The sequence below is a fragment of the Melospiza melodia genome, chromosome 1 (assembly GCF_035770615.1).
Source record: "Melospiza melodia melodia isolate bMelMel2 chromosome 1, bMelMel2.pri, whole genome shotgun sequence".
In the NCBI taxonomy this organism is placed as follows: Eukaryota; Metazoa; Chordata; class Aves; order Passeriformes; family Passerellidae; genus Melospiza; species Melospiza melodia.
In genome coordinates this window covers 166,273,992-166,562,349 of record NC_086194.1, presented here as the reverse complement: position 1 = coordinate 166,562,349, position 288,358 = coordinate 166,273,992, and the positions used below count along the sequence as shown (strand labels likewise).

Below are 288,358 nucleotides of genomic sequence, written 5' to 3'. Positions count from 1 at the left end.
TGCTTCCAGGCAGGCTGGGTCCCTTTGTGGAGCGGCATGGCACCTGCACATTGCAGGGGTGGCAGGCGATGGCCCTGCCTTGCCGCTGACCCTTGCCAGGCCCCTTCACCTGTGCTGTCTGGGGAAGGGCTTTCCTGGGCCCTGTCAGCAGCCGTAGTGCCCAGTACAGAAAGTGGCACAAGCTCTCGGTAGCGCCTGGCCACGGGGCACCCAGACCGTGCTCTGGGTCTTCTCCCAGAGGCTCCTGGGGCTGCTGGCAGAGGGGGCGTCTTGACCCTTGCCAAGGCTGCTCTTGGCATTTCAGGGCTGAGCTGCCACGGAGGTATCACTGTGAGTGGAGGGCCATGGAGAGGTGGCAAGTCCGATACAGACAACCTTGCTGGCCGTGTGTCTGTGCCACCGTAGGGCACTGAGTGCCCTCCCTGCAGGCTGTCCTTCAGAGATCCGAGTCCTGTGGATCTCAATGAGCTGACCGGTCTGGGGACCCGTCTTTCCCCGTGGAGGGGCGTGATGGTCACCCACGTGACCTCCGCTGCTGCCTGCGGCGGACTCTGGGGCACCTGTGGGAAGTAGGGGCAAGTGAGAGACGAGGGCGGCTCTATGGGCACACTGTCCCTCCTCGTGTTGGTGAGCCCAGCTGTGGCCCCAAAGGCAGTGATGGCCACAGCAGCCAGGCCAGGCTGGGTTCCCAGCTGTGCTCGCTGTCTCTGGGCCATTCCCTCACCCAGGCCATCCTGGCACGGGCTCCTCCCCAGAGCAAGGCCTGGAGCCAGGCCTGGCTGCCGCTCCCTGCCCCCAGCCCTCCCCCAGGTCCCACTGCAGCCTTTCCCTCCATTCCTGTCCCTCACCTGTCGCCGCTTGGAGAGCAGCGGCTGCCCCTCACGGGACTTGCTCTGGGCGTTTGCCTCGTGTCTCTTGGACATCTTGGCAGTGCTCTGAGGAACAACGGCCAAGATCACTCTGGGGAGCTGCTTCCTCCTAAGGAGCTGCTGCCTCGTGAGAGAGCTGCTCTCCTGAGAGTGACAACACGAGAGGTTTGGCCCTACAAGAGCCCTATGTGTCACCACACAGACCCATGTCACAATGGCCTCTGGGCATGATGCAACTGCGAGTCACAAAGGCCTGGTCGTCATGGCTGCCCCTTGTCATGGAGAGATATGGAGACCCCCTTGATCACAAAGGCTTTTTTTTTGTCCTTTGCCCCTTGACTTTGCCTATGTTTTTTCCTCTGCCAAAATGCCTGTGTGTTTCCCTCTCCCATCATGTGTCCCTACCCTAAACATCCCCAAAGAAGCCTTGTGCCTTGCCAAACTGCTTTTCCCTGCCAAGGGCTCTCCCACCCGTTGACTTCCCCCAATGTAGATAGAAAATCAGGAAGGCAAAAGCTCCCTTAGAACCTCATCTGCCCACTTCTGTAAAAGACAATAAATATTGTTTCTTTAAGAAGATTAATGGCAAAGGAATGCCAAGGACATTCTCCATTTTTACTGGAAGGAGGGTTGATAATGATCACAAAGAGTGAGGAAAAGGCTGAGGAACTGAATGCCTTCTTTGCACCAGTCTTCAGTAGTCAGAATGGTTATGTGGAGGACAAGCAGCCCCCTGAGCCAGCAGGAGGGACAGGGAGCTGACTAGAGCTCCTGCAATCCAGGAGGAAGTAGAAACTCACTTGCACACCCACCAAGAGAGTGACAAACCTATGGGGCTGCCCAGGAGTCCCTCAGGGCCACTCAGAGAGCCGGCAGAAGAGCTCACTGAGCAGCTCTCTGCCTTTTATTATCAGTCCTGGCCTCTTGGGAAGGTCCCAGATGACTGGAGGTGGCAGTGTGACACCCATGCCCAAGAAGGACTGCAGGGAGGATGCAGGGAACTGCAGGCCTGTCAGCCTCAGTTCAGGGCCTGGCATGGTTCTGGAGCAGATCATCGTGAGGGGGATCACAGGCCCCAGAGAGGGCAGCTGAGCGATCAGGCCCAGCCAGCATGGGTGTAGGAAAGGCAGGATCTGCCTGAGCAACATGATATCCTTCAATTCATGGGTGACCCACTTCCAGGCTGAGGAAGACGCTTCTTCGTGGAGACCCCCTGGTCTTGGGCAAAACCTTTGACTTCTGACTTTTCAAGACAGCACACTCTTGAAAAAGCCATCAGGCCAGGGCTTGAGAAGGTGAACTCTTTGCTGGATTAAGAACTGTTGGGACTGGGCCTAACAGTGTGGTGATGAATGGTGTCCCATCCAGGTGGTGTCCCCAGGGCTCAGTCCTGTTTATAATCTGTCCTGCGGATGTGGCCAAGGGCATGAAGGGTACCCTCAGTCGTAGATTTCTGACAACACCAATGCGGGTTGGAGTGTCAGTGTGCTGGAAGCTAGGAAGGCTCTTTGGGAGAATGTGGACAGGCTTGATCAATGGTGCCATGCCAGCAGGATGAGGTTCAGGAAGACCAAGGACTGGGTCCTGCCCTTGTGTCCCATTAAGGCCCTGCAGCACCCCAGGCTGTGGACAGAGGTGCTGGGAAGCTGCCCAGCAGGAAAGGCCCTGGCGGTGCAGGCTGACAGCGGCCGAACATGAGCCAGTGTGTGCCCACATGTGCAAGAAGGCCAGTGGCCATCTCTGTCAGCAATAGTGTGGCCTGCAGGACCAGGGCAGTGATTGTCCCTCTGTGTGGGGCACTGGGGGGGTCAGAGCTCTTGGGTTGTGCGCAGTTGTGTGCCCCTGTTAAGCACCCTTATTGAGAAATGACTCGGTGTGAATTAAGATACATGCCAACGAGGCCATGTACCAAAGTCAAGAACAGAGATTTTATTTAACAATAAAGGTGAAGTAGAGAGATAGAAAGGAATAGAAAATAGAAGGATGAGAAGGAGAGAGGCTGGAAGGATGAGGGGGAAGGAGGAGGCAGGGATGGAGATATCAAGAAGAAGACACACAGCATGCTTGGCTCCTGCAGCGCCCTTTCGGTTGTTCCTCACCCTGGGCTTCTCAGTGATGACAGGTCCCAGTGGCTCCTATGGAGCTGGAGGTGGGGACTCTGGATCAGTCTTCCATGGTCACCCCTTTTCTCCAGTCCATGTTGTGAGGATGCAAGGAGGCGTTCTTCTACATGCCATTCAAATGGAGGATGAGCGTGCCTTCCTTCACCTGCAATGCTGAAGTCCAAGGAGCATTTCTCAGCCCCTAATGTGGCCTGGGCACAGGGTGGGAATGCGCGCCACACTAAAGCGGGACTTTAAAGTCAGCTTCTCTGGGATTCAACAAGGCAGCGCTGCCCCCCTTCCTCATCCAGCTCTCCTCGACCAGGCTGTCTTGTAGTTGGCCTGGGGGTGGTGGGCTGGGGTCAGCAGCAGGACCTGCCTGTGGCAATTGGTTGCATTGGGCATTATCCAGCCAAGCATCTGTCCATTGATCTGTCCATCCATCAGTGTACCCACTACAAGCCTCCCTGTGCCATTGCCTCTGGGAGATGAGTGGCCTGAGGGTGAGAAGCAAATTCTTGAGATGTGCCTGGTGCTGTGTCACAATCCGGTCTATGAGCGGGAAGACGTGACGGCATTCTACTGATCTCAGAGTGCAAAAAACCATCACAGAAAGGGGACTGATGTATCAACCAAAACAGACGCACCTTTACTGAATGACCACAGCAAATGTGGTAAAGGAATTAGGGAAAAGAACAGAAAAGAGGGAGAAGAAAGAGGGAGGTAATATAGCTACCAAATGTAGAGAGACAAAGTCTTCATTGTCCAGCTGATGGAGTTTACCAAGTCACATCAGAGAGATCTCGAAGTCTCTACTTAACTCAGGGGTTTTATTATGATAAATCATTGTGGGGGAAACAGGTAAGTCTATTGAAATTTACTGAGGGGGAGAAACAGATAGAATAAAGAATAGATGTAACAGTCCATATTCTCAGCAGAAGGCGAGAACCATTGTCTTCTTGGTGCAATCGACACACCTGCAGGCAAATATCTCGCTTTGGTCAGGGTGGCTCCTCCACACACCTCCCGATGTTAGAGGTTTCAATCTCAGTCCATGGAAAGGGGGAGCTCCTCCGTATAGGTGTCTCGTGTCTCAGCCCTTGAGAGGGAGGCTTCATCCATCTCAGTCTGTCTGTCATGGTGGTGGTGCAGCAGAGGAAAGATTTTCGATGGGAGGCTACCAAAGTTGCCCCAGCAAGTTCATCTGGTCAAGAGGTGGGAAAATTCCTGGGCTATTATCATGAAGCAGGAGCAAGCATAGAGGGCACGTCATCTCCTTGGCAGGCCCTGCTAGAAGCAGTCACTACAGACCCAGCTGTGAACAGTCTCTTGCCATGCCAGAACTCTGCTCATGGGCCTCAGGGTCCCAGTGTCTGTCTTTGAGATGGTTGTGAGGCAAATGAGGGGAACTTCAGACTGCTGGTCTCACATGCTGGCAGCTGGGCTCACTCCTCTGGCTGTCCCCTGAGGCAGCTGAAGGAGAAAAGCCGCCTCAGAGCCCGCCGGCCCGTCTTGACAATGGTGCGCCATCGCCGTGGGGCCGGGGGCTGCGGCACTGTGGTCATGTTTGTGGTGGGGGAAGGAACACAGCATGCCAGGGGCTGGGAAGGCACTGAGCAAGCCCCTGCCAGCACTGCAGGCCCACTGGGATTTTCCTGGTCAAGGCTGTCCTGGGAAAAGCCAGCTTCCATACATGCTGCATCGGGCTCCTCCGTGGGCTTGGCTGGCAAGGTGCAAGATGAAACCTTTGGGTCTCTGGGCAGTGTCATGGGGAGAGGCTCGCTGTGCCCCTCACCAGAAGGATCACTGTCCAGGGCAGAAGCTGCTGGCTCTGTTTCTCTGTCTTGCACGAGGGGAGACAATGCACATTCTGGCTCGCTATCCCCCTCTCCTGCAGCCTCTCTGTCAGGGAGCTCCTCTTCCTCCCAATTTACTTCTACACGAGTGTCCCGGGATGGCATGTCCTTGTTGATAAAGAGGGACCAGAGGTCTGCAAACAGGGCAGGAGGCATGAGCTGTGCACAGCTTTCGCTCTCTCCTGCACAGTCATTGGTCGAGGTGCAAAGGCTGTATGACATCAAGGTGCGCTCTTCATGAAGGGAGGAGAGAATGTCTTCCTCCAACTCCTCCAGCTCCTCTGCCTTGATGTGCAGAAGGGACTTTGAAGCATCCTCAGTCTCTGTGCACAGCAGCTTGCTGTGGGCACTTTGCTCTGCTGGCCAACGCCTTCCCCTCTCTTCACAGGTCCCACCAGATGAAGATGAAGTGGAGAAGCCCAAGGTTTCCTCAGCCTCTGAGGTGGGGAAAAGCTCACTGGGCCACTCATCCCAGGGATTGCCAGCCAAAGGAGAAGCTGCAGCCTCCTCCTTCTTTGATTTCAATGGGGCAAGCGACACACTCCATGGGTCGCTGACCCCATCTCCTGCAGACTCCATGTTTGGGAGCTCTTCCTCCTCCCACTTTTCCTCTGGCTCCTTTCGACAAGTGTCCGCATGCCATGAGTTGTCAGAACCAGAGCGTGGCTCTGCTACTGGGGCCGGAGACAGGAGCTCAGAGGAGTTTCCTGTTTCTCCTGTGGAGCTTGGGGTCAAGCTGGGAGTGCTGGGCAGCACCTGGGGCTCTGCATCTGCCTCTTGGCAGAGACTTGACTGCTCCTGGGTGCAGGTGGACTGGATGGAAGTGTCTTCACCGAGGCACAGGGCAAGGTCTCTAAACAGGTCTCTGGTTGTTTTGCCCCTGTGCACATGCTGCACCTCAGTGAGCTCCTCTGCCTCAGTGTGCCCCCAGTGCTTCCAGGCAGGCTGGGTCCCTTTGTGGAGCGGCATGGCACCTGCACATCGCAGGGGTGGCAGGCGATGGCCCTGCCTTGCCGCTGACCCTTGCCAGGCCCCTTCACCTGTGCTGTCTGGGGAAGGGCTTTCCTGGGCCCTGTCAGCAGCCATAGTGCCCAGTACAGAAAGTGGCACAAGCTCTCGGTAGCGCCTGGCCACAGGGCACCCAGACCGTGCTCTGGGTCTTCTCCCAGAGGCTCCTGGGGCTGCTGGCAGAGGGGGCGTCTTGACCCTTGCCAAGGCTGCTCTTGGCATTTCAGGGCTGAGCTGCCACGGAGGTATCACTGTGAGTGGAGGGCCATGGAGAGGTGGCAAGTCCGATACAGACAACCTTGCTGGCCGTGTGTCTGTGCCACCGTAGGGCACTGAGTGCCCTCCCTGCAGGCTGTCCTTCAGAGATCCGAGTCCTGTGGATCTCAATGAGCTGACCGGTCTGGGGACCCGTCTTTCCCCGTGGAGGGGCGTGATGGTCACCCACGTGACCTCCGCTGCTGCCTGCGGCGGACTCTGGGGCACCTGTGGGAAGTAGGGGCAAGTGAGAGACGAGGGCGGCTCTATGGGCACACTGTCCCTCCTCGTGTTGGTGAGCCCAGCTGTGGCCCCAAAGGCAGTGATGGCCACAGCAGCCAGGCCAGGCTGGGTTCCCAGCTGTGCTCGCTGTCTCTGGGCCATTCCCTCACCCAGGCCATCCTGGCACGGGCTCCTCCCCAGAGCAAGGCCTGGAGCCAGGCCTGGCTGCCGCTCCCTGCCCCCAGCCCTCCCCCAGGTCCCACTGCAGCCTTTCCCTCCATTCCTGTCCCTCACCTGTCGCCGCTTGGAGAGCAGCGGCTGCCCCTCACGGGACTTGCTCTGGGCGTTTGCCTCGTGTCTCTTGGACATCTTGGCAGTGCTCTGAGGAACAACGGCCAAGATCACTCTGGGGAGCTGCTTCCTCCTAAGGAGCTGCTGCCTCGTGAGAGAGCTGCTCTCCTGAGAGTGACAACACGAGAGGTTTGGCCCTACAAGAGCCCTATGTGTCACCACACAGACCCATGTCACAATGGCCTCTGGGCATGATGCAACTGCGAGTCACAAAGGCCTGGTCGTCATGGCTGCCCCTTGTCATGGAGAGATATGGAGACCCCCTTGATCACAAAGGCTTTTTTTTTGTCCTTTGCCCCTTGACTTTGCCTATGTTTTTTCCTCTGCCAAAATGCCTGTGTGTTTCCCTCTCCCATCATGTGTCCCTACCCTAAACATCCCCAAAGAAGCCTTGTGCCTTGCCAAACTGCTTTTCCCTCCCAAGGGCTCTCCCACCCATTGACTTCCCCCAATGTAGATAGAAAATCAGGAAGGCAAAAGCTCCCTTAGAACCTCATCTGCCCACTTCTGTAAAAGACAATAAATATTGTTTCTTTAAGAAGATTAATGGCAAAGGAATGCCAAGGACATTCTCCTTTTTACTGGAGGGAGGGTTGATAATGATCACAAAGAGTGAGGAAAAGGCTGAGGAACTGAATGCCTTCTTTGCACCAGTCTTCAGTAGTCAGAATGGTTATGTGGAGGACAAGCAGCCCCCTGAGCCAGCAGGTGGGACAGGGAGCTGACTAGAGCTCCTGCAATCCAGGAGGAAGTAGAAACTCACTTGCACACCCACCAAGAGAGTGACAAACCTATGGGGCTGCCCAGGAGTCCCTCAGGGCCACTCAGAGAGCCGGCAGAAGAGCTCACTGAGCAGCTCTCTGCCTTTTATTATCAGTCCTGGCCTCTTGGGAAGGTCCCAGATGACTGGAGGTGGCAGTGTGACACCCATGCCCAAGAAGGACTGCAGGGAGGATGCAGGGAACTGCAGGCCTGTCAGCCTCAGTTCAGGGCCTGGCATGGTTCTGGAGCAGATCATCGTGAGGGGGATCACAGGCCCCAGAGAGGGCAGCTGAGCGATCAGGCCCAGCCAGCATGGGTGTAGGAAAGGCAGGATCTGCCTGAGCAACATGATATCCTTCAATTCATGGGTGACCCACTTCCAGGCTGAGGAAGACGCTTCTTCATGGAGACCCCCTGGTCTTGGGCAAAACCTTTGACTTCTGACTTTTCAAGACAGCACACTCTTGAAAAAGCCATCAGGCCAGGGCTTGAGAAGGTGAACTCTTTGCTGGATTAAGAACTGTTGGGACTGGGCCTAACAGTGTGGTGATGAATGGTGTCCCATCCAGGTGGTGTCCCCAGGGCTCAGTCCTGTTTATAATCTGTCCTGCGGATGTGGCCAAGGGCATGAAGGGTACCCTCAGTCGTAGATTTCTGACAACACCAATGCGGGTTGGAGTGTCAGTGTGCTGGAAGCTAGGAAGGCTCTTTGGGAGAATGTGGACAGGCTTGATCAATGGTGCCATGCCAGCAGGATGAGGTTCAGGAAGACCAAGGACTGGGTCCTGCCCTTGTGTCCCATTAAGGCCCTGCAGCACCCCAGGCTGTGGACAGAGGTGCTGGGAAGCTGCCCAGCAGGAAAGGCCCTGGCGGTGCAGGCTGACAGCGGCCGAACATGAGCCAGTGTGTGCCCACATGTGCAAGAAGGCCAGTGGCCATCTCTGTCAGCAATAGTGTGGCCTGCAGGACCAGGGCAGTGATTGTCCCTCTGTGTGGGGCACTGGGGGGGTCAGAGCTCTTGGGTTGTGCGCAGTTGTGTGCCCCTGTTAAGCACCCTTATTGAGAAATGACTCGGTGTGAATTAAGATACATGCCAACGAGGCCATGTACCAAAGTCAAGAACAGAGATTTTATTTAACAATAAAGGTGAAGTAGAGAGATAGAAAGGAATAGAAAATAGAAGGATGAGAAGGAGAGAGGCTGGAAGGATGAGGGGGAAGGAGGAGGCAGGGATGGAGATATCAAGAAGAAGACACACAGCACGCTTGGCTCCTGCAGCGCCCTTTCGGTTGTTCCTCACCCTGGGCTTCTCAGTGATGACAGGTCCCAGTGGCTCCTATGGAGCTGGAGGTGGGGACTCTGGATCAGTCTTCCATGGTCACCCCTTTTCTCCAGTCCATGTTGTGAGGATCCAAGGAGGCGTTCTTCTACATGCCATTCAAATGGAGGATGAGCGTGCCTTCCTTCACCTGCAATGCTGAAGTCCAAGAAGCATTTCTCAGCCCCTAATGTGGCCTGGGCACAGGGTGGGAATGCGCGCCACACTAAAGTGTTGCCTTCTATGGCAAGGCAGGCGACTTTGTTCTGAGGTACAGCTCGACAGCCCTCTCTCTAGGGCCGTTCGGGCCAATGACATACGCAGACACTAATGTGGTGGACGGTCAAAAGGCGTTTATTACTTCTTCTCATGGGGTCTTATAGTCTTAGGGGTCTCTACGTCAAAAAAGGGGTTTGTTCTTCTTACTTAGGGTTAGTAGGGAATGGAAAAGTACTGGGTAAGGGATGGAAAGTTACTGGCTTAAGTGGGGCAACATTCCTATTGTTAGTGGGACCACATTCCTATGTTAATTTCTTATCTATGAGTACCTGAGTGTCTTATCTATGGGGAACCGAAGGTCCTAGCTTCCCGTGACATCGCGAAATCTTCCGCAGTGCCTCTTCCCTAGCTACCACATCTCCCCCTCCCTTTTCACAAATGAATGAGGTAGTCGTGTACGTAGATACTGAATTAAGGTATAAAGTTGTGACTTGACAAGGGAAAGGGATTTTGGGAAACCTGAGTAAGCTTTTGCCAGACAAGTTTTGAAAACCTTGTGACTGGCAGTGTTCTTTGGTTGAATTCTCTGGTTGAATTCACAGCAGTTGTCGTCGCCCTATGAACAGGATGTTGGTCCATTCTAGGCGGCTCTGAACGAATGAGACCAGCTTGTTCAGCAGGCATGGTCTGAAGGTGACTGTTAGAAACAGCATCGCCAATGGACTTATCAGGGCAGAAATCAAAGTGGTTAGCCAAGGTGATTGATTGAACTAGGACTCGTACCAGCTCTGTTGGGCCTCCCTGTCTTTCTGCCTCTGGGCCAGTCTGTTCTGGAGTTCTGCCATGGAGTCTCTCACGACTCTCGTGTGGTCTGCATAGAAACAGCACTCTTCTTTCAAGGCGGCACACAGGCCCCCTTGCTGCATGAACAGGAGGTCCAGGCCCCGCCTGTTCTGCAAGACTACTTCTGAGAGTGAGGAGACTGACTTCTCTAGATAGGAGATGGATTTCTCAATTTTCTGCAGGTCCTCGTCAATCGTTGCCTGCAGTTGGGACAGTCTTTGGTGCTGTGTCGCTAGGGCTGAGACACCCGTGGCCGTTCTTGCTGCTCCCAGGCCGAGCAGCATTGCGATAGTTATACCTGTCATTATTTCTCTTTTGTGGATCCGGCTGGGTCCCTCAAGAAGATGGTACATCTCTTCGTCTGAGTGGTACAAGACCCTAGGAACAATCAGAACTTGGACACAGAAGTCGTTAGAGTCATTGAACTTGGGAAGGAACACACAAGGACTCACTCCGGATCGCTGGCAAACCCACATCTCCGATGCGGATGGGACTGCCCACTTATTGTTTTTCTTGTTCAGCCTGCCAATTTTGGTGCAGATGTTACCTCCCCGCTTAGCTAGGGTTGAATTGCCAAAGCATCTGCTTCGGCCTGTGACTTGACTCAGGGTGATTCCTTTGCGAGGGGTATCCCATCTGCACTGGTGAGGGGCGTCGGCTGTGGAATAACTGAAGGGAGTGTCTAAAGCGACTCCTTCGTAAAAGGGAGGTTTGACGTCGTAACAAAGCTAGCAGGATTCGGTTAGGTTAGGGTTGGATTCATTCAGGGATACAAAGGTAGCCTCTAACATACGAAGGATTGGGTCTGCGTCTGACCCGGTTAAGCGACTCATCTGAAAGGTTTCCGCTAGACCGGTCGGGACATTGCTGACCCCTGTGGGTAAGGTTTTGGGGTAGGTTATGTTTCTCCCTTTCGGCACGCTTTTAATCACTTCGTTGGGTCCGACTGCTCTCTCTCTGTTATAGCTAGAATCTGAGTCGGAATCCTCTGACCTTGTCTCGGGCTCCGAGCTCGCGTCTGAGTCCGAGCCGGAAGTCGAGTAAAGAGACGCTTCCGGGCTGCTTTGCCTTTTCCTCGGGCTCCGACCCCGCCCCTTCTTGCGGGGGTCGGGCCGTTCCCTCCCCCTGGGGTCCCCCCGCCTCCTGCTGGGGGAGGTCCTTGCCCTACAAGGACTTAATTTGAATAAAGCGCTCTGATTGGTCTTACGCGCCTCCGCGGGGGCCGCCCCGTCCCCCCGCTCGCCGGCGCATGCGTTGTTCAGCGGGCTGACTGCGTTTCCGCCCCCCGCCTTTTCCTTTCCGCCTTGACTATGCGGTCCGGCGCCATTTTCAAACGCAAATGGTGGGGGGGCGTTTCTATCGGTCTCTATGGGGTCTGACATTCTGGCCGCGTTCCGCGCCTCCTCTGCGAGCCCCCGCCAGAACACTCGCGTGTGCTCCCCCCCCTCCGATGGTGAGTCTGCTCCCTGAGGGGGATCTGGCGTTCGCGCCTCTGCGCGCCCGACCGGGTCAGGCACTTCCGCGGTTTGTGTCGCTGCGCCCACCCCCAACTGCGGCACGGCTAATAAACAAGCTCGCGCAGCTTTCCAGGTTTCTTGCTCTTGTCGAGCTTTTTTCAGAGCCTGGACAACTCTGCCCCACGATTTTAGGGCTTTCTCTGAGCCCAAGGAAATAGCGTCCTCCGCCAGGGCTTTTGTACAGTTATCCCACACGTCCGAATGTAGGACGTCCACGGGGCTTTCAATAGCCCCAAGATTAATCAATCTCGTCAATGCGAGAGTTAAATCTTTAAGTTTACATTCTATACCCCATTGCGCATGCATTTCTGTTACGACCTTCGCTATGGCTTCTATCGTCCAAGCTGGTCCGGGAGCGTCTTCTTCGCTGCGATTCAGTCTCGCTGTCGCAGCTGCCGTCTTCGTTCCAGGAGTGTCCCCGTTTGCCGGGTGCAAGCCGCTGTCCCGGGTTTCGGCACCAAATGTTGCCTTCTATGCCAAGGCAGGCAACTTTGTTCTGAGGTACAGCTCGACAGCCCTCTCTCTAGGGCCGTTCGGGCCAATGACATACGCAGACACTAATGTGGTGGACGGTCAAAAGGCGTTTATTACTTCTTCTCATGGGGTCTTATAGTCTTAGGGGTCTCTACGTCAAAAAAGGGGTTTGTCCTTCTTACTTAGGGTTAGTAGGGAATGGAAAAGTACTGGGTAAGGGATGGAAAGTTACTGGCTTAAGTGGGGCAACATTCCTATTGTTAGTGGGACCACATTCCTATGTTAATTTCTTATCTATGAGTACCTGAGAGTCTTATCTATGAGGAACCGAAGGTCCTAGCTTCCCGTGACATCGCGAAATCTTCCGCAGCGCCTCTTCCCTAGCTACCACACTAAAGCGGGACTTTAAAGTCAGCTTCTCTGGGATTCAACAAGGCAGCGCTGCCCCCCTTCCTCATCCAGCTCTCCTCGACCAGGCTGTCTTGTAGTTGGCCTGGGGGTGGTGGGCTGGGGTCAGCAGCAGGACCTGCCTGTGGCAATTGGTTGCATTGGGCATTATCCAGCCAAGCATCTGTCCATTGATCTGTCCATCCATCAGTGTACCCACTACAAGCCTCCCTGTGCCATTGCCTCTGGGAGATGAGTGGCCTGAGGGTGAGCAGCAAATCCTTGAGATGTGCCTGGTGCTGTGTCACAATCCGGTCTATGAGCGGGAAGACGTGACGGCATTCTACTGATCTCAGAGGGCAAAAAACCATCACAGAAAGGGGACTGATGTATCAACCAAAACAGACGCACCTTTACTGAATGACCACAGCAAATGTGGTAAAGGAATTAGGGAAAAGAACAGAAAAGAGGGAGAAGAAAGAGGGAGGTAATATAGCTACCAAATGTAGAGAGACAAAGTCTTCATTGTCCAGCTGATGGAGTTTACCAAGTCACATCAGAGAGATCTCGAAGTCTCTACTTAACTCAGGGGTTTTATTATGATAAATCATTGTGGGGGAAACAGGTAAGTCTATTGAAATTTACTGAGGGGGAGAAACAGATAGAATAAAGAATAGATGTAACAGTCCATATTCTCAGCAGAAGGCGAGAACCATTGTCTTCTTGGTGCAATCGACACACCTGCAGGCAAATATCTCGCTTTGGTCAGGGTGGCTCCTCCACACACCTCCCGATGTTAGAGGTTTCAATCTCAGTCCATGGAAAGGGGGAGCTCCTCCGTATAGGTGTCTCGTGTCTCAGCCCTTGAGAGGGAGGCTTCATCCATCTCAGTCTGTCTGTCATGGTGGTGGTGCAGCAGAGGAAAGATTTTCGATGGGAGGCTACCAAAGTTGCCCCAGCAAGTTCATCTGGTCAAGAGGTGGGAAAATTCCTGGGCTATTATCATGAAGCAGGAGCAAGCATAGAGGGCACGTCATCTCCTTGGCAGGCCCTGCTAGAAGCAGTCACTACAGACCCAGCTGTGAACAGTCTCTTGCCATGCCAGAACTCTGCTCATGGGCCTCAGGGTCCCAGTGTCTGTCTTTGAGATGGTTGTGAGGCAAATGAGGGGAACTTCAGACTGCTGGTCTCACATGCTGGCAGCTGGGCTCACTCCTCTGGCTGTCCCCTGAGGCAGCTGAAGGAGAAAAGCCGCCTCAGAGCCCGCCGGCCCGTCTTGACAATGGTGCGCCATCGCCGTGGGGCCGGGGGCTGCGGCACTGTGGTCATGTTTGTGGTGGGGGAAGGAACACAGCATGCCAGGGGCTGGGAAGGCACTGAGCAAGCCCCTGCCAGCACTGCAGGCCCACTGGGATTTTCCTGGTCAAGGCTGTCCTGGGAAAAGCCAGCTTCCATACATGCTGCATCGGGCTCCTCCGTGGGCTTGGCTGGCAAGGTGCAAGATGAAACCTTTGGGTCTCTGGGCAGTGTCATGGGGAGAGGCTCGCTGTGCCCCTCACCAGAAGGATCACTGTCCAGGGCAGAAGCTGCTGGCTCTGTTTCTCTGTCTTGCACGAGGGGAGACAATGCACATTCTGGCTCGCTATCCCCCTCTCCTGCAGCCTCTCTGTCAGGGAGCTCCTCTTCCTCCCAATTTACTTCTACACGAGTGTCCCGGGATGGCATGTCCTTGTTGATAAAGAGGGACCAGAGGTCTGCAAACAGGGCAGGAGGCATGAGCTGTGCACAGCTTTCGCTCTCTCCTGCACAGTCATTGGTCGAGGTGCAAAGGCTGTATGACATCAAGGTGCGCTCTTCATGAAGGGAGGAGAGAATGTCTTCCTCCAACTCCTCCAGCTCCTCTGCCTTGATGTGCAGAAGGGACTTTGAAGCATCCTCAGTCTCTGTGCACAGCAGCTTGCTGTGGGCACTTTGCTCTGCTGGCCAACGCCTTCCCCTCTCTTCACAGGTCCCACCAGATGAAGATGAAGTGGAGAAGCCCGAGGTTTCCTCAGCCTCTGAGGTGGGGAAAAGCTCACTGGGCCACTCATCCCAGGGATTGCCAGCCAAAGGAGAAGCTGCAGCCTCCTCCTTCTTTGATTTCAATGGGGCAAGCGAGACACTCCATGGGTCGCTGACCCCATCTCCTGCAGACTCCATGTTTGGGAGCTCTTCCTCCTCCCACTTTTCCTCTGGCTCCTTTCGACAAGTGTCCGCATGCCATGAGTTGTCAGAACCAGAGCGTGGCTCTGCTACTGGGGCCGGAGACAGGAGCTCAGAGGAGTTTCCTGTTTCTCCTGTGGAGCTTGGGGTCAAGCTGGGAGTGCTGGGCCGCACCTGGGGCTCTGCATCTGCCTCTTGGCAGAGACTTGACTGCTCCTGGGTGCAGGTGGACTGGATGGAAGTGTCTTCACCGAGGCACAGGGCAAGGTCTCTAAACAGGTCTCTGGTTGTTTTGCCCCTGTGCACATGCTGCACCTCAGTGAGCTCCTCTGCCTCAGTGTGCCCCCAGTGCTTCCAGGCAGGCTGGGTCCCTTTGTGGAGCGGCATGGCACCTGCACATTGCAGGGGTGGCAGGCGATGGCCCTGCCTTGCCGCTGACCCTTGCCAGGCCCCTTCACCTGTGCTGTCTGGGGAAGGGCTTTCCTGGGCCCTGTCAGCAGCCGTAGTGCCCAGTACAGAAAGTGGCACAAGCTCTCGGTAGCGCCTGGCCACGGGGCACCCAGACCGTGCTCTGGGTCTTCTCCCAGAGGCTCCTGGGGCTGCTGGCAGAGGGGGCGTCTTGACCCTTGCCAAGGCTGCTCTTGGCATTTCAGGGCTGAGCTGCCACGGAGGTATCACTGTGAGTGGAGGGCCATGGAGAGGTGGCAAGTCCGATACAGACAACCTTGCTGGCCGTGTGTCTGTGCCACCGTAGGGCACTGAGTGCCCTCCCTGCAGGCTGTCCTTCAGAGATCCGAGTCCTGTGGATCTCAATGAGCTGACCGGTCTGGGGACCCGTCTTTCCCCGTGGAGGGGCGTGATGGTCACCCACGTGACCTCCGCTGCTGCCTGCGGCGGACTCTGGGGCACCTGTGGGAAGTAGGGGCAAGTGAGAGACGGGGGCGGCTCTATGGGCACACTGTCCCTCCTCGTGTTGGTGAGCCCAGCTGTGGCCCCAAAGGCAGTGATGGCCACAGCAGCCAGGCCAGGCTGGGTTCCCAGCTGTGCTCGCTGTCTCTGGGCCATTCCCTCACCCAGGCCATCCTGGCACGGGCTCCTCCCCAGAGCAAGGCCTGGAGCCAGGCCTGGCTGCCGCTCCCTGCCCCCAGCCCTCCCCCAGGTCCCACTGCAGCCTTTCCCTCCATTCCTGTCCCTCACCTGTCGCCGCTTGGAGAGCAGCGGCTGCCCCTCACGGGACTTGCTCTGGGCGTTTGCCTTGTGTCTCTTGGACATCTTGGCAGTGCTCTGAGGAACAACGGCCAAGATCACTCTGGGGAGCTGCTTCCTCCTAAGGAGCTGCTGCCTCGTGAGAGAGCTGCTCTCCTGAGAGTGACAACACGAGAGGTTTGGCCCTACAAGAGCCCTATGTGTCACCACACAGACCCATGTCACAATGGCCTCTGGGCATGATGCAACTGCGAGTCACAAAGGCCTGGTCGTCATGGCTGCCCCTTGTCATGGAGAGATATGGAGACCCCCTTGATCACAAAGGCTTTTTTTTTGTCCTTTGCCCCTTGACTTTGCCTATGTTTTTTCCTCTGCCAAAATGCCTGTGTGTTTCCCTCTCCCATCATGTGTCCCTACCCTAAACATCCCCAAAGAAGCCTTGTGCCTTGCCAAACTGCTTTTCCCTCCCAAGGGCTCTCCCACCCATTGACTTCCCCCAATGTAGATAGAAAATCAGGAAGGCAAAAGCTCCCTTAGAACCTCATCTGCCCACTTCTGTAAAAGACAATAAATATTGTTTCTTTAAGAAGATTAATGGCAAAGGAATGCCAAGGACATTCTCCATTTTTACTGGAGGGAGGGTTGATAATGATCACAAAGAGTGAGGAAAAGGCTGAGGAACTGAATGCCTTCTTTGCACCAGTCTTCAGTAGTCAGAATGGTTATGTGGAGGACAAGCAGCCCCCTGAGCCAGCAGGAGGGACAGGGAGCTGACTAGAGCTCCTGCAATCCAGGAGGAAGTAGAAACTCACTTGCACACCCACCAAGAGAGTGACAAACCTATGGGGCTGCCCAGGAGTCCCTCAGGGCCACTCAGAGAGCCAGCAGAAGAGCTCACTAAGCAGCTCTCTGCCTTTTATTATCAGTCCTGGCCTCTTGGGAAGGTCCCAGATGACTGGAGGTGGCAGTGTGACACCCATGCCCAAGAAGGACTGCAGGGAGGATGCAGGGAACTGCAGGCCTGTCAGCCTCAGTTCAGGGCCTGGCATGGTTCTGGAGCAGATCATCGTGAGGGGGATCACAGGCCCCAGAGAGGGCAGCTGAGCGATCAGGCCCAGCCAGCATGGGTGTAGGAAAGGCAGGATCTGCCTGAGCAACATGATATCCTTCAATTCATGGGTGACCCACTTCCAGGCTGAGGAAGACGCTTCTTCATGGAGACCCCCTGGTCTTGGGCAAAACCTTTGACTTCTGACTTTTCAAGACAGCACACTCTTGAAAAAGCCATCAGGCCAGGGCTTGAGAAGGTGAACTCTTTGCTGGATTAAGAACTGTTGGGACTGGGCCTAACAGTGTGGCGATGAATGGTGTCCCATCCAGGTGGTGTCCCCAAGGCTCAGTCCTGTTTATAATCTGTCCTGCGGATGTGGCCAAGGGCATGAAGGGTACCCTCAGTCGTAGATTTCTGACAACACCAATGCGGGTTGGAGTGTCAGTGTGCTGGAAGCTAGGAAGGCTCTTTGGGAGAATGTGGACAGGCTTGATCAATGGTGCCATGCCAGCAGGATGAGGTTCAGGAAGACCAAGGACTGGGTCCTGCCCTTGTGTCCCATTAAGGCCCTGCAGCACCCCAGGCTGTGGACAGAGGTGCTGGGAAGCTGCCCAGCAGGAAAGGCCCTGGCGGTGCAGGCTGACAGCGGCCGAACATGAGCCAGTGTGTGCCCACATGTGCAAGAAGGCCAGTGGCCATCTCTGTCAGCAATAGTGTGGCCTGCAGGACCAGGGCAGTGATTGTCCCTCTGTGTGGGGCACTGGGGGGGTCAGAGCTCTTGGGTTGTGCGCAGTTGTGTGCCCCTGTTAAGCACCCTTATTGAGAAATGACTCGGTGTGAATTAACATACATGCCAACGAGGCCATGTACCAAAGTCAAGAACAGAGATTTTATTTAACAATAAAGGTGAAGTAGAGAGATAGAAAGGAATAGAAAATAGAAGGATGAGAAGGAGAGAGGCTGGAAGGATGAGGGGGAAGGAGGAGGCAGGGCTGGAGATATCAAGAAGAAGACACACAGCATGCTTGGCTCCTGCAGCGCCCTTTCGGTTGTTCCTCACCCTGGGCTTCTCAGTGATGACAGGTCCCAGTGGCTCCTATGGAGCTGGAGGTGGGGACTCTGGATCAGTCTTCCATGGTCACCCCTTTCCTCCAGTCCATGTTGTGAGGATGCAAGGAGGCGTTCTTCTACATGCCATTCAAATGGAGGATGAGCGTGCCTTCCTTCACCTGCAATGCTGAAGTCCAAGAAGCATTTCTCAGCCCCTAATGTGGCCTGGGCACAGGGTGGGAATGCGCGCCACACTAAAGCGGGACTTTAAAGTCAGCTTCTCTGGGATTCAACAAGGCAGCGCTGCCCCCCTTCCTCATCCAGCTCTCCTCGACCAGGCTGTCTTGTAGTTGGCCTGGGGGTGGTGGGCTGGGGTCAGCAGCAGGACCTGCCTGTGGCAATTGGTTGCATTGGGCATTATCCAGCCAAGCATCTGTCCATTGATCTGTCCATCCATCAGTGTACCCACTACAAGCCTCCCTGTGCCATTGCCTCTGGGAGATGAGTGGCCTGAGGGTGAGCAGCAAATTCTTGAGATGTGCCTGGTGCTGTGTCACAATCCGGTCTATGAGCGGGAAGACGTGACGCCATTCTACTGATCTCAGAGTGCAAAAAACCATCACAGAAAGGGGACTGATGTATCAACCAAAACAGACGCACCTTTACTGAATGACCACAGCAAATGTGGTAAAGGAATTAGGGAAAAGAACAGAAAAGAGGGAGAAGAAAGAGGGAGGTAATATAGCTACCAAATGTAGAGAGACAAAGTCTTCATTGTCCAGCTGATGGAGTTTACCAAGTCACATCAGAGAGATCTCGAAGTCTCTACTTAACTCAGGGGTTTTATTATGATAAATCATTGTGGGGGAAACAGGTAAGTCTATTGAAATTTACTGAGGGGGAGAAACAGATAGAATAAAGAATAGATGTAACAGTCCATATTCTCAGCAGAAGGCGAGAACCATTGTCTTCTTGGTGCAATCGACACACCTGCAGGCAAATATCTCGCTTTGGTCAGGGTGGCTCCTCCACACACCTCCCGATGTTAGAGGTTTCAATCTCAGTCCATGGAAAGGGGGAGCTCCTCCGTATAGGTGTCTCGTGTCTCAGCCCTTGAGAGGGAGGCTTCATCCATCTCAGTCTGTCTGTCATGGTGGTGGTGCAGCAGAGGAAAGATTTTCGATGGGAGGCTACCAAAGTTGCCCCAGCAAGTTCATCTGGTCAAGAGGTGGGAAAATTCCTGGGCTATTATCATGAAGCAGGAGCAAGCATAGAGGGCACGTCATCTCCTTGGCAGGCCCTGCTAGAAGCAGTCACTACAGACCCAGCTGTGAACAGTCTCTTGCCATGCCAGAACTCTGCTCATGGGCCTCAGGGTCCCAGTGTCTGTCTTTGAGATGGTTGTGAGGCAAATGAGGGGAACTTCAGACTGCTGGTCTCACATGCTGGCAGCTGGGCTCACTCCTCTGGCTGTCCCCTGAGGCAGCTGAAGGAGAAAAGCCGCCTCAGAGCCCGCCGGCCCGTCTTGACAATGGTGCGCCATCGCCGTGGGGCCGGGGGCTGCGGCACTGTGGTCATGTTTGTGGTGGGGGAAGGAACACAGCATGCCAGGGGCTGGGAAGGCACTGAGCAAGCCCCTGCCAGCACTGCAGGCCCACTGGGATTTTCCTGGTCAAGGCTGTCCTGGGAAAAGCCAGCTTCCATACATGCTGCATCGGGCTCCTCCGTGGGCTTGGCTGGCAAGGTGCAAGATGAAACCTTTGGGTCTCTGGGCAGTGTCATGGGGAGAGGCTCGCTGTGCCCCTCACCAGAAGGATCACTGTCCAGGGCAGAAGCTGCTGGCTCTGTTTCTCTGTCTTGCACGAGGGGAGACAATGCACATTCTGGCTCGCTATCCCCCTCTCCTGCAGCCTCTCTGTCAGGGAGCTCCTCTTCCTCCCAATTTACTTCTACACGAGTGTCCCGGGATGGCATGTCCTTGTTGATAAAGAGGGACCAGAGGTCTGCAAACAGGGCAGGAGGCATGAGCTGTGCACAGCTTTCGCTCTCTCCTGCACAGTCATTGGTCGAGGTGCAAAGGCTGTATGACATCAAGGTGCGCTCTTCATGAAGGGAGGAGAGAATGTCTTCCTCCAACTCCTCCAGCTCCTCTGCCTTGATGTGCAGAAGGGACTTTGAAGCATCCTCAGTCTCTGTGCACAGCAGCTTGCTGTGGGCACTTTGCTCTGCTGGCCAACGCCTTCCCCTCTCTTCACAGGTCCCACCAGATGAAGATGAAGTGGAGAAGCCCGAGGTTTCCTCAGCCTCTGAGGTGGGGAAAAGCTCACTGGGCCACTCATCCCAGGGATTGCCAGCCAAAGGAGAAGCTGCAGCCTCCTCCTTCTTTGATTTCAATGGGGCAAGCGAGACACTCCATGGGTCGCTGACCCCATCTCCTGCAGACTCCATGTTTGGGAGCTCTTCCTCCTCCCACTTTTCCTCTGGCTCCTTTCGACAAGTGTCCGCATGCCATGAGTTGTCAGAACCAGAGCGTGGCTCTGCTACTGGGGCCGGAGACAGGAGCTCAGAGGAGTTTCCTGTTTCTCCTGTGGAGCTTGGGGTCAAGCTGGGAGTGCTGGGCCGCACCTGGGGCTCTGCATCTGCCTCTTGGCAGAGACTTGACTGCTCCTGGGTGCAGGTGGACTGGATGGAAGTGTCTTCACCGAGGCACAGGGCAAGGTCTCTAAACAGGTCTCTGGTTGTTTTGCCCCTGTGCACATGCTGCACCTCAGTGAGCTCCTCTGCCTCAGTGTGCCCCCAGTGCTTCCAGGCAGGCTGGGTCCCTTTGTGGAGCGGCATGGCACCTGCACATTGCAGGGGTGGCAGGCGATGGCCCTGCCTTGCCGCTGACCCTTGCCAGGCCCCTTCACCTGTGCTGTCTGGGGAAGGGCTTTCCTGGGCCCTGTCAGCAGCCGTAGTGCCCAGTACAGAAAGTGGCACAAGCTCTCGGTAGCGCCTGGCCACGGGGCACCCAGACCGTGCTCTGGGTCTTCTCCCAGAGGCTCCTGGGGCTGCTGGCAGAGGGGGCGTCTTGACCCTTGCCAAGGCTGCTCTTGGCATTTCAGGGCTGAGCTGCCACGGAGGTATCACTGTGAGTGGAGGGCCATGGAGAGGTGGCAAGTCCGATACAGACAACCTTGCTGGCCGTGTGTCTGTGCCACTGTAGGGCACTGAGTGCCCTCCCTGCAGGCTGTCCTTCAGAGATCCGAGTCCTGTGGATCTCAATGAGCTGACCGGTCTGGGGACCCGTCTTTCCCCGTGGAGGGGCGTGATGGTCACCCACGTGACCTCCGCTGCTGCCTGCGGCGGACTCTGGGGCACCTGTGGGAAGTAGGGGCAAGTGAGAGACGAGGGCGGCTCTATGGGCACACTGTCCCTCCTCGTGTTGGTGAGCCCAGCTGTGGCCCCAAAGGCAGTGATGGCCACAGCAGCCAGGCCAGGCTGGGTTCCCAGCTGTGCTCGCTGTCTCTGGGCCATTCCCTCACCCAGCCAATCCTGGCACGGGCTCCTCCCCAGAGCAAGGCCTGGAGCCAGGCCTGGCTGCCGCTCCTGCCCCCAGCCCTCCCCCAGGTCCCACTGCAGCCTTTCCCTCCATTCCTGTCCCTCACCTGTCGCCGCTTGGAGAGCAGCGGCTGCCCCTCACGGGACTTGCTCTGGGCGTTTGCCTCGTGTCTCTTGGACATCTTGGCAGTGCTCTGAGGAACAACGGCCAAGATCACTCTGGGGAGCTGCTTCCTCCTAAGGAGCTGCTGCCTCGTGAGAGAGCTGCTCTCCTGAGAGTGACAACAGGAGAGGTTTGGCCCTACAAGAGCCCTATGTGTCACCACACAGACCCATGTCACAATGGCCTCTGGGCATGATGCAACTGCGAGTCACAAAGGCCTGGTCGTCATGGCTGCCCCTTGTCATGGAGAGATATGGAGACCCCCTTGATCACAAAGGCTTTTTTTTTGTCCTTTGCCCCTTGACTTTGCCTATGTTTTTTCCTCTGCCAAAATGCCTGTGTGTTTCCCTCTCCCATCATGTGTCCCTACCCTAAACATCCCCAAAGAAGCCTTGTGCCTTGCCAAACTGCTTTTCCCTCCCAAGGGCTCTCCCACCCATTGACTTCCCCCAATGTAGATAGAAAATCAGGAAGGCAAAAGCTCCCTTAGAACCTCATCTGCCCACTTCTGTAAAAGACAATAAATATTGTTTCTTTAAGAAGATTAATGGCAAAGGAATGCCAAGGACATTCTCCATTTTTACTGGAGGGAGGGTTGATAATGATCACAAAGAGTGAGGAAAAGGCTGAGGAACTGAATGCCTTCTTTGCACCAGTCTTCAGTAGTCAGAATGGTTATGTGGAGGACAAGCAGCCCCCTGAGCCAGCAGGAGGGACAGGGAGCTGACTAGAGCTCCTGCAATCCAGGAGGAAGTAGAAACTCACTTGCACACCCACCAAGAGAGTGACAAACCTATGGGGCTGCCCAGGAGTCCCTCAGGGCCACTCAGAGAGCCGGCAGAAGAGCTCACTAAGCAGCTCTCTGCCTTTTATTATCAGTCCTGGCCTCTTGGGAAGGTCCCAGATGACTGGAGGTGGCAGTGTGACACCCATGCCCAAGAAGGACTGCAGGGAGGATGCAGGGAACTGCAGGCCTGTCAGCCTCAGTTCAGGGCCTCGCATGGTTCTGGAGCAGATCATCGTGAGGGGGATCACAGGCCCCAGAGAGGGCAGCTGAGCGATCAGGCCCAGCCAGCATGGGTGTAGGAAAGGCAGGATCTGCCTGAGCAACATGATATCCTTCAATTCATGGGTGACCCACTTCCAGGCTGAGGAAGACGCTTCTTCATGGAGACCCCCTGGTCTTGGGCAAAACCTTTGACTTCTGACTTTTCAAGACAGCACACTCTTGAAAAAGCCATCAGGCCAGGGCTTGAGAAGGTGAACTCTTTGCTGGATTAAGAACTGTTGGGACTGGGCCTAACAGTGTGGTGATGAATGGTGTCCCATCCAGGTGGTGTCCCCAGGGCTCAGTCCTGTTTATAATCTGTCCTGCGGATGTGGCCAAGGGCATGAAGGGTACCCTCAGTCGTAGATTTCTGACAACACCAATGCGGGTTGGAGTGTCAGTGTGCTGGAAGCTAGGAAGGCTCTTTGGGAGAATGTGGACAGGCTTGATCAATGGTAGCAGGCCAGCGGGATGAGGTTCAGGAAGACCAAGGACTGGATCTTGCCCTTGTGTCTTAACAATCCCCTGCGTTCTGCAGGCTGGGGGCAGCATGGCTGGAACCCTGTCCAGAAGATAATGTGGACAGTGACTGAATATGGACTTGCATGTTCCCTCGTAGACAATAAGGCCAGTGTCTTCCAGGCCTTTATTAGGGATGGTTTTATGATTTTCCTCTCGTAGCCTCCATTATCAGAAGCTTCAGAATAAAATTCTAAAAAGCCTATGTTGAATTTGAAGGTCATTTGACCTTGTTCCATGCTGTCAAATGATTAGATATTTCCTTGAATCTATCATTTAGGAGTTATCTTCCTATACAGTCTGCAGTCACCTCTGCAAGACCAAATTTTCACCAAAGGATGATCTTCTAGGAACTATTTGGCACATCATTTCTGCTTGTAAATAATCAATACAATACTACTGGGTGGAACTACTCAGAGAAGTAAGCCCTGAAATTGGTAACAAGTGTTTGCAGTTTCACACTTAAATCTTTCTAAGACTGAATATGTCATTCACACTAGAAAGCCATCTAAGACTCCAGGGGCTGTGTGATATAAATGCAAAACAATTTATGGTTGGTTTTGTTCTTTTCCAGAAGGCTTCAATTTACTACTTCTCCTGGGAAGAAAAGAGCATTTTCAAAGGCACAAATAATGTGTGGACCCCCATCTCTTATTGACATCTTTGAAAGTCACCATTTAAGTAGGATGATTTACTTAATAGCCACATTTTACTTGATTCTTTACCAATCAGCTTCATTAAGTCCTTAAAAACATTTTTCCTCTTAGAGTAATTCTGACAAAAAAAAAAAAAAAAAAAAAAAGAAAAAAAAGCCAGGACATTTCAGTCACTACCTCTCAAAACACTACAGTTGCATTAATGTAAGCTCCTCTGTTTTCAGCCATTATTACAGAACATCAAAATTTATTTTTATAAGGTTGCTAGGCAGTTAAACCACCTTGAAAGAAATGAACTATCTGTGTGCAAGCATGTACAACAAAGTTATTGATGGAATACTAAATAAAAAAGAATACGTGAGAGCTAAATCCGGAGATATTTACTGGGGCTGTACTATTACATTCCAGCAACACTGACATTTCAGGCTGCAGTTTCCAACAGTCACTGCAATATAATTTAAACCCCAAAATCAAAAGTGTCAGTGCTTTTGGATCTGTGAGATGGGGGAAAAGTTTATTTTAAAGCTGCATTTTTCTTTCTTCCAACTTTCTATGTCTCACAAGAGCATAGAAAGTCTCACACACATTTCCTCATGGAAAATGACTTTTTCATTGTCTTTGATACAAAGTTGTAGAACCACAAGCGTTATTTGGGTGTAAAGGAACATTTAGAATTCATAGAATGGCATTGATTGGAAAGGACATTCAAGATCATCTAGTTCCAACCCCTGAAGCTCATCAGTTGCATCTGTTCCAAATTCTTGTGCAAAGCAGGGCCAGTTTTGAAGCAGGATCTGACCTGGAAACCAGAAGCATCAGAAGTTCAGAAGGGTTATAAATCACATGAGCATTGTCTGTTACAAATCTTATAAGTCCCATAACTTCTTTCTCCTTTTAATATACTGACTTTTTCCTCCTGTCTGTGCAGTCTATAGGAATGTTCATTCTGGGCAAAGCATGCAGGAGAAGGTTTTGCCACCTACGCTGTACCTCAGCCCCAAATTTATATACATTTACTGTAAGAGATATTAAAAAAAAATCCCCTTTGCCCAAGCCAATGAGTTCTCCCAGCTCTTTTTTAGGACTTGAGCTAAGGAACCATTGTTGATATCTTGTATAACATTTGAAAATAAATCTACTAAAATTTGGCTGAAAGGCCAGTGGAAGGCTATATTGAATACAACAGGAAGTTTATGCAAAAAAAAAAAATTAATGGAAAATATAGGAAGTTTAATTTTTGGTATTGTTATGACTTTTCAAATGAAAATTCTTTACTGAAAACCAAATGTTGAAACAAGTTCAATACCAATTTTTTAAGTTAAATAAAACTTTAATTTCTAATTAATAATGTCCATCAACAAGATTCATAATAAAAGCAAGACCCAAGGTGTGGGGCCAATTTAGGAATTTTGTCTCTTAATGTATCCTTAGATCATATTTATAGATTTTTATGTCCTCAGCTGGTTTAATGTTCCAAGGAATTCTATGGAAAAAAAAAAAGCATGATGATGATTCTGTGATGATAGTTCTACCTTTGGCTCTTGTTATTTAAAGAAAACTTTAAAAAGTGAGGGAAGCAATGAATGATTTATTTTGGTTTTTTTTTTAATAACCCCAGGAGTTGAAGGTGTAAATCTTTTAAAGGGAAAACATCCCCTCATGCAAGATGCAGGTTAAAATGAATAAAACCTTGGCAGCAGTTTGAGCTCAAAGTGCTGCCTATACATTTCCTGGATACAACTGAGCAGATAAACCCAGCTCCTGCAGAAATGAATAGGAGCTGGCACATAAGTACCTGTAAGAATCCACACCGCTGCCCGTGATAAAACATCTGGTTTATCATTGGCAGCAGAACCAGTGGAATTAAGTAGTTAATACTTCAAAGTGATACAAAATGTAACTGTAAATTCAACAGAGCTTTCTGCTGGAGACCATGTAAGAGCACCATAATAACAGCAAATTGATTCACCTAAACCTTTCCTTTGCATTTGCTGTAAGACAGGATTTTCAGTAAACTACTCCAGCTCTCCTCTGTGTTAATAATAACTACCTCACTGGCTGTTGAATGAGCCACACTTACAGACACAAGGGAAAAAAAAGAAAAGAAAAAACGAAATGCTGCAGACATGAAGGAATGTATTCCTTGTTGGAGCTCCCATTTTTTGCAGCTTTATAAAGAGATAGAACTTGGGTTAATTTAATACAGCAGATCCATATAGTGACTTAATACTATTGTTTTTCTCCTTTACAGCCTGATGAGATATAAGTAATTGAAAAACTGCTCCATTAAGACCAAGTATATGCATTTCCTCCTGGCTTTACTCTTTCCTCTCCCTAAAATGACCATGACTGGTTTCAGTCTCATGGGAGAATTAACTGTGCAGGTTTTATAAAGCACATTGCACCAGACACTGTCACTACTGTGGTTAAGGAGAGGAAGTTCTTTTTGCACAATCCCCTCCAAGGGAACGGTATGTCACTTGCAGAATAGCTCCAGACTCACAGGAAACCTGTGACAATGTCTCTTCCCAAGGGCAACAAGCACAAGGACCCTCCACACCAGCTGCCTGACAGAGTTCAACAAGTTTAGACTTATGCTCTCAGACATTTGGTGTGATTTTTGGTGGTGTCCCGTGCAGAGACAGGAGAATGGTTGTGTTTGATGGTCCCTGTAGGACCCATCTAACTCAGGACATTCTATGGTTCCATCTATGGCTCCATCTGAGCCCCTACACCTGCACATATACACAATCCATGCACATCCATCCATACAGTGTTTTCCTCCTACCAGCTGCCTTTGCACACATGCTGCTGTATATCTTCCACAGGGATCTGCAAAGACAAAGACTACAGGATTTTTTTTTTACTTCCATGGCACTTCATAGCCACCCTTCCTTATTTGAAAAGACTACTGCCTTAATAATAGTACAATTAGAAATTAATGCCAGCAGATAATTTCTGTTTTCCAGATCTTGCTGGTCACTTCTGAGCCATTCGTGCAGCACTCAGTTCCTTGATGAGCTGTGAGTGGAGCTGCTGCAATCTAGCTTGTAACTGTGATCAAAATTGCAGCATTTCTGAGGTTTTACATATTTCACACAAATACTGATAGATGTAAAAATAAAATCAAAAAACCTGAACTGTAAGCTTCACATTTCACAAGGTTTTTCTTCTAGTAATAAAACCATTTACCTGCATATGAAAGGAGGTAAATTCCTTTCCTCTGAAATGGCCTTCTTTGGGTCTCAAAATCCCTAAATGCATTAGATGGAAGATTGGAGAAAAAAAAAATCAGGAATCTCAATCTTTGCTGCAAAATATTGCCCTAAGGTAAAACTGATCCACTCTGCTGTCACAGAAGGCAGGACAGGTCAGATGCTAATTGTCCAGATATGAGAAAAATAGAGATTGCTGTGACAACATTCACAACATGCTCAGTTTTGTCTTCCTATAGATTATTATTTCTCTTTAAGTCATGCAGCGCAATCTCTTTTTAAAATAGGGTTCCTACATCATGCAGAATCTGCTCAGTTAGGGGTAAGACCACCAGGCATCATCATCTGCATTCTCTGGTCCATCACTGCAGTCAAAAGGCAAAGCACAGCAGGATGAGTGGGAGGAGACCTTTTCTGTACCTCTGCCAGCTGCAATAAAATGTGATCTGTCTATCCTTACTCCTGGGTGATAACAAGGTGCTTGTAGATCTTCATCTTTTCACTTTCTGCTGCAGAGCTGTAAATCAGGAGAGGTGCAGGGCTTGACTCTTTCTAACCCCCTGCCATGCCTCTTCTGTAATTCAGATCAATCACTTAAAGTGTCCATAGAACCAGTTAATTGCCCCAGATGCTGCCAAGCAAATGAGTCATGGGCAAAATTAGGGACATTTGGTCACAGGTTTGTATGATGAGCACGACACCATATGGTGTGGGATGTCCCTTGGGTCAGTCAGGGTCATTTGTCCCAGTTGTGTCCCCTCCCTCCTTGTGCACTCCCAGCCTTCTCTCTGGTAAGGTGAGCAGAGGAAAGTCTTTGTCTTTGCTCAGCAATAACCAAAACATTCCTGCATTATCAGCAATGTTTTGGTCACACAACTGAAGCATAGCCCATCCCAGCTACTCTGAAGAACCTTAAGTCTATCCCATCCAAAACCTGTGCACCTGGCCACATGTGTTCTGAAGTCATTGGTTTAAATAGACATACATTCATTTAGAATAAAAGTACCATGCCTGGGATGGAGTACCAATGTAGGAGCTATGCATTGGCCCCTCTTGTCACAAGCTTTCTGCACGCATATTAATTTAGTTTGTAAAACAGACACCAAGCAGCCATAAATGCAAGCAAAGCAGTAAATTCCTTTTTTTTTTCATATATAAAGGGAGGAGCTTTATGAAAATAACTCTGTGTACCTGATGTCCCCTGTCTCTCCTCAAGCTTGAAACTTCAAACAGACTATTTGGATTTCCCCAGATCAGTCTGGACTATGAATTTCAGGTGGGGCAAATAAAACACATTTAATTGCAATATTTTCATTGTAAAGAATTTACCAACTTTCTTTAGATGGCAAACAATGGCTCAGCTCCTGGAAAGAGCCTGTTACCCTTTTATTTAGGACCCAGATCTGCTGACAAAATCAGCATTGACTGAGAAATAGGTATTTTGTGTGTCCACAGATGTGAGAATCAAACCTCAATTCCAATTAGATTTTTTTTTTCTCTCTTTTCATCACACCTGACAGACTGAGCATACTGACTGTAGCCAACTTTTAGAAAGGTAAGAAAAATAGTTGGCTTTGTCACACTCACCAGTCAACCAGTGTTCCATGCTATCTATTAATGTTAATGTTAACCTGGCATGTCCATCCCCAGATGTGAATTTCTGAAAATTCATAGATCCTGGCAGTGCTTCCTCCAGATTTCTCACCTAAGCTTCTGGAAAGATATGCTATAAATTAAATTGCAGTGAATAGTAGGCCAGGACTTTGGGAGTTTGCTCAGGTCTATCAGAAGATTTATGAAGCACAAAGATGTTCAATAGTTCTCAGGGTTTATATAAATTACCACTGAGTCCAACATTCTGGATTCAAACATAAGCATGGGATGTGTGTTCCCACAGACAAAGAGATAATGATTCCAACTGGAAACATGAAATCTGCTCACAGAGCCAGATGCTCAGCTGCAGTAAAGTAAGGTCTCTCCGAACAACAGAGTTATGCTGTTCTGTATTTCACAACTTTAATATTTGTTAGTATAACATGATAATAGCAAGTGTCTCTGGGCAGCTGGCATAAATTATTGTAGTTGCAACCTTCATAGAATCTGTCTTATGATGTAGTTTTTCTCTAACTCACTGTACAAATGCACTGCAACTGAACAGAGGTAAACAGGACTTTATCCTGGTTCCCATTTTGCCAGTGACATAACCTTGTTCTCACAAACCTTCTTCTCACACCCTGGGTAACTGATATAGCTAGAAGTAGCATTGAAGCAGAAAATCTTTTTTGTGTCTAGTTCCAGGAAGAGTTTGCAAAGCCAGCATCATCAAAAAAAAAAAAAACCAAAAAAAAAACCCACCAAAAAAAAACCCAAAAACCCCAACCAAAATCCAAACCACAACACCCCAGGTTTTAACTTTTAAACTGAGCACATCTCATATGTAATTAGGGAATGAAAATAAATTAACTTTGTAACCTAAGGGTAACATTCTTAAAGATTATAAATCTGCCTGAGATCTCGAAAAGATGAAGACTATCCCAGTATAAGAGATGAACAGTTTCCTCCCTTTTATATGGAAATATTTAAAAACAGGAACACACTGCTGTCTTCTTTTGCAAAAAGGTTGATCACCAAGCTAACAGTTCTTCCATTCTCTTGATTTCCTGCTCAAAATCCTAATCTCAGAATAGTGTGAATCCATAAAGGTGTGTGTTTTATATGGTTATAAAATTAATGTTACACTCTGACTCCCTGAATACCATCCACTTGCTTACCTTTTCTTCAATATAATAGGAAATTACAAGCCCTGAGCAAGTCATTACTCTCTAATGATTATGAATTAGCTGACCACAGGCCACAGAGAAAAGCAGCATGTTCTAGCAGACCACAAGGTCTTTTAGTCAAGTATCATAATGTTCTGATCTGTAGCTGGACATTTCTGCTAGCTTAGGAGTCAGGTGTTTCATCTTTCCAAAATAGAAATGTTCGCCTAAGGAAATAAAGAGGACATCTCTTCCTCCACTTAGCAAAGCAATGTTATTTGCTGGAGGCTATCTGTGCAATCAGGGCTTTTTTCCTCTTCTGCTGACTGACATAATAATACTTTCTAATGCAGGAAATACTAAGTATTAGTATACTAAGCCCATTTCAAATATAATGGAGCATGGACTAAATCAAATACTGAGTGTTCCACCATATAAATTCCTGTCTGCCCCCAGTGAACAAGTAAGAAGCTGCCAGTATTTCCCTGAATTGCTGCAGAGAATGCAAGACAGCAGCAACAACATCTCCAAAGGAGAAGGAAGTATCTCCATTCTCGCCTCCTTTCTACTGCTTCTTCTCACTGCTTCTTCTTAGTGCTTTTACCATTTACACCTTGAACATCCAAACCAGTCCTTTCCCTACAAAACCCTCCCTCCAGAGTTTGGAAGTGAGCAAAGAAATAAAACCTGAGTCTGAAGCAGCCCTGCAGGTTTAACCCACTTAGAGGACTAAAACCTGCCCCATCTCCATCTACTCATATTTTATTAATCTCAGTTAATTAATGTGTTTCTGTGTCTCGCAGGCCAGGCTGCAGCAGCTGGCACAGCCCGTGCCTGTGTGGGAGGGATTGTTGAGGATCTGAGCAGGGCTGGGCCAGGCTGGGCTGTCAGACCCAGCACATCAAAGGCTCATCTGCCAAACCTTCCCAAGAGACATAGGTGAACACACACAGGGCAAAGGGGGAAAAGAGGTTTTCCTTTGGCACTGCCTTTTGTAGGGATTTCTTGGTGTTTTATAGGGGATTTAAGGAGACATGAGTCTCCTTACTTGAGGGAAATGTGGAAATGCTTGAAACAGTATTCATTGCAAAGGTGGGGAGTAAAACTGTGAGCACTGTTATTTCAGAAGAAAACCTTGAGAACCCCCTCATGGCCCAGGAGATGTGAAGTGGGCTGGATACGCCCTCTCCCTCCTAATTCTTTCAGACAGAGTGGAGGAGAGATTACATTTACTGTGTGGTTGCTCTAAAAGTGTGGGACACTGAGATGCCCTTAAGATGTCAGAAGTTGACTGTGTGGTATTTTGTGGGCAGATGCATGGAAAAGATGAATCAGTTCCACTGCAGAAGCTGTGTAATGGCAAAATAAGTTTATTGTGCTTTGCTGAGAGGCCAGAAACTTCATGAAGGCTGGATGCACTGGTTCAGGGTCAGTGTCCTGCTGTCAGGGGCACACAGTTGGCTGATGTCCCAGCACAGGCAGAGTGTCCTGGTTTTTGTCCATAATGTAGTGTGGAGAAATATCCCATAATGGATTTATCTCCTGGGATGTCAATGAACAACAATGAATCTGCTGGAGATATCATTGGAGGCTGGTAAAGAGCAGAATTTATTGTAACAGTCACTAATTTGAAGTAGTTAAAACTTCCACCTCTCTAAATGAGTAGTTTCCATGTGTTTTAGCAGTTGTCATCTTGTGCAGGTTTTTTAATTATAGCTTTGCACCTGCTTTTGAAACTCTGGTTCTCTTACTATTTAATCTGATTTTGCAAGGTCACCAATGGGTCTGTCTCAGGTCAAAGTCACCATTGCTTCATTTTGGGAAGCACAGGAAGTACAAGGAAGTTGGAAAGTAGTGGTAGTCAATATTTCTGCATCATTAAACTAAGCCAAAAAAGCAATGTGGTTTCTGCAGCATAATGCCAGCCTGATTTTGCCACCATTTTTAATAATCTTCTACCAGTACTGAGAAGGCCTGAATGATATTATTTGGTTTTATCCACGAAATTTTAAGTAGACAGATGCCAAGGCATGAAAGCAACAATCTGATTCAGGCGAAGCCATCCCTGAGTAAAAGGCATAGCAGATAGGCCAGAAGGAAAATTAGGTGGGTTTTTTTCCCCCTGTTTTCTGTAACAGGTTTGAAAAACAAGTCTGCATGAAGAGTAGTCTCAGTGGAGTTCAGGTCAAGGAGATCAGGGCTCAGGTTTGTCTACATGTAAGTGATGCCAATAGGACCAGAAAGGGTCACTGTGGACAGTGAGGAGCCTTTACCAAAATTGTTCCAGGCAGTCTTTAACACTCTGTGAAGATGAATTACCATGAGAAATTTGCAGTGAGCAGCATGGCAAAGATGGGGTTTCAAGAACCCATTTTCTAGATTTCCTGCCATCATGTAGGATGTGCCCTTCAGGTAGGACCTTATCAGGTCACTGCCATGATGTTGGAGGGCAAAATACAAGAGATTTGAAATACTTTCTACTTTCAGAGATGAGGGTGCCCTAAAGCAAAACTGTCCATCCCTTCTCTCCAGCCTATCCCTTGAGTTATCAAGCTGAACCAAACCACCCTTGCCATTTATAGAATAAATTGCTCTTCTTAAGAAAGAGATAGTATTTAAACACATCTCCTGATAAAGAGGTTCCCACTGGCTCTCAATTACTTCCAGTCCTTCCCTTCTCCAGTGTGTTATTCCAGCTCCTCTGGTCAGCTTTTGCCATAATTCATGGGACCATGCTCTAAGTGGGAGCAGTAAAATGAGTAAAATCAAATTAATAAGTGAGACATGGAATTGTAGCAACATTCAAATAGGAAGCAAAGTGAACTCATGAGGAATGAGGATCCACTGCTCACTGTGGATCTCCACTGGGTCTGCAGCTTTAGTTGGGGCACTCAAGCAAGAAGTCACTCTTTGATCACCTCTCCCCAAAGTAATAATGGCAAGTACCTCAACCCATACCAGCTTCACATGACTTGCTCATCCTAAACCTATTGCAAAAAGACCCCAAGCTCAGTTGGAGTACTTAGTAATTCAGCTAATTAATGCTAATTTTAGTCAGTTTTTCCAGTGTATCCTAGAGAATGGAGTGACTATTCATTAGCCTTGGTGTGTACTTTGAAAACAGATACAAATTAAAACTCTTTTAAAATGCAAAATGTTATTTGCCTACTTGCTGCTTTCTTTGAGCAAACAGAAGTTAAGGGCAAGGAAGAAAGCAACTGCTGTACATAGGCTGCATGAGGATGAGATCTGAAATCCAGCTGCTGCAGTGCCAGTCCTGCCAGCCTGCCTGACTGGAACCCTGTTCCTGTTGAGGTGGCCTTGATCAACAGTGTGCCAGGTACAGACTGAGCAGTGCAGTCCACAGTGTTTTGCTATAAAATTCAGGTATTGATTGAAAACTTTGTTGTTTGATAGAGTGGTACAGATCCCAAGGAACACAGATTCCTGTGTAACATGCCAGTTCAATACCACAGTGCCTGTGATTTCATCACTCCATATCCTGGCTCTAGGAAAGATGAGAAGTGGCTTCTGCTGCATGGGAGAGATGTTACTTGCTTCCCAGGAAAAGAGAGTGGTGATCTTAGTGTTGCTGGATTGCACTTCAATTCCTAGAAGTAAAAAAGGAGTTGACAGCTCTGTCCCCCCATGTGTGGCACAGTGAGGGTACACTTCCAATTACTTCTTAAATCAAAGCCCAAGAGTCTCACAAACTTGTATGAAACCAGGTTTGAATCAAGGCACCGGCAAAACAGGTGACTGCACAAAAGTGTTCTGCTCTTACCATCAATTCTCAGGTTAGAAAAAAGGTGCTGCCAAACAACTGAAACAGCAAGAGCAAATAAGATTTTCCACAAAGCCACAGCCTGCTCTCTTCTCACTTTTTTTCCCAGAGAGCAGACCTGATTGCAGGCAATAGCAAAGCCAGGCAAGGAAAATAAATGAAATGTAGAATCCCTGGCATGCAGCTCATGAGGTGGGTGGAAGTTTGGAAATGTGCTTGATGAGCCTCTGAGTATGGCAAGACCTATAGAAAAGGAGGCAGAAGCAGTTACCAGGGTGGGGGAATGGGGGTTTGGAGTGACAGGCTTATGTAAGAGCTACAGTGGGGATAATTTTGTTGAGGAACAGAGCAAAGCCTGGAAATGCTGGTGGCCCCTACCTGTAAAAGAGTGCAAGGAAGAAATCACAAAGGCTAAAAAAATAACAGAATGAGATGTGATTCTTGACCTGAAAATACTCTCTCATTAAGGCTGTTGGCCCAGGAACTGAGAGGGACTGTTTTCCCTATTCCCCTTCCATAGAGGAGAAAGCCAGCATCACTCAGAGATTCAGGAAGCAATGGTACCATTAACAAAAGGCTCTACCACCCAAGGCATCTTTATAGGTTATAAATTAAATTAATCAAATCAATCCATATACCTGAAAAAATTCTCCAGCAAGTGCCTATGCCACAGGGAAGTAGTTCCAGTGACACCCAGTAACTTTTTTACAGCACATGACAAAGTGATCTTCCAGAGTGACACAATTGAGACAAACTCACTGCCACTTGCCTCTCTTACCACAGCCCAAAGAGTTTCTGTTTTGCAGTGTACCCCTGTTTGGAAAGACAACCCTTTCAATGTCACACAAGCGTTGGAAAAGACCAACAGAGGAGCGGCCTCAGAACCTCCAAGTCTCCCTTGCAGCACACATTTCTCTTCTGGAAAGACAATAAGGTGTGACTCACATTAGCAGGGAACACATCAGAGGACCTCTTATTTTTCTGTTTAGGTGGGGACAGTTACCCTGTGTGAGAGCAGAAAGAAGGATCATATGAGATAAATCCAACCCACGAAGTGTGTTAGCTCAGTGTTGTACCCAAGGTAACCATCTTTGCTAAGTTTTTGCCACCAACACAACTCACAGCCTCCATCCCAGAGTGAGCTTCAGCCCAAGCTGTTTGAAAGTCTGCCAGAACTTGTTCCCACCTGCCTGTGTGTGAACATGGCACATAGAAACCTTCCTACGCAGAGTCCACCTGAAGTTTGGGGAAATGAAGGCCGTAGTTGGGAGTATTCTTTCACATATCTGTATCTCATATTTATGAGAAAGTGAAATCTGGGAAGGTGCCATGGGTAAAATGACAACATTTCACGTTTAAAAATTTTCTGAACTATAAGTAGCTGTACATGGAATTGCTTACTTTTTTTTTAATCCCACCAAGGATTAACTGATTCCTTCACACAGACTTAATTTTTGTTTAGAAGTTTTCTGAAGGAATATGGTGGAGGAAGTGATAAAGAAAATATTTTTTATCTGTCTGGTAGGTATTGGTCAGAAAAAGTAAAACATATTTTAGAATATGTTTTCTTCTAGGACTAAGTGATATTCATCCCATTCACATGATCTACTCTCAGATACAGCAAGTATGAAATTTTAAAGAACAAAAATATCACAACACCATTAGAAACAATATTCACCAATTCAAAATAAAACCCTTCAGTACTGCTTAAAAGTCGGATACTTAGTACCACTGTAAAGCAGAAAAGTCCCATTACAATATGATTCTTTTTAACATCCTGGTTTTGTTTCTTCTCTGCTTTGTATACATGCAGTGTTTGCTTGTTTATAATGTCAACAAGATAGATCTCCTCAGGGAAAAGAACGTGGAAAATGCACCAAATCTGGCACATCAAATCTTCCACACACATATGCATCTAGTTAGCCCTGTAGGGCAGGAATTTTCTCATGGGCAGAGGACCATGAGTTACCTCAATAATTTGAGAGGAGATTTGGAAGCCGTTCTCTGACCATTCCTAAGGCAACAATTCAAATTACTATTTTATCCTCACCTTTATTCCTTCATAATAATTTCTGCCTTTGTATGGTGATCATAAGACTTCTCTAAGTTCACCATGTCAGTCTCAAAAGGAAACCATTCCACTCACTAGCTGGAAAAGCAAGGAAGTTAGTGGGGCATTTTTTGAGGAGATAATCCCTTCTTGAGCAGCTGCCCAAAGGAACAGAATTATACAGATCTTATTTATAAAAGTGATGGTTATGTGTGTGAAAATGCAGTAGTAGGACAAAACTAATTTCCCAGTTAGCACCAGTCTTGTTTCTTACTCTTGATTCTACAGGGGAAAATGTACTCTCATTGAAGAAATTGTTTCTCAATGTGCAGCTAAGTGCCCTGATGCCTCTCAGGAGAAGGAAGTGTACAAGGCCCATGAAACTGATGTAAAAATGGTATTTATAGAAGCACTTTTTACTCATGTCAACTTTATGAGCCATTTAGTTTCACCACAGACCCTTTTTCACTGCCTTACTGGTAATTATCTAAGTAGCAGCAATGCTGAAAGTCTCTAGGACAGGGAGCAACAATCTACATGACCAAAATTAAGCTCAGGCATTGACCTCAGTACCAGTTAATTCCCACTGGACATAGGGAGAGGCAAAGTTCTGGGTGAGGCTTATACCCTCTGCCTGCACTGCAGGTCACAGAGATTTCACCTATTAATAAAGATTCCTTCAGAAGATGATGAAGACCAGGGAATCAGGCCAAACATATGCATATTTTCTTGTCCTTCTCTCACCTATTATTATCCTTCGATTGGGAGCATGGTACTTTCCCCAGACTGATTCCTCCCTAACCATCAACTTATCCTGACACTCTGTTTCACCACCGTGGCAGAAATGTCTTTCTCTCCTGAGGCAGGATGGTGGATAAGGGCCATGAAATTACTGATTTAAAATGAGGAAATTTTCAAAGGTCCTATATGTGTCCCTCTGTCTTTCTTCCCCTGTCCTACTACAGCTAGGCCTGCATGTTCCATCAACTTCTGATTTGAAGTTGAAAAATGTAGGAGGTTTCTTCCAGAGAGAACTTCAAGGCATTCACTGAACACATTTCACCTCCCTGAGAGAGGCAGAGCAGTTCCTGACACATCACAGAATAGTATTTAAGCTGTATCTATGGCTGACCAAGCCCTGTTGGATAAATCAGATGTGATAGTAAAGACCCTTTGTATTCCCAGAACATTTTCAGACCTGGACAGGAAAACTTTGGACCCTTGGAAAGATCACCATTATGATTGTGTCCTGATGGATTTTTGAACGTAAAATTTCTCCTACTTTCAACCATGATCTATCAATTCCTTTCACCTCACTTCTGCTCACTGAACACGGTAAAGAGGGGCAGGACCACATCAGATATCACTACCTTGATTAAGGTTCCTGATGACCAATAGCAACTCCACAAATATATCTTGCTGGAACTCAGTACATCCCTCTGTGTGTCCAGAGTTGCCGAGAACCCCACCGGGGGGCTTGGAGACCCTGGCATGCTGCTCAAAACACCTGGGGATTTGATTTTGACTGCTGGAGCAAGTTGCCAACTTTGTATGAGGACCTGAAAGTCACACGGGTTTGAAGAGTGTAATAATAAAATTATCACAGGGTGAAAATGTAGAATTTTAGGATTTTTGGTATGGGGATTATGGGGACAAGATGGAGGAACTTGGGCATGTCCAGCCTTTCCTCTTCTTCTTCTTCTTGTTCTCCATTTTCTGCTGTGATGTTGGCACTTTGGGATTGGTTTAGAGTAGAAGTGCACTGAGTGCACTGTTTAATATAAGTGATAGGTATTAGGAATTAAGTGTACATATGATATACGTAGTTTGTAGTATAAAAGGACAACACCATCTTGGGGGACGTCAGAATGCCTGCATCTGCCTTGCTGAGCAGATCTTGGCTGGGCAGAATGAAAATTTTATAGATAAGAATTAATAAACAACCTCAAGACCGAAAAATTAAGAGTCCAGACTCGTTCTTCGGTCACGCGGGCAGAAGCAAAGATATCCTACGCATCTCGGGGCAGAAATTAACAACAGCAACCCAAGAATATCTGACATTTGGAACATTTCTTTATTCACTGCTAACCTTCAAGAAACTTCTTTGTTTCTGCCACAGTGCTTGTGTGTCCCTTCTCTTGCTATCCACATCCTTTACAGCAAGCATAGGCCCAGCAATTTACCCAGTAGTGCCTGGAATTGCTCTCCACAAAAGGAGTTTCACCATTGCGTGGTTTGCTTTAATTAGAGACTTCAGCGTGAAAGCCGACGGAAGCCTCCCTTGAAGCCCACAGAGGTGCTGGGAAACTCATTCCATTCAATTCTCTGAACATCCATTGTGGCTCAGGACTGTGGTCAAGCATCCTTAATGAAAATCTGTTTGCACAATACATTTCCTGCTGATCACAAAGAACACCTCCTTGGAAAATAAACACGCTAAAATAAAAATCCCAGGAAGCTTTCAAGTTTATAGACTCTTCCATGGTAACTGAACTTTGAAAACTACAAACTCCATCTCAAAGCAGCCAGAAGACTCAAGTAAATGATGACTGAGAAGTGTCTCTGATAAGACATAACTGTTTGTGTTGAGCAGCTTGTTCATTTTTCCACTGCAGAATAGTTTCCAAGCATCATAAAAGAAAAAATGTTTCCACTTTACTTTCTCTCTTCTCCCATGCCTTTCAATAACCCATATCACAACTCCCTGACTCCAGAACCAGCACTGAGTTTCTCTGAGCTGTGTCACTTTCTACAGCAGTTTCATGCATATGGGCTATTGAATGTTTTGCTTAGCCAAGGGGAAAGGATGTGATACACACTCATCCGAGTGTACTCACTTCGAGTTTCATTGAAAGGGAAACATTATCATATGTGCAGTGACAAGCAGAAATCTTCCTCAGTCCTTTACAAGCCTTGCAGTTTGCCTGGGGTGCCAGTGCTAGAACAGCTTTCTGTCATGACATCCTCAGGAAAATGCAGCACAGCCATGCATAAGGACCATGGATTTTGGCAATCAGGTCATGTTAAAAAGTGGAGTCTCTACCACCCTATCACTGGTCAAACCTTGTTCCTTCTTAACTCTCAGGTTTCATGAGAATACATCCTTTTGTCTTCAAGAAGCTCTAAGTTACCAGAGGCCTTCTGAAAGCATAAGAGGAAGTTCTTCTAATGAAACAATTTCAAAACTCGAGTCACAAGTTTTAAAATACACTAAAAAGTGGTGCCCTAAAGCTGAAAGCAAGGGCTGTGTGTCAGAAAGTTCATAAACTTTTGTTCCAAGGTCTTCACTGTGAAATATTGCCTGGAGACTGGAAAGAATCATCCTCTCCTATAAATATCTCCTCTAACTGCCAGTACTGAGGATATACATAAAAGGATAAATGCTCCTGGGTACTTTAGACAATAGTCCTGCATCACTAAAAGCTGGTCAAAATGAGCAGTAATAGCTTTAACAACTGGTTTTCCTAGCCCAGGCTTCACAGCTGGTTTTTCAGATATAGAATAATTTTCAAATTCTTTATTTAAATGATGCAAAACTTTTCCTGGAGAGAAAAGGAGGAAAAAAGGACTGGTTTTGAGAATTATATTGCCACTAAAAACCATGAGAGGGTCAACCTGCTACACTTGGTGAACTGTCTGTGAGGAGCCTGGCCATTGAGAGCTGGACTGCATGGAACAGAAATTGCCGCTGCACAGGGACAAGTGCAGACATTGCTGCCTTTGCATCCAGCTGTGTGCCCATAGCTCTGATGGCACTGAGCATGTTGCGCTCCTCACCATTTTACTAAGGGCTTTGCCTTCAGTACCTGCTTTTCTTGCTTCTAGGAAAAAAGGTTTTTTCCACAGACTTCTTTCAAACTTTTCTGGATTGGACTTGGTCTTAATTTGCACTGTCTCAGAAGGGTATATGTTACTACTTGAACTGCTGGGAGAAGGGCTTGGAGCTTTTTTTGTTTAGGTTTCCTGTTGGTTTTATTTATAATTTTACACTCCTTAGTCTTTAGCTATTTAAAATTCTGCTGTAAAATCCCTTTGTTCTTCCTTGTTGCCAACAAAAAGAACTTGAATGTCGACCAGAAACACTGCAGACATTGTTTGGCTTGCTTGACTCCTTGCATGGTTTGGTTTGAAGGGAGGAAGGGAACAGTTGGACTGCAATTACCAAACTCTGGCAAGTTTTGTGTTTTGCTTTCCTCAACTCCGGAAATGTAACTTCCGAGAGAAGTAATTTATCTGAGAGCTTTAGTCTTTTACTCCAAACACAAATCTCAGTATTTAATAGATTGGGTGGGGTTCGATCTGCAGAGAACTAATTGAAGGAGCTGCAAATACAGACATTCAACCCTGTTTAATTAGAAGAGCAAAAAAGAACACTCTAATTCCATTTCCAAATCAAACCAGTTGTACCACAATTATCTCAAGTATCTCAGAGATGGTTGAGTTCACATTTAGTCCCTCCCTCCCTTCCCTCAGGAATGGATAGCCTTGTGCACAAGGAGAATCGAAATGCTTTGAGCTCTTTATTTGCTGAGTTCTTTGTCTCCCTCAGGAATACAGTATTTTAAAAAGATGTCATTTATATTTTGCAGTTTTCAAAGGTGCTTTGTATACATGTTCAAAAGTGTTCAGCACATGGAGAGTTCCAATTTACCTGGAAATCTACCCACTTTTAAAAATAGCTAGTAAGAAAGAGTTCTGCAAATCTGATTTTGATAGGTGTTTTGAAGATGGGGTGCCTCAGAAGGCTATATAACAATTTCTGCCTTCCTCAGCTTTCCAAACAATCAGGGTAACAGCATGTATAGGATCTCCAAAGCTAGAAAACTTAGTAGAAAGTAGAAAAGATCTCATCTCCTGGAGATTCATCTTGTTCCTTGAACAATTCCCATGTCTGCCTATTTCTCCAGCTGGAAGGTTTTGGTACTGCTTTGCTGGTTTAACATTTAACATTTCTGACATATGGTAAAACAACTGGGTCCCTTCCTGACCACACAGTCATTCTATGTCTTGTCATTCTGGGTTCATCTCCATCCACCATCAAAATGCAGTTGTCTTTGCATGAGACAGCAGCTGTTTTAGCAAGACTGCAAACAATACACAAAAGCTCTGAAAAAGAAAAAGAGCAGTTTGTAACTGCAACAGGAATTTCAGGCCAAAGGCAAGAAATGTACCATTGTTTTCTAGGTAGCTCTGCAAGCCCATCTTCAAACAACCACAACTGGCCAGGCCTCTCATTTTGTGTTTCAATTGAAAGACATCTGTTCCATTTTCTAAATGGGAAGATAGTTCACCTTGATCCTGGCTTCAGCTGCTGCAGCTTTTTACCATTAAATATAATTCTAAATAAATTATCATCACAGGAGAAAGAGAGTGTTTGAACAAAACAAGCCATCAATTTTCTACACAGAAGAGAGCAACTCTCATCCTAGAGACACTGCTGTGCTGTTGTCTGAAACTCAATTTTCACCTGAAATTGGACAAACCATTTGAGAAGTAATTCAAGTTCCTCCAAAGGGAGGACATATTGCACAAAGACAGTGGTGGAGGGATTCAGCACTCACAACTATGTTAACCATGTATAATGAATTAGAAGTGTCTTGTTTTAATAGGTCCTAATTGCAACACCTTTTCCCAATATCTCATTTGCAAACACCCCAGGTGTTCCACCTCTTTAACTCACTATCACCAAGCTTCACTTTGTTAATTCTGCTCCAGTGGCATCCCTACCAACTTGCCCATTTGTTGTGGAGCTTTACTCACTCGTGATCTAAAGTCAGGAAAACATCTGCCAGGAAGACCTCCAAGAAAGAATCTGTCTCTGAACACAACACCACCAAAAATGAGGACTCCCACATTCAGAGTGTTATGACTGATGTGTTAACAACTCTCTACACATCTCACGGCGTGGCCAACGTTTGAGGACAGATGGCCATCAAACTAGAGGCCAAGTTGGAGAATGCATCAATCCTTGCCCACGACATAGATACACACAGAGCCTTCCACACTCTATATCTAGCAGTAAAGGAAATAAAGGGGACTGGAAGCCTGGAGGTGATCCTTGTGAACAAGTTTGCCCTGTATTTGACCTCTCCAGTGCCTCTTCCTCTGAGTCAGAACATCCCACACAAGGATGGCTGAACACCCCACCTCCACCCAGTGCAGTCACAGGCTGATGGGGCTCCATGCCAGCCTCTTGTAAATAACATGCAGACACGATGCAGAAACTCCTCCCTGCCAGCTGTAGACTGTCAAGCGCCATTTCTTGGCATTCCTTTCCTGAATTTTGTTTGGGAAACCATCCAGAACTGTCCATCAAGTGCCACAAGAGCAAAGGATATAACCCAAGATTGCTGTGTAAACACAAACTATATAAAGTAGAACAAGATTTTTATTTTGATTTACCTCAGTATCTCCAAACAATGGAAGATTAATCTGAGTTTCATTTTTGTGGATGCATGTGATCAAAACTTTTGTGTTCCCTGCAATGCTGACATAAACCTGTAATTTTAAAAAATCAGAATACACTATATATAGAGTGATAGATGAACTTCTACTACAGTATTGCTTGCAATTTACTTCTAAAAAAAATTTCCAGGGTTATTTCGCCCTCTGAATATCAATCAAGCCCAGGAGGAGAAAAAGGAAGGAGGATGGATGAGGGAGCAATTGGAGTAACAAGCCTTTCTACTGTAATTTCAGTAACAGATGAGATTGCATCTGCTTCTTTGCTGGATCCTAAGCGAGCACAGGGAAAAGATGGCTCCTATAGAGTCAAGCATAAACACTGGGTTTGTGCACATGAAGACAGCAACAGGGTAGAAGGCAGCATGTGAAAGACAAATTTTAACAGCTAGTTTTGGATCTGTCCTAGATTTCAGAAACACATTAAATATAAACTTAATGAAATGCTTTCAGCCCAGCCCTGGTTACACTTCAATATGCTTTCAATTAACTGTTTGGTTGTAAAGATTTTTTTCCTAATCACCTTAATCATTTTTAATTCAAGACAAGGTATCTTTAGTGAAGTTAATTATAAAATAATGAGCAGTCTTTTTGTGGCTTAGGAAAGGGTTTATTTTGGTTTAAGTTAAATCAGCATGGAACAGATTTAAACTATATTGAAATAAGACATTATTAAATCAGAACAGACACCTACACTGGAGTTCATACAGACATAATTAAAAAGAGCTGTACATGGGTACATTCTCATGTGGTCCAAGCATCTGAGTTATATTGATCTAACAACAGCAACATAACATGATATAGCCTGAAACATGAGAGGCACAAAGCATATTAAAAGGTTACTTAAAACAGTGGGTCTAATTCTCTGGGAGAGAATTTGTCTATGTTTTTTTTTTTTTAATTACCCCTTACCTCCAAAATTATTATGAGCACCAAACCTAAGTGAAGCAAAACTGTACTTGAGCACCTCTCATGACCTAGAGCCAGGTGACAGAACAGACACACAGGACAGATACACAGAAGGACAGCAGAGTGCTGTGGAAGTGGCACTGTGTCCATCATCACCCAGCTAAACGCAGAATGCTGTGAAAAGGCTCTCCTTTCTCCCACCACCACACCTCCCATGGCTTCCTTCTATTGAATTATATTGTATTTCGTCTCCCAGACACCTGGACAAGAATAGGTGCTGCCTCACTGCACCCATGTGCTTAGCCAAGCCATCTCAGTATTTCCAAGGTCAGTGTCTACACTCTTCGAAGGCTGTTGATCCTTTGGTTTGTCTTTGGAGAAGCAGGGGAAATAATTTTCCAAAGCAGAGATAAAGGACAAAAAAAAAGAAAAAATCAAAATACATGTCAATTTTAGATAATCAAAAAAACAGGCCAGTTATAATTGGCTGAAATGCACTGCCATTGTTCACACAAAAAAAAAAAAAATCCAAAAAATAACCAAACAAAACTCCAAACAACAAATACAACTCCCCTGTATATTTGGTGATGGTGGATTTGTTGGTTTTTTTCTTTTCTTTTTTCCTTTATCCACAATGCAGACAAGGACACCTGCTAGAGAGACTTTCTTCCCAAAGGCAGTGACTTCATAATTTTAGCCTGAGTAAGCTTCTTCTGTCTCATCCCATTCATTTGCGCAACCACCTCTATTCTCACAGCAATAATGAGCTCCAACTGACCTGCTTGTAGTGATGGAACAACTTGGACTTGTGCACTGAGCAGAAACTGATTTTCTGTTTTTTGTGTTTCTTTCCCGTACTCCATCCTATGCAGACAAAACTGCACTCTGGTTCACCAACCAATTGCCCTTCATGGTTGGTGTACAAAATCACAGGGTTAGCCCTTTTATTTTTGCTTTCTTCTGCTTTTAGCCTTGCAAAAATCCATAGGAGCTGCACCATCTTGAGCTGGTCACTGAGTGGTGGTGGAAATCATTTGCCATGAGGTCTTTAAAACATTTGACAGTTGTTAACTGCTTGGATGTCTGGTATTTACTACCCTGGTGATCTGACCCTAGACAGCAATCCAGTAACTCACTCTCTTCCTTCCCCTCCAGCAGAACGCAAGGGAGAGAATCTGAAGAACAAAAGCTGAAAACTGATGGAATCAGACAGTTCAATAAGTGAAACAGAGTTGTGCTTAAGAAAGGCAAAACAAGCAAAGCATTCATTGCTTCTGTGGAGTGGCAGATGTCCAATCACTTACTAGAAAGCAGAGTCTCATCACATGTAAAGGATTCTTGAGAAGACAAATGTCATTAACCATGAATTTTCCCATCTTCCTTCTTATTTCCCCCAGATTTGTTGATGATCATGACGCCATATGGTCTGCAATACCCCTTGTATCAGTCAGGGTCAGATGTGTCCCTTCCTGACTCCTTGTTCCCCCCCAGCCTCCTCGTTGGTGGGGTGGGATAAGGAGCAGAAAAGACCTTGGCCCTGTGTGTGAACTCTGCTGAGCAGTAATGGAAACATCCCTGTGTTACCAACACTGTTTTGGTGACAAATAAAAACTAAGGCTGACATCCCAGGCAGAACCAGGATAACAACCATGTTTGTATCTGTTTCCTCTCCTTTTTCCTGTTCTGCTTGTTTCATCTCAATTTTATATCTCTGCTGTTTTGGACAAGGTCTGTCTTTATCTGATATTTGCCTGCAGATGAGTCACACAGTACAAAAAGCTGACAGTGGCAGAAAAAATATTTAAAAAAAAAGTTGTTAGGAGAGCGATGACTTACTCTCTTTTATTTATTTGTTTTATTGTATTTTGTTTTTAGTGCATGCAGAAGTGTCTGTTAAGATGGGGAACAATGTTGTATTAGGTGATATAGAAATGCTTACTAAGGAAAAGTCTATGCCTCTATGCAATTTTAATCTCAGTACACAACAGGAGAAAGGTGAACACAGCAAGTCATTCTGCAGAAGCTCTGCAGTCTCAGTTCATTGCCTTACTCAGTGATCCATGCTGCCTCTGCTTTGAGCTGTGAGGTAACCTCTGCCTTTCCCAAAAGATGCCAGTTTTCACACTTCTTTTCCAAAGGTCTTTGTTATCTGGAGATAAGGTTTGGAAACTGTTTCTATAGAAGTCATCAGAATGAAGAACTCTGCTTGAGAGGCATTTAAATGTCAGGTGCTTCCCCTAAGAGAAAATAAGACACTATGTTTGAAAGAATCTTTGAGGAGTTCTATTTATAGTCAGTCTTGCCAGCTAAATGAAGACCTATGTACAAATATTTTTAAGAAGTCCCATGAACTCTACTAGCAGATAACAAATCTTGTCTCTTTCTTCTCATGGAGATGTGATTATTTTTTTTTCCCTGAAGCAGGAGAAAACCCTTTAAACTTGAGAAAAAGTTCATTCATAATAATGAAATGGGGAAAACAGAGTGTATAGTTTTTTCAGTAGCAGAAGTGTAGCACATTGGCTGAGTTTGACTGTGGGTGCTCGTTTTGACTGCAGATTTACCTGAAAAAAAAAAAGAAAGACATGAAGCCAGTAAAATACTTAGAGCCACATTTGGAGCATTAATCATGTGAACAGTCTCCTCTAAGCCTTGGAGTCGTCATCCTGCACTTCTTAAGATAATTGGAGTTTTATTATGCTGAAGGAAATTGAGAATACTTAAGCATGATTTAGAGATCCTGACTGTGACTTGGGAATCAGATGTATTTCTTCCTCCTGATTCCGTTACCTCAGTCAACTCACTACATCTTTTGGCTTTGCACCTCTGAAAATGGAACCAGTGAGCCCTTCCTTCCTTCTCTGGAAAGAGTCTTTCTAGAGGAAAAATGGTGTGTCAATCTCCATTGCTACTCAGGCCTGAACTTCTGTTAGAAAACCACCTGTAATAACTTCCAGTACCCATAATGTAGAATTTAGACCATTAGGACCTAAGCTGAGACCACCAGTTCCTTTTGTGTAAGCTGTCAAAAAGCTGTCAAGGCGACCTACTGCAGAGCAAAACTCTGCCAGTGCCAGTTTCCAGGGTCATCCCAGCTGTCTGTCCCCTGCCTCCACCCAGGTTCCACTCTCACTGCTGCATTTCTGGGGTTTATTTAGCAGCTAGACAAGAAATGGGACTGTGCTTTTGGGCAATTCCAAAGTAGAGGAAATAATACCAAGGAGAGGCACAATAACTATCTGCAGATAGAGAAAAGAATGTTGCACCAGAGGATGGGAAGCAATTACTATCATTAGTCAGCAATGATAGAGAAAGAAGTAATTAAACTTCAGCTGCATCAGGGAAAATTTTAGACAGAATATTAGAGAAAACAGCTGTAAAAAAGATATGTCTGTGCTGCCAAGGAAAGTGGTGTTGTCACTCTGGTATTCAAAGTCACATTTCATGAATGCCTTTCTCTAAAGAGGCTAAGAACACACTATGCCTAACTCATCAGTCTTGGGGGCTGAGATGGGAAAATGCCTCTATTCACAGGAGTAGCTAAACATGCTTAAATCCCATTCATATAATCTGAAAAGGCAAAGAATTTAGGTAGAACTGCAGCTATTGAAGGGCACTGGATGACAAGGGAGTAGATTTTAATCATTCTCAGGCACCAATATTTTTCCCAGTACAGGAGGACTGGTGAGTATCAGCTACAAGGAGCCTTCACCTCAAATGGATGCTTAGAGAGCCAGACTGTTTGTTCCTGCCCAGACTGTCACCATAGAGTTGAGAGTTCCTCATGACAAGCAGGAGGTTACAGAGCAAAGGGAACAGAGCCCCCATCCCAGCACAGTGTAAGGACAGGAGGGAGGCAGCAGATGTCCCCTGTGGCTGTGGCAGAAGAGAGCAGCCTGATCATGAGAGCAATGGGGGAGTCTCTTTCCCCTCTACCACCCTGCTTTAGCCTTGCAGAAGGAATTACCCTTGAGGGTTACTCCAAGCAGAAAACGAGTTTATATATTCTGAATTCTCTCTGGAAGAGCCTCTATCCTCAGAAAAAATACATGAAAGAGAAGAGCAAGTCCTCTTCCCCTCCTCCCTGTCCTCACCCTACCTAAAGCCCAGGCAAGGGTAGGTCACAGCTTTTCTTTCTGTGTTTAATTCCCTTCCCTTCCCTGTTGCAGTCCAGCTCACTGCAGCCCTGAGTCCAGTCCAGCTGGGGGGAGCATGGCAAAAATAGAGGGATGGGAATGATGGAATTGCCTGAAAAATAAAGAACTTTAATAGCAAAATAACAAACACAGAAACCACACAATCTGAGAGGCAAGATCCAAAGACAGGGAGTGTGGTGAATGTAACAATATTTAGGGGCATTCTGAGGGCAGGGCTCCAATCACAAATGTAAACTCAGAACATGACCTTACCTGTGACAGGTCCTGAACCAACTGAGAGCAAGGACAAGAAACATGACCTATTATAGAATAATTTCATTAACATACCATTAACGTACCAGTAACATACTAACTCCCATCACCACACTCTTCTCTCCATGACCTGACCAGATATCTCCCTTTCAGTGTCCCACTTCCCATGGTCTCAGGTTGATGCCTCCTGTATGTACCAGTGAGGCTAAACCACTACTCATCCTAGCAAGTTGTGGTCCCATGCTTCCCATTTGGTGGATGAGGCAGAACAGAGAGACAAATTAGGAAATAAAATTAGTATTTAGAGTAAAACCAGAAAGGAGAGAGAGCACGTAGACCTAATGGCATGGTTTCTACTGCCCCAGTGTCTCCACATTTCATTCATTTTGCTATTCCACTGGAGAAATGGCTCACTGGCAGGCAGAATCTTGAAGTAGCCATTTAAATTTGCTTGATGGCCCCCAAGGCAAGTCAATTTTCAGTCTGACTGGCTTTAATCCCAGCAGAGAGCCCTGCCATGCCATTACATGGCACAGCAGGAGTAAGAGTGGGGAGGCAATCACATTATAGCACCATTCCATTTAGCCATAATCTGTAGGGATCTCATGAAAGCATCAACCATTATTATGATTCCTGATGTCCTTCAGGCAAAGTCTTTGTAGGGAAAAGGAAGAGAAAGAAAAAATATCCACCTGTCAAAAGGAGACAGGCCCTTTCATTCAAGGGAAAGGGAGGTGAAATGTAAAAGTGACACAATATTATTTAAACATCCTATTACTAAAATTACAGTTCATCTATATAAAACTGAGCTATAGGACCTTAGTCTGTCAGCCAGATCGATGTACCTGCCGTGGTCACAGAGATGCAACGAGCTGAGGAAGCATTTGGGAGACAGAATTTGCTGTAAAGGCTTCCAGCCTCAGTCCATCATGCCTGGTGTCCTTCCCATGACACTAAATAGCTGCAGGAAGCGATGCTGAGGAGGGACAGGATGGCTTTTCCTCAGCCCATTGCTGCTATATTCACATCCAGAGGCTTGAGGCAACTTTAGCATAACCACAGCTGGTTTGAGGCCAGCTGCTTTATTCAGAATTGTATTTAAAATCCATCTCCGGCACATGACTCTCTGACCTCTGGTGGCAGATGCAGGCTGATTACACTCTGTGTGTGGAAATAGCTGGCATCTGTGGCTGCAAATCTGCACAGCTACTCATTAAAGTGGCCAGCTCCAAGACAGAGTGCAGATGAACTGGACAGGGTATTTGGAGAATTGCTGCTATTTCCACACCTGCTTTTGGATGTTTGGTAAATCAAGTCAGATTTTTGGCCTCTGTTTCTCTGTTTGTAAATGAAAATTCCTGCCCATGTGTGTAAATGGACTAGCAAATGCAAATGGTCACAAATGGGATCATGGCAACAACATGTCATCTGACCATGAGGCAAGGGAAAACAGTCCATTTCTGAGGGCTTTTTATCCCTTTTTTTAGCAGCAATATTTTGTGAACTGGCCCAAGGAATATCAGAGAGGCAAGTAGACCTAAGAAATCTCAGTTTGGAATGCTGGTATACAGAGGGAAACCAGCAGGATCCAAAGAAAGAGCAAAAGGAGTGCATCCATGAAGATGACTGTTTTCCAGAGATGCTGGACAGGGCCAGGGAGAAACAAGGATGACACAGTGGCAGGACTGAGAGTGTTATACCTTGGCATTCGGCCTGTAGGAGAGGATGCCAGGGATGGCTGTAATTCTGAGGAGGGCATTGATCCAGGAGATGATGTGTAGTATCAATGAGGCAGCTGACAGCAGTTCAGGGCATCTGAATTGTGCTGGGACTCCTGATTCTCTGGGTAGGATGCACATGGAACAGGAAGTCTAGGCATACCAGAGGGGTCATGCTGGGGATGCTGAGACTCAGCTCACTGGCTGCTGGTGGCCTGGGGTCCAGGGGAGCTCAGTCAGAGCAGGGAGTTCACACGGAGGAGAGGCCACCACTCCCTCAGTACTATACCCGCAGACCTGGGTGCTGCAACAAATATCTCTGGCAAGAAGAAGGCAACCAAGGAAGGAAAGGCTTGGATAACTGGGAGAATTCAAAGGAGCTGGAGTGCAGATCTATCTCAGAAGGAAAAGGTGTTAAGCTTCCAAAACTGGGAAAAGTCACAAAAGTCTCTCCTCTTAAACAGCATATCTGGTTTCTGCAGTGGACTCAGGAGTGGGGCACATTAAAAAAAGGTAGAGGAGGAGGTGATGCTCCCCTGCAGGAAGGCAGAAATAAGAATCCATAAACAAACAGTGGAATGATGTGAGAGAAAAGCCAGATGAGGAAGAAGGTGCTGGAAATAATGTCTTTAGTCTACCTATCCACTGAAGGGATACAGGGGAGGCCAAAGGGGCTCAACCTACAGACACCTGTATGGATTTTGTTTGCCTCCTACGAGTGGGTCATGATGTGCCTGACCTGCCCAGGTGACTGAGAAACAGGATATCACACCTTCTGTGAAAAGTTCAGGCATGCAGTCCCAGGGAAAAAGCAAAATGAGAACCTGGATAGATGCAATACTGTTCTTGCAGCTCATTGAGAAGGCAGCATCTCAGACCGTGCAGGGCTTTTCTGTTGATAAGAAAAATATACATATATATATGTAACCAGAGATTTATGGGGAGAAGGGGCATGGAAAGTTTCACCCCCTGCTGTATTTTAATGTGGCACTCGAAGACTTGTAATGGAAAAGATCTATTGTTTCTCCAGTAGCAATAAAGTAAGGTTAAAACAAACTCAAACATAAATTTTGCAAACAACCCCATATAAACACAGCTGTTCAATGAACTCATAGGACTAGCTGCTAGCTGAGGACTGCCCCCTAATGTTGTCATTTCATGGAGATGTCCTTTACAATGCCTTTTATTAATAAAACACCATTATCATGTAGGACAGTGGAAAAAAAAATCATTTTGAGATTAGGCTAAATTTCACATAAATGTAACACTGACATTAAGAGATGTTGTTTTGGCTTGGCTGCCTACAAAGTAAGTTATTTTCTACATCATCAAATAGCTGATGTTTACAAAGACGTTTAGAAACTGGTTGATTTTTTGGTTTTGGTTTTTTTTGGGGGAAAAAGCTTTCTGTGGTTAGATGAAGTTTCTTGAAAGGAATAGCTGGGAATTAGTTCATAAACACCTCTTTTTTGTGAGAAAAATCAGCCTGAATGTCCAGCATCTGAGACAGATAGATCTCACTCACAGCCTTCCAAATGTTCTGGTGCTTCTCAGAGCCTCTGAGAAATTGAATTCCAAATGGACAGGACCTCCTGGGGGTTTCTGGTGTCTTCAGCCTCTTAGAAAAATTGGAGTCTCCCTTCCTCCAGCATTTTTATATCAGTCCATACATAAAATTCACCTTTCATACTATTTTAGAGTACAAATGGTTTGTATAGATATCCAGGCACATATTTCTGTGTGGATCCCAGAGGTGTAGCATCATGGGAAATAACTCATAAATTTAAATATTGGCTTTTGCCCTGATGGGGAAGATTTTTATCCCTTTCAGTCTTTTTGTTTAGGATGAACTGATCAGCTCTATGCCCTCATGGTGCTGGAGAGCACCCTGGCATGCTGAGCCCAGTGCAGGGCTTTAAAACAACAGGAAAGTGCATTTCTCATCACTCTCCACAACATTCATTGCTTTCCAGGCTTGTGCAAGCCCTTGTTCATTTTTTCCCCGTGATGGCACCAGTTTTAACCTTTTATCCTGGTCTGCTGGTGTTTCTCACCCAAGCCCTCTCTGCTCCCCTTGTTAGCAGAGTCCCCACCTGCAGCACATCCCATCACAGCCCATGCAGGCTGTGGGGTGCACAGGGAGCCAGGTTTGAGGTCAAACTGTGGCACAGCTCCTTGCAAGAAGGCACCAAGTGACAGATCTTGCTCATGGCTTGGGCATTTATTTTCCCTGATGGCAGCTGGCTCTGACTCACCTTTCCTGAGTCACTCTTCCTGACACTGTCATATCTACCTGACAGTATTAAGTCCCCCACTGTCACTTTACCAAATCCTTCCACCGTCATTTGCCTGGGACAGAACAATTTTCTTTGGGGGGGCTATTTTTCATTTTTCCTCCTCTTATTGCTGCTTGACAGGATGCCATCTCCTGTTGTTCTGCTCCAGAATGTCACCTGTCTGTGGAACTGCAGTCTCAATTTGCCTCCCTTCTTCCCAACACCCTGCTGTTTTGCCTGACTTTAAAATGGCAGCCCAGCAGACATTATAGAATTCTTTATTTATTTATTTAATTTTCTGCACAGCAAAATGCAAAAATATAAATATATATATAAACATATATAAACATATATATACATATATATATATATATACTATAAATATGCCAAAAATTAGCATCTGATGTGGGAATAGGAAGAAGCTTCAAGGCAGACCCCCATGATTTGAATTAATAAGTCTAGAAGCAGAAGGAAACACTGAGGTGTTGACTAGGTAGATAGATAAGGCAGTTTTTATTTAAGAGCTCTGCCTATTACAGCTTAAAGGCAAGAGCCTTTATGCAGATGTGAAGTCTGCTGCCATTTCAGAATGGATAAGGCTGTGTGCTCTAAATTACTGCAGGAAACAGAAGCACTGTCTCCTGGATCTGGACAGATTCCCTTTTTATTGTCACCTGCCTGACAGCCAGACTGCTGCTGCTTACTAAAACCTGTCTGTAACTGAAATCCCTAGGGTAATAAGCTCCCTGTGAAACAGGTTCCTAAGTGGAAAAATCTGCACATCTTCAGATTGAATCAATAACAATTAAGAATTCTTTGAAATCTAATTGGAAAAGCAGCTATTTTGATCAGCACCATGATGTTATCTGGAAATTGTATTTTGTTTATCTACTGCAGAATGTTTTCTTCTTTGTGGGATTGGTTTGCCAGCCTCAGACACATCCTTTGATCTCTGAGATGATACAGTGAACTGAAACATGGGGGCAATCAGAGGGATTATCACGGGATGGGGAAATCATTTGATCTATTTTTAAAAGTAATTTTTATTAATAACTTTGGGGGTTGGTTATCATTAAGAAAGGAAGAGACGTCTCTCCCATCTTTAGCAGTGTTATATTTCTCTGAAGAAGACTGATTCATGTAGTTAATAATACTTAGCATTTATATAGTGCTTTCTAACTTCAAAGCACTCTACAAATACTGCTCACTAATACTGCACACAAAACTTCTGTGTTATTACTTTCAAGGAGGAATGAGTCTATTTGATGTCTCTCATATTCCTGTGGATGGTTTTCTGTTCAGGGCCCTCTTTAGCTGCCTCAGGTTAACTGGGACAGAAAACCCCAGTGAGAGAAGAAAAAAGACTGAAGTTCTGGTCAATAATACGGTGAGACTCTTTCAAGAACATCACCTGAAAAATCTCGTGCTCATCTTCAGAAGGCCTCCTACACCTTGCAAGGACTATCCTCCCAAGTTAACTGAGTTCCTAGTGCTTATTGTAAGGACAGAACCTTTGTCTGAAGATATCTAGCAATAACAATCCTCAACAAAAGAAAGAAAGAAGGGATCATAAGAACCAAGAACAGGAGACATACTGCGCTTTGTGTGAGCCTATCCAATATTTGAAACAAAACAAAATCAAAACGTTTGAATGAACTTAAAACTCTAAAAGGTTGGTGAGGGTTTGGTTTTTTTTACCCTTGAACCTAGTTTCCTTATAGTACACATTCATGCCAGCAAATAGCAGATGGTGATGGCAGATATGTACTAAAGCAGCTAAAACTGTGTTCTTTGCAGGAGCATCTATCATGCTGATAGGGCTGAACAGTCTGTACTGGCAGCAGTGTCTGCTCCATGCCAGGAAGGAAAGATCAAAACCCTTCTCAAGATTTCACTGGATGTTATTTCAAGTGGCTCCACAAACAAAGGTGGAATTGGTCCTGTGGTGCCTGGGCACTGCTCAAGGCAGGAATGCAGCTGTGTTAGCCATGTGTCTGCTCTGAGAGGGTGGTTTGGAAGAAGCCAGCATCAGGGATAGAAAGGAGGGACCCTGGGTCCACAGTGCTCCCCTGCTCTGGCAGAGCCTCCCTCTCATGGGGAGTTGAAAGCAGCTTTGCTGCCCTGACAGCTGCAGAGCCTGGCTGGCCCTGCTTGGGCTTACTGTGGGGCAACCTTTCCTCCTCTCCAGAAAGATCTCCGAAGAGGTTTCTGAGTTTTCAGGTCTTTGGCTTCTGTCTGGTTTACTGCAGTCAGCTGTGACAATGTTTCTTGTGTGCAGAAATCTGTTTACCAGGAGCTGGCATAAGACCCATTTTGGAAAGGGTGCTAAGTCTGTCATGGATAAGAAAGAATTAAGAGAAGCTTAAGTGTCCAAGGAGCTCATCAAGAATTACAGTTGCCCTGGCCTCTAGGAGATCACTCCATCTGTGCCAGCATATTAAAGAGGGACTTTTGAGGGGTTTTCAGATGCTATGATTTATCATCCCTGTCTCTCAAAACTTCAAGTGGCACAGACCTTGCCCTTCCCTGTCATCTTCCTTCTCCAAAATACTTTGGCACAAGACTACAGGGCAGGATTATCTTACAGGAAGAGCAGGTGGTCTGAGAGTCACAGGTCCTGAGCTCTGAGCAGATCTGTCTCTGGTTTGTATGTGGTCTCAGGCCAGCTGCTGAGACTGCCTGGTGTTGCTGGACACCCACATCTCCTGCTGGCTCAGGAGGAAGCATTGTGTGGTACCTTGGAACCAAAAATCCTTGGCAGTCTGGATTCTTTGATGTTTTTAATGAAAAGATTTCTCACACCTACCTCCATGGGGTATTGTGCCACTTCACTGATATTCATGTGGCACTGTCAGATGTAAACACTGTGAAAGAAACTACAGTAACCCCGTTATGTTCCTCTCAATGCTGGTGTAGCACAAAGCCTTGGCTTTGAGGAATTGGCCAGATTTTTCTCTGCAGCCCTCCAGGCACCTCAGCGAGCTGATCTCTCATATTTGACAGAGCTGGCTTTCTCCAGGCATCCTGGCTGGTGATTTACATGGTCTATTTGTAGTGATACTCATTTCCCCCTATTCACACTGCCTACTGATGAGCTGATTTGAAGTTGCCTCTTGCTCATAGGTTCAGTCTCTTGTTCAGTCCCTTTTCACTCTTTTATCTGATTGCTGAAGTGGAAACTGGGCCTTGCTCTTAGGCATAAGCAAAGTCTCAAAGCAGCACCAAATCCTGGCATGCAGGTCCAAGCTTTGAAAAATGCAAGTGTGTTGGGCTCTAATAGAAGAGAAGGCAGATACCCTGTGCCTGCAGGGAGCTCAGCCAGATCCATCATTTTTCAGAGATGCCCCATGCCTTCATCAGTATGCAGATCCATCTGCGCTGCTGAGATATCTGCATAGTACAGACAGGGAGTGGGGGAATACATTTATAAATAGGATCACTTCATCTTTCCCTTTCGTGCTGTCCCCACTCTCCTTTATTCCCTACTGATGGAGGTACTTCACTGCTGAGGGCTGCCAGTCCCACCCTACCTTCATACCTGCTCTCATGTCACCAAACTCCTTTGCATTGCAAACGTGAGAGGAATGGATGGAAGGAGAGGGAGGGATGGGCTCCAGTGGCTGCTAGGACTCTAAAAGTAACTTTTACCTTTCAATTAACAACAACAGGTACTAGAAATGATAAGAGTCTGACATTAGAGTGCCTGCCTGCTATTTGTAATTTTTTTTTTTTAATTCAACAGCTGAATTCTTAGAAAGGTTGCACACTATGTACCTACCTGCACAGCACTGCAGCCTGCACCAGAATACTTCAGAACACCAAGTACAGCTCACTCTTCCTGCTCACTGTGCTAGAAGGTTGTTAAATGTTGTATGGTCACAGAGAAATTAAACATTGCTCCTACTCATGCTTACTCACAAGAGAAGCTGTTGGAGCTGGAGTCACACTGAATGCAGCAATCATGTTAGTACATCACAGTAACAGTTGCTTGGAAGAAAAACACAGGATAAAAACCCAACTATATGAAACAGAGCTCTTTTGCAATTGGGTTAAGTTTGTTTATTTTTTCCTCTTGGCATCTCAGTGTGATTTTCTGGAAGTCAGAAGAATTCCAGAATCCAAATTTTCTATTCCTGTGCCCCAACACATAAAAAACTCTAGTGTAGTTGTCCCATAAACTATTGTGGTTTGGCTCCATGGCCCTCATGTGCTGTTTTTTCTTTCCTCAAGCTCACACCAAACGTCCTTTGATAAACAGTTTTGTCCTTGTTTTTTCTGATTGTAGATGTAGAAACTGAACTTGACCCTCTGGCATCAGAGAACCCAACCCAAACTCCTTGGGAGAGACCAATATCCTTTAAAAATTTTAAAAAGTCACATTTTCCTTTTTTTTTTTCTTATTAAGGAAGTAATAGAGAAAATTCTACAAATTTGATCATGTGACACTGAGGATGTAAATGTTCACAGATAATGAAGCAATGCTTTCAGAAAGTTACTTTTGAACAAAAGATGAAAAGGACACTGAAGGAATTTAGCCTCTAGACAGATGACTGACAGATTTGTCAAAAAACAAAAGGTCACAGCAAACACTTGGGGCAGTTCTACTATTTCCCCTGGAAAATAGATGTCCTTGCAATTGTTAAGTGATGCCTCTCGAAACACATAATTCGTGTACATCAACCCATGCAGCCATGAAAGCAAGGGAGAAAAGCAAGCGTCACATGGACACAAGTGTGGAGAAGCTCCATGGTAGGACAGTGGCAGTGACATCTCAGTGGCAGATTTGTCCTTGGATCCTGTTATGATTCAATGGGAAAAGCTCTGAAAGGCTTTGAGTACAACTTTGTGTAAGATGAGACTTTCTCCTTTGGAAGACAAGTCCGTCTCCCAGGACCTTCCCACGTGCCCAGTAGGATCAGCAGACCTTTTTTCTCAACTGCTGTCTCCCAAAATGCCCATGAAGAAACTGTTCCCACTGGCAAAGAGCTGCTGACCTCAGCAAGGAGTCTGGGACAGCAAAATGAGCTTGCATTACACAGAGACACAGTCCATTCCCAAAATTATTCTCCCAACAGACAGGGGCACAGATTGTCCCTCACAGACAGTCTAACTCAAATATAATGTGGCAGAACCATGTTTGTAACCAGCAAGGTACTTGTTACTGAGAGAAAGCTCAGTACACACTGTCCTCAAGGTGGCCTTGCAACACTTATCTGGATGTCAAGTGCCCAAAACTGCTCTGGATGGGATTATCTAGCAGAAATCAATGCCCTGCCTGGTTTCCAGCCCAGGAAAGGGAGAGAAAGCAGGCACAAGCAATCTAAGAAGGGAGAAGCAAAGGCACACGTGAAGGAACAGTAAGATGGAAGGGAGAAGAAATCTGGGAGAAGAAATCTGGGAGAAGAGGATGGGATAGGCAAGCAATGACAGGAATAGGAGATAATGGCAAAGATGCAATACTGGATGTCTCAAAGGAGAATTTAACAAAAGGGAGCCCACTGGATTGTTGTATTTGTTGTACCATAACTCATGAGCTTCAGCCCTCCTGCACTCTTGTGCATCTGCACTGCTCCTCATGTTCCATCCCTGTTTGTGTTTCCTTCACCTTGGCTGATGGAAGCCACCTCAGCAGCCCAGCTGGCCATGAGCTCACTGAAGGACATCTGCAAGGCTCTGTGTCTGCTCACTATATCACAAAAGGTGCTGCTCTCTGGGCAGAGTAAATTTAAACTCAGGGTATGTGCTGAGCACCCCTACAGCATGTGCCTAGCATGACAAATTCCTCCTGGAGGGGCCAGCTTTTTGCTCCATATGTGTTTGCCTGGCACCCAAAAGGCATTTGCACAGATTTACATCCAGGAAAACCCAAGAATAAGTATGGCACTCGTGGGCATTTGCACTGCAGGCTGACACTTGCAGGAAGCAACAGAAGGGCTGGCTGCCCATACACTGCACAGCCTGCATGTGCTCGCTGCTGACAAACCCTGATGGAAAACATGGCAGTGCTGTGGCAATACCAAGCACACAGAGAGCTGTTGTGACATTTGATAATGCTCTGCATTAAAAAGTGCTTGTGGACATTTTAAGTATTAGAAAATAAATTCTTTGAGTCTTTATATGTAGAAACTTAGACATCAGTAAATGCAGAACTGGAAGTTTTCTCAGCTGATACCTGGCTCTGGAACAGCAATTCACTCCATCAGCACAATTGCTACTCTGGTGGTTCTGCCCATGCGCTTTCTCAAGCATTAAAGTCCAGCACAGACACACCCTGACATTATCCCTGTGAAGCAAAGCAGCAATGATATGAAGATTTAGTTGATAGCAGGCTGTCAGGTCTGGGCAGAACTTTAGGACTTGCTGACACACTGCTTTAAGTCTACCAGTATATCTTCTGGTTGGTAGCCAGATCTCACAACTTTGTGGTTGTCACAGTAAGATAGACCCTACAGATCAATCACCTTGCTTGGCAGTGTCATGTCAGATTGGGATGACAGTGGATTTCATCAGAACCTGGCGTGGGTGCTTTTGTCACTTACTTCACATACGGAAAATCTCATCTATTTTTGCCAAAATTTCATGTGGATGATCTGGGAAGGTATGAGGAGGTGTAGAAGGGGAGAGGTGTGATAGCAGTGTCAGTCTGTCCCATTTTTGACATTTGAAAACAAGGGATTTTCATTTCCTATTCTGTGCTTAGTCCTGACCAAAAAGAAAGTTGCAAAAAAATTTACAGTGTATTACAAATGGAAAGTCTGAACTAAGATGTTGTGTTCTGAAAAAAGTATTTAATTTTTCCCTGAACTTTTCATTCATAGAACTTATCAATATTTTTGTTGGCTTTCATTCTGACTTGGAACAAACCTGGACTTTAAAAACCATGTTCCTCCCTGAAACACAGTTCTCATGGTATCCTCCTGCAGTGCCAAACCAGCGTGGGCTCAGGAGGATGGCACTGCCAAGAGCACAGTTGCTGACTCCACTTTTATGTCTTGGTCTCACCTTCTGTGTCAGAATGTTAATTTTAATTCTTGTATAACCCCTGAATATTTCATGGGCTAAACTAAGGAGCTGTGGTTACCGATATGAGATTTCTGTTATGTCAAAATCAGATAAGACAGAGGGTATCACAAGCCAGGGTAGCTGGAAAGCACCATGGCCACCTCTAACTCTCCTCATTGCCACCTAGGCAATCCTGGACGTGTCAAACTCCAGGGAGGTGAATAAAGTAGAGTTTAAGGCACAAATAAAGGGAGAAGAAAGCAGACAGCCAAGAGGAATAACCTTGACTGATGAACAACAGGATGTGTGCTGTTCTTTCATGTGGAACAAAAGGCAAACATGAGACTTCACCCATGTTCTTTCTGCCTGAACAACACTTCTGACTGCATGCTGCAGAGGTGAAATTAGAAGTCAAACACAAGCCCTCAGTCTTCTCTTTTACAACCACAATCAACAACAGACAGAAGGGGATAAAAAAATGCAAATGTAGAGCTTGCTAGAGGGATCCTAAACACAAGGAAGGGACTGTAGGCACTTTGTAATTTCCATGTCCTCTTGGGTGTTTGGAAAGAAATTGCTGGAGGGAGAAACTATAAATCCATGAATTACTGAGTCCATGTTTACTTAGACTACCCAAGTATCTCCTTCATTTTTTCCTCTTTTCTCTCTCTCTCTTTTTTTTTTTTTTTTTTTTTTTTTTTTTTTTTTTTTTTTTTTTGAAGGATGTGTGTCATTGTTTGAAGTCAAACACTGAACAGAAATAGATAGAAGCAAATCAAGAGATTCCAGCTGAGTAATGGCTAGGAGAGACTCTCCAGATGAGTGATGGTGTACAACACTGCAAGTCTTTCAGAGCCCTTCATGACCTGATGAGAATCAGTCAGCAGCCCACAGAGACACTCACAACACAATATTGCATTAACCAGAATTACCAATAGGCCAAATTGGATGTAGGAGGGATCTTGGTTCACATTTTCTCTTTCTTGCTTACAGCACTGGACTAAGATCTGCCTCCAAACTTAGTTTCCAGATGGTGTCATTACTTTCTTGGCTTTTCTGCACTTTTCTATGTTTCTCTGATTTTGCTCAGAAATATTACCTTAGGATCTGCTCCGCTCAAGCTCCTAAGTTCTAGGGGAGCAGAGAAAAAGTCATTTCTGATGAATTTTAATTTCTGAATGGAAAGCTAAAAATAATTCCCAAGTAGTTGTAATCAAAGCACAAGTATAAATCACACATGATTCACAGTTCAGCATCCAGTGGGAGTTTCTTGGGAGGGATTGCTTCCCCAGGGCCCTGGTTTTCAATGTGACACTGATGTGTTTGGCTTCTCTCCCACTTCTGTAGAGCACAAGTAAGATTCCAGCCTCAAGACTACAAATTCATTTGGGATGTTGACATCTGCAATCAAACTGAATGGTATAAAATGGTTCCCTTCATCCCCATAGGAATTAATTTATTCAGTCTGTGGTAGCTGAGATACCTTTCCCTGTTTTGGCTATTACAAGAAAATAACAATAAAACTTTCACTTTTGTTTCTTTTTCTCCTTAAATTTTCTACATGCTTTGAGCTCTTATGGACTTAAGAATTCTCTGCTAATGCAGGCCCAGGAACAACTCTGTATCTGTACCCAGAGATTTCTTTTCCTTTCCCTCCACATTTCACTATGTGTCTCGGGTATTGTTCTACTTTCTCAGTTGCCAATGACTAATTTAAATTGTCCCAGTTTTCAACTCCCTCCTGGTAGCCTCCCCCAGTGATCCCAGAGGAACTCCCTGAGACACATCCCCTCCTTTCTTTCTCATACTCTGTCTCCCCACTCAATATCTAATAATTTATGTAAATTAATTCATCAGTATCAAAACGATATTGAAGAGAGAAGGAGGATCTGACTGATTATGTGGACAGCTCTGGGAAAACAGTTTTTCTTTAAATCTCTATATCCTGAAATGCATCACCTAGAAACTGCTTTAATCAAGACTGTTCATGTTAGCCAGTGATACTTAAACAATCTTAAGGTAATAATTTTCAGGTGAACTGCATTTTCCAGGCAGTAACTATAAGTCACTTTCTGCAGTTCAAGCCTAGCAGACCTTTTCTAACCCTTAAACCAAAAATGATCTTGCCTTATAAAACTGCCCCTTTAAAAGAATACAGTCCCTTAGAACAACACTTTCCACAAGTGTGCTCCCACATGTTCAGCAGTATGAAAACAAAGATGGTTTGCTGATGAATCTATGGCTTTTGCCAGCCCTGAAGCTGTGTGATTGCCAGAAAATGGTTTCTCTGAGGCACCTGGGATGCCACAATCCCTTTTCCCCACTGGCATCACTGCTATGACTGAGTTGTTCATTTATTACACAGAGGTTCATCTATTTCACTATCTCCTCTGGTAGTTTTAAGTTGTTCTGTATTCAGCTTTTATGCTGCAGATATATCGGGCTTGATGAATGCAGACAGGAATTTTATTTCATTATCTTAAAATATTCAAATTACACATGCACAATAAATATTGACAGGGAGGTGAAAGGAAGACTTCACTGCATCTCACAGCAAAAGTTACAGTGGCAGAAGGGAGTGGGTAGGGTGGGTGTGAAAAGCACAGCAGAAAGCCTTGAGTCTTTCACTGGGGCACTGAGTGGGGACTGAAGCTGCTAAACCCCTGAAGAATCATGCCCTGCAAATGAGCCACCCTCTCCTTAGATCCATCCCCACGATCCTCTGGGGGTGTGGGATCTTTTATGTTTCTGCACTCATTAGCAATACCAAGGGACCAGTAAGTAATTGCATAAATTCTCTTGCTCATATTTTGGTACTGTTTCTCTTTAATTGGTACTAGAAAATAAAAAGGGAAACATAAGATAATTCAGCCTAGAAAAGACCTCAGGAGTTCTGTAACCTGGCCTAATACTCAAAGCAGGGTCAGCTCTGGAATCAGGGGAGGTTGTTTGGGGCTTTATTGAGTCAGGCCTTATAAACCTCCAGGGATGGAGAATGCACAACCTTTTCAGACAGCTTCTGATTCCAAAACTCACCTTTGCTTGCAGTCTTGCATCTGCTATAGCTGCAGAAATCTTCTGTGGTTTTTTTTTTTTTTAATTTTTCTTTTTCAGTTCCCCGAAGCTCCAAATAGTCAAATAACATTTTCTAGTTGAGGACCTTAAGCAACTTGCAGTCTACAAGCTGCCATTGACTTCCAACACCACTGGGTTTCCAAAAGCTGTCCCACTCCAAGACCTGGGCAGCCCCCACTCCCTGATGTATGCAAGGTTCTGCCCCAGGTCCTGCTGTAATCTGCAGGCACACTTGGCTCAGATTTGCTGCCTTTTTCATAGTCAGGAAAACCCATGCGTAGAGAAGTTTGTGATGTACATGTTGGCAGTGTAAAGTCTAAAAAAAATGGGAATTTCCATTCATTGCCCTCAGTGCCATTCTCTACATTACCTCTCTTGCTGTCTATGCAAACTTCAGCCCAAGTCTGCTCTTAATGGAGTGGATTTATCCCATATGGGATCCACAGTCAACTCTTTAGCTGCCACTTGCTTTTATTGTTTCATTTTTTTTTACTATATCTATTTAAATTTAAAGTTAATTCATAGATCTTGTTCCTAATTTTGATTCTGTCCTCCACAAGACCATCATTCCCTGCTTTTCAAAGATTTTCTTCACTGTGTTCTGGGCTGGTGTGAATCAGACCAACTCCAAGACGCTGCCAGGGGCAGCATCAGGGTTTGCATTTTTATGTGCAGTTCTGAAATCTGGCAATTAAGATGCCAAGAGACAAAGTCCTGCCTCTGGCAGCCTCTTTGCCCTTCACAGCAAGACATCTGAGCTGCTCATCCATTAGGCTCCTCATCACTGCAGCCATCAGCATCACGCTTTACAGAAACTCACCGCCAAGTCTGCTCTCCTTAAAATTCTGCCCTGTGGTCCTGGTGCTGTTTGAAAAGTAGTTTAGTTATTGGTGAGTGGGATGAGGGTAAAGTAGGGCAGTTTGGGGAGGGAGGAAGGGGGAAGTGAACTGGCAGTGATAACCTCATCAGCTCCTCAAGATAAGTCGCCTCCTCTCATCACTCAGGGTCCCTAATCACAAAGGAAATGCAAAACTCCTTCACCAGAAATAACTCTTCCTTTGCAGCTGGTGCAGCACTGCTGCCCATCTCCATGTAACAGAGGTCTCTGTTATGGGAATATTTCTCCACTGTGAGGAAATTCACTAATAAAATTTATTTCAGATTGATACCATATAAGGTAGATATTCTCACTGAAAGTAAATTTTCCTTTCCCACCCCCAAAATACCTTTTTTTGGGGTGATCCACAAACTCTACTTGAGCCAGAAAATCAACATTTTGTTTTCAACATCTTTATTACATGCCACAAATTACTTTAATTCACTTTTCTTTATTTCATAAACTTCCCCTCTAGAAATTTTTGTTCCAAAAAAAAGAGAAAAATGTGCCCTGATATGACCGGCATTTTATGAGTTTTCTCCAAAATGAAATCCTCATTAGCTGATCTAATTTCTATAAATATTTTATCTTAATGGAATCATATGTTTCAAAAGGAACATGGTTCATCCCCATGTCTTCTGAGTTTCTCTGCACTAGTTTAAAGATACTTATTCCAAGCTTCTATGAGAACTTTGTTGGATTTTGCTGTAACATTTTCACGGATCACGTAATGCCAGCCTCAGGTGAGTACGATGGGAGATGCCTTACTGACCACAATTGCCACTCCAGCCCCCTCATGTGTTATTTGCATAACAGGGGGGATAGGAGCTGCTTTGATTTCCAACAGGTATCCAAACTTTGCTTGGAGTAGGAAGGTTTAATTTGTGTGAATTCTTGGAGCCATGCACAGCTCTGGCCATGCCGCTGTCGCCAGCGGGGGCTCAGTGAATCACAGGGGCCCCCACAGCGAGCTGAGCATGAATTTCCCCCTGAGCCGCCTCTTTGAAGTGATGCTCCAGCTCAGCCCTCACAGGCCATGGGCAGGCTGACATTTTGTGCAGCTCCTCTTTGGCAACCAGGCTTGAAATAACAGCAAAGGAAGATCTTTGACCCTGGCTGATATCGCATATAACTAGATGCACTCCTGAAAATGCAGAGTTTTCACTGGCACAATATTGGAGAGGAGGAGGCAAGACAGAAAGAAATTTTTAATATGAAAAGGACAGGTATTTGTTTAAAATACTGCATGGGAAAGAACATTGTTTGTTTGGCTCAATTCTAGTCCTGAATCTGTTTGCTGTGACATTTACTGTTAAATCACTACCAGATTATCTTCACTATTCAAGGAAAAGCTAAAATCTACTTGTTTTATCTCAGGGTAATTAGTTTGAGGGCTGTGAGGTTGAACTCATTATGCTCAGCTTGTAAAGCTAGTGTCCTTTTCCAAATTTTCTCTTCTTTATGTTGAAGCTGTTACTGTTTGTAGCCAAAAATTACTTGTTCTCCACCCCCATTTCAGCACTGTTATATCCACGCTCTTCAACCCCAACTAGCTGAAACAACTCTAATCACCTATTTTTACTGTTTGAGTTAGGCAGTGTTCACAGGACTCATTTTGCCAGAAGAGCTGAAATGCCTGCAGAAGGGAAAAAGGGAAAGGGATACAAACTCAGAGCTGCAAAATAGCAGCTGAACATGATATTATCATCAGCTGGCAGAGGTGGCTGCACACTGAGCATCTGTCTATAGCCTAAAATGACTGTTTTGTTCGGGGATTTGTTTGTTTGTTGGTTGGAGTTTTGGTTTGTTACACTGCAGGATCACTCCTAACTGCTAATACAATTAAGAAAGAAACTTCAGAAAAAGATCACTAAGTCCTGTGGTTTTTAATTCCCCATTGGGTTTCAGGAAGAAGTAGTTTGTGGCAAACAAGGAAGACAAACCTGAATCCTTTGCTGCATCCTTCCTCCTGTTTAAGAAGATTTGTGATTCTACATCTAAATCCAAGAACTTTCCACGTGGCCCTGGTAAGTTACATAAGCTAAACTTTTCACAATTTGATGTCTAAAACTAATCCTTTAATCCATATTTAGGATCCTGTAATTAACTCGTCTTAAATGTTATCTGCAGGTGCTCAGTCATACTGAAAAATTGATAAAGTGTATGCTTATTCTTACTTAAGGCACCCAAATTTGAATTTTTCGACCATAATGACTGCTCCTAGGTGTTAATGAAGATTTTCATACATTGAAGGGTTCTTCTGATTAAGAAATTTTAAATCACACTTCTCTGTAACTACTGAAAATTATGCTTCAAGCACCAAAAGAAGTCCAAAGTGGCAAGAAGCAAATTCTAGCAATCTTTTCCCTATTCCATGAGAGGCATTTTTAGTCAATGTTCTTTTTGCAGTATTTGGGGGAACAGACTCCCATGAACTACTCCCATGAATTCTGTATAAGGCTGGGTGACTCATATGTTTAAGAGAGACACTTGCTGAAGGTCATGGTACAGGAGATGGGGGAAATAAGAGCTGTCTGTACAGAGATTCTGGCTGAACTTTTGGGAAAACAAGTTTGTCCTAATAGATAAGGTGAATTAATTTAACTCTTTGTTCTCTGCCTCGTGGATTACAGCTACAGAGGATTTTTTTCTGAGAAACTTAAGCTTTTCAACAAGCTTCCATTAGTTTAGAAGTAGCAATGGATTCCCACCTGTCCAAATGGTCCAAGCACTCTTACCTCCTTTCCCATCTGTCATCATCTCCCTCTTCCTAAGGTTACTGGATTGTTTTCCTTTAATGGAGAAGTAACTGTGGGATTTCAACATTGCCTAGTAAGTGGGAGACAGAGGGGAAAAAAGGATAAAATAAGTAAAGATGTGATGTTTTCTTTTATCAGACTCTTCTTAAGGTTCCTTCCCTCCATTTCTATTTCAGAGGCACCAGCCTGACAATCCCTGTCAGATGATTTAGGGTGAGTAATGAGGGTTTTGGTTACTACTTTTCTATGGACTGATGCACAGGATTTGTTGAGGGGGTGGATTTTGGGGTAGGAAGAGCCAGGTGAGGTCTCAGAGGCTGCACTCCTAAGCACTGGCCATTATCTCTTTCCCCAGGGCTGAGCCATAGGACCAGGAGCTGAAGGACTGGTGTGTCACAGGCTTTTGTTTCTGGAACAGAATTTCCCCAAGTGGCTGATAACAGGCTCAGTCTATTCTGTGAAGGATGTCTTTAGAGCTTGCCCTGATACATTTATTATAAACAAAAGCTACAGAACGTTAAATTTTGTCTCTAACAAAATGCTGTTCTGGCTATTCAGATAAAAACAGGTTTGGCTTGGGGTTTTTTAGATGCAGAGCTGCCTTTGCTGTAGGAATTCTCACGTATTAAGGAAAGATCAATACCACAGCTAATGGCCTAAGGTATCAGAAAACCTCACTGGAGGAAATGAGAATGTTGTCTGGAAACCAGATGATGATAATCCTCAGGATAAATGGATTTAGAGATTTCCGAAGCTGTTTTAGTAAACAGAGGACAGACTTAGGCAGTTATTTCAACAAGTTCCTTTACAAAAGAGAAAGAGATTGCCATTTTCCTGTTTGGTTTTAGTCTTGACATTGATGAGTTGCAGCGAATACTTATTAACCTCTTAGATGCAGAACCGACCTTTTAATAAAGCAACCTCTTCTTTACAGAGAAGTCTTAACACCAGTTATTTTGTCTTGCAAACATTGTCCTTGCACATGCTGTTTACAAAACTGGCAGAGAGCCATTGGTTTCCCTGGAGTCGAGCAAAGGCAGGTGGAAAACTCATGAAGGACTTAAGGCAGAGCTCAGATGTTGGAACCCAAGAAATTCCACAGGGGATGCCCTGGAGGGCTCAAGCCCCTACCCTGAGGGGCTCTGAGACCTTGACACAAAGCCCAAGACACCTCTGACTTTGATTTTGGCCCATGGAGCAAATTACCACCTATATATGAAAAATTACAAGTCAAAAGAATTTAAGTAGAATAATAGTTAGTTTGTTCCAGAGTGAAAAATAGATTTTTGAGGTTTTTAGAATAGAGGCTTGGAGTCCAAAGATGAAGAAATTTTGGCATTCCCCGTCCTTTTTCCTTCTTCTTCCTAGCCTACATGTTCTAAGTGATGCTGGCACTTTTAGATTGGTTTAAGGTAGAAACTCACTGTCTAACATAGATGATAGGTATTGGGAAGTTATGGTAAATAATGTACATGTAGTTTTTAGTATAAAAAGATAACACTGCCCCGAGGGCGGCCAGTATGCCTCAACCCCACCTACCAGACCTGTGGCGGGTCAGAGAAAGAATGTTATAGATAAGAAATATTAAACAACCTTGAGAACGAGAACAGAAAAATCCTGACTCCTTCTTTGGCTGCCAGGCTGAGAAAAAGAAGCTTGTACGTATCTCAGAGTCACTCTGACCAACAGAGATTCTGAGACTCAGACAAGTACCAGGGAGCACAGGTGCCTTGACTCTGCTCTGGGTTCATGGCTGTGAACCAGCAAGAACCAGAGCAGAGCAGTGTTCAGAGTAGTTCAGTGTTCACTAAGTGCATCCAAACCAAAGCCCAGGTGCCCAGGGTCAGAGGTCCATCCAGACCACCCCACTCCATTCATCCTCTCTCTCACCACCCCTGCAAACACCTCTTCCCCAAGACAGTGATTCATAGCCTGGGTCATCTTTTCCCCTGTGAAAGCTATTTAATTATTTAGTTCACATTTTTTATATTTTTAACATTTACTGCTTCTTCTATGAGGATAAAAAACCCCAAATGCAGCATCTGAGATCTGCGAGCTTGTGGTTCTTCTGCAGCTGCTTAGCAATGTGCTCTGCACTGCTCACTGTTCTTTCCTGTATTTTCTTTCCTGTTACAGAGGGCTGAGCTTGAGTGTTTCATTTTCTCACTCTTTGAATAGAAGCATTTAATCTGCTTTTCAGGTTTTCAATGGATTTTGGTGCATCAGCTGAACTCCCCAGGCTGTGTGCAGAACCAGATCATCAAAAAGGTGAAACACAGAGGTTTAAATCACTCAAAGTGCCAAAGCAGTTACCTTGCAGTCAGAGCAGGGTCAGCTACACCCACTGACTCTGCCCAGGGAAGCTGTGGCTGCCCCACCCCTTGAAGTGTTCAAGGCCAGGTTGGATGGGGTTGAAACAGCCTGGTCTAGGGGAAGGTGTCCCTGCCCATGTCAGAGGGGTTGGAGCAATCTTTAAGGTTCCTTCCAATCCAAACCATGATGCTGTGACCATTCCATGTGCTATATTTGGTCCAGCACTGCCATTTTCCACATGTACCACATCCTTCTGCTCACATGGTTATTGGGGCAGTAATAACCCATCCCTCTGTCCCATGGGGCCTCATTTTCATCAGCCACTTTGTCTGAAAAAAGTAATGTGATACTGTAAACTGAGAGCAGTTACACCTTGCCCTACCTCATTTCTCATCTATTTTCTCTGCTTGAGAATTGTAGAAGGGGCTATGTGCATGGAAACTCATCTGCTTTTTTCCAGGTGTCTCTGTTGGTCTAATAAATGATATTACTTCTCTACAGTAACTTTTCCTTTCACACATGCTTAAAACTTGGTAGTTGTAAGAGTACTATCACTAAAATATGTTATTATGGCTATTGTATTTCTGACTGAGCTGTAAAATCAAGGATCTTACAGTCATTAAAAATCCCCCAACACTCCTCACGAAAATAGACATGTTAGTTCAAGTTCCCTGGCCCAGCAAGAACAATCTTTACATGATGTTTCAGCTGAATTGTGGCTCCCTTTACTTTCAGTTGTAACTGAGGGTTGTTAAACAGCTGCCATGATTCCCTGTGCTCCCCCAAGAGACCAAGCTGCAAATGAATTATAGATGTAACACAAGCAGCCTTTCACAGGCGTCACCCAAAGCCTCTGACGTGGCTCAGAATCATATGGTTATTGTCCTGTCAGACCACTGAAACAAAAATCCCTGGGCTATGTGAGAGGACCCCAGTGCATTGATTGCTACAAAGGAGAGAGAGGATCTTTGACTCGAGATAAAAAGATATCAGACATCTGTGATTAACGATCAGCAAAACTTGAGTGTTGTAGAGAGAGCTTTTAATTGATTCTGGTAATGTTCCTCTCTGTCTGCATATTTATGCACCAGATGCACATATGCAAAGTGTTTTGATGTGCAGATCCTACGTGTGTGACCATAGATAAAGTCTGTGAGAGGAATATGTGGCAGGGCTACAAGAGTCCCCACACACCAGGGATTTGGCTGCTGGCTCAAGGGACCATCATGGATATCTCAGGTTGTGTCATCCTGGATCCCCTCACTGATCCTTATCCCCACCCACATCCAGGCACATCCCAGCCTGGATGTGGCCAGGGAGGGGAGAGGGGAGGGGATTCTGAGTTTTCACATGTAAGAAAGAAGACAGCAAGAGAGGGGAGGAAGGAGAAGAGAGAGACAGCAAAAGAAGGCGGGAAGAGGAGGAGTAGGAAAGGAGAGGGGAAAAAAGGAGAAAAATAGAGGAAGAACTACAGAATACAAAGCAAATACCTCCTTACAACTACAATTAAATGTAGACTCCTCCAAAAGAAGAAACAAGGAGATGACAGTGAGGACTGAAGCTTGGACTCTGTCCAGATGCTCAATTGACTTTGTCATCCTTGTCCTATTTTGACCTTTCCATTTTCCAAGGGTAATTAAACACTCCAGCTTCAGATTGGATCTTGCTTCAACTAGTGATTCACCTCCACTGACAAGGTAAAGAGCTACACAGGAAAGGTCCAACCTGGCTGCCCAAACAGCCATGTCCATATTGGTCTTATTTTATGTGAATATAATGCCACCAAGTAATTAGCAATAAAAATACTGTGCAAGAGCAGTGTGTGACATTAGGTTTGAGTAATTTGGTCTTTAACCCATCTAGCAGCTACTGCAGGATGCACTAAGTGACTGAAAACCATATATCTCATTACAATAAATATTTTATAGATGACATCTCAGCCCAAATCACCTTCCATGACATTGTTTTTAAATCCACTGGCAGGTGATAGGGTGATTTCAGTGCCTGGTCATTGGAAAAGAAGTCTTCTGTTGCCACTTTAAAATGAACCCATATTCATAACAACCAAGTGCTTTAATTTGGTCCGTGTCAAACATCAACAGTGCAATAAACTGGTGACCCTGCTTCAATTTCTGTCACTCAGAGGACAAAGGATCACTTCTTCCCCACCCTGGGTGCCTATTTACCATTTCTCACCCTTGTGCTGACGCCTACTTGCGAAAAAGCTCTCACAGTGGACATCCTGCTATATTTGTTTTGTGGAGAGGCAGAAGAATTTGCTATTTAAGGCTGTAAATCTGGCATTTTCACAAGTGCTGAGAATCACACCTTTGCATTTCCTGCTGGATCCCTGCTACATAAGGTGAGCAAAGGTAACCACACTGCTGATATTTGCAGTAGTCCTTCATCTCACTCCTGTTGGGACTGCTCCCATGCACATAAGTATTCCTCATCTCTGACGTCTGAAGGCAGCTCCTTATCCATTCTTATGTGGCTGTGAGTGACAAAGCATCAGAGAAGGCTTCCCAACTGTGAAATTTATTAGACAGGAGAGCAAAGTCCTCTGGGGAAGTGTTGGAACAAAACTCCCTCAGAGGAGGTCTTGGAGGGGATAAAACATTATGAAGGGAGGTGTAGTGCTTTGGTCCTGCAGTAACAAGAGTTGAGCAGGTTCTTAAAACTCCTTTTCATTCCCAAAAATAGGGCAGAACATGGGAAAGGCCTTTCCCACTCATCAGGTGGGCTCCTTTGGCATTGTGCTATATGACATTTTTCATTAATTAAGTGTATGCTCTATCTTTAAATCACTCAGGATTCTCTCCACACCCTCCAAGAAGGGGATATCTGAGTGATTAAAGCATCTGGGTCATTCATTCAAGTGCCTCCCCAGACATGAGTAGAAGGCCATGCTTCATCCTCCTGTAAAAGGGTGATGACTATTCAGACAGGAGTCTCAAAGGCAACCTGAAGAGATGCTAACCAAAACCTGTGAAAATTTAACACATCTCCTGGGCTCCTAGAAAAAAGTGAGGCTGTTTTCTTCAAAATTAATAGATCTATTTGTACAAATATAGCTCAGTCAAAGCCAACCCATGATGTGTAGACTATTCCAGGGTCTCACTCTCTTCATGGCTAAAACCTTGTTTCGACTTATCAAGTTAAATTTATTCATTCTCAGTATTCTTTTGTTCTTTGGAGAAAATTTTTCTTCAGACTGCTCTTGCTCTTCACTGGTGTGTATCCTAGTGCCCATTTATAGATCGTAGTTGTGTTCCCTCATCCTTAATTGTGTTAAAATTAACAAGCCAAGCTGTCTTGGTGTAAGACAGGCACTTCTATTTCCCAGATCACTGTTAGTGAGAAAGCAATGAACAAGAAACGATTGTTTATTGGCTTTTTAAAAATAAGAATTAGTGACATTAGAGGAATTAAAAAGGATCAGTTTCCACACATCTTGTGTTTCTCTCACATCTTGTGTTGCAGAAATCCCTGCTGCTGCAGACATGCTGAAAGCCAGCTGAAAGCACAGGGAGAAGAAGAGAAGAAGGTATGGGTGGAAATCCAGCAGAGGGAACAGTTATTGGAAGAAAGCAAAAGCAGAGATAATGCCTCTTGCTCTTGCTCAGGAAGTTTTAAATTGAAATTTGCTGAAGACTGACAGTGTTTTGGGGAACTATTACTCATGCTTATACTATCTTACACTCTTTGTTAAAATTTTACTCCTGCTCACCATCAGAAACACTCCATTGCACTGCAAATGCCTTTAGTCTGATTCTTTATGGCTTTTCTTACCATAACTAATAGTTTCTTACTGAATCTCTCCCAGTCTGAGTGCGTTACTCTTGCAGGAGTTTAACTAGCATGGCAGTCAGTATTCCAGGTGAGTTTTCAGGGGGTCTAGCACTATTAAATTCTTTGCTCTTCCCCAGTGAAAATATCTTCCCTGACACAACACAGGCTTATGTTTGACTCATGATTTCCCTGATCACCTGCCATGTCCATGTCCTCTTTCTCCCATCAAGTCACATCCCCAGCTATTTCAGAATGGCCAAAACCAGGTGAGTTTGCATTTTGAACAGTTGAACTTCATCCCACTGCTGCTTCTCCAGCACTTGTGATCACTTTGATTTCCTTGTGTGATATTTCCACCTGCTTTGAACACCTGCCACCCTTGTATGATCAGATGTTTGTTAATTTGTAAAACTCTCTGGCAGCACCCTCATGGGGTACTGGGGGATGGAGTGTCACCATCCCTCACACCCCCTGCCACCCTCAGACTCAACATAGCCAACAGTCAAAGCTCTGTTTTGTTGCAAAATTAAAATTAGTCAAAAACTAAAGCCTGTGATGGCAACATCCAGGTTTCCTTGAAGAATATAGTAGAAGTAATTGCTCTGATCTGGGAAGTCCCAGCCTATAAAAATAAAGCTGGTATTTGTAACCTAGAGTTCCTAAGTCAGATGGAAATTCTATTTCTGTCTGTTTGTTCCTCTGTATTTTTTGTTTGAAACTTTACGCTTTGCTAATTTAGTCTTAGCAAAGGTCAATTGTTGGAACCTCAGATTTTCGTAGGCTACAAAACTCATTTCACACCTGATTTTACTACTTCCTAAACAAGCTGAAGCAGGATTTTTCATAACAGTACATATAAAGATGCCTTATAAAAACCAAAGCAACTCTGGCTTCTTTTATAGCATTTGTATTATTTTTAAAGCACCCTCTACTTACCTTTCCAGTTAATTTCTAATCTATTTTTTAATCTATAACCCTAATAAACTTCTAACTTTACCCATATTTTCCCTTTGTGTCCTTCAAAACTATCATTATCCACATGCCTGAGTTACTTTTTTGTTCAAAAGAATTCATCAGAAAATGGCAAGTTAAGTCTAATCAGTCAGTCTTTGCTCCCTCAAAGGCCTCCAGCTGTTGTTAAGTAATATCCCTTGTCACACTTTAGATAGCCCAACAGGCCAGGGAAAAAAACCAAAAAATACTTGTTATAACTACAATGATAAACAAAATCTGCTCTGAAGCTCCTCTAATTGCCTTCAGAGTCCAACACAGCCCTTGGATTGACCTCCTTCTGGGGAAACATAACAGCCAGAGTAATTATTAAAGTATCAACCCAGACTTAAATCCAAACACAGATTTCCAGCTGAACATTAAATAACACTCGGTCTTTGAAAAATTGGGCGCTACAGTCTTCAATCAGCTTCTGTCCCTCACCAGCTTCCCAGCACCAGGGAAATAAAGGACAGGAATTTCCTGGACACATGATGTCAGCAGCTGGAGCACTGACCTGCGCTTGCAGAGGCTGCTGCCCTACCAGGCAGGGTACTGGCATTAAGGTTTTAAAACTGTTGTCACTCACAGGAGTTCAAAGACTTTTCTTTTATTCCCATGGAGGTTTCTTTTACAGTGGGCTTTGCCTGCCATTTAAATGTTTTCACTTTGGATTTATTGCTTATTTTATCCGGTCTGCAGACGAGGTTTGTTTTGGGTTTTTGGGGGTTTTTTTGCAATGTGAGTTGCTAAGCTTGTTAAAGCAGCCACAAGATGTTGTGCTGCATTTTATCCCAGAAAAATGTAAAATGTGTGATATTTCAGCTATGGTAGGGTTGGTAATAAGGATACCATAAATTTAAAAAGATGAGCATTAATTTTAGACTTCATGCGATCCTTTGAGGAAGCTCTACTAAACGGAAAGCACCATCTCCTGCTTCAATCAGACATATTAAATATTCCTTCTCTTTTGAAATCAATTTAATAATTAGATACGCTAAAGGATCAAACTGCAAGTTGCAGTGTCCCATAACCCTTTGCCATTACCAGCTGTTCCTTACAGACACTGGTCCTGGGATGAGCATTCAGGAGGGGCTGAGATCAGGGGAACACGCCTGATGGTTTCTTCCTTGCTTCCTACCACAGCTCACTCATTCTGCAGCCTCAGAAGAGGCTCTGAGACACCACTCTGTACTTTCTGTCTCTCAGACCAGCTCAATCACCTCACCCAAGTATGAGAAGCTTTCCTAAAGAGGAGCCTTATTCAAGGCAAAGATTACAAGCACCCCAAGTTAGTTCCCTTTTCCACTGATCACTGAGACTTTTGGAGCCAGGGGAGCATTGCCTCCATTTCCTAAGCTTTTGACTGACATCTCAGCCTGGAAATAACTGCATTCATCCAGGTGAAATTTGCTGCAAGCACAGATGTATGGGCACATGGACGTGTCTGCCCAGCAGCCAGGGATGGTGTGCAGCCTCAGCTTCTCTGTGCAATGCTTGTCTCTGCACAGACCTGGTCAAGGAAACAATCACCCCTTTCCTCAGTGACCAAGACCTCCGTAGAGGCTGTGAGAGAGAAAATTCTCTGCTCAATCCCATGCTTCTGCAAGGGAGCTGCCTTCAAATAAATAAACACATTGCTGCTGCTGAGCTCTATTCTGCAGACAGTTTTGGGCTGAAAATCTGTTTAGAGTTTCCCATACTGATTCTGGGTGTTATCTAGATGGAGGGGAGACACAGGGGGATCCCATGTTTACACACAGGAGGACAGTGTTGGCCTTTCTGATACAGTCTAACTGCTTGAGATTTTTAAAGCAATTGATACTATTCTTAAATGAACAAATAAATGGAAGGAATATAGTTCTGAGCTTTCTTATAGATGAGAGAGAGAAAAAAAAGTGTTCTTCAGAAATGTCACACTATATTCAATCACATTTAAGAACAGGAAACCAGCCTGGCCTCCTCACCTACACCTGAACATGTGTACACAGCTCCTGTTGAACAAGCTTTTAAACCTAGACAGAATAACAACCGTGAATTCAGGAGAACAACTATTTCTATTAATCACTGTAATAAAAAAACCTGCAAAATTGGCAACACAGCTTCACTCAAATGCCTCCTCAATGCTCACTGGCAACACCACCCCCAGTATTACTCAGACATCATAATTTTATCATTGCAGTGTCTCTTAAACTCTTCTTATTGCCTCATAGAGGAAACTAATGAATCAAAGTATGAATGTTCTTGAAACCTATCTTTTAAAAGAAATATTAGCTCAGAAGGTACTGGTGGCCTTCTTTGGCCTAGAAGTATACTCCTGTTTGGAAAAATATAAAAGCTGAATATCATAAATAAGCTTTTAATTTGTGTTTAATGGAGGCCATCGTTTTGGGCTGCTGTATTCAACTATTAAAGAGAAACTTACAGAGATTTTAAACAGGATCCATTCTGCTGTCACATGGTTAATAAAAATGAATAATTATTTGCTTATCAAATAAATGTTGTGGTGAATTGGCACATAACAAGGTGATTGGCAGTTCCATTCAAAGACGAATTTGGATTCTAATAAAAACTTTAATTTATGAACCACCAGTGATGGATGGCTAATCCAGAAATGCAGTCTTGGTCACTGCACATGAAGCAAGTAAATTCACATTTGAAGGTAAGTTCTGAAACCTGAATCCTGAGCACTTTCCTTGCAAATCCCCTTGCCTAACACATAAAACTAAAATGAAATGCATGAAGTCCAGCTTGTTGAAGGACTAAGCATATTCAATCAGTTCTAATTTGAGCTACCATTTACATCAATCAGTCTTCTGGAAGGAAACTAGTTTGGAGTCACCTTCCTCATCCTTGTTGTTCCTTAAAGGATTCTTTTAATTCAAGGGAAATTTCATGGATTTCAATAGTAATGCCACTAGAGCTGCTATTATCTCTCTGAGCAGTAATACAAGCAAATACAGCCACTGCAAAAATAGAAAAATAATTCCTACATCCATCTCATGCTTGTTAAATCTCATCGTGGCATGCTGTGATTAATCTCTTGCAGAGAGTTTTTTAATTCTCATTTAAGGATAAATATCTGCATTTCTTCATCGTAAATAAATAAGCTTTTGCACCACCTCACTTGTGACAGAAATTAAAAGTCAGCCATGAATTGATAACAGTTAGTTTTGTTCCTCTATGGATCAAACATTTCAGAAACCCTATCACAGAAGAGTTGACCATTCTTCTCACTCTGTATTTTTGTTTGATAGTTAAATTTATGTACATATTAGTTTTCAATGGCTTTTGATCACATTTTAAGGACTAGGTCTAAAGCTGTTTCTGTGCATACAGGTCTTGATATCTGGGATGTGTTTTTTAATAAATATCTTCCTGCAAGTAGCCTGCCATCCTCATCTATTACTGCTTTTGAGTAGAAAGCATGCAGTTTGCTTGAGTTCCTACATGCAGTCCCCTCAAATGAGTGTTTCAAGCAAAAAGGCAGAGGAGAGGAGTGCAGCTAGAGAGATGAACTCATTTTTGCTGTTGTGGTATCCAGAAAAGTGCACTGGGCTGATATAAGGACAATGGTTACTATTGTTGTCTGTGTCTTATTACTAATCATGCACTCTTTGTTTAAGAAAAGGAAAGTAAAATTTTCTTTCATCTTCCGCTCCTTCCTACTTAACTCCCACATGTCACTAATAAAGTACAATATTGCACAGTATTACTCCAGTGGTAAAACTCCTATTTCCCTTCTCCTAGCCCCATGTTTTGCTGCAGCTGTGCTGCTCTCCCTAATGAACCTGCCAGAATCTCTGGGATTCTCTCTGCTGTCTCTAATTCCTGATTGTTTGACCTCAGAGCTGAGTGATGAAGGTTCTATCCTGACACCAGCCTACAAGAGGCTCTTCCAAGGAGCTCTTTAAAGTAACTTGAGCCACTGCGCCATCAGCAGGATGGCTGTGGGCAATGAATGAATGCTACAAAATGCTGGCCCTGGTTTCCATTTCAGGGCCATGGGGGAAGCCTGGGGTGATGGATGGGGGACAGGAGCAGCTGAGCAGCCTGGGTGATTCTGCAGGGGCACCAAATGACAGAGAGGAGAATACTCCCTGAGAAATGAAGCACAGCCCACCCAGAGGGGTCTGCAGGAGGGAGGTCTCAGAGGCTCTGCTGCATCTCCCTCTCTGGTTCAGCAGTGGCACACAGGAACAAAGTCACTGTGGCAGTCCTAACTTGTCCCAACTAGTCCCAACCCTACTGAGAAGGAATTAGGAGCTGTTCTGGTGGCTGCATGGTGGCCCAGTACAGGAGGTCATTTGACAGGTGGTTTCTCTGCCATCTTCAAATTTGTGGCACTAAACATGGCACTGAGTTTTCTTGGGAATCTCAAAGAGGAAGAAAAATGAAACTTCTGCCTCCTATCAGTTTCCCTAACTCCCCCTTCCGTGAAAAAGCCCTTTCTGAGCTGTGGGTGCAGCATCCTTGGAGCCATCAGAAAGTTTTGCTAAATGAAGGACTTTAACAAAGGACTTTGTCAGGTAGTCCCACCAGGCAGAATATTTTCTGTAAGGGACATGGTGGTTGGGAATGCCACAAACACTGCACAGGAGCTGTGCACTTTGCCCAGGCAGGACCAGACAGGGGCTCTGCTCTGCTCTGAGCTTTTGCCAGCCCAGGTGAGAATTTGCTCCTGGGTGCTGGATGACTCTGCTGACGCCACCATCAATTCAGGAAGGGATTGCAGTTTTAGTGAGATTCCTGCTGGATGTTTGGTAAAGCACCATCCACAGCATTGCACAGCTTAGGGAAATCTTTTCTCTGGATCACAGTCTCACTTATATATTATTAATTTTTTTTTCCAGAGGATAAAACAAAAGTATCATCATTTGCTGTGAAAAAATATAGGTTAGAAATGTGTCTTGGGGTTTGTTTTTTATTTCATGCTATTTCTCTTCCCTTTTAACATCTAGGAGAAAGAGTAGTCATGTGAGTTCAGCTCCTCTGCTCTCCTGTAATCTACCCTTTGATGTAACTAACTGGCAAAACATATTTCTAATCAAATATAGTTTCTCATCCTTAATCAGCTCAGCTTTAAAATGCAGATCAATGAGATAAGAAAGAGCTGATTTAATTAGCCCAACCTCAGCAATGTTACAGCATATTCTCATTTACAGAAATAATGGGGAGCAAGAGGAAAGAGATTCATCATCATGAAAAGACTGGAGAAGGCAGAGGAAAGCAGGATATTTCCTATGTTAGCTAAGGGTGATTTTCATTCAGGCTAAAGAGCCAGCACATGTTTTATGAGCCATTTAAATAACACTTAGGTCTTGTGCTTCGTCCTTTAGCCTGAGGATGAATTTCCTTCACTAAGCAGCAATACCTTTGGAAGTCATCACTTCTGGGTTTAATTGATGAGCCAGAGACAGCTTCCACTACTTGGTGAATAAAGAAGAGGAAATATGGCAGGCAGGAGCATGGCAATAATGCACATTTATGGAGCAGCTTGGGAACACTCTCCCACCAGAGTGCCAGGCCAGGCACTCTCACTGGAGAGGCTTTAATGGGAACAGCACAGGCTGTGCTCCCTCACCCTGCTGCTGCCTCTTGAGTGGCCACAGGCAGGTCACCTCACCTCTGCATTTCTGGGGGTGTGTTTTGTTTTTCTTTGCTTCATTCCTCTGTCCCACTAGGATTTGGAATTTCCTGCAGAGTAAATCTCTTCCTTCCCCCACAGCACAGGTCTCCCCACAAGGCAGGACGGTGGCACACTTGGAGCTCTGTGGGATTGCTCTGCAGCTGCTCAAAAAGCAAAACCAGTGCAAGTTCTCAGCTTGCTCTTCCTGCTTGGTGATTTTAAAGCAGTAGAACACTACCTTACCTCCAGCAGCCCTGTCTAACCTGAGTCCAAATGCTCCTCCATCTCCCTGGAGCAGGGGACTCACTGAATCAGGTCAGCCCAGGTTTGGTCAATGCAAGCAGAGAAGTGCTGCCTCCTCCACAAAGAGCACCCAGAACATTTCCATGGCCACACCACTCCTGTAGAGGCCTCAATAAAAGGAAAATCAGACCTGTCAATGTCTAACAAGACTTTTCAGATAGCCTCCAGCTGTGGAATTGAGCTCATAACCTGAACCTTTGGTGAGGTACACCTTGACATTTGTGCTGTTACAAAGTCAGGCCAAATCCACACAAATGAGGATATGCCAGCTCCTAATTTGAGTTCTGGGAATGAAGTTTGTCTTCGTTTGTGCCCATCCATCATTTCAAATGGAGCTATCTTGTGACAGCCACATTTGGTAGTCTCTGCCTGGGAGATAATTGCTCATCACTGAGGGGAACTCACACAGCTGAGATAACCCTCAGGCACTTTCTCTGCAGGGATGGGAGCACCAGAGGCAAAGCAATTAACAGAGCAATTAAGCCACTAGCCAATCATATCTCTTTTATTTTCCCTCATCTCAGATTTGTGCCACTCTCCAGTGCCTCTAAAAACAAGCAAGGAAAGGCCCTGCTCTCCAGAGGGATAATTCCCTAATTCCCTCAGGTGGGCTGGGATTCAGCTCTAAACCCCATTCCTGACCCTTACTCATCATCATTCTGGGCTTGTGGGACATGGTTTGGCTCCTGCAGACAGAAACAGTGGCTATTTCCTTTCCTGAGAGCCAAGAGACAGCAGTGGTCACTTAGAGCTCTTCCCTATATCCTGCTCCTTCCCTCCCCCAGGCTTGTTCTCCAGGCAATAAATCAGTCTTTTCAGAAGTATTAGATCAGGTATCCAGACTCTGTGGTTTCATGAGAAAGTTTTGCAGAAAAGATATTGGGACAGTCTCACATGCACAAGAGTTGATAAACTGCATCCATAGGTGATGGCATTTACCTTTGGGGGAATGTAAAAACACAAGAACAGAGAGGAGAGAGACATGAGAAGGAGAAAATTCTGTCACAGTCAGGCCCTCCCAGGTCCTCAAGAGTGTTCCTCCCCCATCTCCCTGTCCCAACCTTTCCTTGGACTGCAGCCCTTTGGGAACAGCTGCTCCTGCTGGGGCTCTCCACAGCCACAAATCCTGCAGGAAACTGGGCTGCGGAGCTCCAAGTGATGCAAAGGGCCAGAGCTCCCTGGCTCCATGGAGTTTGGCAGTGTCGTAGTACCCTAGGTTACAATATTAAGATATACTCTATTCCCATCCTGAAGAGCTGCTGAAACCAGGAGGGGCATTGTTTCTTCCTTATCTCCTGTTAATGAGCCCATCAATGCCTTGACTCAGAGATAACTCCCTCCAGGAGCCATTTCTGTTTAATGGACCCACCTCATGACTCATGGAATAATATCAGCCAATATGCTCTGCCTAGGAGGAAGGAGCTAAGCATCCCCACCTGGATATAATCTGGGGTTTGGGGCAGCACAAGCAGTCTTTCTACTGGCTTCTCAGAGGAATGGCTTCTTTTCCACTATATCCGCAGAGGAAGACTACACCCTTTCTACAGGATCCCTGCTCCAACAGAACCAAATCTGCCACTCTGGGAGGACTGGAGACACCAATCCAACTGGAGTGCTACCAACACGCTGACCAACAGGGTGTCAGGTTGTATTCTGACTTTGCTGGTGGTTTTTCTTTTGTATTATTGCACATATTTTGGTTTTCTTTTCCCTTTTCCTAATAAATTGTATTTCTGACTTGGGGTCTCACTGGTTTTGCTTTCAAACCAAACCAGAACACACGGGCATTACAGCAGTGCCCCCCACCTCATCCAGCGGCTTGGTTCTAAATGATTAGAGCCTGAAGGACATGGGGCTAGGCTGCAAACCCTAGCAGGAGACTGCATTTGTTCCTCCAGAGAGCCACTTGAACTGCTGGAACTTAGGAGCAAGTCACCAAACAGCAACCAAAGAAAGATCACCTTCTCTTTTCAATGCCTTGAAATGAAGCTCTCCATCAGTGACTCCTCATCACCGAGAAATTTTCAGAGTAACACTCACCCCATCCCTGGCACCTGAAACCTGCACATCCCTTCATTTAGAGGATGCACAATGCTTTTGTTAATTAGAGCCTTAGTTTAATATGAGCTGTCAAAGTTCACTTAACTTCAATTAATTGTTTCTCCTGAGCTTAATTTCTTTAGTTAAGTATTGATTAATCATTGCTTAATTATGCTGAAGTCTCACTGGGTGATATTTCAGTTGCATACTGCAGCAATGCGCTGATTTCTAAAAATACTCAGAGAATCATCAGAAATTTTATATATTGCTATTATTGGGATGTCTTTTAATATTTATCTTTTCCTCCCTTATGTTCCAAAATGTATATTTAACATTTTGTGTTTAATTCCACTAGTTTACAACTCATTTTTCTCTATGTTGGTAGGTCATACAACAGAGTCTTGCTCTGCCTGGTGAGGGGAGAAAAGTTTTGCCTCTGGCATCCAGAGTCTTATGCCAGGAAAAGTAGGTTAGGGAACACAAGTAAATGATCTTTATTGTGGCACAATATAAACAACAAAAACATTGATGGCGTGGTTTTTTTCTTTGAACATTTACTTTAAGTGACATGCAATGACTTTGGCTCAAATATTATCTGTATTTCCTAAAATCCACAATGCTGGAGCTCTTATGAATGTGGCCTTCAGACCACGGCGCTTCCAATTTGAAATCTCAGTCTGTTCTGAAGTATCAGGAAGAGAAAACTACCTCCACCTCTCTGTAGTATTTCAACAGCTCTGTAATGTCAGGTTGGATAGCAAGTATCTTAATTTTCACAGATAAGTATAATAACTATTACATTTTTTCCAAGGTCTCTCTTGAATTTCAATATTTACCCAAATTAGAAGTTAAGTTTGATCTGTAGTGAGAAATTAAACAATTACCTTTTCCCCCACAATAATTTCCCTGGAGTCCATTTAGGCATCTCATTTTACCTACACACAGAAGCATTTTTTATTATTTTTCTAGACGAGAAAGAGTCATTCCCCAGGGAACACTTCTTGGCTTGATTCGGTTTTATCACAGTCAAGTTTTAACTTTCTCCCTGTGGTACACAATCACTTTTTCAGAGATCTCTCAACCTACTACTACTAAAATTTAATTTTGAACGTGTTCTGTGCTGTAGGAGTACTCAGCATTATTTACTACTGTCATTCCAGAATCTCAAACGAGCACTGGTAGGAATATGCTGTAAAGAGAGTCATCAAAATGACATCCTTTTCTACTACCTTTCACCTGCTCAGTGGTGTAAACATCTGGCACCTTGGGAATGCACATCTTTGCTGTGTGAAAGGCAAAATAAACTGGTGAATGGACTGATTGTTACATAGATCATGGAAAACACTTCTGTTCCCTTATGCTGAATGACACAATAGACTGAATTTTCCAGAGAGGGATGGATGAATTAGTCCAGGATAAAAAAGAAAGTACTGACTAAACCCTTGCTCAGAATTTCAACAAGTGCTAATCAAAACATTCCCAGAGTACAATTAATCTGTCCTTTGTTATTCACTTCTTATCACAACTCTGTGTTTCTGGATTCTGATCAAAAGCAGAAACCCCATTTCTATAGCACTGCTTGGTTGTAACAAATTTGTACCAATACATAATCAAGAAACTGAAAAGCAAGTCTGTTGTCATGACTCTCTTTGCATCTTCATCTAAACTCTGTCTCCTAGTCCAGGTCATTACTGATGCAGGTGCTGAACAAACACACTCCTGCCCTGACAGGCTCCCTGGAAAAGAAGAAACAAAGAATTGGAAAAAGGAAGTTTTACCTTCCCTGGTTTCTGTAAAGGAAACTGCAGCACTGAGACACAACAAGCTGAATTTCTCAGTGTGATTTGGATCCATATTCATTAAAATGATAAGTCATTGATCTTAATTACAATCCCCAGGATCCTGCCACATGCAAGTCAAGCTGTTTGTGGAAGTTTAGCAAAATCAACTTGATGCACATCCTCAACTTTCTTATGCTAATGCCTAAAGACAAAAACATTCCCATTTTGTCAGCTTTCTCAGTGTCAGCCACAATTTTACAGCTCAGCATTATTTATTTATATTGTAACCTACCTAAACAGACAGAGTCATCAACCACAGTTGTATCAGGGGCTTTGCTACCAGGAAACAAAACTTCTAAATCCAGGTGTGAAGATGAGGCCACAGAGATGAACAGGCAGTTAAGTGGGAAGTAAGATTTTATCAGGGCAATCAGCCTGGTCAGAGGGGACCAGAGCTCTTTCAGTCCCCTTCTGCAGACTGAACCCTGCCTGACTAATGTTAGGAGAGATGGCTAAATCTATGTGCCTATGAATGTTTCAAACATTCCTGTACTCTCTAACAAAGGAATACACACAAGGCTTGCATGAGCTTTTTCATCTGTCACATCCAAATTGCAAAATCAAGCACGGCACCATGCAACTCTATACTCAGTGATCTGCTGGAGTTTGCAAGGTTTCTCTCACACTACATTAATAATGTGACATGTCCCCATTAAAATAATAAATAAACAAATTTAAATGAAGGGAGCCATGGCTTATTTCTTTCAGCATACCTTCAAGTGCACAGAATCCCTGGTTCCCCTGGCTGGGCTGTCACAACCTCCTTTCTGTTAAGGTCTCTTAACCACTTTTTTCATCCTTCCAGCTCGTCTGAGAAAAGAACAGGAGGACAAAACATTCTTACAACTGCCTGTGAACCTATACACTGAGAGTGTCTTGTGGGAAGTCTGCTGTGGATTTCTGGTCTCTGGGACATGTGGTCTGTGAGGCTGACTGCATTTAGGATACAACACCTTGTAGAGGAAGGGCTGTGATTTGGTGTAAAAATCGTTCAGGCATAAGAGGAGAGAAAGAAGTTGTAAAGTTAAAGCAAGATCCTCAAGAGGCATCAGAACTGCCAGTGTCTATGAGTTCAGTGTGTACCCTCTTTTCTCAGAACATTTGCTTTGGGCAAAACTATAATAATAATAATTCATCAACTGAAGTAGGTAAGTGTTCCTGTTAACATATCTATCCTAAAATACTTCTGTTATTAATAAACAACCAAGTAAAAGCTGCAGGTCACCATAACTTTATCAGACTTCTCACCCTAATAATCTGTTTCCATTTTGAGTTACACTGTGCAATTGACTGCACAGTGCTTTCTTGCTTTTCAAAAATTTCAGTTTGCTTCCTTGTTTTTCAAAAAACCACAAATGCTTCATTTGGATTTGCTGATTTTTGATAACTAAATTGGCTTTTGTACTGTAATAATTTCCCTTTCTATTTCTCCATCTTTCACTTTACAGGGGCTGTAGTTTGGTTTTGAATCCTGCTCTCCTGGTACCAGCAGCATTTTCACAAGGGCTGAAGCTCTTGTGGCTGTTCTCATCCAACTTGGTCGAGCAGACTAAAAGGAAAAGAAATGCAGCTAAATTCTGAGGGATCAGGTTCTACCCACTTCTAACATATTATGCAACTTTTCATCCTTTGAGTTGTCTTATTGATTTCAGTGGAAGAATTTGTTATTGCAGAATGTGAATAAGATGCCAGAATTTCACCCTAAATATTTCACTTTACAAAGGAAGCCATGATGCAGAAGAAAACACACCCTGAGCTGCAGCAGGACACAAAATTTGCAGTTACAATAAAAGCTGGGAAGCCTTTTTCTTCTTTGTGATGGTGACCTCCTATTGAAAGTGCTTAATAAACAGAACCAATTCTGTGTGAATAAAATGAAAGATGTTCATAAACAAACTGAGAGGCTTCTAATCCCTACAGCACCACAAATAATTCAAAGAAGTCTTGAAGTGCCACGATAATGGCACAAGATGGTTATCTCTGTATTATTGGTTTTGTCTACATCAAAGAAGGCTCTGTAGGAAAAAATAATGTTGCATAAAAAAACCCAAACACATTTCTTTTTTAAAAAGCAGACAATTAAAATTATCCAGAAGTTAAAGAAAATATGAACTAAAAATATTTTTTCTTTGAAAGTCTGTATTACCCTTAAAACAATTTTGTGGTGGATATTGCAGGCTCTGGATTAACATAAATGTCTGATTGAAAATCTTTGTAAGGATGTTAAGATTAAGTACACAGCTCTTAAGTTCTACAAATACAAAACTGATTTCAAAGGAATCAAGTGATGAGTATGGATGTCCATGAAACAAATATAATGTATTCATAAAGGCCTTTTCCACCAGTCAAGACATAAAGTGACAACAACTGGACTTGTCACCTGCTTTTAAAATTACTTAAATTAAAGATTATGGGCAACATTGAAAAAGGAAAGAAATAATTATGAGCCAGCTGTACCTGTGGTGTGATAACATTGCCTTCAGGATGGACAAGGCACCGGTTGGTAACCTTCTATGTTGGTAATTTTGGATGTACATGAAGTAAAGAGAATGTGGTGCTGAATGAATGACCAAAAACTGTACAGGGCAAATTCCACGTAGTACAATGTCAGCAAAGCCTGGGGACTTGTGAGGAGGGAAGGGAAAGAGAACCCCTTAATCTACATGACATTATAAAACAAATCACAAAGCTTGGCATGCCCTCCACCAGTGGAAGCACAACACACCAGGCAGGAGAGTGTGACCATGGTCACAGGGGTTTGCAGGTGAAGAGAGAGGCGAGAATGTTGATTCCATGATCAGAAGGTTTGATTTATTATTTTATGATATATATATAACATTATGACTATACTAAAATGAAATAGAAGGAAAGGGTTTCTTCAGAAGCTGGCTAAGCTAAGAATAGAAAAGAATGATAACAAAGATCTGTGTCTCGGCAGAGAGCGAGAGCAGCTCTGCCATGAGTGGTCAGTAAATCCAAACATCCACAGGAGACCAATCACAGATCCACCTGTTGCATTCCACAGTAGCAGATAACCATTGTTTATATTTTGTTGCTGAAACTTCTCAGCTTCAGCAGGAAAAATCCTAATGAAAGGATATTAATGAAAAGATGTCTGTGACAGGAGAGCTGTCCCAGGTGCTCTTATCTCTCTCAGAATATTCAAAACCTTTCACAGATGTAGAAATTCAAGTTCCTGGAGAGTCAGGGTCTCCTGATGCTTTGCACAGTCCCAGGAGCACTCCATGTGGAGGTGCAGTGGGACTGCCTTTCATTTCTCCAACAAGCAAACCACTGCACAATGGAGTGGGCAAAATCCTGAGTGTTTTGTGCCTGCCTTGTTGTCAGGCACAGAGCTGTGTGTTTGCCTCTGTCCCTTTTGCACGTGGGGTCACACTGCAGCAGAAACCTCAGCAACAATGTGTGGCAGCCTTTACTCCACCAGAGAGACACTGAGCTATGGCATCCACTTATTTCCTGTCATACCTCTAAATCAAGGCTAAATGAGGTGAAAAGCAGATAGATTTTCAGCCCTTGTAAACTCACAGGGCAAGCTGAATGGATAAACTAAGATGTTTCACCATCATATATTACCCTGGTGTGTTAGAGTTGGCTATGTAACAGGTTCATGGCCATCTCAAAATGAGTGGAAAGGTGAATGCTTCCATTGTGATTACTTGGCTAAAAAAATATGTGTCAGTAATCCCTCTTCTGCCCTTCACCATTTAATGGTGGTGGTTTAAGGTTAACAATGGGAAAATGCTATATACTTTTCAGGGAAAACTGATTGAGCTTTTTTTACAGATAAATTACTTAAAAACAGATGGAAAATAGTATTCTATTGAAAATGACTCCTTAAGGTCCATATCCCTGTTGGTTCAGGTTAAAGGATGTATGGGCACACTTGCACAAAGAATTGCAGCTCTGCAAGGCTGTGGCTGGAGGAGAATCTCAGTTTCTCTGCATGAAGCTAAAGGGAAAAACTGTGTGGGAAATTTCAGTTCAGTGCTTGGCTGGGATGAAAAGTTTCAAGAAAATAACCAGAGTGTATCTGCTAATGTGCCTAAAGGCATCATCAAGCTGAGACAGCAGCTCAGATTAGGGTCATCTGGCATGCTCACTTCTGTAGGATCCTAAATCTATAAGCATCTGTCCTGAGGGGCCTTTAAGGAGCTGGTCCCTATCTTCCCTAGCAAATGGCTGTGAAAGGAAAGAGGAGGAAGAGGACGAATGCAGGAACTGATTCCCTTGACAATGAGAATTACTGAGCTGCCACTTCTGCCTTCTCTAGGGTTCAGGATGTTTCTCCCATCTTTTTAATCAGTGTGAGGACCATTTCAGTGGGAAAGCATAATCATAGGGCAAAAATAATCTCATAGCCACAAAGTTATTCTTTAAATGTGGGCTGAACTGCTTATGAGGTTAAGGTGAAGTTGCATTTTTATGTCCAGTGGCATTCACATTCTCTGAATGTGATTCCTTTGCCCAAGGTTTTTCTCCTGGGAAGCTGAAAGGCAGTGAGAAGCCTCAGAGAAAAGGAAACCAATTCTTATCTCATTTGCTTCTCCTGTGTTGTGCTCATGTGGAATGTGTTTGGAGATTGTTTACCCAAGGTGATTGCCTGATTGAATTCTGGTGTGAATTGTTTTCACTCATTGGCCAATTGGGCCCAAGGTGTGTCGGGACTCTGGAAAGAGTCACGAGTTTTCATTATTATTTTTTTTAGCATTCAGTAAGTACCCTTTCTGTATTCTTTAGTATAGTATCGTATTCTTTAATATAATATAGTATAATAAAGTAATAAATTAGCTTTCTGACAACATGGAGTCAGATTCATTGTTCCTCCCTGCCACGGGGCTCGCCGTGAATTTACAATATTAAATATTATGAATTTACAATTTACAATAGTGCAGCTCTGCTGTTTGGCTCCTGGAGCACCCTTTGCACTGATCTGGCTGTGGTCCACTTGTTCTGAGTGTGACTAAGGAGTTGAATGAACTTTTCTAGTAGACCCAAATAATGTTTTTCACTCCTAATGCATCTTGAAGAACTACCAGATTCATTATAGAAGTTGCTTTTTCATTCCTTGTCTCTACAGAAAAAAAAAAATTCAAAGCACTTTGGAAGACAATCTGTCCCTGTGTTCTATCTGCCTGTTCACAGGATCAGGAGGATCAGAAAAACCTCCTGGCTTTTCCATTCTCCACTAATACCACATTACAATGTGCTGGCCATTTTTCCCTGTCATGTTTTGAGCAGTTTCAAATGAGGTAGATTAAAACCTTTTCATTTATTTATAACCGTTGCAGTAAATTTTAGGGTAAAGCAGGAGGCTATTGGACAGCAGTATTTTGTTTCATTCCTTCCTCAAGTTAGGGCTATGGAACATGGGGAGCTGATATTAGGTTCTGGCAATTTAAGTCTGTTTAGCAAGGTTCTTAATAATCTCTGCATGTATATCACAGAGAACCTTTCACATATTGCTTTAAATAATTCAAAACTTCTCCAATATTGTACTAAATAATTCAAGAATCAGACAGGCTCTGTGATTAATGATGTGTACCTGGAATTTCTGCAAACACAGCAAGGAGTCAAAGTGTGCTCTAGATACAAGTGTCCTGGCATAAGATCCCATTCACTCCTTGCCAAGGCAATAGTATGTATTAGAAAATTGGAAAAGAGCCTGCTACTCACTGGAAAACTGACTGAGGCCAATGGTTAATGTGGCAGCTGCTGAAAGAGTTTGTTCTTCCAGACAGACAATACTAATTTGGCTGAGAACCTCTATTGTCTTCTGACTTACATTCTTAATCTTCATGAACAGCATTGGTGCCTGATGTGATAATTAAATGGAAGTATAAATATTTCTGCAGGAGCTGGACATTTGTCCTTGTATTTTACCAGTCTTCATTTGAGAGCATGGAAAGGGTTTGCTTTGTAAAGCAAAGCACTTAAGCTTATTTTGCAGGTTAACTTAATCCTAAAGGGCTGGCTGGGAAGTTGCTGTTCTTCTCAGCTGGGCTTGGGTCTGTGATCATGAAAAGTACCTGGAAGTCTGCTGTTCTTCTCTATCACTGTCATATTTTCTTAAAAATCTCTTTCCCCAGGATTTTTCTCCTGGGAAGCTGAAAAGCCTAAGAGAAAAAGGAAATCAATATTATCTCATTTGCTTCTCCTGTGTTTTGCTGCTTTGGAATGTGGATGGAGACTGTTTATCCAACATGTGAATAGTTTTTACTTAATGACCAATCATGGCCAAACTGTGCCAGACTCTGAGGAGAGAGTCACGAGTTTTTCATTAGTATCTTTTACCCTTCTGTATGTATCCTTTCTCTATTCTTTAATATAGTTTAGTATAGTTTAGTATAGTATAGTATAGTATAGTATAATATAATATAATATAATATAATATAATATAATATAATATAATATAATATAATAATAAATTAGCCTTTTAAGAACATGGAGTCAGATTCATCATTTCCTCCCTACTATGGGGGACCCCAGAAACACTACACTTCTCCATTTGCTTTTATGGGCAGATTCATGTGGAGCAGCATTATTAAGGCAAAAAACCCCCCAAACCCTAAATGCTAGAATTGCTGAGTTTTCACCCTGTTGGCACAGCAACCACTTTCCCTTCTTAATACAGATGAAACAATTGTGGTTTAGACAGTACCAGCAAGAGTTTTTCCTAGGAAATGAATAGATTGCTGTAACCTCAATGTATTTTTTGGTTAAGGGATTTCTTTAAGACACAAGGAAAATCAATGCTACATTGAGGTGGAAATAAAGCAACCAAATCCTTCTAAATAGCCTTTTTAAAAAAAATAAATGATATGCTAGCGAGCAAAACGGAATACCTAGGAAGGAGATTACAATTATCAGCATTATTGGAAATACTCTGCAGATATCTTTATGGGAGTCTGATATTGGACTCCCAGCCCAGCCACCTCAGTTAGCAACCACTCACAAACATCAAAAGGACCAGCTGATTTTATTGGGTTTTGGATATTTGCAATGAAAGACTCCACAGGGGATACACTGATATGTGTCCAGCTTTAATATTTAAACACATTTAAGATTTCTAGAGGAAGAGACAGAGAAATAAAGAGAGCTGCTGGTGTGGCCAATGCATTTGGCATGCCATGGCCAGTGTATTCCCCTCTGTGTGCCTCTCTGCTCCGGCAGCAGCTGGCGGCCTAAGGGCCATTTGGATAAGGTGAGGCACCAGCCTGGATGAAATAAATTTTTACAAAAGCTGCACAGGGAATATTGACATTAGAAGCACAAGCTGGGGAGAAGATTGGTGGGTTGGTTCTTAGGTTTTTTAGTTGTGGCTTTTTGTTGTTGTTTTGGGGGTTTTTTTGTTGTTTTGATTTTGGTTCTGTTTGTTTTTTTTTTTTTTTTTAAGAATGTGCATCTCAGAGGGAATCACAGGTATTTACAGGCAGGGACAAAACCCAAGGTGTATCAAATGACTGATATCTAGAACAAAGCTATGTACACACATTTGCATTTAAATAGTAGAAGCTATTGGAAATTTCCCACATAAATCTTTATTTCAGTAGTTTAGAGATCCAGGTTACAATAAACTTCAGCATTTTTACACAGGCTGTCTTCAAAATGCTGCCCATTGTTATCTAATAAATTGTAACCTCAGAAGGATGACCAATTAAGGTGTCTCTGTAAAAGTCTCAGGGATGAAACATCTTCTTTAAATTAAAAGGAAACATGCTAATTTTCCATCCCTGCAGATTAATTGAAGGAGCCACAGTATTCTTTTTGTGTTTCGGGGAAGAGCAGATTGGAAGGGAAGAGAGAGGACATTGCAGGTCGGCCACTTTTGGATTTTGATGGAGTCTGCCTCCTGTAAAGAATGAATAACTCAACCACCCACGCCCCATAACCATTGAAATTACAGCCTCCCTGTTATTATAAAGCAATGTCTCAAAGGAATAAATAAAGTTGACAAAAATAGTCTTCATAAGGGTTGACACTGATTATATCAGACTGAACTCCCTCATTCATGGGGCTCGTCCACCTTTAAATGTCATCATGAGATGACACATGTCTATCCTGCTGTCATTCCGAACAGAGAATAAGTCTCTGTTCCCAGTGGCTTCTTTTCCTAACAAGACCAATTCTAAGTCATAAAGCACAGGATGACAAGTCCTAAACCAGAACAAACTGAATGGTTTCTTGTTACTCCTACTCATAGTAGGAAGGGGGAAACCACTGAGAAGAGGAGTGAAGGGGAACTTCATGGCAGATAAATTTAAAATTAAAAAAATGTTGGATGTTGGTTCTGTAAAATTAACTTCTGCAGAAGACCATGTAGGAGAATGAAGTGACTGATATTAGACAGAAATTCTTTTCTTTGAGGGTGGTGAGGCACTGGCACAAGTTGCCCAGAGAAGTTGTGGACTCCCTTATCACTATAGGACATGAAAGAACACAAGTGCACACCACTGCTCTCAAGGTGAAGAAAAAAGGGAAGTTTATTTTCTGACTCCAACATTTATAGTTTTCCAAAAGTGACAGTGGATTGGAGGGTGACAGTGCCACCTCTCTAATCACACTGGACAAACCAACAGTCCATCAAATTTCTCCTCCTCCGTAAAAGAATGCAAAACAATGAGTTATTTACAGAAAGTGTGTGAGAAAGTTTGTTACAAGAATGTCAACATCAGAAGGCTTAGAAAATCTAAAAAAAATCAGAGTGACATGCCCTGTCCCTGGAAGTTGAAGGCCAGGCTGGATGGGGCTTTGAGTAACCTGGCCAAATGAAAGGTGTCCCTGCCCATGGCAGGGCCACTGAAACCCTTTGATCTTTAAGGTACTTCTAACCCAAGTCATTCTATGATTCTGTGACAGCAAACATTGTCCCTGCAGTGCTTTGGGTTAATCAGCAGTGGTAATTTAGCCAACTGCTTATAAAGGACTGCTGACCTTGTTGCTCTGTACTTCATGAAACTGGTCTGTTGGCACATATTTTATTTTTTAAAATTCATTTTTACTGTTGATTGTTCATCTTGCAAGATAACAGGCTCAGAGAACCACAGGTACTTCCATACCCAATGAAATCAAAGGCCTAACTAGCCCTAGAGAAAACAGCCTGTTGAGAAAACAAATCATGGCAGGTCTCTGTGACATGGCTCATCTGAAACAGAAATGAGAATGATATTCAGCTTTTCTGAACAAGCCCCAAAACCTTTTTCCTTAGTCAGAAAATAATTTATTTCCTGATGACTTCCAGTTGTTTTATTAAATTTCTAGCACTGAGGACAAAAACATTCCAAAATGTGATTGTTCACTGAAACAGATTTTTTCCCCTATTTTTGCTGCAGTTCACATTTCATTGCAGTACAATAAATTGACATAGTGCCCTCATGCCTCCTTCTCTTTGAGGGTGCCTCAGATATTAACAGTTCATTTGCCACAGAGCAGCTTAACTGGCCTCCCCTGCCCAGCAGCACAGAGGGAAGTGGTTATGGACACTGTGATACACACTGATATCCCCTAAGGGCAGCACATACATTTATAATTTAATTCCTATGGCTTATTTCTTACTATTAGGATGGTTCTCTGTGCTGGTAGGAAATCCTAACTCTGTCCCATATGGACAGCTCAGATAAAGTGCCTGCCTGCCTGTGCTCCTTTTGTCCTGTGCACAGCAAGTTGGGCAGGACATGGAACATCCTCAGTGCCGTGGGCATGAGAGGGAAGGAAACAAACTCACCTCAGGCTCCCACTTCACAGCTGCTGCCAGGCTCACTGTGGTCAGGATAATGTAAAAACACACATTTAAACAGACATGCCTACATAAATTCACAAAGAATGCTGCATCCATTAGCTCATGGGAAACTTCAGACTTATATGGTGTGGCTTTTTGCTATTATCCAGTCCCTTTCCCTATGTGTCGTTTCACTTCTTTGAAGCGCTGAAGGTGCACTGCAATCCAGACTCAACAATTCAGAAAGTGTACATATATAAATGAAAGAAGGAACTGGTTGCTCTGAGCTATTTCTAAATCTAAATTAAGTTGCCCTTACCAAAGAATGTGTTCAACAGCAGCAGGAGCACCTTGTTCATATTTTGTGTGTATTAAAAAAAAGAAATCCCCTTTTTGTTCTAATAACATGCTATTCAATAACTTCAGGTAAGAATACAGAGGATTAAAGTGGTTTTACATCTCTCCCAGCTCCTCAAGCAGCTGTGCTATGCTGCAGCTGCACACATTGTTCAGACAAATATAGCAGCAGGTAATTCTGCAATCATTGGCCCACAACATACACTGGGATCCAGCAATCCCCTGGTTAGTCTGGGTTCTAGAGGAGAAGCTAAATCCTCTAAGCCAAGTCCTCCTAAGAAAAAGGAAACAAACCTATTTTATTAAACAAATATATTTGACAATAGGATTATCTGAGTTTCTAAGGTTAGCATCCTGTCTTTCTCAGAAAGGCACTAAGCACACCTAATTAACACTATAAAAGAAACTAAACATAGTGGTTGGGTACTAAGATTTTCTTTTTGCTCTAAAAAAAGAAATTGTCATGACTAAATGAAAAGGACTGGCTTTAAAAATGGAGGAGGGAGAGGAGGTATGGTGAGAGAAAGGAATTACCCATTGATTTATTTTTTGACTTAACAGCAAAGGGGAATGAGCAATTTAAGGTCAGCAGCATATTGTTCAGCTGGCCTCAGATCCTGCAAAATTACCAGCACTGTGTGTTGCAATAAATTGCACACTTTTGTCATCCCTGTTTGTTTGAAATATGTGTGAAATGAAGAGGGAAACAGCTAAGACCAGCATTAAGAACAGCCCTGATCTGCCTAGAAGGTGAATGGAGACAAAATTGTCTGTTTTGTTGCTGACAGGAGAGTCCCTCTAACGCACAATCATTCCCACTGCTTTTGGAGCTGCTTCCTTCCCCTCTACCAGGGGCACACACAGCCAGGTGGGTCAGGAGGGCTGCTGGAAATCCCAGCAAAACCATTCCTCTCATTTCTCTCCCTCTGTACCCCAAAGGGCTCGTGTTTGGTTCTACACAAAGCCTGTGTGCTGTCCCTGTAGTGCTGCAGGCTGCCCAGCCATCATGCCTGCATTTACTCCTTCAGTCCCTAAAGAGCTCACCCTGCGCAAAAGGGATAAATTGAACTCAGAGGTGTGGCTCAGCCAAGGCACTGCATCACACAGTGAGCAGGTTACTGACAGCCCAAGTAACTTTTCACGCTAATGACTCGCTCATCAGTCCAGGAAAACAGGTCCTATTGCTCCAGAAGGTCATGCTGGCCTTTATTTTCTTCCTGGTGATGCAAGCACTGATTATAGTGCAGTATCCAAGACAGGCAATTCATGTCAGAATGTGGAGAAAGTGGCTTTGCTTATTGATGTGTTGTCATCGCAACGTTCAGCATCTCTGTTCGCAGCTCTTCATGTGAGTTACAGCAAACAGAGCCTGTGCCTGGCATTCACCTGCTCCCCAGGAAGCTATTGCTCAAAATGCACAATGGCCTGCAGGACATCCAGAGATTTGCCATTGTTCTATTTACCAGGCACAGCCTTGTGCTGCACTGTGGGATGAAGCAGTGTCAAAATGGCATTCCAGACTGGAAAAGTCAGGAAGCCACAGCCTGGATGTAGCCATGATATTTTCTGAAAAATCCTTTCCTTAGGATTTTTTCTCCTGAGAAGCTGAGAGGCCCCAGAAATTACATGTAAACAATGATTATCTGCTGCTGCAGAATGCAACAGGTGGATCTGTGATTGGTCTCAAGTGGTTGTTTCTAATTAATGGTCAATCACAGTCCAGCTGTCCAGACTGTCTCTGGTCAGTCACAAGCCTTTGTTTTCATTCCTTTTCTATTCTTAGCTAACCTTCGGATGAAATCCTTTCTTCTATTCTTTTAGTATAGTTTTAATGTAATATATATCATAAAATAATAAATCAAGCCTTCTGAAACATGGAGTCAACATTCTTGTCTCTTCCCTCACCTTAAGACCCCTGTGAACACCATCACACCTGGACAGGTGAATTCTATGCTGAGTCAAGAGCTGCCTGGGTGGCTGGGCCCAGAGAGTGGAAATGCTGCATCCAGCTGGTCACTGATGGTCCCCCAGGGATCAGTATTGGGCCCCTGTACCAATCAATAATCAATACCTTCGTTGATGATCTGGGTGAGGGGAGCGAGTGCACTCCCTGTAAATTTGCAAACAGCAAGTTAGGTGGGAATGTCAATCTGTCAGAGGCTAGGAGGGCTCTGCAGAGGGATCTGGAGAGACTGGATTGATGGAATGAGACCAGTTGCATGAGGTTCAATAAGGCCAAGTGCCTGAGTGGCCCTTGTGTCCCAAGAAGCCCCTGCAGTGCTCCAGGCTGGGGAAAAGTGGCAGGAAAACTCCCAGCAGGAAAGGCCCTGGGGGTGCTGGGTGATAGCAGCCAAAGGTGAGCTGGTGTGTGCCCAGGTGGGGAAAGAGGGCCAAGAAGCCCAAGGGCATCATGGCCAGCACCAGTGTGGCCAGCAGTGACCAGGGCAGTGATTGTCCCTCTGTGCTGGGCACTGCTGAGCCACACCTTGGGTGATCTGTCCAGTTTTGGGCCACTCAGCCCAGGGAGGACATTGAGGGCCTGGAGCAGGTCCAGAGAAGGGCAATGAAGCTGGTGAGGATCTGGAGCTCAAGACTTATGAGGGGCAGAGGAGGGAGCTGCGCCTGTTTAGCCTGGAGAAAAGGATGCTGCTCTGGGGAGAACTTATCACTCTCCACAACTCCCTGACAGGAGAGGGTGGCCAGATGAGATCAGCCTCTTTTTGTTTACAAAGTAAAAAGGGATAGCCCAGAAGGAAATGGCATCAAATTGTGCCATGGGTAGTTTAGATTGGATATTAGGAAACTTTCCTTAACCATAGGTTGTCAAGCAATTGAATAGACTGCTCATGGAAGGCCTGGAGTCACCATCCCTGGAGATATTTAAAAGACATACAGATGTGGCACCTGGGGACATAGTTTAGTGGTGGCCTTGGCAGTGCTGGGGTAGCAGTTGGGCTCAATGACCTTAAGGATCTTTTCCAACCTAAATGTTCCTATGATTCCCTGTACATGCTTGTCCTTCCCTTGTATATTCTTACTTTATGGGCACTGCAGCACCTAACAAAGGAACTGCGATGAAGGTCCCCATTTTTCATTTAGGCTTCACTGGGCAACAAGATGAAGCCACCCTAATGCTGCAGCTCAACGAGCTGTGCAGCAGTGTGAGCCACAAGGCAGCATGCATGGGAGGGCTGGAAATTGCTGTTTGTTGTGCCTGAGCCTGTGTCAGCAATGACTCAAGTCTCATACTGCTTCTGTGTACGAAAGTACTTTTTCCCAGCTCAGCCACGAGAAAAGCAGGAAATATCCTGCATACAATTGACCCTTGCTTAAAGAAAATAATTAAAAACAGCTTTGACTGTGTGTCTTTGATTCTCTATGTAGAAAATTTTTTTTTCTTCACTTACACTTTACTAATCAATACATTGTCTCTCAGAGGACACAACTAGACTCATCAACGGAGCTTTCTGGCCCTGCAGAGGCATTGGGATCTTCACGTGCCTTCTCAACTCCGTGCTCTCACTGAGAGTGATGGAGGTGGGAACCCTGAGCTGGAGTTGCCACACAAGTTTTGGTCATTGCTAAAGGCCATTCCTCAGAAACCACCTTTCCCAGTCATTCCTCCAGTCCTTGGCTTGGTCTTTGTGCTCACACACACCTACCCTCTGTTACTGCTAGGAACAGAAGCTGTGGTCCCCTGCCACTGTAAGGATTACACTTTATTACATCTTATTTTAGATATCATCCTTTCATGGCTTGTCTAGACAGATAACAGTATTTCAAGTCTCCCAGCAGACAGAAGAAGTTATTGCAACACCACAACTGAATTTGGTGGGCTGCTGCACCTTCTCCTGGTGCAGTTCCTGCAGGGATGGTGGGAGCTGACTGCCCCAGGAGCCACTGTCTCACCAACACACAACACTTTGTGCAGCACCAAGCATCATCTGCAGGCACCTATCCAGAGTCCTTGATTGCCTGGATCTTGCTTCTGACCTGGGCAAACCTCAAATTCAGTAGGACCCAAGGTTTCCTCTTGAGATCTCTCACTGGTCAGTGACCCCAAGAGAAGTTGGAAAGTCTCCTTTCCCAGCCCAGCACTCGAAGAAAGAGTCAGAGCTCTTCAGTTCTCGGTCTCAAGGCTGTTTATTTAATCTTATCTTTAAAATGTTTTCTCCTGTCCAGCTGAGGTTCACTCAGCAAGACAGTCAGAGGCATTCTGCCTCCCCGAGACAGTGTTATGTCTTTATACTAAAAACTTTGTATACAATAATTACAATTACTTTCAAATACCTATCAACTATTTTAGACAGTGAGCTTCTACTCTAAACTGATCTAAAAGTGCCAACATCACAGCAGAAGATGGAGGCCAAGAAGAAGAAGGAGAAAGGCTGGACACACCCAGATTCCTCCATCTTGCCCCCTGAATCCCCATTCTAAAAACCCCAAAATCTGCTTTTTCACTCTGTGATAAATTCACTGTCATTCTACTTAAACTGTTGTGGCTTGCAGGTCTTCATCTAAGGTTGGTAACTTGCCCCATGGGGCATAATCAAAACACAGGGGCATTTTGGGCTCTGTGCCAGGGTCTCTGAGCCCCTGGCAGGGGTCTTGGCTGCTCAGGACAGCCAGAGGGATTTCCTGGGTTCCAGCAGTCTCCAGCCTGGCACAGAGCAAGGGGCAGTCACCTCTAATGGAAACAAGGTGCTGCCCATCAGCATCCACACTTCCAACCCTATCCTGGCCACAGGTTTTAATTAATGACGCATTTAACTTCCATAAACAATGAAAGTTTACCCAAAGGTGCTTATAATATCAGGCATGTACATTCATGGAGTTGTGATCCAGCTCTCATTTTCCAGAGGATCTTCCTTTAAAGAAAAACTCCAGTGTCATCCACAGTTTTGGAGGTCCAGAGAAAACTCTTCTAAGGCTACACAAAGTATTTAGCACAGCCCCACTCACTCAAAATGCCACTTCTGCAACTGACAGACCTCTGAAAGCAGCTTTTAATTTACAGCAACAGGACCATTTTTCAAAGTTTCTAAGGATTTTGTGCATTTTACAGTGAAAGAATATTTATTGCCACTTTATGTGTAAGCTGACTACAGCTCCATATTACTTGGGGTATAAAGCAGATCAGCAAAAGGCCTTTAAACTAGTGTTGTTGTACTTCTGATCTTGATTGATGTTGACACCAATTAGCAGAAAAGGAATCTTCCAGATAAAGGAAAAGAAGATTTTATTAAGCCCTAAATGCCAAGAGTCAGAATTCAATGCAAAATTCATTAGTGCTTATGGCAGGAGTCCTACCAGCTATTGCCAAGGGGTTAAAGGGAAATAAAAATTACAAAAATAGGATTTTCAGGACTTTTAAATCCTTGCCTGAACACTAAACTTGTTTGGGTTATTTCAGCTTGCTATTCTATACCCTGACACATAAAGGCTCTTCTGGTACACTCACTAGCTTTAATCAAAGGAAACTTCTATTGAAGTCAGCTGTATTCCTCTAAATAAAGAGAAAAATAGAGGTCATATTTTTTTCATTCAGTTCTAAATTCATTTTTGTAAATGCAACATTCATTGGGTAGAGGAAGAAGTCTTCAATTTATATAAATATAGATTTTAAATCTATAAATCTGTAAATATACACGTGTATGTATATGTATATATATGGGATAAAAATCTGATTGAAAATTCCTATTTCATGTACAGACAGTGATTGAAAAATAATGATACTTGCCTTTGCAGACTTTTACCCTTAAACAGTTGCTCAGAAAAATAAAGGAGCTTTGCAAGTTTTCTGATGTTGTATCACCAATAAATCCTAGTTTGACAAAGCTCTGAAACAAGATTTGAAAGCCTTATAAAAACAAAGGTTAAATATGCTTTTTAGAACTAGAAATTAATTGGTTTGGACAGTTTGGGGTCTGGAGAACTTTGAGTGGCTGCTCTGTAAGAGAAGTGACACAGCTGCCTGTTATTCTAATACACAGCTCTTACAGGAACTCAGTTTTGGAACAGGAGCAAATACTCGGGCAAGTGGAGGCAATTCCTTCCTAAGGCCTCTATTCACAGCACTCAGAAATTTTCTTGAGTATTTATGTCTCTCCATGTTCACTAGATCATGTTTTGCCTTTTAACACCAAGCTGTTCAGCTTGGTAAGGAAAATCAGAGGTCCCCAAACACCAGGCACTGCCTGCACAGCAGCACACCACAGGTTTTCATTCCTCTCTGCTTGCAGAGTATCTGCTCTTCCAGTTCAAAGGACTGCACACACACACACAAATTCCTTGCAATTCAGTTTAGCCAATGATAACTCAATTTCAACATGTCCTGAGACATGTTCTTCCACTGGCAGAGAGGATCCTGATGACCATCAGTTTACATCTACTTGTCAGAAGCCCCAGGGCAGATGTTGACTCTGAATTTTCCTTCCAGTCTCATTTGCTGCATCAAATGTCATCAGTGCTTTTGACAGCAGCATCCTAGACTCATAGCTAGAAAGTTATTGCCATTTCTTGCTTGCTGTGCGCACTATAGATTTGGTTTGTACGTCTCTCATCTTCCAGGGTTAAGCACTGCAGTTTTCTGTTTCCTTATACTGGGCCAGTGCTGTTTACCTGAAAAGGTTTAAACCAACCCAGATTTATTTTAAAAATCAAAGCATCCCTTTCCTGTCTTTACATCATTTGCTCCTGCCCTGCAACCAACCCTTCCCCCTTCTTCAGCACATTCTTGTTGTCCCCTGCTGCTTAGGGCAGGAGTTCATCTTCCTGTACATTTGAGCTACTTGCAACATAGTGAGGGCTTGGCTCTCTGAGGCTAAGCACTGGTTTTATTATTAAAAACCCTTGCAGGTTGCTTATTAAAAAAAATAATAATAAAAAGCTAAATAAAAAAAGCAAGCAAACCAACCAACCAATCAACCAAACAAAAAACAACAACAACAACAAACCCAACCAACCAACAAAACCAACAAGCAAACAAAAAAAACCCCACCAAAACCTAGACAACACTGAGCTTTGTTATTAAACCTCAAGTTCTGGATATTGGTGAGCCTAGAAACTCTAATTGGAAAAAGGAGAATGACTCTAGAAATAAGGATGTGGGATTTTATGGAATATGTTTTTGCAGACCCCTACTCTTATCTAATATTAAATTGCCTCAGTTTCTTCTCAATCCTTTTAAACCACATTATGCTCTCGCAGTATCCCCATGTTCTGTGAAGGAAGGTGGATTTCTGCTCATTGATGGCTGCTCTGTTGGATCTTGGTTGTACTTGCAGCATAACCAATTTTATAATAGCAAACCTCCCTCAACTAAACATTTAACTGTGGAGAGGAAGAGTTCCTGTTCAGAGAGTAAAACCAATCTGCACATCTCAGAGCAAGAGCCAAATGCCACCAGCTCCTATCAGTCCTTCAACAGCAAGTGGCACATTGCAGAAAGCTGTCCCCTCTCCTAAAAGATCTCAGCAGCAAAATAATGAGACTGCCCAAGAGTTAGAGACTGTGGCTGCTGTCTGTGTCTGTACATAACAATCAAAAAAGCAACTGTGAAAAGCATTATGAGTTGTTTCAGCTGCTGTATCTCTAGAAGTATCTCTCCTTCTGTGTTCACAGACCTGTGGAGGAACGTTTGAGAAACTAGCAGATTAAAGGTATTTTTGTTCTCTTTCTGTTGCTCCTTGATGAGGAAAACATTGGGAAAAAAATGTGGCATGGAAGTAGAGCTTGTGAAACTCTCTCATAACTGTGCTGGAGAACTCCTTGGAGGGCCAGAGCAGGGCATTTACAAATCTGAAATAATGGAGCTTTGACTCAGTCACACAATAGATATACTCTCAGTTGGCTAATAAAAGAAGAAAGAATTCTTGGTTAAAAACCTGTTTGCAGGGAGTCAGATCTGTTTCAGTCTTATGCACAGATTCTCTTAGTTCTTCCTCCATTGCAAACAGAGACAAAAGAATTTATTGGGATTTCATATTTGCAGTATATCAACAAAAATATTTTTAATCAGAGATATAGCAACAAAGCAAAATTTAGAACTCTGGCCCTTTTCTCACTCTGGAGTTGCCTATAGCAGCCATGAAGAGAATAGAAAATGGAATATTCTTCATAGATATTATTCTATAACAAGACCCCAGCAGAAATACTTTTTCACTGCTATCCCTGTCAGATTCTATGAATCCACAAATCCTGCTAAATACCTAATATCACAGCTAAAGATGTGCCTGAATGTGCAAGCTGTCAGTTACCTATAAAGGCTTCTTACCAGCACTGACAATAATATCTGCAAGAGCTGAAGGCCCCTCAGCTGCCAAACAAGAAACCATCAACCAGCTGTGAGATAAATGCAACTGCCAGGTGTTGTGTCCACAAGCACAATGTAAGGGGATAAACACCCAGGTCACTCAGAATGAACCTGACCAGAGGATAAAACATGTGAGTAGGGTCATAGTTAATCCTGATCCTGTTGTCATTGTCAATGGGGGACATCAGGAATCCACCTGGAGGTGTCAGCAGCATTTCTGTTACTTTTCTGTCTCTGTCACCACACTAAATGGTCAGTTTTGATGGTGGTCAAGTGTGAGGCACTGGCAGTAAACTCAACAGCTACTGATTCCACTGGTGCTTCAACACAAGCCATGAGGTGTTAAAGTGATAGAAATATGCATATTTTGGATCAAGTCTGTGACCCAAAATGTCTTCATCCAGGACTGACAAAATAACAACAATCCATATCAGGCCTCTGTCCTCAGCACCTTTGCTAGATGGAGAGCAGATAATACAACAGATCCTATTAACTTGTGTAACATCTTCCAAAAACCATAGAAACTTTTAGTATCTGTGTTATCCCTGTGGCAGGGAGCTCCACAGCTTAGCTGGAAACTGTGCAAATTGTAGGATGTGAAAAATACAAACAGGATTTTCTTGACCTGTAAAGCAACTTATTAAGTGAGGATATTTTTTCCTGAACTGACAGAAGATGGAAGTCATGCTCCAGAGAACATGTAGGCATAACCCACAACAGCAGAAAAACACCAGCAATTAGTCAGAATCCCTCTATTGACTGACAAGAAGTAGACATATACTATCACTGTAGACCAATCTTCTGAGCACTCAAAGTGTGTAAATTAGACCTAACGTGTAAATTGCACAGTAAGTGACAAGAATTTCAGAACATTGATTACTTTGAGACAGTCATTTGAGGAATGAATCCTTTCAAGAAATATAAAACTGCTGGTCTTGATGGCATCTGACAACAGAGTAGATGAAATACCTTGGTTGAATGACAAATATCCGAATACTCCAAGCATTTACTGTGCATTGCTGTCAGTGTGCTTGTGCTTGTATCTCATGGCACTCCAAAAATCAGAGAAAGAAGCTTCAGAGCCAAAGAACAGTGGGTTGTGTCCATACGGCATCATCTTCACAAATGGCATCAGCATCTGATCCTAATTAAATTAGTTATCACCATTTGCTAAATGGTTCCTAATACCAGAGCAAGCTGGACTGTTCCCAAAAAATCCCTGCTGTCTCAGTGCTGAACATCACTGAGCAGTTCCAAGAGAGCCTTGGGAGGGCATGGACAGATACTCTATGCCTGTAGATCCATCAGCAGCTGCTCATGACACTGGAAAAATCTGAAGTATGGTTTTATTTGTAATTATTAAATTGCACAAATTGATCATCTCTTCGTAGGGATTGCATGCTGGAAAGTTTACATGAACCATGTGAGAAGCAGATCCAATGGTGCAGGCTGCAGTATGAGCAATCAGAAAAGGGGACTTGTACCAACATTTTTGGCATCTGTCAAAATAAGCAACCAAGCTATGATTGTATAAAATCTAATTTCTTGCAGGTGACTAAAGCACAATCCAAAACTAGGAGTGCAGTTTTAAGGACTTCATGCAAAATCATAGCCATGGTGACCTGAGCATCCTTCCTGGATGTCTGATTGGTGCATCCAAAGCTGACCATGTATGAATTCAGGGAAACAGATGTGACTCTCTGTGACGGTGTTCACAGGGGTCAGAGGATGAGGGAAGAGACAAGGATCTGACTCCATGTTTCAGAAGGCTTGATTTATTATTTTATGATATATATTACATTAAAACTATACTAAAAGAATAGAAGAAAGGATTTCATCAGAAGGCTAGCTAAGAATAGAAAAAGAAGGAATGGTAACAAAGGCTTGTGGCTTGGAGAGAGAGTCTGAGCCAGCTGACTGTGATTGGCCATTAATTAGAAACAACCACATGAGACCAATCACAGATCCACCTGTTGCATTCCACAGCAGCAGATAATCATTGTTTATTTACATTTTGTTCCTGAGGTCTCTCAGCTTCTCAGGAGGAAAAATCCTAAAGAAAGGATTTTTCATAAAAGATATCTGTGACAAGTCTCCTCCACCTTTAGACTCAATAAGAAATTTTGCACATCCAAGGTTGAGGTTGACTAGCACATGATCTATCTGGGTGGGTATCATACTGAATTGCACACTTCACTGGAGGCCAGAGAGATCAAAATGCAAAGTGAGTGCTTGTAAGAGCTCAGTTACCAAATGAAGGGGAGGGGGAGATGAGGAGGCTGATGGCCACCACACAGTGATGTGAATGGCTGAACCCATTCAGTGACACTCAGACCTGTACATGTGCTCTGTGTCTGAATGACCAGGGTTTGCAGGGTTAGAAAGGCTGCAGGGGATCAAAATTGCCTTGTCTTAAGTAGATATCTTGGATAAGCTGAAATCAGACTGTCTTTCTGGGAGTCATCCTATCTGATATCATGAAAGTATGAGCTATTACCAGAGAATGCACCCTGAATGTTTAAGGTGGTGCTGAAAACTTTTCTAGTTGCAGCAGAAATACGGGAGCTGTGGTAGCTACACAATTGACAGAGCACAAGATAATCAGTAAGGTAGTTAAAATTAGCATAGATTAAAAGAAAATAAGAGAAAATAAGAGAAAATTACTTTCCCTAGTAACCTGAGAAAGAATTTGACAACTTGGAGACCTTCTCACACACGAGTTAGCTGGAATAACCAGAACATGCAGAAATGTGATCATTAAGAATAAACAGAAAGGTGTGAACATAGAGCCTGGTAGAACAATTCAGCACATCATGGTTTATGGCATTATGGAAGTGTTGTAAATTATCAAGGATTTAGCCCAGGCAACCCACTGGTGCATCTCTTATGTTGACTTTATGAAACCTCTTCAGAAAACAAGCAAAGGATGTGTACCAGGAAAAAGGAAGCGCAGACATAGTTGTGCAGGCATGGAAGAATAAACAACTCTTTTATTCCTTTTCTGCAAACCACCACAAGGCAAATGACTGAAAAGCCTTCTTCAAATCCTACCAGTCCTTGACAGGAAAGAAGAAATAATGCCCTAATTTGCCAAAAATGGCAAGGAGAGGAGAGCAGAGAGGGCAGAATGTCATGATTACAATTTGTTTCCAATTCATTCTCTCTCTCCAAGGTTCTTTCTGCCCTTTAAGAAATCTGTACTTAAAACATAATGGCCTAGACCATTTCCAAGCCAGGAGCTTGGTATCATTCATTTTAATGCCACTCCAGTTGGCTGGGCAATACAATAAATCATCACACTGCAAGAGAACCCTCTGGTCCAGACCATGCATCAGACTGAACTTCTGGATCTATGGAGTATTTATCATGAGTCTGTTGCCACACAAGGTTATCATGCTGGTAAACAGCATTTCTCCATCTCTCAAATTTGGTTCTTTCGGCCAAAATGGAGCTATTCAACATAAAAAAATAAATAAATCAATCAATAACAATTTTATAAAAGCCTGTGCTGGCTTTGTCAGAGTCACATGGCCAGAGTTCAATATCCACCATAACCCTCAGGGAAAGCATCAGCAGACAGTGTGGTTTCACAAAATATTTAAGATTATCTTTTTTTAGTATAAGCCACTCTTTAATCTCATAAAGATGTACTGTAGTTAGTTTCAGCTGCACGAGATATCCTCCTCTGCTTTTTCTGCTTAGAATAAGAACCATGAGTAAACAGAGGATTTCTTTTTTTCTTAAGGTTATTTCCCTCAGCACACACAAAATAAAGAAAATTCTGCATGGTTTTAGGCCATTTTTTCCCAGATCCTGTGACAAAACCCTTGGAACACACCCAACTTGTGGTCACTGACAGTTTCTCCACCAGGAAACCAAGCCAAAAAGTCCAAGATGTCACAGGAGACATGTCAAAGACCTGGGATCAGAAAAAGTGCCACAATTAATTAATTTGTTTCGGAAGAAACTTGGTACTTGATGTTCCTACTTCATTCATGGGAAGTGTTCTGAACTTCTGACAAATCAAGTCATTTATTCAAACACTTTACTGTGAACTCTGCTGCTGGGAATTGGTGCTAGGATGTTTAAGAGATACCAGTGCAACAGAAACAAAATCCACTTTTGCTCAAAGGTCATTGTCAATAGTGGTTTGTTTGTTTGTTTGTTTTCTGGTCTTGTTTTCTCTTCGGCATACTTGCATTTCTGTCTATAAGTGACAAGTTTGGCCAGAGCAGCATTGATTAAACCAAACTCACAGACTCACTCAATATTTCAATGATTGAAGATAGCTGGAGGAAAATAAATACTTATTTTCGCTTTTTCTTGCATTTCCAGCTAGCAGCAAAGCCAGTGGTGATATAAACCTGCTGTAGAAAGGTTTCCCTATTCTGTTTCCATCCAGAAAACCTCAAGAACTCTCCAATAAAGCCTGTTCCCATGATCATCCCTCCTTGTTCCAGTGAGCTTCTGAGGTCTCAAGAGCTGAGTCAAGGTCCCCTCTGAGTAACTGGATTGCTGCAAACTCTCTGCTGCCTGTTTTCCTCCTCTCCTTAACATTCACAGAGCTTCAGCTAAAAATTCTGATCCATTCCCATTCAGATTGTGAACCTACTTACTGACAGCGCTTAACTCTTTACATCCTATTGCTAATTCTGCCTTTAAGGCCTTGTGTTGTTTCTTCCTGCCCATATTTATGCTCTTATCTCTATCATTTACCCCTTTTTTCTGCCCTCACAATCTTTCCTTGATCTCATTTTTTCTTCTGGTCCATCAGGGCTGTATCATCCTCTTGTTTTTGCTCAACTCCCGCACTTTCTATCCCCTTGACAGACTTTCCCCTCCATGTCCTGCAAGAATCAGAGCCACACTCTTGCAGTGCTCCTGAGAGTCAGTTGTTACTCCAGCACAAGATCCTCCTGAATCTCTAAGAGAGAAGAAAACAAAGCACAGGTGTAGGAGAGAAAACAAAGGAAAGAGGAGATGAGAAATGGAAGTTGATTGGGTTGAGTAATCCACATTTTGTTGCTGCTAGTAGGAAGTGACAGCAGCAGTAGTAACAATGCTGGGCTTTTACTACTTTTTAAGAAGAGAAGTGATGTTTGGAACCGGTCAAAGGAAAGGACTGTGGCCATCAGCACCTATAAGTATCTGTCCAGTGGGCTGCAATTCCTTCAGTGCCTCCACTGGGCAACAGGAAAACAGCATCAAGAGGGTCTGCACTGCAAGTGTTATCCCACAAATGCCTCATGGCACTGAGGTGGCATGAGATGGCATGACTTGAGGGCAGCACATGAGAGTCAGAGGTGAGATTTGGCAGCATGTTCACATGTGGGTAGCAGGGGGAAGGGCTTTCATGCTGACACAGTCTCCCAGATCAGCCTTGAGCCCAGGCAGGGAGAAAGATTGATTTTGCCTAAGCCTTCTTCTTGGGATACAAGCATGAAGAATGTAAGGCTGGTAAGAACAAAAATATTCTGTTTAGGGAAAAGTGACTGAGAAACTGCTGTCTCAGGACACTCAACTACTATGTTCTTCATCCTGACAAATTTTGTGTTCAGCTCAGGGCAAATAGATTTAGCCAAAATCAAGCAAAGCCAAGTTTTCATGGGTTTCAGTGCTGTGTGCCAGATGAAGAGCCTAAACAGTCTAGTCCTATATGATACTGTTAGGTAATATCTAGGGTGGCAGATCTCAAATGGCAATTCCTTAAATGAGAAGTGGTTGCTCAGATTTTCTGACTCTTGGCTATATCACCCCTAGGAAGCCATGGGCCTAAAGCTCTCTGCAATGATTTGTCTACTGCAGATCACCCTGCAGGATGCAGCACTGAGTAAAAACTCAGGTCAGATGGTCACAGCAGGCAACTGGGATGCAAGAGTCCTTGCATAGGCACATTATTCTCAAACACTGATATAAAGAAATTGATGTTTTTGTGCTTCACTCAACATAAGCTTAGTTAGCATTACCTGAAATAATAGGTGGCACATTCCCTCAGCATTGCCTTAAAGCTGTGAAAGTGTAAAGTATCATAGAACAGCAGAACAAGATACCCAGACTGTTTCTACTGACAGATACAAAATTCAGGGCTCCTGCTGCTCCACATTTTCAGGGTAATGGTTTAAAAAAAGAAACAAAATAAAACCTATTAGTCAACACAACTTATTAAACAATTTGAGACTTTGTACTACTAGATTTGGGCACAAATTTAATCAGAGAGCGTAGGGGTGAATTGACACAGAACACATTTCCTAACTTCTGCCCTAGGGCCATTTTAGATACCACAGTAACATAACATTGTTATTTTATAAGCTACCTGAAAATCAGCATTACTTTGTTTTGCTGGCTTTGACAACCACCAGGGAAACTGAACTTGGCCGGCCCCAATACCTTCTTCCCTTAGAGAGCCAGGCAGGATGGTCCCCTTCCCACTTCCAGCCCCGGTCTTTCCTCCTGAAATCACATCCCTCATCATGGATGTATGTGTGAATGGTATAGAACATTCCAAATCAAAACTCTATGCCCTGGCACTGTAACCATAACAGTCTGTTCTTCATTTCCACAGTAGACACAGGAAAGTTTATTAATGAAAGCCTATTAACTGTTTCTGTATTTAAGGTGCATCTAAAAAGTAAACAGAGCCTGTAAGGTGATTAAATGTCTCTCACCTGCCCTGATTCCAGTGCTAGGAGGACAAGGGCTGTGGTGCAGACTTGCTGGTGCACTCCATTCTCTGTTCAGGATTTTTACACAAGCAGACAAGTGCAAAGCACAGAGACCTGTTTGGCTCCCTCCCGTCTCGCTCCTGGCTTTTCTGATGCCCCTTCACTGCATATCATTGTTTTGGTTCCATAAGTGCAGCCCAACAAGTTTTCATCAGGCCTCCCAAATGGAAGCTTGAGCTTCTTCAGTGATTCATTCCAGAACGTGAGCAAAACCAATCCTACTCATTTCAGGTAGGCAGCCAGTAAATAAATCCTGTGTCCTGTCATTGACGGTCTTTCTGTTGTGTGGCACACTGCTTAGAAATTTTTTTAAGTAACTGTTGTGTTTTCTTTTCAACAGTTAAAGCTTCTTCCTTCTGCGCAACCACAGTGTTTGCTCAAGGCCTGCTTCTGTGCCCAGCAGAATCTGTGCTATATTTACAGAGTAAAAGCCAATATGAAGAGTGCTGACTGGAATGAACAGTGTTTGGAATGAAATGTCTAATGAGTGTAGATGCTATCAAAGCTGTTCTCTTCCTCAGAAGTGGATGCTAATGCCAATTACTCATGTTTCATGATTAAACTCTCACCGAACATTAAGTACTGCAGTAAAAAGGTCCTCCAGCACAAAATATGCACACTGCAGTTGAGTCAGAAGCTGGTACCAAGAATCCAGGGACATGCTGTACTCTATGTTGTAGTCCTTCAAAGAATACATGGGAGTACATTGGGCATGATTTATAAAAGATGTCTGGGCAGAGTGTGCTACTGGATCACAGCCAAATAAGCGCACACCAGACTAAGATGTACCCTCAGGACAAGAGAAATGCTTCCATGAATAAATAACTGGAAGAAGACATTTCACATGGACAAGCAGGATGATCCACTAAAGATGTGACAGATCTCAAGATATACAATCAGGAATTGTATAAACCAGGAGTAGTCAGACAGTAAACTCTCATAGCTGGAGTTTGGGTTACTGCTCAGTTTGACTGGATCCATGTCCATGATTTATCCTGGATAAACCATTCTGGGGTAAATCTGCAGTAATTTTGTTCCATGAATATTTTGTTATGATACAAAAGGGTCAGAAACCTTGCTATATTTATATGTATGCTTGAGCTCTGAAATAAGGGAAATGCACCAAACAGGAAGAAATGTGAACATCAAGTTTCCCTAAAAAAGTAAAAATTTTGTTGATCAAGCTACAGGGATGTGTGTTTGTATTCTAATCATCAAATCAGAGTTTAAAAAGGATGCATAATTTATCAATTTTAAAGAGATGCATAAATTATCAATTCCCAGCCATCTTCTCTGTCTCAGGCCATTGCATTTATACAGCTCCCACTGCCTTGGGTCAGATGTTTCCCAGAGCCATGACACAGTGACACTTTAAATCCCTGGCACTTAAGTCACACAGTGGATGTAATATTGGAAACAAATAATAACAAGAAAGTCTAAAGAAATAAAACTGAAGGTGGCTAGGGGAAGAGCAATTTTCCATCCCTAAATTCAGACTGGGATAAAATCTTCCATCCAAAGAGGATCCTGAGGGTCTCATGACTTCCCAGAACCTGCTATACCTGCCTTTCCATCAGCACCTGTGAGAGCTGTTCACCAGAAAGGTTCACAGATAGATAGATACATTATATGAAATCTGAGAGGAGTGTCAGGGATGGGATGTGTCTTGTCCAGGGACAGGCAGGAAGTCATTAGCAGAGATGGAAAAGGCCACAGATGTCCCAATTCCAAAGACTGTGCTTTAAATATTAAACTACCCAATGTTTATCCCATTTGTTATCAATAGATCACAGCACCTGGCTTAAATAATGCTTGACTCCTTGAAAATATCACTTCATAAATCTTCAGGAGGGGCACACACAGAGGATGGGTACCAGTGCTATCCCATCTCTCCAAACTGGGACACTCACACATCCCAGCAGGGAGATGCAAAACTGACAGAAGATCCTCCTGCAGCCACTGGGCTGGGGAGAGCCTGAAATGCCCCCAGAACTCTCTCCAGGAGCCTTGCAGAGAGCAGAGCATTGTGATTTAAGTCCAAAGCTGTGCCTGCCTGAGGATGATTTGCAGGCAGTGCAAGAGTGGCTCTGGCTGAGCCAGGAATGCTCAGGAATGGCTGAGCTGAACCATCTCTGATGGGAAGAGGGATGGCAGAGGGGAAAAGGGATGCCTGGATTCTGTGCCTGCCCCTGCTGAGCCCCTGACCACTGCCAGCACTACCACAGCACTGCAGTTCTCACACAAATTCAAGTTAGAAGCAGAAAAAGGAAGAGATTGGAAATAATGGGGGACATATGAATCATATCTGCAAGACTTGAGTGTAATTTCATTTTGAAATCTAAGATTTAAACTAACGTATTCCTTGGCCAAAAGTTATTCCAGCTTCTCTGGGCAGGTAGTAATAGAAAGAAATGTGATCTTTTTGATTAAGCCAGAACATTTACTGCCACTGGGAAGTGCAGCATGTAATGTACCATGGGGACAGAGTGCTTTCTGCAGCTCCTACTACAACTGCAATATCTGACAGAAAACCTCCAAAAATACAGTATAGAGGAAGTCTCAAATAATCCTCCTTAACTGCATTTATACAACAGAGCACCTATCTATTAAGGTGTTAGAGGTGCTTCTAATGAAATAAATTAAGACTAAGTCCTGATTCTGCTTCCAAGCACCTGGTATAAATCCAGACAACTTGTCCTACTTCTGTAGCATTATATCAGATTTAAATCTATTCAACAAGGCTCTTAAATTTATGCCTTACTTGGGAACTTGAGTATTTCTACCAGTGGCATCAGGGCTGCTCTCATAAGCTTTAAATCTTCAAGAAATTCAAGCATGTGCCAGGGACTAAAAACTGACCTCTGAGGCTAAAAACTGTAACAGATTGTCAGAAAACTGAAAGCTCATACAAAACCATCAAGGAAAATCAAAAGCACAAGAGCTTGAAGAGAAAAAAAAAGAACTTACAATGATGAGAAAAACAGTAAAATCCTGAAAGGAAAAAGGAGAGGTGAAGTCTGGGAACGTGTACCTACATTTCAAATACCCCAGTATTTAGTCCTGCCTTAGGATCCCATCATACAGATGTTTTCCACAGAGAGGCTGAGACTCTGCCTCCCCAAAAGCTAACACCTGAGATTTTCATACTTATTGTTTCCATTTGTCTGTAGCTGATTAATCATTCTACAAATTTCACCATTATCAGCAATTTTCCTTCTGGGAAAGTAAGGTGCAGGAAAGAGAAAGAACTTACCTAAGGCATTCTCACACACTCAGTCACTAGGAAAATAGACCTGGGCATCCATAAATATGGAAAAAATCTATATATGTTTGGCAATAAGCTTTTGGGGCTTTGCTTGCCATTTGGACTTATGCAGGAAATGGAATTTTCCTGTTCTTGTCAACCTGAAATGCCTGCAAGGTCACAACTGCTCAGCTGGAAGATGGTAAATACCACAGCCTCCTTTCCTTAATGCACACAAGAAAGAGATAAACTCAGCCTAACCTTTTCAGTTTACTTTACCAAGTTTACTCTGGGATCATCCTCATGGCCCAGGTGACTCCCATCTGAGCCAATGCAGGATGCTTAAGTGATATTGTAATATGAATAGTAAATCTTAACTTGGGGCCAAGCAGGAAGCTCCTGAATGCTGACAAACAGTGCTGTAAAAGTCACTGCAGAGGTCTGTGCAAGCACAGGGGAAAGCTCTACCAGGCTGTGGGCATGTCAGGCTGCCCAAAGAAGCACAGGGATACTTGCCTTGCTGTCTGCAGGTATGTCACAGACATCTTTTATGAAAAATCTTTTCTTTAGGATTTTTCCTCCTAAGAATCTGAGAGGCCTCAGGAACAAAATGTAAACATTTATTATCTGCTGCTGTGGAATGCAACAGGTGCATCTGTGATTGGCCCATCTTGGATGTTTGTGATTAATGGCCAATCGCAGTCAGTTGGCTCAGACAGAGAGCCCGAGCTACAAACTTTTATTATCTTTCCTTCCTATTCTATTCTTAGCTAGCCTTCTGATGAAATCCTTCCTTCTATTCTTTTAGTATAGTTTTAATATAATATATATCATAAAATAATAAATCAAACCTTCTGAAACATGGAGTCAGATCCTCATCTCTTCCCTCAACCTGAAACCCCTGTGAACACCATCACACAGGTAGGTCCTTGCTCATCTTCTCCCACCCCACGCTTTGGACCACATACCTGACTGACACGTTGATTTCTTCTTCCCTGAATAATCAACTCCTTAATTAAACTGAATGCTGCTTAATTCCACCAGCTTGTAAATGCTGCATTCATTATCCAGAGATCTGAGGGAATTGAAGGGAAACAAAAACTCCTCACAGGGTTTCACACCCACTCCACTGATCTGCAGGGATCTGAGGTGCAGAGTGAGCCCACCTGTGATGGTGTTCACAGGGGTCAGAGGATGAGGGAAGAGATGAGGCTCTGACTCCATGTTTCAGAAGGTTTGATTTATTATTTTATGATATATATTACATTAAAACCATACTAAAAGAATAGAAGAAAGGATTTCATCAGAAGGCTAGCTAAGAATAGAAAAGGAATGGTAACAAAGGTTTGTGGCTCAGACTCTTTGTCCAAGCCAGCTGACTGTGATTGGCCATTAATTAGAAACAACCACATGAGACCAATCACAGATCCACCTGTTACATTCCACAGCAGCAGATAATCATTGTTTATTTACATTTTGTTCCTGAGGTCTCTCAGCTTCTCAGAAGAAAAGATCCTAAGGAACGGATTTTTCAGAAAATATCATGGCTACACCCTCCTGTCGCTCTTCAGAGAGAGGTGGGAAGGGGCAGAGGCAGATCACCCACCAGGAGGATCAGGGTGACTAAACCAAGGGACATTGGGACAATATTTGACTGGAACCAAGGAGAGAATAGGCACAGCCCTTCAGGTGGTTGGTATTGATCTCCCACCTCCTCCCTGCAGCACAGCAGGTGCTGCCCATGGAGCAGCTGCCACCCCCAGGCTTTGGGCTGCCCACAGTTCTTGTTTGTGTGTTGGAGCACAAGGCCCAGGCTCCTGGCTCCCACCTGGCCCACAGCTTGGAGAACTGGAAGGAAATATCCTCTCCCACTTGCTTGAGCAGCATCCAAGCCTTTTGCTCAGATGATCCCACCCTGTAGGGGAGGATGGGGTCTGTTTGAGGCTCCCAAGGAAGTGGTAACTCAGCCATTTGGCTGCACTACACACAGGGAATGTGTACCCTGCCTTGGCCATGGATTAGGGTGGGTGTCTCCACAGGGCTCCACTTTTATCTCCTTTTCCTTTTGAGGTTGCTGAAAAAAATGCCAATAGGACAGTGCCAAAACAGAACATGGAAACAGCCAGACACAACCACAGCATGGAGGGAGAGGGATCAGGAACAGAAAAGACAAAGTTTGAAGGTGGATGTGCATTTTCAGAGACAGTTCCAATTCGATGCAAAAGCATTTATAAATTTGAGTTGAATACAGTGAGTCAGAACAAGCCAAAAGCTGAGCTAGTTTCACCTGGAGGAGAGATATTTCATTTCAGCTTTCACAAGAATTTTGCCTTTCCCCACAATGGGCCATGAAAAATCAGTGGAAGTTGCTGTGGGATCTCTGATGCTCTCCCTCTCTCTGGCTGACCTCCCAGAGCTCTGCATCCCCATTTTCCCATTCCCAGAGGATTCCATCCTACCTGTCTCCTCTGGAGTGCAGCTCTCTGCACCTCAGCTCCTGACTCCAGTATCCACCGGGAGACAGCAGGAGGAGGAATATCACCCAGGGAGGAAGGCACTCACCAAAGTGAACTGACTGCCATTATTTCCCCCATCATCCACATTTGGAGCTGGTTTTAAATTTCTCTGATCAAGCAGAGATATGAAGGCAGCTGTCTCAGATCACCTCAAGTTTGGGCTGTTTCTGCCGCCTTGCTTTTATAGCTCTAGGTTTCTTTTTTTCTTTAAAAACAACAAAAAAAAATCTTCCAAACAAAATGATCTCTTTCAGGTTGAACAAAACATCCATTTAAATCTAAATGAAAGCTTTTGAAAACACTGAAAAAATATAACAGGTTGACCCAAAAAATATATACTACCTAATCAGAACAACACAAAAATCCTGTCAAGGTTTTTCCCCACAATGCCCTGGAACCAGACAGTATGATTTCTGCAGACATACCTTCCCCCTATCTTCCTAAATTTTTCTTCAATTTTGTTTTCTCTACATAGACATCCATAAGGAGGGCTTTTTTAGGAGAATTACTCACTGAAAGTGTTTTTATTATTTTTAAAAAAAAAGTTAAATGTGCATGCAGGAATTGTAAAAGCATATGTTCAGACATAAAAATTTCTGAACAGAGTCACACTTATTAAAAATTATCAGTGAGTAATCCCAAATTCAAGGCTGTTTGGGAACTGCTTATATTTGCTTTATTCATGATGCAGTTATTTTTTGCTGTTCTCAGTCTGAGATTGGACTGCTGGAACAGCTTTATTCATATGGAAAAAATAATAAATATTAAATGTCCCAAAATCCAGGTATCACCATTCAGTCAACTACTCATGGATTAAGTAAAGGTTTGGTTTTCATTAATGACTGGCCATAACTTGTATATTTGTAAGGTACATAATAAGATCTTTTATATAATATCACATAGAATTTAGAATTCAGGGTCTGAAATTCAAAATTAGGTTTTCCAACAGTGTGACTCTCCTCACCAGTTTATCTTTGCCTGTTGACTAGCAGTGCTGGATAGGAAATAGGATAGCAGCAATGGGATTATCAGGCATCCTGTTCCTATTGAAGACATGTGCAAAAATCCACATTCTTTTACATGAGATTTATCAAATATAATATTATGACTGTGAGCTTTGTTTTTTCTTTTTTTAATCCTATTGCAAAATGGTGACAGCTAACAAGACCTCAGTTTACAAATTTGAAGGAATTTTCAGAGTCCCAGGTATAACAGGAATGGTTGTAGATTGATACTGCAGATAAAATATGTTGAAAACATAGAATAGAGAGATGGGCAATTTAGAGTAATAAGAGGAAATTAGACTATAATGAGTGCTTAAGCAGAGGGAAATAAACTGATACAATAGAGCACAAACAGATAAGGGTAGAGAGATACAAAAGGTATCAGAGCAATACCAAAGGCAGGAAAACCAACAGCAAGTGCAGAGACAGAGCCCTTCAGGCTACAAGATAAACTGTGAAAAAACACACTGAGTGCCCATTTCAGAAGTACATAAGCTACTTCATCTTGTCCTTTGCAACAGGGAAAGAAGCAGCTGTCAATGTTTGTGGAGGTGCAGAGGACAATAGGAAATTACTGAAAGAGTGCATGGCACAGTGATGGAGGCACCCACATCCCCAAGAAAGGATGCACCAACACTAATCATTTGTAATATCAGTGATAAATACCTTTTCCACCTTCCAGCAGCACTGAAGAAGCAAATTTTTAGAAATATTAAATTTAGCTTTTTTGTTCCTAATCTCCAGACCTGGAAGCACTGGGATTTTCCTGGGGTGCAACACACTCAAATGTCCTAGTGGGTGGAAGAAGATTTAGTGGCAATAGCAGATGGGCAGGACTGGTGGCAGCTGTCTCCCTCATGAGTGGCATCAGTTAGTTGTGCCCCCTGTCTCAGTCTTTGTGTTTGCACAGGGCTGCTACCTCACAGTCCTACTGGGAACAGATAAATAGTGCAAGGAGCACACACAGGATGTTTTCCTTATTGTGGAGCAGCAGAAGATGCTTTTTTCTCCAGGTACTGGAACGCTTCTGCACAGGCACTGTGCTCTGTGCACAAAGCATCTGGAGTGTCTGTGTGATCAGGATCCCCATGGTTTTCCTACAAATTATCCCCTGCATTAATATCCAAGGAAGAAAAATGACAGAATGCAAATATTCAACTGCAAAAATACAAACAAGTGTTTCATTGACTTCTTTTTCAAGCTGGTTATCAAGGGCAGGACTGCGTAGCACACTGGTTCTCACTTCATCCACAGCCCTCCAGGTCTATTCCATGAGGGCAGAGCCTGCAGGAGGAAGGGACGGAGAGGCTGTCCCACTGCTGGACTCCCCAGCCTTCAGTGCCTGTCACATGAAGTGAATCTAATTGGTTCCAAGGGAAAGTTTAATAAAGATACCTTAAGTGCAACTTATCTGTTAGAATGTGAATTCTCTAGGGGGAAAAACAAAAAAAAAAAAAAAAAAACAAAAAAAAAAAAAAAAAAAAAGTTTTTTCAGGGTTTGTTATGTGGCAGGTGTTTCTGTGAATAAATGAGAGCCCTGTCAGACTGAGTGATCTGCAGTGATCTCCTCCTGCCCAGGTGGCACCTGAGCCACAGTGTTAAGCTGGAGGCCTGTGTCCCCATTACCCCTTCCCAGATCCAGCTGCTCCCACACCTGAAAACCTGTGCAGGAAAAAATTCCCTCACAGATTTTATCTCTGACTCAGATGGGATGGATGACTCCTGATTTGCTGCTATAAAGGAACATATACCTGACAGGCACTGAGAGACAGAATCAAGCAGGATTTCCAACACTGTGCAGTGGCTTTTTCTCAAAGAAAGTTAAAGTTTGCACAGTTTGAAAGCAGCTCCTGGAGAAGATAGCAACAGCTGAAGGAGTTTGGCTGGAAATTGTGCTACCCCTTGATCCATCCTCCGCTCTGTGAGTGACTCCGGCATCGTTTGAAGGTGCTTGGGATGGCTTCAGGCTTTTAGCTTTTTTATGCAAGCAGATTTTCATGCTTTGATATCTTTTCTGACATGACTTTTGATCCAGTGAAGGTGATGCTGGCACATTTTTCACAGTGAATATTTTGTGTACAGTGCTGCTAGAGCATTGCAGTTGCCTGAGTTATTTTGGAGGAACACCTTCAAAAAGATGCAGCCTAATAGATGTGATGGAAAGTGAGAGCTCTGCTAACTGCAGTCAGGGTGTCTTCCCTGGTCCAGACCAAGGCATTGCAGCTGTCAGCATGCAGGCACCACCAAACACGATCCAGGAGAGTCGTGAGAGAAGGGGGAGCACAGCACAGGCGGCTCTGGGGCTCTGTGCAGTGAGAACAGCACTTTGGAATATCCAGATTATTCCCCTCCCCAAAAAAGCAGATGATGTTTCAAGCTGTCAGACTGGCAAGTTTTGGGAAAAGTGAAGAAACCCTGGTGGAAAGTCTGTGCATTGCTGTTCCTGCCAGGGTAAAGCAGCACAGGGAATGAGGGTCACCAGCCAAGGAATGCTTTGTGCCTCAGGGAGCCCCCTGCTGAAGGACTTTCAGCTAATTGAGAAAGTCAAACATCCATATTCCTGCTGAAAAAGAGGCTGCACTACCTTCACCAGGCATTTGAGCTACAAAGGGAATTGTTCATAAAGGCAGAAAGAATTAAAGGAGGGAATTAAAGGATGCAGTATTTAATGGGGCAGATTGATGTGCACACTGATGAGATATACTTCAAATTGATTAAATGTCTGTTTTGGCTGAAACAGCTTTTTCTTTTTTCCCCCTTGGCCAATGCTATCTGCGATTTTTGTTGTTTGTAAGTCATGCCTCTTGCTGTGACCCAGACAGAACTGAACCTACCTAAATAAAAGGTGTGCTTAAAAAAGTTAAAATAAAAAATTAAAAAAAAAAGAAAAAGGCAAAATCACTACATGCCCTAATTTCTACCATTCCAAGGCCCATGAAAGGAAATGAGTTTTGTGCTAATGTTGGTATCAATGCAGCAAAGAGAAATCCCAGCAGGGTTGCAGCCTGCCTGGCTGCAGTGTAAGGACTTGTTGGAACACAGTGCAAATCCCACCAGTGCAGCCAAACCCCTGATAACCCAGGAGGGGACTGGGGCAGTGTGCTGGCACCTTCTCCTCCCTTAACTGCTGAGGCAGCCTCACTCCCCTGTGTGTGTAATGGAATGGAAGCAGCTTGGACCTTGTAGGCATCAGAAGGAGCTAATCTATCCTGGAATTATGTTTGTGAAAAATTCATATTTTATGATTGGCTTTTCACAAATATTAAAATGAATATTATATGTGTTATGCTGTATTAATTCTCTTAAGTAGTGTGTTAAATATAGTTTTGGGTTATAAAAAAAATGTTAAAATAGAAACTATGCTATGTAAGATACTTTTTTTAAAGAAAGGACTTGCAGTGAAATAGCACCACAAGACACCTAAATCTTTTAGAGAAAAAGAATTTATTTCCCTCTTATCAGAAGAAATGAACTTCTTCCCATCTCGAAGGCGCTGTTAGGATTCAGAGGAAGAAGTTGACAATGACCAGACAGAATCCTGGATTTGAACAGAATTTATGCATCATAGATGAGGTGTATGAATATGCAACAGGCTGTTGTTTTTAAGGGTTAATCCTCTGTTAACGTGGGTGCTTTTTTGGGCTCCTGCTGCCCAGAAAAAGGTACCCAGAGATCTGTAACTCTTTGGTTATATTGTCTCATACTGTCCTAATTCAAATTGTCCAAATTATTATTACTCCAATTGTATTACTATTTTTATAACCATTTTATTACTACTAAACTTTTAAAAAATTTTTAAAAAGTGATTGGTGTTTTACACATGTTAATCCAACTTTTCCAGTTGATGGAGTTCCAAGTGCCAGCCCCCACAGTGGGACTTCCACCAGAGTCAGTCTTGCATGGATTTACTTTCTGGGGGAAAATTACCCAACCAAGCTAAATCATTTCAGGCAGAGCAGTTGTAAGAGCTTGTTTACACGACTCTTCTCAGAAAAGTTGATCTGAATTTTTAAGTGGATTAGTTAAACTGCATTAATTAAAGCCCTTTGTGGAAACTGTCAGAATTAAAGTATCTTTGATTTGATTTGGTTTACTTCTCTTCCAAGGCTAAGTCATATTAAGGCCACTTTACTTGTGAAATGAGAAGTTTAATGCAATTTATTTAATTCACTTTAAACTCCTGCCTTTAGTTAATTTAAATCAGCTTTCTTGATTTTCCCTGTATAGACATGCCCAAGGAAAATGAAGGCCACTGAAACAAAACACCTAAGAGAAACTTCGAATAAATCAAAAAATTTCACCAGCCCCTCCAGGACATTACTGTCCTTGTCACCAACAAGATTTGGGAAGTGCAGGTAACACTGTCAAGGTCCAAGGACTGAGAAACAGATCCTTGGTGCTAAGTTACAGTTGCTCATCAGAGATAGGATGGCCAGTACTGCAAAAAAAAAAAAAAACAAAAACAAAAACAAAAAAAAACCAAAAAAAACTTAACTCCAGCCTAAAATAAAAGATGAAAAGTTAAGTAAAAGCCTCCTAGCCCTCAAAATAAAAACAGGGCTCAGGCTATGAACCTGTGGAGAGGGAATAGGAAAGGTTCCTGAATATATGAATGAAGGAAATTTTATATAAAGTTATGGTGACAATATCTGCATCCTTCCTCCCTCCTGAGCCGAAAGGCACAAACAATATTGGTAAAATGCTGCTGGAGGAGACCTGGTCTCTTTTTCCCTGAAAGTATCATGCCTGTTTCAGGCACTGGTACAGGGAATACAATGCAGCAGCCTGAAGCTGGGAGATCCAGGATGTGGAGGCAGACAGGTGACTTTGCATCAGCCCTGGCTCTGCAGGGCCAGCTCTGATCCAAGAGCCAATCTGCCTGACAATCCCAAAATGTCACCTATGAAAATCAGAATTCCAGGTGAATCTTTGAAAACAATCTCTTTCTTCATCTGCAATCTGCTTTCACAAGACATCTCAATGCCTACAAAACCCCACACCCTCTGTGCATTGCATTTTTCCAACTCTCAGGTTGGCCTATTCAGCTGTGGGAAACAACTGCTCATTTTGAAATTTAAAGAGGTTTATTAAACCTTAACAAAAATACAACAAAGGACTACATAAGGAAAAAGCTGCAGCACTGGGAACTGCCCCTCGTGCATACCAGGTGGTCGGTTCCTCTTTAAGATTGATGCTCAGTCTTTTATACCCCTGGGGGTTGCATCAGCCAGCCCTGGTCCTTCCCAAAGTCTGTCAGTCAGCTCTTCTTTGCCATTTATCAGTGGAAACTGCTTTCTTGTGCCTTGATTGGAGGTCAGGTGTTGCCATGCCACCCCCCTAAGCACCAAGCTTTTCCATTCCCACCTGCCCCGTGCAAGGGACACTGTGCAGCTTCTTTGTACCTGTCCTGGACAACCCCGGCTGCCTGATGGCAACAATACAGGGGGGAAAAGGGAATGATGGGGAGAACAGAGGACATCTAAACTACAATAACACAACAATACATCACTAAAGCTTTTATTAATATTCACACAACAGTTATCTTTTAACTGCGAGAGCCAATCATCTCATTATCCATCTATAACACAGCAGCCAGCCCTGGCACAGCCAGCAGCAGGGACAGTGACAAGGCCACTCTGCCCCAGATGAATGATCAGAGCAGGGACTGCCACGTTAAATGAGAGGGAGTACGAGGCTCCTTGCGCTGCTGAGATGCACTTTGGTGTTGATTCATCCTCCACAAGGCAGCCTAAGCGAGAGCAGAGGTGGTGATTAGCGGCACCGTGTCTGTTTGGAGAGGGCTGCATGCATGACTGAGCATGAATGGCCTGATTATGAGTGGGTGGAACTGCACTCAAAGGGACTGAGCGGGCAGAGCTGAGGCAGCAGTGATTAGCTGCCATGCAAGGTGAGTTATTGTCCCCTGGGATGCCAAAGATGTACTGTACTTAATAGTTCACTGGCCACATGCATTCCAAAGGTTGATATTGTCGCAGCCGGAAACATTCATTCACATAATTAGTTTACTTTTCCAGTTTAAGCCAAATGGAAAATCCCCCTGTACAGCACTCTTAAGCTGGTTGTTGGGCCAATGTTAATCAGCAAAGTCCTTTTGACTTTGCAAAGTTGCCTGGGTTTCCCCAGAAGGACGTGAGGTCGTTTAATCACCTGCCTTATCACAATGCCTTATCACTGGCATTATAGAGACACTCTGGGATTTTCTCTGGATAATCTGACCCCAACATTTGTAACAGCAGCCACTGAAATCAATGGAAAATGAGCTTTTGTGTGACAGGATTGTCACTTGTCCATGATCTTAATTCCAGGTGTGTGACAGGGATGACAGGAGATGACTCATCCCTTGCCAAAAATCCTCTGTGTCACAGACTTGCAGTTATACCTTCCTCCAGAGGAACCTCAGCTACTTACCCATAATAAATGATCTTCAGGTGACTTCCTCTCCCTTCTCTGGGAGTCATGAATATTTGACTTTACAAATTAATCTTTTCACTTCCTTTCATAGGAAGACAGATACCTTTATATATGGAGTGCCTGAAACAGAGGATAAAAAAAGACCACAAAGGAAAGAATCTGATTTTTGAGTAACTCTGTTCATTGCAAGGATTAGGCCAAACCCTCAACTGCACCAGAGCATCACCATTTAAATTAGCAAATGTACTTCTCCATCTCTTTCTATCTCACTGATCCCCCTTTGCAAACACCAACAGTGTCAGGGCTGGGAAGGATCCACCGAGGCCCTCAACACCAGCATAACAACATCATCAAACTTCGCATAATTTATCAAGTTGTGAAGACTCAGAAGAGCCTTACTCTGCAGGCCCTCCCTTCTCAGCAGGCCCAGCAAGGTCTGCTGCCTTCTAGTGACTCTGTGTCACCAGGGCAGTGCTTGGATTTGCATTGGGTGCTCAGGAACGTGGCTTTGGGGGAGAGGACCCTGATCTGCATGCTTGGTGTGAACATCGTGCTCCATCACCTCCATGGTGATGGCAAGGGAGTGTAGCAGCAGTGAGGATGGTGCCAGCATTTTGTGCTGCTTTATTCTGTTTGTTTTTGTTAAGCCTCCAGCAGACAGGCTGGGCTCTGGAAGGGGCTGCTTGGATGCTCACAGTCCTCCTCCTTGTGTGGCATTCCATCCTGTGAAGAGCCCAGGAAGTACAGGCAGCACTTAAATTTCCACTTCCAGTCGCCCCTAGAGGCTGATTCTGCTGTGATCCCCAGCAGGATATCACTCTCAGGCCTTGTCCTTCTGTTTACTTGTGTTTGCTTCTGCATGCTTTGCTCCTGACCTATTCAATGCGTTATTGAGCCCTGCAATTATTTTTCCATTCATTTTCTCCTTTCCTGACTCATTTAGCGAGCAAATACATCTTGACCTCTTTTGCAAGAGATGCACCATCCAGCCCAGTGTGGTGGAAAGTGGGAATCTGCTGCCTTTGGAAACCCTGCAAGCTGGTAGTAGGGAATAGTCCCCTGGATTTGTTGCTCCAGTTCCATTCAGAGCTTGCTCATGCAAGAAAGCAATTTTTGGCCGGCATTTGTGCAAGAAGAACAAAACAGCCAGCTCATTTTCTGTCTCCAGGCAGATTTCCCAAAGATTATAAAAAGGATGGGTCTAGGGGCATTCTGGCCAGGAATGCAACAGACCATGGGACAAACAAGCACATTGGCACAATCAGGTGGCTGCTGTGTCCAAAGCAGCCCAAAACTGCTGAGTGCCTCAGCTTACCCGCTCCTCCTGCACCAAAGTGCCTCATACATGGGTCTAACCCCACAGTGCAAACCCAAGGGGCTGCTCTCCCTGAGGGTTTCACTGCTGCATTGCTTTTTCTCTGCATTTTTAATGAAATTTTGAGAAAACTGTAGTAGTGAGAGATTTGTGCAAACAGGAGTGCACTGCATGTCCCGAGTGCCTGGGATGAAACAGCATGCTCAAAGCCTCCATGCTGAGCTGCCACTGTCCTCAAAAGCATATCTTATCCCCACTGGGTCTTCGGGATTTTAAGGTGGCTGTTCTCATCATAGGGAAACCAGCATACCTTTTTTCCCAGCATTTCTGGTGCTGAACAACAAGTTCTGTTGTCCTTCTGCAGCTGGCGGGAAGGGAGTCAGGGGAGATGGAGAGATGTGTCTTCTGTGATGCGCTTTTGCCATTCCCTTTTGTGTCATGCTTTTTTCTTTACTTGGAAAGGCAGGGCAGGAATAAGGCTGGCCTCATGTGATGAAAAGCAGTTTTGCTATGAGGGAACAAAAACTGCTACCCAAAAGGAAGATTGGAACAATGGGGAAAGACTAGAGTGTTATTTCCAAAAACTGAAAGGGGATAAGTGGCAAGAGTTATCATAAAGTGAGTCTTTGCTGTCAGAGAGGTCGTCTGTCTGGTATCATATCAAAATTTTCCTAAGATATTGAGGAAGGAAGGGTCCCAAAATATTTCCCTAAAATGACAGCACAAAACCAGAAGAAACAGCCAATGAATTCATCAATCTCAACATTTGTTTTGTCTCACACAGAGATGGTGGGTGGTGCAGAGCTCCGTTTGCCCATGGCTGTGGGAAGCTTTCATGTGCCTGTAGGATCCTGATGGGGTAAAAGGATGGTGGAGAGTGTGGAGATCCCTTCATCCATGGCTGTGAAGAGCTTCCAGCAGCCTGTAGGACCACGATGGAATACAAAGGCAGTGGGTGGTGTGGAGTTCTCTGTGTTCACAGCTGTAGAGAGCTTCCAGCAGCCTGTAGGACCACAATGGGGTAAAGACCAGGGATGAGTGTATTTCCTTACCTTTAGGTCAAGGTTCTTGTAGAAAGTTCCTTGTAGAAAGTTCCATACTCTCTGGGTGGTAGAAGAAGGAGAGGGAGGGTGCATGCCATGTGCCAGTCATGTATCTGTCTGAGGATTCAGCTGTTAAAGACAGGAACATCAAAGAATGGAGCAGCCCCACCTCCAGCAGCCCCTGCCTCCACAACTGAGGCTCTCCCAGCCCCAGGTCAAGGCTGTCCAACCCACACCTCCCTGAGGGACAGGAAATGTCCAAGCCCAGCCATGTCACCAACCCCACTGCAATGAAGGCCACCACCAGAGATGGCCACTGCCAATGTTCTGCCTGCTGGGACACACCACCACGGCTGTCTACATGGAGAAAAAAGATGTGTTTGCCATGAGTGGAGGGGGTTCCCTGTCACAGACATCATTTATGAAAAATCCTTTCCTTAGGATTTTTCATCCTGAGAAGCTCAGAGGCCTCAGGAAAAAAATGTAAACATTGATTATCTGCTGCTGTGGAATGCAACAGGTGGATCTGTTATTGATCTCATGCAATTGTTTCTAATTAATGGCCAATCACAGTCAGCTGGCTCGGACAGAGAGCCCAAGACACAAGCCTTTGTTACCATTCCTTCTTTTTCTATTCTTAGCTAGCCTTCTGATGAAATCCTTTCTTCTATTCTTTTACTATAGTTTTAATATAATATATATCATAAAATAATAAATCAAGCCTTATGAAACATGGAGTCCCTTATCACTCTCTTCAACTTCCTGAAGGGTGGCTGTGGTGAGCTGGGGGTCGGTCTCTTTCTCTGGGCAACAACAGACAGAACAAGAGGACACAGTCTCAATCTGCGCCAAGGGAGATACAGGCTAGAATTAAGGAGGAAGTATTTTACAGAAAGAGTGGTCAAATACTGGAATCATCTACCCAGGGAGGTGGTAGAGTCACCATCCCTTGAAGAGTTTAAAAAAAGACTGGATGTGGCACTTGGTGCCATGATCTAGTTGAAGTGTTAGAACATGGGTTGGACTCGATGATCTTAAAGGTCTCTTCCAACCTAGAATTTCTGTGATTCTGTGATTCTGTGATTCTGTGAGTCAGATCCTCATCTCTTTCCTCATTCTAAGACCCCTGTGAACACCGTCACAGTTCCCAGCTCCCTGTAAGGTTGAAGGCAACTGTAAGACCAAAACAGGGTATAAGTTGGAGGTCATCACCAGCACACCCTGCCACTGCAATGTTCTCTCTGCTGTGACACATCTCCAGGGCTGGTGCCTGGAATTGGCACTGTATCACTGTGACATGGCTATTATCTTCCACCATTCAGCTGAGAAGAAACAATTAAATAATTAAAATACATAAATAAATTAATTAAAATACATAAACAACCTCTGGCAATATTGTGGTGGAAAATCAGGCAGCTGTAGCAGCTATTTAAAGAACAGCACTTCAGAAAATGTAAAAAATAGTTTAAACCAGCAAGTCCTGCTCACTGCCCAAGTGTAAAGAATTGTGTGGTACTTGCTGCTGAGATTTGTGGGTTTGAAGACTAAATTCTTGAAAAATGCTTGTCAAGTTGACTGGAGGCAACATTTCACACTTTTAGAATTAAAGACATGTCCAGTGCAAAATGAAGCATCCACAAGTGGCTGAGGGTGCTGAGCACAGGTTAGAATGAACTGCAAGACTCACATCTTTCTTTCCCTGAAATAAACCAAAGAATTTTGCCAGAGACTCTCCTGTGCTACACACTTCAGCTGGACACTGGAATAAAATTCAGGAATTGCTTCCCTTCTGCTTGGTTCACTGCAGGCTGCTACATACAGTCTCTTTAGTTGACAGGACCAGAGTCACTGGACACAAACTAAAATGCTTCAGGTTCCCTCTGAACATCAGGAAACACTTTTTACTGAGACTGAGAACTGGCATGAGTTACCCAGGGAGGTTGTGGAGTATTTTTAAAAAGCCACCTGGACACAGTCCTGGGCAAGGGGCTCTGGGTGGCCCTGCTTGAGCTCAGGAGTTGGACCAAACAACCTCCAGAGGTCCTGTCCAGGCTCAGCCCTTCCATGGGTCTGTGACTCAGGCACCAGCCACTCCAGCAATTTGCTGACAGTGTTTGTGTGATGCCACGTGGGCTCTCAATAAGCGGTCAGGGATGACATCCTCTGTGTGCAAACTCTGACCTCCCTTTGGACACCACCAGAAGATCAGGTAATTTACAACTATCAGATCATCAGACTGCAGTTTTCCTGGCAGTGGAGCTGTTAGCTGGGCAGTCTTCATCTGGGAGAAATTAAGATCCAAAAAAATTCACTAGTCCAATGTACTTTGGACTTAACCCAAGGCACTTGTCTCATCTGCTGCCTTCAGTAGCCACACTGCCCCTGAGGAAAGCAAGTGTTTTCCAAACACCCCTAGAGCTTCTGGGATGAGAACCAGGTTGAGCAGTCTCAGCAGTTCATTGCCCATTCCTGTGCCTGTGTGAAGAAGAAGGTGCCGATGTGCTGGAATCCTCCAGCATTTTGCACCTTCTCTGCTCTGAGTCCTTGCAGAGCTAAGTGGTTACACAGGGTGCACAGCAGTGATGGCTCCAGCCTGCAGAGTTTCCAGATGGGAAGAGCAGCACTGGCACTGGAGAGCCCTCCTGAGAGCTCCTGCCTGCTTTGGAGACCCTGGGGCTTCATGGACATCAGCTGAGCTCCAGATAAACATGTGGACTTTGTGATGCTCTTCTGAACCCAGCACAAGTTCTGAACTATTTAAGGTTTTTGTTCACTTGTCATTTCCCATTTCCTCCTTTTAAAGAAATCTTCACTCCTTTGTTAAGATACTGGTTAAACTTCTCAATGACTAAATCATGTACGAAAATGAGTAAGTGCACCTTGGCCAGGTTTACAAGCTGCAGTTTAGATATGACAATTCAATAGTAAATAAATCCTGGCTGCATGCTTTTTTCACCTTTTTTCTCTATAAAGAATCCTTTGGAAATCCAGCACAGCTGGCACTTGAGTATTTGGGCTATTTGGCTCCCTGTTTAGCTGCTCCATCATGAAATGTAGTGATAGTCAGACGAGTAATTGCATAAAAATTTTCACCTAGGTGCTGAAAATAGTTGTTTTCTGTGCCATGTGTGATGAGTTTAAGGATCCATTGGGTTTTTTCTCCCTCTCTCATTCCTGTGGCTGGGATGTGCTAACCATGTTGTGCTCAGCTGTCCTGCCTCTCCCACTGCAGTGCCAGCTAATGTCTGATTCCAGAAGCTTTGCAGTTGGCAATGTTTTAATAAGCAGAAAGAGCACAGCTTGATTCTCAGGTAACAGGCTGAGCTAGCTGTGCTGGCAGTCAGAGCAAAAAACATGGTATTGACTTGAAGACTGAGTGAATTTGGAATAGAAATTGCGGAGGAGGAATAAATGTGGCATACCAGGATGTCACTTTTACACTTTCCAGATGATAACTGCATTCTAAAGTGGAGAATCTCTGACAGTGACGTCCTCTCTCAAGCATCCAACATCTTCGCCCCTACTTGGTCCACCTGCAAACCCCCTCTTTTCCCTGCTTTGTCTGACTCACTGTGTATTCTTCACAAAACACACTGTCACAGGCTCTGTTTGTGAGAGTTACTCAAGCTTGCTTCCATGTTAGAATTCATGTTTTATGAGGAGGTGGATAGGTGAGGAGGGGAGAAGTTTCCTCTTGGGCAAGGGCATTGGAAAGCCCTCACTGGGGACAAAAGTTGCAGGCTGAGGCATCTCTGGCTGTGCTGCATAAAAAAGTGCCTGGAAACTCTTTTCTTGCCTCTCACTACAACATCTTTCACACCATCCATGAAATCAACACCCAAGAGTAGTTTATCTCATCGCTGTCTGCTATACCATGGACTGGGATATTTATTCCTAGGAAATCACTTGGAATCTCAGTTGCCTGGGATATTTGGGATTTCACCACATGATATGACAGAGGGAGCAGATGCCTTCTGGAGGGCAAAGCCACATCTGGGTGGGTGTCCTGGTGCAGAAAGGAAGGAGAACAAAGGCTATAAGCAGATAGTGTCCTTCTGGTGGCAGGATCAGTGCCCAGTGTAAGACCCTGTGGCAACTGAAATACCTAATTTATTTCTAGGAAAGGGTGAAAAAAGGATTAAAAGCAAGAAATCAGGCTCTTCACGTTTCTGGGAGAGAGAGGCAGTTTGATAATAAGCTGCTTTCCGACCAGCAGCTCAGGGTGAAGCACTTCTCAGAGCCAGGACAACACCCTTGGCCAGTGTGGCTGACCCTCTAAAAATCCTGTTAAGAGTGTGAAAGCAAATATCTGTGAGTGAATGATGCCAAAGCCTCCTCCAGAGGGCAGGGAGGGTGTTTCACAAACTGCCTTGCACCAGGATGCCTCCAGCCTCAGGAGAAAGAAGCTGCACTGTGCCCACCTCACCTGCTCCCAGAGGCAGCTTCTCTCTTCCCCAAAAAACCCCAAAAATGTGTCAAAACATGTGTGGCTAAAAAACATCAAATCATAATTTTATCAGGCCACATTGGGACCAAGGATCAAAATTGGGCCTATGTAAAAATCTTTAGCAATACCAGGGAAAAGTCAAAAACATTGTGAGTGCAGTCATTTGTTTGCCTCTAAAAGGTGTGTTTGCAGCCTGAATGTAATATTCCTGGAGAACCCAAATAAGGACACAATTATAAAGAAGGCTCAAAAATACCACACTCCACTCTTCAGGCCTTGCGAAATGTAAACAAAATAAAAGTTCCTCATGGAAAAAAGGGTAATGAGTTATTTTTAAAATTTATTTTAATGGTGACTGTGTTATTAATAATGTATTTAGAGAGTTATTTTCAGCTATGTCCCTAGATCCAGTGAAATAATTACATGCTCCAGGACAAGAGTAAAAGGGTGAGGAACTACATATATCTTAGTGACCAGTTCTATAAATAAGCTGCTAAAAATTAGTAACCACTGTCATAGCTGGCTCAAGAGACACTTGTTAACTAATTATAGATCAAGCTGTGCATTAAAATTAAAGCCATTTGCAAGATATTACAGTAAATGTAATGTCCCCAAGAGATGTTAGATTGAGCAATCTTGGAACCTCAAGTGGCTGTGTAACCTCTGCAGCCTCAGCAGTGCAAAAAACAAGATTTCAAATATTATTTGAATGTCATGGAGGGACTGGATAGAAGTGCTACCCCAGACAGGTCATTCCTTGAATTTCTTGACCTGAAGACCCTCTAGAAGATGTACTGACACAACACCACAAATTGCCTGGGTAGGCTGCTCAGATATTGGCAGGTTTTTGGCCATTGCTGCCTGGTTCTGTGTTTTTTACGGTTGTGCATGATGGGATCAGCAGCCTTGCCATGATATAAAACACACAGAATTATAGCACAGGCATTCTGTTCCTCAAAGCTGTGTTTCAGGAATGTGAAGTTTGTTTCCTGATTTAATGCTGCCACAGTCAAGCAGATTTGGTGCATTACATGGGCCTAATAAGATTTCAGTATTTTGAAATTGTGCATAACCTGAGAAAAAGGAGAAAGTATATTTTTGAATAAAGCATACTCTGATGTAAATCATGGATAGAATTTCCAGGAATTTATCCTGGGACAGAATCTGAGGGCTGAGTGGCTGACAAAGCGAGTGGACACAGGGGATCTTTATCACTTTGAGCTGCAGCTTGATCACCAAAAATAAAAATAAAAGTTAAAAATTGAAAAAAAAAGAAAAATTCAATACACAGTGTAACCTTGAACATCAAAAGGACCAACCAGGTTGCCAGAGAGGAGTGGGATACTTCCACCTGCTTGATTCCTTTGCTCTGACTAAAATATTATTAATATTTTAGTATATTGACTGCTGCTTACTTTTCTGGAGCAACACCTTTAAAAATCAAGCTGTAAAACACAGAGATGAACCTGGATGATGGCTGGTTGAGATCAACTACAGGAGACTGCACTGCAAAAAAAAAAGACAAAAATCTGATTGAAGCTAAGCCTTCCTTTTTTATTTTTTTCCTTAATTTGGATTAAATTTTCCATTTGCCAATATAGAACAGAGCATCTGGTTGCAAAGAAGATGGTAGCTGGACTGCAGCATTCAATTACAACTAATCTGCATCACTAGATACTTCTAATGTGCCTGGAAACTATTTTGATCCAAGGCTAATTGGTTTATTGTACGCATTTACAGGTACAAAAGAAAACAAAAATTGTGACTGAGCTAAAATTTAGCTCATTATTTGCTATTGTGGCATTAATTATTGACCAGATTCTTCAGTTACTGAACAATTTAAATCTGTCACGAGCAGTAATCATTCTTCTGAACAATGTGTTGGAAGTTGGTCTATGAGCTGAAACCTTGAAATGTGGAGTAATAGCACAGCCCAGTGGCTTGCCAAAGAATAAACCACCACTAAGGCATCCACTGATCTGGGCAATTGAAGGGATTTTATCCAAAAGTCTGGGAAAAGTGAAAATGGGAAATTAGTCTGGGGTCAGGCAGAAGTGAATTCTTTCTTCTAATCCATTTTCTTTATCCAAAATCATTCTGAAAAACTGCTTTCAGCTTTGTTGGCTACAAAGCTACACATTGCCACACTCATGTCATTTTAAATAGAATTCTTTAAGACTGTTATTCAAAACTATATTTGGAATACTAATTTCATTTAGAATAATTCATGCTCTAAATTATGTTATTGTTATAATTCTATTGTTGCAAAGAATTATTCTTTGTCCCATTATTCCCATTATTCTCATTATATACATACTTGCTTGGATCTGCTTTTATTTTCATGTACAATTTGCATATATTCAAGGAGTCCTCTGAAATCTATTGACACTGGCTTAGGTGGACCCAATTATTCTAGAAAATAAACGGGTCTACCCACCATTTATTCTAGAAAATAGCTGATGTCTGACAAAAAATGCAGTACCACCACTACCCCCCCATTTTAGTGTTGGACCAGAGGAGAGGGGTAGGATGTTGTGGCTGCATGGGCACCACCTGGGTTTGGGCTGGGGTCAGGGCTGTGCCAGGGCTGGGGAGCAGCAGAATTTTCAGCCGGGCAGGGCAGGAGGGGTGGTGGGCAGGCAGGATGCTGTGTGCCTGTTTCCCCCCATCATGAAGAGGGGATGTGTTTAAGGATGCCCTGGGACACAGGCCAAGGAAGGGCTGGCTAGTTCCTCATAACCATTGTTGTGACCCTGTTCACAGGGGTCTGAGGATGAGGGAAGAGACGAGGATCTGACTCCATGTTTCAGAAGGCTTGATTTATTATTTTATGATATATATTATATTAAAACTATAGTAAAAGAATAGAAGAAAGGATTTCATCAGAAGGCTAGCTAAGAATAGAAAAAGAAGGAATGATAACAAAGGCTTCATCTCAGATTCTCTGTCCGAGCCAGCTGACTGTGATTGGCCATTAATTAGAAACAACCAACATGGGCCAATCACAGATCCACCTTTGCATTCCACAGCAGCAGATAATCATTGTTGACATTTTGTTCCTGAGGCCTCTGAGCTTCTCAGGAGGAAAAATCCTAAAGAAAGGATTTTTCATAAAAGATGTCTGTGACACATTGTCTATCTGGGCTGTGAGAGGAGGGTTCAAACAGGGCTGTTGGACACCTGAGAATGGAGCTCATGCATGTTAACACATGGATAAGGCAAATACCTGTCCAAGTCACCAGGAAATAAAAGGCAAAATGCTGTGCCTTAGAATGCCTTCTCTAATTAAACAGAAATACCTCAATTTAAGAAGCATTGCTCTTTCTCCTGGGATAAGTAATGACCCCATCCCTCCACAGGCAATAGAGTTTGTAATAAAACATGCACAGAGTCCAGATCTGGATTATGGATACTCCAGGTGGGAGGGACAGGATGGGAGCCCCTATGGTCAGGGAAAATTTCTGAAAGGGAAGAAGATCATATAGTGCTGAAAGAAGACAAAAAAAAAAAAAAAAAAAAAAAAACACCACCAAAAAAACCTGACACAGAAATGATAAATGAAAAACAAAGAATAAAGGCTTTGAGGGGTGCCACTTGAAGCAGACTCAGGTCATAGCCTGTGTTAACAGTGCAGCAAGTATGGGTCACTAGCAACACAGATTTCTCTCTATTGACTAGAGGAAAAAAATCCACCCCTCCTACAAAATTCCCCAAATTAATTCTACCAGAAGATGCTACAGATAAGAGGTGACCTTGCACACTGAGTCAGTTTGTTAAACAAGGCATAGCTGACATGGCCAAGTCCTGCACACCACAAGTCCCTGAATCTGAATTTTAGCACTGTGTGTGGCTTAAACAAATCAAGTTTCCACCATTGCTAGTCCCATGGGTAGCAATTACTTGAATTAAATAATAATTACTAATACAGCTATAAAGAAAAAAAAAAAAAAAAAAAAAAGAAGGCTAAAACTCAGCTGTATTTAGTACTCTTAAATCTCTGTACAGCCTCAGATGCAAATAAATGTAATATGCTGGCATTTTGACCAGCAAAAAAACAAAGGTGGACTTAACTAACAAAGTCCCTGAGGATTTAAGGATTCATGGAGACAGATATAGGAAAGGCAAAGCTCAGCACCACTCTGGGCTCTGGGCGCAAGCAGTGTTGGTTTCACAAGATGCAGCCTGAACTCCACGTGGCACTGTAGCTCGGGAAGCATCACCTCTAGGCTGCAGTGTGGTGCCAGCACAGTCTCAGCTGCCCATTGCAGTCTCAGCTGCCCATTGCACATGGCAGTGACCCAGGAGCTCATTGTGGTTCCTACAGCCCTGCTCAGTTACAACCAGGTGCCAAACACAACTAAATCTGGTGGGTAGGCCTTGTTGTTTGAATTTACCAAACTTCAGGAGGCTCCAGTGGCACTACCATGCTGCCAAAAACTTCCCCAGAACCAGTATGGCAGAGAATCCTTCCAAAAGGACGCATTCCTCTTTCACCTGTTTTCTCTCAGACCCAATCCAGTGCATGTTGCCAGAAGATCTCTAGTATTCATATTCTCTGGGAGACAGAGAAGGGACCTCAAAAACAGGAGAAAGTCCACCCGTGTGGCTCCCAGCTCCATTGAGATGATCTGTGCAAGCCTTGTCCTGTCCTGAGATTTGCCTATTGACCAGCTGTGAGCATGTGATCAATTAATTTCCTTCCTTCCTTCCTTCCTTCCTTCCTTCCTTCCTTCCTTCCTTCCTTCCTTCCTTCCTTCCTTCCTTCCTTCCTTCCTTCCTTCCTTCCTTCCTTCCTTCCTTCCTTCCTTCCTTCCTTCCTTCCTTCCTTCCTTCCTTCCTTCCTTCCTTCCTTCCTTCCTTCCTTCCTTCCTTCCTTCCTTCCTTCCTTCCTTCCTTCCTTCCTTCCTTCCTTCCTTCCTTCCTTCCTTCCTTCCTTCCTTCCTTCCTTCCCATTCTGCTTCCCTGCCATTCAATTTTCCTTCTTCCCAACATGTCAGGCTCCAAGCCTGTCTGTCTATCCTGTTTTCATGCTTAGGTGTGTCTGACTGAAGTTCAAGCTTGTGTAATTTGTCCTCCACCAGGAACTCCCTCAAGAATCATGTCCACATCTCCAGCACCCAGACACAGATCACAGCCAAATGACAGGAAAACAAACATTTCCTTCCCCTTTCCTGGAGTTATGGATGTCCTTTTATTAACACCCCAAATCACCCTGATATTTTTTATGTTTATTGGCTATGGGATATTGGCACACAGCTCTGCCACATTTAAACACTGGTTCCACTGGCATAATCTTCTCAATCCCTGTTGATTTGAATGTTTCTCAGAGGGTCTTGTACATGACAGTCTCCCAGAAAATTATACATGTGAAGATCCATTCATGCAAAATCCCAAAGGATTCACCTAAGCATTCACATTTCAGCTCATAACCATTCTTGGTGCAATATAGGATAAAACACCAATATATATATATATATTTTTTTTTTTTTGTGTAGAAATACTATAGAACTACTATAACACTGTTCCTTGCCGGAGTCTTCATAGAGGAAATATGCAGAATATCTTTTTTTCTTGCTTATGCATTGTTCTGCTGCTGTAGGCTATTTCCATTCTCTTATTTATAACAAATTCATTCCAAGTTGTCACTAAAGCATTGCCATATGTTGCCCTTTGTTTTGTGAGGACTGTTACCTGAAGTTCTTCTTTCACAAAGTATTATCAGTTCCGTGCTTCTCCTGCCTGATATTAGCATTTTCCATAGTTTTTTGAAGAATGTTGTGATTTCCAATGGTGAGCCTGTGATACTGGAAGTTGCAGATCCCTGAAGTGTTTTCTACTCAGGAAAAAGGGCAGGATGTCCTTCACAGTTCAGCTTTTCACAGACCTAATTCCAATCCTTCTTTTTTTGTTCCTTTTCCCTTTACCCAGTCACTTATCACTGGAAGGAAGACTGTTTCATTCTACTCCTTGTCTCATCCCTCATGAACTTTGTCTTTTCCATGTATATTACCTTCGATTTTTGCCTTTCTCTCTCAGCATCTGAATTTATACAATTTAGGGCTTGTAATGGTTTCAGGCAGATAAAATATGTCATTCAGGAATGGCTTGGACTGTGCTTGATGTGTTTACCTTCCTCACTCAGAAGGTGAAAAGTTTCAATAAAATGATGTCCTTTTTGTCTAATTTCCTGTTTTGACTTGGTCTTTTCACTCTCCTTGAAAGCAGAGTGAGTAAGTACTGGGGGACCATGTAATTCACTTATAATTGAAACAATAGACCATAAAGGCTCCTTGAGAGCAATTACATCTATCAAGCCAATGAGTCAGTTGTGCATTTGCACCAAGTCCAAGCAGTAAAATATATTTATCATTTTTTTTTAATGAAAGTTACTGCTCACTTAGTCTTTGGAGTCAGCACAATGCATTATGAGACAGGGAGGCTTAAATGCGAATCTTCATGAGCAGTGTGCATGACATACAATGAAAAAGGATTTCAGTAGGCTTTGTCTGGGCATGCTGCACCAACCAAAGAATTAGTATGTATCTGATTAAATGTGGTCTGAAACACAATGGTTAATCTAAGAAAAGTGAAGTAAAAACTAAAGCAAATTTGAGAGCATGGTGCTCAAGACCAGATAGTGAGAAGGGGATAAACTGTGTATTACTAAAATTAGAAGTACCTCAATTCCTTTGTTTGCTTTTATCTTCAACCACAACCTAGGCTGACTCTGCTGACAAGCCTGGTTGAGGTCAGGAAAAAGCAATTACACTGCACTAAGCCACCTGTCCAAGGGGGATTCTGGGAAATCAAATCCTGTGCAAGACACTGATTAAAAATGAAGAAGTCTGGGACCAGCTACTGTGTCAGAAACATGTCTGTGTGTATGATGCTGGGATCCAGCTGTGTCTGTGCCCTGTAATGCTCTGTGATCCTGGACATGTCACTCAGGTGGGGGCCATTACCCAAACCATGGTCTCCACAAAATGGAGAGCAAAGTGCTCTTTACCTTTTCCTTCTGTCTTTTTTGGGTGATCAGTGGGGCACCTGGTCCTTCAGAGATGGTAAAATCCATGAGGCCTTTGCACAGGTCTAGCAGCCCAACCCCGCCACAATACATAGGAATTCACAGGATCATTAAGGTTGGAAAAGACCTCTGAGATCATTGAGTCCATCCCTTAACATAGCACCACTGTGCTCACCCCTAAACCCCAAGTGCCACATCCACATGGCTTTCCAACACTTCCAGGGATGGTGATTCCACCACTTCCTTCTCTAGCCAGCTTCAGCGCCTGAACCATTTTTTCAGTGAAGAAATTTTCCTAATATCTAATCCAAACCACTTGTCATGATACAATTATGAGAGATGCCTCTGCCTGAGTTAAGGTGCAAATGAGACCATATGCTGAGTAAAGATTTTATTTAACAGTAAATTTAAGGTAGAGAGCTAGAAATAATAGGAAGGGAAGGACAAGAGAAAAAGAGTGAGAGACAGATAAGTTAAGCAAAACATATCACCACCATGTGGATTCCTACATTTTCCCACTGGTGCTTCTTCACCCTGGTCCTCACTGGCGGAGGTGCCAGAGTTCTTCTGGAGGTACCACTTGTGTACAGTCCAAGCCGTGGGGATTCAGGGAGTGCAGGTGCCATTCCCATAGCTTCAGATGGGATGTGCATAAGCACTTGCTTCCTTTCCCACAGTTTGCCATGGTGGGAATTTTTGTCTGGATGCTAACCAAACCTCCATCTCATTAGGTCTGGAATGAGCACCTCCTCCTTCCTTCTGTGCTGTCTGTGCTTATCTCAGGTTCCACTGTGGTGGCTTATCTTACAGGGTTGGTATTTTGAGACAAGTAACTGCATTCTTTAAGTCCTCACACCACCCTGGCCACTTCCTCTTGTCCTGTCACTTGTCACAGCATAGAAGAGACCTCCACATCTCCACAATTTCCCCTGCAGAGAGAGTAGTCCATCCTCCCTGTGTGAGACAGAGAAAAAAACACATTTAGGGCCTCACTGAGCTGGGGCAGCTCTGTGGTCTCACCAGTTTGGAGGTTCAGTTAAACAATTAAATTAAACAAGATGGTTCCATGGAATTAAACATGGTGGTTCTATGGATTGATGTGGGAAGCACTTTGGCCTCACTAATTCCAGCACCCAAGCCAAGAGCTGTGGTATTCAGTGCCACGTAAGCAGAGCAGCACATTCAGAGGCTGCTGAGATGCCTCTGCTGCACCTCTACAGCCTGGCTCTGCAATAAATATGTGCTTTATGTGCTTTATGTGATGAGGCTTGTTCCCTGCTCTGCAGAAATGCTCTTTTCCGTGAAGAGTGTTTCAGCTCCCTCTTAAAAGTGAGCGTGCATTAAAGTGCTTCTCACCTCAGAGATAATTGAGTACATGTACAGCATCTATCACAATAAAAGCCAAACCTCAGACAGATACTAGGGCACTATCAAAGACAAAAAAAACAATAAATAAGAATTCATAAGGCTTTCAGTCCAGTGCTTTCTGCCACCCCTCAATCCATTAAAAAAAAAAAATCAAATGTTTGTGTACAGCACTTAATTCTACACAGTATACAGGCACCACTGCAATACAAATACAATTTACAGCTATTACTTCTAAAAATAATTAATAAACCTATCATTTGTTGATTCTTCTCTCTTTTTTAAAACTGCCTCTCTTTTTTTGCTTTTTGGAACCTTTCATATTTTTCTACTTGAAAAATTATCAAGTCATTAAAAAGAAAATTGAATTTTTTTATAACAGATACCAAGTAACAGCAAATGTTCACATCCAGGTTATAAAAATGAGGTTTATAACGGCAATACTTATAGATCATTCCTGTTACCACATCAGCAGGGCATCACTACAACATAGTGCTCCACAAAAATGACATATGGAGCAGCACTGAAAATAACAAGAAATTTCCTGCTATGTCTGATTTTTTTTTACTGTTAATTCAATGAGCCACCAGCCCTGGTTTCCTTAGTTTGTGTTTTTCATCTGGTTGGATTGTTTGGGGATTTTTCAGAGATGCAGAGGTTATAAGAAAATGGGGGTTCTTTTATATACACCATTTTAGGTTTGATATTTTCCCTGAATTGTGAGAGAGAAAATACTATTTAAATACCACTTTTATAATACTGATAAAAAAGAGAAGAGGAACTGTACCTTTTCTTTCATGAGGTCAGATAATCTTTAGGGAATACATGGGCTTTTTACAATCTTTTAGAGTTTCTTTTTACTTCTTCACAGAACAGCAGCAAATTCTTGAAAGGACAGACCACCTGCAACTTTGGCTTCATGGAAAAAGGGATGGAGGTTTTTAGCACTTCCCTGGAGTCAGGCCAGGTTCTGTACTTACACTGGCATTTATTTAAAACAGATTAATGGGTTTGTGCTGACAGAGCTAATGCTCAGGAAGAAAACCACCTGTCAGCAAGCTGGGCACCTCATCCAAACCCGCGTGCCAGGTGGGCAAACTCATCAGCACCAGCTTCTGAATCCTCCAGGACTTTGCTTCCATGAGCATTCCTGGCATGAGCATCCCCAGCTCCTCCAAGCTTCAGCACCCCTTTGTGTACTGCCTGATGCTCTGCAGCATTCCCAGAAATTTTATGAGCTTTTTGGCTAAGACACAGATATGTCAACTTCTAAAAATAATTTTTAAAAAATCATTAGAGTTGAAAAATTCTCAATTCAGAATTTGCACAAGGGCCCTCCCCTTGTTTCTGAATTGCACAAAGCTTAAGATATCTCACAGAGGTTTTGGATAATTGCCTCAAGGAGTGCAAATTCCTCCCTCTCTGCTCCTGGTGAGCTCCAGTCATTAATAAGATAAAGGGTACAAAGCAGCTTGGCTGCAAGAGAAGAGCACAATGCAATACAATACAGCCCATCCACATGGGGAGGAAAACACAGGTGAATTAATGGTCCAAAAGTTTTCAGGTGAGACAAACCTTGGGTGCATTGCCATGGCTAAGAGTTTTGAACTGGCTGAGCTAATGTTGACTGGTTTTTCAATCCCTGGCACAATGAAATTATATCTCTGAAATCTACCAGTGGGGTGCACCTGTGGCTGCCTGGGTCTGTCTCAGCACTCCTGGAGCAGCCCTGGCACACCCACAGTACCCACACCCACCAGGGTGCACAGCATGCTGTGACAGAGCAAACTGGGATGGGACAGCCCCTGCACAGCTCAAGGCCAGCTGCAAGATGCCACAAATGACAAGAAAAGGTCACATTCCCTCCTCTCTCAGGTGGTGTCCTTGCTGAACACAGCCTCAGGTCTCCTCTCCTGCAGGGCAAGGAGGAAACAAACATGGGAAGGTGCAAACTGAGGCAGTTCAGAAAATAGCAATGTTTGTTTTGACAACATTTGACTTCCTGAGTTGGTAGGATTTTCCTTGGCTTTAAAACCATAGTTTCAACACTTACCATGCCCAAAGTGTGCCAGCAAATTAATGCAGTTTCAGGGGTGGGGGAGAACAGCTAATCAAAGTAGGAGGGTGGAGGAGCTGAGAGATATTAAGAAAGACTGTTCTGGGGGAAGAAATTGCTGCCCTTCCTTCTACATATTGTTGTGATTGCTCTCCTGTTGTTCTCATGTGACATTTCACATGGGCAGATAGTGATAGGACAAGGTGGGGGATGGTTTTAAACTAAAAGAGAATAGATTTAGATTAGATGTCAGAAAGAAATTGTTTCCTGTGAGGGTGGTGAGGCACTGGAACAGGTTGTTCCGAGAAACTTTGGATGCTCCATGCCTGGAAGCATTCAAGGCCAGGCTGGGTGAGGCTTTTAGCAATCTGTTCTAGTGGAAGGTGACCCTGACCATGGTGAGAGGCTTGGAACAAGGTGATTTTTAAGGTCCCTCCCAACCCAAGCTTTTCTGTGCTTCTATAATTCTCTCAATATGTTCTTCACATTCATTGATGAAAGATGTTCAAAGATATGACACATAAATAGTCAAACCCTGAATATATAATGTATCTACCAGAGGTCTAGAATAAATGAGAGAGAGGCTGTGCATCTTTTTCTTACTGACTTTTACTTAGGATGGGGAAATGGTTTGAGCTGCATCTGTCCTTCAGGCCTTCTCCTGCTTCTCCAGCACTGTCCTGACAAGTTGTTTTGTGATTGTGAGTGAGCCTTCCTCAGAGAAACTGCTGCTGACCTGGCTGCTCCTGCCTGGGAGTGCAGGACTGCAGAGAGAACACTGCCTTTCTGTTCTCTCACCCTGTCTGATCCCCTTGGCCAGAGGATATGCATCTGGCCAGCTTCCAGAGAGTGAATGTGGTGATAAGGAAAAGCAGAACTTTGGAAGACAAAGATATACTGTTACACTGGGCACCAGCAAGGAAGGTAATGTCATTACTGGGATGCTGGCATGCGATACTCAAGGGCAGCCTCAACCATGAAGTCACAATTTTTCCCAACACTTGGAAATAAGTGAATATTCACTCAACTCAAAAAAAGAAAAAAAAAAAAAAAAGAGGAAAAAGAAGTAATTTGTAATACTACTGCGTGAAAAAAAGCAGCAATTCTTACTTCAAAAACATTATCGATGTAAATTCGATGGAAAGTTTAAGAATATCCAAAGGTATAGGAACAGAGAACTGAGAACAAACAAAGCAGAGCCACCTCCTGTCTGTTGCCTCCTGCCCTGCTCTGGAGGTGAAAGCAAGCAGGGGAATAGGGAGGCTCCCATTCCCAGGAAGCATATTGCAGGATGGAAACTCAAACCACAGCATCTCACAGGTGACTGGAAGGTAGTGACATCCTCCAGAGTTGCCTGCTGACCACATCCTGGACTTTCACAGCCTTCCCAGTAACTCATCCCCACCTCCCCATTGCTAATTGTTCCCTAATGTCCAAGCAAGGTTGCTCTTAGCCTGCTACAAATGCCTCTTCAGTCCTGGTTTTGGGAACAAACAGTGATTATCCCCTTTGCAGCACTGCTCCCTGTTGAAGTCTGTTTCCACATCCACATTTTTGTGCTGTTTTTATTAAACCAACAACCCTGCTGTGGTCACCCTTTCTCCATAGGGTCACACTGCACCAATCTCTGAGCTCTGCTGTGGCTCTGCTGAGCTCTACCCTGTGCACAGAGATGTCTGTGTGCACACACACACACCCTGCTTCCTAAAGTATTTGTGCCCAAAATGGGACACACACTCCAGGAGAGGTCTTGCCCCTGCTAAACAGAGTGGAATAATGCTCTTTATCTCTTACACGTGACATGCACGAGAATGGCTCAACAGCATCTTATCTGCTGGCTTATATTCAGCCCCTGCTCTAATACAGTCTTGTATTCTTTTTTTAATATACCGGGGCGTAGACTATTGTTGACTATTTTCAACTTTTATTGATTTTGTTTTTCTTTCAAAGGCAAAACATCTTGCACTTGCTTTTATTGAATTTTGCTTTATCAGTTCTAGGCTATTTCTCAAAGTTATTATGATTATTTGAATTCTAACACTCCTCCAAACACTTGCATCTTTTCCCAGAACATTATCTTACGGAAATTGTATCTGAGTAAGCTCTGTATCACCAGGAACTTGGCAATAAGAACATCCAACCAGTCTGGAGCTGGGGCAAACCTGTCAGCCCCAAATGACCTTGTTGGTGTAAAGTGAGTAATTTATAATTTCTCTTCAAGCATGACTTTTTCAGGCAGTTGCACTCTCCCCCTTACAGTGATTTCTTCTGGTGAAGGACATTCCTCCTTGCCAGACATTTTAGCTCTGCCTTCCTCCATCCAGTTCCTCATGTCTCAGCACAGAAAGTGGCCTGGGGGATCTGACATGTGCTGATGTGGGGTATCACCAGGGTTAAGCAGAGCCCATCTAGACCAGTTATCTTTGCCTGTCAGAAAGGACATTTCCACATTTTTTATAACAGCCAAGGCAAAACTACTTTGCCTTTCCCCACTGGGCTAAACACTGGATTCATGGGATATGCTTTATTCTAAACAACTCCATGTTGGCAGCTTCTCATAGGGATGGAGCAAATAATTAATTTCTTTACAAGTGTCTTTACAAGTATCAGAACTGCAGTGTTTGATTTACAGTTGTGGATCCTCCCCTCCCTTGTTTTTTAAATACATAATTTATTTTAATATAATATACCAGACCTGTCATGCAGGTTACACCCACTCAAACAAATGGAAAAATGCAGGAGAAGTTTTTGGACACTGGGACTGAATTCTCCCTATCTTACACTCAAATGTTATTTTAACCAGTTAGTATCTTCCCAAGAGCTGGTGCAGTCTGCATGAGCCCATCCTGTTTTGAATGGTAGAAATTTAAAAATACAGCTATAGCCAGCTATGTCAGTCAGTCCAGAGCAAGATAACGGCCCCACTGATGCTTATTTTGTGGAATTTTCCAATTTTGTTTATTTTTTAAATTTTGTCTCACTGATCACTGTAGAAAAAGAACCCAATTTTCAGAATATTTTCAGATATTTGAAAAAATTAGATATATTAGGATATATGTAGATATATTAAGGAATATGATCCACTTTTTCCAGAAGAAAGGGATTTTGGCAAAATGGCTGATGCCAAAAATTTCTGTCTATTTAGAACATCCCCATCAGCAGGTGTCTGACACCATAAAAGAGAAGTCATCACCCTTCAGGACTTCATCTCTCTTGCTGGGGCTGAATCACTCTCTCTGGTCTTCATCCAGTTTGTCCTCAGCATTTGAGGTTTTTCAGAAGAAATTTTGGATGGGGTAGAGCTTGCCATAGCCATTAATTCCCAGCCAGTCTCTGGAGCTACATTAAGCAAGGTTTCCAATAATATTTCCAATTAATTTTTAGGTAATAGCGGTGCATGGTGTTCTGCAAGGAACACTGAAGGTTGGTGGAAGTCCATTCATCAAAACCTGATGGGAACTGGGGCTTCTGTGGTGTACACAGATGTTGTTCTGGTCCAGGGAAACATAGAGAATAGTTAACACAGTAAGACAAAATATATATCACAATAAAATATTTCTAGCCATATAATTAAAAAGAGAAAAGGGTAAAAGCAGATCTATCCAGCAGAGAGAGTGGAGTAATAACTAAAGATAATCTAATTACGGACTGAAGCAAGAAAGAAGTTTTTTTCCCCACAGTTTTCAGTGAGATGGATTACCCTCTATTGTGGAGGGCACTCAGAAGTGAGCAGAGACTATAATGATCTCCAGCAAAGTCCTTCTGGTAGGACAGCCAAGGTGTGACAAGGGTCAGATGTGATGTCAGGTTTGACAGGCTGTGGTGGCACCAGAGCAGAGCCAAAGCCATAGTGCTGACCCACTTGTGAATGGTGCTCAGGGTGAGCAAACCAAACCACTAAAAGAGAGTTGATGATGAAGGTTTTGTTTTATTAGAAGACAAATTAGAACAATCAATTTCTAAAGTACAGAAAATTGGATGTTCTGGGTGAGAGACTTCAGCAGTAAAGTTTTTGCAAGGAAGTTTACCTCCATATGCCCTCCACTCATGAGAATCCATGAAAGCTTCTCAGGATCCTGCTCCAGCAGCCTCAGCAATGAGCCAAGGAGCAACTCCAATGGGAGCTGGCCTGGTCAGCCTGGTGCTTTGGCAGGGTTTGGCCACAGCCAGGGGCAGGCCATGGGGCTGCAGGGTGGAGGGGCCAGAGCTCCCCATGTGGGACACAACTGATCCCAGCTGGCTCCAATGGCCCCACACAGGCACATCTGAGCCTCTTGCCCAAGCAGGGTGTCCAGATGATGCTCATCAGGTTCTGTGGTAGCATGTCCTGCAAGGAGCAGGGAGCTGGACTCCAAGATCCTTGTGGGGCCTTTTCAGCTTGAGATATGCTACGATTCTGTGACCATAACCCCCATTTACACCCAGGACAACCCTCTGGACCTGTTTTCTCTGGCAGAGCAAAGTCTGGGACCATCTGAGAGCTGTCTTTAGCTACAGCAAGATGAGAGCTGTAAAGACAGTGTGGACAAATGCTCTCAGCCCTGGCAGACAGGATAAAAAGAAGAGCAATGGCCAGAAAAGGCACCATGGAAACTTCAGGCTGGACAAAATGACAATTTTTTTTTTTCATTTGGAGGGTGATGAAGTCCAGGTATGGGTTTCCACAGAGAGGTTGTGGATCTGCTGTTCCTGGGGATTTTTAAAGGTCAAAGCCATGGCTTATCCCAGCAGGTGCTGGTACAATACCTGCTTTGAGTGAGTGGTTGGACAAGAGACCTTCAGAAGTCTCTTCTGACCAGCACTTCAGTGACTGTGATTATAACAGCTGTAAAACAAAAACGTGGCGGACTAGTTTTGAAAAGTAAGAAAAGTAATATAACTCAGGAAGAATATTTGCAGCCACTGCAAAAGAACTCCCATGCTTAGAATAAGGAGTCTGAAGGTTAAATCCTCCTGAGGAAAAACAATAAAGATAAAGGTGGTATAAAGAAAGTTGGTGAGATCATAAAGATAGATGACCTTGGGGGGTAACACTTCCTTTATTTTCAACATTTATTTTACTTTGTTCTGATTTTTAGAAAAAAAAAATAAAAAGTGTTGTGCTGTCTTTTCAAGGGAAGCATAGCCAGCAATGCTCCTTGCAGGAAAAGTGTGACTGGTCAACAATTGCTGTGTTCCTGCACTTGCTGGAGGGCTGATGGGACTGAGATCCCTCCCTGCTTAAGTGCTGTGAGGCAGAAACTCTTCCCCACATATTGCCAGCTTTTAGGCTTGGACACAGGCAGAGGATCCAAATCTAAGCAGAAGATGAGAGCTGCCATCTCACATACAGGTATGAATCTAACTCACCTCAGGCAAAGGGTTTCCACACTCGTGGGAACGAGGAGAAAGGGGAATCACAGCCTTCCTGGAGGCAAGTTAACTCCAGCCAGAGGATCTGCATGGTCCTGCCCTGTTGAGGGAAATGGCCAAGTCTGGAAGCCCACAGCCCCTCCAGTACTCCACTGGGAGGGGCAGAACTGGCCTGTAAGGGACCATGATGGGACATGCTATGGATCCTGTATGTGTGGAATGACTGGAGAGGCTGCAAGCAGGACTCTGAAACCTCTGGAGAGCAGCTGTGGTCACAAGCAAACACTTCTCTGTCCCTCAGCCTCTCTGAAAAACTGTGCCCACATCTGACTGAATGGGTTCAGAAAAGACAGGTTCAGTGTGGACTAGGTGAAAGGAAGGGCTTTTTGTAGGACCATGGGAATGGAGGGCCCATTTTATAATGTCCTGTTTCATAAGAAGCCTTGTTTAGTCTGGCAGAAGAGTGGCTGCAAGGGAACATGACTGCTTTCTAAAAATACAACAAGGAGGGAAACACTGGGGAAAACTATTTAAGTGAAAAGCCAATTCTGGTGCAGAAACAGGTGATATAAATTGTCTCAGAAAAAAAATAGTGCAGATTTGTAACGAATTGAACAGGGAGGTCTAATTGCTGCAGTGTGAATGGGGGGGCATCCAAACTACTTTTGTGACAAAATTTGACCAGATCCAAACCTCATGAGCAGGTTTGGATCTGCTCATGAGTCTGTTTGTAATAGCAGACAGTGGGACTCGCTGCCTCAGAGTTGTTCTGCCTCTGGTGTGTCAGAGGGCAGAGATGCTGTGACCCCCATGCTGTTCTGCCATCAGGGCAGAATTACACTGTTCTTTAAACTGCTTTGTTAAACACAGCCTAAATGTTTTCCTTTGCTTTCACAGATTTCTTGTTAATCTCAACACTTTGTCCCGCTGGTGTCCTGGGGCGATACCGTAGATCAGCCAAAGGACCAACGCCTTCTTCTACTCTTTATCTTCTGCTTTTTCCAGCATTGTCTGATACTGCCTCTCAAGTAGCATGCTAGTCCCTCTTCTCCTTTATCTCCATGCTCTCCAATCCATCTGATTTGTCCTTCTTACCTATTTTCTTCTGCCCTGTGCTACATCTGCTCAATCTTCTCTATCATCCTGGATCTCTGATTTCAATTCCCAGCTCTTCTTCCACCGTTGTCACTGCTTGTCTCCCACATCTTCCTGAAGAGGGGCTGATATTTGATACTTCTTACTTCCAGCTGATAACACATGGGAATCTGCACCTCACAGATTCCATGGGGAGAGTGTGCCTAACAGGAGTATCACATGATGCAGGACAGAAATTAAACCAGAGCAGATGTACCCTGACATAAAGTGTGACTTGAGGGACTACAACTGCTCAATTCTATGAATGGACCATCCCCTACTCCAGAAGACTGCAAGGCTTGTTTTGGGGAACAGAGAAGCACCACAGCTGGGCTAAGGAGGATTTTGCTTGGGAATTTGCCTGCCTTTTTTAGGTGGCAGCCTTCTAGCTGAAAAGGAAGTCCTAGATCCTCAATCCTTTGCTACTTAGCTCCTCCTATGTAGCTCCTCCTCTGGTGTGCAGAGACTCTTTAAATAAGATTTCAGAGTAAACAAAAGAGCAAAACACACTCTGCTCAAGAAAACATGTCAGCTGAATGTCCACCAGAAGAGCATGATGATCCCATACCCCAGCATGGACACTTAAGGCCTGGTCAGCTGGATGCTCTCCAGGCTCTGCTGGCTGGGTCTCTGCTGGCTCTGCTGGGAATGCAGACACCCAGCTCAGAGGGAAATGCCTGCACACAGCCCAGTTACATTTAACCAATTGAAATGCACGTGCCAAGAGTCACTGGAGATGCCCCAGGGTATCTCAGATGAATTTATAGGACTGTCAGAAATTGCACAGGACCCACAGTGGACTTGTGACCGTGTGAAGCAGGAGCTGTGGTTGTCTAGGACATCTTAAATGAAACATAAGTTTTACGGGCAGGCTAGTGAATAAAGCTGTGTGTGTCTTAATCAGGAGCTGGATTGTGGCTGAAAAGCCAAAATAAAAATTTTCATGGGCAACTGAAGAAACCAAAAAAACTGGTTTTGCAAGCTCCAGAGCTTCAGTGCAGCACTTGCAACTTGATATTGATTATCCACTAAAACCAACACAGACCTAAATCAAAAGGAAACACTCAAATCTCCAAAGAGAAGCAAAAGCAAAGTCTGAGGGAAAGGCAGGTGACTGTTAATTGAGTTATATCACAGGATACAGTGGCTGAAGACTTTGATACTGTAAACAAGAAAGCAGTGTTAGAAATGGCCTAAACTGAAATAAAACCAACCTTGAATGAAAGCAAAGTGTTTGCTGGCTCAGAGATTTGAAATTAACTTGGCTGCTGATTCAATGGACCAAAAATTGCATTGATCTAATCCCTCTGACTTTCCACTTATGTCCAAAAAATGTAACTTAAGTACAGCTCGACTGGAAGATTGCTCCCTGAACAATGCTTTCTTTTTCTTTTAATGGAAAATTTCAGCTCAATTTTTCCAGCAGTCCAAAACATCCTCTGCTTCCCACATTGTGAGATGACAACAATGCTCAGCTGTCTTTGGCCTGAGTTGTGGCGCCAGGCCAGAAAGTATCTCAAGTTGTGAAAAGTCTTAAATCAACACATTTTACCACTAAAGAGTGAGGAAAAATAGTTTCTAAACCATATGAAATATTCATGTCTAGCATCTTGTGAGATACCATCTGGTTAGATCAAACCAAAGCAGAGCTGATAGTGACAGAGAAATGCACTGGGTAGAAAGTGGGGAGTGTTTCATGCCCTATAAAAGAGCACTACAAAAGCAACATCACTTCAGGAACAATTAACCTTTCCAACCAAAAAAAAAAATCTGAAATAAAAGTGTTGATCTTTTGGGCCTTTTGTTAGGAAAATAATAATGTACTTCAGATAATATCACGCTTCTCATAAGGGCATTGATAATTCAATTGTAATTTAATAATTGCCTAAATATTAAAGTATCTAAGGAAAAAAGCCAAACCCCCAAATTACTAAACAAGCACTTCTACAGAAGAATAAACAAAGAACAAATGCTGCTGCAGACATTGTGATCTTCCAGCATTTTATATTTATATTCCCAGAAGCAAATATGTCCTTTTATCCCTAAAAGCTTATGTTCATGGTAGCACTTGGGGGACCGGCTCTTTTCTCCTGCAAGAGCTCCTTTTCTGATATAATACCTTGAGACAAATACTTTGCTCTGTTTCTGCCTTCCCTCCCACTTCCAGTCTCTACCAAATGGCAACAGGTTTGCTGTGCCTTGTACAGTGGGGCCTTCGTGTGCCATTGCAATGTAAATAGTGGCAGTACAGGTACAAGTGTGAGGAGAATATGACTTTGATTATTCAGTTTTACAAGGTCACCCTTGGGTGAAAGGATTGCTGCATAAAACATTGCTGAGCCATCAGTCTGTGGCTGCCTCCTGGTTACATAATAATGTTATTTCAAATGCACTGAAAGTGTTTCAGGCTTTCCCAGAATTGCCAAGTTTGTGGTGCAGTGGAAGATCACTGGTAAAAATGGTCCCACACAGGTGAGTATCAACACAGAGATACTCACAGGGCTGGGGCTTTCCCCACTCTCTCCCTGTTGTTGTTAGCAATTTACCCCTTCCTTTTCTCAAGGTTAATTAAGCTTTGTGCAACTTCGGAGAATAAGGAACTATTGTACCTGGCTCTGTGGAGGGGAAAGACAAAGAAGGTAGAAATTAAATGGCTGCTTGGAGCATGGAGCTGGAATCAGGACCAGGATGCTCTCCTTTCCCTTTCTGCATACCTTGTGATAAAATCCAAATGCTATCCCTTTAACAGCAGTGTCACTCACACGGTAGGGGCTCTGCACTGCCTTTGAGAGCAGGGAAGAGAGCATCAAATGTTCCATCCCACTTAATTTGAGAGCTGCCTATAATAAACATTTGGGAACATGTAAAACAGACAGGTCAAATTACATAGTTACATAAATATCACTGGATTTCTGGTATTTAGGAATAAAAGGTTTTCATCTGTTCAGTTTAAAAGTGCCTAAAACATCCATGCACTGTGTTAAAAACTAATATTAGGTGCTTTTCTTTTTGTACTTTCCAAAAGCTTAGCTAGAGACAATTTGGACACAGGATGACAAAACTTCTCCTTAGTAACATAAATATCCATGCACAAATAATTTGACATGGTGAGCCATTGCAAAATATTTTATATTCACTAAAATGACAGTCCTTATCTAGTTCTTATCCACAGAAACTCTTGAAGAAACAATCCATTGCCCTTTAAAAGCCCCTCTCAATTCCTCATTTTCCCATCCATCTTATTTATAGCTCTGTCTTTGTAAAGCACTCCAGGATCTACGAATGAGAAGTGCTTAAAAACCTCCATGAGAGCCAGGATTTGAAATCAGCAGCACTTATGGATGCTATGCATATGAAGGGAAGGCCTGAGTGCAACAACCTCAGCATTCAAAATCAACCCCACATCCCTGTCCTCATCAACAGCTTTGCTTTACACCAGCCCTCACTCGACATCTGTACAAATGCACCAAAATGCCTCTTAGCCCTTCTCCCACTTCTTTTCGACAGGCGTTTCACTGTGTCTGTGAGCAGGGATCCTCCCTCCCTGTTTTCCCTCATTGCACAATTGGCTTTCCATGGGCCCCTTTGGCAGCTCCTGCCCTTTTGGAAAGCAGAGTTCATTCCTCCCCTCCTCTTTCAGCCTTGCATTGAGGAGGAGCTCTGTGGCAGGGACTTGAAGCAGCAGAATGTCAATGCCAGAAGTGGCCTTTCTCATGGAAATCAGGGGCAGGAGCCTGGCATTTTCTGTGCAAGAATGAGAGATGGTGGTGGGTTGTGGTTTTTTGCCCCCTCCCTTTCTGGAAGATTATAATTGAACTGATGAGCTCTGGCTCTCTCATGCCTTTTGGGTGCCAGATCTTTCCTCAGGACTGATTTCTCCATCTCCTCCCTCACCTACATTGTTGTGCCATCTCCTTTCGTCACGTCCAATTAGTCATTATGGGCTTATCTTGGCTTTTTTAAAGATTTCACGGATAAAAATGCCACAGTGTATTTGGTTTGAATTTACTCACGCTGAGGACTGCATTTATGTCTCCCACAAACACTGATTACACTGCTTGACCCCTGGGGAGAAAAGAAAGGGCTCTCCTTGCTAAACTGGGGAGCAACAGGAGATGTGCAGAAAGGAAACACTGTGGTCATACTGACATATCCCTGCTGGCCCATTTATTTATGCCCTTCCTAAAAGTTTGCTTTTCAAAGTCTTCCTCCTGATTTGGGGGTTGGTAATATGGACACTGCACTTTTTCAGCATTAAAAATATGAAGGTGCAAGTCCTGGTGTCTTGATATGCAGTTTATCCTGGCTGGCAGGCACATCCAGCCCGGATGGTTGTCTTAGAACAAGACACCTTGTTCTTAGAATAAGGTACCTTAGAATAAGGTCACTCCTGGCTGCTCCTGGCTGGCCAAACTCATGCCCTTCACAGCCCTGCAAGCTGGCCACAGTCAGGCTCATGGCTTGGAGGCTGGAATTAAAGGAACCCATGAAAAGGCAAATTCCAGCAGAGCTGGCACCTGCCAGAACCACTGTGCAAAGCCAGCAGATGCACATATGGCCTCCCAGGACAGGCTGGAGTCACCCTCACTACTCACCACACAAGAGCTGCCTTCCACCCAAACAATCTGCTCTGAACAGCAGCCAGTTACAGTGTTTTCACAGAATCACAGAATATTCTGATTTGTAAGAGACCCACAAGGATCACTAAGCCCAGCCCTTAAGTGAATGGCCCATACAGGTATGGAACCCACAACCACAGCATCACCAGCCAGTAACACAACACTGAATCTACTTGGGCTGATAAGAAATAAGCCATGTCACAAATTCAGTGATAGCTAAAAATGTCTCTTTAAAATTATTTCCTTATTAAAACTCTGCCTTTAAATGAGCAAGACCCACATCATGCATGAATTCACACGGCAGATCCTGGTCATGCCGTGATAGGATTTAAACTGGTTTTTTAATACTCTGGAAGAAAGGCATTGTGCATTTCAAAGGCAGGAAAACTCTATTCATGCCCTTTTATCCACCTTCAGGAAAGGTTTGATGAACACACCTCAGCTTGTATTTTTGATGAATATAGGACTATATTTCTGAATGAATATTCTGGTTAAAATCATTTGAAATTTGTCACAGCTCCAAAAATGACAGCAAGTGGCACACATAAAGCATGCAGTGTGTTCTGCATGTCGGGCAGATGAAAGGCAGTGTAATTGCTAATTGATAGTGTATTTAAATATCATGCCTGCCTACTTATCTTGACTTAAAGTCTGAAATATGTAACATGCTGATAATGCACACACCTTTCATGAAACAAAGTACAAACCCAGAGTCAAACACTGACCTTACACACGTTGCAAGCTGCACGTGCTCACAGCTGACAAATGTTTGAAGCAAAGCATTTACACATAAAACATTTATGCAGACATTGTGCACTGAGGCATTGAAATATGCAGCCTTCCATATGTTATACATATTACATATATGATTTCTATGCCAAGTATTTTGGGAAAAGAAAAAGCAATTGCCCATATGTTCTCTAAACAATGGGAACGTGCTGTAAGTTGTGGCACTGGAGAGGCAGCTTGATCCCTGGGGAATATTTAAGTGCCATGGCATGTGGAAGAACACTAGAGATGGAAAGGAGCAGGCAAACTGTGATGGCACGAGCTGGGTTTGTGTAAACGTGTGCATAGAAAAGGCAGCATTTAAAATCACAGAACAGAACCAGATAGAATGAAAGAGAACATGCTGAGTTGGAAGGGAACACCAAGGACCACTGAGCCCAATTCCTGCACAGCACAATCCCCAAGAGTCACGCCATGTGCCTGGGAACCTGGTCCAAACTCTTCTAGAGCTCTATCAGGCTTGGTGCTGTGACCACTTTCCTGGAGAGCCGGTTCCAGTGCCCAGCCACCCTCTGGGTGAAGAACCTTTTCCTGATATCCAACCTAAAGCTGCACTGACAGAGCTTCAGGCCATTCTCTTGGCTCCTGTCACTGTCACCTGAGAGGGGAGATTGATACTGCTCCTTGTGAGGAAGCTGCACAATGAGGGCTCCTCTCAGCATCCTCCAGGCTGAACAGAGCAAATAACCTCGGCCACATCTCGTATGGCTTCTCCTCCAAACCCTTCACCACCCTCATGGCGCTTCTTTGGATACTTTCTAATGGCCTAATGGCTTTATATTGTGGCATCCAGGACTGCCCCCAGCACTCGAGGTGCGGCCGCCCTAGTGCAGAGCAGAGTGGGACAATCCCCTTGCCTGGCTGGCCATGCTGTCCCCGGTACCCCAGGACACGGCTGTCCCTCCTGGCTGCCAGGGCACTCATGTCCAACCTGCCATGGACCCGGACCCCGCATTCCCTCTGTCCCTGCAGAGAGAGGGAAGCTCTGACTCCATGAGGACTGAGGGCTCACGCTCCCACACCCTGCACTCCTCGGGCACAGCTGCCCACAGGGACACCAGAGTGTCCCCGGCATTCAAATCCTGCAGCCGACAGCAGCTCTGCTCCAGGGCTTGCTAAAAAAAAAAATAAAATTAAAAAAAAAAAATTACCCCCAAGGGCTTGGCTCTGCAACTGCCTCAGAATCCTGCTTGTGCACTAGGCTGTGGGAGGGGGGGAAAGAATATACAGATATATACACATATATATACACACACACATATATATATATACACACAGATATACGCATACACATATATATATACAAATATATAATATAAATATATGTAATATCAATATTATGTATTTATTATGGGTTCTGTGCCCTGCGGGTGACTTCGGGGGGCGGGGCCAGGCCGCCCCCGGCGCACGCTCATTGGCCGCGAGGGGCGCGCGGCCCCGCCCCTCCCACCGCCGGCGCGTGCGCGCGCGCGCGGGGTTGGAGGGCGGGGCCAGGGGAGGGCGGGGATTGTTTGCTATGGCGGTGACGTTAGAGGGTGCCGGGGACGGGCGGCGGAGACACGGAAAGGTCAAACGGGAGGCGAGGGTAGCGAGCTCGGCGGGGCCGTGGTGGCGGCAGCGGGGCACGGCCGGGTACGGCCGCTCCGGGGAGACCCGCGGGACCCACCGGCCGGGCGATGCAGCCCCTCGGTCCCCGCCGCCTCCCCGCACAGGTACGGCAGGAGCGGCGCTCTGGGGCCGAGCTTGGGGCGGGGGACAGGCGGCGAGGAGGGTGCCAGGGCTGGGTCGGTGAGCGCCTGTCGGAGGAGCCCGGGCTGTGGGGTCGCGGCCGGCCCCGACGGTGGGGCAGCTGGGCGCGGGCTCCCGGCGCTCTGCGGGGTCGGACGGGAGCCCCGCACGCTCCCGGTGTCCCCCCCGTGCCGGGTCTTTCCCCCGCCGAGCCCCCGGGGCTGCGACCCCGGCACTGTGACCCCCGTGACCCGCTAACACAAGTTGGGATTTTGGTTTTTGTTGTTGTTTTTTTTTTTTTTTTTTTCCCCTCTGGGCCTTAGGGAGCGCTGCTCCCCGCCCCGGCCCCCAGCTTTGCATAACTTGTCTCCCAGTTGTCTGTCCCTTCCTCGCTGCACTTTGCCCTTGCCCGGTGGTCTGTGGCGTGAGGGAGTGAAACTATTCAAGGACTGGGTTTTGTTTCTCTAGGGAAAGAGCTGGGTCACAAGCGAGGCAAGCTATCTAATAATACACATATATATATATATGTATATTCCTTTTTCCCCCCACAGCAGCTCAATGTACAAGCAGGATTCTGTGACATTACAGAACAAGGCCCTTGGGTGTGATTTTTTTTTTTTTTTTAGCAAACCCTGGAGCAGAGATGCTATTAGCATGTAGAGTTTGAATGCCACAGGCAGTCTGTTGTCTCTTCCTGCTGAAAGGATAATTTAGAAGAGCAACAATGATTCATTAATAGAAAGTATTAGTTGCAGGAAGCCAAAACCAGGTGAAGTTTCTTACTTTGCCACAGACTTACTCTGTGACCTTGGATCGGTCTTTCTGCACCAGTCAACCCTGTTGTGTTTGCTTATGAATTGGAATAGCGGTGCTTTCCAAAAGCGTTCTCTGAATAAACATACTAATGACTGTGAAATGCTTATCTGCTGCAGTAATAAAGGGTAGATAGTGATGCTATTTCTATCACAGAAGCAGGAAGGCTCTAGCCAGGATGTGAACTGTAGGAGCCACACTTTGATGGAAATAAGAGCTTGCTTAAAAAGACATTTAATAACCTGTGATGTTGCATGATTTGCACTGTGGTCATCTTGCATTTCATATTTTGATGTAGTGTGTGCTTTCAAAGAGCTGCTTTTCCATACTGCAAATACTTTATGGGTGGCTTTTTTTTTCCACTTCTGTTTGGAACAAACCTGTGTGGTGTCCTCTTCCACTGCTAAGGAAACCCTGTGAATTTCTAATGTAGCAGATTATCTCTGATAGTTGACATCTCTGAACTACATGGTGCTTTTGAAAGGAAATACGAAGGGAGTGACAATAAGTTCATTATGCTTGTAATAAAAGGCAATGTTAGTTTTAGGAGCAGTATTTTTCCCCTCATGTTACTGGATGCTCTCTGTGGAAAATCAGAATGGTTCCAGTATTTCATAGGTAAAAACCTAAATACAGGAGTGCAGGACTTGAGTGTCCTGGTTCACACACTGCTCTGAAGTGCAGCCACTGCAATAACAAACGGAAGCAGCCAAGCACAGAGCTGGGAGTTGCTGCTGCAAATCCTGACCTGAGTGAAAAAAGTTTTCTCTCTTTACAGTTTTGCTTAATACTGATTTGTGCAGCTAGACTAGTCATGTTTTTTTCTATTTTTTTTTAATACATTGTATAAGGTTACACCAGGAAGAAGCAATGCTTGCCTCATACATTGGGGATTTTTTGAAAGTAATTCGATATATAGTGTCTTACTTACCTACTCAATTTAATATTAAACTTCCATAATCAGATTAATATTAAGTAGGAAAACTTTTGTGATGAAAAAGAGGTAAGGACAGCCCAGCTGAGTTTGGTTTGGGTTTTGTGTTTTTTCTTTTTTTTTAATGAACCTGAGAAGCTGCTCTGGTAGAATGGCAATTCATTGTTAATTCTTAATATGTAGGTGCCCTGGAAAAATCAAATACCTGGTTTCATAGCTACCCTTAGGCATCTTCAATTTATGCAAGCAGGGCTCACTGAGTAACTACTGTAAGTCGCATTGACCTTAGTAGCTTTGCAGAGGTCATGTTTTAAAATGGGTAAGTTGTGCTTGAACTATTTTCTCAGTAAGTATTAGGAGCAAGTGTTTGTTTACACAATTACACGCTTTTTCCAGTTCTCCATTACATTTTCTGTTTTTCTTTAGATTCTTGCTCATCTAAAAGAAAGCTCTCATTAGGAACACAGGTTTTTGAAAACAAGTTCCTTTTCAAGATGAGGCTGTAGCAGAGCAGACTGTGAGGTTTTACAAACAGCCAGAAAGGCCCGTGTTGGGTTCAGAGAAACTTGGCCAGCACAAGCTGAACGTACACAAGTGACATCAGCATTTTCTGAGCCATTTATGCTGTTCACTTGTGCTGGTTCCCAGCAGTGCCTTGTGTCTTATGTAAGCTCACACTGTACATCCTGTCCTGCTGTTCTCATGCATGATAATTCACTGGCGTTATCTTACGGGAGGGCTTGAGAGCTGCTGCTGCTCTCAAATGTCTGCGTGCAAGTTTCCTATGAGCCAGGAGCACAACAGTGTCCTAGGAGACATCAGAGGAACAACTTGGAGTGAGACACAGCTTGTCCCCTGCTCCTTTTGGTAATAGAGCTGTAACCCCTGTGAAGTCATGTGGCAGAGGTTTTACTGGACTGAAGCCTTGATCTGTATCATATGTAGATGGGCCACTAATGCAGTTTTGATGGCTGGTGATAAAACAGCCATAAAACCCAAAGGACTTCAGTGTCAACAGAAGCCTCGATAATGCTAAGACTGGAAAATAAAGGCTTTTATTACACTGTCACTGCACACTTCTTGTTACAAGGTCTTTGGGAGGAATTGTGTCTTCAGATACTGATCCTTCAAACTTGTCCTTGCAGTTAACATTTAATCGTGTGTAATGAAAGTGCTGCCACTTGATGGGTGAAATTGTAACAAACCCTCCATTATAAGCACTAAACCCAAATATTTCTTCTGTTTTTCCTGCTTGCTAAATCTAACTGAAACCTGCTGACATAAAATCCTGCAGTAAAGCAATGTGCATAATCTAGTTCTACGTAAACAGAGCACCTTCTTTGAACAGTGTCTAATGTTTCATATTTCAGTCTCTTTTGTTAGTGCTGTAGCAGTGTGAGGGAGCCAAATTCCTGATTACCTGTCTTGGTGAACGTGGTTGTCCTTGTCTGACTCCATGGCTTGTTTGGAGCAGCTAGAAAGTTTCCTTATGAGTACTAATCTGGCACAGCCTTCTACAAGACTGTGAAATTTATAGCTCTGTAGGAAACCACCTACAGAGGGAAGAAGGGTTGACCTGGAGGAGAAGTGCACCTGGAGAGGAGTGCTGATGTTCCCTGTGGAAGTCACAGAAATCTTTCCTGTGGCTTGCTCTGTACTGCACAAAACAGTTTGTCGTGGTAGTGGAGAAACAAGAGGAATGCAAGACATGACAAGGGGACTGGTTATCTAAAAAGGAACAGGTGCAGTCCTTAGACACCAAACAGATTCCTTTAAATAAGCTGTTCTTGCAAGTTTAAGGACGTTTATTGGCAAAAGAGAAAGAGAGAAACTTGAAATTATATTTTGAGAAGGAAATGGAGTTATCACTATTACATTTATTGACCAAAGATAGGGATGCATGGACTTTTCTTAGTGCTTTTGTTATTTATGGAGGATATGCAAATCTGTTTTAAAACCGTATACAGGAGAATAGGCAGAAATGAAGTTGTATTTTAGAGCCTTGTAGCAGCTGTAAGAATAAATGTCATAAAAAATCAGCAAACTCCTCCAAAATCCCCAAGCTTCAATCTTGACACATTCAGGATTCTGTTAATTATATTTTATTGTGTGACAGATACTTATGTAAATATAAAGGTCCACATATATGTTGTGATGAATCAGTAGCTTTTTTAGTCAATGTAGGCAAATAAAATGTGGTCTGGATGCTTAAGTCTGCTAAAATATTTATAAGAGGGCTGGCTCTTGGAAAAAGTTTCCCACCGGATGCAGTGGGTGTCAGGTCTAAAGGTCAGCAGCAGAGAGTAAAGAGAAGAATCTTTTGCATTTATTTTTCTCCACATTTTTCAAACAAGCATTGTGTAAAGATGCAGAGAATATTTCTTCCTAAATTTCCAAGTGCTAACAGGCACTTGGAGGTTTGTTCATACTTCAGCTGATTGTTGTGAGCTTCTTTCTTTAAGAGAGAGGAAAAAAATCCCAAACCCCCAGTGCAGTTAATACATTCATGAACTCTTAGCACGGAAGTTCCTGGTCTAAGTCATAAAAGCCAGATGGAGTTTTAAGTGACTGTCATGTACAACTTGGGGAATGAACATTCCTGCTACTAATAAAGGGCCAGATTGGAGCTACGTAATTAATCCCAGCGTCCTTTTCAGTGCATGATGAGATTTGGCTGCAACAGCCATGGAGCTAATAGAGACAACTGTTAGGTCCTGTGAAGCTGTGGATTGTTTGTCTAAAATAAAAATACCTGTGTGCTTACTCTGGTATGTATCTTCTGGTGATTAGTGCTCAAATTGCAGTTTATATGGGGAAAAAAATGAATGTGAATAGTGGGTTTGTCTTGAATCCATCCCGTCTTAAATATGTATGTAAATATATTTATACATATATTTAATATGTATAATTTATCTGCATGCATATAATATAAATATTTAAGTGGTTTTAAAGCAAAAGATAAATATATAGGTGTTACATGCAAAACCTTTTCTAAATTTGAGTTGATTTGAAATGTAATGGTCTTACAATGAAGTTTATCAGTCAGTCTTACAATGAAGTTTATTCCCTCTGTGTAGCAGTGTCCTGAAGGAAGTGTGCAGAAAAGTGCCAAAAAACCCCCTTATGAGATGGCACAAAGTCTGTGTCAGATAGAGACAGGAGGAGGAGTGGGCAGATGGCAGTCAGTACAGAACACGTGAATAATCAGATTGAGAACAAGCTGAATAGACTGGCAGTGTGCTGTTGCATGCTGCTGCATTTTGGGGACATGCTGGGGATTTTTTCTGTTGTGATCACTGTTCCATACTCAGGAGAGGTAAAAATCTTCAAGCTAGAAGTATGTATGAGGGTGAAGGCATGCCCACCAGAGTCGGGGAAACTTCTGGGAGAGGGAAAGGTCAGTGCTTTTCAGAACTATCAGGACTGGAAAACATTAAAAAAATGTCTTCAATTTGTTATAGACTTCATGTGCAAGTTTATTCAGATCTACCTTTGGCACGCATCACATGGAATAATATTAAAATGATCCAAAATCTTAGTGCCTGACCTTCTGGGATGACAGATTTGTTTCTTTTTCTGAAAAGGTCTGAAAGGTAGTAAGACTTATTTGTGATAAATTGTTAACATAACTTACTTTATCTAATTTATTGGAGAACTCTTTGGGTGGCTGTGTGGCCTGAGTGTTCATTGCCTGGCTCAGTGGCCTTTTCCAGATTATTGGTTGGATGCCCTGTTGGAGTGTGGAATGGGAAGAAGAGCAGAAGGGATGGCTGCATTGGTGAATGATTGATCCTGTAACCTCTTGTGCAATGAAAAGGATTATAGAAAAAAATAAATCCAGAAATACAACAAAAAAAGCCCTCCTTCCTTACTGATTCTTACTTGAAAAAGGTTATAATATCAATTTATAATAATAATAAGGTATACATATGGAAAAGAGTGTATAGAGATCTAGCTGATCAATAATAACTTAGTTCTGTTTGTATTTGTTTCAAAATGTTCCTGCTTTCTTCTTTCTCAGAAAGTTCCATAGGCTAGAAGAGTAGTGAACTGGTCTAACTGGAGAATGCCCTACTTCTCAAAAAAGAGGCATTGTCTGAGCTGGCATTTGAATGGAAGGATCACAACACACCTTTCAGTTTAAAATTTATTTAGTTCAGATAATTTTGCATGCCTGCAGTTATCCTTTAGTAATAACAGTTTGTTCCTTATACACTGTCCTAGCATGCCTCAGTCTGAGCAACAGCAGTAAAGAGTTTAACAGCACAAGAAGGTAGAGCAAATGTGGTCTGTATTTTTTGCAGAAGTGAAGGTTAGAAAGATAAAGGGAAAATGATTAAAATATTCACAAGAAGTGCCCTAGATAAGATTGTTTCTTGTCTGAGGGCATGAGGAATCCTGTGGGAATGAGGAAGCTAAAAGGCTGTTTAATTCTGATGTTTCACACTGAATCAACATGTTAGATATCAAAGTGGTATTAGTGAAATTTGTAAGAACATGGACATTTTATGTAAAGAATAGAGAAATAAAGTAAGTTAGTCCAAACCAAATCCTTTGCAGTATCCGAGCTATGCAGAGAATGAACATTGGAGGCTTAACGTGAGTGTAATAAATCAAACTGCCAGCTGAGCCTCAGAGGCTTTATTCATGCACTTCATTGTTCTCTCTGCAGCTCCAGCAGGGTTCAGCCAAACGCAGGGCTGTCATTCTGCAGATGTTCAGAGTGTTTCCAGTGTTCTGGGGGCTGAGCTGGTGCCTCTGTGTTGTCCCCTCTGCTCCGTGTGGCCTGCTCTGACTTCCATGGGGGCTCTCACACGCAGAGATCACAGTGTGAGTTTGCAGGTTTGGGTGAGTGGGGAGCTGTACTCTTGTGTACTGTTGATAATTCCAGAAAAGGCTCAGATTTGTAGCTTCTGGAAAGTGCTTTTTGGCAGCAGAGGATGCCCTGCTGACTCTCTGCAGCTTGGCAGAAAATGTTCCTCAGCACATGAGCTTCCAAAGCACCTCTCTCAGGGTACTTCTTGGGGCTGCTGGCACAGAGCAGGTTTTTAGCCTTCACCAAACTGTCTCCTTTCCCTGTGTCCTCAGTACCAGGCAAACAAAATAGTGAAACAGAAGGCAGACTTGTTAAATAAGATTGAAATGGGAAACAAAAGGGTAAAAGCAGAACAGACAGAAAATTGTGTTCTGATTTAACACATGGTGACACAGCTGGGTGTTCTTACCTAGAGTTCCAAAGCATTCTTCATTTGATTTCAGCTTGTCTGTGCTGTTGGGCCTGACAAGACAGTAGTGTGAACTTTGAGTACTTAAAGTTAAAATTGCTGAGTTTTCCATCACATCTTCCTTCCTTTTGCCTCATCCTCACTCAGGCTCTGGCTGGAGATGTCACCTTTGTGTTGAAAGAGTTGCTTTTCCATTCTATCTGTATTCATTTTGCTGGCTGGTTGGTCCATATTTGATATGCATCAGTACTTTAATGAACATGCTTGCAACATGCTCATATGATTAGTGTAGTGTGTTTTGTTAACTCCATGTTTTCTGGGAGTATCTTGAGCATTTTATAGAGATCTCATGTGATACATTTTTAGCCCTGCTGATAAACTTTAACTAAATTATCTGATTATATACAGATTATGCTTGTAAATAAATATTCTTTCTCATCTTCTCCCTAGTCTGCTTCTTTAGGAGTTCTGCTTATCTTAAATTATTGTTCAGTAAACTTACCCAGTAAAACTTTAACTTGAAAGCAATCAATATTCCACTCACTTGTAGAAGACTAAGTAAACACATTTTTTCCTATCAAATTAGGTTAAGATAAGAAATACTACAGCTAACTAATTTTTAATATTAGTTTGACAGGTGTATACTTTATCCCAGTACAACAAAGGCAGTGTTCAGGAATGTTGTTCTTGGCAGTGGTTCTGTGAGCATAACCCTTGGATCTCCCTGTAGGTCAAGGACAAATTTCACAGAGCCCTTTGCAGTGGGATAACCAAGCTGTCTGCTCACAGGATCAGGTACTTTCAGGTCACTGGAACATTGGGAATGTTCTGGTTTCAGGGCAGACAGTTTTTCTGCAACCTGGCCCTCATCTGTTCTGAATATATCAAGGGAGTATTTCAAGGAAATGGTAAGGAAGGTGAAGGTGACTTCTAGGGCTTTGTGAAGATTGGTGTGCATATCTTTAGCTGGACAGAATTTGCAGTGTTGAAACTTGACTCAGCTGTGATACAGTACAGATTCTTCTTTTACAAGGAAATTGTGATATTTTCTTAAACTACTCATCTGTTAATTTTGAGTTCCTTTCTTTTTTTGATTACTCTGACTTGAAAAAAGAGTTTCCACATCTGATCTAATGATTTAATATTTTTAATTACAAAATAAATGTAGTAGTTTATATCCTCAGATATTATATGATTAGGCAGGATTGTTTGGTCTTGCATTCTTCATTTGATTTCAGCTTGCATGACTGCTTTAAGTTCAGAAACCTAATTAAAATTTTATTATGAGTTTTTTGCTTTGAATATGATGACTGAATTACTTGTCTTGATAAACACACCAGTTAGATCAGAATCTGCTAAGCTGATGTTTCAGTTAAGAGTCAGGTTATGCCAAATATTAACTAGAAGCAGTAAAATCCCATCTAAGTATAATGAATCTGTGTACTTAAACATTCCTTGGTTCTAACAGACTGAGGAAGCTGTGATTCTGTATGTTAATGTGAAGTTGCCTATTGCAAGATCAGGGAGAAGTTTGGTTTGTTTGTTGCTCTTTCTTACACAACATGAACTTCAGTGTGAAGTTCCTTCTTGTTGTAGTTAATGGTACCTGACTTCTTGCTTATGCAGAAATTAAGGAACAAGACCTTTATTTGCACAGCTTGAATTGCTGTAATGTGTAATACTACTTGTAAATGTCTCCTGAGAGTATCAGACACCCTAGTAAAACCAAACCTCTGCTGCAATTTTCAGACTCTTAATCATTAATTTATTTTAGGGGGGGTGGTGGGAAAAGGGGAAATGTTTTCTTAAGTTGCCTGCTTTAAATGAGGTGACTACTAGTTTTCTGTCAGTTTACTGGTACACTACAAATCTATTTCTTAATAGTTTAGGCAGTTTATAATCTGCTGGTAGTTTGAACTATGTGGCTGTTTGCTTCAGTCATTTATTCTCCCTCTGTAGAATCAAGTTATTTTAGCTGTCTGGTTAATCTTTGCACAGATGGGACTTGCAGGTCATTGGAGGCTGAAGCACTGTGGTGTTCAGGCTGTTGATAACTCTCTAGTGTTTCCTGTCTTTCAAGCTACTGGTTTAAGTTTGTAAATATAATTAGTTTGAGGTGTTGTACTTTTAAGTAGTATTTTAGTTAAGTTGGTATTTGCAAGAATAAATATTAGCTTTCACTTGTGTACAGAGCTCGACAGATTTTGCCAACTCTGATTCTCTGTTTCCTGCATTTAAGTGGAGCCTAAGGCAGCTGACTGTGGCTTTGTGCAAGAGTGGTGAGTTTTAGTGCTTGAGTTTATTATATACAAATGACTGAAAGTCTGTGTTTGCAGCATTTCCTTAAGTGTGCATTTGTAGGTCTCATTGTACAGGTCAACTTTTAGCAATTTTCACAAAACCTACTTGTTCTAGAACTGCTACTGCTGATGCTTTCTGCTCTAGCACCAGCTATATTTGAATGTTTCACTTTGAAAGATTACAAACTGCACATGAAATTGTCTTTTTTTTAATGGAATTGATTGCTGAGAGGAATTTTTTGATGTTTTTACAGCATTTCTGTTGAGCTAATATGGTCTTAGCTCTTTCAACAGGTGAAATAAGTCTTAAGGACTTGCATCCTTGCACTTCAAACCTTTTTCAGGGAACAAGTCTGGTTCATGAACTGAGTATGGCAGGATTCCTATGAGGAGCCATATGTTTGCTTATTTTTCTATTTTTGTAAACATTATATATGCAAATATGGTGAAATGAAGTGGGCAGCTTTAATTAATTTCTTTAGCTGATTTATTATGCTTGATGCCTGACTTTAATGAGCCTTATTTCAGGCTCTTATATGGAAAATAAAATCTGTAGTGCAGAAACTCCAGATTTAATGACATTTTTGTGTGGGAGCTCTACTCTTGGGCTTGGCTTGCATCACTCATGCTAATTCTGCAGAGCTGTACCCTTGACCTGATGAAGTAAGTGATGCTCATGTGTCAGCAGCCTGTGTGTCATTTCCAGTCAGTGAAGGAGGACAGAACCACATCCTTGGCTGGAGGTTTTCACAGATATTTTTCAGGAATATTAATATTCAGCAACATGTTATACCAGCAAAGTCTTCAAGGGAATTTTTGCCTGAGGTGCTTTAAGATGCTTCTGGTTACTCAGAAAGGTTTTTGTGTATTCTTGTGTTCCTTTGGTTTCCCTTGGCCTCCCCAAGGGCTGGGTGCTTTCAGGACTAGCCTGCACTGTACCAAGTACTGGCAAGTGGAGCTTTGGGAACAGAAAACAGACTTGGGACTCCTTCCAGCATTTAGGGAAAGTGATTGCTGTGGAATTGCTCAGCTGATTTCCATGGAGGTGGAGTCTGCTGACTGTGTTTGGCACAGAAGCCTGTGGGAAGAGCTCCATGTTAATGTGCAGTGTTAACAAAAGAGGCTGAAGGACAGTGTTCAGACTTGCAGTGGGGGTGAGCTTCAATGCGGAGACTGAAAAGCAACTTGATGTTCCTCTGCTGATTTGTTGTTTGTTTGTTTTTTTTTTTCCCAAGTGTCAGGTTCCCCTTGCAAGGCAGGGAAGTATTGAAGCTGCATCTAAATGGTTGCAAAGTTAATGCTACATGTAAGGAAGTGTGGTTTTGCCAAATTAATTTGTTGTTTACTCTTTCTCTGAGATCTACATCTTGTTATTTTACTGTTCCCCGCTGAAAATGTTGATACCAAATGTCTTAGGTATTTCTGTATTTTTAGGGAGCCAGGGGAAGGAAAGGTTCTGCTATGGTTAAACATTTTCACCTATCTTGGTTTAGGACTGCATCACCACCAACACAGGCAGTCCTGGCCCATGCAGTACCTTCCTGATTGAACTGCTCTCCAGTGATTGGAATCATCTGCCTTCTCTTGCAGAAAACTCATCTTTTTTCCTCTATTTTTTTCCCCCAGGATAATTTTGCAGCTAATATAGTGGTTGTCCAAGTAAATTGCATCATGAAGTCCAAAAATTCCTGGAGCAGTAGAGGAAGTAGGAATCCCTCGGCTGGAAGACAGAGAACATGACTACCCTTCTGTCACAGTGCTTTTGTTCAATTTAAACCATCCTGAAAGTGTACCAGTAGTCAGCCTCTGTGGTGTGAGTATTCTTTGCATGCTTTTGGAACAGTCATTGTGCAACAGCCTCCCTCATTAAGATAATTATAAAGCAATACTGAGTTGCATTAAATGATGTTCTTATTGCACAGTTGTTTTCCATTTGAGGTACGACACAAAATTCAGCTGCACGTAGTTGTTATATTCTTGTATCACTCTGTATTTTGCAGAGCTAATAAAAATTAAGATTAAAAATTAAGATTAAAATTCAATATTAACTTGAGAACAACTGTATGTTGTTATCCCCAGAATGCCTGTCACTGTAGGCTGGGTACTGGCATTCTTTGCTGCTGATCCTGCTGAACATTCAAGTCCTGTTTTGGAAGAATCAGAATTAAAGCATGTGCTTCCAGACTTCACTGATAGGTTTGGCTTATGGACATTTAGACCTTAGGCAGGATTAGAGCCTGTTCTGAAATGAGATACCCTGTGGTAGGTGTAGTTTAAATATTGTGTTCAGCACAAACTGTGGTTTCACAGATCTCCTCCCGTTGCACACTACCCACGAATGTGGGCAGAGGGTTGGGGTTTGTGTTTTTTTAAGAGGACAGCTTTAGTTAGTTAACCAAAAGTATGAAAAGCATCAGTCAACCCAAGAATAGAGTTTGTTTTAGCTACTAATCTTGATAAAATTGAGTAGCTCTCATTCTTCGTTTGAAACTTGGTGACAGCATAGGAATTTCAGGTTTGCTGCACCAGAAGTACCCAAACCCCCAGATTTTAGTATTAGATAATGATCTAGGTTTCCCCTTCACCAAGCTATTTTGTTGGTTGCATTGAATTGTTGCTTAAACTGCACTGTTGTGGGAATGAGTTGTAGGAACCAGTCCTTCTACTCCTGAGTTACTTCTAAACTGATTGTTTACTGAAAATGGTTTAATTATGATTATTGCAAAAGCCCTGTACTTTTAGGGTGACTGAGAAATAGTTTGGGTCATACTGTCCATCTTCAGTATTTAGTTTATGATGGTTTGAAAAGATTAATTCAGTACCTGGAAGAAACAAAAATGAGATTTGCTGGGAAAAAAAATAGAAACTGAAAATCAGTAGTCAGTCCTTAAATGTAAGGCATCCCCGTGTACTGCTTCAGTGTAACATTTTAAAGTTTTCATGTTCAAAATAGTGCATTGTAGGAAACATCCTGCTGCCTTTTTCAAATTTGAGGAAGTCCCTGCCTGCAAGCTAAGTAAAAATATTTTTCATGTAGCTTGTTCTTTAGTATACTGGCATAAAATTAGAATCTTGAAGCATTCTTTTTCTGGAAGAACATTGAGTCATCTGCAGAAGTGACCATGGGATAGTGTTTGGCAGCATATTTAAATACAGTAGGTTTAGGTATGCAACTTCTATATTCTCTGTAATTTATTTTGAAAAAATATTTGGCATCAGCGGATAAAAGTAGTGTTAGCATCAAATATTTGTGATTTCAGAACTGTTGGACCTTGCTGGCAGTGGAATCTATTGATAACACCTGGTTATTTATAGAAAAGACTGTACTGATGTAATCTATGGATAGTTATATGTCCAATATTGACTTCATTATGTCTGAGGACAATTATATAAACAAGGCTGTAGTTGCTGGAACCATATCACAGGAATTAATGAGATTATGGAGTTGCAGGTGTAATGGTCAGAAGAGCCTTCTGAGGGTCTCTGGTCCAGCCACTCATTCAAGGCAGGGCTAGAAGTAGCACTGGATGGGTTAAGTCATGGCTTTGACCCCTGAAGCTCTGAAAACCCCCAAGAACAACAAACCCATGGCCTCCATGTGAAACCTGTGCCTGCTCTTCACCACTCTCCTAGTGAAAAAGATTGTCATTATGTCCAACCTCTGTGGCCATTGCTCTTCCTTATCCTGTCTGCCAGGGCTTAGAGTGTCTGCACTGTGTTTACAGCTCCCATCTTGGTGTAGCTGTAGGCAGCTCTCAGATGGTCCCAGCCTTCTGTGTGCCAGAGAAAACAGGGCCTGACTCCCTCTGCCTCTCCCTGTGGATGATGTCCCTGAGGTCCTTGGTCCCTCAGGCTCCTGCTGGAGTAGGGTCCCCCACCTGGGCCCCAGATGTGTGCAGAGTGGCCTTGCCAGGGTCCAGCCAGGCAGGGATCACTCTTTTCCCTCTGTCTCCTGTCCCCTCTGGTGTCTGCCCCAGTGCCTGGGCCCTTTCCTGCAGGGCCGGTGCTGTGCCAGCTCTCCCCAGCCTGTGCTGGGGCTGTGGGCACAGCTTTGCTTTCCTGCCCTGGGCCTGATGAGGTTTGGTTTGGCCCCATCCTTGTGTTTATCTGTGTATGTTTATGCTTGTGGCACTGCTGCCATTCCCTGTGGGAGCCCTCTCTTCCCCTCTCCCCTCCACTTTCTGATCCCCTGCCAGTTTGCTGAGGGTGTGCTCTTCCTGGGTGCTGGGGAGTGTCTGGGGCTCTGGGGTGGCCCCTGGAGTCCAGCCTGGCCAAGATGCAGCTGGGTGATCCAGAGATCTGGCCAGTTTTCCAGGCCAGCTTCCCTTCTCTTCATGGAGCTCTGGGCACCTCAGCTTCCAGCTGAGTCTGTGGTGAGAGACCTGTCCTGAAATCAAAGAATGTTCTCTGGGCCATTCAACTTTCAGAGCCCCCCAGGAGTTGGCTGTGCTCTGCCTTTGATAAATATTTGTTAACTCCTTAAGATTATCAAAATTAATTTCATCCAGACTTTTTCCATGTTCCTTCCAGAAGCTGATGGGACTCTGTACTTTCGAGTTCTCAGGCATAAGGATATTGGGAACCTCCTGTGGATGCCATGATGTTTAAGTAGGGGACAGCACTCACAGACACATGGTGTGATTCATGGGTGTCCTGTGCAGGGCCAGATATTGGACTTCATGATCCTGATGGGTCCCTTCCAAATCAGGGTATTCTATGATTTGATGAATCTTGACACAATGCTGCATAGAATACAGAAAAAAACCCCAACTAATTTAGTGGGTGGTAAGCAAAATTTTTAACAGTCAGTATGAAAATCAAAAAATATTTTCATTATTTAGGAAAAATAAATTCCTACTAAAAGTTACTTCTGTCTTCAAAAAGTTTTATGCCTTGTATTGTATTAGTCCAGTAACTAAATTTCAACTCTTATGTTGTTCCAAGTAGAGAAACATAACTCAAATTTATCAGTTATACTCCCAGAAAATTTACAAACTAGGAAAGTCTATTTTAATCCTTGTTTGTTATAAATTAATGGAGGAGGTGGCTTGATTCTGGGGGAGTTGGTGTTTGAGAGGCTCTGAAAGCAGTAATTTTCCAAGTCTATTTGTCAGATCTGATGTAAGATTGATTCTATAATATGGAGTTGATGTTTTCAAAATGAGCTGCTTGGCCAGCACACTGTGTCTGGTTCCAATTACTGTCAGTAAATCCTGAAAATTATTTTCTGAGACAGACTTGGTGAAATCTGCATTTTAAGTAGAGATAATCAGTATTAAAGTAGTTGAAAGGAGTTTTGTAATATTTCATGCTGCATGGTTTTGGTTTTGAGATTGTTGATTCTGAAGTGGGTGCCATGGCTGTGCTGTTCTGGCGTGCTGTGTTTCCTCTGTGGAAGCAGGATTACGAGCATGCTTAAAAGGATGGATCTCCTGAGTATTATTGCAAAACAAGTAATTGAGTTTCTTAAAAAACCCAAAAATTTCTGCATAAGAACAAAGATGTTTTGTAAACCCAAGTGCTGTGTACTTATCTGATGTTTGTGACTTGCGTGCTTGCTGGGTTGGGCTTATTTTCTTTGAAGTAGTTTTAAAAAGTGAATATGCTCTGGGAGCAAGGTTAGGATTGATACTGGTGTACAGATCGCTTCTCAGGCTGATATCCCTCAGGATTTAATTGCAGTGGAGCAGTTGAGCTCTCTTTATGCAGCAGGGAAAATAGGTGGTTGTGACACGGTACTTTCAGCAGAATCTCAGGCTGCAATAGCAGCCTGCAAACTCTGCTTTCAAAATTCAGTGTGATGATGCCAGGACTTGTCATATTTGCAACTATACTCATTTGGAAGGATTGGAATACATTCACAGAGGATTATCCTTAAAATGGGAGCATTCCCTGTGGATCTCTTGGTGGCCTGGCCCTTACCAGCTTCTGCAGCAATTTAGTAATTGCTGCAGACTTAGTTGTTGGACCCTGCTGATAGCAGACTGTGCAAATGTGCCCTTGTTCAGCAAGGTAAGCAAAGGGACTTGGAATGTCTGCTTGCAGTTCTCTGCTTGTTCCCTTGCAGTGTTACAGAGAGCTATTGTTGGCAGCTGATATCACCAGAGAATTATAATTGCAAATGTGAGTGAAAAGTCATTAAGTGAAGGAGTGTGCTAAATGTGGCATTGATTGGAGTCTGGGACACCAGACTCAATTGATATCCACTCAAAAGAACCCCAAACAACCAACAACCTACTTAAAAAGTGACATATTTATATAGATTTTTTTGGTTTCTGTCTTTTTGGGGAGGTTTTTCCATCTGTGCTCAGCCATGTTTGAGTCAGCAGGTGTGGAGGGCTTCAGTGAACTTACTGCAACTAATTCAATCTTTACCATTCCTGGTATTTAGATTATTTTTTATAGGGCACTGCAATGAACATTTATAAGGTGTATTCTTCATTTCTGTTTCTTGTCAAGTTGAAGGTTGTTTTTTGTCCTTGTGCTTCTGTCTTCCACTCTTTTAGAGCAATCAGATCACTGGTCTGAACTTTTTGTATTTTTTCAGATTGGATAATCTTCTGAATCTTATGCTTTAAAGATGCCTTTAAAAGACCCCAGATTTACAGGTAGTTTTGTCACCTTGGATCAGTGAGATTTGTTACCTTGGAAGAAGACAAGGCAGATTATAGGCCCATATGAGGAGTTGGAAGACTCTTCAGTATAACATGGAGATATGTCAGGGAGAGGGAGCTGGAAGTACTTAATGATTTGTTTTAATAGTTCATTATTAAATATCTACAATAATCTATCCCGCATTGAGCAATCTAGTTTCTCTGTAGATCTTTCCCAGGAATGAGGCAAAAGTTCCTTTCCTGTAAGAGGGAGCAAAAGAGGTAAATAGCTGAAACTATGACATTAAAACTATGCCATGGGTAGCAGTAATGAGTTACAATGTCAAACCTACTGAGGTTGTATAATCAAAATTTCTTGCTGACACTGAGGAAGTAATACTTCAATGAAAACTTGAGGGAAAGGATGGAATCTTTATGTAAAATCTGGCCTAATAAATTCATAATATTCATATTTCTCCTCTAATTTTGTAGTTCTGGTTGTTCATGTTTCTCTTGTGCATTGGGATGAGGCTGTCCTCCTGGAAAAGTTTAAAATCTAGAAAGGGAAAATAACAGTGCACGTTGCTGTATGTCCTGTAGCAACATAAACAGCTGGATGACTGTGTACTGAGGAAGAGAAATACAAGTAAGGGTGGTAATGCTGTTTCTTTTTTTTTTTTTCTGTTCTTGATTGCAGGTTAACCTTCTGGTTGGGACTTTTATGAGGGTAATTCATTATGATAACTTTTTAGTGGTAGACGAGTTTTAAATTTTTTTAGCTCATTTTTAAAGCAAAGTGACCTCAAATTAGCCACTTCCTACCTCCTGTGGTGGCTGTGGAGATTACCAGTTACTGCAGAACTTCCCTGAAATAAAGACTTAATTGGCCTGAATGACATCTTGGGTATGGTACTCCACCCCGTGGAGAGCCAAGATGCTGTGCCATAAATAAACATATGGTTTCTTTAGGCTGAGCTGTGTTGCTCAGCCAGAGGAATATGAGACTCTGGTGGGGAAGAAGGGGGTATGTAACTGCTGCCATCATTCTGAGGCAGAGCACACTAAATTTATGACTTTTTCGAACTTTGTTCGGACTAAGATGTGGGGCAATCTTGAATCAGGATCTGAACTTTTATTTTGTCTCACATCATTATCCTTTTTCAGTAGTTTGTCCTCCTTAGAACTCCTTTTGTCAGATAAAAATAATTAATTTACCACATAGACTTCTGTAGTTTGTTCTACTGAAATAATTTCATATGATGTATGCATCCAGCCCTCACTGAAATTCCATCTGAGGTGTGCTAGTAACATTTTACTTTCATGCTTTCCTGGACATTTTTAAAATACAAAGACACTTTTTTTTCTTCTTTCTTTACAATTGGCAGTGTTAGATTTAATCTTTAATTTATTTAGAATTCATGTCCCAGTTTGAAAGGTCTTTTTCCCTCTTGTGCTGAATTTATTAGTTGCACTGTGTAAGTATTAGTGATCAGAAGAAGCTGAACATGTTTTTCTGAAAATACACAGGAAATGCAGTGTTAAAGCTACTTGTATTCACTTCCTACTTCACTGTAATTCCTCATGATGGATATTGTTAACTTGTAGTGCTGCAGTGAACTCTGTGTGGGTGTCAGAAGTTCATTGCAGTTCACAGTGGAACCTCTTGATTTCAACTGTGAAGTTCTTCCTACTGTATTTCAATTTGTGTGCGGTTCAAGGATCCCTTTAGTAGTTAGGTTTTAATGTTTAATTCTCAGTTCTCTTCTGGTTAATATGCATGACTTAAAAAAAAAAAAAACTCATGGCAACAGTGAGCATCTGTCTGCCTCTGTCATTTCTCATCACTCTGCTTGCATCAGGCATCTCAGGCTAAATTGCTTTGACTGACTGATGGACTGACGGACAAGATCTTGGCTCCAAACACACACACAGAGCATGCACACACAGATAGGCTCCTTGGGCTCCATTCTCATTTCATTATTTTTGTGTGGTAACTGAGGCCCCAAATACACTGAATTCAGCGGTGATGGTGGTTGTAGAGTGAGGAAGTCTTAAGATGTGGGGCAAGAGAAGGAGGAAGATCTTTGGCTGTTTGCTTCCTCACCCTCTTCCTTTCTTCTTTCTCCTCCTTCCTGTCTTGCTGGACTTTTTGCTCAAGGTGCTCATGAAAGGTGCAATAGAAGTTCTGTGTGACTGGTAAGTTAATGATGGATGTTTGGGAAAATTGCAGTAAGTTTTGGGGATCTGCATGGCTTTGATTTGGAACTGGTGGATGAACACAAACAGTATTCTAATGGTGTCTCTTCTAAATCCTGACTTTTCCATGAGGGAAATCCCATGAGGGTTTTGTAAAGTATCATGCATATTGATCAGAAGAGAATTGAGAATGAAACATTAAATCCTAACTATTAAAGGGATTCTTGAACTGCACACAAATCTAAATACAGTAGGAAGAACTTCACCATGGAAGTCAACAGCCAGCATTCACAAATTTTATGGTAGTTAAATAAGGATTTTAATTTTTCTTTGTTGTTGCTGTTCTGGAGTATTTACAGGTGAGGAACAATTCCTAGGAGGGTGATCTTATGTTGCTGTTAATAACAAAGAAGTAAATTTCAGGTGCCAGAAGGACTTCATGTATTATTGAAGATCTGCATCATTCTTTGTGTTCTCTATGTGTGGACTTAGGAGGGGTCTTCACACTTCAAAGAATGGTATCTTTTATTACTGTTCTCAAGAGAAACAATTAAAGGCATTAACAGAAGCCAGCAGCCAATGTTCTTCAGCTTGTGATGATATTGGAAAAAATCTTGTTTATTTTCAGAGCTTTTAGTCTTTATGGAAATGAGAGGGCTGTGCCATTAAGGAAAATTGGAGTATGCTCTCTACTTTTTTGTTTGAAAAGAAGAAAGTAGTTGGGAAAATCGCCGAAGAGGCTTCTTAATGAATGTATGGCTTCAGTTTTGACTGAGCTTTTCTAGAAATTGGATCTTTCAAGCATGTAGTTGTACTGTCACCTGTAATGCCTCTGCCTTTTTCAACACCATGTTTGGAAATGAAAATTTCAACTCCTTTTATACAAATATAATTCCTTTGTAAGATGTTATGCAGGTATTTATAGTCGATAGTGAATCCAATAACGCACCAAGAAATGTCACTGTCATGTAAATGGGCATTTTTGTGATGATGTATGTGGTAAAAAAAAACCAAGGTTGTGGAGAGTTTGTTCTCTTTGGGCAGGTAACATTGTAGTAACCTTCATTATTCCTTAAGAAGTATTAAAGAAAGCAACCAAAGAAATGGCTCATTGCAACTTAATGCTCAGCAGCCTAATTAGTCAAATACCATGTGCCTACCTCTGCATGAAATAGCCTATTTCTTTCCAATGTAAAATAGGAATTTTCAGTTTTGGAACAGCCTGAAGAGGCCTTTGTTGCAAATGACCACTGGCTTTTTAGTTATTTATTCTCAAAAGTAATGAAGGTCAGCATGGTATCCATAGTGACTGCATGCAGTTTCCCCATTAGTCTTGGCATGCTGCTGCAATAACGAAATTCACTTACTAGTAACAATTTCTTGTGTTGCAGAGGGAAACCTTTCTTTGAAAACTGGATGTGATGGGTTTCTGGAACTTAAGAAATCTTGAATACAGTTGTTTTTCTTCAGTTTGAAACACCTTGTCATAATTTCTGGTTGTATGAGTTACTGTGGAGATCTAAAGAGAGAACAAGCAACCTTGAATTGCTGAAGTTTATGTATAATCTGGCACTGGAAAACTTGTGACTTGAAAAATTATTTTCATTTGGAAGTGATAAGGACTGCTAAATGGGGAATATATCATTCTGCTTGCAGCTCTGTTAGTGGGAGGAAGGCATTCTGCTATAAACTACAAAATTAAGGCTTCTAAGTAGTTTGTGAATATGATCAAGCCAGAATGGTTGAATGCTCCCAATTCCACAGTATGAAATCAGAGCATTAGGGGAAAGTGCAACAACCAACTGAGTGAAATGCTTTTAGTAAATACTTCAGTGTAAGGTACACTATTTCCTCTTTGAATATTATACAGTGTAAATACTAAATTTTAATATTATAAAGGTTCTTTTAACTTGGAGAAAAAAATTATTGCAGAATTGAATGCAAGTGTTGTGGGAGTTCTGATGGGAATTTGAAGATGGGGAGTGAAGTGGTTCCATCCTGAGGTTGTTTTCCCTCACATCCCATTTTGCTCCTTTAATGCTTACCCAAAGAGAGTAGGTTTAGTTTGGGTTTATTTAATCATTTGGTTGTAATGGAGCTTTAAACTGATCAGGAAGGATTCTGACCTTGAGGGTAAATATTTTCAGAATTCTGTCTAGTTTCTGTTTCTGGTATTTTTTCATTAAGAATATGGCTTGTTTTTGCTTCTGTCTTTAATTTTGCATAGAGCTGTATTTAAAATGATAAATATTTATGAGAGAATAGCCATTTTCAAAATTCATGGGAAAGTTCAAAGTGGAAGTCTGTTTTTGAGAGCTCCAGGAATGAGCCTGTAGGGAAGTAAAGCCAATGTATCTTTAAAATAATAATTATTTTATATCTGTTTTAAATGTATAAATTAAATATATATATATAAATAAATATAATATATAAATAAGAATTAATCTGTTTGAACCTAGAGAGGTCTCAAAATGCATATTGAAATTGAGAATTTTTCATCTAGTTGCTACGTTTAGAAATGTTAATTTAATGTAAATTGTGTGTGAATCTAAAACTATTTTTGCTACTGAATGTAAAAACATGTTTTCTTCAATATTAGCTGCACAGTAATTGGCTGGAATGCTACAGGAGCTAGTCTTAAACCCTTTCTTTTTTTATTTCCCTCTCCTAGAGGTGAGCAGCTGCCCTGCACCCAGGCCCTTGCAGTGATGTATCGTAGTCTGTTGCTGTAAACATCCCCGACTGGAAGCTGTACCAGCTCCAGCTTTCAGTCAGATGTTTGCTGCACCTGGCTATGCTTGGACAACAGCAGGAGGAGAAGCTGTCAGGAATCCATGTGTGCATTTAGATTTGTCAAGCAGTGTTTCTACAGACAGAGATGAATTGCCTCCCTGAGAATTATCCTGGCTGGTAGGTGTGACTCCTGAAATCTAATCTGAAATGGAGATCCGAAGCTGGTGTATGCTTTGCTCGAAGCTGAGTTCTTTGCTGCGTTGTGTTATAAACTACAAGATTAGGCTTCCTTGGAATGACCAGAGGTGGTGAACTTCTGCAGTTCATTGCTTTATCACTGGTCTGTTTTAGCAGCTTCTCTTACTTTGGGCTGTGGGGACAAATTATTATCAATGCTGTCCAATACTTAGCAGGCCTCATATCTGCTGTGCCTTGCTTTTATTTTCTCTGGAATTCTGTATTCCAAGTCTCCTTGTGAGAAGATTGTGCTCCTAATTGTTAGCTGAGCATAACCCAAGACCAGAATAAAGGTTAAAAACATCACCCAGTCTGTTTTTGCTGTTCTCCCAGTCCACAGTGTATGGCCTTGTCTGTGGTGTGGTTTGTGCTGCCCCCACCATGGTTTGCTTTTCTTGGAAATAGCAGCTCTTGAAAATATTTCTTCAGAAGTCTTCACTGGTTCAGTTCCTGAAGAACTTAAAACAGTCATGACACCAGGAACAGTGTCTGCAGAAAAGCTTCAGCTTTTCACTTTTGTCCTGTGGGATCTGCACATGCTGTTGCCTGGATCTTGCCTGGGATTTCTTTCCTTCTTTGTTTCACTTTAATCTTCTATTTTTAAAGGGATGGCCAATGACAGTAACTGCTGCTAATAGAAAAAATATTCTTGCAATAATCTAGCTCTCTGTTCTACCCCCCCAAATGTTATTTTTTTTATGCCCCAACACTTAAATGAAGTGTTGAATGTTTTGTTGAATTTAAATGTTAGTATAACAAACCTGGGTATTTATTTGTTTAACTTCACTATCGTGGTTCTGTAAAAGATTATTATGAACAAAAATATACATGCTTTTAAGAAGCAAAATATTTTCTCCTTAACTTATCAGAATTAAAACTAGGAAGATTTCTTAGTCCTGGGAAAGCTGGACTAATAAGCATTGGAAAGGTGATGATTTTGAAGCTGTCAGTGAATGACCAAAGGTGAACCAAGGACAGCCATTTTTCTGTGATGGTCCCATTGCTGTAACCATTTTGTTCCTTACCCTGTGTCCTGTCTGGTGACACAGGAACATGTGTGGTGGTAGAAGATTGCGAATTTATTTATTGATCTAATTCATTGCTAGCACCTCTACAAAGATTCTTAAAGCAACTTGCGCACCTAATATAACCTCAGATAAAATACCTTTTAAAAAAAATAAGTCTTATTTGGTTTGATAAATCATGGCTGTCTATTTATAGAAAGGACTTTGATGCAGAAGCTACAAAGCTTGATGCCTTAAAAAAATGCTGGTAGTTGTTTTCCAAGCTTTCTTTGCTGTAAACATTTAGCATTTCCTTGTTCTAGACAGTATTTGGACGTAGAAAAAAGGAAATTGTTTTTCTAACAAACTTATTAGTTCAAAGTAAATGTATTATAACTAAACTAGTGTTCATTTTGGTTAGTGCTGTCTTACCCATTCCACATGCCACACAAGTGCTGCTTTTTTTTGTTTTTAATAAGCCTAGTTCACGTGCACTTTGTCAGTCCAGTCTTGTGGAATTGAACTTGTGCATATCTTCACATTGTACTGGTGTCTAATCCATATACTCAAACACAGCTGTCACATGTCAGCACATGAAAATAATTTGAAATGTCTTGTAACTGCAATAAATAAATAAATTTTAAAATCCACACTGTATTTTTGTTTGAGTTTTTTTGGGGTTTTTTTTGCTAAGTGTTTGAAATGAAAGGATCTGCTTTCTCTGGTCATGAAATAGCAAGTCCTAACATCTTAACATGTCTCAAATGTGGCTGTTGTTTGCAGCTGAAGAAGATGGGTGTTGCAGTGTTGTCCAAATGCATGTTTATGCCATGATCCCAGGTGAGCTTTGCAGTACTGGGATGTCTGGGAAGGGATGATGGGGATTTGGCCTGGCAGCTGTGCAGATCTGGTGGGGATGAGGAGTTGAAGCAACTGTTGGAGAATGAGACAGGACAGGCTCACAAACACAGCAGTGAAATTTGGGAACAGAAGAAGCAGATTTGGCACATCAGCCTGATGCCCAGCAAGCAGATGACCTCATCTTGTTCATGTGAAGCCAGTGTTGTGTGACATGGATCAGTTCCTGGTGTTTTGCAGCAGAGGGAAGTACCTGGATGAAGATCAGGCTGGGATCCAGAGTGACACAGGGGCCACACAGCTGCTGCTTTTGGGTGGGTGGCATTAGCTGTACGTGCAGGTGCAAGCACAGCTGCCTTTGCTGATAAAAGCTTGTGATGAATACCAAGGCTGACCCTTGCTGAGTAGGTGGAGTGTCTGTGAAGTCCAGTGTTTGGCTTGCCTGTGGTTTTCTTCTGAGCACTTTTTGTGGCCACTTCTGAGCAATGCCCTAAAGTCCTTGGTGACTCCAAAGGCAGTCCTGTGTCCTTTGCACTGGCCTGCTCGAGTGCTGGCTTTCCTTGCTTGGAACTCACAGCTGCATTCAGCAGAATTGCTTGAGCTCATGTTTTCCTTCATACAAAGAACAACTGTTAAAATATTTGGAGAGTTTCCCCCCTCCTCTGTGCATGAAATAATCTGCATCTGTGATTCCTTTTCTCCAGCAAAGCTGCAAACACCTGTTCAGAGGGCTTGGAGAAGGCTGAGGCTCAGCCTTCTGACTGATTGGGTTCATCAGAATTTTATCTTCCTGCACTGCTGAGGTCTTGTTTGTCACATTGAACACACCTGTAAAATACAAGTTCAGATGGTGAGGCTGAGGAATGTTTTGCTCTTCTGCTATTAAAATTACTTGTATCTCTGAGTAGCTGAAACTGGAGATGAAAATAAGAATGAAAATAATTGAAATAGTAGAATTGCCTTTAAAAAGTTCCAGTGGAGAAATGGGAAATATTTTAAGAACATAAAAATAAGATGCGCAAATGTTGCAACAAATGCTGTAAAATTTAGCACACTAAGGAAACTGTGGAAATATAAACAAAGGGTTATTTTTCCATAGAATTTGAGATGGGCATTTTTGAGGACTCCCAGTTTGTACCACCCCATTTATCTCCCATATATATTTTAGAGTTGAGTTTCAGTTTGAAAAATTTGGATTTTTAGAAGGTGCCTGTACTGAACATCCAGGGCCTTGGCATGTAAGTGCAGTAGCATGCTCTTGTACAGGGGCTGTGAGAGAGAAACATCTTATTTTTGCTTTTGGATCTCTACAACATCAGGGACTGCAGATGCATATTACTGAGTTCTGATATTCAGAAGATTAAATGTTAAAATGCATGGATTGACTTCATAATGTTAGTGAAGGTTAATAAGAGTTGCATGTACTGTATGAGTGGTGCAAATCCATACACCAGAGTATGTCTGCAGATTAATTTTTTTATATCCTGAAAAGCACTGCTGTATTTGTATAGTTCAGCTAATTTTTAGTTCCTGTAAACATCCTACACTCAGCTATAATAAGTGGTGGGGCTGGGGGGTGGGTGTTTATTTCAACTGACTTGGAAAGGCAGCTTTCCTCAATGACCAAGTGACACTGGCAAGCAGGGAATCCTATTTTTCAGTAGTATTTATTATTGTAAGCACTAACTTCTATGGAGGCAATATGCATTTCTAGAAATCTCTTCATACTGAAATTATGATTCCGTCTGTATAAAGGCCTGCATGTTTGTTGGGAAACAGGCTTTAACTGATGGGATCTGTATCTTTCTAATTGCAAATAAACTGTGACAATATATCTTTGCTTGAAAAGCAATGTCTCATGCCCAGATGACAGAAATAATCTAAAACCTTATCTTGAATGTTCAGTTCTCAGTTGCAGCAGTGATTTATTGCTTATTATCTACTTGATCATTGTCAAAGGAGGAATAAACTTACAGGGTGCTGTAAAATCAATTCCCAAACCAAGAGATCATTAAAGTAGTAAAAATACTAAGCTTTAACAATTTCTGTTGCCTTTTATCTTAAAAAAAATGATAAATATCTCTGATAGGGGAAATCTGCATAGGAGGAAAAAGAAGACAAGGATCTCTTGTTTTTCTAGTAGCTCTTCTTCTATCATGTCTTAGAATCACTGATAATTCTGTTGATGGATGTGTTGTTAAATGAAGTATGGCTTCAGCATTTAGGCATTCTTAGGTACCAAAAAATTTAAAGACAGAACTTAAATATTTTTACTCAAATGGAAGAATGGGGTACATGGAATTCCTCATCTTCATAAAGTATAAACAGGTTTTTTGAGAATCACTTTTACAATCTGGTACCCTTGTTAATATTTGAAAGGCTCAGACTCTAATATTTTTAACTTATGAAGCCAAATACATTATAAAAATCAGTAAGAGGATTTGTCCTCATTCAAATTCACACACATGAGCCCCATTTTGCTATAATTGAACATTTCGTTGTGCTTCTATTTTTGCTTACAAACTGAAGAGGTCTTTTTAGTACGTAAAAGTCCTTGTGGGCAGGTGTTATGCAATATATGGCACTGGAGGAATTGCATGGAAGAGATAAAATCAAATCCTGTATCTGAACATCACCCCTGTGTGTGTGAGCACTGCAGTGCAACCATGTGTTTGCTGTGTGTGCACTTGTGCATGTACAAAACTGTTCTTCTGTGGTTTTATTCAGTGCATCTGTTTAACTGGTACAAAACACAGATCTCCAGCTGGGATGAAGTAGGGAAGAACGAGGGATGCAAGTTCTCCTCCTCAGGAGAGATGATGTAATTAAAAACAAGCTTATCTCCAGAAAGAATCTGCATGTCTGTCTATTCCATTTCCCAGAATCAGTGCCTCGTGGTGTCCCTGACTCTGCCTGACAGAACTTTCCTCAGGTTCTGCTGTCTTTGCTTCACCCATCCTGCCGTGGGTTGCTCTGGGAGTGCTGGGTTTGACAGCTGTGCTGAAGCAGGAGGAAAGTGCCAAGACAGAAGGATTTCCCTGTGAGGCTGTGGCATCCTGCAGCTTTGCTGTCACTTGTTGTGTGGTGGTGAATGTTGACTCACACTCTTGACCCATCCACTGTGATTCCTGCCCTTGCTCCCAGGCAGGAGCAGGCTGTGTGACCAGCACAGCTCTCTGGTGTCAGTGAAATGCTCTTGCTGTCCCTCCTCAGACTGGATCCATGTCCTTGCTTGGTGCTCTGTGTGCACCATGACCACATGGAGCCATGCAATAGTACAGTGACAAAAACAGAAAAAAATTAAGTTTGATGGCAAGAAGGAATCCTCAAATCAACAGTTTCTGCCAACCAGAATGTCTGAGATTCATCTTTTCAGCCAGTGTCTCTATGTGGAGCTAATTTCCTTGGTAGCACGGACGATGACTAAATATTCTGAGCAGATCAAATGTGGAGACATATTTGGTATTTCAGCAGGTTTGTTGTTTTTTGTTTTTTTTTTTTAATGCATTTGAAATCTAGAATTCATGTTGCAGAAACTGAAGTATGATCCAACTAGACACTGTTGTTCTATTGAAGAACAGTTCTGACTGCTTTTGATGCAGCACTTGAAAACTCACTAGGAATGAAATATAAATATAGAAAACCAGTGAGCCTGTTGAAGCTTTCATTAATGTAAGCATTTGAATAGTTGGGTTTTTCAAGAGTTAGAGTTCTTTGTGGTTCCAGGTTTGTGGTTTTTGTTTAGCTACTCCTTGGTTACATAGGCAGTAGAGTAGGTTATAATGATAGTGTATCAAATAATTTCAAGTTGTTTGGCTTCTCCTAAGGGAGAAAAGACACTCACTGAGGAGTGTCAGGACCAGTATTTGGCAGGGGGAAGGAGGAGTTGTTTGTTTTTGGTTTTTCTGAGTGAGGATTTGATAGGGGAATGAGTACTGTGCCTGTGTGTACCCTTCCTGCTTGGCTGCACTTGTGAGTGCTGACTTGTTTTCTTTTTGTGAAAATCTTCATTTGAGAATCAGACACTGATTTTGGTACTGTTCCTCCTTGTTGAGGTAATGTTTGGCATTCTGGTTTGTGCTAAACTAAAACTAAACTTCTAGATTCCAAGCATAAAATAACCCTGTGGAATCTGACACATTGTTTTAAGTAGTGTAGTTCACTTTTTTCTTCCATTTTGTTGATGCTTTTTAGGTAAACAGTGATAATTCCATGGTGCCAGTGATGGCCTAAACCAAAATGGGATAAATATCTTGGGCAAAGATTGAGTGTGAATGATTTATAAGGTTGTCTGGAAGTTGTTTATAGATATGACATCAATGGTAAGTCACTTAAAAATTAAATTTCTCTTGAAAAACACAGGGGCATGGTTAATGTGGATTTTTTCACAGCAATTTTGAAAATACATTTATTCATATGTTTTATTCTCCATAGATTTGTCTTCTGCTAAAAATACAAGTTTTGCAATAGATGTTTATTGATATTTGCTTTACTTGTCTGTTGTGTTTACTAAGACTCTTCCAAAATGCAGCTCCCTTCCTTTTAACCAGCTGTGCCAGTTCTGCTTAGCTTAATTCATGTTTTATAGAGGTTCTGTGTCTGGGGAGAGTACAGACAAAGTTCAAACTGCTTAAAGCTTGAACTTAAAACATGATTTTATAGTAGGTGAGTATGAGTAGTGAGGGTCTTAGCTGTGGCATTGGGTTTTCTCTTCCTGTTAAGGAGCAGCAGATGCCACACTTGTCCACCTCTGCAGCCAAGGAAAGCCTGATCCATGGAACAGTTCATGGATCTGGAAGCAGAACGAAGGAAATGCAGTTTATGTCAGTCAGAATTGTTTGTTGTCTGATAACATCACTGTCTCAGCAGGGAAATCATTTCCTGTAAACAATATGGCTTTATCTGAAAAATCTGCTATTTCAATAAAGTGAAAAATTATTTTTCCAAGCTTCACAGAAGCCTTATCTTTGTCTGACAGGAAAAAGGGAAGCGGCAGGGATGAAAGATGCTTTGTGAACTGAGCCCTGTTTACTTAAGGCTATGGAAAACATGCTGAAAGCATATACATTAAGTGCATGGCTTAATGCATTTTTTTAATAAACACATTTCCCCACATATTATTAAATTAGTTGAATTGAGTAACTACGATTAGTGGAAAACGAGATCTGTTAACCATCTCTTTTTCTGGAGATGTTTCACACTTATTCTAAGGAATTTATAAGACAGCAAATCTCTAACCTGGATCACAGTCCAGTGTTGGCAGTCCACAGAAGCTTTTTAACTGTGTGTTATGTCCCACTAGACATGAAGTCTTGTTCATCCCATGAACTGCCTGCCATAGCTGCTGTGGGCTGCTTCCTGCCTGTACTGAGCCATAACACACCCAGGATTTCCACTGTCACAGCTGCTCTGGTTTTCCAGGCAGAGGCGCTTCTTGGATGCATCCCACACCAAGGGGTTGACATTGGTGTGTCTCTGTCAGCTGGAGACACAAACTTTGTACCTTCAGATGTGTTAATGAAATCTGGCTTCTGCTATGAAACAAAGAAATACCCCGACCCCTTCCTGCTTAAATTGGTCTTAGAAAAAAACTGATGTTATAGGATAGATGCAGAAAAGCAAGAAGCAAACTCTGTCTTACCAAAAGATGGAATCTTTGAGGGGCAACGGAAAGGGAAGATAATTTTGTAGAGTTTTCAGATGAGAGGCACTAGTGTGTATGTTGGTTCTTTCTGTTCTGCAGGAATTTCAACAGTGATGTTACATCTCCCACCAGTAAATGTATTTATATCTGCATTTAGCTCAGGCATCCTCACATCAGAAAACTTAGTGAAAAACTAAGTTAAGAAGTTGTGAGGAATCTCTTCTTAGAATCTATGTTATTTGTGCTATGATGCTTCTTGGTCAACTAAATTGATAGGTGTTTTGTAGGTTTTTGAAGCACAAATTTCCCAGATTTCTCCTTTCTGAACTTTTTTGACTTGTTGCTATATAAAGTTTTTTCCTATTTGGAATCAGTGAATTCAGGAAATGGGAAATACAGCCGCATCACATGCTTGCTAGAGAAAATAAATATTTAAATAATCTTGGATGGTGCTTCATGTTAAGAGTAAAGGTTTTGATATAGTTTTTCTTTTTTTTTTAATACTAGAAAAACCAATTGCATGTTGAACAATCAGAAATAGTTTTCATACAGATGCTCATCTTAAAACTGTTTTTTCTATTTTTTTATACTGCTTGAAGTGCAGATTTACTATAAAAATGTGTAGATACACACACACATATATATAATAGTAGTGTAAGAACAATCAAGTGAAGTTTTTCCCAGGGCAATGCTGATAAGAACGTTTGCTTATCAATGCTTCAGCTGATAAGGCAGTAGTTAATATGGTGGGATGCAGAATGAAGGCTGCAATTCCTTCCATCAAAAACATCCTTTTTGATGTAGATGTCATTTTAATTAAACATCCATGTGTGCTGCTGTGTGACAGTGACCGTGTGGAGCATTGCCCTGTGCCAGGCTCTGACTGTTCACTGGCAGCTTTGGTTCTGGAGCTCTGCAGACATGGCCTGCATGCATGGGAAGCACAAGGGATGTCAAGGTTCTGCTGGTCCTTGGCTGGATGTCCTCCAGTGTGTCCAGATGGGATATTAGGAAATCCTAGTATACCAAACTTCCTGAATTTTTGCTTGAGCTGCAGCATTTCTGCTAGAAAAATAGGTAAGTAAGGTCACACTAAAGTAACAACTTCCAAAGGCTTGATCTCAATGACAGCTCCCATCTGTTAATTACATTTGATGGTTGTTTTTGTGGCAGAGTAGTGCTGCTGATGTGGGACCGTGTAATCTGTCTAAAATTGTTGTGACTGAAAACCAGATCCTGACTCCATAAAATTCCATAACAACTGAGTGACTTCACTGATTTCTAAGGAGGTTTTTTTTCTGGCTGTCATCAATATGAATGAGATTATAATCAGGCTTCAGTTATGGTTCAGAATACATCAGAAGATACTAAGTATGAGCAAATGTAAACTGTCATAAAGCATGTGAAGTGTCCACAATACATGCATGGGTTTAATCATAAATTAGTTTTGCAAAATTGATGGCTGAGCTGTAACAGGGATGAGTAATTTCTCAGCAGTTTCCTTGTATGAACATAAAACCAGAACTCATATAGTTTTATTGGATGTTTAAGTAGTGGTGTCTGTGTTACAAAAATAACCAAACCCAAACCCTTGCCATGGTGTGCTAATGAGAGGAGACTGAGCAGATGGTTTTTAGGGACTGCACTTCACGTGTTATGCAACTGTGCTGTTCTTCCAGAGAAAGAGAAGTGAAGCAGAAAGAAGTCTAGCTAAACATTTAATGCTTAAACTTCCACTCATTGTTAACACAGAAAATGACTGAAGAAACCTCCAAAAATAGAGAGAGTATTCAGGTGTGCAAGCTACAAAATTTATTTGCTTTCACCCTCCAATTTGAACAATTATCTCATTAGAGCAGCAGAGTGATAAATTAAGCACCCTCAACATGTTTTTATCAACGGAGGAAGGGAAAAGGAATAATAAATTATTCTTGCATGAGGAAAAACCTTGTAGCATGGCCAAGAGAACAATGCCAGACAGAATACAGAGTTGTTTGGGTTTGAGATACTGCCCAATGAAACCTGAAGATGAGAGCTTACACTGGAGGAGTAATAAAAAAAAAAATTCAAACAGCTTATTCCAATTAAGGAGTATAACTGGAGTCTCTGTCAGCCCTAGTAAATGGTATTTAGAGAAGTGAAGTCACCTTCTCTTACACAGACTGCCTGTAGAATATACAATTCAGTGCTGTTATCACATTTCAGTAGCTGGTCTATTCAAAAGATAAGCAGTATTAGTGATTTTTAGGAAAACTGTAAAACTGAAAATGTTCCTTAAAACATTTTGTGGTGTAATCTCTCTACTACTTTCAAAATTTCTCTGTAAGAGAGAGGAGAAGGAGGGGTTGGTTAAAACACCCACAAACACTGTGCAGTGCATGTGTTTTCCTCCTTGTAAGGAGCAAAAAATGAATAGGTGGTGACTGGACGTTTTGTCAGTCAAGCAATATTACTCTGAAAAAAGATGTATTTACAGCTTTTCCCTGTCAATGGATTTTCATTCTATCAGCACCATTTATTATGTCAAAGAGGGAAGTATTGGACTGTGATCATGTGGAAGATGCAGAGATTAATGAGCAAATCAATGGTATCAATATGACACAGATCCCTTAGCTTTTTTCATAAGTAGGAATGTGCTGCTTTAGAGACTTGTTTACATGGTCACAGTGATCCTCTAATAATTGGAGCCCCAGACACAGCATTCCCACGAATAAACAACATAAGCTTCTGACTACTCCCCCATCCTTCCTTCTCCTCCTAGCATCTCCCACAGTCGAAGCATCAACCTCCTTCTATAGTCCTCCTTCTGGATGCTTCTGACCCTCCAGAAGCTACAGGCAGGCAGACCTAGCTCATGGCATACAGAAGTGTTTGGAAGGGACCTTAAAGGTCATCTAGTTCGAAGCTTCCTGCTTTTATCCAGTCCATCCATCCATCCATCCATCCATCCATCCATCCATCCATCCATCCATCCATCCATCCATCCATCCATCCATCCATGTCTCTCCAATTTGGAGAAAGGATGTTGTGTGGGACAGTCTCCAATGCTTTTTGATTTCCTTTAGTCCAGGTAAATGATGTCAGTAGGTAGTGGTGGTGGTGGTGGTGGTTCTCATTTTCCTGAGAGAGAACTTAATGTATTAAGTATTTAAAGACATGATAATCTTGCAGAAAATTGATGAAGATTGAGAATTGTACAGCAGTCTGCTGGAGTCAAACATATGATGCAATGTCTAACCCAATTACCATCACACAAATCATGGAGGAGCTGTCAGATTTGTATCGTTTGGGCATATCATGCTTGTCAAATTCCTCCTGTAGAGCTAATAAATCAAACCCAGCATGATTGGTGCTGCTTTTCCTCTCTGTTCCACTATCCTATAAATAGCTCCCTGTTCCATGAGAGCAGTGGCAACTTTCCCAGCAGAAATAGGATAACAAAGATGTCTGTCCTCTACACCTCTCTTTGTGCCTTTTCCAGTGGTGTAGAGAATATTCTATTTGTACTATGAATTTACCTTTTTTATTTGGTGTGTATATATATTTCCTCTTGCCTTGTGTAAGTAAAGGTTTACAGTAAAGATTTACTGTAAAGATTTACAGTAAAGGCGAAAAGAATGAAATCAGGGTGCTGTTTGGATATTGTGCTACACTTTTTATACATAATCATAAATAATCTTCTGACAGTCCTACATTTTGAAAAGCTTAAGGCAAAGTTTGCTTTCTCACATGCATTTCCACCTCAGTCCAGCTGTACAGCATTCATTTTGTACTAGACTGAAGAAACAGCACATAATAGCATTTCTTAACTTTCATTTTTCTAATACAATTTCTTGTCTTATACGTCCCTGTGTAAGAAAACAACCCCCAATCCAAAAGTACTTAAAAGAACAAGGAAAACTGCCATTTAAACCTGCACAGTGTTCCAGCCTGTGCTGCTGTCTCCAGCTAGTCTGACACCACCTACCAAAGGAAAAACATGCTGTACAGCTGTAATAGGATTAAATAGAATAAACCTGCAAGCAGAAATGTGATTAATACAGGGTATTTCTGAATCCTGCAGTGACTGTATTGCTACACTGAGAAAACCAGAATCTTTATTAGAAGCATTTTCAGTATGTATATATTTTTTCTGAAGTTATTTATAATTGTTGCCTTTCTCTCAGGCCTGCAGGAGATAATTTTTAAATTAACTGTGCAGTGTAATCAGTATCAGTAGACTATACAATCCTGAGATGTCAAGAATTATGATAAGCCTCATACTAAGCTCTGGAGAGATTTGTAACTGTGTAGTTTGCACTGCCCCATTTTTATTAGCATTTTCATTATAAAGTTGTTACTGGAAGCATAAAGTTAATGTTCTGTAACAAGAAAACAGCAATTATGCAGTCCTAAACAAGAACTCAACATTAAACATGGCAGATAAAAATAACAAGCAGATACAGTTACTGCAGACAGATAATGTGGAAAAAAATAATGTAACATTTACAGGAAGGCAATGGTAACTTTTCTTCCTTAAGCATAAAGCTGATTGCCAAACAACCCCCTGTAATTTCTGAGCATTCATCTTTGCATTTTCAAGTAGAACTTCCAAAAGTGCAGAGCATAAACTCAAACTGCTTTCCCTTTGAAATCAATGAGAAAATAAAAATCTGATAAAAATATATGTGCTAATTAACTTTAAAAAAATTTCTTAAACCTGTGTAGCTTTTGAGAATGCTCTCTTCAGTGTCCTCCCCTAGAATCTTTATTAAATGGATGCTGTTGATTACCTCCACAGCTGGAAATATAGCTCAAGTTTTCCCTTAGTGGAAAAACAGTTTACAAAACCCAGGAAGAAGTGCTTAATTACTTTACAAAGTTTAGACTTTGCTCTCACTAAACAATGGTCCCTTTTCTTTTAAAAATAACGCAGCATGTCCATGGGGCCGGATGGGATCCACCCCGGGGCAGTGACGCAATGGAGGAAGAGCCCACCCTGGCACTCTCCATCGTTTATCAGCAGTCCTGGCCATGTGGGGAGCTCCCAGACGACTTCAGGTTGGCAAATGCAACACCCATAAAGGGCTGGCAGGAGGATGTGGGAATTATGGTGCCAGGGGAAGTCATGGTGCCAATCACTGTGTGTGTCACCACATAAGGAACAATCAGGCGATCAGTCCCACCAGCAGGGGGTCATGCAAGGCAGGTCCTGCTTGACCAACCTGACCTTCCATGACCAGGTGAGGGATGAAGTGGGTGAGGGAAAGGTTGTGGGTGTTGTCTGCCTGGACTTCAGCAAAGCCTTTGACACCTCTTCCCACAGCATTCTCCTGGAGAAACTGGCTTCCCACAGCTTGGGCAGGTGCACTCTTTGCTGGCTAAAACCTGGCTGACTGGCTGAGCCCAGAGTGGTGGTGAATGGTGACACAGCCAGTTGGTGGCCGGTCACCAGTGGTGTTTCCCAGGGCTCAGTACTCGGTCCAGCCCTGATTAGGATCTTTATTGATGACCTGGATGAGGGGATTACATGTACCTTCATTAAGGTACACCAAGGGACACTAAGGACACCAAACCCTGTGGGTAAGGACATTAAGGACATACATACATTGAGGGTATGAGAGGGAGTGTTGATCTGCTGGAGGGTAGGAAGGTCCTGCAGAGGGATCTGGACAGGCTGGATCAACGGGCCCAGACCAGTTTGTATGAGGTTCAATAAGGCCAAGTGCTGGGTCCTGCCCTTATGTCCCAACAAACCCTGCAGTGTCCCAGGCTGGGGACAGAGTGGCAGGAAAGTTCCCCAGCGGGAAAGGCCCTGGGGGTGCTGGCCAACAGCAGCTAAACATGAGCCCGTGTGTGGCCAGGTGGGCAAGAAGGCTGGTGGCCTCCTGGCCTTCTGTGTCAGCACTAGTGTGGCCAGCAGGACCAGGGCACTGGCTGTCCCCAGGCACTGGCTGTCCCACTGTACTTGGCACAGGTGAGGACACACCTCAGGTGCTGTGTCCAGTTCTGTGTCCCTCACTACAAGACAGAGATTGAGGTGCAGGAGCGTGCCCAGATAAGAGCAGCTGAGCTGGGGAAGGGTCAGGAGCACAAATCTGATGAGGAGCAGCAGAGGGAGCTGGGGGTGCTCAGCCTGGAGAAAAGGAGGCTGGGGGCACTTAATTGCTCTCTACAGCCACCTGAAAGGAGAGTGAATCCAGAGGGGAGTTGTCCTCTTCTCCCAAGTAACAAGGGACAGGAGGTAAAGGCCTCAAGTTGCACCAGGGAAAGTTTAGGTCTGGTATTATTGGATATTCATAGAAAGGGTTGTCAGGCATTGGAACTGCCCAGGGAATTGTTTGCAAGCAAGCACAGGAAATTCAAATGCAGTAGCGTGTATGTGTATTGTATAATAATTAAAAAACCCAGACACATGTTGTGGGCTTTTTCCATTCTATAGCAAGTGCACACAAAGTTGGAGATTTTTATTTTACACCATTTCTTACAATACTTAACTTGTCATACCTGAGTTCTCCTCTCTTGTTAGAATGCTTTATGCACTCTACTTCATAGAATGCTAAAGAATATTTGTCTTAAAACACTGGTATATAATAAAAATCAGTCAGGTTGGAAATTCAAGCACTGCAAGGTCATTAAGTGTCTAAATCAAGGCTGTTGGCACATGTTTGTTTCTATCCTCTGTTGGTATTTTTTGTTGCAGATCCTTAGGTCAAAGTCACATAATTTACTGCTTCCTTTCACTGGACAACTGCCTCATTTAGCCAGTTATAGTATCTTCCCTCTACAGAGCTTTGCCTCTTTCTGTTTTGGGTGCTTATGGGACATTTTGATTTGCTATTTCAACAGAAATTACTTTACTTTCTGAAATGCTCATGGGGAAGAAAAAAGGAAAGTGACACACTGAAGTTTAGGGTAAAGCTTCTCTAACTGGATATCTTCAATATATGACATCTAGGATAAGAGGAATTTAAAAGTAATTATCACATTTAAGCACAGATGCTAAAATTTTCAACTATAGAAATATGTAAAGCTTTTCAAAGCACATTGCAAATGCCACAGTGAGGAAGCAGAAAAGGAGGAAGATGCAATTAATGAATGCTGGTTTTATACCATAAATGAACTCAGAGAAGAATCTGTTCCTAATCTCCCTTCATAAAACCTCATGTTTACCTCTGAACAATTTCCAGCTTCTGTAACAAACCAGGCAGAGTCTTGTGCCACAGATGAGCCCCTGTGCTGTGTAGCCCTCATTCATATCTAGGTCAGGTACGTCAGCAACGCTGAATGAGTCAGAGACTCTGAACAAATGCAGGGTATGACTGTGGGATGTGAAAGATTCCCAGAAATAGCTTATGCAAATGGAAATGAAAACTGCACAAAGCTGTACTAATTCTAAGTTTTGATTGATTTTATCACCTTAATTCTGTGGGGCTGCTCTAATGGAATAGCCAAGCAAGCTGCACTCTCATTTCACACTTGGGAATACTTCAGTGAAATGCTTTTCCTATTTGTAAATAAAACCATATAAACTGGGAAAGGGAGAAGTCAGCATCTGCTGTGCCCTCAATAGGGGCATCCACACACTGTTCATGGATTCCAGCTCCAGATGCAGGCTGAAGCCCTGTGCAATACTGAACTTGCTCTGTATTTGAACTTCGCATTCTCCAGCACTTGGTAGAGATGATGATGATGACGATGATGATGATGATGATGATGATGACGATGATGATGATGATGATGATGATGATGATTCAAGAATTGGTTCAGGAGAAATCAGCTCATACCAGCCAGGCATGGAGGTATGAGAAGGAGCTACTCAGTGCTTGAAGAGAAGGAACTGGGAGCTGTATTTGATAAGCACTTGTGTGTGCAGGAGCTTATCTGCAAGTGGCTAGAGAGACATCAGGGGTGAGAAAGTGCAGAGAGCATCTGGAAAGAGCACTTGAGGAAAACAGGAAAGATATTCTTGTGAATGAAAACTGGGACTGGGACCTGAAGAACAACAAAGGAGGTCAGGCGGGGGAATGTGCAGGAGGGGCAGGGAAAGCAGGGGGGGTGTGGGCCTGGAGTTTTGTCAATAAGGAAACTGTGACAGAATGGGATGAACAGACTGGGATCAGGCTCCTGCTAGAGAGGGGATCTGTTTGTGGAATTACAGAATACCCTGAGCTGGAAGGGACCATCAAGGGTCACTGAAGTCCAGGTCCTGCACAGGAAGCCCCAGGAATCCCTGCCCTCTGTGTCAAGAGGGCCTCACAAGCCATGCTGGTGATTGCAGTGCCAGGATCTGTGTTGTGTGTGGTGGAGCTGAACTCTGCTGGTGACAAGTTATGTGACTTTGGACATGATGCCACTTCGAAGAACTTGAGGGTATTTTTATTTAAGCTGTGAAATTGTTGATTCAGAGCTCCAAAAACTTTGCTTCATGTAGCTCTGTGACCTGGCCAGACACCTCAACACTGACAGCTTTTCTTTCTTTTCTGACATCCAACAGACAGACCCCTCCAAACATTTTGACTGGGCCAGGCAGCAAAGCTCAGCAATTCCAACTCTGATTTCTTGCCTTAGGTAAAGAACAAGCCTTTATTAATGCAGCCTTTTAACCAGGCTTGTGATAGTGGAAAGCAGAGCTGTATGCAATATATGTGTGTAAAAAGTAAACCACGTGGCACGTGGATGCTCAAGCAATGGTTCTATGTGAAAACAAGTGCTTTTCTTGGCAGGACAATCCACCCCACTTGCTGTAGTGAGGCTCAGTGACTCAAGGACCAGAGAATGTTCTTCCAATGCCAAGGTAAGGATGAATATTATTCATGTCCAATAAAGAGCACAGTCCTTTCCTTTCATGGGCAACATGTGCCTGAGCACAACTGTGCTTTCATCTTTATTGCTCCTAGAAGTACGAAATGTTCTCCAGAAGATATGTGCAGTGGGTGGGAAGAGGGGCAGAAATGGGTACAAGGAGTCCAGAAGGTAAAGAGGGCAGGTCAAGGCTGAAGATGGCTTCCCAATGCTGCTTCTCATGAGGTCAGAACACCCAGTGATGACTCTGCTATAATATTGCTCTGTTATTTGCATTTGGTCAGAGGAGACAAAAAAATTTTGCAGAGGAGCAGCCACAGCCCCTGGAAAGGTCTGGTCTTTCCCTTCTGCCTTCTACTCAGGTCCCTGACATAAATTATAAAGAACACGTTTTCCTAAGAGTTGTCTCATCTAAGTCATTCTGAGTAAGAGAAGCATTGATGGGTAAAGTGATGGAGCAAAGCTCTGTGTAAAGCTGGTAGAAGTTGTGACACCAGTGAGGAGAGGTGACTTTTACACACAAATGAGCCTGCTCCCTCACGCTTGCCTTTTCATGGCCATAAGCACCAAGGGTGTTTGTTCAGACAGTCCTGCCAGAGTTACCTGTGGTGACACGGAGGACAAGGGACACACACCCTGCTTCCCCACGATCTCAGCTCTTACCTCAGAAGCAAAGTTGAAATTAGAAATAAATCCTTTACTGTTAGGGGGGCAAGACTGCAGATTTTTGAGTCAATCAGACTCAAGATTCACAGGAAAGCTGTGGATGTCCCATTCCTGGGAGTGTTCAAGGCCAGGTGGGATGGGGCTCGGAACAACTTGGTTCACAGAAAGGTTTGAACGAGATGGTATTTAGAGACCTTTCCACCCAGTCCATTCTATGACCACCTCGTATGTGCTAAAGTACCAGGCTCATTAAAACACATTTTACCCACAGCTGGTGAATTAAAACGCCTTTGGCATCCCGACGCTGTGTCAGCCTGAGCTGCGCAGCGCCGGCCTCCGGGGGTCCTGGGGCGGGCGGCGGGTGCTCAGAGGGGCACGGGGAGCCGAGGCCGGGATGCCGGGTGTCTCCTGCCCCGGTGTCCCTGTCACGGTGTCCCTGTCACGGTGTCCCCGCGTCCCCGATCCTCCTCCCGCCGCTCCCTCAGCCCGCGGGCGGCGCCTCAGGGGACGCGGCCCCGCGCGGCCGCCACTGCGCAGGCGCCGCCCCGCCCCGCGGAGCCGAGCCGAGGCGCCACTGCTGTGTCGGCCGCGGCAGATTCGCCATAAGGCGCCGCACGGGGACCCAATTTTCGGTGTTGGATTTTTTTTTCCTTCCCTTTTCCCTCGCTCTGTTTTCCAAGCGGGCCGCGCTCGGTTCCCGGCGCGCTGTCCCGCTGAGCCCCCGTGGCGATGGAGGCGGCGGCTGCAGGTGAGCGGGGCCGGGCCGGGCGGGCGGGGGAGCGCGCACGGATCCCCGCGCGGCGGGCGGGAAGAAGTAGTTCCGGCGATGCTGTGACACGATCCTTCCGCACGACAAGTAGTTCCCTCAGTGGCGGCCGGCTCAGCGTCCATCGCCCCGCGCTGCCCGGCGGCCTGGGGGGGGGGCTCCAGAAGCCGTCGGAGGGCTCGGGCAGCCCAAGCGTCCTGCTGTGCCCCGGCTGCCCGTCCTGAGGCCGCCGCTTTGCAGCGAGTCGGGAGCAGCTGGAGCCGCTGCTGGTCCCGAATGGAAGCGTGGAGACCCCACAGCAATCTCACGGGGTGTGAGGGGGCTGCAGGGGAGCCGGAGAGGGGCTCTGCCTAAGGAGCTGTAGTGATAGGACAGAGAGTAATGGGTACGAACTGAAAGGGGAATTTTAGTGCGGATATTAGGAAGGAAATCTTTACTGTGAGGGTAGTGAGACACTGGAACAGGGTGACAAGGAAAGTTGTGGCTGCCCCAAGCCTGGTGGTGCTCAAAGCCCGGCTGGATAAAGCCTTGAGAAACCTTGGCCATGGCAGGGAGGTTGGTACTGGATGATCTTTAAGGGCTGTTCCAACCCCTTTCCATGCTCTGATTCCATGATTGATTCTGTGCTCACCTGGGTTTGAAGCATTCCTGATCTCCTCTGGCAGCCGCTCTAAATAGCGCTAACAGCTCAAGGTCCAAGATGTGTTAAAGATGTTTCCACTGCGTGTAATCTCAGGCCTTGGTGTGCCCTGTACTGGCCTGGCTGTCATTGGAGCAGTAACACTATCTCCAAAGTTACTAAGTTACTCAGAGGGGCTGCCGCAGCAGTGCTGTGTTTGTGCTTTCTGCCTTTCACAATCCCTGTGTGCTGTTGCAGTACGAGTTTGTGAAGTGATGTCGCAACAATTTAATGCCTGTTAATTACCCTGTATACTCAAATTTGGCTTCTGGTTGTCATTCCCCAAGTTGATGTCTTTTTAGAATCCTGAGTTATTGCTACCTGTCCTACCAAGTGTTGTTGCACAGTTTACAACTCAAACCACCACTAAGGGGTAGTAGCTATACTCTAAAATTCAGAAAGTTCAACTGCAACATGAAGAAGAACCTCTTTATGCTGAGGATGGTACTGGAACAGCTTAGGAAGGTCATGGAGTCTCCGTTTCTGGAGACATTTAACACCCACCCGGATGCATTCCTGTGTCACCTGCTTTAGGGATCCAGCTTTGGTGGGAGGGTTGGACTAGATGATCTCCAGAGGTCCCTTCCTACTCCATCCATTCTGTGATTCTGTGAAACAGGATTTTATGCCAAGGGGAATTGCACTATCAGTAGGATAACTGAGTAGCAGAATAGCTAACAGGTGCTGTGTTAATTATGGACCATTGTTAAAACATTTCAGGACTGTTTTATATCCTGGGATCCAACTTTCAGTGAGAAACAATTCTTTTACTACTAGTGCTACTAATAAATTCATATTTATTCAAGCACATTTGTCTTAATAAAAAGTGTTCTGAGTGTGGTTGAACCCAGAACTATGGTGAGTGTTCAGTATTTTTGATTTTGCTGCTGCTGAGGTGTATTTGACCTCAGATATATTTCCATTGTGGCTGCTTCCAAAAATCTGGTTCAGAGTGCTTCATATGGTGAATCCTGAAGTTAATGATTGATCACACAGTTTGTGCTTCTACTTTGAGGAGTTCTGGTGGTTTTGGTGTCTGGTAGTGCACCTTACACATTTTGATCTTGTGCATTAGTGTATTTCACTGGAACCTTAAGCAGTGTTATGTTTAGCCACATGAGGGAGATCTTAGAACATGAAAATAAAAATGTCTTGCTATAAATGTATCTACTATGGCTTTTTTTTTCTTAATGATGGAAAAGCTATCCTGTTTCTATTTTTGATAAAGTGATTATTCTAAACTGAAAATAATTTCCTAGTTATTTGAATATCCTATTAAATCCATGTTATATCCAAGTTATGAATTTTATATATTTTAACCAACAGAAATATGTGGAGACAGTTATCTTCTTTTAAAGAACTTTATTTAACTTTTTTTCCAGAAGCATTTGTGATGTGTGTGTGTAATGCAGAAAAATAGATGTGCTTTTATTTGCCATCATCAGTGAAACTCCAGGAGTTTCAAATGCAAGTTTCCTTCCACAAATACAGTATCAGCCTGGTTAAATACAATGTGTTTGGTTTGGGTGAGAGTGGGTCTGGGTGAAACCTGGGGAGCTCAGCAAGGCCAAGCTGCAGCTCCTGCCCCTGGGTTGGGGCAGTCCCAAACACAAACCCAGGCTGGGCAGGAGAGGGGCTGGAGCAGCCCTGAGGATTGGGGGGCTGCTGGGTGAGAGGCTGGACATGGCCCACAAGCCAGACACGTGCTGGGCTGCGCCCAGAGCAGGTGAGGAGGGAATTCTGCCCTGGTGAGACCCCCTCTGCAGTGCTGTGCCCACCTCCGGCACCCCAGACAGGGAAGGAGGCTCTGTGAGTGCTGGAAAAACTGAGCTACGTTGAAGTGTACCTCACGCAGTGTTCTTACTGCAATGTGCAAAACACAATGTCAGAAAGTACTGAATGATTTGGGTCTTAATTTTGTTTCACTCCCGGCATTTCATGTCCCTAACAGCACACAATGGATGTGTAAATAGAGAAGAGTCAGAATGGGGCTGGCACACAGGGATGCTTGTTCAGAGGATGGACTTAGACCTTCTTAGAGGCTTTGCTGAGCCCCAGCCAGTCTCTGTCAACTTTCTGCTCAACTTCTAAGAATTCTGGGCACTGAGTGCATGTGTGCCCCCCCTGGAGCTGCAGCAGCAGGGAGAGATCAGCTGCAAGGCAGGCAGTGGTTTCAGAGGGGTCATGTCCTTCATGACACCTGTTTTTGTTCTTCATTTTACACTTTGCCTTTTCTCCATCTTCAGTTACCTCCTTCCAGGCAAAAAAACAAAACAAAACAAACAAAACAAACAACAAAACAAAAAAACCCAATTTATTTAACTACTCATTTATGGAACTGTGCTGTGTTGTTGATTTTTTTTATTTCTGTACCTTTTAAGGATGATGGTTATGATTATTATTATTTCAGTAGAGGAACAATATCCACAGTTGTAAGCCCAGTATGGATCTTCTCTATTTTTAATAGGTTTTGATATTATAGGACCATCTCTTTTATAGGTCTGTCTGTTTTAGCTCTAAGGTTTTGTTTCTGAGGAGAGCAGTTCCTAGTCTTGTTTTGAGTCTGTCTTTAAAGTGTTTGCTATAATTGAGAGATCTTTCCCAGAAAACCTCTTCAAACCATTATAAAATGACAGCAAATTAAAAAAATTATTTTGCTCTGGGCTCACCTTCTTTGAAGGGTGTTTTTCCTATACAGATTGCTTTTTATTGCACAGGCTCTTAGGCAGGCCTGTTACTGCTGAGATGTTTTAAAATGTTGCTGCATTCTGCTTTTTATTTTTTAAGTTGCTAAAATTACCCTTAATGACCTGCCTCACTGTTTTTTTTACCTTAAATTGGACACAATTTAAATCTTATTTTGCTTTCCTCATTTTATGAAACTTCTATGAAGATGTTTTCTTCTACTGAAAGTTCATTTCACTGCTATTCAGCTGTGCTAGATTTTTCCTTCCCATTTCTAAAACCTTCTTTGATGATTAGCATCAAATATGATGCTTTTAAATAGCCTTCATGCTGCTTTCAAGGATTTAACTTGTCTTGGAGCTTTTTAGTCCTTTTTGTGGTTTGTTTTGTTAAAGATGCTTTTTATCTTTATATAGTTAGCATTGTTGAAGTGAAGTATAAACATTTGGTTCTTTATCACTCTTTTAAGAGGGCTTTTGAGCAGTACTTTAATCATGGTTATAGAGTAACTCTCAAATAATGTCACTTTGAAAAGGGTCCTGTGTTTTACTTCTGATAAAGTCAAGAACTGTTTCTCCTCATGTGGTTTCCCTGTCTGCTTGCTGGGTGAAACAGTCATTAATGGTGTCTAAACATTTAATCTTGGCATCCTGTCCTGACCTGACATTTACCCACTCTGCATAGGGCTAATTAAAGCCTACAGTGTATTGTTTCTGGCTTTGTAACCTCTTTTATCCCCTCCACTGTGGCACAGTCATTGGTGCCCCTGTGGTCAAGGCTGTTGCTCATATGCAGTCCTTACACTGTACTTTTCTGGGCACTGTATTTAAATTCCTCAGGAATTTTACTACTTGTTAAAATAGCCTGGTAATCAGATTTGACCCTAAGCTGCTTCTAAAAGGCCTTTTTTAAAAATTAATGCATCCTACTTTGTCCCCAATGTTTTGGTAGTGGTAGTAACCCACTGGCATTGCAACAGTGCTTATCAGAAACTTGTTTGGGTGCATGAATGTCAGTAATCCTTGTTTACAGCCAGGCTGCCAACTCTGCCATTTTATTATTTTTCTTGCATTACTGTAGTAGTGGTTATGTTTGTTTTTTAAAAAGCAACTACAAAACCAAACCTAAGACATTGTTTTGTTCTTTCCTGCAAAAAACATATTAATTTATGTATCGTCCTTCACTTAAAAGTAAGTCTCTGATTTTTACTGCTGCAAAGTGAATCACCTTCATCTTTGTAGTCTTTTGCACTTCCTACCTTACCCTTCAGTCTTAATTTAAAACCATTTTGGCCTTCCTTAAAGTTTTGCTTGGGTACACCTGATGCTCCTCCATTTTTATTTCTCAACTTGTAATTTTCTCTTAGTTAGATACAGAGAAAAACCAGCTTAGTTCTGCTCACACTGGCACTGTGTTGAATTCATACCCCAGGCACCTCAACTAGTGTGCTTTTGGTTTTCAGTCCTAGTATATTTATATTATATAGATGATAGAATTACAGAGTGGTTTGGCTTGGAAGGGACCTTAAACATCACTCAAGTCCTGCCATGGCCAGGGCCCCCTTCCACCATCCCAGGTTGCTCAGGGCCCCATCCAGCCTGGCCTTGAGCACTGCCAGGGATGGGGCATCCACAGCTTCTCTGGGCAGCCTGTGCCAGTGCCTCACCACCCTCACAGGAAAGGTAGAAATTTTAAAATTTATCATTTCTTAGTCATAAACATTCACAAACTTTAGTGTAATTTAGTCTTGGATGCAGTGTCTGAGAGCCTCTACAGATGTAGGTTATTGAGTAAATTTCATTTACAGCCTTGCAAGGAAATATGGTGAATGTAAATGACTGGGTGTTCCATAAAACCATATTAAATGGGATTGATTTTATCATCACCTTTTAGTTTTTGCAGGAATGCACCCTGTACTGACATTGCTGTAGCAGTCTTCCTTAATGTTAAAGTAAAGTTTGTGGCACTGAACTAATGATAATGAAATTGCCCTGATTTCAGTTAGCAGCTGAGAGCAAGAACAGCCATGGTCAGGGGCTCCTCCTCTTTGCTTCAATGCTTTCTGCATGGCTGGCTTTGTCTCACCAGTCATTTTGTGCTGCTGTATTAAGAAACTGTTGCTTACTGTTTAGAATTGCCCAAATTCAGATTAAAGCAGCCCTAAAATAGCTTTTGATTCTCCAGCTGCCACTTCCAGTGTGGGTGATTTGTTAGTTTTGAGCACAGGGTTCATGTGGTGCTGCTGTTCTAATGGTAGCAAATAGTTTGTTTTATAGACTTTATATGCTTCTTTTTTCTTTAACATTTACCAAGGATAATGCTTTTGATTCAGAGTTGTGCTGTAATACTGGACATTAATTTCTTGATGAATCAAAATAGAGAAAATAGCCAGAAACCAGCATTGATTTATCTGTTTTTTTTCTTTAAGAAATAAAATTAGTTCATACCAGCATCTTTATGAAAATAATGATTAAAATATTATGTGAACTAGAAAGTATATTTTAAGTAAAACAACAGCAAAAAAAAAACCCTACAAAAAACCATGAAACCAACAAACAAGTGTCCTGGAGATAAAGCAATAAAAATCAGAAATACACTGACATGTTTGTGAAAATTTTGGATGTTTGAAATGGCTTTGAAAATGAAAAGCCTCTAACATGCTGAGAGGAGTGAGATCTGATAAGTAAAATATTTTTAAAGTATTTGACAGTAGTACAAGATATCATTATTTCTTCTCCTGTATTTGCCCATTCTTTTATGTTCAGTGGAAACATTTTATTACTGAGAAATAGTGTTGCTTGTCTTAAACAAAAGTTACTGGCTTTTTACATGCTGCTTTATATTAACTGCTACCTCACATTTCATTGCTTCTACCTAAACAGAAAAAGTTTTGTTTATTGTTCTTAGACACTTCAGTATCTTACATGTTCAACCTTTGTGTGTGAAAAGTTCTTTTGCAAAATAAATAATTTGGTTGGAATAACTGTGCCCACCTTTTCCACTTTTTATTGTACTTGATATCTGTACAGAAACAACAGAAAGAGAAAAAAACAAAAACAAAAGCCCAACAAGACCAAGTCCTAGTCTGATGAATAAGATTTTTAGTTGCAGAAAGTTCCTGTTAAGAATTTAATGGTGATAATACAACAAAGTTTGTTTCAGCTCTGTAGTAAGTTTAGAAAGAAATAAGTTATTATTCATATTCTGAACTTAATTGCTGCATATTTTAGGAAGGTTGACTAGATGCATAATTATTGATCCTATCAACTTTTTACACAGGCCAAGAAATACCCAGGGACTTTATTTTTTTAAATTTAATTGTGGAGTTCTAATTCCCTTTAACAGCTCCAGAACTTTAAAGGCACTCACAGAAGTTGTTAACACTTGCCTGTTTTGAGTTTTTCACCTTGAAAGGAAAGGTAAAAAGGTTTGGATCCATTAGAATGATTTAGGGTACATAAATGCACATTTGTGTCCTTTCCCTGTGTGTCTTGTAAAGGTAGTTATTAAAAATAAAATAATACCCAATGCTGAGACTTCCTTTTATGAAAAATTAAATTTTTGGTTAGGTAGAATGTACTTTGCACTAGATTTTGGCACACATTGGTTAGAAATACAAATGACAATAATATATTCCTTCATTCCCTTAAGTCCTGTTAATTTCAGGATCTTTCCAAGATAAGTGCTGCTCTCTTGCCCCTTTCCCTTTCCCCACTCCAACTTTAAAGCCAAACAGGACAGATACTGGTTTATGCTTTGTGAAGGGGATTGGGAATCAGGGAATCTGCTTCCTAGTTAGCAGCTTGCTCTTTGTTTTTAGTAATCCATTTGTTAAACTCCCTTTGCTGTAGATATGCTTAGTGTGAAGAAAAAATCCCTACTAATTAAACAATATGCTGAGGGTTTTGGAAGAATTAGAAAAAAAAAGACTTTGCTGATGTTATAGCTCAATTTTCCACCTAGTCAATTAAGGGGAAAATTATTGCTATTATTTATTTCAGTGTATATTTAGCACAGTTTATAGGGGCAAACTGAAGATAATGAATTACCACAAACATGTTTAGTGAACAGAATGTCCCAGATTGGTTTTGGCTGAATTTCCTGATGTTTGTGTACCTGCATTCTTGATTACTGTTCTTTTCTTTCTCTGCATATTTAATTGCTGCCTAATTAATTGCTCACTTGATTTCCTACGTAATTAATTATTCACTAATTAGTCATTGATTCTATGCATAGTTAATTAACTTACTCCTGATTTGATTTTTACACTTAATTGACTATAACTCATTGCTTTATCGCTATGCTGCCTAATTAGCAACTGCATAATCAATTATTGTTTGCTTATTCCATACTTGCTTAGTCTGGTGATCAGCAGAGTTTATCCTCTGCTCTCTGACCTCCTTTTCCAGGCATTCTTTCTAAAATAATTTCTTTACTCTGGTTTCCAACTCACCTCTGAGTAAAACTTGTGTGTTCTCCTGGTGCTTCCTGCACCTTCAGTGACACTGTGTGCTCTCCCCCCTGGGCTCTTCACTCCTGGCTTTGGGTGGCCTTGCTAATCAAACCCTTTAAACACCCACTGAGGCTTCTGGGCACTCTCCTTGCTCTGCTTCCCCATCCCAAGTCCTTTCTGGGAGGAGTGAGAGATAAAGTGGTGTGTGAGCACTGATTGCAGCTGTTCAAGGAGGAGACAAGAGACAAAACCCTGAGTTTGAACTTCTAGGGAGAACAGCCAGCAGGTCAGGAAGCAGAAACAGTGACAAATAAAACCTCAAAACAGAAATGTCAGCTACATTTTGAGATTTCAATTGGTTAAATGTTTAGGTAAATGTTCATAGATTTTATTTTGTGTTTACATTTAAAGAAAAGAGTTTTTATCTGCTGGGTCAATAACAGGCTTCATGCCCTTAAAAAAAAAACCAAAAACGACAAAACAATAATGCTAACTAGGGCAGAACTAGTTCAAAGGAACATTTCAATGTACTGCAATCAAACCAGAAATATCTGTGTGCTCAAGACAGCAGAATGGCTGAGAAGGAGCCCAGCTGAGCTCCCAAGAACACATTGATTGTGCCATACACTTACAGAGCTGTGTGTGTGTAATAAGAGGATATCTCGAGCAACAGGAGCAGTATTGGAGCTGTTCTTTCAGAGATGTTGTGGAAGAGATGAAGGCACAGCCTGCCTGTTAGTTTTGAGCTGTGCTTTTGTTATGTTGCAGGGGCAAATACCCTAAGAGACACCTCTGCTGCTCTTAACTTTCTGCTGCTGTAAGAGACACCTCTGCTGCTCTTAACTTTCTGCTGCTGTAAGAGACACCTCTGCTGCTCTTAACTTTCAGGAATGCTCTTAACCTCAAATAAAGATTTGTTTTGAGTGGGGTGAACTATGTAATTTTTGTGTCATGAAAGAGGTAGAATAAGGTTCAATAGGAGAGTGTTTAGGTTTGTTTTAAAAATAGGTCCCAAAATACAGCTTCCCTGTTCTCATACCCCCAGATTCATCCCAAAATTCACAAACTATCATGTTATTTCTGTACTTAACCAGTGATCTTTGGTTTGACTTGTACCTCAAAAGTGCTGCTTGTTCCAGTTTGGTTTCAGTGGGTTTATTCCTTAGGGAGATGAAGGGAAGTTAACAATTGAAACCAGTCTCTGGACCAGAGCTTCATACATATAGCTGGAGAACAATGTGCTGTTAAAATTGGTTCCTGGTTGTTTTTTGTTTCATTGGAACCTGAAGGGAGTAGGGACTCTTCAAAAATCAACCATTATGCCAAAAGACTGCAGTGTTAGAAAACAGAAGTCCTCTGAATTTCTCTGGCTAAAATCTCTGTTTTTTAAAATCTGGGATTATATTAATCCTTCTGTATTGTTATTTACTTTCTTGATTCTTTGCTTTCACATCACACTTCAAGTATCTGTGAATTTAAAAAGGCCATTTGCCTAAAAAGTTGTGTCAAATTTCCATTTAAAGCATTGACCAAGGGGCATTTTAATGACATTCTTCATTTGTTCCTGCTGCTTTGAAGCTTTTTAGTTTGTTTTTGGTTTTGTTTGTTTGTTTTTCTTAAGTCAACAGGAACTTTTCACAGAACTTCATGAGGATGTCATGTCATATATAAAACTTTACCATATGTTTGAAAATACATAAAATTATAATGATGTTTGGGGCTGGAAGGGGAAAAGGTCTTAAATTGTACTTCTTCCTTTTATGTTAATGTCATGTTAAAACATTTCTAAGATTTCAGCCGGAGGAAATTTTTTGTCCTATGAGGATCTAGCTAGGAGTTTATCCATTTCATAAATTAATTCATTTGGGAATATATTATGAATGTGTTCATTTAGTGATAAAACACAATTTCACCTCATTGCTGCCTGTTATGTGTCTTGGGTAAATTATAGTTGCTATATTGACTGAGCCAAAATCCTAATAACTCATGGTAACATAGATAACTTGCATTTGGAAACACTAATTCCTTGTTTTTAAACTTGTTTTCTCAGGGACCAATTCCATCTTCATGTGTAAGCTTTGTAACTTATTTTCACCAAATAAGTCCGAGCTGTTGTCTCACGTCTCTGAGAAACACACGGGAGAAGGGACTGCTGTGGATGACATCATTATTCCTCTCCAGCCTCTATCAGCACCCACAAACACAAGCAAAGATGGAGAAGGTACATTCAGAAATTGAGAGAAATGTCATTTTCAGTTTTACATATTTTTTTAATAAAACCTGTGGTGTGGTGACTCTGCATTGTGTATGGAATGGTTTCCATAGCTGGTTTTTATAATAAGCGCTGTGCAACTGTCACCCCAAATTTCATTCAGCACAGAATAGGTCACATGGCAGATGTGGATAAACTCAATTTGTCTTAGGGAATGCTGGCATTGGTTCATTAATTTTCAATGTGAGCTATAGCAGAGTTTGCTTCCTCCAGCTTTAATTGGAGCTCAGTAGTGGGAGCAGTGGGAAGATTGTCTGGCAGCAGTGAACAGCCATCAGGACACCATGAGTGAGGTGTGCCTTGAGGCTTAGGTGTCCCTTTTGAGTTGTCTAACATGTTTGCTGTGATTCAGGTAATGTTAATACTTCTATTCCAAAAAGGAAGTGGCACAATTCATAATTTATAACTGTTTTGATAGTGATGCTGGTAAATAAAGCAATCAGAGGTTGAATTAGTTACACATAAACGTTTTATTGTGCAATGGAAGAAGTTACATTCATTCCATTCAATTTTTAAGATAATTTCCATCTTTTGGAGTATTAGCAATGGGTTAAAAATAATTCAGACTTTTTATCTTCTCTTATGCCCTTACTGAGTAATGGATTTGTATTGCTGGCAAACCTCTTATTTAACACAATTACCAGGATTTTTCAATCATTATAATTTCTGGATTTTAAAACCTATGTGCTTATGAATCAATTGCCCTCTAAAATCATACCTCCAAGAATTTTTTGTTGTTAACATATGTATGTGATGTTTCTTTTCTTATTTACCAGCAGTAATTCAGTAGTTATATTAACTTCATCAGTGTAAGAAGATATTTCTAATAATGGTCATTTAGTATTTCACTAGAGCTGCTGTCTCCTCAGGTGGCTGGTGGGGAAAAATTTCACCAGAGTATTATTTCATATAATGCCCAGAATTACCAGTGTATCAGAAGGTGATGAATAAATTTCAGATCAGTTTTCAAAATGTCATTCTAATTTTACTTTTGTAGCACAGAATTAATTCCTCAGTCATGCAAAATGCATTTTCCTTTCTACAATCTTTGTTTCCTGTTATCCTTCCACTGCAAATGTTTTTGAGCACAGTGAGACTGGTACCTTGTAACATATTCTTATTAATTTTAGTAAAAAAGGCTCCTCTGTAAACTTCTCTTTGCATTTTTGTCAGGAGTATCTGCACTTTCTGTATTGTATGTGTTCAGCATGCATTGTACATTTAGGAGGATAGTTTGTAATTACCATTATGATCTGCAGCAACAGAAATTAGCATAATTAGCTTTTAAGAAAACAGCTCTGCAAATCTTACGTAAAATATAACATTCTTAAGTTATATATTGGTAATTTACCTTCTCATTATTCTTGGTTAATAGTTTTATTCATCTGATGGGCTTATATGGTGCCACTTTTTTCAGGTTAGATAGCCCAACTGATATCTGCTGTCAGTAAGAATATCAAGGTAAATTACTTTTCCACAGTTTTCAAGTCATATTCTAAGCATTCTTTAGAATTTTTCCTTTCCCATCAGACACATTGATTGGAGAAGAGGGTTCTGAAGTCCCATTGATTTATTTTCTGTGCTCCGTTTAAAAAAATACTGTAATCTACAGTTGAACATTGGATTGGAAAAAGTTCTTCTGTGAAAGCATCAATTATTCCCTCCTGCTATGGAATCTGCAGCAAATAAAACTTAGAAAGTTTGTAGTATACAATTATTTGTTAGTGAACCACTGTTTGCAGTAATTCAGTGTTGTCACTGAAAGGAGAAGTAATTGGTGAATCACCAGTCTTAGAAATTACAGTCTTAGAAATTAGAAACTTTGGTGACTAATAGATGACCATCTTTTTTTCCTTTGAAAGTGTAATTTCTCTTCCAATTATTGGTAAATACTGTAGCTACCCCACAACAGGTATAGAAGAGTGAATGCTGAGTTGCTAATGGAGCTCTTTGTTCTTCCTGAGTAATGAATTAATGATTTTATAAGTACTGGGGACAAGTAAAGTGCTAGGCATGACATATGTGTTTATTACTCTAGTGTTATTTTATTTACAGTGCTCTCTGCTGAATTTTGTTTAGTCACACCACTTTCCCATTGTTAAGCCATGATCTATTTAGAGTTGATTTGTTCTAAACATTTTGGCACAATGATGTTAAATTTTTTTTAATGAAGGTGGGACCGAGGGTAGCAGGGAGATGTTGCTGTACATCTATACACAGGTCACATTTTGTCCAGCACTGGCGTGTGCCATCTTTGTTTTGGGAAATGACAGATAATTGTAGTCATTCATACTCCAGTTTAGCCTAGGGCTTTTTATAATTCTTCACAATGATCTCCATTTCCTTCACAGTGCTTGTCAAAACTCAGCTTGCTTTTGCTTAGATTGGTGAGGATTTGTGGGACAGCATCAATGGCTCTGGTTTCATCTATTCAGACTGTTACTACCTGCTGGATTGTTGTTTGGTTTGGGCTGTATGTGGATTATGGGATGCATGTCTCTGTCTGTTATGAAACCTCAGAGAAAGTTACAGTGTGAGTGTCATCACTTCCTCCAAGGAGTGCAGCCATTAAGGTCACTTACAGCCATGGTGTGTGTGTGCATCAGCCTCATCCTTGCCTGAGCACAGGATGCCCCCAGAGCCTGCATTCATGCACACCTGGGGGACAGGAGGTGTTGCAGGTGCTGTGCTACAGACACAGAACTGTAATAAAATGAGGCTGAGGGTGAGATTTATATGGGTGCATTTGTGTGACACTGTGTGCAGAAGAGTCTGAATATGTTGTGCTGTTGTAAGTGATGAAATGTAAGTTTTTTATACTGGCATTTGAGAAAGATTCATAATGCATAATGCATCAGCCTGTTAAAATGTGGTCAGGAGATTTAAATGACATTTGCACAAGCATTTTGTGACTTCTGACAAACTTTTTGTATTAAATAGATTGATTTGGACAAGCTTATGTGAACAATTCCTGTGAAGGAACAGTATAAAAATAGACACATGGTTTATTTCATTACTCACTTTTTGAAGTATCTTTTTTATGCCTTTGAGTACATAATTATAGAGCATAGCACAGAATGTCTTCCCTGGATGTTGCCATTGCTCATCCAATGGCAGTCAGCATAAAGATTGGTTTCAGTCAGTCTGTAATGAGTGCAAAATCCCCAGAAACAGCTAAGTTGTTCTTGAGGGAACGGGATCTTAATTCAAAATCTTTTTAATGGCCAATTTAAAACTTCTATTTATGACTAAGCATCCTTGAAATAAGTGTTAGGGGGGTTTTATTATTTATTTAATATACTGCTTTATTTTTAGCAGATAAACAGATTCTTTTTTCTAACAAGCAATATTTGATTAACTTGGTTATGTACTGGCAGATGAGTGACAATGTTCTGCTATTAAATTACTGTGTGCTGTTGATCTTAGGTGGAATTTGTAACTGCAGTGTGAAGTGCTCACTGGGGGCATGCTGGGTAGAGACAGCTGGAATTTGTGGTTATGTGCCTCATTAAAAGATTAATTCTGGCATTGTTAACTCAAAGTAGCTTGAGATAAGTTCTGTCTTGAAAAAAGGAAACCAAGGAGCAAAGAAAAGAAATGACTGTGATAAACCTCAGAAGTTCTGGTGATGTTTCAGTTGCTCACATGAGCCCTCCTGTTCCTGTGTTTGTTGCTGCCTGCCTCTTGCCACCAACCCTTTTACATGGTTGAGAAGTGCTGTAAATTCTCCTACTGCTGGACACACTGTGCAAATTTTAGAAATGTTTGTAATTCTTTGTTTATTTGCCATACCATTAGTAGTCACAGTGATAAGAACTGCAATTTTATAAGCCATAGCAGAGGTTCTCTCACCAGCCATCTAAAGGAGCAGTTTTCATATTTCTACTTGCATGCAAGATTTTGTTTCAATTTCTGTCTTAATGTGAAAGTGTTGTTCTATTTTTCATTAAATTTTCACTAAAACAGCCAGGAAGAAGCATCTCTTTGACCTGGTTTTTCTTAATTTCTTTTTGTTGGGTAATCTGATGATTGCATTGCAAAGGAATGAAAAGAATATCATACACAGAGAATATGGTAGTTGCATTCTTTCTTCCAAGCCTTGGATTTAACTATTTTGTAGGAGTCTGACCAGCATCCACATGTGAATTCCTCATGTTGGAACTGTGATTCCTATTAGCAAACTGTGGCCTTTTGATGGGTGATGTAAAGATCATTGTTGTTGGGTTTATTTTAATTGTTTGTTAATTTCTTCAATTTAAATACTGATTGTTGTGATGGATGGATATCAAAATAACATGAATGGTAGCAAAAAGAAGTTTTGGTAGCACTGAAATCACCCCTTTCTTTTTGGCTGAAATAGACAAAATTACTTTTCCAAGAGTAGCATAAAAGTTCAGGACACTGGTGGAAAGTTGCAAAAAGTTATGGGGAACAGTTGGGTTTTTTCTATTCATAGTAAGGTTTTTTGGCAGTTTTATTACATTATTTAAGCAGACAGGTGTTCAGTCACTCCTGTAAGAAGACAGAATACTTTCTTTTTCATCTGATAGTAATTACATGGTTAACTCAAAGCTGTGGTCTCTGAGTGTGAGGTTTTGTTTTCCTGGTATGTTTTAGGGAAATGCTGACTAGGTTACAAATAACATGATGCTGCCTTCTGTTCTCCTGCATCATCTTCCTTTAAGATTCCTTAAGTCATTTATTTTTCCATATCCTCTAAATCAACCAATTCCATAAGGTCTTTCAGCACCTGTGCTTGAAAAATTTTTGTAGTTTTGCTTTTTTTTAATATTCCCTCTTTTTGTGGGTTTTCAGACTTCTACATTGTCAATCTCAATTTATCAGAACAGCAGTGATGAGAGAAATCTTAAGCAGGAAATACAATTTAAGTTGTCATGTATTTCTATGCACTGCATATCATGGATTTCGTCAATATTTCCTCTACAGAAATATGGAAATGTAAAATTATATTGTATTTACTGGGGTTTGTGGATGACTTCCAATTGTAATTCAGGAAACATTTTTTTGCATGACTTCTGGAGTTTATTTGTTGCCAACAATTTTTTAGGCCAGCTTTTGACTAGAAAGTGCTGACAACCAAGAACCACAGAAAATATTACGAAGTAATTGTTCACTATATTAAAAAGTCAATGAGATTTTGGTTCTTAAACATACATTGTTTTTCTCTGATTACATCTCAATACCTGGGTAATTTATTTGAAAATGACTTAAATTAAAAGGCTTTTGTAGTGTTGAAGCACAGTAGAGCAATTTTGTAGTATGCATGGGCTGAGAGAGTGCTTGCAGTGTAATTAAGTAAAACTGTGGCACTTTGACATCTGCTGATCTCAATAACACAAATGTTATTGCTTTGCAGCTACCACAAATGCCAGCAAATACCACTGCTGGAAATAAGTTTGTGTGATGCTAATCTTTTTTAAAGCTTTTGGGATAACTCCCCTCAAATTTCATTCAAGGCACCTATTTTTCAAAGATCAGATGGCTGTTAGCTAATTAGCCATGGAATTTAATTATAGTTTACTTTAAACTTTAATTTTATTTTCTAGAGTTTCTCGTAGTGAAGAGGAAAAGGGGCAGACCAAAAGGGTCCACTAAGAAGTTTTGTGTGGATGAAGATGTGGCAGAAAATAACCCAGTTCCAAGCAAAGAGACTCCAGCTGGGACAGAGGAAGGCCCAGAACCGCCTGAAGTCTCACCAGGCAGCCTGGAGTGCAGGAAATGCAATCGCAAATTCTCTAACACACGGCAGCTCACGAAACACATCTGCATTATTGTTCTCAATGAAGGAGAAGAAGAAGGAGATGGAGGTAAGAAAACATCCAGCAAAAATATCTGAAGCAGGTTGTGGGACTGTGTGTTCCTGGCTTGGAATCCCCAGTGCTGGCTTTAAATGGAGTGGAGTTGTCTGTTGCTTTTAACACAAAAAAGCAAAACTGAACTTAGACAAGGTGTTTAAACTTCTTTCAAAGTGGTCAAAATGTTTATTACAGTAATGACTGTCTTACAGCTCCCTGAAATGCTTGTTTTTCATAGCAACTGTTCTGTTTCTCACAAAGTGGAGTGTAGTTTCTCAGTGAGAAGTGGTATAGGCCCTGCAGGTGAGTATCACACATAGGTGGGGAAGGATGAACCTGTACAGGTGTTTCTGTCCTGTGTCTTTGGAAACCTGAGTTCTGTTCTCTTCTTTTATAGAGTTTGCTTTTCTGGATGGCTTCTTTCACTCTATAAAAAATATACAGTTTGTCAAACTCAAACAAAGCTTTATGTGAATGATTGTGTTTGGCATAGGAGAGTCCACTGTTTAAATCTAGCTTTAAGATTGATTTGGATATATTCATCCTCTCAAATTTTTAGTATAGAACAGAGCAGAATAACAAGTTATTTTCAGTTGTGAGGAACCTACAATGACCATCTTGTCCAGCAGTTCAGAGCTGACCAGCAGCTAAAGCTGCTGCTAAGGGCATTGTCCAAATGGTTTCTTAAACACTCATTGGCCTGGGGCATTGCACCCCAATCTGTTTAAAAAGACAATAGTGAATATTCATTCAGAATAGAGTAGTTGAAGAGATGCACAGTAATCATCTCCTCTACCTGCCTGTTTAACTTTTCCCTCAGGTCAATGTCACATGCATACAAAGCAATTACTTAGTCTAAATTACCTTTACTTTATATGAGTTTTGTTTTAATGGTAAAACTCAGGTTTTGCTTTTGTTACAGATGCTCTGTATGATGCTGTGGATTCTGCTTGTAGACAAAATTTGCCACTGATATTTTTTTCAGTTTTCTGTTACTCTTTCTAGTCTGTTGTGATTATACTCAACTAGTATGACTATTTTACTTTCACATATATTAGAGTTTAACTTCTGTGGCAAAGCTTTATTAAAACAAGCTCAAAATACATTGATAGAGCAGAGAAACTCTTGCTTTGATAAAGTACCTGGTTATATTTTAGTATCATCAGTGGTACAATTTTTCAACTACACAAAATGACAATTACTCCAGCTGTCTCACCTCTGACATCCCAAGTGTCCAAGCCCTTTGCTGTTTGTATGTGCTAGGTCCAGTGTTAATATTTGAATTATTTTAGAAATGTCACATTTTCTGATGTCCTTTTAAAATACTCTCAGGTCAAAGTATGAACTCAAATTACCTGTTCTTGACCTATTAGCTCATTAGAGCTCCTAAATCTTATCTTCATTGGTTTCTCTACAAAATACACTGCAAATTTTCTAAACTAAATAGCTCATCCTTTTCCTTCTTCATTAATAGCCTCAGTTTTGGGCAGATGAAACATTTTTTTTATTCTCTGGTAAAAGCAAAATGGTCAAGCAAAGTCAAACAGTCAAGCAACAAATCACTTGGGGTCACCAAAACAAGCGGTTCCAATTTTTGGAAGCTTTCTATCTTCACTGCAAACTGTGAAGGTGTTGGGGGCTGGTTTTATCCTGAAAACATAATTCTTTGGAATATATTTGTGAAATTCAGTCCTCAGCTGTCTACTCATTACTGTCCCATCAGATGAAAACTTTTCACTTCTGGCTTTACTGTATGAACTGGTTGAGACAACTTTTCAGTTTCTGAATGTATAGATGAAGGTAGCATGTGCATTATTATTTTCCTCTGAGATAAGGTGTGTGAATGCAGTCAGTAGCACAAAACACTGTGGAATGGGCAAGAACAGTGTGTTCTGTGCCTAGGATTCTCTATAATAGTCTCTGTAATATTCCCCATAACCTTTTGCATAATCACAGAATCACTAAGTTTGGAAAAGACATCCAAGGTCATGGAGTCATTAACTCAGCATGACCATGTTCAGCACTAAACCATGTCCCCAAGTGTCACATACTCAGACCTTGTGAACACTTCCTGGAAGGCTGAGTCCACTGCTTCCCTGCACAGCATGTTCTGGTGGTTGATCACCTTTTCAATGAAGAAATTTTCCTAATATCCAATCTAAGCCTCCTCTGGCACAACTTGAAGCCATTTCCTCTCACCCTGTCTCTTGTTACCTGGGAGAAGAGGCCACCCCCCACCTGGCTGCAGCTCCTGTCGGGCAGTTGCTGAGAGTGAAAAGGATCTTTTGGATCCTCTGCTCCAGGCTGGGCACCCCCAGCTCCCTCAGCTGCTCCTCACACTTGTGCTGCAGACCCTTCCCCAGCTCTGCTGTTCTCTGGACCCTCTCCAGCCCCTCAATGTCCTTCTTGTAGTGAAAGGCCCAAACCTGAGCACAGGGTTTGAGGTGTGACCTCAGCAGTGCTGAGTACAGGGGGACAGTCCCTGCCCTGCTCCTGCTGGCCACATTAACTTTAATAATGTGTCAAGGTGCCATTTGCCTTCCTGCCCACCTGGGCACATTCTGGCTCATGTTCAGCCACTGCTGACCCACAGCTCCAGGTCCTTTTCTGCCAGGCATTTTTCCAGCCCCTCTGCCCCCAGCCTGGAGCACAGCATGGAGTAGTTGTGACCCAAGGGCAGGACCTGGCACTTTGCCTTATGGAACCTCACACAATTGGCCTCAGTCCATTGATCCAGCCTGTCCAGATCCCTCTGCAGAGCCCTCCTGCTTTATACCAGGGCATGAGGTGTTTTTTTGCTCTTCTGTTCTTTTCCTAATGTTTCTTTTATATTCTGGTTGATTTTTCGGACTCCTGCTTACTATTAAACTTAGGTTTTCAGGTAAGTATTTAGAAATACAGACAGATCTTTCTTGTACTCTAAGAGTCAATTTAAAACCCATCATTTTATCAGTAATTTTTTTTTTCTTCAATGCACTGTCACCCATGTTCTTAGAGCTGGATGGAAGATTTTATTGAAGGTCTTTTAATCTTCCAGAAATATAATACCTGCTTCTGCATGTCAGAGACAGTTCAAAATAGATGGCTAAAATTCAAAAACAGCTTTAGCTGCAGGTTTTTCTCCCTTAGTCTTTGACATTTTACCTAGTACATATAGGTTTTTGGTTTTTTTTAACTTTTATCCATGTATTTTCCAACTTGAAATTACTTATCTGTTTTTTTAATGCTTCTGAGATATTTCTGTAGTTTTAAAGTTTATACCACTGCCTCACGTTTTTAATTTCTTGCTTTGCACTCTGTGACATCTGGTTAATAGCCAGATGTTTTCACTTTGCACTGTGTCTGGCTGCAATGGAGTTAATTTCTCCATAGCAGCTCATATAATGCAGTGGTTTATATTTTTGACCAAAATAATGTTTTGGCTATTGCTAAAATATGCTAAGTATGAAAATATTGAAAATATATAGTTATTCTGTGTGATATTCTCTATTCAAAGAAATCTAACATATGTTTTGAGCTGGATCTCAAATATTCATAGAGGTCTCCAAGTAATAAAATGTTCTGCTGTCTTATATAGGTCGACAAGAAAAGTGCCGAAATCCCTAACATGACCAGCATTTAAAGGAAATAAATCACTAGAAAACTCTAGTTGGAGCTAGGCTTGAAACTTCACTGAAACTGCACATGTATTGGTCATAGGAATAGCTGGTAGATGCAGAGGGCCTCTGCTGTTCCTTGCTTTTGTAATGAGTGACCTGCACTGATCTCTGAGATCAGTGACTCACTGATGGTTCTCCTGCTCTTTCCAGAGTCACCAGGCCCTGTTGGTAACTGACATTTTCTGTGCCTCTCATTTGATCCTTTAAAGCATAATGATTGCCTTCACCTTGTGGGCCCAGTCACTAAAACAAACAAAACAAACAAAAAAAAAAGTGTCCTTTTTTTCAAATCTGGAGGGTTGAGCCTGCCTGGACACCAGGGTGCCCAGGAAGCAGCTCCTCAGCTGGACTGGAAAGAGAAAATACAACAAAAGGCTTGTGAGGAGAGATCACTCACCAGTTATGTCACAGGAAAAACAGACACAGCCTGGGCAAATTAACTTAATAAATTAGAGCAGGGTAATGAGGAATAAACCCAAACCTCCATCAGAGAAGCCAAAACATGCTTCTGCTTTTGGTAGCCCTCTGCTACCAAAATATGGCCACACAAAGCCAATGCAGCACAGGATTAAAAATGTACACTGTATTTCCAATTTCTTCATGTACACGCTTAGTAAATATATTTTTTCACAGAGTGCTTATTTGCCTGAGCAGGTTGCTGGTTTGCAAGCCAAATTGTGTGTACAGTTATTTCTGTTTCTTTTTGGTTAAACAAAATTAACAGTTCTGGCTAATGGTTTGGGTCTGGCTGCAAAATACAAGTGAGAACATTTAATGGCTGAGGAATGGCATTTGGGTGGAAGACAGATTACAGTTCCTTCTCTGGAGTGAGCCATTTAATCCTCCTGAAGTGGGAGCCTACATATATCTTAAAGATGTCATGTTTGGCCTTAGTTTAAAATGGTTTTGCCATCAGCTGGATTCTAATTAAAATTAATTCTTCCTGCAAGTAGAATGTCATTGTCTGCAGGAGAAACAATTGCCTGTGTTAATTTCAAATGGTCAGTTCACTTTTTTTTTTTTTCCAAGCTGCTCTCCTGCTTCTATAAAATATCACTTCTTAGAGACTAAAAAATAGTAATTTGAATGAAGAGTAGTTTAAAAACATGCCAGTTAAGGCTGTGTAGCTGTGCCTGTGAAATGTCCTACATCCAATTACAAATGCTGAGAGCAATCCCTTCAGTTAATAACTCCAGCAGAATCCTGGGACAGGTGAAGGATGCCATTCAGTGGGACTCTGGAAGCCCTGATTAATTCAGAGCTGGCAGGAGCTCTGCTGATCACAGCCCTGACCATTCCTGGATTGGGTTTGAGGCTGCTCAGTTTTGTGTTCCTTGCACAAACACGAGCGGCGTTGAAACGCCTGGTGCTGGGGAGGGCGCTCTGTCCATCTGTCTGTCTGTTGGATCCAGGTGCCAGCTGACAATGGGAGGTGCAGAGTGGGACAGTTGGTCTAAACAAACCTGTTCAGGAACAAGCAAAGGCTTTTACTGCCTGGAGAAACTCAGCTATTCAAGTGGCATATACTCCATTTTCTCATAAATCATCTTAAAATCATCCTTTCTATGTTCCTTTAAATATTCCTTTATAACCCATGGTAGTTATTATACAGAAAAACTCTCCTAGTTGACATGGACAAAGCATTTATTTGACACTCTAATCCATGATCCTAACAGGGAAGGAATTTTTTGTCCAGGAAGGCAGGTAAATACTGATGAGATGGCCACATTCTGTAGAAAGGCTGTTTGAGCCCTGTGGTCAAAGTTGAAGCTCTTTTTCATTAAAACATACTTTTGTGTCCCTTTCAGTCCTGTCCTAAAACATACCTTCCACTTCAGGGTTTTTTTGGTGTACAGAGTTCAGAAACAAAGCAGCTGTCATTGAGAGTTAAGGTGTTTGTTCATTTGGTGATTTGATAGGGAGTGTTGGTTTGAAGGATTTTTAAGTCTCAGGTTACACACAGACCACAAAACCGTTCTGTTTGTAGCAAAATGTGTTGTAGATGTGTACACCCCAGCTCCTTATCAACAAATTGTTTCTGGAAGATGTTTCTGGAAGTCTGTTTCTCTCAGACACAGTGGAATGGGGCTACTACCATCAACAGGCATCAAATTAGTGAATAAATTTTAATGTTTAGGTATCAGGTATCAGAATTAGATCACTGTAGAAAGAGGATTTTTTTTTTTTTTTAATATCAGGTATCTCGTGAGGATGAGAATGTTCTTACACATCCTCAGCACTAGTAGCAGATGTGTGGTCAGGAAATCAGTGGAGTTTTCTCATTGCTGTTTCTCACCAATCTATGTGTGGGGTTTTTTTGTGTTAGCTGAGATTGCACAGCACTCAGTAGCTGCTTCACACCTTTGCTCATACTGAATGTAATCCTCCTGTTAGGCGATGGGTGTTTTCAGCTCATACTGAGAAAGTTGAGATATTTTTTGTCATATAGGCAGTTGAGATTCAGTTTTTTGTTTGAAGTACTTACCAGCTTTGGGTTTTGTAGGAAATTTTTTTTTGTATGGCCATAATTTTTAGTGCTTAGCCTACATGCACAAATATTCTACATGTATGAAACAGCTCCATTTTAACAAAGAAGTATTTTTATATTGAAATGCTGTATGCTGTTTTTAAGTCTTTTAAAATAGTATTTGTGATCTGTTTTGAAATCAGGGAGACAGTCAGCAATGTTTATTGTAATGCATGTCTTCACCTTGACCCTTGGTTGGACTGGAAGAACTGCCAAACTGATCTGCCCGACAGAGGCAAGTCAGGAAAGAAAAACAATGTGAAGCATTTGTTGGCTACTGTGGTCATAGTTGTTCACTAACATGGATCACAAACAAACTCAAATCTGTGGTTCTCCTTTTTTTAGTAGAATTCCAATACTCAAAAGTTAATAGAGTTTCATATTAAGATGAAAAGGTAATAAATGGTTTTGTTATTTGTCTTCAGCCACTTTACTTCATCAATTAACTGATTGATGGTTAGAATCCTTCTAATGGTTAAAAAGGAGAGTTTAGGAGTAAGATGCTTGGATTCCATTCATATATCTGCTAGGAACTACATGATCCTAGCAACATGGACAAAATTCCATTCCCCTCATCAGAGCTTTTATTCCAATATATGGTTCTGGATTTTTTTTAGCTAAAGCATGTTTTGTCCATAGGTATATAAAATCTTTTGGGGCTTTTTTCTAATGCTTTTCAGTTTTGCTTACTGCCCACTGAACAAAAGCAGAGTAATTAGTTAATTAATTAAGCCAGTATGTGAAGTACCCTCAGGGAAACAATTCAATAAGCAGATTACATTCTCAGGCACATGGTGTGGCTCTTGGGGACAGTCCTGGGCAGGGCCAGGAGTTGGACTCCATGATCCTTGTGAGTCCCTTCCAACTCAGTTTATTCTGTGATTCTGTGTATTCAGATTGTTTATGAGAAGACTTTCTTGTGTGGGTAACCTGGTCCTGCTGAGAAATTTGTGATAATTCATTTTATTCTTGCTAATAAACTAACAGAGGCTGTTTAATGGGCAAAATGTGAAAATATATGTTTGTTTTATAGAATCACTAAGATTGGAAAAGAACTTTAAGATAGAGTCTGACTGTTTCCTTACACCCCTGCTCAGCACACCAAAAGAAACCACTGCACAAGCAGGTTCTGTTTGAAGGGGATTTTTCTTTATCTTCAAATATCCCTTTCAAGTATTGCAGAAAAATATTAGTGTTAGAACTGCTTTTAGTATAAATGAATAATTTACAACTATATTAAGGAGTTAAATGGGGACATTATGAAATTCTTTATACCTATAAAGCAGCAATATTTTTCAAAATCATAGAAGTCCACAGAGAAGAACCTAGTTGAGAAGAGGCGTAGATCAAGGAATTTTTGAAATGCAATTGGAAAAACCATTAGTAGGTGTTGAAAAGCTGGGGGCTCTCTATGCAGAGGAGCTGGAAGCTGGGCAGAATCATGGCTGGCTGTGTTTGAATTCAGTTTGCTTTTTCATTGGTTCTCATTCTGGAGACTCTAAATATGAATTCCAGGCTTACAGTTTACTGCCAGTTGTCAGCATACAGATTTCTGTCTCAGGATTGCCTGAGAAAGCTAAACTTTTTCCCTGCATGCCTTGTTTCCTTCTGGTTCTGTGTCTAGTAAAGAAATTTTGGTTTATGCAGGTTGTGTGATCAGCCTTACCCATGCTGCTTTAGCTTCTGCTTGTGCCCTTCATTTTTGTAAGGAGCAGCCAGGACACTTCAAACCTTTGTTCCATTAGATTCAGGCCACAGAGACAGTCTTTGTTTCAATCTCAGCTGAGTATTTACAAAATATTTCTGGAATTAGAACAGCTGCTTCCATGTTCTATATGTTTTCACTCCTTCTGCTGTTTGCATGACAAGTCTGGACACACTACAGCTTTGCTCTTACTGGTTTTTTATTTATATTTTGTTTTCCTATCTCATTATGGCAACTACAGCATATTTTATATATACATGGAATTACTCACTCTGGAGATTGAATCAACTGATGTAGATTGAGAGAGGAAAAAAAGAAAAATTCTTTTTAATAATAATAAATAAATAATAATAAATAATAAAAATTAATAATAATAATAAATAAATAATAAATAAACTGGGTTTATTTAAAATTCTCTTCCATTAGTTTCTTCTTTCCTTGTTCATGGCCTCTGGAACATTTGCATAATTCCTTGATTTGCTGACTGTTTTTTCTTGTTTGCATCTTCTACCATTTCATCTAAGAAATTTTATTTGTATAAACTTAAGAGTTCTCTGGTTCTTTATCTATACTACTAATTATTTATCTATAGAGACACTTGTTTTCTGGTTGGTTTTTTGTTTTTACTTTTATTATTTAGAATTTTAGTAAATGAATTCTCCATTTGCTTTAAAAAAGGAATCAGCTGATTACTGGCTATTCATTGGTATCTCAGAAGAGTGTTTTGTATACAGCTGTTGTGTGGCTTTCTAGTTAACAGGTTGAAAACTTATCCTATTTAAGAGGTTGAAGACATTCTGAACAGCAACAGGGAATGATTTGGAAGTGCAGGCCTTCAAAATGTGGAGTTACATGTCAGGGTTAGGTTGAACCAAAGAACTATTTTGAACTCTAATTATTTTTGAATCCACACTAAAAAAGAAAATTATGTTTCTGGCTGTTGACTTACAATACCAGAAGTGGAAGAAGGTCTAATCCGAAGAGATTGTCAAAAGACTTACCATTAAATAAGATGGATAATGAAGCCTGTACTGGAAAAAATAATCCTAAAATTGTCAGAACAATTAAATATGGAAAAGGGAAAAATAAATTGTTTATTAATTGCAAAATCATGAGAACTTCGACAAAGTTTGTAACATTCACAATAATGTGAATGAATTTAGACACACATGTTTCTGAGAGTTAATTTTTTAAATTTTGATTTTTTTCTCTTTTATTTTCTTTCTTTGTATAAGTCTCATACTAGTTTTATAAAATAGAGGGGAAAAACTTCCCCTAAGGGATCATGCAGCACATCATGCTTTGATAACATCTTTCTTTCTACTGTAGCATGAATTTTCTCCCCATTTGTTCTTTCAGTGTTAGGAACTGTTACCTGCATTGCTTTTGTACATAGTTACCTTCTTTTTGGTGTTTGCTCTTTAGGTAATGATTCTGACGTTGACCTTGACAGGAAGGAAGATGAGCGAGAAAAAACTCCCAAGAGGCCCAGAGCTCAGAAAACAGAGAAAACAGCATCAACTAAGGAGACTGAGCAGGTTTCAGGAGCTAAAAATCCTATTATAAGTGTGGTTTTGACAGCCCATGAAACTATTCCAGGTAATCAAAATCACCAGTTATATAATTTTTTTAAGTTATGCTGACACTGTATGAAACATTCACTGGTCTAAGACAAAATTGCTTAGAATATTTAGTGTATGAAAAATATTTAGCATTATTTGATTATTTTGATAGAGTGTCCACATCTGGCAGCTGTGTAATTGTAGAACTTCAGTCACATTTCTACATAGGTGCAAGAAATGCTGGACCTGGCTGTAGTTAACCTCAGTTACTGCATTAACATCAGCTATGTTTAGTCTGTGAATAGTTTTAAAGAAGAAAATGCTAAAACACTGACCAGAGAACAGAAAAGTGCATATATATTTGAAAATCAAATTCTACATTATGATTAGAGGATTCAAACAATTTAAACCTAGATTTGCATTTGAGTGTTTATATAAACCATTACCTTGTTATAAGCCATTAACCATTCTGACTGTCAGAATCCCTTTTTTATAGTTCTGTGCATTATTTTCAGCTTTGTAGCTTTATTTTCTCCTTTTCATTGTTTCTAACCTTTCTGAGCATTTGTTTTGCTTATAACTATCAGAACAACTTTCAGGTCTTCATTTTGTTGTGGTGGGTTGGAAACTAGCAGGATTCTCTGTGTTTTTAATATCTTTTGATACTGATATCTGTGATATGCTGGTTCAGGGACTCATGGAGGTGTAAGTAAATTAACACCTTTAGGTGTTAATTTATGGATATAGAGAAACCTCCCTTCCTCAGGGCTTTTGGAAAGATCCATAAGTGGAGATTCCCCTCTCCTGGTGCTAAATTTTATGCACTTTGTAAGAATTTTTATCTTAGACGTTTACGTTTCTGGCAAGGACTACAAGAATGTCCAAGAGGGCAAGGAAAGACATGGTGGATAATGCAATCAAAGATCCATTTCCTCACAAAACTGCTTTAAAAAGGCAAATGAAATAATAGTACATATAGATAATGAAACAAATGTATGAAGCATGTGATGCAGGATAAGAATGTAAATCTAGTGGATGTTGTTGCCTTAATTACTACCTAGTAAAATTTTTCTTTGTAAAACCAAAATTTTGGGCTTTCTTGCACATATGCTTTTTGAGATACTCAAAATAGTAAAATAACTTAAACTTTGGAGGAACTTGGGCATAGTATATCAAATATTCAGAAGGCTTTAATGAACCAAAGGGATTTAGGGTCAAGTATGAAGCTGCAGCAGCTTTTTAAGATCCTCTCATCTCTTTGACTGACAATTAATAATCTTGTTACATTCAAGTTCCCAGCTAAATTATGTGTAGTAAAAAAGTCAGTACTCTTCAAAAAGTTATAAATTGCCACCCAACTTTTCAGAATTTGGAAATTCTAGAAGAAACTGCATAAGTGATTAAAGATTCAATAGAAAAATATTTAATGCAAATATCATATAATTTATTTTTCATTGATTTTCCTTCTATTTTTTCCCCATTAATTTCCACAATCTAACTATATCTTAATGTCACCAGCAATTCTTAGACAGTTCCCCTTCCTCAGTAATACTTAAATGTCTGGAGATTTTAATAAAGGTCTTTCGCATTCTTTTTCATAGTAATTTTTCTGGAGATTTATCTTGTGCTGAAGAGATAAGTTACTGCTGTAGACTGCTATTAAAAAATATAAATAGTTCTCCCTTCTCTTCTACTTTCTTTGTACTAGACCATCTGTGAAATTAAGTTGAAAATAAAGTTTGAAGTTCCTTAAACACTATCCAAACTTAATCCTTTCTCTGCAATCATTAACAATCTGTACCCATCTGTTACCTAGTTTTGAGGGTGCATGGAAATATCCCTTTTTGTGTCCACTACAGTAAAATTCTGTTCATTACAGTAAAATTCTATTCTGACAAATAGGAAAATAGAGAAGGCCTTAAAAATTAGCTGTATTTTATCCCCAGTACTAAGAAACTTCTTAGACTGTATTTTTCTCCTCTTAAATAAATGATTATTTTAGAACTATTGCATTGACACTTTGCTGTAACTTTGCTAAGCACTAATGAGGTTTGGGACAATGCTTTGTATCATTTAGATTATGACTAAATGGATGTTTTCAAAATCCCTTTGAACAAAGAGGATCAGTCAGTTTTTTACTTCCCAGAGAGGACATTTGGGCAACTTTGATTTTCCCCGGTGTTCCTCTTCTGTAATGTTTTCTTAGGAGGCATATGAAAGGTAATAGATTTACAGCTGTAGAAATCTGAGAGCTGGCATTAACTCACAGAGTAAATACAATTTGAATAAAAGTTGTAGTTTCTTTTTTTAGTGCAGGCCTTGAAGTTCCTTGATAGGCTGGAGAGCTGAGCATGGGCAAAGCTCCTGCCGGGCAAGGCCAAGCACAGGATCTTGCCCCTGGACTTGGAGGGATAGGATAAGGGGAAACAGCTTCAAACTGAAAAAGGGCAGTTTTAGATTAGGTTGTAGGAAGAATTTCTTCACTGTGAGGTTGGTGAGGCCTGGAAAAGTTTGCTCAGAGAATTTGTGGCTGCCCCAGCCCTGGAAGTGTTCAAGGCCATGAATGGGGCATTGAGCAGTCTGGTCTAGTGGAAGGTGTCTCTGCTCACAGCAGGCAGGTTGGAATTTGGTGACCTTTGAGGTCCCTTCCTACCCAAACCTCCCCATGATTTTATAACTGGAGGGATGTGGAGACCTTCAGGAGAAGGAGTGCTGAGTTCCTGAGCACACCAAGGCATCAGATCAAACACAGGACAGTTTTTTGTAAGCATCACAGTTAAGAGAGGGAATAACTACAATTATATGCACTTCTGAAAATTGTTTTGAATGGCAGACATTTTTTTAGTCTATTTTTAAGAACAAGTGAATAAATTTGTCCAATTATTCCATCTTCTGGGGTTTTAATGTCTTTTGTTTCCCATGTTTAAATTCTGTAAATTATCAAGGTGTCAAAAACCAATTTATTATTCTTGCTCAGTTAGTTTGATTCAGGAGAGATGTGAACATTTAAATTACTGTTTTATGTAAATTCTGTAATATTTTAAAGACAGCTTGTTACTAGATGAGTTTTAAGTTCCTATGAAGATGGTCAGTGGTAGATTATTGTTTTGTTTATTGGTTTTCAAGAAATACAAAAACAGCATGAAGTATTCGGTTTCTTGAGAATAATTATTTTTTGTTTTCTAAAGGAGTTGGATTTTTTTTTTCAACTACAAATTCTTAATACAACACTGAGAAGGCTTTTCTCTCCCTGATTTCCACTGTCCATAAAAGTCCACCTGCGTTCTCATGCCACTGTGTGAGAGGATTCTGTCTGTAATCTATGAACACTTAGATCCTTCTTCCATCAAAAATTTTGGGCAGTGGGGAAGAAATGGAAGAATATAATTTTACTTACTATTTTGGGACTGACTTAGTTTAACTAGTGGCAATCTTTTTTGTGCACAATAATTTCTGTTCTGTAGCTCATGGAATGATGGTTGTAGGTTTATGACACATCTGAATGGATTTACTATCAGACAAAATGATCCTCCTGGGGAAAGGAGGAGGACTGGGAATGCCCCTTCTCCAAGTATCTTGGTCAGGAAATACAGACTGCTGTCCCAAGCAGGTGCTGTTCTCCAGCTCCAGCTTTTGAACCATTGTGCCTGTTGATGCATTTCTGTAGTGAAACACACTAGAAAATTAATAATGTATTTGCAGAAGGAGAGATTTTAGGCAGATCCCCTCTCTAACCCTATTCATGTACTCCTGTGCTGGTACTTTTCAGGCATCACCAACATGTAGGTGAATGGAGGGCCAGGGAAAAGATGCTATTCTTATGCTGACTTACAGCAAATATTGAATTAGGCAAGGTTAGGAAAATGAAGCCTTTCACCTCTGAATGTGAGCAGGTGTTCATGTTGTTTGGGTTTACAGATGGATTTAGCTCAGCCAGTCTAATGTCCAGCCCTGGTGAAAGGAGGAATGTTCATCCTCCCACACATGGGTCTGCATGTCTATTTTGGTCTAAATTTAAATGGGTTCATTCTCAGGGTGTTAAATGGTCCTTTTGCCTTTTTTTTAGCTTTATTTTGAGGGTTAGAGGTAGCTTTGTATGGAGAACTTTGGCATTATGGGTAGGGTTGGTTTCTGATGACTTTGAGAACTGTATTACTATGGATCACACACATTTGGAGCACATTTCACAAGATACTGTGGAAGCTGGAAAAACACATTGCTTCAAAAAGAGATTGAAAGAAACAAATATTCACTTCATATCCATAGCTTATTTTATTTTATTATTCATTATTCATTATTTTAACTGTACAGACCAGAGTTATGGTCTGTACAGTTGAAATCTATTATGTACACCTACATTATGAAGATTTTTTTTTTATATTTTAACTTCAGCTAAAGTTCTTTTTTAAAACAAAAAAAGTTGGTCTAAAGGCAGAATGCAGCATCTCTATAGGAAAGAAAAAAGTCACTTATTGTGTAAAGTCTCATGGATTCTGACAGTTGTTTGCATTAGATTAGTTCTGACAGGTGTTTGCATTGGATTATCATATTTAATGTGTATCAATTAATTTGTCTAAATCCTATCTTGAATGCATTTATATTTTCAGTTTCTGTGACATTATGCAGTAATTGTTCCATAACTTAATTAAATGTGGGGTGAAAGTACATATTCCTTCAGTTTAAGTCTGCATTGAACTATTTTTTTTTTGTGGGTTGCAAGATAATGATTATTCACACTTTTTTTTCTGCAGTATTGCTAATTACAAAGTTTTTTCTGATATTTCACTTTCGGTTACCTCTTTTCCAAGCTGAAGGTCTCCAAATTCTCTATCCCCTTTCCAAACAAAATGCTTCGGATTTTTTCTTTGTTTCTGTTTTCTGAAGTTCTTTATCCTTTTTTTGTGATCCATACTTGAAGCTTTAGGACATTTACAGAATTTAGTTGAATTAACAGGAATTAGGTTGATGTTTTTTCCTGGTTTATTTCTGATCCATTCCTAATAATTCCATTCCCTTTTAGACTGTTGATAAGTATTGGAGAACTCTGTAGTGAAGGACAGGCTGTTTTTTCAAGGGACAGACTGTAAGACACTGGAGGCCATCTCTGAGTTTGAGGCAGAGATGAGGCTCACTGGGTAATGCTTATCTGTAGCAGCTGCTGTCAGAATGACATGAAGAACTCAAATCTTATTCTTCTGAAGGCAGATTTACTTAGGTGATATTGACTGAAAAGAGGAAAGCAAAAGCCATAAATAAAGTCTAGTAAACTAAAGTTGATTCTGCCTTTAAAATAGAGATATGATAGTGCTGGAGGAAGGATTTTTGCAAAAGAACTTATCAGTACAGTAAACTTCTTTTTTTTTACCCTGATATTTATATGCTTTGACTTCTTGAAATGATTGCCTAGAGAAGCAGGAAAACCTTTATCTTCCTTATTGGCATTTGATGTTTTTAATAAAAAATAAGACCTTGCATGTATTTGCCTTGTTCTTAGGCATTTCCCTCACCTGAATACTATGGGCATTCTTTTGGGATTTGGGACATGTGGTGGCTAGGCTGGGCAGAGCCTAGAAACCAATTTTCTCACTTCCTGGGCATGTGCTGTGGTCATTAGTTTGTGATCTAGTGGTGATTGCAGTGGCTGCTGGTCTGTTGGCACCCTCATCCCAAGTGGATGGAGGCATCTAATCATTATTAATGCTCCCTGTCTTCCAAGGGTGGGAAGTAGCAACCTCCCACTAGGGGCCGTGATTGCCTTTTGTGAGCAGCTACTTCATCAGCATGACTGCAAATCTGAATCTCCCTCTTCAAGTTTTTTAAGACATTTGTCTTTCTGTGAAATGCATAGGTAATTTAGAGGCAGTAACATGAGGATAACCTTGGAGAATTCTGCTCACTCAAAGTATGCAAAATACTGGTGAGTTAGTATTTATCTAGTGAGTATATATTCACTTCACCCAATTTAGGTGATTAAATTTTTATAGTGATAGTATGAAAGTCTATTAAACAGTTTGGCAGTCCTTTTAGAAAATGCTCAAACATCCTGAAATGCAGAAGGGCACAGAGGAGAGTTAGTGTGGAGCATTTAATGAGAATCTTTGTCTCACAGTCAAGAAATGGGAGGCCTAGAAGAGGCAATCATGCATATAAAGCAGTTTAAGACCTATTTTCTTTTAACTGAGTCACTCTAAATATAGAATTTGCTTCTATTTTAAGTATTGAAGTAGCAGAATACTTTTCTGGTGTCTGATGTCTATTCTGTCACCTTTGTACTGAACTCACAGACTGAGCCATGGCTCCTGTGCTGTAATGACCAGGTCCCATCTCACTGGGACAGTGCAGTCTGGGAGATGCAATCCTGTGGACAACCTGACATTTTTGGGAAAGGGAGGAACAGGAAGAATAAAAGCTGTAATGTTCTGGTAACATTTAGGGTAAAATCTTGGAAGACCAGTTGTTAAACCTGCAGAATGTTTAGTACAGAACTGAAAGCATTATTTTAAAAAAAAGTACTCCAAAAAAGCTGGTTTTAGATGCAACTAGTTTAGTGAGCAACAGAGCTATTACAGTTTAGTTATTCTGTTTAGTTACAGAGTTGCCTGATGTCCAGTCTGGTAGGAAAAGCTACAATAGCTTTAGGATGGCCTCTTCTCAAAATATCTCAATTTCCCACTTAAAATCACTCTGAAGGACCCACAGAATCTCTGTTTTTCTCCTTGTTGTCTACAGCATTTCTTTCCTCCATGTCCTCCTAGACTCCTCACTAAGTCTTTCACACCTCTTGTGTGAAACCACACTGTGGTTTCAGAGACTTTTTGTTAGTACTGCCTATATTTTATAAATAATATCTTCAGGACTCTGGGCTAAATGCATTCAGTATAGCTCCCTTCTGCTCCCAATGGAGATTGAGAAGTGCACATGGAACACAGAATCAGAATATCCTGAGTTGTAAAGGCTCCACAGAGACTGAATCCATCTCCTGGCCAGCACAGGACAGCCCCAATAATCACACCATGTGCCTGAGAGCATTGTCCAAACACTTTCTGGGCTCTGTCAGGCTTGGAGCTGTGACCACTGCCCTGGGAAGCCTTTTCCAAACATATTATTTTTATTCTGAGGGATGGCAACATGCCCCAAAATATAAGGAGTTTAAGGAAAAGCTGTACATAGTTTTAAAAATAGAGTAAATTGTCTTTTAGACTAAACTTTTCCCCAGCCTTATTTGTGGAACTGATTGAACAGCTAGGCATAATTTTTCAAAGGCTGTGGTATGAAGCAGAAACAGAAAAATTCAAATTTTATTTAGAAGATTTACAATCCTTTGAAGGTGGAAATATTTGGATGTAGGATCTCCTTGTAGCAGGCATCGAGCACTATAAATAAGGCTCTGAGCTATCAGTCCTGGCAAGTTATTTAAGCAGAACTGTGGTGTAAGTACTGATGGATTCTGGAAGTGTATCCATCATAAACAACAGAAACTAAAACAGTCAAACTAATGATTACAGAGTTTATTGTTTAATTTACACTTTTATATTATAGCAATGCATGTTTCTAGTGTGAAATTTTTGATGAGCATTCCTTTCATTCTTCCTTTAGGAGCCAGAAAAATTGTTCCTCTTGAGGCTTCTCCTCATGAAAGTGAACCCAAAACTCCAGACACAACAGTGCAAGACCCATCACAACGAAAAGGATATCAAGAATATGCCATTCAGCAAACTCCATATGAGCAGGCAATGAAAACAAGCAGGTAGTTTTGAAGTACTTATATTTGTGTTCATGCAAAATAAGAATGAAGTGTTTCCCCATCCATTTTTATGAAACTGGAGTATTGTTCTGAGACCTTTAAATAAAGGAAGAGCTGAAAATTAACTGTGAATAAGCTGTATAATTTGAAATGTCTTTGGGGAATACATTTTTTTAAAAACTAAGCATTTCTGTCCATTATGAATATCTAGGGAAACACATTATGTTATGAATGTCTAATTTCAGCACATTATGTTACCAAGGTTCACTGCTGTAAATATAACTTCTTGTTTGGGGTTTTTTTAGGTTGGGTCCAACTCAGCTGAAAATTTTTACATGTGAATACTGCAACAAGGTGTTCAAATTTAAACACTCCCTCCAAGCACATCTGAGGATCCATACAAATGAGAAACCTTACAAGTGTTCTTACTGCAGTTATGCCAGTGCCATCAAAGCCAACCTGAATGTCCACCTGCGGAAGCACACGGGGGAGAAGTTCAGCTGTGATTATTGCACCTTCACCTGTCTCAGCAAAGGCCACCTCAAAGTCCACATCGAGAGGGTTCACAAGAAGATTAAGCAGCACTGTCGTTTCTGCAAAAAGAAATACTCAGATGTTAAAAACTTGATCAAGCATATGAAGGAAACTCACGACCTCCAAGACAAAAAGGTGAAAGATGTTTTCGATGAGCTTCGCTTGATGACACGAGAGGGCAAAAGGCAGCTCCTCTATGACTGCCACATTTGTGAGCGCAAATTCAAAAATGAGCTGGACCGAGACCGCCACATGCTCGTTCATGGTGATGAAAGACCCTTTGCTTGTGAGCTCTGTGGCCATGGAGCCACGAAGTACCAAGCCCTTGAGCTCCATGTTCGAAAGCACCCTTTTGTGTATGTGTGTTCTGTGTGCCTGAAGAAGTTTGTCAGTTCTGTGAGGCTCCGTGCTCACATCAAAGATGTGCATGCAGATCTGCAGGAGGATTTTGTTTTTAATAGCTCCATCAACCAAAGCTTCTGCTTGCTTGAGCCAGGAGGTGACATCCAGCCAGAAGCCCTTGGTGAACAGCAGACACAAACTGCAAATGAATCAACTGTCACAGGCACTGATGCTGTTAGCACCCCACAGCCATCTGCTTCTAAAGGTGAATCAGCAGCTGCAGATGTAAACCATGATGGTCAGCATAATGGTGATGTACAAATTGATGCAGTCCTTTCCTTAGAATTAGAAAATCCTCTGGTGAAGAGTGTAGCAGAGACACTGTGTCAGACAACAGACATAGCAGTCTCAGATATTCAGCCCTGTGTAACATCAGATTGCTTCCTGCTGAAAAATGGTACTGCTGGCCCTGAGGAGTTTAAAGATTCTCCTCCAAATGAGGAGGAAGTTACTCAATGCAGTTCTGTAAATGAGCAGTGTGAAGAAATTAATCTTTTACTATCTGAAGACAAAAGTTTAGATGTGAGTCAGAACAACACAATGACTGAGAACCTTCCAGTTCTTGAAGAGACAATCCAATCTGTTCCTCCTGGTGAATCGGAAACAAGCAATCCACCCATTCAAAATTCAGCAGAGCCCACAGACCCTTTGGCAGCAGCAGCAGCAGCCACCAGCCCACAGGCAGCCTCTTCCAACACAGCCACAGCCAGTGGGGGGAATGGATCCGTGGCCTTCATGCAGATCCTGGACAGCTTGCAGAAGAGACAGATGAGCACTGAGCTGCGGGAGAGGATAAGGAAGGTTTATGGAGACTTGGAATGTGAATACTGTGGTAAGGAGCAGTGGAATTGTGTTTGGGGTTTTTTAAATCTTATGCAGTGAGCTAGCTTTTTTCTGCTCCACCAGTTTACAGTGATATAATTGTATCTTTGCAGCAGCATTAATTTTGTAGTTCAGTATGGATTCTGGGGTCCAGTGGGATTTATTTTTTGCTATAAATATAATGTGAAATGAGTCAAATCTCCTCAAAAAAACTCACTAGTAGAATATAGCAAAGCAAGGCTCAATTATCTGTTGATGTGAAATTTGATAGAATTAGATTAGTTCTGTCCACATGCATTTCCCCAAGTCACAGCTTTCACTGGGCCAAGCACAGCATATTTAAGCATGTGATCAGCATTAGTTCAGTCCACGCTTTAATGCTTGAGCTTCATTATCAGCTTAGTATAAAATCCAATTTTTTTCATATAGTGTAGGAGGATGTATAGTAATATACATTCTGTACAATAGAAACATAGATACTGGCATAATTTTGTGTCTTATTTTGAACCAGGTTCTTTGAGATGAAAATTTTAATTACATGGTATCAGATCAAGACTATCCTGACTGTAATTGTTTGGGTTTTTTGGTTTATGGAAGTGGGAATAACACACTATTCCTCTTATTCTAACTGAAATGTTTGTGTTTACATAACTGGAAAGGAAGCAATTCAGGATGTATTTTGTAGCTTTCAATATTGAAAAGGGAAAGGAACCAAAGTCTGAAAAAACAAGTTTTTGAAACATCATGTAACATTGTACTTCAGATGAATTGCTTCGAACTTTTTGGTGCCATTTTGCCAAAAGAGCATAAGAGGGAGTAACATGAAAGAAAGTAAAAAAAATATTTTGACAATCTCTTTTAGCGCACTGTTGCATTCAGATGCTTTGCATAAGAGAACAGATAAAAAGGACTTTTTCTTTAGGAAAAAGATCATTGATATGTACTGAAGTTACTCTTGTTAGGCTGTTTCAGGACATATAACAGGATCTTCTTAGGCAAAGGTGGATTTATAAATATATTTTCAGTAGTGAAGGGTCTGTAGGCAAGTTTCATCAAAGACAAAAGGGACAGGATTCAAACAGTGTGTTTTGTCCTGAAAGAAAATTAGTTATTTTTATTAATTTTCACTAAAAATTGTTTAGGAATTACTTTCTTCATGTCTAATTTGATTTTCAGGCAAGTTGTTTTGGTACCAGGTACACTATGACATGCATGTCCGAACGCACACTCGAGAACATTTATATTACTGCTCCCAGTGCAATTATTCTTCCATCACCAAGAACTGCCTTAAGCGTCACGTCATCCAGAAACACAGCAATATTTTGCTGAAATGTCCCACAGAAAATTGTGACTACTCCACTCCAGATAAATACAAGCTCCAGGCACACCTGAAAGTTCACTCAGATCTGGTGAGTAGCAAACCAAATGTGTGTGTGTGTCTGAATTCAGTGTCTTCTTCAGTGTTTGTAATTCTGTGGCAATACTTGGAGACATAGCTCACACTATGTGTTCTCTGCACACTTCTGGGAATACCTGTCTTAGAGTAACTGGATATTTGGACCTTCTCAGAGCTGTTTCCAGGGGAATATGTCTGTATCCATTTCCTCTCTTTGGTTTTCCCAGTATTTTCAGATCCTTTGAGTGAGTAGAATAAAGTTGGTGCTCTAGTTACATTACTTCATTCTGTGAACCTGAATTTCCTTCTGTCCTGGTTTAGGGCAAATTTGTTAAAGAATCTGCAAAGGAGGGCCCCTCCAGAAAGCAAAACCCACAGGGCCCCTCCCCCCAACCGGTTCGGGAAAAAATTCCTGGAGAGAGGTGAAAGAACCTGTTTATTTACCCGACACAGCACCCCCCAGCACACAAAATGAACAATACCCGATGACACCGCTCTGAGAAAGATGACAGAATCAGAAAGTCTCTTTCGGGGGTGGTTGCTCTGTTCTCAGTCCCTCTGGCGCTGGGGCAGCTGCTGCAGCCGAACAGTGCAAACCCTCGGTGTTCCCGGGTCCCAGTCCGGAGCAGGTTCGAGATGGTCACAGGAACAGGAGAGGAGAAACAGTCCAGGAAGGAATTTGGACTGTTTACCTAGAACTAGATAATAAGCAGAGGCCAAAGCAGAGCAGAAGCAAGAGCAGAAAAGGGAGCAAGCAAAGCAGCAAGCTGAAGCAAGAAGTGAAAAAAAACAGCCCTATGTACTGCTCGTCTCTGTGTCCCTGATAAGGGAAACCCAAACAAAACTTCCACTCTTCAGAGCCGGTCTTAAAGGCACAGAACAGATGAATGGGGATACAAGCATCATAACGTCACCCCAGGACACCTTCCTTCATAAATAAATTACTCATGTAAAATGGAAATATGTGGTTTTTAATTACTACAGACAAAAAGTATTTAAGTTATTAAAATGGATTTTTTTCCTAGTATCTCCACCTACTTGCAGTTGAACATCTAATATTTTCTTTTGTGTTGACAAACACAGAGAGATCTCATTTTAAAGGTTCCTGTCTTGTTCAGAAAGCCCTCAGAGTGCCATGTGCTGAAACCAGGCCTTGGTAGGCTGTTGGTCAGTATTTCCAACAGCTGGATTTACTTTAAAGGTATTTGGAACAGAACAACACTTCACCTCCTGCTCTTCTTAAGCAGCTACTTCTGAAGAACTTAAAAACCAAACAGAAGAGATAACACAAAAAGGAAAAATTTCCCATCCTTGTGTGCTTCCCTTCTGTAAATATTTGAAATTGAATCTGAATTTGTTATGAAAGGTGCAGAAAATTCATTCAAAAACTCTTTTTGAATGTTTTTGTATTCATGATGTTTACAATGCCCATGTGATAGCAAAAATCTGTGTGATTGATGTCTAAGAACACTTAAGAAAAAAGAGTCCACAATTAGCTCTCCTTATAGCCTTCCAGAAGTACCTGGTTTTCAAGTGTGATGAATGTCCAGCAGCTTCCACCAGGTACATAATTTTCATAGTTCTAAATAGAACTGAGAAAATGGATTTCATAATTAAAAGCATTGTGATGGCACAATCTTTCAGAATCATGCTTACAGATGCTTACTGTCAAATATATTCATTTAAATGGATTGAAAAATTCATGTATTAGAATTTGCTTTGTAACTGAATTTGGCAATTCTCATATTGATCTTTGTGCCCACTGCTTGGTATATTTACTCCATTCACATCTCAGTGAAAAGGACCACTTCTTCAAAACTATATTTATGCACAGTTAAATGTGGAAATCTACTTTAATTTTCATTTGAAAAATCAATTCTTAATAAATATTAAAATTTAACTTCTCTGGAGACAGAAGGTATTGATATCTCAGTTCAGTTTCTTGTGTGGATGTGTATCCTGCATCACCTCCTTGCTGGCTGCATTTCAGCTGGATCCCTGCGTTATTTGTAGAAGATAAATGGTGGGTATTGAAAAGCAGCTTTCCCTTCATCCTTGTATATATCACTGTACAGCCACCCACCTTGCTCTGTGTACAGCACTCAAGTCTTGCACTGAATTTGGGATTGGTTATTCCCTGGCAGATGATGATGGGGAGTGTGAATGTGCTGCCTCTTGCCTTCTGTGTTTGCTACACATTTTTGTTACAGGGAAGATTTTTACTTTTGAAGCCTGGGAACTGAGGTGTGGCTTGATTCAAATCCAAAACTTTGTATATATTCTCTGATTTTCAGTACTCGTCATTTACTCTTAGGGCTTTTGTTGTAGATTTTTGATGTTTATTGGCATTTATTGAGCTCCTCCAAAGTTCAAACTGTGTATGAACTTTGGAGGAGCTCAATAAATGACCAATCACTTCAGTGTCCTGGGACCTAGGAAAGGGCTGGGCAGTTTCAAATTGCTTCAGTACAATTTCTATTATGAATGAGCTCATGGAAACATTGAAGAGCAGGGTGTTGAATTAAACAATGCTGAAGTAGGTACCAGAGTTTGTTTACAACCCCCAGTGGCTTTTGCCATGCTCACTGTGCTGAGCAGATAAATATCACAGAGAGGTTTGTCTCTGAACATATTTTAAGTCTATGTATGTAATTGATACTGCAACATTATCACCTCTATAAAACTGCACTTCAGACCCAGAACCATCACCTGTTATAAGGTACCTGCATCTACTTTGATGCACATTTTGGAATGTAAATCATTCTTGTCTTTGGAAGAATGCTTAGAAATTCCATGATGCTGTTGAATTTTCATGTAATAGTGTAGCTGTTGGTAGGATGTGAGATGCTCAAGCTCTGGTTGCTTATTTACCCTTCCTGAGGAGAGTAAATTTGCACATGGTCACTGCTCTGGCTGTGGAGCAGTGCTGCTGAGCAGTCAAGAATGCAAGGTACTGCAAAGGGAAGCAGTTAACAAAAACATCTCTGGTGAAATGATCAGGCACTCAGTTGGAAAGCAGCTTTTGCTCTTAGTCCTCACTTCCATAATGAATGTCAGCTTGGCATTTGTTTTTACTAAAGTTATTTCACCAAAAATGCTTAAGTACTGTATGTAGGTGCTTGTCATTTTGTGAGCTGAGTTCTGCTTCTTGCCAGACTTCAGAAAAATCTGTCTAAACATCTGCATGTTTTTCTGTAGCCTCCTGCACATGTGTGCACAGCTGTCTCCTGGGTACATCACATCCTTTAGATGAGTTGCATTTTAATGGGACATCAGTTGAATGCAGGAATCTTTTGGGAAATTTTTTATTTGAACATCATGACAACTGTGGTGAAGATTCCTGGAGGTCTTCACTCCTCAGAAGTGTAACTTGGGGGTCTAATTCTGATCCCATGGATGTTAAAAATTAAATTTCTGTTGAACTGGATAGCTATGGGAGCAGGCTTTGGTCCTCTATTCCTCTACAAAATTATGCATTCAAATGTTGTGTTAATTGAGTTGTGGGAATTTTTCCTGGAAATATTCTTTGAGTGCCAATATTTAGTAGAGGATTCTAATTTTTATTTTTGTGACTGTATACTTGTATACCTACCCCTTGAATTATCTTGAAACACATGCCTCAGAGAAATAAAATTCTCTTCAGAGCACCATAAATGGGTAATGCAATATAGCTGATGCTTTCTTAGCACAATTTAAATTCATTTATATAAAGAGAAAAGCATTGTGATTATTATGTAAGTGGCCTTATTTAATAAAGAAATAGTATAAACAAGAAAATTTGTGATAGTATTAGGCTAATTTATTTTCACTAGTTTAAGAATACTTACATACCTAATTAAATTCCTGTTTTATGGAATGTAAACAACACTTTCAGTCAAAAACCTACCTTTATTTAGGAATTATTTTGAGTTTCTTATATTTTCTCAAATTGGCTAATAGGGGTGTTGAGCAAATATCAGGCAGTGATCTCCTTTGAAATTTAAACAGCTGATTGGACTTTGCAGCTGGTCTCTAACAAAGGTAGATGCAGTTCTCTCCGTGCTTTACTTCTGTTCAAAAAAACTTTCAAAGGCATTTAAAAGGCAGGTATTCCAATGAGGCATAGAAAAAATAACTTTGATTCTTAACAGAGAAGAACTTGCATGCTGAGAATGTGATTCAGGTATTTCTGCAACCTCAGCTTTCAAAGCCTTTCTGTCATCACCTATGGCCAGGGCACCTGGAGAGCTGGAGCTGTGGAGCAGGGGAGCTTCTCTGGGGCTCTGTGTTGTGGTCTGGATGCTCTGAAATATTTCATTTGCAGCAGGAGATCTTTAAAGGCTGTTTTGAGACTGATGGGATTGCACTGCAGGACTCACACAAGCTCTCAGGGCCGCAGCAGAAGAACATTTAAGCATTCCAAGCTGACAGCATCAGCTCCAGTACTCTATCACTGGCCTGGGTACCCAGCAGGGAAAGGTTTGGGTTCCTCTGTGAGGAACTGGAGCCACACTTTGAGGGGACTCAGTGCTCCTAGGCATGCTCTGTTACACTGCCAAAGATAACCCTTTTGAAGATCACTTCTGCAGAACTTGGTGCAGATAACTTTCTAACAGCTCGAAAAAAGCTGTTGGCATTATTTCATTATTGAAGAATTTTGTTACCATCATCTTGTGGAAAGATGAGTTCTCAGCACCCATCCATTCATGTTGCTCTATAGCTCTTGATGCATTTACTGATTATTTTGGATTTTCCTCTAAGATATAGGCTTATAGCCTTGCCTTCCTCAAGAATATTAATAAGAATGTGAAGTTGTCACAGTTAACAGCACTTCAGCTGAAATGGTGTGGGTGTGTAGTGGAGTGTTGAATTTTTATTTTCTTTTTTAACATTTTTCTCAATGTTCTGGCCACACTGAGAAATACTTAATTCAATGAATATTAAAGACCAGCAACACCCAACTGCACATTAAAAGTACACTATTTTTTCTCTTTATTTAAATGTATATTTTGAAATCAGATATATAGCAAGTTTGAGGAACAGATGAGATCTGTCAACACATTTCAGCTCAAGAGCCCCTAAATGATTTTGTGCTGTTTTTCTTATATGTGCCAAATTATGAATTTGATCATGCAACTACATCTTTGAAATGGTGCAAACATTTCTATGGAGTTTTGTTATGATTACTCTACCAATCTTTATTTCATGTGGAAATCCAAAATCATCACGAACAGATTTAGGTTATATCATTTCAGAGACCCTAATTCCACAAACTAACAGCTCTTCTTCAAGGTTTTGTCAGCTTTGTAGGCTCCTTGAATCTCTTCCAAAACTCAGCTAGTATTCTCTGATGTTCCTATTTTTCCCTTAAGATTCTTAGGGCTTAAAATTCTGACAGCCCCAACTGCATCATAGCAAGGTACAGCCCTCAGGGTGGTAAAACTCGTGTAGCTGCCATCCCCAGTCCCTGATTTTCTCACTGGAGCAAAAGACTGTCAGCTCAGGCAGAATTCTCCTTGTGCCACTGCCACATTAATGGCAGTGAGAGCTCCATATCCTACAGCTGTGGGAGTATTTATTGCTATTTCAGCCCAGGTGTGCTGGGGCTACTGCTGGTTTTAACTTGTAGGTACTTCAGGGATTTGTTTCTCAGAGGTACATGAGACTGACTGCCCATGCTGCATCAGAGTCCAAAACCTGTCTGCCATGAAAACCCATCAATTTTTGCTTTCCTTTCAAGAGAGGTGTCCATGTACAGCTGCACAACTGCAGCATCTGGACAATAATGACCTCCTTGTAGAGCCCTCCTTGCTATCAGAGGTACTCTTTGGTCAAAGGTCAGAAACTGGTAGAGTCCAGGACCCTTAGCCTCCTGTGGTCTCCAGATTTCTCCTTCATAACACAGGGGTCTGTCCCGTTTTGATCAATAATTTCCTTCCACACTCTTCAGGAAATATTTCTCTCCTGGAATAAGTAGTGAAGTGTCTGTTCTGTGGCTTCAGCTCACCTTTTCAGAGATCTCTGGTGGGTGGGCAGCTGCACCTCTCCAACCAAGTACTGTGTTACCTGGGCACCTGCCCAGCTGTCAGGACTAACTAGACTCCCTCAGTCTGTGGTTTTGATAATCCACTCATAAATTAATCTACTCAGTGCAGAGGTGACTATGACCCACTCATTGGATTGAGCATCCAGTGCCAGCAGGTACTTCTGGAAAGATCAGTCTCTACAATTTATATTGTGACTGTCAAGGTTTAAATTAAAGCGTAATGGAGAAAATTCCTATATTTTTAGAAGTTAGATGCATTTGTAAAAACAGGAAAATTGCAATTAGACTAAAATTACATATAGAAAGAGATGACATCAAAACTCTTCAGTTGGACTTGATTGACAGTGTTAAATCTGTTATAACATCAGTGACACTGAAAAAATCCACAGTAGTCTTTAAATCAAAATAATAGAATATGACTTTTTTGGTAATACATAAAATGCTGAATATTTATAAAGTAGTTAAAAATGTAGACACTGAATAAGTAATGGCATCTGTCATTGTTAACTCTGCTGCTCAATTTCAGGCCATTTTATAAATCCACAAAGTGGTGGTTGTCTTCAGAAGGGTAAGATCTGATCCTGGTTTCAGAAGGGTGGACTTGTGAAAAAAAGAAGAAAACCCCCTAAATATTACTGCTTACATCAAATAATTCTCTTCTGTTATGTGGCTTGATCTTTCAACTCCTGATTTTCTACAGAGTCAGTCAGAAGATAATGCTTACATTTATTGTGCATATTCTCATCTGCTGTAACTTGGAGCCCAGTATTCATGAGGATTAATGATGTGCTTAAAGTCTTTTAATATTTCTCCTTCACTTATTTCACTATAAATACATTCATTTTTTCCTTAAAAACCGAACCCTGAATTATAACTTTGTTGAGAACCATGTATTACTGAATAATGACTATAGTGATTATACCAGTAGACTGAAAATGCAATCTCTTTCTTTCTCACTTAAGGATAAAAAGAGTTATTCCTGTCCTGTGTGTGAGAAGTCATTTTCTGAAGATCGACTTATAAAATCTCACATCAAGACAAATCACCCTGGTAAGAAAAAAAATCAAGGAAGATTTCTCAGTCTATTGCAATAAATGGATAAGGGTTTAGAATGAGCAGTGTAATGTGATTATATTTCTAAGAAAGAGAAGAGTCTATTTCTAATTCAACTGGTTTAGAGTAAGAATTGTGTTGGTTTTGCAGATGTTAGAATTTAGAGTGAAAAGTGTTCCTGTTTGAGTGTGCTGTGAAATATGTCGGGTAATTGAAATCTGTCTTCATCTGGCAAAGGGTGAATTCAAATTAAGCACTGGAAAGTTTGGGATCAGGCACATAAACATCCTGTAGCAGCCCAGGAGATGTGAAATTCCCACTGGCCCTACATGAACTGACAGGAATGTGTTCAGGGCTCATGATTTGTCTGTAGGTGCCTGATGGGAATGCAGAGCTGGCCCTGTGCATGCCCAGGTCCCCAGGGCCAGCTGGGGTCTGCAGCAGGGCTCCTGCTAGAACCAGCTGGGATGTGGTGTGGCCAGTAGGAATGGAGCTGGCAAGTTCCATTACTGGAATCAGTAATGGGTCTGGATGCAGCAAACTGCCCCAAACTCTGTTTACACCTTGCATTCTGGTGCCCTGATTTATCAGTGCAAGTACAAGATAACATGAATGTGGTGAGTCGATGTGCTGTGCCTGAGTAAACAATTCTTTCCCAGATCTTGGAAATTTGATGCCAAAATGCTGGTGTGGGGACTGGTTTAAACTCACTGATGTGAACTCAGCAGTCACACTGGTGTGTCCCTAATTTCCTGCTTCTCAGGATCTGTGTTATGTTGGATAGAAAGTCCTGCTGCTACTGCAGAGGGGGGAGAGGTGACACTTTCATTAATTCATAATGGCTCCTTATCACCTGACATAATTGGATACAAAGAAGGAAAACACTGGTCATGCTCAGACTGAATCTAAGGGGAAAAAAAAACAACTAAAGTGATGTAACTTTCCTTGTCTTTTTGGTCAGATGTACAGCATAATAGGTAAAGCAGTAGTTTATCTTCCTACTGCCACTAGATAGTGCTAGACCCGTGTTTTAAACAATTTCCTTCACTTTAATTTCCTCCTTAACTCCCACTTCAGCTCTTTAGTTACTAAACCTCTTTATTTGCAGAGCACTCCAGAGCAGTGTGGTTGGAGGGCTTGTCGTACGTCAGAGGACGTGTCTGATGCAGGAAATTGAGATGAGAAAAGGCTTCTGAACTATACTGTAGTCAGGAGGTATAACTGCAGTAAGCATAGAAATTGAATCTCAAGAACTGTGCCTTTAAAGCCTTTGTGCTGCCTCAGGCAGGGAGCATAGGAGATATTCCTGAATAGCAGGAGCTGAGAACTGGCAGGACAATGATGTTCTGTGCCCTTCCATGTTGTCATTAGTCTGTTCTTGTCCACTGACTGCTGAATGATCACTGTGTGCTATGTATGAAATACCAGTTAACTCTGGAGCCCTGAAGTACTAAACTTGTCGATTTATAAATACTCCTGAACAATTCATTTGGTATCTGAATCTCTCTAAAAAAAGTATAATGTAATTTTATTTTTTTAATTCAAGTGGGTCTTTTAAACTCTTACAATAGAAATAAGGTTCAGAAAGAAAATCTACACTATTATTTTGTGTGTTCATTTCTCATTCTTGTATCATGGGCGAATAGAGCTTAAAGGCAGAATAGCAGATTTATTAGATGTATCTCTGGCACTAAAGAAATACTACATCTAAGATATGCCTATGCAACAGTTATGCAACAAGCCTGTTTTAATGTATTGAGGAGAATTAATGCACAAATCTTTTTTATTTCTGTGAATTTTCTCCTTGTAATCAGGAAGACATCCTTTATTTGTACACCACACTTAATTACAGGCCATATAAATGTGAGGGGTCTGATGGTATAAGCTATTAAATACTGCAGTGGCATGAGTGCAGTTGTTTTCAAAAATATAAATTAAAATTAATGAAGATGAAAGGAAAGACGAGTACTGTTTAAGATGAATTTTAAAGTGACATATCAAAAATTAATTTAAACTGAAGCACTTTCATATTTATCATTAAAATATTCTAGAACTCCCCCTCTTCTTCCTTTCTTAGTATCATTCTGCATGCCCTGCTCCCTTGTCTCTTCTGTTTCATCAAGTAGAAAGTATGAAAAAGTAGTCTTTCCTATTCTGTCTTTGCAGGGGAGTTCAATTTTGGTCCCATGAAGGCAATGAGACAAAAATCTCCATAGACTTTGGCAGAGCAGTATTTCAAACCAAAGGGCTAAGAGAGCTTGGCTTTATTGCCCAATGATTTTTGTACTCAGCAGTGAAGAAGGAGTCTTGGGTTCTGGTCCCAGCTCTCAGAATTATCTACCTTTCATCCACTGTCTGATTTAATATATTTCTCAATAGTTCTGAGACATGAGAGGCATCAGCTTCCATAGCTCCCCACTGAGCAGACATCCTAGCCTGCAGTCATGAATGAAGGATCTAAGCCATGAAAGGCAGAATGAGGGTTCAGACTTATGGCTGTATTTTTCTTTTTTTTTGGTACCTTAGAACTTATCTCTGCTCAGTTCATGGGCTTTTATAGTTACCTTTTGAGGTTATTTTCCCTGTGCATATGAGTTCAGGCAGGATTTTTGTGATTCCATTCTGGGACCAATCATCAGGAGAAAAGGTGATTTTTGGTAAAAATTGAAGTTTAGACAGGAACTTTCAAGTTTATAAGATTTGGGGCATAATATGTCACCATCTTTCATGTCTTAAGGTTTAGATTGCATGAGTGTTGTACTTTCATTAAGTCAAGAGATAGCATTTCATTCATCTGACGTGCATTGAGCAATTTGATTTATTTTTAAAAGCATCTGGCAGTGTTTTCATTATGTGTCTAGGCCACTTTAATTTAGACTTCATTATTTTGAACTTTTTCACTGTGACAACCAAAACATTATCTCATATGAAGGAGATACACAGAATTGAGTGTGTCTAGCTTGAATAAAAAAAGGCCAGGAGAGGAATCTTAATTGCTGTCTTCAGCAATCTAATTAAAAAGAAGACAGAGGGAGATTTTTCTTGGAGCTCTACAGTGAAGAGATGTCAGTTGAAACAAGAAGATTCTGACTAGAACTGGGAAAACAGTTTTGACTGTAAAGATGGTTAAACACTGCAGTGGGCCAAGAGAATCTGCATCCTTGGACATGGATGGATATGACCCCAAGCAACTTGATGTAACTTTGAAAATGGAACTGTTGACTGTGCAAAGTTGACTGTGCTTGGAGTAGGTGACCTTAGAGGTCCCTTCCAGTCACATTTATTCCATGAGCCTGGTTTTCCCTTTAAAGTGCCTGATTATCAGAGTTCTGACTATTGTAGCTGTGGCTGAAGTGAATTGTCTTCAGATCCTTGACATCTGGAAATCTGGGGTGAAATCATGAATAAAGCTTTTGAAAATATTGAAGAAAAAATTCCCAATTTAACTTATGGGGAAGGGTCACAGTAATAAAATGATCTTTTGTGCCAGTGGCCCAAGCAAGTTTTTTTATATTTAAAATATTAATTTATTTTTTTTTTTAAACAGGCAGCAGTGAGGACAGTGAGTTCACAGATCAGGAGAGAAAGGACAGAGCATCCTAGAAGGCCTAAAGAAAAAAAAGGTCCTTGTGCTCTTTGCTTAAGTCAGTTTTGACTGGGAGTAAGGGAAATACAACTTTTAAAAGTTGGACCGAATCAGGATCTGGCTCTTCATATAACTTACAAAATAAATTGTCTCATGTCCTTCTGGTTCTTACTACCTTTTGCATTTCTCTCAGAGGTTTCAATGACTACTATTTCTGAGATTCTTGGCAGAAGAGTTCAGCTGAAAGGACTCATTGGAAAACGAGCTGTGAAATGTCCCCACTGTGATTTTTATTTTATGAAGAATGGATCAGACCTTCAGCGTCATATTTGGGCTCATGAAGGTAAAACTCTGCTTTTAAGCTTTTGGGCAAATAATGAGTTCATATTCCACTGAAGCTTAGCCTGACATTAAAAAAGCCAGATTCAAGTTTATTTCTATACTCAAATGCAAAACTTCAGGCTGCATTGGAGGTTAATTAATCAGTTTAATGGACTCTGGATCACATATGGAACTTCACACTCAGGACATTAACAGACAGTTTAAATATTTTATAAAAATTATTAAAATTCTAATGCAATTTTTTCCCAGAACACATTCATAAACATCTATAAAGTATTCTATGTGAGTAAGGAGGAGTAAGTTAAATACATGCTCAGTACTTTGAAACAAGTAATTTTCTGTATCTTCCTATGAGTCTCTGCTGCTCCTTTTACATTTGTCCAAAAATCCTTGATCTGGAAATCTGTTAGTAAACCAATTGAAATCCAGTTGCTTTGATGTATACATAAAATTCTGTGAATATTTTAAATAAATCCTGCAGAGCATGGCAGCTAGCTGCCATTGACACAGACAGTGATCAAATCCCCTAAGATAATGCTCATCATATTTATGACATTTTTAGAGAGAAATTCCAGTAATATGGCAACACATGGGTTAAAAGTGCCTTGAATTTAAAATCTTTAGACAGTGAAATCTTGTGTCTACCCAGTCTGTGTATTTTATAAAAGGTTGAGGACAGCTTACATGGTCTTTTCTCCCATTAGTAATCTGTGGAACAGATTGCCTGTGATTTTAGGTTCTTCAGCCATCCCTGTGCATGAAAGGGGTGCTCTCAAGCTGATACCTTGTTTCCAAAGTGTTCCCATATAGGTAGTTCAGCATGTTTGTTTGACTGATCTAACTCTGAGTTTTCCTGCTTGTATACCAGAGCAGGGCTCCTCTCCAGTGGCCTTTCCTCCTTTAAGGAGTTTAGGTAAGGCAGAATGTAGGTTAGAGAAATTCCTTGTGTATTCCATAGACAAAGTTCTTTTATTCTGACTGGAACTGGGAACCCATGCCATCAACCTGGCAGGAGAAAGAGGTAAATAGAAATTTCTTCCCAAATCAAAGTGTGCAATCTAGTCTGCTTAAAGCAGACTGTAATTCTTCATGCTTGTAAATCTAATTTTAAGGTCATGAGTATCAATTTAAAATGTGCAGACCCTCATGAAACTGTTGAACTACTCTGCCAATTCAGATTTATTCAGCTTTTCTTTGAAGGATTTACTTTGTTCTTGTAGATCTGTTAAATGACCCACTGGGTATTTCTCTGTATGCTTTGGACAGTTTGAGGGAAGAGAAGTTTTAAGTGCTTGTATCTGCCCGAACCATTAGCAAATGGCACTAATTAACCATAAAACACAGCTTGCACATTTAACTTCTGCTTTCATGTTAACTGCCTAATGGAGCAGTCCTCCTTACAACAGATTTCCTCACTGTTGGTTGTAGTAAACAGAGAATGGGAGTTACCTGAAGAATTCTGGAGGGAGACATGTACACAAGCTTGGCATAAACACAGGCAGCCTGGATTTTACTTCTAAAGGGAGGGTAGGCTTAGCAAGGCCCAAATATCAGTATTTTCCTGGCCAAACTCAGTACCTGGCTTCAGTGGGGCAATATTCAATTGTGAAAGAACTCCTCCTTTCTCTGAGCAAGTTAAGTGATGCTGTCATGAGCTCAGCATCATTTACACAGAAGCTCTAAATGAAATTTCTTATTTGTAGGCATCCAAATTCTGAAGTGTTTCTCTTTGTCCATGTTGCTCACATGATCTGAAATTTCTTTCAAGCAAATGTCCAGCCTGGAAAGGCACAGCCTGGTTGTTTCAGGGTGTATTTATTTCATTTTTAGGTGTGAAACCCTTCAAATGTTCCCTCTGTGAGTACGCCACTCGGAGCAAGAGCAACTTGAAAGCTCACATGAATCGTCACAGCACAGAGAAAACTCACCTTTGTGATATGTGTGGGAAAAAGTTCAAATCAAAAGGCACTTTGAAGAGCCATAAACTCCTTCATACTGCTGATGGTAAGTGCATTAAATCTATTATCTATTTATTAAATCTATTTTAGGACAATAAATATTGGCTGTACCACAGGCCTTATTAACAAATGCTTTTCAGTTGAACACTTCAGTGTGATTTGCAGATTTTTTTTATTCCCAGGAGACACCATTTGGGAAATAATTCAAAACTTTGTGAAATTCATTTCTGTGAAAGACAGCTGTCTCTGAAATATTAGGTTTCTCTGAAATTCATATTGGCTTTATATGCCTTCCTTGTTCTAACAGGGAATTGTATATTTTAATAGAAATTTGAAATTGCCAGTAGTTCTGTCTCTTACTGTTAAATCTCTCACTGTTTTATTCTATGAGAATATTATTAGGATCCTGGTCTGATCAGCCAGTGGCAAACCTGGGCACTGTCTCACACTCAGCACCTCATTTGCCCTGCAGTTTTATCATTTCTGTGATGATAACTGAAAAAAGCAAGATGCACATCCAGAAAAGTATCCAATTTTTTATATAAAAGTTTAGAGCACAGCAGTACTTTATTATTCTGTGATTATCACACTGAAGTAAATTATTGAGCAGAATAAGTTGTACAGACCTTCATTATGACTTAGTAGCTTGATTTTTGTTACTCATGCAATTGTGTGAAACCTCATTCCACTTTTTATTGACCATTTAATTTAGATTCTTTTTTTTTTTCAAATTACATCTTCAGAGAAAGCACACAATGCTCTGTTACATTTTTAGAATATATTTGAGGTTTCTGTGTCAGAGATATTTTTTAATGCTTGTGTCTGTGTGTTCAAGTGGAAGAAACAATCCTTTTTACACCAATATGCTACATCTTACAAGAAGATTATAGTTATTGTTTTATTACCAAAGTTATTGCAGAAATGCTATGTGTTGGTAAATCATTTGTTATTCACAAAGTACTTTCCAGTATTTTGAAGTAACTTGATCAGTACCAAGTAGGTCTGGCATATGCATCTAACCTTCATATGTCAGAATCAAGATTTTACTTATCAAATGCAAACCTCAGCTGATTTCTTGCTAGGAGAAGGAGGCAAGTTGTTGTATTTGGATGAAAAGAAAATTTCAAGAATCATCAGTCTATAAAGAAAAATAAAAAAGTCTCTTTCTATGGCCCTGTAAAAAAAAAAATCACTTCATGGGGTTTCGTTTCAAAACCTTTCTGTTTTGTTTTCACCATCTGGCATGATGAAATAGGGAAATTCAGCAATGAAAGTTGAATTTGTTTTCAAATGTGTGTTACTTGGATTTCTTGAACAAATCTATGTGTGTATAAGTCACTAATGCAATTCATCTGAGCCTGGTTTGAAATTCAGTGTTGTTAAGAACAGCAGTATAGTTGAGCAGGATCTAGCCATGTCTGGATTGTGTTTAAAAGTGTGAAGTTATCTTTAACCATTCAAATCCATGTGAGGAACTGTGTTCTTTTAGAAGTTACTGCTAGGTCAGGCTGAAACCTTGGCTGTGGAGGCATTGCTATTACCAGGAGCCTTCTTTATTTGGCTTCAAGTTCATCATCTTCTGGAATAACTCCAGCGACTTCTAGTGGAAAGTGTCCCAGCCCATCACAGGGTGATGGGGGCTGGAACAAGATGACCTTCCAACCCAAACCATTCCATGACTCTGTGTTCCTTTTTGTTAAGATTCCATTTTTGACTGGTACAAATAAATCCAAGACTAAGGCTCTTTTACTTTGCTTTTCACACTTCCAAAACTGTTCCAGGAAATTCCCAGTACCTTTGGAAGGTGAGTTTGACCACTGTCTCCAGTGGAAGCAGGATCTCACTGTCTGTGGAGTCTTAAGTAATTTTCCTCACTAAGTTCACCCCAGCAAACTTTTCATGCATTTCAAACTCTTGTGAAAAAGGACATTTGTCACCAGGAATGTGGTTTGTCAGGGGACGTTCAGCATTCTAAGTGACAGTTTCTCTTTGCCCAGTGTCCCTTACTGTAGTGACAGCACTGCAGAAGGTCTTAGCAGCACACATCTAGGGTTCTTCAGTTATTTCACAAATAAGTGAATTTGAAAGCTGTTTCACTGTTTATGAGTCTTGTCTTCCTGACTTATGAATCCAAGCAATTTTTGTTCAAATATCAGAGCCCTGCAAGGTCAATTTAAGTCATGGAATATAAAGTAGTTTTGTGTCTGATTTATGCTTTTCCAGAAGACAGACTTCTCAAGAGTGACATGATAACAAGCAGTTCTGTATTCCAGGGTCATTACTGCTTGTGGGTAGAAGTAAACCAGAAAGGCTGATTTTCATTATTTTATTTAGATACCAGAAGGTGCTTCTTAGCTGTGTTTTATAGAAACTTTCACACTTGGTATAAAATGCTTTTACCTTTTTCATCAGCATCTGGAATCTAAGAAACCTCATCTCTTTGTGATTATACAGAACATTGTCTATTCTACTTCTGCTTTACCTTTTGATTCTTTTACTTTTGGAATAGTTTTTAGCATCCTTTTTCCACATCATTCAAATACAATTTGCCAGCTGAGCACATTTAATTCAGGAATGAAGTTCCTTCAGTATTTAATGCACTTTGTAATTTGGCTGTAGGTAGCAGGACTGATAGAATCTTAGAGGCAAAATAAGGAGAAAGAGAGTGTGAAACCCAGAGAATAAAAGGAAGGAAATTGTGTTCATTTAAATCATAAGGGGAAAAATAGATTAGTAAGAGAGACTGCTTTGAGGGGAAATGTATTTGAATCATAACAATTCAGTGCTGGAGACAGAAATAACTAAACCCATGTGAACAAGATCAAACATTGGTGTTTTGAGGATTTCCGAGTGTGCTTTACAAACAGCAAAGTAGCTGTGCCTGCAGTTGTAAATAATGGATTTCCTTCTTCCATTTAGGGTGCACTATAACAATTCTTTTTCTTCTTTCCCAAGTGACTATCCCAGGAGAATCCAGAGCATTTAATACTTATAATTTAAAGATTGCACTCAAGCCTTTTTTTGTCCCTTATTCTGCTCTTAGCTCTATTTAACCAAAATTTTGCAGAGCAAGCACCAGACTTCTCGTGTTGTTCATTGATCGTTCTTAGCATTTGGGAATTTATCTTAATAAGGAAATAGAATCAGTAGTTTTCTGAACTTAAATAGAGAAAATAATTATTCCATTTGCTGTTCCCATTGCAGGAAAGCAGTTTAAATGCACAGTTTGTGACTATACAGCTGCCCAGAAACCACAGCTCCTACGTCATATGGAACAACACGTCTCTTTCAAGGTAAGAACACATATAAATCATGCTTAAAGTGATTAGGAAATACACAGAACTTTAGATAACAGTAATAAAACTGCACATTTTCTTGTTTAATGACAATTAACAGTATATAAACATTTTAATATTGTGGAAATTTTGACCTTATATTCAGACTTTTGAGATAGCGTTATTTTATTTGTGACCGATTTGTAATTAGTAGTTTTACTTGACAAAAATATCTATATTTTGCAATATGAAACAAATTTTTTGGGTTTGATTATCAGTCCTTGAGTAAGTGAATCTAATATGTACCTTAAAAAGTCCTGGGAAGGTATGGAAGCAAATCCCCACTATCACTGTTCATTCAATTTTTTCCCAAATTTTCCAGTCTCTTGTACTACAGATGAGTTCATATACTTGAAGAAAATTGAAGAGAATTCATTTTAAAACACTTACCTTAAAACATTTATCTGAAACATGCATTGGGAAGAGTTTTGAAAATTGTTCATGTTTCTATGAAGTATTTAGGTTAGAGATACAGTTTATTTTAATAAATGGCAATATGTTTTTATTTCTAAATTTCACATTGGTTCTCAGTGTGATAGGTCCTAATGTAATGTATTGTGAAATGTTATATTCAGTAAATAGGAATTATACTGGTTCCTTTTCCAGAAAATACAATATTTTTTATTTAAGAAAATGTTCATTTTAATGCGAGGCTTTATCTTAATAGTGAACATATTTCTTATTGAAAACATGATACTATTTTCATATGTAACATCTTTCATTATCTAACAGTTCATTTTACTTCTATAAAGAGTACACTGCACGCATTCTTAACAAGTACTATAAAGCAGCAAGGCAAGCAGTCTTTTGAATGATGGTTTAAGTTTTGGAAGACAAAACAAGTTATCTAAAGAGATTTTTCATTTTGAAAAAAAAAACCAATTTTTCCTGTCTTAAGTATGTGGTTTTGCTCCAAACTTATATTTTTGAAAATATTTTTTTGTAAATGAAAATACATAATTTTCCTTTTTTGATGGCTAAAGTGATGAATGCCCTCACAGTGCAGTTCTTGAAATGCAGCCGGTTCTGACCTTGGGATCTGCCTACACATAAGTGTGGAAATTCAGGACATTGTCAAGAGAACTGAACTCTGGCTTAGATCAATCAGGAGTATTTGTCTAGAGGAGTTCAAAAAGTATTTGCCTCCTTCTAGGACAGTTGTTTTCATGCTTATCAGGCTCAGAGAAATGTCACTACTTATGTGACCTAATGATCCTTTAATCCATCATATTTCCCAGCTCCATGAATTTGCAATCCTGCTATCCGAGAGCAGGGAACATGCATGACTTGCACAAGTGAGTGCTGCAAGAGCACAGCAGTCTGTCTGCATTTTATTTTCTTTAAAAAATGACAGTTTCAGCAATAGAAAGAGAGTTCCCATCTCTGAAATATTGAGTAGCTGAATTTTACAGTACCCTCTGAAGCATAAGGTTAAGGGAGTCTGAACATCACTTTTCTTCCTTATTTTTGCTGTTTGGAACCTGAAGGAAGATCATGAGCAATGAGCTTAGGAGAGTGTTCTAATCAATGTACCCTGACTGCAGACATTTCCCTGCTTTAAATTCAGCTCCTGGATGAACATTTCTGTACCAACCATTTTCTGCTGAGGAGCTTTAGGTGGGACTGCTGTGCATGAAACATTTTCCATCCTATTCTGAGGTACTTGACTTTTCCCTGAGGACTTCAGCCAACATCTGCATGCTTTTACCAGGACCTAATGCTTGTGTCAAGCTCCCTATGACTGTGACACATCTCAGTCAGAAAGTTACTATCAAAGGTTAACTTTAGGCTCAAATGTTTGTTTTCTTAATTTTTATTTATTTAGAAATTTGTCTTTCTGTCAGTTGAAGAGAGACATGTTCTTAAAAAATTAGTTAATTTAGTTGCCAAAGTCAGCTCACCAAATGGTCAGAGAAATGCAAATGCCAGGAAAAGGTGAAAGAAATGAGAAAAGGGGATAGGATAGGATAGGATAGGATAGGATAGGATAGGATAGGATAGGATAGGATAGGATAGGATAGGATAGGATAGGATAGGATAGGATAGGATAGGATAGGATAGGATAGGATAGGATAGGATAGGATAGGATAGGATAGGATAGGATAGGATAGGATAGGATAGGATAGGATAGGGAAAGGGAGTTAAATTACATTGGCTGTACAATCATTTTGTACTTTCAGTTATTTTAGTTGTCTTGCTGCTGTTTTTTAGACCAAAGCTCACAGCAGCTGGTCATTTCATAGTAGAGAGTCTCCACATGGTCAGACCTGTTAACATCAATTATGAAAACATACAATTTACTGAATTACAAAAACTGGGTAATATTCTTATAATAGTGAGAGTATTTGTTGTCTTGCCCATAATAAAAAGTACCAAATCTAGGTAATGTTTAGTTACAACTTCAATTTCTTTTGAATTTTCGAGAGTTCCCTTGAAAGATGCCCAAGCCAGAAATGAACATGGTTTCTTGGGATCAAAACATTGCAGCTTAGCCCAGTATCCTGAAGAGGTGAGGAAATACAGTCCAACATTTTCCTTTTTGCCCCCAGCCCTTCCGCTGTGCACACTGCCACTATTCCTGCAACATATCGGGGTCCCTGAAGAGGCATTACAACAGGAAGCATCCCAATGAAGAGTATGTCAATGCAGGCTCTGGGGAGCCTGCAGCTGAAGCTCTTATCCAGCAAGGTACATCTCCACCAAATAAGATTTGTTGGTTTGTTTGGTTTTTTTCTGAAGCAAACTTGGTGAGAAGCTAAACTTCTGTGTAGTATGTGCACTTCAGTTTATTGGGTGCTACATGTTAAATCATTATTCCTTTTTAGTAATTCTGAAATGGCCACCTTTTACCCTTCCTTCAGTGTCCTTTGTTCTTGGTTTTTAAGGATGTGGGAACCAAAGTTTTGTTTGACCTTGACTGTGCTACTTGTTGTTGCATACATTTATCATTCACACTTGTTTGTCTCTTTTTGTAAGTCAAGTATCCCTGCCTGTTGAAATGTATCCCTGCTTGTTGAAATGAATGATAAATTTCTACCATTCTGCTGATAAATTTCTGTGACAATTCTGCAAGGTTGAACTCAATGTAAGGTTGAGCAAACATAAGGAAAGAGGCTGAAGAGTAAATGGCAGCAAATTATTCCCCCACTAGAAAAATCTGGGGAGAAAAGAGAGTACAGGTAAAACAGGTTAGGAATTGTTATGCTCGGAATGTGGTTTATGGGCAAAGGAAGCACACCTTGTCTGTGTAAGTAAGCTAAGAATGTATTAGTAGTAAAGCAGAAATCACCACAGTTTAATTTAGGATTAGTCTGACTCCCATAAGTATCTTTGCTGTTACACACTAAGCAGATGAACCAAAGCAAACAACTGATTATAGTCAGGTACATTTATGGGTGTAAAGCTCCTTCAGTTCTAGTGCCTGGTGTGAGGAACATTGAGCAAGAAGAGGAGAAAGCCAGATTAAGTATTAAATTGCGTGGAAAATATGTTCATTCTTGGTAAAATTAAGTTTCCTTCTTTGTTACTCGTAATTTTAGAAAGTGTTTTCCCTATTTTTTAGTAAAAACTACCAGCAGTTTCGTCTTTTGGAATCTTCAGTTTCTAATTTTGTTGAAGGGAATAGAGACTAAAATAATGCTGTTGTGTTAGATAATGAATTAAATGTAATTCTTCTAAGGTTACATTGTTTCTAAATGCTATTTCAAATCATTAATCTAACACATAACATTTATCTATTGAAGGCATTAATCCTTGTTAAAATACTGAACTCATGACACAGAGAAAGAGAACTCAGTTGTAGACTCTCCCTTTAAACTTGCTCTATAAAGGGAAAATATATAACTACAATAAGTAATCTGAGTCTGTGTTGGTTTTATATAACATTTTTTTGTTTCCTTTTGTCAAAAAAAATCCCCAGCCAAATAATTTTCAAAGCAAATATTTATAACAGTGTAGGAATATATAGTATCGTTTTATTATTATTTTCACAGGCAGTACAAGTCCATGGGGAACCTGCAGTTGTTTTAAGCAAGTAATATTTGCTTGGTCAGTACTCAGAGCCTCTATTTTGTAGTCACCCAGGTGAAGGGAAAACTCTTCATCATGGGGAGCTTTGTTTAACTTTCCAAATATCTGAGCTCTGCAAGGAATTATTTGTCTGTAGCTACTTTTAGGAATAGATATGAGAGACTGAATTCTCCTAGTATAAATTAGGGATCATACTTGCAATGTTTGGAACAAAGAAAATTAATCTTACACTGATTAGTCTTTCCTTCCCCTTTGGGAGCCAGATAAATGCATTTCTGAAGGTAATTCTTTTCCACTGAAACATAATAACTGCAAAGTTGTTGAGATGCAAGAGTACCCTTAAAATGGAGACAGTGGAGAGAGATGAGAGAGAGGAGTCTTTAACTTTTTCCTATGGTGGTTATCCTTTTGCCACCACACTGGAACATGGGACAGGATGAAATTTAACAAGGTCAAATGTCAGCTTCTGCCCCCAGGGTGAAGCAATGCCTGGCACCTGTCTGAGTGGGAAGATCAGCCCTGCAGACAGGAATAATCTGGGTGGCAGCAGCTCCCCAGGAGCCAGCAGTGAGCCCAGAGGGCAAATCCCATCCTGGGCTGCATCAAACCATTAAACACAGCATGAGCAGCAGGGAAAAGAGAGGATTATCCTGCTGTGCTCAGGGCTGGGATCACCAGGTGAGGATGTGAAGGTTCATGACTGTGTCCAGAGGGTAACAAAGATGGTGATGGGGCTGGAAGTGATGTCCTGTGAGGAGCACCTGAGGGCTCTGGGCTTGTCTGGTTTGGAGGAGGCTCAGGGGTGACCTCACTGCTCTCTGACAGCTTCCTGAGGGGGGAAAGGGGGAGAGGGAGCTGCTGAGCTCTTCTCCTTGGGATCCAGTGATGGAACATGTTGGAATGGTTCAGAACTGTGCCTGGGAGGCTAAGACTGGACATTAGGAAGCATTTCTTTACTGAGAGGGTGTCACAGACATATTTTCTGAAAATTGCTTTCCTTAGGATTTTTTTCTCCTGAGAAGCTGAGAGGCCTCAGGAACAAAATGTAAACAATGGTTATCTGCTGCTGTGGAATGCAGCAGGTGGATCTGTGATTGGCCCATGTTGGTTGTTTAATTAATGGCCAATCACAGTCAGCTGGCTTGGACTCTCTGTCTGAGCCACAAGCCTTTGTTATCTATTCCTTTTCTATTCTTAGCTAGCCTTCTGATGAAATCCTTTCTTCTATTCTTTTAGTATAGTTTTAATATAATATATATATAATAAAATAATAAATCAAGCCTTCTGAAACGTGGAATCAGATCCTTGTCTCTTCCCTCATCCTAAGACCCCTGTGAACACGGTCACAAGAGGGTGATGAAACTGTGGAAGAGGCTTCCCAGTGAGGTGATCAATGCCTGAAGGCTGTCATTGTTTAAGGGGCATTTGGGCAATGCCCTTAACAACAGTTTTAACTTTTGGTAACCCCTGAACTGGTCAGGCAGTTGGACTGGATGGTCCTTGTAGGTCCCTCACAACAGAAACAGCCTTTTCTGTTATTTTCATCTCTGGCTTTCATCCTTCTTTCTCTTCCTCTCCTTACACAGCATTTATATTTGCTGTACTGACAGTAGTGCTGTGCCTGATTTCCACATTCACCTGTGGAAAAGTCAGGCATTTTAGAGTAGTAATGAGGCATCAAATCCATGTAGGAGCTATGAAGTCAGTGTCTCTTCTCAGGGCTCTGTAATGAAGAAAGCTATATTAATAGGTGTGATTTCCCACATGCAGCTTCCTTTGCCAACTCAATTTCCTGTTCTGTGATGCATCAGATGTATCTTGCACCTGGGCTCCAAATAAGGCCAGAGATTCCTTAGCATGCTATAGAAACATCAATTTTTCTCAGTGTGTTGATATCTCACTGAGGGGAGAATTGTTCCTGGCGGGAGACATTTGCATTTGGAAGTGATAAACATGAATCCTATTGAAGTTAATGAAAGATTTCCTGATTTGAAAATCAGAATGTTTTCTGTATTTGGTTCACACAGGACAAACAGATTACTGTGGACATATTCTGCAGTGTGACAAGAAAGTCATATTTGTCTTATATGACACCTGGGTATCATACAAGGTAATAGATGTTAGAAATAGATTTTTACTGTGAGGTACTGGAACAAATTACCCAGATAAATTGTGGATGTCCCATGCCTGGAAGTGTTCAAGGCCAGGTTGGATGAGGTCCTGAGCAACCTGGTCTAGTGGAAGGTGTCCCTGCCAATTGGCAGGGAAACAGAACAAGATGAACTTTAAGGTCCCTTCCAAGCCAAATCTTTGAATGACTCTGTGGGTTTCTGAACTGCTTGGGCCAGAAGTTGCACCTTGATGTCTGACAGGCTTCTGTTTAGTTTCAATTACTGTATTCATAGATCTGAAAAGCAATTTTGGAAAATTATTCATATATTCATATAAAGGAAAAAGACCTTTCAGGCCTGATATTAAACAAATCCTTTGAAATGAAGAGACTATAGATGAAAAGGAAAAGGAGAGACTACCAGCAAGTAAAAAGGCTTGAAAAGAAATTGAGAGGGAAAAGGAACAAAGATTAATATCTAATAAAAGCTGTCTATATCTATTTGTATTGTATTCTGCTTTTTCTAAGTTACTTTCTGAGCCCAGAGTGAATTGCCTCACACTTGCTCATCTCCTCTACTCTCAGTTGGTTTTTGACTGCATTGAAGGCACTGCAAATAAACTTAATTGGAAATATTTATATGAATGTAGACTGCTGGACTGTACCCAAGATTCCTAGAATGAGCTTATAAATAAATGAATGATTCATAGAAGAGGGACTGTGTTCATTGGAGTAACTGCATTGCCAAGGATAGACAGCAGTATTTAATTTCTGGGCTTGTGGTTAGAAATTGGAATCACCCAGGATCAGAGAAATGCTTGGGATTTTTCAGAGTATGTGTGGGTTTCTTTGTTTAAGTAGAAGTCTATGATCTGACCTTTATTTTAGTATTATAAAGTAATAAAGGAAAACTAATAGCATAAGAATTTGATATATTCTGCAAAGGTGGGAAGAATATTCTATATTACCCACTAGTTTTTCTGCAAGGCCCTGTCTATGTGCTCATTTGATCGCTTATTTTATAGTTTCATTTGCTTTGTGCTAGGCAAGTCCCAATTTTTCCCAAATTTGTTTCTTTTCTCCTCGATTCTCCTCGAGAATCTCCTCGATTCTCCCTCCCATCCATAAACATTTTGTTTACATGTCTGAGAGACAGATTTTGGTTTGTGTTTGTGCTTGTGCAGGCCATAGATGAGGGTCCAGTTGTGGCCTCAGTGTTCTGTTTTACAGCTCTCATCACATGCTCTCTTTAAACGAAAATGAGAATTGTCTTGTGGAGATTTTAGGTCAATAAATAAAAAAGAGCTCATGCCAATGTAAAGAAGTTGTGGGGCTATGTAATATCTGCCTGCAGTGTTTTATTACAAGTATCAGTTTTGTTATTGAAAGTAGTAAAGGTGTGTAATTCATTCACACTCTCTGTATGTTACCCATTATTCTAAAAAATTACCTAGAAATTAATTTTTTTGAGCTTCCATATCAAGTCGCTGATATGGAGTTATATATTACCAGTTGAATTCTATGCCTCTATTACTTGTTATTTAATTAAGGTCATAATGACAAAAGTTACAGATTTAATTTACCTGATGTGTTGTTACAATAGTTTTGATATCAAAGTAATGCAGAAAAGTGTTCACTGCTCCACAGCAATGTGTTTTTTCTAATACTACAGATGGGTGTGAAATTAATGTGTAATTTCATTTTCTGTAACTGATAATATAATCTATTCTAATCTGAACGTTTTGAGTTTCCTTAGTCAAACTGCTTCAGTTTTGCTTAAAGATAGAACATTGAGCATCTGCTCTAACAGTGAAGTTTGGTAAAGACCTAGCAAAGAAGAGGGTTAGTGTAGTAACACAAAGTTTCACTGAAAGTAAGTCTCTCTCACCTTAGAGACTGGATGTAGTTACCTTCTGTTTTATCAAAATAAAAATTTTGTTTCTTTTCACCTGGTTACCATTTGGTAGCTCTCCGTTAATGTAAAATGAGATGTTTTTTCTAATTGCCTTGTTCATAAAGGACTGTGCATCCAGGTCTTGGCTTATATCCAGCTTCTGTGGGTGTGTTTGGTGCCTTGGAACATGATGTGGAGTCAGGCTTGTGGTAGCTCAGTTCCTGCTATTAGATTTGTTACAGTGAGTTCTGGTCACCTAATGCAACAATATATCACATGCAGGTTATTCATATTGTCTTAAGTCAATAGAGGGAAAAAAAAAAATACTTATTTGTATAATTACAAGCAAGTGAGATCTGACATTTGACCAAACAAATTTCATAAGCAAAAGAAGTAAAAGCTCTTTAATCTTGTATAAAAAATTGGATTCTCATGATTTTATTATGCTTAGATTTTTACCTGTAATGCTGCACACTCACACATTAAATATTGTGCTAACTTCTTGCTGTGCATTATTTTGTAGACAGAAAACTTTATTTACAGATTGCCTTTATTTACAGATTTTCACATAAACCTCAAGAACAAAGATATTTGGGTAAAGAGAATATTGCATTGTTAATGCCTCCTTGTTTACTTTGCTAATGTAAAAAAAATAACAATGTTTGTTTTGAAACTTGAGAAAACTAGAACAGCTACATTAGAGAAGGCACATTTAAAAAATATTACTAAAGTATGCCACTGATGTGTATGTTAAATGTTAACATATTTCATATTGGACAAATGGCTAAAAGAAAACATTTTACAGTTACATGGCTTGATTGACATGGGGTCAAATTAAGCAAGTTGTTCCTGTGTTGAAAAAGAATTTATATGAAAATAACTCAAAGAATTTATTTGTGTTTTCTTGTAGGTGGCATTAAGTGTCCTGTTTGCAGCTTTGTGTATGGTACAAAATGGGAGTTCAACAGACATCTTAAAAACAAGCATGGAATGAAGCTGGTGGAGAATGATGGGGAGACCAAATGGGAGGTAAAGCAAAATAAAAATGGCTTTAATCCTCAATTTTTTTAAAATTCGGGGGAGAAAAGTAAGGATAAAAATAAAAAGTGTGAAAAAATGTGGTTCTGACTTTATATAAGATCAGAAAGTTGTGGGATCTTATCTTTGCTTGAATGCGGGTCTTCTATGTATGTTAAATTTTAATATATGGTAGGGTTAACAGCCTTGTAAATGCTTATTTTTGCATTTTAGGCTTCTAGTCCTCTGTTTGCAGCAGAAAGGGTGAAAGCTTTATTAAATAAAAGAGAAATTGAAAAACTTCCTGCATTTTATAATATGCTGAATATTCACTGGTGTTAACTGTAAGATGAGCAAAGCTGCCGGAAAAAACTTATGTCTTGGTCCAGAGAAGGCTAGAATCTAGAAAACTGAATTTTTTAATTGACCAGCTGAAAAAAATATAATGTTATGTAGAGTAAGTCTTCTATGATATGCTCTGTGTTTTCAGCTTCAATCCTGGAGATGCAGAATCAATGGCAAAACCATAGATTTAGACACTTTTATTAAAAAATTATTGTTGGCCAGTGGAGTGTCTTCCACTGCCCAAGCAGGCTGATTTTGATATCCAGTGAGAGGAAAAAGCCAGGAATCAACTGCAGCTGTTTTAGGCCTCTTCTGCTAAATTTCAGTCTGGCTCCATCACAAATCTAGTACCTGATTTGGAAGAGCTGACCTGCAGGTCTTGTCTAACACTTCTTGAGTATCCACACCCAGGATAAGTCTTTGAAAAACACTGGAGTAGATTCTATGTGGACAGCTGTTCAAAGAAGTAGGACAAGCATTTTAAAATGCAACCCTTCAAAGTCCTTTATCCATATTCCAAATTATTATCTGTACACTTTGCCTGTAGCTGCCCAAAGCTGGAAAAATAAGAGGACATCGTTGGTGCAAGAATGACTCTGTTGCTGAATTTGCAATAGAATCTCATCAGAGCAGGAATATATATTGACAGCTTGTTTTGAAAAAAACATAGTTTATGGAAAGGATAACTTTGCAGAAACAAAATGCCATTTTTTTCAAGTTTCTGAGGTGTTTTAGCATATATGCAATATAAATTCATTTTGCTCAAAAGGTTTTTGGTAAACTCTGGTACAGTACAAGTCTGTTGTTAGTTTAAGATAACTGTGCAACAAAAATAAGGTCAAGATAACTTTGCATCCTTAAAGCAACTTTTGAAGTAGAATCCAGAAGAACACTGTGGGATGATTATCCTGTCTCCCATTTAACACTCTTCTTGAATTCTGTTTCACACACTATAGCTCTTGTTACAGTATTTGTTGTCCAAACTCATTCCTTGTTGCTGTTAAATCATTGAAATGAGATTATTCATGCCTTGGCTTTGTTTCCAAGTTAACTGCTGAAGTTTCTGAAGAAGCATCCACTCAGTATCTCCATATCACAGAGGCTGGAGAAGATGTTCAAGGCACTCAAGCTGCTGTGGCTGCATTACAGAACCTCAGATACACTTCTGAGAACAGTAAGTTACCTTTTTCCTAGGTTGGAACACAAATACACCTTTTTTTTTCCAAATAATGAAATTATTTTGAGTGTACAATATACAACCTCCTGTAATCTCCTATTAAAAATTTTGAATTAAGTCATCCAGAACTTACTTCTGGGGGGTTATATATTTTTTTAAGTATAAATTAAAAATTATAATTCATTATGAATTCCTATATCCTGAAGTCATTAATACTTATCACTGCCTGTTTTGCACTTTATTATTGGCTGTGTGGAATTTCCTGCCTATATTATTAAATATGCTGTGAAATTAGCTATTTTGGCAGAGTAGATGGTGTGTATCTAATGACAATTCTCTGGCTATTATTTTTCTCCCTCTCTGGCTTTAGTCAGCAAGACTGCAGGAGTGACATGGTGGAATAGCTCATTTACCATGTTCCCAAGGCAGCACTAACAATCTCAGTTTTGGTGGTACACAAAATTAAGTGAGCTATTCTGTATCAGATTGAGAAGGAAAAGAGTAGTATTAGATAATGTCTGCCAAGTGATAAATAACAAAAGCCAGGAGAAAAGAAAAAAAAGGCCAGATTTCTGAGAGTGTAAAAACACCAGACTAGAGTAGGTGTTCCTAAGTGGCTTTTTAAAATTTTTTTTAATACATATAAATAAATGCCCTGGTTATGAAAAGACAGCATTTTACAATTGTTTATCATTGTAGTCTTTATAGTTCACAATACAGATACATGTCAAAAACTCTCAGCTTTTATGGACTTTCCAAACATGCTGCAATTAAATTACATTACTGCCAGTTTCTGTATATTACTTCAATGAGTTGAGGTTCTGAGTAAGTGAAAACTTCTTGAGAACTTTTTTAAAACCTCTTCATATCTAAATTAAAATAAATATTTTCATGGAGTGTACTGTAGTCTTAATTTTCAGCATGAAGCTATAATTTTTTGAATAATCTTCTTTTTAGAGCATCCAACTTCAGGTACTCTTCCAGCATATTCCCTCTTAGTATAAAACCAGTAGTATCTTGTCTAAAGGCAGTTTTATAGTTAAAAACCCCCAAAGCAAGCAAACCTTTTTCAGTACTCAGATACATTTTTTTTCTTACATAAATAACAAAATATAGCTACTTTTCTATTTGAAATTAAATTATCTGACCTAGATTGCCTATACTATCACAGTATCAACCTAAATTTAAAAGAGCTTAAGTTAGGAAATTAGATTTATTCTATTTTCTATCTCTGACAGTGATTAAAGCAAATGTAAGGCAGCTTTACATGGCCCTGACAGTTTCTTTCCCTGTCTGAGATCTCCCTCATGCTGACAGTGGGCATGAGGGAATGGTTGGCCATTGGTGGGAATTTGTATTCCTGCATAACAAAAACCATTTTACTGAATTCAAGTTTTTTACACTTTGTGAAAAGTGAGAGTACAACTATTTTGTTTGGGATTTTTTGTAAACATCCCTTTCCTTTGGCAGGGCTGCACACACCAGAGAATTTTTTAAAAAGGACAGACATGTTCTGATCCAGTGTTTATAAAGTGATCAGTATGAGTTTTCCCAAGCAATTAACCTTTTCCTTCAGCAGCTTAGTGATAAAACTACTTCATTTAGGTTGAGGGGTACTGCAGAGGACCAGACAGAGGGTAAACACAGGTTTCTAAAATACCAAATGGCTGTTATGGTTATAGGTATACGAGTAGGTTCTGTGTAAGGTGAATGTCTGGTAAATACACATTTGGATTTTTAAACTCCTGCAGCTTCCTAATTTGCAGTTCCTGCTATGACTTGTGGCTGTTGTTTCTTTATTCAGTGTACTCTTTTAGATCTCTTTCAAATAGGCACAGAAGTGATCAGTGTGGCTGCACTTGCTGACTCATGCATTCCCTGGGCAAATTTATTTTGTGAATACTTCCCTGCCATAGATCTGTCACATTATTGAGCTTTTTGAATTGTACCAACAGCACTGCAAGTCAGGGCAATGCTGTTTGATTCACACAGCCTCAGAACTGTTCTCCTGTGATGATCTTATGGCTGCTGTCTTTTTGATAAGGTGAAAGACTGGATCCAGCAGCTGTAAACATCCTGCAGCAGATCATTGAGTTGGGTTCAGAGTCCCACGATGCCACCGCAGTGGCTTCTGTCGTTACCATGGCGCCTGGCACGGTGACAGTGGTGAAGCAGGTGAGAGCTCCTTTCTTCTCTAAACCAGACACATTCAATTTGCATATATCTTCTGTGAAATGGGTGTTACTTTGCAAGGGACAAAAATTAAATGATCATTCAAGACACATAAAGAATTTTTCCTGATTTTTCACTGGGTGGTGTGTGTATGGGTGTTTACATGCCCAAGCATGTACATGTATATTATCTTATATGTAGGCACATATATCTTTATACATCTAAAAGTGCATATAGTTTTGTATGTTTTATATAGTTTTGAATTAATAAATACACCTATATCTGTATGTAGGTATGTGTGTGAAAATACAACTTTTTTTTAGCAGGTGTTATCAGGTTTTATAAAATAACATATTTTGTGCAGACACTTAATCCCATTGTCATCTAAAAGATTCAGGTTGCCCTTGGTGCAGCAAGCAAAAGGAAATAATTTTTAATTTGAGGTGCCCGTTGGGTTCAAACATCATGGCTTTTGCTCAGTATTTCCTTCTCACAGGTGTCTGCTAATTTCCATTTTTCATTCTCCTCTCAGTGTTCTTTAAACTGCTTGTTCCTTCTCTTTCAGCACAGCTCTTTGCTTATCCCTTTCCCCACTGATTCACTGGGGTCTCTGCACTCTGCACCTGTGGTTGACAGGTGAGGAAAGTACATGAGAAGTTTTAACTTCCCAAAGAGTTAAAATAACTCTTTTTATTTAAATAAACCAGAACTGATTATTCTGAGTCCTGAAATTGACTTTTGAGTTCAGCATTTTTTGTAGTGTTTTGAACATTGAGTTCATGAGAGTTCTACAGAAGTGTGAAGTTCATGGTGTGTGAAGTACTTGGATAATTCCTAAGCTTGCTGCCCAAATGTCACAAAAACAAGGCATAATTTGAAGCCAGAGCATTTTCAGATGTTCCTTTGCAATACTTAACAGGTATTTTGACTAGAAACTATGTAGGAGTTTAGGGCTTTTTTGTAGAATAACATACCCAAACTTGAAAACTAAATTCAGTCATTAAAGAGAAGAGACAATGTGGTCCAATTATGTGCAAGTTTCAAAACAACTTTTATAGTACAGCCACTACCAACATGCCTGCTGTGCTATAGAGATGACCTGTTGGGGGTTGAATGCAGTATTAGCAATTGGTGTTTGTCAATATCATTGAAATTAGTTCTTCCCTAAAGAAATTCATCTTTTGAGGCTATTGTACTAAAGGTATAGGAGAAAGTGGTTGCTGAAGGAGAGTTGCCTAGAGAATGTTTTGATATCTGAGTGTTAAAGTTTAAATATACAGGTATTAACTCTGATCAATATCTGAGTCATCATAAAATCTATTGACTTCTTTGTTGGACACTCTGAATTTACTGGTAACTTTTTTTAAGTAAATATTTCTATTCCAAATTAATTTTCTTCTTCACTTTTCAATCCATATTTCTAGCCTTTTGAGTTTGCAGGCTGCTAAGCCTTAATCACTTCTTTTTCCCTGTATACATCAGTGATTCTCAGTGATATCAAACTCTTACAAGCACCACTCCTGTATTAAATGAAATATTGAATTCTCAGAGCACAGAATCTCTTTCTAACTTTTCTTTTTATGCACCGCTATCCAATCCCTTTAGAATCTTCTACGTTTGTAAAATTTTTCTTTTCGTTTTTCTCTTTTCTTTTTTCTTTTATTTTTCTCCAGAAATTGTTTTTTTGCCATAGTCTGGTCTGTTATACAGCTGTAGTTACTTTCCAGCTCTTGTCTTCCAACCAGAAAATTGCTCCAGAGTTTCAGGCACACCCAATTTTAATCTGAGGGAAAGAAGTCTTTAAAAGTCTTTCTATTAGCTGGACTTAAATCCTCCCCTATTAGAAACTGACAGGTTTTTCCTTCAATGCTGAGTTGCTTTCCGTGGGATATCCCTCATTTGTAGCTATGGCTTGGTTGGGTTTTAATTATCACAGGTTCCTAATTGTTACCTTGAAGTGACCTTTAGATATGTTCATATTTCACTTTTCTACTGGAAAATGTATTCCATACTTTCTTCTGTGACCTTCAACTTTTCTTGTGGGTTGTGAGACAAAGAATTCATTTAGGGTGTCAGCAGTCTCTCAACATCACCTGTCACTGAATTTCCACTCTTGCTCTTTAATGGCCTCACAGAGTCCTTGCTTAGCAGCTCAAGTCCATTTTTTCTTTCCTTAACAACATTTATTGTAGTTGTCCTGATTTTTATGCTGTTTGTTTCTTTCTTTCTTTTTCTCTAAGGACATACATTACCCATTTCTTATATCAGTTCTTACTTTCAAATCTCATTTCTAGCTAGCCCTTGCAAGTTTATTTCATATTTCTCTATTTGCACCAAGAAATTTCTTCTCATTCTAAACTATTAGAATGTTTCAGAAGGATTTTTTTCTTTTTGCTGTAAATGTTACACTACAGTGTTCTATTTTTGTCTCCCCTTTCCTCCCTGGAAATTTATTTCTCCCACAGCTGTCCTTTTCCTTACTTTTAACTCATAAAATTCCCATTTACACTTTATCCTTAAAATCTTGTATAAATCCAGCTGAATCTCTCAGGAATGCTGCTATGCTCATGCTTTGGCAGTTCCCTAACCTGTGTGCTCACATACCTTCAGTGTGCTGTGCTTGCAGAGCTTCAGGTTAAGGCAAGAATTTTGCCTTCAGAAACAAACTCTGTATTTATCCCTAAGTCCTTTTCAGCATCTTGGAAGACATGAGGTGTATTAATTAGGTCTAACTGGTGTAATTTTAAAATTGTCTAGGTCACAGGACATAAAGGATACCATGGTTCTTCTGTTAAATTATTGTTCTGCTTGTAATCTTAAAGCAAGTACAATAAATTGTAAATACGCATTATATTGGAGGTGAAATCAAGATCACGTTGTCCTTCGCAGCTCCTGATTTGCATGTCTAGAACAAAATTTCAGCTCTGACTTAGGAAACTTTTTATTTCTTGTTTATATGAATGATTATATTAAAGAAAAGGCTTTGACAACATAACAGTAACCAATTCCAGCCAGAATTGGGATTCAGCTTATGATTTTAGACCCCAAAAATGCAAAGTTATCCCTGCTTAGCTTGGGTTATGTTTGGTAAATAAGAATCATTGTTGGCTCTGTTAGTGTCATGTGTATGAAACCTTTCCAAGGTTTTGTCTGGAGCCTGAAATTATTTTATCTTAATTTTGCTGTGACTCAATATACTAATCTGTTATCCAAGTTGGTTTTTTTTCTAATTTAGGATAAATCCAGTTGTGTGAGCTCTGAAAATATGCAGCTGTCAAGGAGTGTAATATAAATATCTCATTAAATGCCTGAGGAAAAAAAGTTAGTAATGTGAAGTTTTACCAATATGATCTGAGACTGGCAAAAATCCCCTTTGAAGGTTTGATCACAGCATGGCAGGAGAAGTCCATCCTTGTTCAGTTACGAGGGATCCACTCTGGATCTCTCTGTCAAAGATGAAGATACTTCTTCATGGCAGGACATTTGAGTTGTTCTGCTCTGCTTAAAGGTGAAAAAGGTAGCAAGGTGGAGAAAAGGAGAGAGGACAGAGTGCTGAGTTTGAAGAACAGCTAGGAAAGAGCTTAGTAAATGCAGGAAATACTCTTCACAGTGGATGGTAAATACAGGCAAGAGACTGTGGAGAAAGGAGTTTGGTGGGAACAGCACATGGGAAGGTGAAGGGACTGGAAGGGTAAAACAGGAGACTTCCCTTTCTGCACATTCCACTCTCTGTGTCCTGTTACAGATGTACTTTTGCCCTTGTGCCTTAGGGTGGAGATTGATTCATTTGGTTTTTTGTTTATTTTGCTAGAAGAGGCTGTTCAATCCATTATTTATAGAGGTGGACTGTTTTCCTGCCTTACATGCCAAGCATCACCCCGTCTTGATTTACAGTCTCTGCCGGCCTGTGCTCAATGATTGGTTTTTCACACAAAATGTGTGTGTTAACTAGAATAGAGATAGTGTTTCACTACAAACTGCCTTGTTACTTTGTTGCCTCTTTCAGTTAGAATGTACATCAGACAAGGATATTAATTGTTCCATTAAAAAGTTTCTTCCAAGTTAAGCATGTGTTTGATTTAAATACTGAGTTTCTTGTGAGGAAATATCAGCCTCATAAATGAACAGCCCTAATATGTTATTTTTGAAGAGGGGATTCTTTCAGTGTGTAGTGCTGTAAGTAACTCACCAAGGAAACAATATTCAAGTGCATATTCTTGGTTTCACAATATATGAAGAATATCCTTAAAAGCTTAGTTCCTGAATCCCTCAGTGCATTGTCCAGAAGGTCAAAAGTGTTTCCTCTTCTTGGTCTGTGTCCTTCACCTCTAGTTTCTCTTCTAGTTGTTGTTCTTCCATTTCTAGTGTTTGTTAGCAGGAATGTTTAATGGCAGCAATATGCTACCTGATTTAATAACTTATTTTTTTCATAAATGCAGTTTATTTCTTGTATCAGATCTCTTTGATGCAGAGTTGAAAGCATGTAGGGTTCTCTATCCAAATACGAGAGGTTTTTTTTCCATCAGATTACTGCTACAGAACAGTAGAATTTTGGATTGCAAACCAAAGGTTTACATTGCTATGAACTATAGTAACCAGTTAAATTTGGTTGCATGTTATCTGTTTTTCAGGGTTTTCCTTGTGTTCATAGTGATGGACAAATGTGCTGTTAATTCATTTTTTCTTAGGCCTGTGGTACTGCACTGTGTTTGTGTGCTCTAGAACCATCACTTATAGCTCACTCTGAAGGTGGCTGAGAAGTTTGTGTTAATCACTAGTCATTATTATTATAAGGTGATTATGTCAGCCTTTCTGCACACTTGTTCATCAGAAGTTCACTTTATTTCTCAACTCTGTGGGATGTCTTTTCTATTTTTCAAGCCAGAGAGCTGATCTCCTCCTCAGGAACATTCTTGGGCCTTGCTGCAGGTGAATACCTAAATGGTTCAAATTTGTTCTGAATGATGACTCCTCTATGGTTTCTCATTTCAACCTTTTAGCTACAATGGTTGCCCAAGCCATCATTATTTTATGCTTCAGTTAGCTCTGATAATCTTTTTTCTGACATTCAGAGCTTTTGTTTTACCCCTTTTGTATTCTTTCAGAAAAAACCTCAAAGATTACTTTCTCTCCTCTTCTTGTCATTGCCTTATCTTATCTTGTTTACTTGATGTTCCTTTTTATGCCACATCAAACAAAATCTTGTTTTCCTTTCCTGAATTTTTTACTCCTTTCCAGTTAGAGTCCTGTTTCTCATTAGCTGTAAAGATTTTGTCTCCTATCTTTGCTCAGTCCATGAAGATTTAGCTGCTTATTACTTTTGTCAAACAATTTTCTAATGTTTCCATATTGTGCTTAGTTGTGTGGATTTTTAATGAGGAGCAATTTGTACCTCATTGTCTTCTCTCAATTACTTGTCAAGAATATGATGGCAGCAATTATCTGTGAATAGGCTGTTGTATATTGACACCAATGCCTGGCACACTGAACTACCACTGTCTCATTTATGTTTTACTCTCTCACCTCCCTTTTTCTAGCTCTGCTTACTTTGTCTTGTTTTATACTGAAATGATAGTGAAATTATAAGGCCTTTGGGGCATGAACTGCTCTTTTCATGTAGCATAGCTGATACAATCCAGGTCCTGATCCAAAGCTACATAAATATTAACAATAAAGTGCAGTAGTTGGCTGCTGAATTATCTTTCTTTTCCTTCCACTCAGAAAGATGAGACAGAACTGATGTTTTTACTACTTCTGTAGACTGAAGTGAAAGGTTAAATCTATTTCTGAAAAGGACAGTAACCTTTTTTTAACTTAGACATAATGTGTTCTGGAGAATAAGTATATCAGCTATTACAATAACTAAACAGATCTCTATCAGAAGATAACCAGAAAATATTGGATTTCCATGTGCTTCAACCTTTATTTTAGTTGCTTTTATCCTTTTATTCTGTGATCTCCAGTAAAAACCTACCATGGTAAGTCACTTTCTTCAAAGTGACAGCAGTAGGAAGGCAGAGCAAAGATTATACATCAGCTCAAAGCAGATCACAGAAAAGAATTTTATAGCATAGCACATCTTCAAAAGTAAATACCTATTATTAGCATGGCTGTCACATCAGAGGCTGCTGAGCATTGTGCTTCAGCAGCACACCTTGTATTTCAGTCTGCTTGGATTGGTCCTGATGTGGTGATGGGTGCTGGTGGCAATCTAGAAAATTTGCCAGTACAGGGAGTTATGTACATGCTGATTGTCAGTTTTGTAGTTGCTTTAGAACACAGAGCAGTCTGATGCTTCCTGTGGCAGTAACAGCAGTGGAAAGTTTTAAATGGGGCAGTGAAGCCTTGTTTCCTCAGCCTTTGAGGAGTTCTCATCTCTGTAAGGGACAGATAAAATGTCAGTCAAGATCACTGTCCTCTTAGAGCTCCTAAAACAATGGCAGTGTTGCCATTCTGCCTCAAAAGGAGGTGGGGTGACCCAGCCATGTCCAGCCACAGTCCCTCTCTTGGGATATATTCAACCAGCCAATTGCTATAACATTTTAAAAATCTGCATCAACAGTATGAAGATTTGTTTGTCCCCTTGCTGTTTTTATTTTATGCAAAGCAACTCTTTCATACTCAAGCCTCTTATTATTCCAAAACCATTATGCACCAGATTGTCTTTGTTTTGTAGCTCATTATAGAGATTCAAATGATCAAATTACAGAGTTTTCTGTGTGTCTTTTTCACACAATATAACTGTATGTAAACCAGAACTGAGAAAGAGTTGAAGTTATTCAAATTATGCTGAACAAAGCTTATGGGCACCAATGTAAGCTGACACATCACATATCCAGGTGTTCTCTGTGATCTAAATTCCTTTCATTTTAATCCTTTCTGCAGATATTTTGTATATTTTCTTACTAATATTTTATTATATAAATAGGAGCATCTGCAGCCTAGAGTAAGGTTTTGGAAATCTGAAAGATCTATGTGATTAACTTTTCTGCTTCATGGTGAACTGAAAAGCAGCTTTCAATCTGAAATCAAGAGAGAGATTCCACTGAGGATTTGGGGACAGGCCCAGCAAAACTGTTTTGAGCACAGTGGACCTGGAATTCCTGCTGACTTCAAGTAAAATTGAAGATATAACAGTATTACACAAAATGAGCTCTAGAGTAAGGAAAATGCTTTAGCATCTTACTGCAAATATTTTTTCTTATTCCTTTTCAGGAAAGGAAGGAAGTATGTTTTCCTCAATGGCTTGAATTCATTTATTTCAAATTTAAAAATACTTTCTTGTTTTGAGAGAAAGAGATTCCTCTAAGAGAGACCCATTTGTAATGAATACTTCCATTTATTTGGATGGTCTTTGGATATGTAAATTAAGAACATTTGGAATTTAGAGATGTTAAGTTTCTTATGAAAACATGATGGTGAAAATCCCATTGGCTTTTGTGAGAGACAGATTTAGTTAATAAAGAATATTTATGCAGGTACTGACTAGATTTAATGTGCCAGCTGTGTGTGGCTTCAGCTCCTTGCTGGCATTCTTTAATGAAGGATAAGCAGACAGATGCTTTTCAGCTGACTCTCAAACAGAAAAGAGGTCTTGGATGCTGCTCTTCAAAAGATTTCAGAAGCCAATAAAGAGAATTGAGTGTGGTGACTTCGTTCATTCAGATGGCAGCTGTCCCACTGTTTCATCAGTTTGAGGGATGTAAATTAACATTTTGAGATTATTCCCTGTGGAACAATCTAATAGGAACCAAGCAGAAGCATGTAAACATTGAACTGATTTGAAATGTAAATATCCCAAATAATGTGGTGATTTGTCAAACTAAAAGGATTACAGATAGCTGTCCAAAAAAAGATACTGGAAGCTAGAAACACCAGAAATAAAGGCATTAGTTTTCTTTACCCTGCATGACAAGGGTAATAAACCCACATCAATAAAGTCAGGTAGGGAGTTTAAATTAACTTTCTTTATTGGCCATTTTCATTTCAAAAGGATATAAAACTGAATAAGTATTAGATTGCTGCTATTGAATTGAATGAGATTCTGCTTTAGTTTCATTTTTGTGTCAACTATGCTTTATTTATTTTCCTCTCTTCATTATTTATGTACATTCACAAAGCTATATTTAAAATTATTTATGGGTTTTGATTTAGACTGACAACAGTGAGATCCATCTCATACTGTGTTGTGCATTCTTGCAGCTCTTAGCAAATGCAGTGTAATTTTTCTGGCCTGAGGCATTTTGTCAGAGGGTTATGTGTAGTGCACTAAAACCAGAGGGATTAGTGTGTATTGCATAATTATAGGGCCACATTTTAGACACCCCTATTTCTGTATTTGTTTGAGCATCTCTAGCATCAAGGGCTGTAATTGTGAGCTGATTCATAACAAGCTGTGAGATTCTAATTATCTAACATTTTTAACTGCAGCTTCCTATCTGAATTCAATGGTGATTAGACTTTTCATGGCCTGTTGCAATATTCATTAGCAGATCTTGTGTATGTCCTTAACTTCCACAGAGCTGACAGTGGAGCAAGAACCCTCAGCAAAGAGGAGAGGACAGTTATGAAAAGGGAGTTTGGGATAAGAATTCACTAAAGCTCGGTTGCTTTCAGTAGGATTTAGGGTTTCTTAAATAATTAAAAAATAAAAAGGGTGTATTAGGAGCAGCAAGAGACAAAAGTTTACAGTTCTATAGTTTTTTTCATTATTAAGTTCCTTTTCAAAGAGAGGCTCAAGCTTCCATTAGTGAGGGGTGAAAGGGCCTTATAAAAAGAGCAAGTGATTTTTGACCGATAAGGAAAGGATGGGGAGGGTTTATAAACTCAAAAAGGAGAGACTTAGATTAGATGTTAGGAAGAAATTCTTTAGTCAGAGGGTAGTGAGCCATGGGAACAGATTGCCCAGAGAAGCTGTGGATGCCCCATCCCTGGGAGTGTTGGAGGCCAGGCTGGACAGGGAGTGGGAGGTGATCCCATGGCAGAGGGGTTGGAACTTGATCATCTCCATGTTCCCTGTCAATCCAAACCATTCTGAGTCTATTATTCTTTGATTCTATGATACCTGCCTTTTGAGACAACATAAATTGCTCCTGTGAAGCTGGTTGCACATTTTACTGTGTCAAGAAAACATCCAGCATCATCTACTTGTGTGGGGTGCTGAGCTTGAACTTCAGCAGGAGCTGTTTAAAGTATATTTCAAATAAAACACTCAGATATAATTGATAAAAGAATGTGAAAAGGACTTCATTCCTCTCCTGTATTTTTTATCCCTATAAAATGAATCCTGTGCAATGAAGGCAGAGTGGGCATTGCTGGGTACAACTGTGTTGTTGCATTAAGGTCAGTGACAATGGCCAGATTCCCTTTAGATGTTAAATCTTTCACCAGATAAAATCCACATAAATTTCATTAGTATATTACAGCCATACTGACTTGGAGACCTCTGAATAATTTAGTACCTGGACATACTTGTTATTGTTCAAGAAAAGGCTTTCTATATCCTTATTAGTTGAGTGAAAGTTCAGAGTGCTGTGAAGTCTTAAGGGGCTTGTGAATCTCTGAAATCTTCTGACAGGTATTTTAAACACGAAATAGAAAAGTCAGAAGCAAAGTCACCGTATAACAAAGATAATGGTTGCTTAGGGAAAAAAATAAATGAGAAAAGAGCATCAGGAAAACAAACATATAGAGTCTATTTTTCTTCTTGCTGGTCTCTAAGGGACCAGACAGATCCTTGGAACCTCCACGGTAGTTCTTCCCTTCTGTTCCTACTCCCTTCTTAAACAGCATTAATAATCCTCATTGTATTTACTTGAATTTGATTGTGCCACTGCTGTTTACTTTTGAGGCAGCTTCTAACTAAAAAAAAAAATAAATAAATGGTCCTTTCTAACTTCTGTAACTTACATTCCACACTTCATAGAATCTACCATGTCTGACCTCGTCTTTCTAAGATCACTTCAGAGTTCAGTGCTGCAGGAGCACACTGTGCTCCAGCAAACAGAACCATGGATTCCTAGAATGGTTTGGATTGAAAAGGACCATAAAGATCATCTCATTCCAACCTTCCTGCCATGGGTAGGGACACCTTCCCTTAACAAATGCTTTTGCATATGTCCTGCATAGTGAAAAATTGCTGTTCCATTCTCTCCTTAAAAGTAGATTATTTTATCACTAACACTTCATAGAATTTCTTCCACATCACTTTACATTTTCCTGGTTTATTTATACTTGTCTGGAGTACTTTGCATAGGAATTTTATATGGGTCTGCTAGAAGATTAAGATTTGGTTTTGCATTCTAGTATGTACTGTATTTCAGTAATTGACAGGCACTTGTATGAATTTGGAATTCAACACCAGGTTGTGTTGCTTTTTAAAATTTTGACAAGAAGCAAAATGTTCAGTAAAAAATCCTTTATTTTCACTTGTTTCTGTCACTCTCAATAATGTAAACATTGCTGCTTCACAAACAGAAGGCCTTAGGAACCTATTTCAGTGATATTTATATTTCACATTTTTCTAATAAAATCCCTTAAGGTTTGCAGTGTAATTTGCACTTCTGAGAGCAGCCATTGACTCGGGAGAAAGAGAAAGGTGGGTGCAGTAGGTGTTTTGAATGCGTTCTCAACTCAGTGCTACTAGAGGAATTGAGTTCAGATTTATTTAAATAAAAGCAGTTTTGAATAAGTGACTGCTGAGAGATTAAAGTTGTCTCTAAAGAGCAGTGTTCCTGAAACTCTGCAGCTCTCTGTGCCCAGAACTGAGACGCTGTGTTGGTGCTTTCACTATTCTGCCTAGCTTCACACTCATTAATCAAAAGCGCTTGCATTTTCTGCAAAACTGACATTTTCTTTCAAAACTGTGTGATTGCTAATTTGTGTGCTGTATTTCCATTAATCATCACCACAGCAGGTACATCTTGGCAAGGTGAAATCTCTGTAAGCTCTCCCCTGTGTCCTCCCTCAGGTGAAGGAAGAGGAGCAGGCAGCCAAGCACGCGCTGATGATCCAGGAGACGCTGCAGCAGGCGGCGGTGGAGCTGGCGGAGCAGCATCACCTGGTGGTGTCCTCGGATGAGGTGGAGGGCATCGAGACAGTCACTGTCTACACCCAGGGTGGGGAGGCTTCAGAGTTCATTGTCTATGTTCAGGAAGCTGTGCAGCCTGTGGAGGAGCAAGCTGTGGAAGAATCAGTGCAGGAGCTTTAGAGAGCAACACTCAAAGGAGATGATTTCTTGATTTGCCAAAGCCAGAGGTTTGGGGGTTTTTTGTCCCAACCAAAAGTGAGCAAGCTGATGGATTTTCAGTTGATTTGTAAAGTGATCTAACTGGTTGAATTGTATCAGTAACTTTGATGTATTATGTGCAAAACCTTCTCAGACTTTTTTTTTTTTTCTAGAAAATACTTTTAAGGAAAAAGTATTCTTCCCCTTCTTCGAAGATCTCTCACTTGATTCCTGTAAATTCACACAAATATTATCTGTTCAAAACTGTGGTATCCTATGGTAAAAACCATCTGTAAAGGTAGATAGAGTGTCTGGAAAAGCCCATACATCCCATTTCATACATGCTTCATATGTTCTTGACTTGGCTGGAAGCAAAGTTGTTTTTTCTATAATTTAAAAGGGCCTCTTAGCTCTGAGTTCATGCTTAGAAAGTGTCTGCTGAGTTGTGGATCTGACCCAAACAAAGCCTCAAAATTTAATGAGAAACACACCACAGATGGACTGTAGTTTATACCTGTGAGATGGTCCTTTGAGTTTGGGAGGTATGTAAAGCCATAAATGATAATTCTGGGTATCAGTAGGATGACTGTTATTTAACTATTTGAATAATGATAACTGTTTCCATCCCACTGAATAAATACCTGTCTAGTATCATAAGGTGAAACCAAAACTGTCAAATCAAGGAAATACTCTTTTGTTTTTAAGAAAAAAAATATATTCAAAAGATTTGTAAATGCTATAAGAGATGTATGTCCATATGTTTTAAACAGACATGCTTGTAAATATGACAGTGTGAAAAAATTTGTACAAAAAGCTTAAGTAAATATTGATGAGAATCAAGATATTCTTAATTATGCATGTACATAGTTCCAAATTTTTCTTCATGAATCTTGAATTGTTTCTGGTTTAATATTTTTAAATTTGAGCTATAAAAATTATTAATAAATAAAAAATTGTCTAATGTTTTCTTCTAATGCTTCAGTTTCTTAAGTGTTGTTTTCCCTTTTGTAGCTAATTAAAAGGTGCTGGTGTGCATTGACTCTGACAAGTTATTCCTCCAGTTAGTAGCCTCTTATCAAGAAAGTGCCACCATGAAATAAAGGCAGACCTTTCAATGTGATTTAACTTATTTCTGGGTATCCTGGGTAAAAACGTGGAAAAAAGCTTTTGACTAAGTGGATGCAATGTGGTGAGTTGGTTGTCAGCATCTTCTGAGTCTGCTGGGTTCTCTTGGTGCTGGGCAAAATCAGAGTGCAAACCTGTGGTGACAGTTTCTCCCTTAGCTGTGCCAATGGGGAGCTTAAATTTGTTAATGGAGAAGAACTGAGAATTGCTTGACTTGGGTGGCAGCTTTGTTTGCTCTGGTTTCATCCTGAGGGTGCACCAGGAGCCCCAGGGATGTTGGGTTTGCAGGGTGGAGACCTTGTTGCCATTTTGTGTCACTGACCAGAGCTGGTCACAAGTGTCAGGGTTGATTCTGTGTGTGTTCAGTAAACTTGGCAAGAATGAGCCATGAAATGTTTGGTAACATTGCTAATGTGATAGAAACTGATGCATCAAATGTATCAGTATGATTAATCTGCGTAAGAAACTGTGTTTTTGTAATTACTGGTTGAAATTCAGTGTTGATTTATAAGAACAATGCTTTCTGTTACCTAGAAAAGAAGAAAGCAGTCTCAAAAACTTACAATTTATTGGAACAGCCTATTTGCTGTTAAAACCATTTGGAAGAGCCTCTTGATCACATGTGCTAACAGTGGTGAACTTAGTGTAAAACCTTCTTGAAAAGGGGACACAAAAATATTTTTCTGTGCATCACTCAAGAATTCTGAAGCACATTATTTCAGATAGACTGAGTAATTCTGTCTGGAAGAGGTGTGGCTGTATTTGGACAAAGTTTTGGAGTTTTGTTTGTTTTAATTGTAGCATATCACAGCCATACATACCTGTGTAACTTAAGGCTTGATATATAATTGGTGAGTTATATCAAATTTTCCTATACTAAATCATAAACACTTGAATTTTCTGCTTCTTTTTTTTTAATTATTATTAAAATACTTTTCAATTCAGGTCTTTTTTCCCCAGCTCTGTCTCCCATGACCTAAACAGCACAAATTGTTGTTGCTTTTAATGGTATGTTTTCCAACAAGATTACAGAAGTGACATTGATGCAATTCAGATTTTCAAAACATTTTAATATTTTTAATTCTTCTAAAGTTATAAATTTCTTTGTCCATACAGCATCTTAGCTCTGCTGTATAGAATATGCACTACACCATATTAATAAAGGAAAATTATTTCATATTCTAATAATTTGCTCACAACATGGACATGTGCTCTTCAAATTTTAAAAAAACCAAGCCAAACCCAAAACACAGGAGAAAACCTCTTGCATCTCAAGAATGAGTAGTCCTGTTAGCACAACTAGTAGAGAAAGGAAGAATGTCGCAGAAATCATACTGCAAGATATTCAATTGTTCAAATGATTTAAGATCCAAGTGGGCAGAAAATCTGGTGTGTGGGGGAATTCAGGACTCAGTATTTGGCTTGAATTCTTCACCTGTGGAGGAGTCTGATCACAGAAGGTTCAGTGAAGTGTCAGTGAAATGAGGAAATTGACCCAGTGAGGAAGTTTTACCTTTCTGTTCCTTGTGAAAATCCAACTCTTGGGACAAAGATATACTGAACGTTTGAGACTGATCCCTCAGGGAGAACTTCTTTCCCAAGTCCCACCCAATCTTTTATGGAGGTAGAATTATCAACCCATCTTATGCCCTAAAAGACTGCAAGCCTGTTGTCTTGCCTACACTTAGAGTTGTATTAATGTAAGAGCAGTGAGATTCAATTGAGGACTCTGCTGCCAGTATTGAAAAAAAATAAGGTTCATTTTTATTTTGTAATTCTTTTGATCTGTTAATAAGGATGACTGCTCTCAGCACTCACAGAGCAGAGCTTTGTGAAAGAGATGATGTGCACAAAGTCATAGTTTAGGGATGGTTATATTTGGGTTTGTATTGATGGTTGGATTTCTTTACACCAGATTACAATTTTTGCTATTTGTAGGTACGTTTGAGCTGTATCTGAACGTTTGAACAGGCAGTGACATGAGCTCATTTGCAGATGGCATCATTAACAAAAGTTTGGCTTGTTTGGGTAATGGTAATCCTGCAGTGAACTGCAGATGTTCTGTTCCCTTTTTTGATACAATGACAGTGAGGTTACTGAGTGGTGCTGCACGTGGCTTGACAGCTTCTCAATTTGCATTTCCAGCTTTCCCATCAGAGCAGACATTATTTCCATCAATAGCAGCTCTACTCCATTTGTCTTTTTTCTCCCTTGAAATGAGGGCAACTTTAATCTGGGAAGACTTATCATGTTCACTCAGTCACAGAGATGTATTTTGGCTCAGCCTGAGGATCAGACTTGCTATTAGGACATAAATATGCAGTATCATTTCCATTCCTGCTATAGTTCTACCAGGTAAGTGATTAAGGTGATCTTTCATGAGTTTCTGTTCTCAACTTGCCTTTATTGTGCTTTAAGTGATTAAAAACAGTGCCACACATTTCAAAGGATAGTGCAAATTACAGATCTTTGATATCTGCCTGACAAAATATTCTGTTCAAGTCCATTGTGTTCCCCACCTCATCAACCCTCAAAATGGTTGAAAAGAGAAAGGAAACCAGCATGTTTCTCTCTTGATAAACACTGATGAACAAAAATGCTGTGTCTGTGACTGATACCAGCTCTGGTCCTATTCCATGCCATGTGCTCTGGGATGCTCCTTCTGGAGCAGAGAGGTTGGACCAGGTGACCCAATGAGTGTTTTCCAACCTGGCCCATTCTGAGATTCTGTGAAGTGCCTGTGTGTGCCCTGATCAGCAATGTTCAAGGATTTCACCAGAGGGGAAGGAGCAGAGCTCAGTGTCAAACAAAACCAAGGAATAAAATCATCAAGGAAAAGAAATACTAGGTCAAATAACACAATTAACACCCTGTTGGGACGATCTGTTAGCCTGGAAGGTAATACCTAAAGGTCATCTTGAGTAGCTCTGTTTTTGCACTGAGTGAAATACAGCTAGACATTGGGAATGAGCCTGGTGGGAAGAACAGGGCAGCTGATCTCAAAGGTTTCTCTGCCACCTCAGGTTTCTGGGCATTTAATGACAGCAAAAGAGAAAAAAAGTGACAAAAGACCTTTTTTATATTCAGAACCACACCTAACAAGGATGCTTGTCAGAGCTCACTCTGAAGGAATTGATGGGATGGTCTTTAATGGGATCTTAAATGAGAGCAAAATCACCACTTACATTTCCTTATTCCTAGGTCACATATTCTTCATAAATGTTCAGTGCAAGGCTTGAAGTGAGTAGTGGCTGCCAGTAAAGCAGAAAAACAAAATAAATGTCTCTGACAACACTATAAATGACCTTTATATTCCCTATAAAAGTATTTTTTACAGGCTAGTTTGCTAAAGTGGGATAAAGACAGAAATCACAGTCAATATGTTGCACAGAGCTCTTCCTGGTTTTTGAAATGTTGCAAATTTTCCTGAAAAGTGGAAATAACTATCAGCCTAGGTAAATTTAAAGGGATCAAAAAGTCTTCACTGTCTTGGAATGAAAACAAACAATGGGAATTTATAGAGCAAGCCTTGATTTGAGTTTTTCTTCAGTTCAAGGCATGCTATCTTCTGGGAAATAAGGGATCATTTTGTGTTGTGTACCCAAATGAAACACTCTGCAAGTGTATTTTACAGGAACACATAAAGATATATGAGAATGAGACCACAGGAGCTCTGCATTGGTAATATTCTTTATGGGCAAGCAGTGAAATAAGGGACAAAATATCACGGTGGATTACAGAGCCAGTCAATGTTTTTACACTTTGCTCTGGAAATGGTTCCCCTTTTTGATTAGCCTTTATAGCATTTATTTTGCTACTGCCATTTGGAGTGAAAATACTTTCTGGGAGCTGAGTTGGCCCAGGGTATTAAAAGTAGAGTACAGAATATTTTAGGGATGGATAACTTGTTCAAATACATGTTCAGATGGTATTAGTCAAATATTCCTTTCATCTAATGGTGACTGAATGAGTTCAAATCCAATATATGATTTAAAAAGGTCCAAATCAGAAAATCTCTATGCTTTGTGCATACTCTTACCTCTTAGTCAAAGGCCAATCAGTTTCTCCAGCAGAAACAGCCACCCTTCACTTGCCACAGAGTTTGTCTAGACGGTGACATTCTATTTAGAGTTTGGGTTTAGCTATTCAGGTTGCATTTCCAAACCCTAAATGAATTGCACATGAAGCCTTCTATTTGGAGTGTAGTCCTGCTCACCCAGAGATGTTTTCCATTTCTGTTCAAGTCATTTCCCTGGACTGGGTGTTGACTTGAACTTCTGGGTGGTGCCACAGCACAAGAATTTCTTATGGCATAGTTGTGCTTTTTTGTGACATCAGAACACGTGATGCTACAAAAATCATTTACTGAAGTGCTAGAGAAATGTTGTCTATTTTTGAATCTAGAAGAGTTCACCAGGACTGTGTCATCCCCAGGAGCTGCTCTCTCCATCTGTCAGCATTGGCTCAAAGTTTTACCAGCAGAATGGGTGGGCTGGGGGTGCTTGGCCAGGTTTTGGTAGCAGGGGGTGACAATTTGGCATCTGTGAGGAGCTGCCACAAACTTCTCCCCATATCTGACAGAGCCAGAGCCAGCCAGCTCCAGGACAGAGCCACAGAGCAGTGATGGCTGTAACTCCTCTGGGATAACATATTTAATGAGGGGGAAACAATTGTTTTCTGGGATAACATATTTAATAAAGGGGAAACTATTGTGCAGAAGGAATTGCAGGCAGAGCGAGAATATGTAAGAGAAACCTCTCTGCAGCCACCAAGGTCAGTGGGAAGGAGGGGGAGGAGATGCTGCAGGTGCCAGAGCTGATTCCCCTGGTGCAGCCCATGGTGAGGCAGCTGTGTCCCTGCAGCCCAGGGAGATCCATGGGGATGCAGAGATCCACCTGCAGCCCACACCAGAGCAGGGAGCTGCCCAAAGCACGCTGTGATCCCATGGGAAGCCCTTGCCTAGGGGGTCCTGGCAGGAGCTGTGTCCCTGTGGAGAGAGGAGCCCAGGCTGGAGCAGTCTGGGCAGAGCTGCAGCCCATGGGTGGGACCAGGGCTGGAGAAGTCCATGGAGACTTTCCCATGGGAGAGACCCTGTGCTGGAGCTGAGCTGGAGAGGGGAGCAGCAGCAGAGACAAAAACAATGTGTGATGAACTGACCTCAGCCCCATTCCCATCCCCCTGCATCCTGAGGGGGAGGAGGTAGAGCCCAGCAAGGAGGGAGACATGAGGGCAAAGGTGTTTTGTTTTACTTCTCATTACCCTTAGTAATAAATCCAATTAATTTCCCCAAGTTTGATCTGTTTTACCTGCGACAGTAAGTGGTGAATGATCTCTCCCTGCCTTTATTTCAGCTCAGTGACCCTTTTGTTATATTTTCTCTCCCCTGTCCAGCTAGGAAGGGAAGTGACAGAACAGTTTTGGGGGCACCTGGTGTCCAGCCAGGCTCAAACCAGAACAAAAGATCACGTAGGAGCTTCCTAAGATACCCCAAGGGAACTGGGGCATTTATTTAACCCCTTACACTTCCCTTGAAGCACACTGGGGAGTTTCACCCAAGCCTTCTGCTCACAGAGCTCCTGGGCAAGCTCAAGGAGCCAGCTGGTCATGAGCATTTTGGGGACTTCACTGATATCAACCAATATGGAATTTATGGCTTTGGAAAAGAGCACAACAGTGACAGGATAAAACTCCTTACACTGGTATGACTAATGCTGGCACTATCCTATGTTTTTATTTTGTATTACTTGAATATATTTATTTAGAGTAAATTATTTTCCCACTTGTCTGGGTAGATTATTTTTTTCTAGCAAAAGGTCTTTGCTAACATAACATGTCTGCATTAGAAATGTGGCCCACTGTAGTTCTCTCTCTGCCTCTTAAGGTGTGGGTAAACTGAAAACATTGACAAAGCTGTAGATGGTGTACTTCAGCCACTATCATGCTTTAATTTTCCTGGGTCAGAATTAAAAAGAATAACCAAACCAACAAGCTTACAGAAAATTTAAATTTCTATGTAACTGAACAGAAAATAAAGGAATGCCACAATGATTATATTCCATTTTTTGGGGATTAGTCTAATGATATTTTTATTTTATTTTACCTGAAGCTGCACCAGAACTTCCAGCTTTCCATGTGATGCTCTTAACTACAAAGCCTCTCCATAGCCTCATCTGAAGTGAGGAAAACAAGGGAAGCAAGTAAACCTTAGACTTTTGTGTAAAGTTGCTGTTACTTTTGAGTGAACCTAATATTTCTTTAGTCTTACTCAAAACAGGCACTCAGCATGGAATCCAATCCATGGATGGTATTTTACACTAAGGAGGATGGAGGATGGACTATGAGTATAACTTATAAAGGGTTTAAGGTTTTGTGGGGTTTTTCATTGGTTTGGTTTGTTTTTTGTTGTTTGGGTTTGTTTTTGTCTTGGTTCCTTAGTTGGTTGGTTCATTTGGTATGGTTTGGTTGATTTAAAAACTGTTACAGAAGAAAGCTAAATGTAAGAGAAATTATGACAAATATTTATAAAAAATAAATATTTTACTATGTCACATTCCAGCCTTTTTATTTTACTATTCATATGTAATAGAATTCAAAATTTAGTCAGTGGTAGTAGTAGGTACTGTAAACTCTCAACAAAAATCCTTGCCCTGAAGGTCTTAATCTCTTTTATCTCCAAGCAGGTGGGATTGATATAAGTTCCTAAAATACAGAGGTTTTTCACGTGTGTAAATGGAGAATTAGAGTAGGAGGTAGCTGTAAATCTGTGGCACAGCCAAGAGAAGCTGGGTAGCTTTGTGTTGTCTTTCCCCTTGAAAAAAAAAGTTTCAGAAATTCTAGAAACTGATATTTCCTTGGCAGATGAGTGGAAGCCCAAAAGGACAGACATTGGCTGAGTGATGACAGCATGATTTCATTATGCTGTTTTTCAAGCAGTTATGGTTTGGGTTGGTATTTTCAGCATAGGGTTCTGCATGGGACCAGCTTTGAACTGTAGATACACTGATTTTAGGTGTCTTGTCATATAAATACTGTCCAGCCCCCAATGGGAGACTGTAGATGCTTTGGCAGGGACCAGTGTGACACCAGGATAAGCATAAACACAGCTTTCAAAACCATGCACAAGGGATATTCTTGAAAATTCTGATTTGGTAGTGTTGCAAACTAGAAGTCTGTCTTGAATTAACAATATTAATATGTTTATCAGCAAAATTCTGTATTTATAATTTTCTATAGGGAAGCCACTGCAAGTTCTTTCCTCCTGGCCACACCTAAAAGCAGAGACAGTGTTTTTCCTTAGGCTACAAGCTGTGGTTTTGACTTTCTTCTCTCTTCCCCCACCCTTGTTCACCAGCTGTTAGAGTCTGTACTTTATGCTTATGTTGGTTCACAAAGACTTGAGGACACTGAGTACTGTGAGGCATCAATAAAGTTCCTAGGCTGGATGTCAGGATGTCCCATGTCACAGCTTGTCCCATGTCAGGATGGCTTCCATGTCACATGAAGCCAGATTGCTGTTTAATTGCATATTTCCCAGTTGAGCCCAGATCTATCTGAATTGGACATTCATGCTTTTTCCCTGGTGCTCTATATTCAGAAGAATGCCTTGCCTCTCTCACTCTGCTTTCAGATCCCTGGGTGCTCCTTTGTTATGCTGAATGCTTTGGTTGCTCCATTTTTCTGCTGCTGTTCAAGGCAGTTTGCCTTATCCCCATTCCCAGAAATGTAACAGGATTCTGTGTATTAGAGGATTTTGCTTTTTCTAGATCCTGCTTATAAAACAGAAGGCACTAAGGCTGGGATACTGTGTGATTTACTGCAAACCCAAACCATTTCACTGAGCCTGACACCACAAGGGTATATGAATTTGGTTTAAATCACCCTCCCAGTGGTTTAGAAAGGTTAGTTAAATACCTGATTTAGACACTAATGATTGAGCCTGTGTGAGATGGCAATTATGCACGCAGTAATTGAATGTGCTTGGGAGCATGTGTCATGGAAATGGGAACCAATGGGATTATACCACTTCTCAGGAGGCTTTGAGATTGAGAGGAACAGCAAGCATGGTTAAAAACAAAATTAGCTGTGCATATGTAGAGATTATAAAGCATCAGCAGACAAACAACAGAACTAATTCTCCTCAGGCAATGGCTGGGAGCTCATTGCCACTAAATGAGCATCCAGCTGGATGTGGATGGAGATGGGAGCTGGGTGAGGAGCACTCATGACAAGAGTTCCTGGGGAACTCCAGCAATATCTGGAACAGGAGATGAAGCTGTGAAACAGATGCACAATAATTGCTCAGGACTTGCTGAAGAGCTGCACCACCAATCCACAGCATCCAAAGGTCAAGTTTGATTTGCACAAACCAAAGCATTGCAGCTGCTCTTGGGGCACAAACCAGAGCATTGCAGCAGCTCTTGGGGCAGGTAATGACCCACAAAGGTCCCAGCCTGTTGTGGTGTGCCTGAGCCAAGAGCTGTTGGTTGTGGTGTCACAGGCAGGATGGAAGCATTGAAGAAGTCAGTCCAGAGAAAGAGGCACATACTGGAGCTGTAAAACTTTTAAAAGTTTAAAACTTTCACCTGTAATATGTGACATCTTCTGAGAACCCCATGATAGGGAGGAAATTATGAATCTGACTCCATGTTCTCAGAAGGCTAATTTATTATTTTTTGATCTATATTAGGGAATACTACACTAAACTATACTAAAGAACACAGAAAGGATACAAACAGAAGGCTAAAAGATAATAATGAAAACTCGTGACTCCTCCCAGAGTCCTCACACAGCCTGACCCTGATTGGTCATTAAGTCAAAACAATTCACATGAAACCAAGGAACCAAGCACCTGTTGGTAAAAAATGTCCAAACCACATTCCAAAGCAGCAAAACACAGGAGAAGCAAGTTAGATAATTATTGTTTTCATTTTTTCTGAGGCTTCACAGCTTCCCAGGAGAAAATCCTAGGCAAAGAGACTTTTCAGGAAATATGACAATGACAGTAATATGTAGCTGATCCTAGCAGAAACACACAGCCACTAATGGAGCATTTCTCCTTTGCTGCAGCTCTCCCTTACATCTGACCACACAAAACTTGTGAGGCTGTCTATGACAGAATTGTCTGCTGATTGCAAATGGAGTCACAATCCAACTGAGTTATTCCTGCCATCCTTTGTCAGTCATGGACTTGTGGGACCAAGTCCACAGAGATGATCAATGGGCTGGAGCAACTTTTCTATGAAGACAGGCTCAGAGAATTGAGATTGTTCAGCCTGGAAAAGAGGAGGCTCTGTGGAGACCTTATAGCAAGTTTAGGCTCCCAAAGGTGATACAAGAAAGCTGGAAAAGGACTTTTTAAAAATTATGGGGTGATAAGACAAGGGAAAATAACCTTGAGCTGAAAGGTGAGGGGTTTTTATTGGATGCTAGGAAAAAAATTTTCCCTGTGTGGGTGGTGAGGCACAGACTTCCCAGTGAAGCTGTGGCTGCCCCATCCCTGGATGTGTTCAAGGCCAGGCTGGGGGCTCTGAGCAACCTGGGATACTGGAAGGTGTCCCTGTCCATGGCAGGAGCATTGGAACTGGATGATCTATAGGATCACTTCTATGAACCTTATTATGTATGGTTGTAAGTAAATTCAATATTGTTTTCCTAAATACTTTTAAAATTTGTAGCGTGAAACTAGAACTTCAGTTTATAGTCCCAAATTAAGTTGTTTGGCATTAAAAAAAAACCCTGGAAAATAATTCATCTGTACATTAATATCTTTGTGCATTGGAAGACATCTGGCCACCGTTGTGGTAAAGCCTGAGATGTCACTGAAGTTTTGAAAGAAGGATGTTGCCTTAGTGCAGAGTAAATGTCTGGGTTTTGGGCTTTTTTTTCTAATCTGCATATTAATTACTATCACACAGCTGATGGAGTGGGCTGCAGCTAGATTCATCCCATTTAAATCAGTTTAATCCTTTGCAAGCTTGCAAAACTAATTATTCTGCATTTCCATCGAACACTGTGTAATACAAACTTCAATCTGTTCAGCTCCTGCTCCGGACCTTCGGTGACCTTTCTGCTCATACACCAGCAACACTGACTGGAATTAATTTCTTCTCTCATTGGGAACATTCTTGTATTGATCCATTCTTCATAAAAGACAGTAAACTGTTACCTGCTGGACTATTCTTTGAATAATCTCTCTCTCTCTAATTTTTGCTTTTATCAGTGTCTTAGTTTGAAAATACAGGTTTTTGCTAAGGAAGGCAGGAACCTCTCTTAAAATGGAAAATGTAAAACCCCTCCCTCCCAAATATTATAATTTTGAAATTAAGGGGCTCTCGGGCAAAGATATGGGAGTAGGAATAACAGTTCTTTATTAGGAAAAAGAAAAATGCTGTAATACAAAACAATACTGACAGAATAAAGAGTCAGAATAGGAGCTGACACCCTGTGGGTCAGGGTGGTGGCAGCACACCCATTAAATGGTGGCTGCAGCCCTCCTGCAGTGCCAGCTGTGGTTCTGTAGGAGCAGGGAACCTGGAGAATGGTGGAATTTTCCTCTGAAGGTCCAGGGATACTAGAGAAGGGCCTGGTCTTCCTCTGGGAATCCAGTGGAGAAGAAAACTGCTCCTTTGGGAATCCAGTGGGAAAGGCTGCCTGTGGTGTTCCAAACCTCAGATTATATCCAGGTAGGAATGCTTGGCTCCTCCCCCTGGGCAGAGCCTTTCCCAATGGGATGATGTAATTTGATCAGTCCTGCAGTGACACTCACTGGCTATTAACAGAAAATATCTCCTGGAGGGAGGAATGACTGTGGAAGAGATAAAGAAAACTGCCCCACCTTTAACAGATAGCAGTAGAATACACATCCCCAGCCACATCTTGCATTTGCAGCCTAAGACAATCAGCCTCAGAGTTTGGATCATGCATCCCATGGCATGCTTTCCTTTCAGCATGGAGATATATTGCCATCAATTCCTGGTGGGGAGTCCAGCAGCCTCTGCATCTGTTCCCTGTGTTACATCTCTGCCTTGGCAACGAGACATTCTGTGCAGCTTAATTTGTCCTTTGGCTGGATTTATCTGCCTCATCAGCTTGATTTAATTGACCATCTTGTGAAGTGAACCTGAGGTGGAGCCGTTCTGCTGACGGGAGGGCAGCAGGTTCAGTGGGCACAGCCCCTTCTTCTGGGGCTGCACCAGACATATTCATGTAGCGGAAATCTCTCCTTACAGGCTTGAAATCTCTCTTTACAGGCTTCAACTCCACTCTGCTTTAGGATTGCACAGTCCACACAGCACTGCAGTGAATCACTTCCTTGTGGATTTGAGTTTCACATTCTCCCATTTATTCCTATTTTAAATTTTTTTGCAATATTTGTTTCCACGTCAGAGCTCATTGAGCTGGAGCCTTTCTCCCGTGACCATTGCTAACACAATGATGATAATCACTCTTTCTGAGAATTGCTATTATTTGTTCTGGTTTTCACAAGTGTTAAGGGAAAACAGTGAAGGTATCCCTCCCTTGATGTGAAACTTATCCACGTTTGCATGACCTTCAGATGGGCAGGGCCTCTCGCAGGGCTGTGGCTGTTCCAGGCAAGTGGCCCAGAACTGGAGCTCTGGTGACAACATTCTTGCAGCCTTTCTGCTGGGCACAGGTGGCAGTTTATTTCCATCATTCTACAGAGCTAAACAAGATGTAGAAAACATGCAGCTCTATAAAAGAGGGAAATTTCAGCCTTCTCAGGTGATTCAGAGATTAGTCCACCTACAGTTTCTAGTGTGTTATTTTTATGTGTGTGCTTAATCCTTTTATATAATCCTGCTTACTTGTTAGTTTTTCAAAGACAGATAATTACAGCTTTTTTGAACTGATGTGGAATCTCAGACATGTTGTGACTGGCGGGGATTCAACAGTGATACAGACAGGTGAGCAAGATGGAGCTTACTGCAGCTGCTACATTTAGTTACGTGCATATTTTAAACTAACAGGCACTACTTTATTACACATTATGAAATTACAGAGCAGTGATAGTAATATAATTACCATTATTAAATATTTCTGTAGCTGTACCAATTGAAACCTCAGCTGGAATCTTTCAGAGTTATCTGAGAAATTGCAGTCCCTGTCCAAGCAGAATGCAAGATGAATTCTGAGGTACCTGCATGGTCCAATAAAGCACCTCACCTGTCATGTTTTCTGCCAGAGCTGCTCCAGGTGTTAATGCCCTGCAAATAAAGGGCCCGGTGTCTTGGTGACTTGGGAGGGGAAGTGAGGAAAGGCCTCTGCTGCCCAACCTTTCACACTGCCCTGGTGGTTTTTTGTCTTGTGAAGCAACAGCAGCTGAACTTCTCCAGATTTGCACTCTGACAATACCAGGTAATCTCAGATCAAGTTTCTGTCGTGGGGTGAGTTCAGGACTTGTTTCAGGAGCAGCTGAGCTGTTTGTGCAGTAGGAGAGGGAGCAGTTTAATGGAAGGAGTGTCAGCAGCTGCTGTGGCCACGCAAACACGCCACCTCTTCACTTGTCAGAGCCTTACAGGTGTGAAAATGAAAATTTGGCCCCAAAAGGACAAAGTGAAGAGAAAGAAAATTTCCATCTCCCAACACAGTAATTGCTGGATTAATTTGTTACTCCCTGAGCTCAAGAAGAGTTTTGTTGATAATTTTGGAGGCAAAACTCAGTGCACTTCCTCACCATGGGACTGGAAGAGACCATCCTAAGTGAATATGGAAAAAAATGTAACATAAATCAGAATTTCAAGCACACAAGCAATAGATTTCATTCTGCATAAACAAAAAAACTCATTTGGCAGCTGCTGCTGATACAAAATGTCAAAGATTACATGTTAATTGACTCTCTAGCTAGGACTTGCTTATTACCTTTCAGTAAGATCTGTGTGCAAGACAAATTGAGCTTTGAGCAATGCACAGAACAGCCGTGAAAGACTTAAATGTGAAAAAACATCATAAGCAAAGGACATTGAAAGTCTGCTGCTGTTTGCTATTCTGCCTCATTCTTTCTTCCTTTCTAGTTTCTAGTAGTTTCAGCCCTGCTGTGGAGTTTTTTAATTAAAATTTCCTCTAAAAACGAAGGGGAGGGAGATCAAGCAGCCCCAACCTGCTGTCACTGGCTGTATAGATTGGAAAAAGAAATGGTCCCTAGTCACAAACATGAGATGAAAAAGTAAGATAGGAATGGGGGAAAAAATAACACCCCCCTGCTTTCTATACCATAAGGTCTCTCTGAATCTGATCCAAAATCCAGTGGAAGAAAGGAAATATTCTTTTTCATCAGCTTCTGTGGGCTTTGGAGAGAGCTCTCTACTCCAGCAGTGCCAGCTGTTCTTTAATGACTGTAATTGGTAACAGTGCTGCAGCACGGAAGGATGAAGGGAGCAGCATTCAGGTCCCCAAGGAGAAAAGGGTGTTTGGGTAATATTCTGTCCCCTGTGTTTGTAACAGCAGTGTAGTGAACCTTTGCTGAGGGTGCTGGCTGAATGCTGGGAATGCCCCCTGCAGCCTCCTCTGAGGGCACAGAGGTGGAGACAAAGGAATGGCCTTGGCAGCTCTGCCCAGGGCTTAATCCTTGTTTGGCACTTGTCTGCCTCCCTGAATTTGGAAAGATCAAAGAGCTGGAAATTAGGGAATTCTTTAAGGCTTGTGGCCCTTTCCTGGGACCAGCCACTCACACAGGAGCTGTTCTGTGAGGGGCACTGCACATTGAGGGTGTTATAGATTGAGCCGACAATTTGCCAAGTAAAATCAATTGAGAATTTATTGATTACAGCGGGCAAGGCAATAAGCAAATCAGCACTGGGCGACGGGGGAGTCTCCCCTCCACCAACTGCTACCCTCTTCTGATATTTCGTGGAGTTTTTATACAGTCCTGCTTCTGGGTTGACGTGTCTGTCAGAGTAGTACTCTGCGTATTCTTCTCCTGATGCTAGGTGGTCGTAGTTCATCTCCGGGAGGTCTGAAGATGAAGGCCAGTATTTTTCCTTATTTGATAAGTTTATCTGATTCCTGGAATTTTAAGCTCAATCTACTGAGTTCCTGGAATCTTAAGTTTACTGAGCGGATAAGCTAATACTGTGCTATCAATCATAGCAAGCCCACCACCCAGATAAACAAATGTTGTGAAACCCATTGTCTTTGGTTTCACCTTCCTTATCCTTTTAAGTCTGGAAATTTATTAGGCAAACAAATGGGTGTGGTGCAACAGTTTTACTGGAATAACTTTGTCAGCTTTGATGAACAAACTTGAAGTTTTAACTCATTACAGAGGGCACAGAGAGATTTTGGCTGAACACATTGGGTGTGCGCTGCCATGCTGCTGGCAGAGCCACAGGGAGCCCCAAGAGTTTTCTGGTGCCTGTCCAAAACTCCCCCACCACTTCTGTTATAGAGAAATGAGTAATGAGATGGTTGGCTCTCACAATTAAAGGATGAGCATTGTATGTATGTTAAGAGAAGTTTTTGTAGATGTATATTTATGTTACTGTAAATGTCCCTGCACCCCTATCATGGGATGGCCTTGGTAGTTGGGGCATTTGGGGAGGGTTGGCTTGTTACTATGGCAACACCTGGCCTCCAACCAAGATGTAAGGAAAAGGAAATGATCTCCACCAGGGAAGGAGTCGGCTGACAAGACTTAGGAGGAGCTAGAATTATAAAAGGTGGAACATCCATTTTGAAGATGAGCGCATGGCTGTTAATCACAGTGGGGGTGGTCCCAGTGCTGTAATTTTTCCTTATTTAGTCCTTTTGTTGAGTTTTTTGTTAAAGTTTAGTAAACCTGCAGAAATTTTAAAAAGTGAGCAGTCGCTTCTCACAACTTCCAAGCTCCTGGAAAAGAGAGCAGAGTTGTTTTCTTCAGGAGCCTCTGGAAGCAGCTTGTGTTGTTCTGCACGGTGGGAAGGGATGTGCTGTGTCCTGCCTGCAGGGCCCTGCACACATTTTGGGAAGGCTCTGGAAGGATAACACTGTGCCCTGCCAGCTCAGGCCCAAGAGCTCCTTGGCACAGAGAGGAAATGCATAATTCTTTCCATGTGTGATCCCTTATTGTCTGCCCTAAAATCTGGCATTGTCACCTGAGACTTTTCTTGTGAAAAACGCCTATCACTTGTTTTTGAAAATTTTTAATAGTTGAATGATAAGAAAATAGTTATAAAATAGTAATATAATTAGAGTAGTAATAAATTGGACAATTTGGATTAGGACAATACAAGACAATAGAAACAAAGAGTTACGGACTGTCTGGGTACCTTTTTCTGACCAAAATAAGCCCAAAAAAAGACCCCCGTTAACAGAGGATTAACCCTTAAAAACAACAGCCTGTTGCATATTCATACACCTCATACATGATGCATAAATTCCATTCAAACACAGGATTCTGTCTGGTCATCATCAACTTCTTCTTCTGAATCCTAACGGCATCTTCAGAGATGAGCAAGACGAGAAGAATTTTGTTTCTTCTGATGAGAGAGCAATAAATTCTCTTTCTCTGAAAGATTCAGGTGTTTTGTGGCTGCTATATCACTGCAAGTCCTTTCTTTTAAAGAAGTATCTTACACGGCATAGTTTCTATTTTAACATTATGTTGTAACCTAAATATTTAACACACTACTTAAGAAAATTAATACAGCATGACTTTCTAACATAACACATATAATATTAATTTTAATAGTTGTAAAAAGCCAATCATAAAATACGCATTTTTCATGTTCTCAAAAAGAGCCATTTTTTCCCCCCTCAGCCACTGGGTACACATTATCCTATGGGCTTTAGCTGGGTGCTGGTCCCAGAGCAGCATTTACACTCTGTGCTTTTTGAAGCATGGTCAATCCAAATTTGTATCCAGGGGAAAAACAACCAGCAGGAGCAGAGCACAGCCAGCAGCAGCATTAACATACATCTCGTTCCTTGGGGCACAGGAGCGCAGAGCCTGCATTGAGAGGTGGCAGATGCTGTTATCTGAGGGTGAAGGCAATGACAGCCAGGCCAGCGCTTGTCACCGCCGTGTCAGGGATGGAATGACAAAGGAAGGACAGTGATGTGTCTCTCCCGGCAGATAGTCAAAGACAGTGGCCTGGAGTCAGAGCCAGTTGTCACTCAGCCATTGTGAGATGTGACAAAGCAGCAGGGCTGCCCTGCCGTTTAGAGGCAGCATGAATTATTAATGGAGCACTTGTACGAGTAAGTTAGGAGAAAAAGAAAAGAAAAGAGTCAGCCTGCTGTGCTGCAAATACAGTGATAACAATTTCTTCCACTCTTCTTTTCTTTTTATAATCAGAAGATGGAGAATTCTGGCCTGGTTGCTTCCACCTATGCTTAATAAGTGAGCAGGGTTGGAGAGGCACAGCCTGGGCTCTGAACAGATTCTGCATAGTTTTTCCCCGAAATATGTTTTGGATCTTTCTCCCTTTATAAAAGCCTTTGTATAAAACCCAAACACAACATAGTTTTTCTCTCCCCACCCTGCCAGCCCCTTCCAACTATGCAATTTCTCTTCCCCCCCCCACCAAAAAAAATTTTCATGTTGTGCAAACTGGCAAAAGAGGGTCTGCTCTGTTGTTGAATTTTAAGTGGAATACTATTTTTTCTCTTCAAAAAGTAGATAAGATTGTGTCATGAATTGGATTTTAAAGTTTAATCACACTCTGTTGTCCAGAGAAGTTTCTCCTCAAATGCTCAAACTGAAAGGCGGCTGTGTAGGCAGGCAATAAGTAAAAAGCTTGAGATGACTGGCATTAGTATTTTTCAGGGAATCAAGGATTTAGAAGCTATTACTTTATACCAGTGCTGTTCTAAATCCCAGCTGCAGAATTTCTTTGAATTTGTGATGTGCTTGTGCTAGCCTTTAATTTTCTCAAGTACTCTTAGGTGCCTTCTTTGTATTTCACCCTCACAAAGACACACAACTTGAGTCTGGCAGCCTGAAAACTCTTAATGGGTTAAAATTACTCCCTTTTCCACCTCTTTTGTGTCTGTGCTGCTCTTGTAATGCTGGAGATGATTTATAATTGCTTCCAGTGAAACATGGGGGAAATGGAAGGTCTGATTCCTCATTCCCAAAAATGCCATTTATGGGTCACTGTGGGGACCCTTTTGGGGTGTGAATGTTTTGTGCTTGGATTATTGTATTTGTGGGGTGCCCTGATGAAGGAAGGAACAATGAATCTGACTCCACGTTCTCAGAAGGCTAATTTATTATTTAATGATACTGTATTATATTAAAGAATACTAAACTAAACTATACTAAAGAATACAGAAAGGATACTTACACAATGCTAAAAAGATAATAATGAAAACTCGTGACTCTTTCCAGAGTCTTGACACAGCTTGACACTGGTTGGCCAATGAGTGAAAACAACTCACCAGAATCCAGTGAAACAATCACCTGTTGGTAAACAATCTCCAAACACATTCCACATGAGCAAAACAGAGGAGACGCAAATCAGGTAATTATTGTTTTCCTTTTTCTCAGCTTCCCAGGAGAAAAATCCTGGATGAAGGGATTTTTCAGAGAATGTGAATATGACATTGGATGCCTCAAGGGAGATGTTCTGTATGTCTGTCTTCCAGTTCATGTTGGTTTTCTGTCAAGCATTTGTTTGTTCCTGGTCCTCTCTAACCCTCAGTTTAGCAAATAACTCACATATTCCTTCTCCTCCTCACTCCTGTGCCATCGAGCTGGAGATGGGCATCTGAGCTCATCTGTGGGGTAACCAAGTGGGAGAAAGCAGAAAATGGCAGCAGCAGCCCTACTGGAAGTTGCAGAGGGCCCCTGGGTGGGATGGTTTGTTATTAGGCTTGTGAAAAATGCGTATTTATGATTGGCTTTTCACAAGTATTAAAATGAATATTATATGTGTTAGAAAGTAATACTGTATTAATCTTCTTAAGTTATGTGTTAAATATAGTTTTAGGTTATAACATAATGTTAAAATAGAAATTATGCTATGTAAGATAGCTTTTTTTAAGGAGAGAACTCACAGCAAGACAGCAGCTACAGGACACCTAAATCTTTCAGAGAAAAATAATTTATTGCCCCATTATCAGAAGAAATTAACTTATTCCTGCCTTGCTCATTCATGAAGACACTGTTAGGATTAGGAGGAAGAAGTTGACACTGACCAGAAAGGATCCTTTGTTTGAATGGAATTTATGCATCCTGTATGAGGTGTATGAATATGCAACAGGTTATCGTTTTTAAGGGTTAATCCTTTGTTAACGTGTGTCCTTTCTCAGGCTTATTTTGTCCAGAAAAAGTTACCCAGACCATCTGTAACTCTTTGTTTCTATTGTCTCATATTGTCCTAAATCTCGATTGTCCAATTGTTTATTACTCTAATTATATTACTATTTTTATAACCATTTTATTTCTATTAAACTTTTAACATTTTAAAAACATAGATTGGCATTTTTCACAAGTTCGTACTGGACACTCGTTCTGAGGACTTGGTTTACTGGATAACCTCCCTTAGGAGCAGCGAGGATAATCTTCACAAGAGTGTAAGAAAAGGCTGTTATATAAATCAGAGTGAGGTGAAATGTGCAGTAAATACCTGTGCTGACCAAAGAGCAGCTGGCAGTGCTGTATCTCACGGGGGAGGCACACAGAGGGGGATGCACAGAGGGGGATGCACACGGTGCTGCACCAGCACAGGCTCCCTGTGAGGAGGAAACGCTGCCTGCGAGCCCTTCCATCAGGGAGGGCAAGGGAGACAGGGAGGAGCACTCCGCAGGCATGCGGGTTGTTTTATGAACAGATGAACAGAGGATTTGTGTTCTGGTGTGAGAGACACCTGCTCACTTTGAAAATTTAAAGAGGTTTATTAAACCTTAACAAAAACCCAACAAAGAACTTCATAAGAAAAAGCTGCAGCACCGGGAACTCCCCCACGTGCATACCACGTGGTTGGTTCATCTTCAAGATGGATGCTCAGTCTTTTATACCCCAGGGGATCGCATCAGCCAGCCCTGGCCCCTCCCAAAGTCTGTCAGTCAGCTCTTCTTTGCCATTTATCAGTGGAAACTGCTTTCTTGTACCTGGATTGGAGGTCAGGTGTTGCCATGCCGCCCCCCTAAGCACCAAGCTTTTCCATTCCCACCTGCCCCATGCAAGGGACACTGTGCAGCTTCTTTGTACCTGTCCTGGACAACCGCGGCTGTCTGATGGCAACAATACAGGGGGGAAAGGGAATTATGGGGAGAACAGAGGACATCTAAACTACAGCAACGCAACTATACATCACTAAAGCTTTTATTAATATTCGCACAACAGTTATCTTTTAACTGTGAGAGCTAATCATCTCATAATCCATCTGTAACAATGGCATTGTCTGGTGCCTTCTGACAATGTTAAGTACAGATGTGTTTTAAAAGGAAAAGTAAAATCTTCACCTCCTACCAGAAATTTGCAGAAATGTGTCTTTTGCTGCTGCAATGCTACCTATAACATAAATAGAGCTCCACACTTCTCCAAGAGCTCTTTTACAGCCATTTAAATAGACATGATAAACCATTCTTGGTAGTAGATAATAAAGCTTTCTTTGCATTATTCTGAGTGACAAACAAGCAGAAATGAACATACAGTGCTGCCAGCTAAAGGAAAAGCCTGACACTTTATTTGTTCAGTTTGGTTTCATTGCACTAAATTTTCAGATACATATTGCTTTTTTCCAAATAATTTTAAAATTAAATGAGTCTTCCTCAGCATGCAGAAGGTAGGCAGAAATGTCATCCTTTTTTTCTCAGTCCTACCCTATGCCAGTGTAATTCCTATCCCTTGGACATGATAATAAGGACCATGGATCTGGAAAAACAGATGACCTGAGTTGCATGTTTGTAAGGGATGCTTTATGCATGAAATACAATGAGAAACAGAAAACAATTTTCCTTTCAAAATGTAATATCTGTAATATGTAATATCACTGTATATCCAGTGATACAATATCAAAATGTAATATCACTGTAATATCCAGCTGAGATACGGCTGCACAGGAGTGCATGAAAATGAAAACTTAGGAAGAAGGGAATTGAACTAAATAACCAGGCTCCTTCCAGCATGGCTTTGGAAACATGAGTAGTTTCCTAAAAGCTGCCTCACCCACCCCCAGTGGCCAGAACGTCGATGTGACTGGGCAGAGAAATCATCTCTGTAGCTAAATTTAACAAGAGTGCTTTGTAGCGGTGTAATAAGTGAAAATTGTTCTCTCTGGGAAGATGAAGAAGTGGTTTGTTTACCTTGTTTTGTACAAGTGCCTTCCAATAATAATAATTTCCTTGCAACTTACCCTGTTGGGAAGATACTGTGCACAGGGCAGTCCTCAATTACTTTACCTCTGCCATCAGTAATACATAAAAAAGTGTGGGGGGGGAAATTCTATAATGAGCAATCTTTTGCTCACACCAGTTTGCACATGCAGCTGGCAAAGAGGTGTCTCTATAACATGACACCATTCTTCACCACTTTGACATGATCCATTGGTGGTAGGACAGGCACAGGCCAGCCTTGGAACCAGACAGGCTCCTGTCCTCTCTTGGGGTGGACAATGGTCACCCACTTGCACTTCAATGAGAAAATATAAATTTGATTTTTACACCAGCCAGATCAAAACTTTACATGATTGAATTACTTTGCTCATGGCTTTGAGTGCTGTAGGTTGAAAGCCCCCTTGTATTAAATCCACAGATCCTTAGCCTTGTTGTTCAGCATATAAATAAATATATAGCTGTCTGAATGCTGGGAGCTGTTGTTTCATTCCCTCCCTCAACGCACTCAGTCCCTGCATGACAAACATAGAAGAAAAATCAAACATTATTGCTCCTGCCTAAGATGGCATCATTGGGATTCACAGCAATGAAAAGAACTTTATTTTCTATTACCTAGTCATGGCTGCTGCTATTTCAAATGAACCAGAAATGCTTTTGAA

At 41.7% G+C, this 288,358-nt stretch overlaps 1 protein-coding gene and 1 long non-coding RNA gene across 6 annotated transcripts; both read left to right on the top strand.

Annotated features, from left to right (window-relative positions):
* Positions 1 to 63,643: 63,643 nt before the first annotated feature.
* Positions 63,644 to 83,629, top strand: LOC134428128 (uncharacterized). 3 transcript variants are annotated; one of them, XR_010030328.1, is made up of 6 exons: positions 63,644 to 64,181; positions 65,090 to 65,126; positions 67,114 to 67,181; positions 70,710 to 79,585; positions 82,627 to 82,969; positions 83,270 to 83,629. It is a non-coding gene; the product is annotated as an uncharacterized LOC134428128 (long non-coding RNA). The 3 variants fall into 3 exon arrangements; XR_010030329.1 differs by lacking the exon at positions 67,114 to 67,181 and having other exon boundaries at positions 63,646 to 64,181; positions 70,710 to 74,670; positions 79,353 to 79,585; XR_010030327.1 differs by lacking the exon at positions 67,114 to 67,181.
* A 67,305-nt stretch (positions 83,630 to 150,934) lies between these two features.
* Positions 150,935 to 267,264, top strand: ZFAT (zinc finger and AT-hook domain containing). Of its 3 annotated transcripts, XM_063174518.1 has the most exons (18): positions 150,935 to 151,002; positions 161,917 to 162,103; positions 188,261 to 188,331; positions 199,639 to 199,809; positions 205,428 to 205,688; positions 214,993 to 215,166; positions 222,726 to 222,876; positions 223,179 to 224,641; positions 225,808 to 226,040; positions 233,015 to 233,102; positions 236,885 to 237,034; positions 238,864 to 239,037; positions 242,196 to 242,284; positions 244,876 to 245,014; positions 251,270 to 251,388; positions 252,769 to 252,895; positions 254,943 to 255,073; positions 266,040 to 267,264. In XM_063174518.1, exons 3-18 carry the CDS (start codon positions 188,313 to 188,315, stop codon positions 266,277 to 266,279), a joined length of 3,729 nt encoding a protein of 1,242 aa, XP_063030588.1. In that variant the 5' UTR covers positions 150,935 to 151,002; positions 161,917 to 162,103; positions 188,261 to 188,312; the 3' UTR covers positions 266,280 to 267,264. The 3 variants fall into 3 exon arrangements, with proteins under 3 accessions (XP_063030588.1, XP_063030596.1, XP_063030580.1); XM_063174526.1 differs by lacking the exons at positions 150,935 to 151,002; positions 161,917 to 162,103 and adding an exon at positions 184,498 to 184,595; XM_063174510.1 differs by lacking the exons at positions 150,935 to 151,002; positions 161,917 to 162,103; positions 188,261 to 188,331 and adding an exon at positions 189,587 to 189,753.
* Positions 267,265 to 288,358: the final 21,094 nt, after the last annotated feature.

Bases quoted from the DNA above. Each gene is read 5' to 3' on its own strand.
- ZFAT (XM_063174518.1), top strand. The intron at 233,103-236,884 runs GTAAGAAAAAAA...CATTTCTCTCAG, and splicing joins CATCAAGACAAATCACCCTG to AGGTTTCAATGACTACTATT. The intron at 242,285-244,875 runs GTAAGAACACAT...TTTTGCCCCCAG, and splicing joins AACAACACGTCTCTTTCAAG to CCCTTCCGCTGTGCACACTG.